Source organism: Onychostoma macrolepis, chromosome 24 (assembly GCF_012432095.1).
Source record: "Onychostoma macrolepis isolate SWU-2019 chromosome 24, ASM1243209v1, whole genome shotgun sequence".
In the NCBI taxonomy this organism is placed as follows: Eukaryota; Metazoa; Chordata; class Actinopteri; order Cypriniformes; family Cyprinidae; genus Onychostoma; species Onychostoma macrolepis.
In genome coordinates this window covers 6,369,295-6,612,253 of record NC_081178.1, presented here as the reverse complement: position 1 = coordinate 6,612,253, position 242,959 = coordinate 6,369,295, and the positions used below count along the sequence as shown (strand labels likewise).

The 242,959-nt window shown below is 34.7% G+C and overlaps 4 protein-coding genes and 1 long non-coding RNA gene across 10 annotated transcripts in view; 2 read left to right on the top strand and 3 right to left on the bottom strand.

Annotated features, from left to right (window-relative positions):
* cnbd1 (cyclic nucleotide binding domain containing 1) overlaps positions 1 to 3,957 on the top strand; it is a 49,180-nt gene extending 45,223 nt beyond the window's left edge. For 2 of the 4 annotated variants that reach the window (XM_058765046.1, XM_058765044.1), the window contains one exon: positions 2,219 to 3,957. In XM_058765046.1, the coding sequence (XP_058621029.1) occupies positions 2,219 to 2,332 (114 nt within the window). In that variant the 3' untranslated portion in view covers positions 2,333 to 3,957. The remainder of the gene's footprint in view (positions 1 to 2,218) is intronic. The other 2 variants (XM_058765043.1, XM_058765045.1) reach the window with 2 other exon arrangements.
* A 31,800-nt stretch (positions 3,958 to 35,757) lies between these two features.
* Positions 35,758 to 103,863, bottom strand: LOC131532905 (matrix metalloproteinase-16-like). Of its 2 annotated transcripts, XM_058764749.1 has the most exons (11): positions 103,724 to 103,863; positions 86,812 to 86,960; positions 85,701 to 85,715; positions 85,168 to 85,290; positions 78,583 to 78,887; positions 61,641 to 61,802; positions 57,229 to 57,446; positions 49,479 to 49,617; positions 44,039 to 44,189; positions 43,837 to 43,952; positions 35,758 to 41,331 (listed from the first exon to the last, which is right to left on the bottom strand). In XM_058764749.1, exons 1-11 carry the CDS (start codon positions 103,832 to 103,834, stop codon positions 41,003 to 41,005), a joined length of 1,818 nt encoding a protein of 605 aa, XP_058620732.1. In that variant the 5' UTR covers positions 103,835 to 103,863; the 3' UTR covers positions 35,758 to 41,002. The 2 variants fall into 2 exon arrangements, with proteins under 2 accessions (XP_058620732.1, XP_058620733.1); XM_058764750.1 differs by lacking the exon at positions 85,701 to 85,715.
* A 288-nt stretch (positions 103,864 to 104,151) lies between these two features.
* Positions 104,152 to 180,130, bottom strand: steap2 (STEAP family member 2, metalloreductase). 2 transcript variants are annotated; one of them, XM_058764752.1, is made up of 6 exons: positions 179,994 to 180,130; positions 178,381 to 178,919; positions 173,794 to 174,321; positions 172,291 to 172,455; positions 171,882 to 172,197; positions 104,152 to 104,237 (listed from the first exon to the last, which is right to left on the bottom strand). In XM_058764752.1, exons 2-5 carry the CDS (start codon positions 178,879 to 178,881, stop codon positions 171,913 to 171,915), a joined length of 1,479 nt encoding a protein of 492 aa, XP_058620735.1. In that variant the 5' UTR covers positions 178,882 to 178,919; positions 179,994 to 180,130; the 3' UTR covers positions 104,152 to 104,237; positions 171,882 to 171,912. The 2 variants fall into 2 exon arrangements, with proteins under 2 accessions (XP_058620735.1, XP_058620734.1); XM_058764751.1 differs by lacking the exon at positions 104,152 to 104,237 and having other exon boundaries at positions 170,625 to 172,197.
* A 506-nt stretch (positions 180,131 to 180,636) lies between these two features.
* On the top strand, positions 180,637 to 185,898 carry LOC131533479 (uncharacterized). Its single transcript, XR_009269120.1, has 7 exons — positions 180,637 to 180,764; positions 181,882 to 182,125; positions 183,683 to 183,737; positions 184,715 to 184,823; positions 184,903 to 185,022; positions 185,119 to 185,197; positions 185,290 to 185,898. It is a non-coding gene; the product is annotated as an uncharacterized LOC131533479 (long non-coding RNA).
* Positions 185,899 to 217,625: 31,727 nt separating this feature from the next.
* On the bottom strand, positions 217,626 to 225,243 carry dtx3la (deltex E3 ubiquitin ligase 3L a). Its single transcript, XM_058765788.1, has 6 exons — positions 225,109 to 225,243; positions 222,431 to 222,580; positions 222,180 to 222,325; positions 221,473 to 221,636; positions 220,206 to 220,417; positions 217,626 to 218,012 (listed from the first exon to the last, which is right to left on the bottom strand). The coding sequence occupies exons 3-6, from the start codon at positions 222,259 to 222,261 to the stop codon at positions 217,943 to 217,945; spliced, it is 528 nt and encodes a 175-aa protein (XP_058621771.1). The 5' UTR covers positions 222,262 to 222,325; positions 222,431 to 222,580; positions 225,109 to 225,243; the 3' UTR covers positions 217,626 to 217,942.
* Between the last annotated feature and the right edge of the window lie 17,716 nt (positions 225,244 to 242,959).

The window sequence follows — 242,959 nt, the reverse complement described above, 5'->3', positions numbered from 1 at the left end:
AAAAAAAAGTAATATTGTGAAATAATCTTAAAATATTTCTGTTGTTAATATATTTTCTATTTTCAATATATTTCAAAGTTTAATTTTAATTTAACATTAATTATATTTATATTATATTTTAACATTAATTATATTTTACTAATGTAGTATTATAGTATTAATATGATAAATATTTTATTTTATTTTAATATATTTTGAAATTTAATTAATTCCTCTCATGGCAAAACTATAGATTTAATGATCAAGAAACATTTTATTTTTTTATTTTTTTTTTGTGATTATCAATGTTGAAAACATTTGTGCTACTTAATATTTTTCTGGAAACAGTGATAAACACTGTAAATGTCACTTTTGTTACATTTAACACATCCTTGCTGAATAAAAGTATTTTTTTGTTTGTTTGTTTTTTAAACTTGCTTTTTATTTTTTTAAATCCTATATGAATAAATATAATTAGAATGCATTGCATTTGGTTCTGTGAGAAGCAATGGTGTTTGGCATTAATGGAATTAAGCCTACACTAACACAGCATGTTTAGCAGCAATCTATATAATTTAAATATACACAAGCAACATGAGGGTGAGTAAACAATAGTTTTTACATTTTAGATGAGCTATTGCTTGAGCAAGACCTCGGTTTACTCTAAGTGGACTTTTAAAAGGTGTACTATACTGTAAGGTTTTCTAATTTTCTCCTTTATTGGATTACGCACACAAAGTACCTCTGGAGTCTCTGTTTATAAATATGAATGAGTGTTCTGAATGAACTCAAACATGAGGTGTAGGAAAACAAAAGACATGTATTAATGAATAGAGAACATAAATCATGCAGACTCCTTAGGGCAAGGCGAGCGTGTGTTTACCATCTGTGTAATATGTGCATGTTTTTGTTTAACCTTTTTTGGCCATGTAGCATAAAGCAAACAATACTATTATAGTCAGATAATGTAAAAAATATGTATAAACACCGGCGGCTTGTAAACAGTCTCTCTCTGGACGGACTCATTTGTCTTCAAGCAGACACTGTAAATCTCTGTAATCTGTGTCATGTATTTAGGGGTGTCAGACGAGATGTTTTTAAAATGACTTATGGGCTTGATACTAAACACATGGCACTGTGAAAATTATACTGATGGAAAATTTAAACACTCCTGTTGTTGGACTTCATTCAGAATTCATTGCTGAAATAACAATAAGAGAATAATGGGGGGAAATGCCACCATACAATGATCAGAAAAGCAATAATGGCCTAAAACACACCTTAGAGTCGGTGTGACCTTAGTTTAAGACCATCTAATGCATATTGGATACAAAAACATTGTGAGTGCTCATTGAAATCAGTTGCCTTCTAATTGACTGGCTTTATGTAACTTTCAGTATTATTAAAAGAACATAATTTTGCTTTTCCAATTCATCCAGAGACAAAGTGACATTCACAATGCACAAGATTGATATTATGAGTACTTTTGAGGATGAAATAGTCACTTGATTATGAATATGAAATTATTGCATATGATTGCGAAATAATCACAGGTTAGCGGCGTCAAATTTTGAAAAGATGCTAGAGTTTTTGTTTGAGCACTTAGTAGCATGTCAACTCGATATCCACAAGTAGAAATGTGTATTTTACATGTTCATCAGTTGGGCTCTGAGAAAATTAGCATGTATTAATTTTTCATGGGCATAAATTATCCAAACATGTTGTTTAATAGTGTTTTCTGTACTGTAACCATTCATGGAGGCTGTCATTTTCTATTACGCTGGTGTTCACAATTGATTTCTTTACTAGACACCAGCTTGTTGAACTAGTTGACAGCAGTTTTGTAGGTAAACAACATGGCTGTGTTGGTCCAAGAACTAGACAGAATAAACCAGTTCTGACCAGCATAGAAATTTAGTTGGAAGTTGGTTTTCCTCCATGGTTTCTGGTTACATTAGTGGCATTCTCAAAAAATGTTCAGGTATTTTAAGTGTGGCCTTTTTCTTACAGTGACCAAATTGATTTAATTAAAGCCCTTTTTAAGATGCCTAGACATTGTTCCACCTGAATATTGCTTCTAATTTTCGTTGATACGATTGACAAGCCTCATTGCACAAACTATACTGTATGTCTTATCAAAGGAATTTAAATGGACAACCTTTTGTGAAAGTATAATACATAAGCTATAGAATCATGATGCTGATTAAAAAAAAATTATCTCTTTTTTTCTCTCCCTCAGAGGAAGATCATTTCTGATGCTCTGTTTTATAATGGTGTTCACCCAGGAAGAGGCAAATGGGCTTTTAACAGAGGACCAAGAGGAGTAACTGGGAAATCCAAGAAGTCCATATGAACTTTTGACAGTTAAACAAACACACAAATGGGAATGCAGTCATATTAGGGGTAGCTACCCGACTAGTTCTGCCAACTCATAAAAGCAGGATGAGAATTTCTCTTTCCGAAAATGTATAAATATTAGTGAATACAAAACATTTTTATAGAATTTTCACGTTTGCATAGTTCCAAATGTGTTTGCAAATGTATTTAGAATAAATATCACTAGAAATGAAAAGTTAGTTTGAAATATAGTTTGATCAAATGTATTTGAAAATATGTCTGAAATGCATTTAAGACATTAAAAAAAGAATAGATTTGCAAATGCATTTAGAATAAATTTCACAAGACATTTCGCAAACTAGTATATATTTGCCTACATATTTATAGTTGTTTTGTTTTTTTTAAATATATATTTTAGAGACATTTCATAAAAATATGTATTTGGAAATATATTTTGAATTGTACAAAGTGAAAATTAATTTTAAATGAACTGCAGTGTTATGTCTTGTGTTACTCTTTTTTTTGTGAAGTTTATGACAGTGAAAGCAGCATGCAAACTCTCATTTCTCTCATGCTCTCCATTATTTCAACATGTCAACTAGTAAACACGAGTACTCATGCAAACCCTAAATGATGTATTTCTGAACATATCTGCTGCCTTCATGAAGAAAACCAGGCTTCTGAATCCCAGGGAAGACATGTAGACCTGTCCAAACTGTTATCTTGTGTTTTTGCTGGAAGTGGTGTTCTGGATCCCACTGCTGTCACCCACTCCAGAGAAACAGACCTCAAGAGCTTTATTTCCTTCACCACAGCATTATAATCCTTCACCTTCTGCCTTTTCAAAAGCATTTAGGTTTTGACAGCGTGCAGGGTTTTTCTATGTGTGGCTACCTAGAGGGATTGAAAATACAGAAACAGAAGGATGCAATTAAACCCACTTGGATTGACAAAACGGGATGATCCCCAGGTGCGTTTGCTTAGCCCAGCCAAGGGTGAATCAAACTTGTGGGTGGCCACCAATCCACAAAGATCCAGCCACATCACTGACTCACTGTAGCCTTTCATATGAAGCGTTGTGCTCTTCTTGTCACTGCTTCTCATGTCAGAGTCACATCAGTTACAAAGGTGCAAATAAGCTTGTCAGTTGCCATTCTTTAAGCATGTGAGCTCAGGCTTGGGTGAATATTTGCAGACGAGCTCTAAGTAAGGGAAACTGTATTTTTAACATCAACATATATAGTAAAGACAACAAAATGCTCTTAAATTATTGTCGTATCAACCAGACTGCCATGTCTCGCATGCATGCTATAAACTTTGGTGATTTAGTTCTTAAGCTAAATACTGTTGCAACTGCCTTGTGTCAGCTCATATCTGACAGGCCTTAAATTAATAAATCTGTATGGAAACTCCAAGCCTAGAATATTTTAAGTCTGTTTAGGTTCAAGGAACTCTAACTGCCCCCATTGGGGATGGCTAATCTCTGTTTCCTGAAGGAAAACAGCTCAAATTCTTTTTGTAACCTTAAACTCTTATTTAGTCTACGTCTGTCCTTAGATGATTGTGTCCGACCTTAGATGACTGACCTTGCGGGCTTTCTGTGATCTGGTGACTGAGTGTAGACTAATGTTTGTGGTTGATTGATTGGTTTTGATCATCCTTGTTTGAGTTTCTGACTGCTTAATTTTATACCTCCAGACAAAATAAACACTAAAACTGGTTGTATTAGAAGTCTTAGCAAAATGCTAGATTTAAAAAAAATAAAATTTAACATTTCATTTCAAAGTCTTTAGTCATGGTTTTTCCTTGCTAATGTAGTAATACTCTTGCAGGTGAACGTTCGTGGCAATATTTTGGCAGGTGGAGCATGTGTATTTTTCCATTTAGTGCATTTGTTTGGAAAAGGTCACGTGACTTCCACAGAGAGCAGATGTCGGAGATGATGAGAAGGAAGACAAGTTGTTGCAGACACGCTTCAGATGACCTCTGACCTTTCCTTTGGACCTGGAACTCATGGAAATCCAAGGTACTTCCAAGAATACAATGGTAGTACCATGGCACTTTTTGTAAGTGCGTTGTACATAACCTTTGTTTTTGTGAAAATTTGCAGTAGCAGTACAATGGTAGTTTTGAACTTACCTTGGAATGTAAATACCATGGTACATGAATTTCAGTACCATAGTATGATCATTATGGTATTACTGTCACCATTTTTGTAAGGGATGGTACCGAAAGGTATATGTATATAAAAAATATGTATTACTGTGGGACATGTCTAAAAACCATGGCACATGGTACCATCTTAAATCTCCAAAAACATAGTATTTCCATAGTATATATCCATAGAGCCATGGCAATACCATGGTGAATCTCATAAAACATGGTATTGCCATAGTAAGTATCCAAAAATACATGGTAGTACCATCATAAATCTCCAAAAACATAATATTTCCATAGTATATATCCTTAAAGCCATGGGCAATACCATCATAAATCTTCAAAAACATGGTATTTCCATAGTAAATCTCTAAAAAGCCATTGCAAAACCCTAAAAAACGGCATTGCCATAATATTTATCCAAAACACCATGGAACTATCATGGCAAATCTTCAGAAACATGGCATTGCCATAGTATATATTAAAAAAGCTATGATAATACTAGAGCTGTCAAACGATTAATCGCATCCAAAATAAAAGTTTTTGTTTATGTGAGTGTATATATAAATAAACACACATGCATGTATATATTTAAGAAAAATATGTTATGTTTATATATTAAATATATTTATATATGTGACCCTGAACCACAAAACCAGTCATAAGGGTCAATTTTTGGAAATTGAGATTTATTAGGTTTGTTAGGATCGGACAATATTTGGCCGAGATACAACTATTTGAAAATCTGGAATCTGAGGGAGCAAAAAAATCAAAATATTGAGAAAATCACCTTTGAAGTTGTCCAAATGAAGTTCTTAGCAATGCATACCACTAATCAAAAATTACGTTTTGATATATTTACGGTAGGAAATTTACAAAATATCTTCATGGAACATTATCTTTAATTAATATCCTAATGATTTTTGGTATAAAAGAAAAATCAATAATTTTGACCCATACAATGTATTTTTGGCTATTTCTATAAATATACAACCAGCGACTTAAGACTGGTTTTGTGGTCCAGGGTCACAAATAAAATAAATAATATGAATATAAATAGACATATGTAAGTACATGTAAATAATTTTAATATATATACTGTATGTGTGTGTATTTATTTATATATACATAGCAAATATACACAGTACACGCACATACATTATGTGAACAAAAACTTTTTGGATGTGATTAATTGTTTGACAGCACTATATTACTGTAATCTCCAAAATATGGTATGTCTAAAACATGTTATCGCCATAGTATATCTCCAAAAAGGCATGGTACTACATTCTGAATCTCCAAAAACATGGTATTGTCATGACATTATTTATCCAAAAAGCAAGTACCATGCCAGTGCAGAGGCGATCCAGCCTCTCTGTCTATAAACAGTTGCGTATGCTAAACAACATTAAAAAGTTGAAGAAATCCTCCCTACAGGAACTGGTAAATGTGCCGTAGGTGTTTTACAATGTTCGACTTCATTTACCCCAGGTCTCATGACCTCATAATTAATGTTTGCCAAACAGCAGGAAGCTGATATTTCACAGACACACACAAACATATATGAACGCACCCGGTGACATCCACCATTGTTTTGCCTCTGCCTGATATGAACGGAAATAGTAATGGATAAACAATGCAATTATCCTGGCGCTGTGCCCGTCTCCCTCCAGACCAAAACCTCTGCAGCCTGCAGAACATCCATCATGCTGCCTCCGCCATCACCACAAATACCTCACATTCAAATACAGCAAAGACACAGTGAACCCATCTGCCCTCCCCGTCCTCCTTAGACCATTAGATGCTTATCATCTATGTCTAGAAGTCTCACGCCATTTATTATGTTTGAATACATGACGTCGTCAGGAATTGTTGAGCATCTCGTTTCTCTTCAAACGCAAATCAGTGGTGTTTTCTCTTTTTTCTTTTTTATACCAGTTCAGATTCAAGACAATACAAGGCTTTCTTTTATGTCCCTTTGGAAAGAAGATGAATGAACGCAAATGAATAATTTTGGTCACTTTGTGATGCTGATTACTGTTCTTCATATGACTCAGTCCCATCTGTTCCGGTCATATCATGTTCCGATGCGCGTCATATTGGGGAAGGTTGAGACTTCCTGTAATTTTAGATTCTGTCACAGACAGTTTATGGTCCTCTGATGTGCCGTCATCTGTCTCTACCTCGCACATCTGGAAGCATAGCATACGTCAACAATAATAATAATAAGAGTCTGCATTGATTTTTACTTTATAGCACTGTAGCGCAGTGCTAGCTATCATTTAAATCAAAGTTTGAAAAGGCATAAAGTCTTTGTAGGAAATTCTTGAATGATGTTATAATATAGCCTACTCGTATTCAAAATGAAATAGAAATGAACTATTCTCATTATCAATAAACGTTTTTAATAATATTGTATTAGTATATTTTAGTGCCATTCAAAAATTTAGGGTCAGTAACATATTTTAATACTTTCAGCATTTAATACTTACACAATTTAATACTTTCATTTAGCAAGGATGCATTAAATTGGTCAAAAGTGCCATTTAAAAATTATTTCTATTTCAAATAAATTCTATTGTAATGGCTGCTAAAAATTCAGCTTTGCCATCACAGGAATAAATAACATTTGAAAATATATTAAAATATAAAACTTTGTTTTGTAATAACATTTCACAATATGACTGTAATTTTGATTCAAATAAATGCAGCATTGTTGAGTATAAGAGACTTAAATCAAAAACATAAAAAAAACAAAAAACATTTCTGTTTGTATTTAGCTCATTAAAAGAATACATTAAAAGAATACAAAGTTCATCTCTTAATGATGTTTAAAATGCCCTTCTGTTAAGTCATTTTTCTAGTGTTTTGCGAATGTATGCTTTAAAATTTCCTGTCTATCTCTTCCAGGAAAATACTGATGACTCATCCTGCACTACACAGATTTCTGTCCATGAATGTCCCTCCCCCTTATACAACACGCAAGATAGCAGCACATCATGGGTTATGGCTGATACTAAACCATGAATCAGCTAAATCTGATTAATTGTGTAAAAAAGGCACAAGCCATTAGAAATGTCCTGGAAAGTAAACTGATTTTTTACCCACTGATGAACACAAAAAATGCAGTATTCAAAGAGAATATGTTTCTTGGAGTGATCATTAAGCTCTTTGTTTATTCAAAATTTCTATTTCTGTACTTTGAAGGAGAAATCTGCCACATTTTATGAGCAGACAGACAGCAATTATGAGCATTATGGGTCGGGGTTGGTGTAGAATTGCCATTGTGTCGCAGACAAAAGTTCCCAATTCAATATTTTCTTTGTTCATTAAGTCTGGAAATGCAAAGTCAGGCAGTCATTTAGGAGCTTGTATGAGAAGCAGCGGTTAATGCACCAGGGCCTTACAAATTAGAAAAGAGGGACAGAGAAAGAGATTGATTTACCAGCAGCCTCACTGATCAAATCCATTGAAGGATTCAAAAATAATTAAAAAGTCAGAGAAACAAAGGAAGACAAATCTTAATAACCCGCCTTTGTGTTAATTTTCTCCAAACACATTTGTTGTTGTCCCTTGGAGTCAATAAATAGCAAGAGGAGAGGGAAAGTAATGTAGAATTAGCTAAAGATAAAGGAGTATTTGCTTTCACTCTTGGCTCTTTTCCTACATTTATATACTCAATGGTGATTCTTCATTGGAAATATACTTTAATCTCAAACTTAATTTTGTTCCTAGGAAACATCCCTCAGGTTGTGCGTACTGGTGCAGTCATATTAAAATGCCTAGCTGGAAGCAATCAAAACTATCAGATTTGATTATTTATTTCTTCTTTTTCTTGTTTAGCTTCATTAGTTATACTTGTTAAGAGGGCTAACACTATTGTTATTGCTCATACTTTGAAGGTTAGGGATTTAAACAAGCCTATTCTCAAATATTAAACTTCAGTGTGTAATTCATCCCACGCCATGAGACCTCAAATCATGCTGCTTATTAATGGGAGTTATGATATTACTTTTTTGTTTTTTAAAGTGGTTAGATTTATGAATTTCGTTTTGTGGAAATAAAGGTTTCTTTAGGCTTATACTGTGACCTCAAATATCATAGAGAATTGACTGCAGTGTTGTTATTGTTTACGGAAACTAAAATATTCAACTTTATGCCAATGTGACACATAAAAATTAGATGAAAAACTTGAAAAATGAAATTAAATGAAAATTGTTGGCAACTAACTGAAGTACTCTTGCGGAAAAAAAAGTGCACTTCCATAATGTACTTAAAGTGCCCCTATTATGGGTTATGAAAGGTTCATATTTTGGGTTTGGGAGTCCCCAACAACAGGTTGACATGCATGCAAGGTCAAAAAACACTTTAATTTTCTTATAATATGCATTTATTTTTACCTTATTTGCTCAACGACTCCCAAACGACTAAATTTTTCCAAACCCCTCCTTTGCTTGACGATAATTTGCGGTGATTGGTCGATTTCATTGCAGTGTTTATGTGCATTTAACGCTCCAAAAGCGGCACCTAGTGGCAAAGAATGAATTTGCATTTTCATTCAGACCAACACGAAAATCCAATTTTCCTAGTGCGCTAATGTTTCCTATGCTAATGTTTCATGTAGATGTCAAAATGAAACGGCTTGGGATTCGTTTTAAAAACGACTCATTTCAATGATTCAGAGTTGACTCTTTCTTTTGAGAAACAATATCTTTATACAAGGTGCACTTTCAGATTTAAAACTTGGCAGGATGTTTTCATTCACTTAGAGCTGTGTTACACACTGCATGAAAGGTAATTTTCAAAAATCCATAATAGGGGCACTTTAAAGTGCTCTAATTTCATGCACTATTTTTGTCCTTAATAGACTAAAAATTATTCTTTAGTTCTTCTAAAGATAATCTTATGAACATATAAGTGTACTCAAATGTGCTATTTTGAGACACCATGTATATGAACTAAAAGGTGTGTTTAACATACTATACTATCTCTGTATTTAAAAAATGTATTTAGTTAAGACTTGTAGTACACTTGAAGTACTAAAGAATCATTTTTAGTATACTAAGTACAAAATAAATGTGTGAAAATAGAGCACTTTAAGTACATAATGGAAGTGCATTTTCACCTGGATAAACAACTTAATAAACTAAAATTACTAAAACTGAAATAGAAACATAGCTATATAGAAATATTAAAAAAATTATAAAAATAAAAACAAAATTACAAAAACCATAAACTCTGCAAGTTTTTCACAGGTAAGCTTACTTTTTAGAGAAGTTTTAGAGAAACTTTTATGACATTGTCCTGATTATGGTTGTTTATGTAAGTTGTGCTTGTAACATGGAATATTTTATCATAAGAAAAGTACTGTGGGAACAGTTTCTGTGTTTTTGTCTGAGCTCTGATATGGAGCTGTTCTGTGTTTGTAACAGCATCCCTCTCCAGTCTGACAGATGCAGGACTTGTTGTCGGCAGGACAGTTTGTCACTCTGTACTTCTTCATGGATCAGGTGCTCTTTCCTGAAGGAAGATGTCTGGTCCTCATTGCTACCTCATGTTGCTTCTATTAAAGGCATGTGTCCAGCAATGATTCAGGTAAGAGTGCCAGTAAAGCCTGAAAGGCCTGCGTGATCGACACTGCAGATATTTTCTTAATGTACATTTGAATTGAGCAGATCCCACAGGAACAAGCATAGAAACAAAAGCTTGTATCCAGAAAGATTAAGTGATGGAATGAAAATGCAATGAAATTTCGAATTCATTTCAATTGTGTGTTTTAGTTAGCAACAGTTTTAGTTAGCAACAGTGGTTATAGCACCAAAAGTCATTTTAAAATGTCAAATTAATCTTAACAAGCACATGAATGTGCTTACATTTGCATACATTTACATGCATTTACTATGAAGTGTATGAACGGTATGCCATATAAATGTTATTAGAAATAGATGATTATTTTGCATTTGTTTTATATTCAGTTTTCCCAAATCTATCAAAAAAAGTTAAAATACAAAAATAAAGTTATTTAGAAAAAAATAAAAAAATAAATTAAAAACATAAAAAACACACATTGCATGAACGATATGCAATAAAAAATGTATTTCAATAATAAATATGAAATAACTGATTATTATGCATTATTTTTATATTTAGTTTTCCCAAGTCTCAGACTATCTAATCAAATGAGTTACTCAAACTAAAACTAAAAGAAATTACAGTAATATAGAAATATATAAAAACTAAAAAATAATAATAAATAACAAAAAAGCACAACAAAATTGGATGAACAATATGCACTGTGTTATGTCAATAACAATTATGAAATGAATGATTATTTTGCATTATTTTTATTGATTATTTTGCGCAATTTTTTGGTCTTCAACACTTTCTCCTGTTGCAGCTTAATATGCAAAGACAGCTGTAAGTAAGCCATTCATTTCTGCAGTTCTGATAGGTGGCACTAGTGGTGCAGAAATTACATCAGTTTAATTCATCAAATTAAAAATGCAATGTAAAATCCAACCCATTGCATTGCAGGATTGTGTTGTACTATTCTTTACAGTAGTCTATACAATTTGCAAACTACACTGCTTTGGATGCATACTACAAATGCAAATAGTTTTCTACACTAAAATGTGCGTACTGTGCGCAGTATGCATGCTGCAATGAGTAGAATGTTTGTTCTAAATGTTTAATGACGTTTAGCAACTGGTGATGATGATGATGATGATCTTCAAAACCTCAAGTACACCTCATGCACTCACAGACGTAGCTTCACTGGAGGAGTGTCACAATAGTGGATTTATGGCAACGGTGATGAGGCTCAGTGGGCACCAGGTGCGGCTCATCACAAGTTGCCAGCAATGTTCCATTTACGCGCGTCTACTCTTAGCCACTGTTGCGAGTCTGGACACTGGCCAGCTTCAGGAGGGCTGGGGGATGATTATTGCATGGAGACATGGAGATTCCACCGTTGCAGGTGTTAGAAGCAGGAGGAGTGGTGTGATAAAGGATTGTTTTCCAAGAATGAAAATGAAAGATGAGGCATACATGCTCTCCTCCCTTCAAACTCTGTGTCTTTCTAGAATTCCATTTTACTCTCATGCAATTTGTTCTTTTGTGGACTGATGATGTTTAGATTCATAGAAAGACCAAAGATAAAGACCTTGAAATGCTTTGAAGCCAATCAGAAGCGTAACATCTCAACCTTGGAAAGCCTAAATGTGTTTTATATGCTAGCGTTCAACAGTTTAGCGTCAGTATTATATATAAATGTTATTATTCAATAATAAATTTGATTATTTTGCAATATTTTTATATTCAGTTTTCCCAAATCTTTGACTGTCTAATCAAACACTTGTTAAGTTAAAATACTAATGAAATAAATGAAAGCTAAATAGAAACATATAAAAAACTAATAAAATTATAACAAAAACAAAAAGCATAATAATAAAGTAATAAAAAACTTTTCTGTTTTGATTAGCTGGAGAGTGTCAGCCAATCGGACGCTTAACCTGTATAGTTTTCTGTGATAGTAGAAACAAACTTTTGCTGCCTTCAGTCTTTCAGAATTATTTCCTAGTCAGAAATTGGACAAGTCTTATTTCCAACTGGGAAACTCAATTAAATCAATAATTTTGATTCCCGAGTTTTCTAGTTTTCTCTTGTGTTACAGTCATGTATATTTACTAGGGGTGAAATGGTACACAAACATGATGGTTCGGTACGTACCTCGGTTTTGACGTCACCGTTCGGTATGGTTTTGGTACAGCAGGGCGAAAAAACTAAACACAAATTGCTTTTTTTATTAAACAGTGGTTTACTAAATAAATTGTTCTTTCTTTAAATAAATTCAATTATAATTAAAATTCAATTATAATAAAAATCTATCTCAGAGTGGACATTTTGTTTACAAGCTGTTTAATTGACGTCTTTCTGCGGTGGAAGCACTGATTAAACGATTATGTGAAGCATGAGATGTTCGTTCATGTTTATTTTGTGTTACAAATAGTAGTAAAGAGAAAGGGATGATCCTGTTCACTCGTGCTCCGCGCTGCTGTTTGAACTGAGGCAATTATTCAGCGCACCACATCAAAAAGCATCAAAACGGTATTTATTGCTTGAATTTCCTAAAAAATGTACATCATTTGAAAGATGAGACTTTGTTTCTTATTAAAAGTAACAATATATAAAACTGGAAGATTCCAGTGGAGTTCCACTCGTGCAGTGGTTAAAACAATGCTGTATTTGTTCAGTACACATGCGCACTGAACTGAAAGACACGTCCCGATAATTTTCGGTACGAATACGTGTACCGTTACATCCTTAATATTTACATATAAATAAATATTTATATATAAATAACCATTTCATGCATACTTATGTATTAAACAGCGAAAATAGCATTTATTTGACCAAAATTTCATAATTGTGAGCAAGCTGACTATCTAGGTAGTGTGGTGAATGTTTGTATGGTTACCTATGAATGACATTTTTTTAAAAACCTTCTATACCTTTTGGCTTTAATATGATTTCTGCAAGAAATAGGCAAGAATGAGCTCACGAATGGGCCATCCTCTATAATTCCTGTTATTTCTGACAACAAAGCATTTGAACATGTTTAACTTGTAATTACAACTTAAGTAGAAAATTTCCCATAGGACGTGAAGGCAGCATTAAACCAGGTTGAAATGTTTTGACGGACACTATTTTATCTTCCACATCTCTACTCTGGAAAGCTCATTTTGCCTCAAAAATGTTTTATACGCTAACATTTTATTCCATTTTTCTGTTGTGCAGTTTGTTCTTTTATGGACTGATGAGGTTTAGATTAGAACTAGCAAAGATGAACTATTGCATCATTTTAATGCGATTGCATGGCTTTTATATAATGAAGTATGCATGTTTTATATGTTAAACATGTATTTCAATGGTCATCAATGTAGAAAGATGCTTTTTGCCCACTGAAATGTTTAGCAGGAGGACTGACTGAGTTTGACAAACTAACTCTGAACTTGTCTCCAAATCAGTCATACCATGACAGCAGCCCCTTTTTTAGTCTTCAGTGTTATTTTTTCTCCTCTCTGGGCTTTTTTCTTATGTAGACCTTCATAAACTAGAATGGTGTTATGTCCAGTAATTATTCATAATTAACTTGAAGGATGCTGTACTGAAGCTCTTGTCGGAGTCCCAGGCCAATTTTAAGGGCTGTCAGGAGACCAGACCATGTGCTAATAATTCTGACCTAATTCTGCCGTTCGCTGCATCGCATGAGGTCATCCATGAGACTCAAGGATCTGCTGTCCCTATGGCAACCAAGGACAAATTGCTCCGTAATGCAAACATACAGTATTTGTTTGCAATTGGCCCCCGAAAGAGAGAGAGAAATGAAGACCTTGAAGCACTTTGAATGCTTTCTGTGATTGGCTGGAGGCTGGCAGCCATTTACAGTAGGTCCATAAGTTCTGTTGTTTTTCCATTATAGTGGGTACAAATTTACATCAGGTTCAAATATTTGAGACACAAATGACATCCCAATCCTGAAAAGCTCATTTTACCTCAAAATTGTTTTAGATGGTACCATTCAAAAGTTTTTATGTTTTTGAAAGAATCTTCTGCTCACCAGGGCTGCATTTATTTGATAAAAATACAGTAAAAACAGTAATATTGTGGAAAATGATTACAATTTATAATAGCTGTTTTCTACTTAAATATATTTTAAAATTTCATTTATTCCTGTGATGCAAAGGTTAATTTTCAACATCATTATTCCAGTCTGCAGTGTCACATGATCTTTCAGAAATCACTCTTATATGTTGATTTGCTGCTCATTTCAATATTAAACAAACAATGTTTGTTATGATTATTGTAGTTAGTTTTGCCACAGTTATGGCAAAATTGCGCAGTTAAAAACAAAAAACAAAAAAAGCAGGCAAAATAAAATTACATTATGATATATAAAAATTTGATGGAAAAACCTGAAATTAAAATTGTTGGCAACTAACTGAAGTAAACAAGTTAAAATACTAAAATTACTAAAGCTAAAACTGAAATTTTTACAAATGAAAGCTATATAGAAATATATATATATATATATATATATATATATATAGAAAAAAACAACAACAAAAAACAACAACAACACAATTGCAAAAACATAAACTTTGAACATAAACATAGACATGAATTAAATTTGAAACTACAATGAAAACTGAAAATATAACTAACAGCTAATTCAAAATGTGAATAAATTCTAATAAAATTACAAAATTTAAATAAAATGGTTATTAATAAAGTTATTAGTTACTTTTGCCACAATTATGACAAAATGACACGGTTTGCAGGAAAAATAAAATGACTAATGAATAATGTTTGTGTTTTGTAGTTAGGGTTGTACGAGGTGAAATGTTTGGGAAACGCTGTGATGTTTTTTACTCTCTCAAAGCACAGTTGAAGATTAGCCACCTGTTACAGATCCAACTCTCTGTCTCTCTCCCAACGGGCTGAACCGGGCCAGAGCTCTACCCTGCCTCTCTTTAACATCCAGATCTGTTAGTGAGCTCATCTTTGGCTTTCATCTGTGTGCTCAGCACCACTCGCTTCTAAAACAACCACGCACATCTGGCGAGATATAAAATCCCATCTATAAATCTCACAGGAAAAAGAATGGACTTTATAAGATACTGTACCAGTTTATATGAGACGCTGTAAAGCTTATACTCCTCACGCTTTTGCCAGAACCTTTAAACCTCCTGTTATGAAGCCATCTGCACTCCACACACTGAACTAACCCACTAACCACTAGCTTCACACACTGTGCACTACTATCATGCGCAACAGACTATCTCCAAATACTACACATCACCCTTAAACCCTGCAATCGAAATAGCATGCTGTACTACTATTTTAGCAGTATGCAGTATTGTTTTGTGCACAGTGTATAACACTTTCTGTATGCATAGAATAAATATGTATTGCATTTGCCAAAATGTGCAGTGTGGAACCAGATACTGCATGGAGCAATAACAACCATTAGTGTTTGGTGTTGACTTTCGAAAAATGTTTTGTAGCATTTAGCAAAAAATGTCACAATAAATGAACGAATGAATAAATGGATGGATGGATAGTATTCACTATACTGCTTAGTATGCAGTAAAAAGTAGGGAAGTGCAACAAAGCCATTATCTTCTAAAATGGCTTTTTTCTATGTAGTTTTGACATCCTTCCAAATTTATACAGAAGTAAAATTGATCCTTTTTCATATAAGAACTGTCCCCTGTTTAATTAATACAAAATGTATTATTAAATAAATAAAGCTAGAATATTTAGTACATTTAAAAAAAAAAAAGAAAGATAAGATTAATACTTTTATTCAGCGCCGATGAATTATTAGTTAAAAGTGACAGAGAAATTGATCATGTTTATAATGTTCTATTTCAAATAAATACTGTTCTTTTGAACTTTCTGTTAATCAAAGGATCCTGAAAAGATGTACAATATAAAAAAAAAAAATATAAAAAAAAAAAAAAAAAATATTAAGCAGCAAAAACACTGAAGACACTGTAGACGGAAGCAATGATGCTGAAAATGCAGCTTTGCCATCACAGGAATAAATTGCAAATATTAAAATTATTAAAATAGAAAACAGCTATTTTAAATTGTAATAATTTTTCAAAATTGTACTATTTTTACTGTATAATTGATTTTACAAATAAATGCAGCCTTGGTGAGCATAAGAGACCAACCCCAAACATTTGAACTGTAGTGTACGTTGCTCAGAATTTTTGAAACCATAACATTGACACTTCAAAACATGGAGAATATGATATATTAGTTTATGTTGCTCAACAGGTTTGGACTTCGTAGTAAAAAAAGGCAGCAATGTTTCATTCAAATTTCAAGTTTACACTTTAGTTTATCATTCTGTATTTTTTCTCAGAATTCTGCAGCTGACCTCATATGAACGCATTCATAGGCAGCAGTGCGGATCTTTACAGCTCCATGGTTGATTTTGAGCTTCAAATATGAGGGCAGAAATCTGACAGAGGGCATCAAGTTGATTTAAAGCGTCTGGTGTCTGCGAGCAGCTGGCCAGTTGTATTCAGACAATCAATCCATCTGCCACCCAGCCCCAGCAGATCTACCAGAGACAGCGCACTGGGCACTTTGTGCCACCTGCAACGGTTTGTTCCACAACATTACACCCTCTTTAAGAGACGAATGTATGCGAGAGAGATTTATCAAGAAGGGAAGACGTGAAATGAAATGCACGATATTGTGTACTATGCACCATGCTGAGTTTCATCCATAGCTGTCTTTACTTTGCCATTTTCCTTCCTTTTCTCGCTTTCTCTCTCACTTGCTGAACAAACAAAGGAAAGTTAATGAAGTGCATCTACAGGCTGAAACATTTTCACATGTGCTCGATGTAGTCACGTATTTCCAACTTGTCATGATATGACTATGAATCCCACATAAACAAACCTGTTGTAAATCGTCCTGACTCATTTAGACTCTTTGTGACTTGCATGAGGCTGTTGGAGATGCTGAATCAAAACAGTCACATTAGAGGAATAGTTCACCCAAAAATGAAATTTAGCTAAAACATTTCTCACCCTCAGCTAATACAAGATGTAGATGAATTTGTTTCTTCATGGAAACAGATTTGGAGAAATTTAGCATCACTTGCTCACCAATGGATCCTCTGCAGTGAATGGGTGCCGTCAGAATAAGAATCCAAACAGCAGATAAAAACGTCACAATAATCCACCACGTATAATATAATAATAAAATAAAAATGTTAAGCAGCAAAAACCCTGAAGACGCTGAAGATGAAAGTAATGATGCTGAAAATGTAGCTTTGCCATCACAGGACAAAAGTACATATATTAAAATAGAAAACACTTATTTTAAAAACAAAACAAAATATTACTGTTTTTACTGTATTATATAATTTATTTTACAAATAAATACAGCTTTGGTGAGCATAAGAGACCGACCCCAAATTTTGGAACTGTAGTGTACATTGCTCATCATTTTTAAAACCTTACAACGCACTGCTGCTGTTTGGACTCTTATTCTGACGGCACCCATTCACTGCAGAGGATCCATTGGTGAGCAAGTGATGCTAAATTTCTCCAAATCTGTTTCCATGAAGAAACTAATTTATCTATATCTTGTATGATTTACTTGTTTGGTAAATTACAAATTCATAATCCATAATAATGCTTTCTCCAGGAAAAAAGTGTTATTGTCTGAATCGGGTGAGAAATGTGCACAGATCAAGCACATTAAAAACAAAAACAGTCCAAAACAGTTCTAAACAATTATGTTGGTGGATTTTGATGTCAGAGGACAACAAGGGATGGGCCTTTTCACTGGATGAAGCATTATTATGGATTATGGACTTTTATTTTGGCCTGCAGTAATGGTTTAAATTTAAACCTTAATTATAGATTTGTTTCTTATAAACAGCTTTTTGCTTCACAAGGCATTAACTGATGGACTGGAGTCATGTGGATTACTTGTGGATTATTGTGATGTTTTTATCATCTGTTTGGACTCTCATTCTGACGGCACCCATTCACTGCAGAGGATCCATTGGTGAGCAAGTGATGTATTGCTAAATTTATCCAAATCTGTTCTGATGAAGAAACAAACTCCACTAAATCTACAACTTGATGGTGAGTAAATAATCAGCAAATGTTCCTTTTTGGTTAAACTATTACTTTAAATATAAGGCGCCTTACAAATGTCAGAGCAACAGTAACCCAGAGCTTTAATTTCTCCATCTTAAGGTCAGCAGGTGTGCATGAATATTTTAGACTTGTTCAAATTGATCGATACCTCCATTGTTTTGAGTAAAGAGTTCAGCTGTCCACCTCACATATGGGCTGCGCCATCGAGGCATCCACCAGCCTGAGAGACAGAAAAGCCCTCAGGGTTCACTGAGGTTTTAAATATGGATCAGTTGGCATTTGTGTCGCTGTATCACAAGGTGACATGTTCTGATGTTTATCAGAACATCTGTTATGTTGTCATCTTCTCTCACCAATCACGTTTCTGCTATGTAATTTTCATATCAAGCACATTCTGAGAAACCTTTGAGACACTTACAGGATGCAAATGTGCACTAAATACGCTTTCCTTTTCATCTTTCTTTCAGTTCCTTTTAAAATCATGTAAAGTTGGAATATCATCAGACTTCATTGATATGCACCAGAACCTAGTGGAACATACATAAATTCAATGTATAAAATTACACCAATTGTGAGTCAAGTCTCCTGTGTGCGTCACATGAGTGGTGCTTTTTGTTGTTGTTGTTGTACCAATATAGATCATTTAAAATCAGTCATTGGTTTTTTTCATGTTAGGATGCTGTCTTAGAAGGCAACTGTCTAACAGCGAGGCAGCTTATTAGGTTTTGTAGCAGAGCTTATTTCATACTGTACCAGGTTTTTTCCTCGAAGTCCACCTTTCCTTCATCAGTAGCCCCTCCACCACCTTCTATGTGCTCTCTGAGTAGGACATACAATCCCACCCTGGAGAGAAGGGTTGGTTGTATTTGTTGCTAATGACATCTAAAACCATCCACTGACAGGGTAACCATCTATACAGTCAATAAACTGAGCTGTCTCTTATTACGCATTGACTGGTTTTGTTTTGCCACTTATTTTGTCGTTGATGTGGCGGAAGTGAAGAGTTGAAACACAACACATGAAAAGGTGTTTGTACAGAGGATATGTGGCAATGAAGTAGGCCTACTGATATATTGTTTTTTTCTTTAAGCATTTAGCGTGAGCTAAACTCAATTGGTCAGCATGTGGTTAGGCTATACTATGAAGACTTTGATATAAATGTAATATTAAGGCACAGACTCATATATGAAGATATATACTTTACAGGGAGAAACATGATAAAATTTCACCCTGTAATAAATATATACCTCCTACAATAGGTTTAGTTGTATGTAAGGTCAAAAATCACTTGTTTTCTCAAAATATGCAATTAATATCACTTCATTTCCCAACGATTCGTTTGAAGCAGTTCTAAGATTCAGTCTCTCTAAACCCCTCCTTTTCGTGAACCTACTCTCCTCTGATTGGTCATGTGGTCCAGTCTGTTGTGATTGTTCTACTGCACAATAGTGTCGGAAATGATGCATCCATTGCCATAGTTCTGTATTTTGACCACTCGATAGAAAATATAAACGTCTGTTATTTATCACACTTACAGCCAGGTTGTGATTCAGTGGAGCAAGCTGGTCCAAATAAACTGGGTACTAAGCCATCTTTCAAGAGCTAGTGTTTTATGAATCTCATGTTGAACTCCTCAAGATTAGAAAAGCAGTCGTCAGTATGAGAGTAACAAAAAAAAAAAAAAAAAAAAAGATTGGGGTTGCACTGCTGTGGTACAGTGGAAGAAATAAATTTTAACCACTAATTCTTTGCAGCCTAATGCGCAAAGTATACTTAGTTTTTGAAAGCGTATGCTTGTGTATGTGTACAGTCGAATGCATAGCCTTTCAAGTATACTTCATTTGATGTTGTGCGCGAACGCAGGCGTTTGACTCATGTGTCTGCTCTATTTTTATAGTTATGGCCGATAACAAATATTTTTGAACTCTTTGAAACCAAAGCTGGGCTATCTCATACCCTCTCGTTAACAAGTGCTTGTCAATGTGAGCGTCTGTTGTTGTTGTAGTCTCCGCTATTTTGTTGTTGTTGTTGCTTCTCTTTAGTTTTGTTTTCTACTGTAAAACAATGGCCCAGGACAGTGTCGCCACCTTGTGGAACAACTGATTACTGCAAAAATAATTCAATGCGCATGTGTGACCTGTGCACAACATTGGATACATTGGATACATCATGTCTTCTCGACATGATGTTAACCACACGGACAAGCTGCAGCATTTGAGGGGTCAAGTTGTGCGTAACCGCCCGTGCATTATGCAAATGCATTAGCGATTCGAATTACTGAGGACTCGTTTAGGCTGTTCAGAGTCGATTCTTTCTTTTGGGAGACAATAACTTTATTTATCGTGCACTTTTGGCACAATAAATGATTTACATTCACATACGCCTACAGTCAATATTCTAAATGGGGCACTTTAATATATAATCATTTTATCAACGCAGATCAATATAACCTACATCTCTGTGAGAGAAGTATCCAAGAACCATGTGTTTCCTGTGCACTGTGTGAGGTTGTCTAAGTGAACGTCAGTCCGGAGTTCCCTTGTTTCATTTGCAGGAACATTTGACCCCTTTCCCAGCTTGACTCATCGTTTCCAGTCTGACAACGCCACACCGCCTTTGTTTCTTTGTTCCTCTCTTTATTCATTTTTCTCTTCCTGCTCATTTCCACATCACACCTTCCAAACCGGGCCTAACCTTTAAAGTCAACGGCCAGCGTGTCCATCCTCCCATTCTGTTGACTCAGCAAAATGGTTCAGAGGCCACAAAACGAAAACAAAATCATCTCCTTTGGAAAATATTGTTGGGCCTTGGCCGATGTGTTCGTTCTGTCTGCTTCTGTAGTGCACACAAACACAGATGACTGTTTGCCGTCTCTTTGGCCCGCCAACAGCGCACGACTGGGAACGTCCTGCTTCCATGAGCTGAGTTATCTTTCCTTCTGTAGCCGGAAAGGAAGGGAGGGAGGCGAGGGGAGTGTCGGAGGGATTTCAGAAGAAATTTGGAAACACAAAAGGCTTGTAAGTGGGGGACGATAATGAATCCAGAGGTGTGGAGAACAGGCCTACTGGAAAATGGGTCATGTGGGAGTTTCTTGTAAAGCTGATGAAGATTGAGTTATTGAAGAATTATCATTATGCTTCTCAAGGGGGCCATCAGTGCTGATGTGACCGCTTGCAGAGACCAAAGCAAACGTAGTTACAGCGTGTAGTCTCTCTGTTTATCAGTACTGTGTTTATTTTTGTTGGTGTCTTTGTAAGGTTCTGGAATTTCTCTTGATTCATCAGTAAATTTCTGTACTGTTGTTCAGATGCGTTCAAAGAGATTAAATTACCATAATGTATTCAGATGTATTAAATAATGTTTTTTTTTTAAATGTAATTTATATACTGTGTATATGTGCTCGACCCATAAAAAAATTTCACTTAAAATAAATATATATTGTTCTAAAAATAGGCTTGATTTTCTTTTTTAAACACCAAAAACACAACCTAAAAAATTAATTCAGTTAGAAGAGTTTTCAGAGTATTCACATTGTAGACATTTCACATAGTAAAATATAAAGAATACAGTTTTCCATGAACTGAAGTGCCCTCTAGGTCAAGAGATCAGAAATCATGCCAGCAGTTTATTCTTCTGGAAATTTCAGTTTAATTATGCTCTGGGATTGTTAGAAATGTGGTTGTGCTTGTGTGTTACTGGGGTCATATCACACATTTATTTCACTTTTTCTTCCTGAGGATAAGTTTCTTTGCATATTAGTCAAGTTTATTGCATCATTTAATTTTTCATGAATATTTTCTATCCTTTCTCTGACCGTTAGACTTAAACATGCCCTTTTTTTTTTGCTGCTGCTTCTGAGTAAACACTCTCTTTGAGATAAACACTATTTTGCTGTGGGTTTGCAGGTTTTGCATCTGAAAGTTGCGTCATGTTCTCATTCTATATTCGGTGCTTTTATTTCACAAGACCAAGGCCAATTTGATTTTTCATGATATAAGACCTTTAATACTTATTTCTGTGTATGTGTGCATGAGTATGTCTTTGTGCTGTAAAAATATATTGTTCATTGTTAGTTCTTTTTAGTTAATGCATTAACTAATATTAACAAATGAGACCTTATTGTAAAGTGTTACCACATAATTTTAGTTTAGACACAGTAGTATGTAGTATGCAGTGGGTTAGTAAATGACTGCATATGACCTCAGTCTATCTTATGATTGTTGTTCAGTCTTTTCTGACCTGCTGTCTTACGGTAGCTGATCTCTGAAGCTCTCATTGATGTGGCAAATTCACTGTGAAATGAGAAACGCTCTCCTGTGTGCTTGTGTCAGTGAGTGAGATGGTCTATATGCATGCAGAAACAGACAGCTGTCCCATTTGCAGCTGATTTTTTTTAAACTGATTTGCACTTTGTCTCAACGGGACTTGAAGCTAATTACCTACAAGTTGACTGATGGGGAAAATCAGCGAATGAAATTAATAATTGTAAGAGTGATATCATCCTTCTTTGGCAGCATCTCAGGGGAAGCAATTTAGACCTTTTTATGCAAGCAACAAGTGTCAATTAAAATGACTGACTGTGACGGCCGTAGCTACAGATGCTGAGAGACAATTTGAACATGATCCCTGCTGCAGTGATTGTAGTGTTTTAGGGTGCATTGTCGACACTCACCCCATGCTGAATATGTGTTGTGCAGAAAAGTATAAATTCCATTTATTTTCTCCTTTGAGCAATTAATTTTTTAATGATACTGAATATTCTTAAATATTTTTTAAGCTTGTAGTCAAAGACTTGTATAGTCAACTCTTTTATGTAATGTTGTAGCTGCCTCAAATGTGACCCTGGACCACAAAACCAGTCATAAGTGTCAATTTTTTCAAAATTGAGATTTCTACAGCATCTGAAAGCTGAATAAATAAGCTTTCCATTGATGTATGGTTTGTTGGTATAGGACAATATTTGGCCGAGATACAGCTTCTGAAAATCTGGAATCTGAGGGTGAAAAAAAATAAAAATACTGAGACAATCACCTTTAAAGTTGTCTAAATGAAGTTCTTAGCTATGCATATTACTGATCAAAAATTAAGTTTTGATATATTTACGGTAGGAAATTCACTAAATATCTGCATGGAACATGATCTTTACTTAATATCCTAATGATTTTTGGCGTAATGCATAATTTTAACCCATACAATGTATTTTTGGCTATTGCTAAAAATATACCCCAGCGACTTAAGACTGATTTTGTGGTCCAGGGTCACAAATGTCATTCACAGGTACAGTGGGGGGAAAAAATTATTTGATCCCCTGCTGATTTTGTACGTTTGCCCGCTGACAAAGAAATGATCAGTCAATCATTTTAATGGTAGGTTTATTTGAACAGTGAGAGACAGAATAACAACAAAAAAATCATTTAAAAAAAGTTATACATTGATTTGCATTTTAATGAGTCAAATAAATATTTGACCCCTTTGCAAAACATGACTTAGTACTTGGTGGCAAAACCCTTGTTGGCAATCACAGAGGTCAGATGTTTCTTGTAGTTGGCCGCCAGGTTTGCACACATCTCAGGAGGGGTTTTTTCCCACTCCTCTTTATAGATCCTCTCCAAGTCATGAAGGTTTCGAGGCTGACGTTTGGTAATTCAAACCTTCAGCTCCCTCCACAGATTTTCTATGGGATTGAGGTCTGGAGACTGGCTAGGCCGCTCCAGGACCTTAATGTGCTTCTTCTTGAGCCACTCCTTTGTTGCCGTGGCCGTGTGTTTTGGGTCATTGTCATGCTGGAATACCCATCCACGACCCATTTTCAATGCGCTGGCCCTGACGGTACATGGCCCCGTCCATCGTCCCTTTGATGCGGTGCAGTTGTCCTGCCCTCTTAGCAGAAAAACACCCCCAAAGCATAATGTTTCCACCTCTATGTTTGACGGTGGGGATAGTGTTCTCGGGGTCATAGGCAGCATTCCTCCTCCTCTAAACATGGCGAGTTGAGTTGATGCCAAAGAGCTTGGTCTCATCTGACCACAACACTTTCACCCAGTTCTCCTCTGAATCATTCAGATGTTGATTGGCAAACTTCAGACGGGCTGTACATGTGCTTTCTTGAGCAGGGGCACTGCAGGATTTCAGTCCTTCACGGCGTAGTGTGTTACAAATTGTTTTCTTGGTGACTATGGTCCCAGCTGCCTTGAGATCATTGACAAGATCCTCCCGTGTAGTTCTGGGCTGATTCCTCACCGTTCTCATGATCATTGAAACTCCACGAGGTGAGATCTTGCATGGAGCCCCAGACCGAGGGAGATTTCTTCCATTTGAATAATCGCACCAACTGTTGTCACCTTCTCACCAAGCTGCTTGGCGATGGTTTTGTAGCCCATTCCAGCCTTGTGTAGGTCTACAATCTTGTCCCTGACATCCTTGGACAGCTCTTTGGTCTTGGCCATGGTGGAGAGTTTGGAATCTGATTGATTGATTGCTTCTGTGGACAGGTTGTCTTTTATACAGGTAACAAACTGAGATTAGGAGCTGTCCCTTTAAGAGAGTGCTCCTAATCTCAGCTCCTTGCCTGTAGAAAAGACACCTAGGAGCCAGAAATCTTGCTGATTGATAGGGGATCAAATACTTATTTGACTCATTAAAATGCAAATCAATTTATAACTTTTTTGAAATGCGTTTTTCTGGATTTTTTTGTTGTTATCCTGTCTCTCACTGTTCAAATAAACTTACCATTAAAATTATAGACTGATCATTTCTTTGTCAGTGGGCAAATGTACAAAATCAGTAGGGGATCAAATAATTTTTTTCCCCACTGTAATTTGTCATAAAATCCAGTACAAAAATGTACCCCCCCCCCCTTTAATATTCTCCCTATTTTAAAATATGTTTGCTTCAAATCAAATGTCAGAATTTTTTATTCATTCTATTATATGTCTTAAATATTCATTTTTTTGTATTTCTTATATATAAATATATGTTTTACAAAGTATAATGTGTATATATAGAATGCAGTGCTTGTGCTGTATTCGAAATATTTCTTTTTTGAATAAGTTCACTTTTTCATAAAACAATTGAAGTACATTTTCCCCTCTTTTTTTCTTTCCCTTTTTTTGTCAAGATTTTAAAATACCTTTGCTTCAAGTCAAAAGTTGTAATTTTTTATTTTATTTTATTTTATTATTTTGTTTAATAGTTTAATAATTTAGTAGTCTTTGGTTCATGACATGGAAAATAATTTTTCAAAAATGCCTAGGGAGAAAATAAATTTCCAGTTTCAAGGCTGAAAAAGTGGGCAGTCACAGTTGTAAATACTGGAAAATCTATTTTATTTTATTATTGTTTATTTGTATTTATTTATTTTATTATCTTTTTTTAAGTCATTACATCTAATAGGGTCCATTTAATGACTGTGATATCAACATTTAAAGTATAAAGAACTAAAATAACAATAAAGTATTTTATTAAAACATTTTATGAGAGTTTATGATCAAATAATAATAATTATATTTTTAATAATTAAAAAAAAATCAGAAATCAGAAACAATACATATAAGTAAAACATGGCACATTAAATGATAAATATACATAACAAAACAAAACATTAATAACATACAGTCCCATAGGTCCCTGCATTCATTTTCTTTTTAACTTGAGTTCTGCTTTCATGAGCACGTAAATCAATAATGATTGAACTTCAGTAACGAGAAAGCAGCAAACTGTCTGGGTGATAAACAGGTTCGTCACTCTATTAATATATTTAATCAATGACTAATGAGGCGTTGAGTCAATTCTTATTTATCGGACATGCTGCGTTCCCACAAACTGACAAATATGTCAGGACACTCCCACACAGTTTACTAATATTTATCAGCACCGACAGGAGCCGCAAAGGTCGAGGACAATGTGCTGACGTATCACATCTGCTGCTAAGCAAACAGTTATTTAATCAGTGGAAGAATGTGTTTCCTGTGATCATCGTTGCATTTCTCGTCTTGTCAGGTGTCTGATGTGTGTGAAACACTTTCCTGATTTATCATCCTTCCTCTCAGAACTTGCAATTAGTATATTTCCGATTAACAAGACAACCAGGAATCAACTCGGCAGATGAAGATGCCTTTAGAGACTGCAGCCAATCAGAGTGCAGCTCCTCAGCGCCCCATAACCGTTACCTAGCGTGGTTCATTATCTGCTCTGATTTGCATGAGGTAATTGGCTATGTCTGTCATACATAATGCAAAATTTCTCATGACTTTATTTAGAAAAATTAGAGATCATCTACAGAGTGGAAAAATAAGGAAAATGAGAAACTATAGATTCTAAAAATAACCAAGCTATAATTTACAAATATATTGTCTCTGAACAACATTCAACAGGGTTGTGCACCGTTCAGAACTGAATTTAAATGTAAATTAAATTGCTGAATTTGGATTGCAGTAGCAAACAAGATGACAAATTGTAATTTGAATTTAAAAGTAAGGAAGAAGGAAGTGCATTAAATGAACTGAAATTCAAAGCCATATGACTCCTCTTTTTACAAAAACAAAAGAGCAAAGATTGTCAAGATAAACTTTAAATGTTGCCTTAATAAAACCTAAAAAAGCCATAAAGTTTGAAGGTTTATATACCAGATAGATAGATTAATGTATATACAGAGAGATGGATAAAAGAGATCGATAGATCGATAGATAGATAGATAGATAGATAGATTGATAGATTGATAGGTAGATAGATAGATAGATAGATAGATAGATAGATAGATAGATAGATAGATAGATAGATAGATGATAGATAGATAGATAGATAGATAGATAGATGAGAGATGGATAGAGAGAACGATGGATGGATAAATATGGAGAGATGGACGGATGGATAGATAGAGAGAGAGATGGATAAAAGATAGATATAGATAGATAGATAGATAGATAGATAGATAGATAGATAGATAGATAGATAGATAGATAGATAGATAGATAGATAGATAGATAGATAGATAGATAGATAGATAGATAGATAGATAATAACATTTGTGGACCAGGATACCTAGAATTCCCTAGAATGCATTTCCTGTAAGTTCTTCTGAATTGCAATATAGTCATTTTTTCTTCCTATCGTTTCAGTTCAGATTCCAGTTCACGTTTCTGTGTGTTGTGGCCGATTCAACTTCGTAATCCTGATGAACAACTGTTCAGTTCCGTCTTGTTCAAGAATCTGGTTCACCAAAGTGAACACCAGGAATCAGGTATACAACAAATGACACTTGACAGCAGTAATATTTCCACTAAACACAAAGATGTTTTTTTTTTCATTAGCCATGGGAATTATGTTAATGAAAAGTCCACAGTAGAATTTTGCAACCTTCACAGCATGAAAATCAAATGCTGACTTAATTTCTCCCTCATTTTACCCTCTGACCAGCTCTCATTTAATCCCCATCAGCGGCCCCTGCGCTCCAATCAACATAATCTGTTTCACTTTGACCCACATCTACAGCCAAACAATAAGTCTTGACTGAGATTTTGTCTTTTTCTCCTGTTGTGAAACAAATTAGAAATAAATCAAGCCGCTCGTCTGAACGTCAGGCGGCCCGGGTAGACGTATTAACATAATTTACATGAGCACCACAGGAGATCGCAGACGACCGCTGGCCAGGTCTCATTAAATTAACATGATAATGTCCCATTCTAATTTACAATTACTCCCAACCATCAAAATGATGCTATTGAGCCCCAGATCCACCCTGCTGTCATTGAAAATCAATGATGTAACGTTTTCTTGAGCTCACAAGAGGTGCAATTAACTGATCACATTATCCTAAAGAAAACTCATTCCAGCTAATACAGTGTTTATCTTGGTCCTCTGAAGGATTCTCAGTGAACTCAAGGAGCAAACAGTACATGATCCATGCACTATTGGGAAAACCACTATTATGGTTACTCATACTTGGGGTTAAGGATTTGAACAAACCCCTGGGATGATCTGGGATGTGTTCAGATAGTATTTGAATATATGCCAGATTGTGGGACTTGTTGCCATTATATAAATAATATTATTTTTTGAAAGAAAAATTTTATTAATAATTTATTAAGCAAGGATGCATTAAATTGATCCATCCAATATATTTCTAGCAATAGCCAACAATACATTATATGGGTCAAAAAATCATTAGGATATTAAGTAAAGATCATGTTCCATGAATATATTTTGTAAATTTCTTACCATAAATATATCAAAACTTAATTTTTGATTAGTAATATGCATTGCTAGGACAAATTTAAAGACGATTTTTTTCAATATTTCGATTTTTTTTGCACCTTCAGATTCCAGATTTTCAAATAGTTGTATATCGACCAAATATTGTCATATCAGACAAACCACACATCAATGGAAAGCTTATTTATTCAGCTTTTAGATGATGTATAAATCTTAATTTGAAAAAAATTGACCCTTATTTTTGTGGTCCAGGGTCAAATGCAGATTTGATGAGTGTAGGAGGCTTATATTTAATATTTATAGAATATTACAAATCTTACTGATCCCAAATTTTGGATCTATAATGAAGCTTTTTATTTTTATTCTGCTCTTATAATTTTAATTGCTGTAAAACACTTGTGATCTTGTGATTTGCTTGCTTAATTTAATGCAGTGTTTTAGCTAATATATAAGTGACTTTTTGCATTTCTGTGTGAGAAGTGTTTTAAATGCAGATGCAAATACAAACCATCATACTATCCGGATATGAAATGCTTGTTAATTCCAGGTGAAAGGTGGGCCATAAAGACTTTCCGGCTGGGTCTTTTAACTCAGCCCTGACAAAACACCCAGAACGCCCTAGAAACCGTATAGCAATGTTCTGGAAAACACCTTAGCATCAAGTGCCAGCTTTTATAGGGTAGGCATCACTTTTTTTTCCCTCCAAGAAAATATATAAATCTAGTTCATTTATTCACAGTTGATTACATACTATAATTAGCATTGCGCCCAGCAAAAAATGTCCCATTAAACATTGTGTCACAGCAAGTAAAAAAAAAAACCCGGAAGGTCCCTAAAAAGCATTCCATCCATCTGTTCGCTCTCCTCTTTTATACTGTGATATATTTTATCCCTGCCTATTTACTTTATGTCCATACATTCCAAGAATAAAGAGTTCACATGACTCTCAAAGGAGATTTGCTCATTAGGAGTTACAGCAGCCTAGTGCCCCACAGGTCTAAAACTGCTCATTTATATCATTTCTCTCTCTCTGTCCTTTAATTGCTGTCTCTTACAAGGTCTTCTCTCTCTGTATCTGCTCCCCTGACTCTGATTGTACAGATATTTCTGGCTACGGATTAGCACTGAGTCTGTGGTAGCCTTGACAGCTAGATTTCAAATGATTAAATAATTACCAGAATTGTGTCTGTCTTTTATGGAAGCTTGTTTCCACAATGGGATAAAAAGGTTGTTTTTATCTCACAAGTTTATATCTCACAATTCTAACTCAGATATAAACTCAGAATTGTGTGATATAAACTCTTTTTAAGAATTTTAAAGATTGAAAAAAAAAAGAAAAGTCTGAATTGGGATATATAACCTTGCAACTGAAGGAAAAATAGTCCGAATTTTGAATTCAGTCAGAATTACGATTTAAAAAAAAAAAATCATTATTGTTATTATTATTAATAATATTTACAGTCTTAAGTCTTTAAAAATAAAACAAATCTGAATTGTGAGATAAAAGGTTGCAATGACATTTATTTATTTATTTATTTCTGCGACAATCTTCCATAGTCTGTTGATGCAGATCAAGCACTCAGATCTATTTTATAAACTTTTCTGAAGTAGTTAGTTGGAGTTTAACGTAACTTATGTATCCATTTTACAGGATAGGTTGTTTTCTATATTCATGCATTTTCAAAATGTGTATAACTCCTGATATTTTAAAACTACCAGCTAAAGATAAGTCTACATCCTGTCAGTACTGTTTGTTCCCTGCAGGTCTTTGGAGTCATCTCTACACTCCTTGAACTAATATGCTTAAAAGTACAGCCTCTTCTGAAGCGATGGCTCCTTCACAGACCATTGCGCATGAAGAGTGCCAGGTCAGCTTCAATAAATCCCTTGTACATAAAATACAATATTTTTCTGCTTTTTTATTTAATTTGTTTCATCTTTTCACCCTTCTAAATAAAGCACAGAGCGATGACCCAATGTTCAAGCATTTTAACACTTAAGCAGTACTTGAAAATACATGAATGCCATTGTGTTAGATAACACATATCTGCAAACAAATGATGCTAGAATTTCTCTGAGCCATTTTTGCAATGACTTAAGTGGTGTCAAGGTGATTTCATCACTTTTACTATGAGTATGTGCCACAAGCATTTAAAAACCAGGAAGTTTTTCAATATGCTTAAGTAAAATTGTACTTGCTTTGAAATGTTATTGCCTATATAATGCTATGACATTTCTAAACTGTTACCTACATGTTCAAATACTTCCCAGGGATCACTGACGATGTGTATGCATATGCACAGTATATATATATATATATATATATATGTGTGTGTGTGTGTGTGTGTGTGTGTTTTCCAGCTGTGTTCCAGAGGTGTAAAATGGGACAGATTTATTTTATTTTTAGTTCTATCAAATCAATGTTACTTTAATATTTTAATTAAATATTTAATTTAATGCAATTATTTTTTAACACATACAGTATATTGATTTTTATATTTTTAATTTTGTAAGACAAAATGTTTTTTTTATTATTATTCTGGTTTGTACATCTAATTTTACATCTGTCCTTTAATACATGATAGAAAATTGTTTCAGTACAAGGACAATTTAGTACAAAGCCAAGTATTTAATTCAGAAAACAACATATCTTTATAATACAATGCTTAATATTTTTTCCTCACACTTTCTCATTTGGTAGTCCCTGGTATCAAAAAGTTTGAAAACCGTATCAGTACTAATACAGTATAACATAATAACAGTACAACATAATTTAAAGTACTGTTTCTTCATTGCATTGTGTGTTTTAAGGAAGTTATTTGTAAACTAATTTTATTTCTTATTTAGGAAGAGACTTGGTTACAATAGCTTTCTAAGTTGCTTCTCTGTTCTAAGAGTGAAAATATTCAGAAATTGTATTCTACTCTGCCATAAACAAATGGAAATGCTGACTCCATTGAGTGCTATTAATTGCTTTCCCATTCGTTCTACTGATCTCCCGAAGATTAGATTGTAGCGCTTTGTCAGACGGCCATGTTATTAATTATCATTCCACTGCAATTTTGGTGAAGGAAATTATATTTCTGAGAGATTCATCTGAAATACAATAAGAGCTCTGGGCATATTGTGCATTAGAAGTGAAACGTATTAACCTGTTTAGGGCCTGTTTAGACACTCTACGGCAGTTGATTTTTGAAAAAAAAAATCTATAATTTTTTAAGAAGATTATTATAAAGATGAATGAGATGCTGATGTTTTTCCACATGCAGTGCAGCCTCAAACACTAAACAGCTGTCTTGTAGCATTTTTTTTCTCTTCAGGTTGGAAACCACAGGAGATCACTCAGCCCAGATATTTCCAAAACACCTCTGACATGTTTGGAAAGTGTTTAGAGATCATGAACTTACAAGTGCATGAACTCTTTGTGTGTTTTATCCCCAGATGGTTCAGAGCCACCAGGGAAATGACGAGAAACACACCTGCTGAGAACCTCAGCTGAAGATGAAACTGACTCAGATACAGTACTTGAAACTAAGGTATGTTTTTCAGTGAGTGTCTTATATGTTGTTGTGCCTGTTTCTCCCACAAAGCTTCATATGGCTTTGAATATAGTGCACAAGTGGTATGGACTACTTCTATGGTGCTTTTTATTTTTACAGACATGTTTCAGCTTGATAGCCACACTTGATAACTTTCCACACACAAAAATAAAGTTTCCAAAATTTTTTTTTTTCCAAAGAAGAATCATTATTGGTTCCCCAAAGAACCTTTCAGTGAACCATTTTTTTCTTAGTGTAAAGAACATTTTAAAACTCTAAAGAACTGCTCCCCACTATAAAGAACCTTTTTCTAGAATGGAAATTTAAGGTTCTTCATGAAACCATAGATGCCAATAAAGAACCTTTATTTTTGCACCCTTCAAAATTATGGTTCTTTATTGGCATTGATTTCATGAAGAACCTTTAACATGAAACCTTTCTATTGCACAAAAGGTTCTTTAGATTGTTAAAATGTTCTTCACACTAAGAAAAAATGTATTCTTTTAAGAACTGTTCACTGGAAGGTTCTTTGGGGAATCAATCTATACTTTTGTAACCTTTATATTTTAGTCACTCTGAACTTTGATGGAAAAAAAGCTATGTGAAGATTCCTGAAAATTCTCCTCATGTGTAGAAGAAAGAAGGTCGGGTTTGAAACTGCTTGAGGGTTCTTGATTTTTGTAGTACTTCAATCAGAAAGTTTTAGATCACCTCATTGTTCCTGAAACTCGTATTACTTTGTATTCTGTCCTTTAATTCATCCCTAATTCTCACTTTTTTCCACCATCATTCTTTTTCTCTCTCTCTGTTCTAAGTTAGCTAAATGTTTCAGCAGCTACCGTCTCTGTGGCAGGTTAAATTAGGCAGAAATGATCACTCGTGGGAGCTGAGGGGATGCTTCAGGATGTGTAAAACAGACGGAGGAAGAATCCCAGTACCTGGAAACACATGCCCGGTTCTCTAGAAAGACAGCTGACGTAGGTATTAAATGCAGTACTAAAAACACCTCCATTATATAGTGTTTGTGTTTGGCTGTTTGCCGCAGATTAATGTCTTGCAGTCAAGTGAACCATGCCGTGTATTGATTAGTTCCCAGAGAACATGTTTCCAGCCTGCAGGCCTCCAGTTAAATGTTGATCATTAAAGCTACTACAAAGGTTAGAACCATTAGCAGGGCCACATGCAATATTGCACAAGTCTCTGAGTGGACTAATCAGTTACTGGTTTAATCAGGTTTTCTTTTCTAATGCATTGAGTAAGTCACTAGATATTTAGGATGTTCAGATGTAGAAGGTGTCATTGAGTGCAAAATACTTGTTGTGTTTGAACTTGAAGTCTGTAGTTTATGCATGTTTAGGGAAAGTAATGACTTGACTGCAGAACGAATATAGAATTATAGTAAATAATAGAGAAAATATTCATCCCAGCTAACAAAAATATGTCAGCTAACAAAGATCTTTTGGTAATGTTCCCTTTAAGCTATATTGTTTTAGTACAAGGACAACATAAAAGCCAAGTATTTAATTCAGGAAACAACATATCTACAATACTTAATATTTTTTTTCCTTACACTTTCTCACTTGGGAACCCCTGGCATCAAAAAGTTTGAAAACCCTGCTAATGTACTTACTAACATAACTAAATAAGTAATATAAAGTGCTATTTTATGTTTTGGATATCTTTTTGTTCCTTCCTTACATTGTGTGTTTTAAGGAAGTTATTTGTAAACTCGTTTTCTTTCTTATTTTTGGATGACTAAAATGTGAAGTATATGAATGAATATACCATGGTGCATTTTCAGGTTCAAATCGGAAACTTTACGTCCATTTTATTGTGTGCATTTCCAACACTCACTCACGAATTTGTACGTATTTTATGAGGTGGCTAATTCGTACCAAATCGCACGACCTCACTTGTACGATTTTGTACGTTTTCTGTGAGGGGTAGGTTTAGGGGCGGGGTTAAGGGGGGTCATTTGTACAAATTTGCCACCTTATAAAATATGTACGATTTTTCACAAAATGTACGAATTCATATGAGCCAGGTTATGCAATTTGTACGAATTGGCCACCTCGTAAAATATGTGTGAATTGCCATGAGATCAGGTTGCCGTTTGAAAAAACTGAACTTGTCAAGGTGACAATTAACTACATCTTTTTACTTTTTGTAATGTCTGTTATTTTGTAGAACCTTCTGAGCGAGATACGATATTTCTGTGTCAAGCAGGCTGGACGTAGTACTTCCATTTGTGAATGATTCTGTTTTATCGCAAATCTTTTAAGCGAACAAATCGTGGATGAAAACTGAGGTAAAGGTTTTGATTGTGTTTTTCTAATCGTTTTAACAAATGATTCAGTGAGAGAATTGTGGCATAAAAAACTACTGCAAAATTCACTTGTCGCCACCTACTGGTGAAATAAAGGAACCTGCTAAAAGGGTCAGTGAACAAATCTTTTTGCTGAAATGATTCCAAAAAATTCAAAATGATTATTTTGCATTTTTATCCTGTTTTGTCAAAAAAAAAAAATGTCTGAACATTTGGCTCTCCAAATAGTGAGTACATTATTATTTGTCTGGAAATTAAATTTGTTTGAACTCCATTGTTGGATACAGTATTCCTTCTCTTTATTGTACTGCATATTTTGGAAAAAGTAGGTCATGTGGTTCATTCTATTCAAACAAAAAGCATAGCAAGAGTTTTTGGTAAGAGTTGTACAGAAGTAATCTAATTTGTCAGCCTGTATGTTATGTTTGTGTATGGAATCTATAGGTTATGCTGTCTGTTGGTAGCGTGTGTGGGTGTTTGCTGTTTCAGTCTTAGCGATATTGTGATATTTCAGAAAAGTCAGTAAGGCGTGGAGAGTAGAATGATCCCCACGAGCAAGTCAATATTCTGAGAAATGGAGCTAATTTCTTCCTGCAGTTCGAATCGCTTTAGCACAGTCCGACTAATGAGGATAATGAGCTCTCACTGCAATTGTGACTCCTAGCTTTGGCTGCATCCATGCACATCTGCCTGGAGACACTCATAAAGACAATCAATGTTTGCGAAAATCTCATATATAATGTTATTTAAAAGAACACTAAGCGCTTTAATTAAAAGGACTTTGTAATTATGGCAACATATTTATAGCCTATTTAAGTCTATCGCTTTACGAAATGGAAGGTTTTCATAAAAAAATGCCCTGGAAATGATTTGGCAACATCTTTAAAAGCTCATTGTCTTAATTTCTTTGTTCAGAATTATTAGTTTTGAGTGTGTGGGCGCGTGTGTGGGAATATTTTTAATGCATTTATTTGAGAAAATGCTTTATATTCATATTTTATAAGTTATAAAACTTTTAAAAAGTCTAGTTAGTTTTTATGCTGTAATCTGTTTGTTTTAGAGTTTTCTAGTTTGTGTGTATTGTTTTATGTGTGTGCATATATTTTTGATAAAATTTCTGAATTTATCATTTTGTATACTTTTTTATTTTTTATTAGAGTTTTTATTTCGGTTTTATTTGTCAATTTGTTTTTGTATTTAAACTTAAGTGTTAAAAAAGTTAATCTGTTTTAGTTTTAGTTCAGTTTTTTTATTTCCTTTTTTTGGTAAATATTTATGTTGGAATTTTTTGGGCAAATGTTTTCTACTTATATTTTATACATTCTCATATAAAGTATTTTATAGTATTTTTAGTTCGTTTTTATTTTAGTTTTAACAAAAAAAAATTTTGTTTGTTTTTTCAGAGACAGGGATGTTTGGACTTGGAATGATCCGTAATGAATCAACCACAAAAGAGTGAAAATGAGGATGCATGACGATGGTAGAGGTAGATGAACACACAAATGCTCAGGGGAAATATGTTCAAATGAGTTTATTGATCAATGAAATGGATCGTCAACAGATACATCACAAATACAGGGCTACAGACAGAATGAAAAAAGTATAAACATGTTTTTCAGACTTCGTTTGTTTCCTTCATTTGGAATCGTTTAACATAATCAGGATGGCAAGACGATGCACATGACAATGAGGATGACTGAGATTAGCACAGATGCTAATGAGTTGGAGGAACTGAGACGTTAGTCTGGAGAATAAATGATACCATGTCGCAAAGCAAACAGAAAACCACATCTTTGCTAAAGTTACAGAAACTGTAAACATGAATCAGGGTCTAGCACCAACATGTAGCCGATGGGCGGCACGACCTTTGACACCTGACTTAGCTGAAGCTTAAGGCCTTCACAGAACACACAAGAAATATATGCAAGGCTTTAACACACTAAACTACCAATCCATGCACCATCACGACTAGTGCTACATGAGCGCGAATACATTACTTCTGCACGGACCATCATCAAATCAAGTGTAAATCCATAATGTCTAAAATAATAACAGCACCAAAAGATTACAGGATGACGCTCACCAGTGTAGGTCCAGTTAGCACCACAAGTTCTGTCGGCTAGACAGAAAACGTTCAGAGAGAGACCAGACTCACTGTTCACACACAACGACAGATTAGCTTCTTAGTGAATAAACACACGCGTCGCACGCTCGTCCGTTTCTGATCAACTAGTCAGATAGACATCCAAAAATTAGTTCAAATAGTAGATTTTTTATTTTTTATGCTTAAATATTTTTGTTGCAGTTTAAAGGGGATGAATTTAGAGACACAACTTCACAGTGAACATTTAGAACACTGAGCTTTAGCATGATCATTAGATTTTCAGCATAAATCTTTAGTTTATTCCACCATTGATTCCATTGAAAAACAAATTCACCACTTTTAAGAAAATTATAGTCAGATGAATATATTATTTTACTAATTTAATAATAATAAAAAAAAAAAAAATTACTTTTATAGTTTATGTACACTACCATTTAAAGGTGTAGGGTTTGTTTGTTTGTTTTATTTATTATTTATTTATTTATTTTTACACCACTGAATAAAAAATGAAAAAAAAAAAAAAAATTAATTGCAACTGTTTTTATAACTGAGTTTATATCTCATAATTTGGACTTTGTTTCTTGCAATTTTGAGAAAAAAAAAATCAAAATTGTGAAATATAAACTTTCTCTCAAAGTTTTTTTCCCCCTCCGAATCCTAAGTTTACATTTCACAATTACGTGTTTTTTTTTGTTTGTTTTTTTGCACCACACACTAAAAAAATTGTAACAATGTAATTGCGACTTTTTTATCTCACAATTCAGACTTTTCCGATAAAGTAAGAATTGCTTGCTAAAAAGTTGCAATTACCTTTATATATATATTTTTTTATTTTATTTGGTGGCAGAAACTGCCTTCCATATTAATTTAACCAAAAGTGACAGTAAAGACATAATGTCACAGATGTTTTCTTTTTCAAATAGATGTTCTTTTGAACTTCCTTTTCACTGAAGAATTCGGGGGAAAAAATCTCATGGGTTTCAGCAGCACAACTGTTTTATGCATTGGTAATAATAAGAAATGTTTCTTGAGCAGCAGCAAATCAGCATATCTGAAAGCTTTCTGAAGGATCATGTGACACTGAAGACTGGAGGAATGATACTGAAAATTCAGCTTTGCATCACAGGAATAAATGACATTTTAATATATATTTAAATAGAAAACAGTTATTTTCAAATGTAATAATATTTCACAATATTAGAGTTTTCAATGTATTTGTATCATATAAATGCAGCCTTGGTGAGCAGAAGAAACATATTTCATAATCATCACAAAAAAGTCTTACCAACCCAAGACTTTTGAATAGTAGTGTACATGCATCAGATATTTTTGGCCCTACATTTGATCCTAACTAGTTGACTAGTCATTCAGACGACCCACCGAGTACTTGAATTTGACAATTTGTAGTTTCGCACATCCCTATTATCCCATCCCATATCAACATTGCTGGTCGGTTTAGAGTGATTAACGTTTAAAAAAACAGTCACAGACAGTAATTCGGATCATTTAGCGCTTTAATCTCTCATCTCAGCCGTTATGCTTGCAGTAACCATGGCCGCAGTCATTTTGCTGAGCTAGATTTGAATTGGAACATAGATGGCAGTTGGATGCCCGACCTGACCTCATCCACCATGCCAGCGCCCCAACGGCCAATCAGAATGCGCATGGGCTGCGGCTGTCTCTGTTTACTTTTGCACTTGGCGAGTTCTAAATGCCTCTGCCCACCGCCGTCTCATATTTTATGCTCTGATTCTTATCATTCTAGCTAAATATAACCACAGGATACACACCACCTTTATGATACTCGATTTTCTGGATTATTTAATGATTGTCGTTTCCTCTCAGCTGTTCAAAGCTGACTTTTGTTTGATCGGCTGGGATTCTGGGAAACGTTCAGATGCACTCATGCGAATGCGCACATACACACATATACACAGTGAGAAAGAGAGTGGATTGAACACTTACAAAATGTACTGTACATGGTACATCAGAGGCTTTTGAGATATACCATGGTACTGGAACTCACATGACATTGTATTTACATGGTATTTCCAAGAATATGTCACGTGTTCTTAATACAGTGGTACAGAATACCATTGTATATCAGAATACCATTGTATTGCCATGATAAAAAGTCAAAAATACTATGGTAATACCATGGTATGTGTTAAAAATACCATAGTAGTACCATGGTCAAATGATACCATATATAAAATATCATGGCAGTAATGGTACATTGTGTAAAATCGGATGGTAGTGCTATGGTACATTTTCAATTTACCAGTACCATGGTAAAATGTCCAAAATACCAAAGTACATACCATAGTAGTATAATGCTACCATGTACAATACTAACAGTCCCATGGTAAAATGTTCAAACTACCATAGTAAATGCCATAGTCGTATCATGGTACCATGTTCAAAATACCATAGCAGTCCCATGGTAAAATGGTCTAACTACCATAGTAGTATCATGGTGTCATGATCAAATGTCATGGTAAAATGTCAAAAATACCATAGTAGATTCCATAGTACCATGGTGCCATGTTCAAAATACCGTAGTAGTATCATGGCACTTACTATGTTCAAATGTCACGGCAAAATGTCCAAAATATTACCCCAGTTCCATGTTGAGAACACCATGGTAGTACCATGGTAAAATGTCAAAAATACCATAGTAAATAACATAATAGTATCATGGTACAATGTCCAAAATACCATGGTACATTTTTTGTAAGTGAACGAAAGTCAGAAAAGTATTGTGGCTGTACCATGGTAATACCATAGTGTTTTGATATATTGTGTGGTACTAAATGATTACCGTACTAAAATACTATGCTATTACCATGGTATTTGTGTTAGTTGAAAGAGTAGATGTTTATATTTTCCCAGACTGAATATGTATGTATAGTAAATGTGAACAAAGCGCTAAAAGGCATTTTAATCATATACTGATTAATTTATTAAGTCTGTCAGGACGGTTCGTCCCAAACCAAGTCATGAAGTACATGAATTTGAAGAATGTCCCATTTTTTTCCTTTTTTTCTTAAAACAATGAAAAAGGAAAAAAGAAAGAAAAAAGAAAAATCTAGCATCAATACAGACACACATTCAAACACTGCTTGCCAGAAACACGTATATGGTTTCCTTTAGATCACGTACGTTTTTTTTTCTTTTTTTCTCGTATCTAAAGGAAACGTGCCGGATGACAGCTTAGCACTTTAAGTACCACTTTAAAGTTGAGGTTGAGACCATTTGATTTCAAATGTACCAAAAAAATGAAAAACAAACATAAAAAATGCTAATGCAAGCAAATAACTGTATGTTCAAACATACATCCGTTCGATGCAAAGGACCGATCTAGCGTCAGACTGCGAGACATGAATTGAACCGAAAGTTCTGACTCCATAAAAAAAAAAAATCATCCGATCCTTTCGCAGAAACTTCCGATCACAAGCAATGGTGAAACGTTACATGATATATCCTTGATTTTCTTCTCGGTTGATAATAAAGACACAGGACTGGATGTGAAGGCTTGCATACACTTTGAATCAAGCGCTGTCCTGAGTTGCTCTGGTGGTTCTGGTTCAAACGTCAAGGTTCTCGGATCCCATCCAGACCTAAAAACAAGGCAGTCCGAAGGAGATGACATGCTCTGTCTCGAACAGCAACCTTTCGGAAAAAGGGAAGAAACGAATTCTCAAATCTCTGTCCGTGTAAACACGACCAAACGAGTGAGCGTTAAGCACGATAAACGGTTCAAGCACTTCCTTTGCATTGCAATTCTACCGTCGGACGGAAAAAACGCGATAAAGTATTCGTCGTTGCAGTGGCTTGGTCTTCCCTCTGTTTTGACTGATATGTTAGGCAGAGGTTAAGGAGTCCCGCCCCGTTCCAGTGCGGCCCCTGGCAAAAATGAGGTCTCAAATCGATCTCAAAGGGAGCAAAGCAATATTGCACTGCCGTTCCGACAGGACAAACGAAGCGGTGCTTAAAAAAAAACGAATAAACGAAAACAAAAGCAACAACACAATCAATAATTAAGGCTATTAAAAATATTGCAGAATATTTTGGCCCCTGTTTTTGAGACAGACTGCCACAACAGTCAAAACTCCCCCCACTACATATCACTGCAAAATATTTAGAGCAGGGAGGGAAAAATAATAATAATAATAAAAAAAAGTAAAAAGAAGAAAAAAGATCCTCTTTGGAGTCTTATTTGGTTTGGGATGCTTTAAAGGGAATCGTAAATATTTCTGTTTGAAAATAAATAGATCGGAGTCAAGCGAAAATTCGAAAAAGTAAAAAAAAACGCGACTCCAGCGACATTTTCGTTAATTTTTTCATGTTTTCAGCGTGCACTTTTAAAACCTAAAGGTATAGCAATCAGCGATTTCCACATCGAACGGTGGCACTGGATGGCGCAATGCACCATGGGATCCTTGCAATCCCGCAAGCCTCCCGCAAGTCCTACAGCGGGTGCACTGGGGCCAATGGGACAAGAGAAGGGAGTTTTGGAGGGAAATGCGCCCCTCGTCTCCTGGAGGGGGGAATCAAAGCAAAGGCCCTCGCTGTTCTCCTTGAGTGAGACGCAGGTCGAGAGCCAAAGTCCGCAAGTTTAGGGTGTTTACGCCACCGTGTCTTGTGGCCGTGTGACTCACACCCACTCCTGCATGGAGCGTTTGCAGTACAGTATGTGTCGGGGTGTCCCCTTCCTCTTGAACTGAAAGACGGTGTAGATCAACACCAGCAGGCAGAGCGCCAGGACGCAGGGAATGACGATTGCGATGGCTTTGACCGTGCTGGCTTCGTTGTCCAGTTTAATCACCACGTCCTCGTCCTCCGTCGGCTGCATGTCAGGGTCGATGGGTGTGAGGTCGCATCCCATGAAGTCTTTGAGGATGGAGCGAGGGTAGCCCGGCTCCACCCGCAGCCTGTGATTGTTGAACTTCCAATACTCTTTGTCCTTGTAGAAGTAAGTGAAACCTGCAAAGCATCGACACAGGAGACATTTATTTATACTTTTGATTTCTTTTACGGTCATCTGACACTCACTTAATCAAGTAAGTCTTGTTAAGTATAAACTTTAGCAAACCTCAAAGTGAATATCTGTTTTTCATTCTGTACATTATAATATAGTGATGCCTAAATTCACTTAGCATTTAAATTGATTCAGTGTTATTAACTAAAATTAAAACCATAAAATAAACTTTTGTTACTTGAAATAAAACTTTATTTTATCTGAAAAAAAAAAAAAAACTTTATCTGAAATATAATAATTTAAAAAAAGTTAAATGTAATTTATATAAGCTACAGTAGCTTTCAAGGCAACATTTTTCTCATTTTCATTCTCATTTTCATTTATTTTAAATTCGCATACTACAATAACTAAAACTAAAACTGCTATAAAAATGTATAAAAACTATACAGACATAGTTAAAAGCTAATACAAATGACAAAACACAACTACACAATTACTAAAACTAACTAAAATTAAAATGAGAACAGAAAATATAAAAACAAAAACTAATTAAAATATTAAAAATATATTATAAAATTAAAAATATTTTAGCTTTTTATATTTTAAAATATCCCAATTATATTTTATAATTATAATTTTAGGAAATATAAATAATTTTTAAATGTAAAATCTAAAAATATATATTTTATATAATTTAATGTTTTATGGTTTTTTTTTATTATTATTTTTCTATTTGTTTTCATAGTTAGTATATATGTACTTTTACATATATTCTAAATATATGTAAAATGTATTTAAGACATTTTTTTCAATTACCAAAAAAAGTGACAAATAAAAGTCCAAAGTGTCATCAGACCTGTCATCTATTTTTGGGTTGTTCAGGCCAACTGGCATTGACATTGAGCCATGGTGCACATGTGGGCTGATGCAAGTTCCAATCTGAGATTAATCCTGATCTCACATCTCCCTGCTAATTTCCTGTCACTCTCCACTAAATCTGTTGAACAAAGATTCTAAATCCTGGAAATAAAAATGTTCCAGACTGGAAGAAGAGCTCAGTGTGATCTAAAAAGCGTGATCTGAAAGGCTTATCATAAGACCACGGGTTATTGTAACATCGATATTTGCAGGACTAGAGCGCAGGGGAAAAAAAAAAACGCTATCCTTTCCCATCTCCCCATGATCGGCTGGCCATGATGACACATAATTAGGGTCAATTTTCTCAACTCTGTCTCGCCCACAGAGGCCTTTTGGGTAACGTGCAGAGACAGGGCTGAAAGAAAGCCCACAATCACTTTCAAAGTGTGGTTAGCCAAACAATTTCCCTGGAATATCAATCCACCCTTCACGCTCAGATGAGCGCCTGCGTCCACGGGCAAACCTGGCAGCGGGGCTGGGTACAGATGGCATGTGCATGGCTGTCGACCTGCGCGCCTGCAGCTACGGACTGAACTCATGCAAGACGTCCCCACCCTGAGAGCTCCTGCCAGAGATGTTCACACTCGCCCCGAAACAACCAACCTTTCAGAAATGTGCTCTCGAGCAGAATGAAAATAGGCCAGCGTAAACGAGAATGACACTGCTTCTTAATGCACAGAAAACATTCGGGGTCAAATGCATGAAAATTTAAGGCGCTGCATGGTCTGTTTGTAGTTTAAATTAGTTCACTAATGAGTCTTTAGACTTTATTTAAGTTTTGTATATGTTTAGAATCATTATTGGTTTTTCCCTTTTTCTGAAGCGCTTTTTATGTTGGTTCCGAATTGGGTTCCAAATACTTTCTCTGCCATTGTTGGCTTTTTTATACAGAATGTAGTAGAGAAACAACAGGAAATTATGGGAAGATGGTGAGGACATGAGGTTTGGAAATGTTGCAAGCCGGATTCAAACTCGTGTTGCCTGCATGAGCACCACAGCACTAATAACTAGCTGAAAAAATTCTACTGAAAATACCAAGTTATGATCTTATTAAGGAGTTAGTTGTCTTAAAATGAATGTTTCGCCTCCATAAAAGTGGTTTATGTGACTTGTGCACAATATTTCAAGTTTTTCTACGCATTAAATTTGAAAGCCAAGGCAGAAGGGATGTTAAATATTGGTGTGTTCCTCACACAAAGCTACTGTATGATTTCAAAAGACTTGGAATATGGAACATGGGTCATATAGATCATTTTTGCAGAGCTTTTATGGCATTTTTGCAGTACAAAGGCATCTCGGATAGAAGAAGGAAAGTCTTATGGATTTGAAACGACATGAGGGTGAGTAGATAATTAAAATTTTGATTACATTTTCAAGTATAAGGCGTAAAAACTTTGTTAAAATGGCCAACAACATAAACTAGTTTGGATGATTACATAATAAAAAAATGACAATAAATTATATTACAAATATTACAGTACAGTATTTGTCAGTTTGATTTGAAAAAATAATTTCTATTCTGAATGAACAATGGACATAAAAAAATATATATAAAATTATTGTAATGTAAAAAATGATTATAATAAAATTACCGTTAGCTTTGTCCACAAACGCTCCTTGTGGAGAATCTGGAACACCCTTCCATACAGTGATGGATTTGGGATAACCAGGATCTATCATTTTCAAGTCTTCATTATATCTCCAATACCTGGATATAGATAAACAGAGAAAGTTAAAACACACACATGGCCGAGTGCACATACACACACACACACACACATGCTGTGCACATACCTATCTCCTTTGAAGAAGTAGGTCTTGGCCACGTCCTCCCACCAGACGGCTGTCTCTATACTCTGCGCCGGCATGCCGTTTCCAAACATTGAGATGTCCTGCGGGTAGCCAGGCTGTAGCATTGTGTCCTTGAACACCCAGAACTGCTTGCCTAGAAAAAGCACAAGAACAAAGGAGAAATCAGGAGATTACAGTATTCAGCCCAGGGTAGATTTTGAGAACGTTCAGTCATTCAGCTCAGTCAAAGAAGGAAAATGTAAATCATGGTTTCTATAAATTCTTTATGACTTGCTGATTTGTTCAAGTGTGGCTCCACATACCGCTGAGGAGTTTGCTGATTTTAGACAATTTATTGAGTATATATTGTGATGATTTAAATGCGCTTTTTTTGGCTATTACATACCCTGGAGTCTGTGTTATCAATATCATATTGATTTCTTTCTGTGACTTTTGAGTATAAGAGTGTTGACAAAAATGCATTAATATTGTGTTGGTGTTAATTTAGTGAATGATGGTGAGGAAAATATGCCTTGATTGATTGTACTGTATTTTGTTGCAAACTTTATGAATCATAATGGCTGTTTGGTTTAAATATTTTAATCCATTTAACAGCAAATACATAAATACATGAACATTATAAAATAAAAATAAGTTTTTAAAAAATCCATTGAAAACATTACAGTTTTTAAAATGTATTTATTTATTTATAAAATTAAATGCACTATTATCTTTAATATATAAATACTTTACAATACTTGTATTAAAATAATACAAATAAAGTATTATAAAATAAAAATATTATAAATTATTTTATAATATTATAAAATGATAATAATTATAAATAGTAATATAAATCATTATAAATATTATAAATAAAATACATTATATACATATTACAGTAAACAAGAGTCTTACAGCAAATACATGTGTAATGTATACATATATTTCTAAAATATTTACTTATAAAAATATTTTAAAATATTATTAAAATGATATATAGAAAATACAATATATATATATATATATATATATATATATATATATATATATATATATAATATTAGTGCTGTCAAATGATTAATCGTGATTAATCGCATCTAAAATAAGTTTTGTTTACATAGTATATGTGTGTGCACTCTGTATATTTATTATGTATGTATAAATACACACCCATGCGTATTTATATTTAAGAAAAATGGGTAACACTTTATAATAACTGCACGCTATGAAGGTAAGCATTAGTAAATAGTCAGTTCATCCTTTATAAAGCATTATTCCAACATTAATAGTCATTAGTAAGCAGTTTATAAATAAAGCTATAAATGCCTTGTTCTTGATTTATAAGCATATCTATAACAAAGGAAATTTAAAAGCTCAGTTATCTTCCTAACAGAAAACAAACACAACACAGAGGGATACAGAACTCAGAAATATTTATTTCAAGATGCAAAAAAATTAAACTGTACGACCGTACACTTGCATTTTTATTTAATTTTTTTTTCTATGAAATTGCAGAGGTTTATTTTTCATTTTTTATCAAGTGTACAGTTGTACAGTTTCATTTTTTGCATCTTGAAACGATATTTCTGTGTTCTGTATCCCTCTGTGTTGTGTTTGTTTAACTTTTCTGTTTGGAAGATAAATGAGCCTTTACATCTCCTTTGTAAATGCTTTACAAGGTACAAATAGTCCTCACTTCAGATGAGCTCACAAAAATAGATGGCTGGCAACTACTAAATGTTTTATAACTACCTGACTTAATCATGAAACATTAAAGATTTATAAATATACATTTAAATAGTTTATTAATCATTTACGTACACTTTCTAAATGATCTTATGAACCACTGACAGCTCCTAAATAACTGGTTTGTAAATAACGTAATAATTTAGAAATGATAAATTGATCATTAATAAAGTATGAAAATGCAATTATTAAACATTATAGATATGCTCAAGAACAAAACATTTATAGCTGTATTTATAAACTGCTTACTAATGCTTATTAATGTTGGAACAATGCTTTATTAACAATGAATTGACTATTTACTAATGCTTAACTAATAATTTAAACTAATTTCATAAAATATAATATAGCTCTACTCCCACCGTATGCACATTTATCCAATGGAAAAACTAACTATAATCACATTTCCTGTTTATACCAGTGAAATTTGCCTCAAATCACTGATAATCTGACACTGAGGTTATTGATACGGAATCCCCAATATTTACATCATTTCCAGATAAATGTCTGTTTCAGCAAAACCAAACATTCAATTTCACAGTTCAGGCACTTCCTGTTTGCCTTTAATTACCGTGGGCAGGCCTTTGGCCGCATGTCTGCCACTGTTACTCAGACCTGACATGTTAATGCCTTCACTTTAAAATGTCAGTGTGCTTTAAGAGAGCAGGGGCGCAGCGGGCCGGGTTAAGGGCTGTCGTGGTTTGTTTGGAGTCCGAGGGGTCAGAGGAGGACACGTCTATCATTCTTCCTCTGGAGGAGGAAATGCCTGTCACGTCACCTGCGTCTTTCTCATGGCCCTCTCAGCGGGGTCAGGTCTCTCTGTGCCAAACGCGGGGCCGAAGAGTGCGAGAGAGATCGCTGCAGACCCCTGGAGCCTAATGTGTGTGTGTGTGTGTGTGTGTGTGTGTGTTTGCTCATTTATGTCTGTGTTTTGTCAGTGATTGTGCGAGTATGCTTGTGAAAGTGAAATTGCAGGATGGTTTTATTGTAAATGTTGGCTGGAGGTCAACGTTATCCAGAGCAACACATTTAAATGTCCAGATTTGGCCTTGCTTTCTGACCTACTTAACTGCTCAGAGGTCAGTGTAAGCGATCCTCACTCTGTGCTGCTTTCCACCGACAACGAGTGTGAAAAAAAGTGTTTATTTGCCTCCACATGGACCACACACACTGTGTACTAGCCCATGGGAAGAACATCACAAATGTGATGAGTTTATAAACTCAATCATAATGAGCTCGGTGTGATTTCAAACATTTCTCATCAAAAACACATTATATGAGAGTTATTTTATTCACATTCATTTATAGTTTTTTACTTTGTGTTTTATATAATATATTTTTATTGTTTATATAATTTATGTTTATATAACATTTATTCATGATACTTAGTAATTATTATTTTTATTGTTGTTATATGGTAAAAATAAGAATCTTCATTTAGAATTTTATTTATTAATATTATTTATAACATGACAATATAAAAACTATATACAGTAATATTAATATTAGAAATATTTCAATGAAATTATTCATTATTATAACTTAATAATAAAGTCTATAAATTCTGTTATTTAAATATTTGAAATATGCACAACTGTGAGACCTCTTATATTTATTTTTACCATATATTCATGAGACAAGTATTATTTTGATTATATATATTTAATAATAATAATAATTATTATTATTATTGTTGTTGTTGTTGCTGTTATATGATTAAAATATAAGAATCATTATAAAATGAATCTTTATTAATACTACTACTAGTACATCATTTATTATATATATATATATATATATATATATATATATATACTGTATAGTTTATTATATTGTTTAAATAAAATTATTAGAAATATGCACAAATGTGAGACCCCTTTCTATACTGTATGTCATATGTCATGTGCATTGTTTCATTTGTGTGTCATGTTTTTTTTTGTTTTGTTTTCCCTAAAGCATTTTAAGAGAAAACTGTTGAAGCCCATTTCTGCCTCAGAGTACAAAATCAAAAGGTAATTTTGACTTTATTTCTCACAGTTTAAGGAATTTTTGGAAAGTTGATACACAAAATACACAATCACACACCAAAACACGGAAACAACCTGTAATTGTTCCATCCATCCATAATTCAGTCATCCCTCGTTCCTCCTGCACTGATCTGACAGTGGAGATGTGAGGTGTGCAGGCAAATAAATAATTAAGATGACAGGCATGGTGGGCTAAAAAGGTTCATTAGGCTCTCTGAACACAGGAGACCATTTGTCTAGTTGTCGAGGAACAAAAGCGTTTAGAAAACTACTGTGTTTGTGTGTGTGTGTGTATTTGTCATTATCTCATTTGGCCCAGCCTCTTCTTTTCCTCTTTAGCGATTTTCAACTCTCTCTTCCTCACACACACACACAAACACAAACACAAACACACTCTTTCTCCCCAATGGGAATAATATAGCTCTATATAATCAGGCCTGATATTTTCTACATGATTATACTGAAATTGACTGTTTTCCTCAGTTACACATGCAGAATGAATGTACAGTACTTTACCTTTCAGCTAAATACACACATTTCTACCTAAAATGAAATGAAAAAGACCAATTCAATTTTTTGTAAAGAAAATGACACCTACTTCTAAATGACTGTAATACGATTATCAATTACAGTCGGCTGGCGCCTTTGTGCGTGCAGTTGAAGAGCACACGCTACAGCACAGTACCGTTTCTGCGCTTGTTTGACTCGCGCCTGGCGCTCTGGCGAAGCGGAGTGTGCATCTGAAACGTCTCCCGTTTGATGTGGTCGTAAAAACATTCTGCGACTAAATAAATCCACTTCTTGACAAGAAAAAAGAGACACAGGCAGCAGACTGTAAATATTGTGAGTGGGGTGGCCAACCCTAGCCCTGCCCCTGCATTAATTGCGTTAAATATTTTTAACGCATTAAACTGAAAACATTAATCGCCTGCGTTAACGCACTCATTTTGACAGCACCTAATAAATAAATAAATAAATAAATATATATATATATATATATATATATATAATGTGTGTGTATAAATTGTGTATATAAAAATATATAGATTATATTTATTTATTAAAATGAAAAACAAATACAATTATATTTTTATATTAAAATACATTCATACATTAAAATATATAAATGATTATTATTTGGAATAACTTATTATTATTAATGACAAAATAATTAGAAGGAAATTAGATGTTTTTTGTATTTATTTTAATTATATATATATAATAAATAAATACAAAAAACATCTAATTTCCTTCTAATTATTTTGTCATTAATAATAATAATGATTAGCAATAAATACATTATTAATCATTTTAATTTGATAATATTTGTTGAACAAAATTTGTACATGATTATTTCCTAAAATATAAAAATATAAAATATAACCCATGTTCTTGACAGATTTGTGAGTTTCACCATCTTAGAGGTTCTCACACACATGCATTCTCTCACAGCCACTAGATGAACTCCTAACAGTGTTATTTTCAGCGACAAACTGCTGCCCGCTCCAGTAAAGCAGTGTGGATAAACCTGTGAGAGCCCTATAGCAGTTGACCTCTCTGTAGAAACAAGGTGAAGTCTCATCTTCACGCTGTTCCCTCACTATCTCTGAACTCAACTCTCCTCAAACTGCGCTGAGGGAAGTCGATCTGATGTGTAGAAATCTTACCTTTGAAGAACACAAATTTTCCCTTGCTGTTCTCATAGACGGCGTCGATCTTGGGTGGCAGACCTCTCCAGAAAACATTGATGAGCATGGGGTAACCGGGCATCACAGCATTATCTCTGACCCTCCAAAACCAGTGGTCCTTCATAGAGAGAAGATACAGAAAAAAAAAACAGCGTCAGACGTATCCCATAAGGCTTTGCATGTTGTTTTTTGGAGCACATAGTGGTCAATACAAAGCTTTAGAAGTTTAGTCTTCTAAACAGCAGCTATTCTGTTGTTTACAAGTCATTTTTTAGGCCAAAAAAGTATATTTTATAAATAACTCGAACCCAAACAGGAATAGTTTGAGTTGTGGCATCCTGGCCTTCACCTACTGTTCGGTCGCAGCTGCTCTCACTTCCAGCTCTGGAAAATCCCACGTCACACATCTACAGCTTTGATGCCACTGCTTTGATGTCTCCAAAGCTTGTTTAAACATTGGTGGCAAAACAGACAATCTCTCCGTCATCGCTCTGTGGTGGCCGTAACAATCGTTCCCTCCTGGGAAGCTGCTACTTATGAGCCCAGAATCAAAATTTATAAAATTGATTTATAAAATAATACACTGTGGGCAATTTTTGTGTATTTCTTTCTCTTTTTCATGGTTCTCGGCAGATGCAGGAGGCTTTTTAGTCGTAGTGAAGAGCAAAGGATGCAAGGATGCAAAGTGTGTAATTGATGTTTAGCTGTGTGTTTCTATCATTCTTGTGCTGCTGGAGAGGATGATGGGAAATCAAGCCTGTCGCCTCATAAACTGGATAAACGAGTAACATTTTCTGCCAAGCTTTATCTCCATTCGTTCCGAACCTGTATGACTTATTTCTTCATTGAACATAAAGTACTAATTTTGCAATGCTGCGATGATAATGGATCTCATATATGTGCATATAACATTTTAAATAGTATAAAATATTATTTATAATAATTTAAACTGTATTTATTAAGATACAAGTAATTAATATATATTACATTTAAATTTGAATAATTTCAATATAATTGAGAAAAAAAGTGCAATATTTAATCTCTTCATTCCAAATCTGTATGACTTTTTTTCCATATGCTGAACATAAAATGTTCAAAAATAACGTTGCTAAATATTTGCATTGTAGTAATGAAAATGGATCAGTAGCATTTTAAATAGAATGTAATAGTATTTATAATAATTTAATTAATATATATTAATAAAATTAATAATATATAGTAATTAATTTATATTTGTAATATTTTATTAAAAATATGTATAAATAATTCAATAATAAATAAATTCAATAATTAAAATAATGTAATAATAATAATAATTATTATTATTATAATTATTATTATTGTTAAGTAAGTAAATACTATAACGTTTGTGCATGATTATTAGCAAATGAGACCTAATACATTTTTGTACATTACAATAATAAACCTTGGGAAGTAAAATAACCTTAAAGTGAGAAAAAACTTTTAATGAGATTCTCAGAATGGTTCTCATATTTGTGCATAATTTAAATTGTTATGTAATTAATATATAATATATGTAATATTACTGGATTTACTTTAAATATCTTATGTATATTTATTTATATAATTATTATTATTATTATTATTATTAAAATATGCAGTTCTGTCAAAGCACCGTTAATCGCGATTAATCACATCCAAAATAAAAGTTTGTGTTTACATAATATATGTGTGTGTACTGATACATGTTTCTATTTAAGAAATGGTGTGTGTGTGTGTGTGTATATGTATGTATGTAAGTGTGAATGTGTGAATGTGTGTGTGTGTGTGTGTATGTATATATATATATATATATATATATATATAACATAAATCATATATAAATATGAATATTTATTATATATTATAAATATTTATTTTGGATACAATTAATCTGTTAATCAATTTTACAGCACTAAAAATATGCAATATTTATAATATTGTTATATTAAATGGATAAATAAAAACAAATAAAATGGATAAACAAGTAGCATTTTCTGCCAAACAGTCTCTATTTGTTCATTTTATGACTTTTTTCTTCTGTCAAACATAAATATATTGTGTAGTGTAGCCCAGCTGGAACATGATATCGACCAATCAGCATCCAGAAGCATATCTCTTTTAGTTCTAAGATAATTTGTTGTGCACCGTAAGTCTGTTTCACCAGGACTGAATCTCTCAGAATGCAATTTAACAGCAAGTTTGAGCAAAACATATGGCTCAAAGATGACAGCTCCATTATTCTTCAAACACACATTTGCTTCTCCTGACTAATCTTATGTAGCAAATTGAAGAATGTAATTTGACCATCAGTATCTCTAAAACTGAAGACGTCTTTCATTTTATCCTGCAGTAAGGCACTCGGATGACACTTCTTCAGCCTGCTCCTCGCTGACAGTATTTTGTACTCGATTATAGAGACGTCGCTCCTCAGATTTTGCACCACTACTTTGATTCCTCTTGTCCCTCACTGTAGCTAAAAATATATTAAACGGGCATTTCTTTTGCTAAATCCGACATCAGTAATATTTGTACAGCATAATTAAATTAGTTGTATAACTTGTCCCATACTCACTTAAATAATTCCTCAAATTTGATTGGGTCCTGTGAGCAGCCACCTAGCAACATACTAACAACCACTCAGAACACCTTAGCTACTGCATAACAATGCAAAAACAACACTCCAGTATTGTGGCTGTTTTTCTTCCCTTTTAATCACACTCCTACTCCTCCTCATTCTTCTCTTACCAGCCTCTTCTATCCCAAAACCAGAGAAAGACAAACACATTTGCCTGCCGCTCTGTAATCACAGGGAAGCCCACACACACAACAGTGACCTATGCACAACTAGCAAACGCCTGGTCCCTAGACGCACCACATTCATCTGCGTTTCATTAGTGTCTGGCTATGAGAGAAGACACTGTTGTGTCTGAATGAGTGAGAAATTACAGCCTCAGCATAGCTTCAGCTTTAAAATGGACTCATCACATTGATTTTTTAAATGATACTAATATTAATATAATTCTATTCATTTATTCATTTTTTTAATTTCATCTTAAAACTAGGAGATAATAATCACAAGACCTTAAAATGTAGGCTATTTCTATTAGGTGGTGGTGTGGGGTTGCACGAATTTTGGAGCTTAAAAAATGGGTCACAGAGCAAAAATGTATTCTGCTTCATTCTGTAAGAAAGAGTGTCTTATGTGACCCTCCGTACCACATTTTTTGGAACAGTCACTCTCAGAGAGACCATTATCTGGTACAAGTTGAACTGTCTTCAATTTAAAATATCTCTAATTTAGCTGTGTAACACAGAGGAGTGACATGTTAAATATAATGTTATAGTACAGAAAGCAGCGGTAGGATTAAAGTAATTGAAGCTCACGCTGTTCACTTATTAGGATCAGATGCCATTTAAAGAGCTTATAAAAAAAGAGCTCATAAAAGCTTCTATATGTGGTAGTTTCAAATGTAATATTCCTTGTTTAAATATAAATGTGCATATGTATATATATACATATATATATTTATTTAAGGGTCATTAATTGTTAATGGAATCATTAAGGAAAAAGAGGAATGGAAATGGAAGTAAAATCTGTACATTTCTCATATTTCCCGGCCCTACAGCTACATATCGATTTAATTCAGATTTCAGAAAAACGATCAATGAAAAATAATTAGATTTCACTGATTTGTTTGATTTTGCAGGATGATGCGGTAAGTTACGAGAGCTCAGATCCATGCAGAGGTTTAGTTTGTATCACACTGTATCAGCCAGCCAGTACTGAACTCTGGGATGTGTGCGGGGAGATGCACTGGGAAGATGAAAGCACCGCGAGCAGTGTGGTGCTGGGCAGGTTGAGAGCTCACTGCTGGGAGATCGGCCTCTATCTCTCTGTTTCACAGTCTACAGATCCCTCACTGGACTGTGAAACTCTCCTCACAGAAGTGGACGGAAGAGATCTGTCACCGGGCACAGACTTAAACCGCATCAAACAGCAGTGCTCAGGAGACGGCCAGTGAGTTGAGTGAGTGAGACACACTCTCCTACACTTCAGACACACATACTTACTATAGAGAGAGGGAGGAGGGAACTGACTGTTTATATTACTGGAGAAATGATAGAGAACAAAGCGTGCTTTTATTTACAACTGAAGAAAATGTACCTACGGGGTTTAGAGAATTTCATTTAGAGAATTAAATAACAACTTTAAAAAGATCATTTTTTTATTTTTACATTGTAAATTATTTATATTGCATTTTTATTATAAATACAATGTTTAATAAATATTAAACTTTTACATATTTTTTATATATATTTATTTATAAATTTCATAATTCATAACCTGTAAAAGACTATATTTATATTATTGTTTATCTTATATAATATTTATCTTATATAATTTGTTATAAATGATTTATAATGCATGTTTAATAAATAATATAAAATATAATTTTTAGTGCTGTCAAGCGATTAATCGCGATTAATCACATCCAAAATAAAAGTTTTAGTTTACATAATATATATGTGTGTACTGTGTATATTTATTATGTATATATAAATACACACACACACACACACACACACACACACGCACACACACATGCATGTATACATTTAAGAAAATATATCATTTTTATATTAAATATATTTATATATAATATAAATTATATGAATATAAATGTATACATATAAGTACATGTAAATATTTTCTAAAATACTTTATATGTGTGTATTTATATATACATAATAAATATATAGAGTACACATACATATATTATGTAAACAAAAAAAAAATACTTTGGATGCGATTAATCGCGATTAATCATTTGATAGCACAACATTTTTTATATATTAATTTATTCATACATTTATCATGTATATATAGTTGATATGTAGGTAAGTTACAGAAACTAAACAAATGTTTGGTATTTTCAGATATTTAATTGCCACAATAGTGAATTTGTGTCATTATCATTTGTCTTGTCTCAGCAAATAATGATATGCAAATAAATGTGATTATTAATCAGCATATTATGTAATTATTTTGATGATTTTCACACGATTGACAGTCCTAGTAATTATATTTTCAAGTGGCTGGAAGATTCTGTTCTCATATCAAACTTTCCCTGATGATCATGTGTCCCTCTGTGTAATTCTGATTGGTTGTCTGCTGTTGAATATATTATCTCTCTCCTCGTCTCTCAGTCAATCAGTTGCCAGTTGCATAAACATAGCCACTTTGTCAACTTCTCAGATTTAAAATAGACCAGTCTACATCTCTATGTAACTGACTTAAAGTTATGACCAGTCTTAAAGAAACAATTCGATGACTAACATGTATAAACAGTCACAGGTTTTCCATCCATAACCGTGAGCCGCCAATATGAGGATCTGACACTGATATTATACTGTGGATACGCTTCTGAGCTCAGATGGCAGACTTTAAGCATTTTACTGCACAGAAATATGTTTGTGTTATTGTCTAGCTGTGATGATAGACTACTCCAGTTTACAGCATGCGAGAGAGCGAGCCACTGAGCGGGTAAGTGAGGAAATGTAACAGCATTCATGATAGATTTTGTTTTCCCAGAGGCGTCTGCTGTGAAACTGGGAGAGGAGACCAAGTGACAAGATTAGAGCCCAACAAAAACCCCCTTCATGTGGAATAAATCGACACGTCAGCATGAGTTTGGAAAACTCACTGAAAAAGACACTTTCTATAAAGTCTGACAAACGAATTCATCTATTTTTACATGGAGAAAAATATACAGAAAACACTGGCTGTTTGTAAAGTAAGAGCACATTAAATCTGTGCTGTAGCCTTCAGAGATGTAAGCTCTGCTTCACAAACACACGCAGATCACAACTACTGGCCCCGGTCTTTATTTATATATGAACAAATATATCCACAAGTGAGCAAACTATACTTTAAGAGAGGATCAGCTTTTTTTAAAAAAAGGGTTTCCATTGTTAATCTGTTGACGTTTTCAGTACATCAACTTTTTTCCAATTGGTGCACTTGCCATATGTAATTTATTTTTAATTTTTTATTGTATTTATTTATTGAGTCATGGATTTTGGAGTCATCATCACCTCTTTGAAAACCTGACATAATAATAAACCTAAAATATTTATACATTTTTCATACATAATATTTTATTTATAATTAAAATAATTCAAAAATATTGAATTAAATTTAATTATTATTATTTTTTTTAATAATGTAGTTGTCATTTGTATTTACCAATAAAAAATTTAGGGCTGGTAAGATTATTTCAATATTATGAAAGAAGTCTCTTAATCTCATCAAGTCTGCATTTACTTGATAAAAAAGTAAAATACAGTAAATAAACAGTAATATTATGAAATATTATTACATTTTAAAATAACTGTATTATATTTGAATATATTTTAAAATGTAATTCCTGTGAGGCAAAGCTGAACATAGCTTATTATTATCAAAGTTGAAAACAGTTGTGCTGCTTAATATTTTTGTGAAAATGTGTCATTTTTTCAGGATTCTTTGACTTGTTTTTTTTTTTTCAAAGTTAAATGTTTTTACTGTAACTTTTGATCAATTTAATATGGACGCCTGTTTTCACCACTGAATAAAAAAAAAAAAGGTTATTGTGACTTTTTATCTTTTGATTCACTTTTTTTTCTTCTAAGAATTGTGAGATATAAACTCGCAATTCTGAGAACATATCAGTCTTTTTTTCTCCTCAGAATTGGACTTTAAAAAGTGAAATTGCAAGTTTACATCTCACAGTTCTGAGGGGAAAAAAGTCAGAATTGTGAGATAAAAATTAACAATTACCTTTTTTATTTTGTATTCACTGGCGGAAACGGGCTTCCATAATTTAATGTATCCTTGCTGAATAAAATGATGAATTTCTTTAAAAAAATTTAAATACTGATCCCAAACTTTCAGTACTGCATATGTATGTATTTTAAAGTAATATTTAAAAATACATTAAGTAATATTTGTTTCATTTTTAAAGATCCATAGGAGATGCAAATCTAACACTAATGCTTTGTCAGTGTACTTCAATACTGATCCTGGAGAAAAACACTTAAGAAGCCTTCTGTTGCCATGGCAACTTTTATATGTGAGTGTATATTTGGCACCATGTGTGTTCTGATTAACTTTTGATTACATAATATTACACAACATCACACAAAACTGCCATTTCCTACGTTATAAGTAGAACTAAACCGTGTAGTTTATCTCCTTTCCATGAGCCTCCCTTTATCTTTCTCTCACTGGTGAGGTTGAAGCTTTCATTAGCAGGGTCAGAGCGCTATAATCCGCACCCTGCCATCCATACAGTGATTGCTAACGCTCAGCTATCCTGATACACTCAACTATCACACTGGGGGGTTACTGACTCATTGAAGGCAGCTCTCAGGTTCAGCGAGCAAAGAAAAGCTCATTGGCTCTGACTAATAGGTCACTTTCCTTCAGTACAAGCGCCGAGAGAACAAAGAGAAAACACCCACACACAGGGAGGCGTAACGCTGGCTGAAACGCTTCCCGCGGCCGCCACGTGTGTGTGTGTGTGTTTGTCAGCTGAAGCTGCCAGCGCTCTAAACACAGCGTTGAAGTGGCAGTTATGAGACCATAAGCTTGAAATGAGCTCGTTTCATATTGTAATTAAGACATATGAATCTGTTTGTTTTGTGTATTTCTGACAGGCACTGAATGTCTCATTCGTTGGCTTACCTTGAAGACAAACATCTCCCTCCTGAGGATGGCTAGCGTGTTGAAGCCGCCGTCGCAGATGTCTGGCTTGGCGTTGGGGTGCATTGGTTTGTCGCCGGTCGGTATTCGCGGGGGTCTCGTCTGCCTGTCGTTTTTGCGTGGATCTGCGGGAGGGTGCGAGCGGGCCGGTGGGACTGTCGGTAGAGGTCTCGTGGGTTGGGGAAGTTTATCTGGAGGTCCTGAAGAGAAGGAGAGAGAGAGACGAGGGTTATCAAACACCAAATGTTTTCCAGTTTTAGTGATTTTTATCATAATTAAGGACGTTTGTAGTTAAAAACCTCCTCATAAATGGCAAAATCTTGTCTCATAATACATACAGTCTAAATTCAATATTAATGTGCCATTAGCTTTGCAATAGTAAACAGCCTACAGTTAAGCTAATGCACTACACTACTTTGTGGAATAATACATTTTTAGGAATAATACATTTAATGATTCTATAAATATTGTGTTTTATCATGATGCTGTTTTATTATATTTTATAAAAGCAAGCTTGAAGGGGTTTTAGAGGTTAAATGCAAATAATTCAATAAGTATTTAAATTAAATAAATGATAATAATAAATTAAATAAATGATAAAAATAATTAATAATTACATTGAAAAATATTATTATTATAAATTGTATATTATAAAAATAATTCATATTATTTATATATTTTTATTATTTATTTAATTCAATTTTATTTTATTTTGTAGTATATATATCACAATTATTTCACCAAGTAATATATTTCATTAGCCTAACTTTATAGTAGTTTATGATTATTGTGTTTGTATAAAATTTATAAATACCCCTTACCCATTGTAAACTGGTATGTTAATTCATCATATTTCTGTTGTCACTTTTGTAAAGACATATAAATAAATAATTCTATAAGTATAAGTATTTAATTTAATGAAGAATTAAAAAAAATAGTACTTTTATTATAAATCTTATATTATAAAAATCACCTTATTTATATATTTTTCATACATTATATTAGATTTTTATTCATATTGTAGCAATATTACAATTATTGTATACATTTTTATGTAATATATTTCATTAGCCTAACCTTGGCTCAGTTTATGAATATTGTGTTAATATAACATTTTTAAAACTGATTACATGTGTATATCAGCAATCTTTATAGCTTTAAATGTTCAATCAACAAGTTTTGTCATTTAAAAAAACGTTTTAAAAAGATTATATTTTACATTTAAATTATAAATTATTTATATTGTATATTTAATATATGTGTGTGTGTGTGTGTGTGTGTGTGTGTGTGTGTGTATTAGTGCTGTCAATCGATTAAAAACAAAATTAACTAATTAATCACACTTTATTGTGAAATTGAATCCCACCTAACATTAAAGTTTTTAAATATACTTTAAATATACTTTTATATTGCAATAATTTCACATTCATTCTTCAAATGAATGTACAAACAACATATTTTTTATGACTGGAGACCAGTATCACTGATACCAAGTAATACTAATTTCCCCTAATATTTAACCATTGACTATAGCCATTAAACATTACATTATAATTAGGAGCTATCAATTTTAACATTTATTAGACTTTAAAAATAACTTCTAATTTAAGTGAACTTAAAAGAATCTTCACATAAACCCATTATAATAAATGTTATATTTAGCTAGGCTACCTGTTCCCCTCAGCACAAATATACAGAAATTGAATAAAGTTATCAAACACTAAATCCTAAACTAAATACAGGTAAATACATACAGCTATATAAAAGTAATTGATTTCCTCTTTTTTCTTTTGTTCTTGATGAACAGACATCACAGCAGCTGGTTATTAGGTTGTTTTGGCTGCTATTTCTTTAAGAGCTGTCGCTGCTGAATGTGACACGGATCTGACACGCATCGTATTTTCTCTCAACTCTACCTTTTCTGACCCATTTCAGTCTCTTCTAATGAGCTGATGAGTTGAATCGAGTGTGTTAGATGAGGGAGACAGTGCTGGGCTGCTCCAGGACAGTTTTGAAAACCATTTCAGAGACATGTTCTTAATGTAACTCATATATAACATATTACATGCACGCACAGTTTTAAGGCAGCTTTTATCGCCTTTTTGGTAACTGACCACGACATTGCATGCACGTAATTTATTTCGCGCTTTGATATGAATTGATACAGGCTACAGCGCGCGCCGGTTTCCGCACTTGTTTGACTCGCGTCTGCCGCAAGTGAAGCTGGAGCGCGCATCTGAAACGTCTCCGGATTGATGTGGTCGTAAAGACATTCTGCGACTGAATAAATGCACTTCTGGTCAAGAAAAAAAGAGACAGAAAAAGCAGTTATGAGTGGGGTGGCCAACCCTAAGCTCCGCCCCTGCGTTAATGGCGTTAAATAATTTTAACGCGTTAAACTGAAAAAATTAATCGCCTGCGTTACTAATTTTGACAGCACTAATATATATATATATATATATATATAAATATTTAGATTTATATATTTTTAATCATACATTGTATAACATTTATTATATAATATATATTATTTTTTATTGTATTTTGAAAATAAAGGTAAAAGAAGCTAGACAATCTTGTTGAACAAATAAATCGGTTTTATAATATTCATCTGGACTGTGGTATAAAAAAAGTGCTATCATGTGCTCTCGCATCAATTACAGTGCAGCATACACCTCGATTATCTGTGGACTCATTATCACAGCACAGCAGACGGCTGACCCGCGCTGAAGAGTTCAAGCTGTTAGCACAATGAACTAAGACGTCAGATTTTTGGAAGAGCCGACAGAACGCTACGAGAGGTCAAGAGGTCAAGAAATCCTCTGTGACAATGAAAGGATAGGTGATTAAATGGAGAAAATAATGAATGATTTTAAGTATGAATCAGACAGGAGGGCGGCCTGACAGGATTAGCCCTCTGGAGATGCAAGCGGCCCACAGAACCACAGAGAGAAGTGACTGTCTGAAATCAAATCTCCTGAAATAGAGCGAGGATTACAGCCCTTCACGTTACATAACGCAGGGCCAACGAAACAGAGATCTGCTCTGGTGAGAGTGATGGATATTGAGAGAACGTGGTTGGGAATGTGTGCGTGATACATAAGATGTATGAGTATCTCCACCCTCAGCGGTCTCATCCTGTGTCAGGAGGAGGAAAGAGGAAGACCAAAGGGACGGATGTTGGATGGGGTCCAGGAAAGAGGATCTGAACATCTCAGGAACGTGCATTTTAGTGTTTTTCTGGATGGGGGTGAAGGAGCAGAGGGAAACATAATGCAGTAGATTTTTATATTTTATAAGAAAAGCATGAATGGTTGCCAGGGTGTTGCTATGTGGTTGCTAAGGGGGTTCTCATTTGAGCTACACACTGAGGTTTAATATTTAGTGTTACACTGTTAAAAGAAATTGGTGTAGGATTTCCTTTTAAACATTTTACTAGACAATTTCACAAATAACTACACTGCAAAAAACTTTTCTTACTTAGATTTTTTGTATTATTTCTAGCCAAAATATCTACAAATTCTTAAATCAAGAAGGATTTTCTAGACAAGTCAAAATTAAGTGGGTTTTTGCTTAGACCAAGCAAAATAATCTGCCAATGGGGTAAGCAAAATAATTTTATTTCAAACATAAAACAAAACGACAAGTAACTATGCAAACTTGTTTCCGCAATGGAATAAAAAATAAATAAAGTTAACTGCAACTTTTTAAAATTTATTTTATCTTGACTTTTTTTAATCTAGAGTTTATATCTTAAAATTGACTTTTGTCTCACAATTCTAAAAAAAAAACTTTTTTAATAGGTTGCTACTTACAGATTCTTGGTCGCACAACTAAACAACATAAGACTGATATGACGCTATCGATCAAAAAGTCACCAGCCAATGAGAACCCACCACTGCTAGCCCCGCCCCATGAGGAATTTATGCCAGAATGGCGAACAAAAAGGTAGCGAAAATGAAGACTTCAGAAGCGTTAGCAAAGCCATGCAGCTTATTTAAATACGGTCAAAAATGTTTTTTGGGTTTTTTTGCAGTTTGAAAGATAATTTATTTTCAGTTTAGATTTTCATTAGTTTCTTGAGAAGTTACATTCAGAATTAAAGACCAAAATCTGATTCCATAAATTCAGAGAAAAAAACTCTAAATTGTCAGATGTAAACTCATGACTGAAAAGTCAGAATTGTGAGATAAAAAGTTGAATTTACCTATTTTTATTCTGTGGTGGAAACAAACTTTCATGAGTAGCACATGAAATTAAACAAAACAAATGACTGAAATAGCATTTTATTGTAAAACGTACTCCAATAATCTGTTTTTATTACTTTGAAAAAAATGTTTTTCCAGTGTAGAAAAAGTATGTTATGAATTGAGTTTGTTCTGTGTGAATCTTACCGTAGATCTTCTGGATGCCCTGCAGATCGTCATGTGGCAGTCTGAAGTTCTCTGTGTCCATGTACTGGTAGAAGGGGGCCATGATGGCAGTGGGGTCGTTGGAGTGCTCCAGGCCTAGCGCGTGACCCAGCTCATGTACTGCCACCAGGAAGAGGTCATTCCCTGTACACACAAAACACACACATATCAGCAAGTTAAACACGGAGGCATACTGCAGCACACATAAAACCATTTAAATCACTGTAAATTATTACAATGAAAGTACCACATCTTGGTTAAGATGCCGTTAAAACTCTCCGATGTCACTTTTTTGAGTTGTTGGAGTTTTTTAGTCAGAAATGTGCTGTGTTGACCATGTGTTCTGATTCGTGAATCAATGATTCTTATGAGTTGATTCATTTGAGGGAATCAAAACAAATTGACTCTTGTGAGTCGTTTTAGTAAATTTAGTAAATCAGAAACATATAGTGTGACCTTAGTAGTCTGATTCCCAAATGAACAACTCTTAACAAGCCATTTCATTTTTTAGTGAATCAAAATAAACAAATGATTCTTACGAGCGAGTTCTTTTTCAGTGTATCAAAACAAACGATTTCTACAAGCTGGTTCTTTTTTAGTGATTTAAAAACATACAGTATGACCACTGTAGTCCCATTCCCAAATAAACAACTCTTAAAAGCCATTTTTTATGCGAATTAAAATGTACAAATGACACTTGAAAGCTATTTTTTCTTGTATGTTATTTTTTGTGAATCAAAACAAACACGATTCTTATGAGCTGGTTCTTTTTATCTAAAGTCACTTTTATCTAAAGTTGCTAAATGAATGTGAATGTAAATATTCTTTTTTTTTTGTGAATGGAAGCGAAAAAATGACTCTTATGAGTTGGTTCTTTTTTTAGCAAATTGAAAACATACAGAGTGACCACTGTAGTCCAATTCTAAAATGATCAACTCTTAACGAGCTGGGTTTTTTTTTTCATTTATTTTTTTTTTTCAAAGCAAACAAATCATTCTTATGAAATAGTTGGTACCAAATTGAACCAAAACAAACTAATGACTTTTATGGGCTGGTTCTTTTTTAGTGAATCAAAATGAATGAATGAATGAGCCTTATGAGCTGATTGTTTTTAGTGAGTCAAAAATATACTGTTCGACCCTTTGTAGTCTGATTCCCAAATTCTTAGCCATTTCTGTCTTTTAGATCAAAACTAACAAATGATTTTCATGAGCTGTTTTTTTTTTTTCAGGACCCAATCAACTACCTACATTTTTCTTCTTGCAGAATATTCTGTTATATCAGATTACATAATATATATCAGATTACATAATATGGTTTGTGAACATCATTTCATGTTCACTTTAAACAGTATTATTTCAGAATTTCTTTTGAGCAGGAATAATAGGGATCAATTATATTTTGTTATAATACATACTGAATCGTGAGACATACCCTGCCAGTGCTAGTTCACACATGAGCTCTAAAAGAAAAAAATTCCACTAAATTTACAGCAAATGTGTCAGAGCGCATAATGATATGTCAAAATCAAAGCTGCTGTCTGCCTGTGTGCATGTGGTTGTTTGTGTGCGTAATTGTTATCCATCTCTGTTTCCACTCCAGAATAACTCATCCAGAGTAACCACAGCTACTGCTGGGATTCATTACAGTATGAACCCTGTCACTACACACCCTCACATCAAACATCCATGCAGAGCATCTTCCCTCTGTGCACAAATGGAAAACCCCACCCTGCTCGCCCCGTGATGGTTTGGAGCGGGACTTTACGCCACAGGCCAGAAAACAGTCCAAACACCAAAGTAAGGCAGACGTTATGCGACGGTAAACGAGAACCGCAGAGGACAGCGCGGCCATGACGGCCACATCAGCAACTACAGACCGACATCTGTCTTTTCTATTCTCCTTCAGTTGTGACTCGCTCTGTCTCTCTATCTTTCCCTCTTTTATCTGCTGACACCAATGAATCTGACACATTTTTTATTCAGTCAACTTGTGTTTTATTTAAACTGCTTGGCAAGGAGACGCAGATCAAATGACGCATTTGCATTCCTGGATATTTCGGTCTATTTCTGCGCATGGAACATCGCCCTGGAGAATTTGCCGGCATCAAAGCTGACGGCTGCGAAACGCTCCAAAATACACAATTGACCAAACACTACTGAGCGAACAAAACACACGAGACCAGTTACAGTTCTGTTATCAGAGAAACATATTGGTTTGGTAGGGTATTAGAAGGTAAAAAACTCTACGTACAGTACACAACACAAGCGATATTAAGAATTTACGAGTAACGGGACAGTGGGAGTGCGAGATCTAAAGAGACTTTGTAGTAAGAGAGAAAGTGGACTGCATTGGAACTGTCTGAAATTAGAGAGATCACTAGTAGTATTTTTCAAAACTTTTCTGCATAAATCATCCCTTGCTGTTTACGCCACAGCCGTAAATGACACTGAAATCCTAGACTTAAATATAAGGATGGATCTAAGCAATCTACAGCCATCTGGGCTCTTTTGATTAAAGAGATAGTTCACCCATAAACTGTTTTCCAAGTAAATAATGACAGAATTTTAATTTTTTGGGTGAACTGTCCTGTCCCTTTAAGGCAGGGTGTAACCACCCAGCAAGCACATAGCAACATGCTAGCATCCACATAGCCATGGCCACCCCAAAGCAGGTAAAACACCATTTATATTTTGTGATAAAATGTAAAAATGTAGTTCATTTATGCTCTCTCCACAGGAAAAAAAAAAAAGGATAAAACCAGTGCACGATAGAGAGATGAATCAAAAACATAGAGAATTCCCGGTCCCACTTTATATTAGGTGGCCTTGACTACTATGTACTTACATTTAAATTAATCATTTGATACAATGCACTTATTGTGTTCATACATGTTTTTACATTGTACTTATATTTTTAAAAATACCTATATGTAATTACATCTGTAATTAATTTCTGTAATTACATTTATAATTACACTGTTGACCCATCCCTTACACCTTAACCCACCCTTACACCTACCCATACCACCAAACCTGTCCCTAACCTCACCCGTATCCCACCTCAATAGCAGCAAAAGTGTTTTGCAATACAGTATGAACACGATAAGTACATTGTACTTATTTGTGATGTAAGTACATGGTAGTTAAGGCCACCTAATATAAAGTGTGACCGAATTCCCAAACAATGACTCTTATGAGTCAATCTGTGAATCAAAAACACAGTGCAGCCAGTGTTTTTTAGATCAAGAGCAGTATAGTTAAATTCCCAAATGAATGACTCTGGTTTGAATGAGCTGGTTTGTTTTAGTGACTCAAAAAGAGCGCAACCAGTGTTGTCTGATTCACAAATGAACAACACAATTGATTCTTAGGAACTAGTTGTTTTTTTAGTGAATCAAAACAAGCAAATGATTCTTATGAACTAGTTATTTTCCTAGTGAATCAAAACAAGCAAATTATTCTTATGAACCAGTTCTTTTCCTATTGAATCAAACCAAACAAATACCCCAAAATGAAACTGTTACACAGAAAATAGTAAGTGCTATGAATTTGGAACAACTTGAGGGTGACTAAATGGTGACAGAATTTTTATTTTCAGGTAAACTGACCCTTTAAAGGGTTACTCCACCCCAAAATGAAAATTCTGTCATTAATCACTTACCCCCATGTCGTTCCAAAGCCGTGAAAGCTTTGTTCTTCTTCGGAACACAATTTAATATATTTTGGGTGAAAATCGGGAAGCTTGTGACTGTCCCATTGACTGCCAAGTAAATAACACTGTCAAGGCCCTGAAAAATATAAAAGACATCGTCTAAAATGATGTTACATCAAATTATGTCACTGTAATTTTACGAAGCTACAAGAATACTTTTTGTACACAAAGAAAACAAAAATGGCGACTTTATTCAACAATTCGTCTCCTCCACGTCACCGCAGCACCATTTTGGAGAATATCCACTGGACGCAAATAGCGTATGCTGTTCTGTGTCAGCTGCGCCAGACGGATACGTTTTCAATGTTTAGTTACACTTTGATTTGAACGAAAACAGCGTATCTGTGTGGTGCAGCTGACACAGAACAGCGTATGCTATTTGCGTCCAGCGGATATTCTCTAAAATGGCGCTACAGTGATGCGGAGGAGATGAATTGTTGAATAAAGTCATTATTTTTGTTTCTTTGTGTACAAAAAGTATTCTCGTAGCTTCGTAAAATTACGGTGACGTAATTTTGACGTAACATCATTTTTGACAATGTCTTTCATACTTTTCTGGGCCTTGACAGTGTTATTTACTTGGCAGTCAATGGGACAGTCACAAGCCTCCCGGTTTTCACCCAAAATATCTTGGAGTAACCCTTTAAGGCTGGGTATAAACACCCACTAACCACATAGAAACATGATAACAAGCACTTAGATCTTAGCAAACATTTAGCCTTGACCCCCCCAAATGGGCAAAATGCCACTTAATTTTTTTTTTTTACATTTTATGAATATATATATTTCACTTTTGCACTCTCCACAGAAAAAAAGAGCATAAAACCAGTGATGTGTAGAGTAACATGTACGTGTTCTATCAGCTGATTCGTACTCAGGCCCAGCACTGCGGTTCTCCCAAGATGCTCCTGCTGAAGTTCAATCCGGAACAGCTGTGTTTGAACCGTCACGACTCTTACGTAAGACCCAAGACCCTGATTAATTAGCAGGCAGCTGAAAGGCAAGTTCATAGATCAAAAAGAGGAGAATAAAAGCAAAGTGATGGGAAACGGACATGAAAAGACTTTGCTCAATTTGTCAAGTCCATTGACCTCAATCTGGGAATTACCTTATCTTCACCCATGCTAAAAATGTAGATCTGCAAATGCCCAATAAAACATGGTAATATCACAGTACTTTGATATTTACCTTGGTTCTGAATGATATTACCTTGTTGATATAGTAAATGTCCAAAAAACTACCTTGATATATACTATAGTACTGAAGAATAATCATATTTATATATAATGGTATTTACACAGAGCTTCATAGTTCTTAAAAGAATAATATGATTTTAACGTGGTGAACGTCCAATGGTAATACCATGGTACTTTATTGTATATCTTTGTACTAAATAATTACCATATTTATATACACTAGTATTTACATGGAACTCCAAGGTCTTTAAAGAAATATGATTTTGCTATGTTAAATGTCCAAAAAGCAAGGTAATACAATGGTGTTTTGATACATTGACTACCTTGATTACATTCATATATAAATACCACTGTATTTATATGGTACTCAAAGGAACTTAAAAGAATACTGTGGTATTACCATGGTAAATGTCAAATAAAACAAGGCAATGCTATGGTACGTTGATATAACATCGTACTGAATGATTTCCATATTAATATATCATGGCACTCTAAGGTGTGGCAAAAATACTTAAAAGATTACTATTATTTTACCACGGTAAATGCTTGCAAAAAGCACAAAGGTCTTTTTTTTTGGACATTTAACATAAGTGGACCATGCTATTCTTGGAAGTACCTTGGAGTATCATGTAAAAACCATGGTACATGCATTTCAGTACTAAGCTAAATTTCCAAGTACTGTAGTATTAGGGCCTACCATGAACAAAACAAAAACACTGCATTATCAATACCATTGTAATACCATGGTACACATTTTTGTGTGGGATAGAAAGACAAAAGTTGGTACATGTGTCCCATCATGCAGGAGAGAATAAGTAAAATGTTCCTCTCTCTCTCTCTCTCTCTCTCTCACACACACACACACCTTCTTTCTAATGTCAGTTTTGCTTGTAGTCAAATGAGCGATGCCTTTTTAATCCGCATGATGAACTTCCTACTCACACAGCCCGACACACACACGCATGCACGCACGTACGCACACACGACTCCAGAGACCTGGGCTCTGATTACAGATGATGGATCCATCCGCTTAATTCCAAACACGAGATGGGAAATGTCGAAGTGGATCATCCCACACCGCTGAATGATTGACAAGCGTTTCTGCCACGTGCACTGCCAGGAAATTATTTTCATAATAGCGAATGGCTTGATGAACTTTCAGGGATTCATTAGCCTTCAAAGGATATGACATCACTCAAGGGAACGGCGAGCAATTCGGAAGGCAAGAACGTGTGAATGCGTGTGAACATTTGTGACACGGAGGCACCAGGCGTCTTCTAAACACAAAGACATCAGTCATGATACCCTCGGGGCACGTTACACCCTTTTTATATCCCATTCGGATTTCCTCTCTGCTGGAGGACAAACGTCCTGTTCAACTAAAGATGGAAGCACTGGTATAAGAGGACAAGAACTCTATTTCATTCATTTACCTTCGTTATACTGTCTTCCTCTTTATAGTCTGGCTAGAACAATGCTAAATCTGTTTCTGCACTGGTGTAAAGCTACCACACTTACAGCCTTGTCAACAGGATTTCAGAGAAAACAGTAAACGCCCGAGGCATAACAGGTCTCTTTGAGAGAAATGCTTTTCCCGTTTTTTAAAGTGAACTGTGTTCGAATTTCCCCTACGATTTTTTCCTTCTGCGCAATAAGCTTCTGTGGTAGTATTTATTATATCATCACCATCACATGGAGATCATGAACAAAACTGTGTGAAACCGTTATATAGGTGTGAATGTTTGACTAGTTTCAGCTAGTGTGCCAGTTTTTTGTGTTGCTATTGGCTTTAGCGAATTCAGCCTTTCTACTACATAAGGAAATGAAGTATGTTTGACATTATGTGAAGCAGAAAGGCTAAATTATAGTACAAAATAGCACAAACCAGTGGTTCTCAACCATCTACCCAGTTAACAGGGAGCGTTATACACTATGCACCTATATTTACACTTACTGTACACAATTTACTCATGCACTATGTACTCAGCTGTGTAGTGTATGAATTTTATAAGGTTATTTTGTCATTCATTATAGGCGCCTGAAAGCCCCTCCCCTCCGCTACATGATTAAAGCTGTGACAGTTGAGTGCATGAAGTGTCCAACATTCCATTTTTATTTTTTATTTTTTGGTTAGTTAACTACATCAACCGGGTATTTAAATTGCACTTTTTCTATTTGGAATTTTCAGTGTGAACCCACTACTCGCACTATTTATATTACAAAATGGCATAGAATGTTCATTCAAATTTATCTTGTCTTAAATAATGTTCTAAAATATTGGAACAGATGATTCATGGAACATGTTTTTATCTGAAATGTTTTAGTTGGATGTTTGTCTGACATCTTTTAAATGTTGCTACTTGTTTTAGAATGTTCAAAGAACATTCAAAAGTAACATTCTGATAATCTTTGTACTAGTCATGTTCCCTTAAACTTTGGATAGCTATTTACAAAATTGGACTTTATGTGTGTTTAGAGAACTTTCAGAAATAATGTTTTCAAATTAATGAGAACAATTTTGAATAGCAACACAATCTTATTTTGTTAGCCGGTTGGCCGGGACCTACAAGGGGGCCTAAAAATGACTAAACAATATTTAATATATTAATATTAATATATTATTAATATATTAAAATAATTATACATATATATATATAAAATAAGGAAAATATTTATTTGTTCCACCTCAATAAGTATTGCTTTTAATGAAAGAACATATAGTTTGAGAAACTTCTGACATCACAAAATGAATTGTGGTTAATTACATAACTTGTTGAGATAAATGCTTATAAGCCAACTGGTATGGTAGCTTCCGGTATGTTTTAACATTTAAAAATGTAAAAAAAATATTATTTTATTTTGTTTATATTTTATATGTATATGTATATGTTTTGTTTTCTTTAATAATTTTACAAGTAATAATTATATTATATTATATTATATTATATTATATTATATTATATTATATTATATTATATTATATTATATTATATTATATTATATTATATTATATTATTATATTGTCACGTGTGCTCCTGTTGAGTTTCCTGTTTTTCCTTATTTGGTCAGTTTCCTGTTTTCCTTCATTCACCTGTGTTGTATTATCTTATCAGTTCCCTTTGCTTGTTTCTTGCTTATAAGTCTTCAGTTCTCCCCTAGTCTTTGTCTTGGATTAATGTTTTGTATATGGTCAACGTGTTGAAGCCTCATTAAAGAACTCTTATGTTTACTCTGTCTTCGTGTGATATTACTACAACCACGTCCCGTGACAATATTATACATTTATGGTTAATTACAACTGGGCTGTAATTAACTGGGCTGAGGATTTTCTCCTGGATCTCCAGCAGGGTGGTCGGCCATTGGAGCAGTATGTTGAAGAGTTTCTGAGCATGATACATCTGGTGAGTTGGAGCGAGTCCATGATTAATGCGTGCTTCCGAATGGGTCTAAAAGATGATAATTTGTTTAGATTATTGACTCCTGACGATTGGCGCAGACCCGTAGCTGATTTTGTAAATTACGTACTAGAGATAAATGGTTCCAGGTTCCTTGTAGATGTGGAGGATACTCATCCTCCTCCCATCTGGAAGCATGTGGATGCTCTAGCTCACCATAAGCCAGCTCCCTCCACATACCACTCCAATGAGCCCGCTCCCTCCATTCCTCCCGCACTTCCAAGTTCTCCTAAACTCCATCATCCTCCTCAGTCCCGCATATATCCATGGTCATAGTGACTGGGCCAAGGCCACAGAGGGGGGCCAAGGCCATGGCCTCCTGAGTCTCCTGATCCGCCCTGGAGGCTCTCCTTGTCTCCACCCTATTCCTGCCCTGAGGGGGCCCGCCTCCTGTTGAGTTTCCTGTTTTTCCTTATTTAGTCAATTTCCTGTTCCTTCATTCACTAATCATAGTTCATTGTATTCACCTGTGTTGTATTATCTTATCAGTTCCCTTTGTTTGGTTCCTGCTTAAGTCCTCGGTTCTCCCCTAGTCTTTGTCTTGGATTAATGTTTTGTATATGGTCAACGTGTGTTCAACAAGAGTTCCTTATTAAAGAACTCTTATGTTTACTTATTATTCTTCTTATGTCTTCATGCGACTATTACTACAACCACGTACCGTGACAATATTATACATTTGTGGTTAATTACAAATATATCGAAACTCTCATTTTATGTTAAAAGTCAAAAACAAGCAGCTGTGTCATTAATGTTAAGAATCACTGGCATAGACAAGTGCAGTGCTCTCTTTATTTTTTTCCTTAGACTATAACTGGTCCATTCTGATCAGTGATGAGAAAAGTAGCATGTACCATTCAGCGATGCTCACTATGTGCTACTTTAGCAGCTGTGTGGAAAATAATTTACACCTAAATAATTCAATTGAGAAAACACTGAATTGAAAACACACAGCAACTATAAAGGCGTTCCACTAACTGAGACGCAAACAGAAACACAAGAGCAACACTAGACTTAGCTTTGCAGGTGCAGTGTTAGCATTTGATTTGCAGGTGTACTATTAACAACAAAGAGTCTCATTTCTTACACACCTGATGAGTTTTAGCAGCATGTAATGTAAGAAATTTGACTAATTGCTGCATTGTATTAGCTTAAAGTACATTGCTAACTGTTTGTTTACATCTCACTAGGCGTCATACATGCGCATCTCACACAAACTTTTGACAGGTTTTCAAGTTGAATCGCTCTCATATCTGTTCCGTTCCTCAGAAACTGTTTCATGCTAATCACCGCTCTGTTGATCTAGTTCTCTTCTTTACACCCTGCTAACACAAGTCATTACACCCTGCTAGCAAACCCTACAAATAGACCAGCTTAATACTATTCTCTGCTAAACAAATCCATTAGAGTTTGCTAGCAAACCCTCGCATAACATTGCTATCGCACCTCACAAACAAACCCTTGCTGATTCTGTACTCAGCAAACAGATGTCGCTAAGAACACAATGCTAACAGTGGAAAAATCATTACGGTGGACCATAAAAAAAGTGGGCCTAGCGGTTAGCGTTAGCACAGCTCATAAAGCACAAGCAGTTGAACTGCAAATCAGACAAATCCCATATGAAATGCTAATTATGGATGAGAAACATTATTAGTCTTCATTTCAACATGAGTGGTGATTAAAAACATGGGAAAGTTGAGAACAAGAGGGCTTTTGTTAGACCTTTGAGAAGGCCATCGCTGAGTAATTGGATCAGGAATGGAGAACGAGGGAGCGAGAGAGACGGAGAGAGCGCTGAGTACTCGGATTCCTGGCGTTCTTCTGTTACCCGTGGCTGATTCCAGGAGAGATCAGGTTCAGGTTCATTCTTGGGTGTGAAGAAATGAGCCGGTGCCCGCGAACAGATGAAGCATTGTGGAGAGAACAGCTGCTCGGCCATCTCTCTTTCTCTCTCCAGCTCTCTTTTCTCTTCATCTGTCCAAACCCCCCTCTCTTTCTCTTGTTCAGCTCTCACGTCTAGACTTACGGCCTTTACTTTGGCTCTACCGCTGCTTTTCCTGTTTTAAATTCAGATCTCTATCCTGACCAATAAATATGCTGACCTTGAACACAAACCATCTTAAAAGTGCAGTGCCATTGTAGAATAGTTATGCTTGCTCATGGCTAAAAATTTGTTCAAAAATAGAGTAGTTATAAAACTGAAATTGCAATCATGCAATTATCAAATCACAAAGACGGCAATGCCATTAAATAAATATATGCCCTGCATGTTCTTTTGGATATTATAATCTGCTTATGTTAACTCAAAATGTGCCAACCATCTTCGCAAACTTGTAGACAGAAATGCTTATAAGCCAACTGGGCTTCCTACATGTTTTAACCTTTAAAAATGCAAAAAAAAAAAAAAAAATATATATATATATATATAGTAATAATAATAATAAAATAAGACAATTAGTATTGTATATTTAAATTATTAATATAATATATTTTTATTAATTTTATTATTTTAATAATATTACTATTTTATTTATTATTATTAATAATAATAGTTTTTAAATACATAATTTACTACAATTATTTTATTTTGCAGTGAAATATTGCAATAGTAATATTTCTTGGTTTGTTTAATAATTTTACTAGTAATAACAATTATTCTATAATTATAATTATTATATAGTAGTTATTATAGTTGATAAATATTTTTTTTGCCAAATTGCGCAGCACTACAGCCAAACTTTTTTTTTATTAAAATTGCAATCACAATTTTTATCAGAAAAATTGCAATTTGATTTTTCACACAGATCACACAGTTCTTTAACTTTAAACCCTATTAAACTTTGCATTTTATTTTGCGCTACAGACATGAATGTTACCTTAAAACATGTAGCTTGTTGAGTACACCTGTGCAGTTACTTTTCTAAGCAATCAAATATACGATTTTGAACTATATAACAAATTGAATGGACCTTGTTTACACTTGTCACAGCCTTTTTTGTTAACGTCAAATTACATACAGCAGTATTTCCAGTACAGCTTAATGAGAATCCATATTTATGAGCTCACTTTGCACTAAATTCACATAAGTTGCTGTAAAACTGCCTTATAAGAAGGAAGACAGCATCTAAGTTGGCATTTCAAGACTCCTTTGAGTTTAGCAAGCTAACAAGGGATGAATAAAAACACATGCTGCTCTGAATCCAGAGGAAGTGGATTTGAGACAGACACTCACAAGAGAGAGGAGAGATTAGGGACAGTATTTAAACACACACACACACGTCAAGTTATCCAAGCCTTACTCACAATGCTGTGTGAGGCAAATTTTGAATGGAAAGAGAGGGACAAAGTGAGAGAGGCAGAGAGAGAGGCAGGCTGTGCCGGCGGAAGGTGCTGCTGCTACCCACATGGAATGCTAATGCTCCAGTCGGTGGGTGAGAGCCTATTTTGAGAGCAGGCCTGGTGTGTACCAGCGTGAGTTGCTCTCCTTACATATACAGGATATGGATCACATACAGTACAGTCTGCAGGCCTTTCAAATCACATATTATTCATAAATGCTAATTCTGACATATACTGTATTATATTATGTGTGTACTGTGGATAGTCTCTTTATACTGTAAAAAGTGAAAGGTGACTTATTTTTTAAATTATCATTTACTTAAAAATGTTAAGGCAACGGGTTTCCTCAATTTTTTTAAGTTAAGTCAACTTATCACTTTTTACAGTGTAGCTGCTGTTTATGATTACTGGTCGCATGACACGTTGTGCTCCCAGCATCGGAAATTCTATCGTTATGAGGTTGCAAGAGGTAAAAAAAAACAAAAAAAAATTCACGTTTTTGTTGAACTATGAAAGCGCCAAATTCTCTTTCTTCGAATTCTTCAATGTTTTTAGAAGTGAATTAATGTAGTGATTACGTTTTGATGTCATCAGGAACAAAACCGCACATGCATCTGTTTTGCCGTTAAAAGAGTTGCCATAGAAATGAATAATTAAGTCTGAGGATGTGAAAAGCTCAGAGTCTCAGAGTTGTCATCTCATAATTACAGTAATTCTGACACAACATGAATGGAGCAGTTTCAAGACAACATTAAACCGCATTTGCATTTAACTTCTATAATGTGTTGTATTCATCAGGATTTGATTAGACTGTGAAGATTTGTTGATTTTATTTTTTACTGCCCCCATGACGATGATAATGTTGATTGTATCAGTTTTTTTCGATCAGTATTTTCTAACTATATTTTTATTTACTTGATTAAAAAACATTATTATTGTGAAATATTATTGAAATTTAAAACGACTGATTTCTATATTCATATATTTTAAATGTAATTTATTTCATGGCAAAGCTAAATTTTCACGAGCCAGAAGTCATTCTAATATTCTGAATTCTTATTATCGATGTTGAAAACAGCTGTGCTTCTTAATATTTTTGAGAAAACTGATATATTTTTTTAGTAACAATTTAAATGTCTGTCTATCTATCTATCTTACAATCACTGAATCAACAAACAACCCACTGACTGGTCGATTTTGAAAATATGTCATTTTGCACATCTCTAATCGATATTTCTACACACACACTCCTCTTTCTCTATACTCACAGCCAACTAACCCATGTGGATTTGCAATACAAAAGTTCCTCTTCACATTTATTTTATCATCCACCCTTTTCTTGCCAGTTATTCTCTTCCAGCAGAGCTTGTTCTTTTCAGATGTTCCTCCCTCCCACCGCTCTGACACGAGCCACGGTTCCTGTCTGTCTGTGTGACTAAATGTTTTCATCAGAAATGTAGGTGAAATTTTTCAATTCTTTAGGCATGTCTCCTGATTCACGAAACATTCAGGGCATTCCTCACTCTCGATTGTTTTTCTAACCTGGCAAACCCCGTCTCACCCTGATTTGGGTGAGGGAGAGAAAATATCACTCTGGAATTTTAATTTCCTGCATGAGTGCAGCCACATGAATGTTCCATATTTTCCACTGTAGCCGATGTTATCGCATCAACATAAGAGCGCGAGAAACTTCAAAATCTGTCAGAATCCATGTTCCCCTGTGCATACCCCTCCCCGGGGACATTTTGGTGAAAAACAAAACATTCTTATCTTTTCAAGAGTATAATGTGCAGGTATGGTGCCTGTACGAGTAGCTGGAAATATTACAGGTTTTCTTGTTACATACAGGTTCTTGTTTGCTGAAGGCAGATCTGAATTTTGCAAATCTTGATGACATGGCATGGGTTTTATAACTAGGATCTGGTTTCTATTAAGTTATAAATTTAGTTTATTTGTTTTTTATTAGGGACGCCAATTAAAGTGTTAACATACTGTAATAGTTTTATTTATTTTTAAATAAATATTTTAAAATTGAAAATATAATGCCTCACATACCTGAATCGTGATGTATGTGCGTCTGATAAAAGTCCAATATAAACTTGAAAAAAATTTATAAATCCCACACTCTATTAAAACTTGCATAATCACAAAATTGTAGCTTTTTAAAGCAATGTTTGGTAAATAAATATATATTATGTTATATTACATTTATTTATTACATTTAGTTATTCAACATATTTACAGTTAGAAAATTAAAGTTAGAAATAATGAAAAATCATTTATTGTAAAAAGTGCAATACAAATAAAATGTTTCATATATTAAATGTATTTCATCAAAGAGTATATTAAAAGCAAATATTTTATATAATAGTATAATTAAACATAAATCATATAATTCATATAATATTTTAATATTTTCACTTTAATACAATGGCAATATAAAAGGCAATTATTTAATTTGGGAAACATCTGTATAATATCAAACTTAATATTTTTATTAAATGTATTATTTATTTATTTATTGAATGTATTAATATTCATTTTATTTCATTATTTTTATTTGATTAATTTTTATTAAAATGACAAAAATACACATTTTTAACAAATGTCTTAACAAATGTATATTTGAGGAAGAGAGATCCTAATATTTGGGGATCTTTGGCATTAAAAATAAATAAAAAATACAAATATAAACTGTGTTAACTAATAATAATATTGACACTTAAGTTTGGATGTTTAAAACCAGCTTGGTGTTTAACAAGCTAAGCTAAACCTTGACTATTGGTTTGAGCCTACAACCTTTTGGTTCATCTTAAACCACCTCACCATGATGTCCATAGCAGCAGAAAAGAAGCTACACAGCTTCATCTGTTGACAATTTTGATGCTAAAGTGTAGCTGCAGTTGTAAACAAATGGTTTTCTCGCTCTATTCTGTGTATTTCTCCTTTATCATCCCAGACAATCTCTCTTTCTCTCAGCCCAGAACGAGACCAGGAGATTGTTCCTGCTGTGAGGTCTAACTGCTCTCCTTCTCTCTCTCTCTCTGTCTCACACACACACACACACACACACACACACACACAGACACACACAGACAGACAGACAGACACACACACACACACACACACACACATATACATACATACATACATATATACACATACACACATACACATACACATACACACAGTTCCACAGCCCAGCCAAAATGTTCTGTCTGTTTCTCAAACCAAGCAGGGTGATAAAAGTGAAAGAGAAGGTAAGAATTTAAAAATAGCCAGAAAATCACATTTTTCTGAGCAGTTTGTCCCCCTAACCCAGACTAAACATTTTATGAGCTGTGTCCCCCTTATTATGCTTCCAGAATCCCCATCACTTACTGCTTTACACACTGGCTGACCTACTTACAGCTGAACTCCGTGACAAGACAGAGAGACAGAAGAGAGGTAGAGAGGATGTCCACAACCAGAGAGTGGAAGTGTCGGCCCACGTGAGGCTTCAGAGAGCTGTAATCCCTCAACAAAACAAACATAACAACTGCACCCGGCAACAGATTGCCACCTCCCTGGCAACAGGCAGGGGACTGATTTGACAGTGTTGTCTCCTGTTGACTGTGTGCTTCATGAGTTGTTTGTGAGTGTATGCAAGTAAGCCTATTAGAGGATAAATGGTAGAAATGGCAACAATTTGAAATGTGGTGAATGAGAGATACCTAAAGGTTACCTGTAATAACAGGATGGCATGTGTAGAAAATATATAAAATAGATAGCTAGTAATGAATGCAGGGGAAATGGAGGATGAGAGGGCAGATAGATTTGAAGGAGACAATATAGAAGTATGGAGGCCTTTTTCTGCCTCTGAGTAAAATAAATAAAATTGCAACTGTGAGATATAAAATCATTTACATTTTAAAATGTAAAATATTTATTTTGCAGCTGTATTTTTTGTAATTGTGATTTTTTTAAATTTCACAAATGATATTTTATATTGTAGAATCTGACTTTGCATCTCGCAATCTTTACATCTCACAATATTTTATATCTCAAACTCAGTTTCTCATAATGTCAACTCTCACAATTGTGATATAGTTTGTGAAACTATATATTTAATATTTTAAAATGTGATTTTATATCTCAGAGTTTCAACTCTATGTCTCACAATATTTTATATCTTAAAAATGTGACTGAATATCTCATAATTGTGACTAGTTTCTTGTTTCAACTTTATATTTTCTTTTTATCTTCTGTACTGGGATGTGATCTTAAATAGTGAAGCTTCACAATTGTGTGATAAAGCATGTTGTGTATGTGGTTACCACCACTGTTGAACTGTCTACCTCCACACCATATATTCTGTTCAAATAATATCTTCTGATTCAGAACACTTGGTGTCAGAAGCAGTGTTACAATATTGTTTTTTTCTCCCTAAAGTCAAAGGTTGCAGTTTTCGGGGGTTATTTACAGCTGTGCATTTTGGCTTGTTAGATTTTGGCTCCCAAAATCTTCAGATTAGCTGGAGAAACAGTTTTTATCCCATACAACAATTAACACAGTCAGCCCACACACATGCTTATTTTGGCATGTCTTGTAAGCTGACTTGCGTACATTGGGCTTTGTTTGTCAGACTGGGTTTCTTATTTTTTTCTAGAGATCTGGCAACACTGGACAGAGACAAGCTGGTCTTGCAGAGACAGACTTTGGCATAATGTCTGATCTACACTGCAGCTTATTCTGGTCAAGAAATGCCCACCAAGACAGAACGAGACCATCTGACCAGCATGCCACTATGTAAAGCGGCCACAGTTTGTATTTGTTTGTACACAGTTTTAATCTGAAATCAGTGTGACAACAATAATAGGTCAGCATGGAAAAACTTAAATTATGATGCGACAGAAAAATATCAGAACATTTATCCATACGTCACAAGTGCTGATTATTTCACAAACAGAAAACCAAGCAAAATATACAGTTATGCTGTTGAATATCTAGTTTGCTTGATACAAAGTTCCTCAAACAAATATCAATTGCTTTAAATTTAAAGGAATGTAAGTTAAAATCGACTAAATACATATACTCTACATGTAAGACTCCATCATTTTCTAGAGCAGTCCAGAAAAGCAGAGCTCATATGAAGTTATTTGCTTTAATGGAGAGTGTGCTGAGATTTACTCTCCAATAAAGCTGGGTTTATACGCGACCAATATAACCAGGTTTACGTACCGTCATGGTTAGGGTTCCCCAGAGTCCAGGGCTCATCCGAATCGAAGTGTGTGTCTCCTCCAATCCCTGGACCGGGAAAGTAGGCATGTGCAAGGAAACCCCCTTCTCCATCGAAGGGGGAGCTATCGCCGTGGAAACCTGAGGCGAAAATGATAGTAATATCCACATCTTTCTTGTTGCGCTCCAGGTCGCTGTAGGGCACTGCCTCAAAACGCAGCGGCGTGACATTCTGCCACACATCGAACGCCCGGCGAATGGCATTGTGGGTCTCCTCCGCTCCCACCTTAGGTGTGACGTTTTTTATACTGGAAAAAGTATAAGAGGACAATCAGAAAGTTTGTATTTTACATATAATGATCAAATAAACAACTCATAAATATGAAGCACACAGGACGTTTGACTGCAATAGAGTTTGCTATTCGCATATTTTTGATCAATACATTTTTTATAATTATCTGTGAGGCAGTGTTGTTAAATATAATTTTGTTAATTTAAATAAAGCTAAAGTATAGTATATAAGTATAATAAATAAAAAGTAAGTTGTAAGATTAGTAATAAATATGTAATTATTATTTTATTAAGTAATATTACTATCATTTAAGTAATTGCTATTACTAAAATTACTGGTTACACTTTATTTTAAGGTGTCCTTGTTACAGTGTAATTATATATTTAAGTACTGATTTACTATATGGTTAGGATTGGGGTTTTGCTTAGGGTTACTTGCATGTAATTATGTAATTAATTGTTATTATAATAGTAATTACATGTAACGTGTAACAAGACCTTAAAATAAAGTTTAACCAAATTACTAAAACTGAAATATAAATAAAGCTAAATAGAAATATTTACAAATGAATAAAAACGACAAAAGCACATAAAATTACTAAAACTTAAAATTAAATATGGAAATAAAACAAAGTAAATATAATATAAAATTTAAAGTAATTCAAAATATTAATAAATACTGTAATGATATACAACTAATACTAAAGTACTGCACGGTCACATTTGAATTTGACCAAAATGCATCTTATAAGGCAGCTTAACACAGCTGGTATTTTGGAACAATTTTTACTTTGAAAATGACTTCAAATGCTGTCTACACAGACAGCTCACTGGGTTTTGGAAAAGAGCGAGTGTATCTCACTCCATGAAATCTTGCAGAAAGAAAGAGAGACAGACAAAGAGAGTAAATTAGGAGGAACCTCTGCTGGAGGTGCTACAGGTGAAGCAGGCTTTATTTTCTCACTGAGGATTACCAACAGCTCACTGCATTACAAAAGCCGCCTGATGTGGGCATATTTTCAAACCTCATATTTTTTTAATGATGTGTATGATATGTTTCAAATGTGTTTTTAAGCTCTTTACCAAACCACATTTTAGTTTGCCTCTGTACTGAGTTTGTGAAGGTTGAAGGATGCAACTTTGAGCCGCTCTGTCTTATGGAACTACTTGTAATGTAGTAATGTGTTGGTGTCAGTGTTGAAGAAGCTACTTTAAGACTGTACACTACCTTAACCAGGATACAAGCTACGCATAGTTAGTTCAACCACAGTCAATCAAGCCATCTAGCCACAACTTAAAGGGGCAAAATCTTTTGATATGAATAGGTAAGTACTTGCAGATACTCAAATCAAGTGAATAATTTCTTTTTGAACAGCTTAATTTGCATAAACATTCCAAACAAACTGATTCACTGAAATTAATCAGATCCTCCTTGCTTCATTTGCAGAGTTGTTTTTGTTAACTAAAACTAAAAATACTAAAAAAAAATTTTTTTTAAATTACAGAAATTTTGGAACAAAATACCAATAAATAAATAAACTTCACTGAAAATAGAAATATTGTCTTGGCAATGGCAACTGAAATAAAATAATTTTAAGTTGATGTTCTAAAATTACTAAAACTGAAATAAAAATATTTAAAAACAAAAACTATATGTCGGTGATAATCACATTTGGTAAAACTGGAAATATAAATAAAAGCACATTCAAAATATTAATTAATATATATATATATATATATAATGTTAAAATGAGGGAGAGATAATTTTCTTACGAGAGATCATGTGATTTTAAGCTACGCTATTATGAAAACTATACCTTACATATAAAGCATTGCTTTATGTTAAAAACTGGTAACATGACACTTTTTTAAATATTACTAACTCAACTGATATTGATTGTAAATATATCTATTGATTTTCACTTTTACAAAAGAACACAGTTGTGAATAAATCATTCTTTTGAGGCAGTTTAATTGAATCGTTTACTGGTTTACAGTTTATCTGAATGATTCATTCACAAACCAATCTGAAACAAAAGCAGTTGGTCAAAATTCTGACTCACTTTCTGATTCATCTTCTTACACAGACTCCGATGCTTAAGTACATACAATATCATTTACTGTAGAACTTCTATCTGATATGTTTCCCACGGGTTACTTTAACATTTACTTGAGGTACCTTCATGAGGGGTACTTAAGTATGACTATCAGGTACTACAGTATAGTGCTTGTGTCTATAGTGTATTAGCCAAAACTCTCAATCAACTCAGTAGCAGCTGTTTTCTCAAATGTGCTGAGGAATTTAAACTGTATTAAAGCTGTGCCTCTTAAAATATTTACAAGACATATTATCTCATGGAAACCTAAGCTCTCTATCTCTATTTCTCTCTCTCATTCCCTCCAGGTGGTGCAGGATGGGGTTTGGATATCATCTGCATACAGTTGTTCTGTCTGTGAGCGCAAACTATTAGATCAACATCTGGCTTCCACTGTTCATGTATTTTTCTTGTCTTTCTCAGCTGTACTTCCCAGAAATCCTAATCCTGTCTTTGAACTTCATGACCCTTCAGATATTTCTTTTCCTCTTTAGGCTTAGATTTTCAGCTCAGCTGCTGTGAAGGCTGCTTGTTGGAGTCGTGTGAGGTGTTTTACAAACCTTCCTGCCGTGTTTCTCATCTACGACATACAGAATTGATTCAGTTAAAAAAATCACTGAGAAAAGAAGCATAAATTTGCATCAAGACTGGATGCCAGAAAGCACTTGGTTGATGACCAGAGCCAGTGGAAATCGTTTCCACAATCTAACCGCGTTAAATCACAGCGACAGGTAGGGGTTAAGTGTTTGTCAAGAGGGCACAATGGTTATAATTCATAGATCATGTCTTTTGGGGTTTGAACCTGTAACTGTTTGGCTATCAGCCCAGTTCTTTAACCACAAGGCTACACCACCACCACCAGAAGGAAATCTTTCCATGGAAAATCCAACAGCAGGGATATTGTCCACTAAACTAAGCAGGGTTGTGTGCTTTTCAGAATTAAATTGAGGGTATGTTTACATGACAGCTATGTACTAAAAACGGAAAATTATTTCCTTTGTGTTTTTAAAAAGTTTCACGTATAGATGACCAAATTGTCAAACTGATTCCCGTTAACATGAATCTGCAAAAATGATCAAAAATGCACATTATACGCACATATTTTACAAATTTTGATGGTAACGGTATCGTTTTCAAAAGTTTGCATTTTCAGGCCCATAAAATATAGTTATAGTAATATAGTAAATGAATGGCCAAAACACATAAAAAAATTTCCATTTTTAGTTGAAAATGAAGTTGTGTAAACACCCCCCTCAGAATACTTTTCAAATTCCTGAATTTGAATTCAATTTGAATTGAGGTAGCAATCAGCAAGTAGAATTACAATAAATCGAACGTTTGTTTGTTTAAAAGTTTTGAAAGTCATCGATAACATTATAGATATAAATCATTTATAAATGGAAATTATTTAAATACGTAGATTTAGACAATTTACAACTTAATTTAAGATTGAATCGTAAATATAGTTTTACTAAACAATTCATGCCAGTGCAAAAATACTTTATAATAATAATATTTATAATGTATATTGATTTTTTTTTTAAATATCAATATCGTTATAAATACTTTATAATAATAATATTTATAACTTATATTGATATTTAAAAAAATATATTATTTAAATTTATTAAAAATATAATTTTTACCAAAATTTTAAAATAATATTAATAGATATAGAATAGATAAAAAAATTATTTTTGCTAAAAAATATGCTGGCCTAGTTTACGTCCAACGAAAGAATGAAACGTATGCATTTAGCAGACACTTTTTTTCAAAAAGTGACTTTCAAAAGAGGAACAAAAGCAAACTATTTTCTAAAATAATCATCATTTTGCCACAAACGCTTTCCACAGAGCTCGTACTGAACCCTGAGCATCCTTTAAGCCACTAAATTGTGAATTCAGATGAGAAAATTTTCTTTTCAAAAACACAGGATGGCCTAAAAAAAAATCAATAGTTAACAACAGTGCCCATTACATATGCTGTTAAATCAAAATTTGTGGTATTATACCATCTAAACCCATGTAAACACAAGGGCTCACACGAAAGAGTCACTGAATACACAACACCTCGCTTTGTTCTTTCAAGTCCTTTGCTGGCGATATTGAAACTATGTCAGTTACGTGAATGACTGCGTGTGTGTCAGTGGTTATAAGAACACAGACTGCTTTGAGATCAACTCAATTAGCCCAGACTAACACACACACATACAGTGATGCTATTTGTGCTTGTTATAGCATGAGGGTGAGGAGAGGCCTCTGTATGTGTATGTGTGTGTGTGTGTGTGTGAGTGTGTGTGTAAGTTCACATGGTATGATCCAGGGTTGGGGGAAGGTGAAGGGTGGTACAGTCTGGATCAAGACAGAGAGCAGGGAATGCTGTGGGGAACATCTGCCTACCCATCTGCTCAGCCTGGCCACACACACACACACACACTCCTGCCTAAAGCCACCATTCCATTACATAATCATAATCTCTCTCTATCGCTCTCTTTCTTTCTCTCTTTCTCAGTAGGCTGTATTGTTTGACTTAGGTCATATCAAAAGATACACTGGTCTTTTCTAATTTCGTCTTGTCCATCAGCTTGCAAAAACACTTTTACTGTACATTAACACAATCAGAGCAGGCCAGAGAGTTTAAAAGCAGAAATGTGACGCTTGAGTTTTTTGTTAAAGCACTTACATGAATTATTCAGTGAGAATATTTGTTATTTGAGCTGTTCAGCTGTCTAAATCATCCTTCTGAGGCGGGACTATGCTTCTAGGTGGATAAACTTCTGCTTACGTTCTACAGTGGTGTGAGTTTATCTGTCACAGCCGTCACACAAACCCACCAACACAATATTATCAAGCAGATTGGCAAATGTAACATAGTTATATTTGAATATAGGTCATACATACATAAGCTGTGGGATTATCAAAGAAATATTGCATTTATAGAGAGCATCATGTTAGTATAATACATGTCACAACAATACAAATCACTTGTTGCTGAGGTTATTTAACAACTCATAATAATAACTCATTATAAGAATGTAAGTCAAAAAAGATGCTGTATATGCCAAAAACTGTTTTCAAATTTATAATAATCAGAAATGTATCTTCAGTGATTTTTGAAGGATCGTGTGACACTGAAAATTCAGCTTTGCATCACAGGAATAAATTACATTTAAAATATGTTTAAAATACTTCACAATGTTACTGCTTTAACTGCATTTTAACAAAATAAAAGCATCTTTAGTGAACATAAGACACTTCTTTTAAAAACACAAAAGACTTGTAAAGCGTAGTACTGTATATATGTATACACTGTAAAAAAAAAAAAAAAAAAAAGTTGAGCCAACTTAAAATTTTAAGGCAACCAGCTTCAGCAGATTTTTGAGTTTTCTCAACTTGTCGTTTTAAGTTTATACAACAAAAATTTGAGAATCTCCCACAAAAATAAGTTGAGCTGCTGCTGAAAATCTGCTGAAGTTGGTTGCCTTCAAATTTTAAGTTGGCTCAACTTTTTTTTTTTTTTTTTTTTACAGTGTATAAGAGTTGAAGTCATTTGAAAAATAATTTGCTTGAATAATTTAGAGCAACTAGATCCTTAAATCTAGTCATTCCAATAAAGGTTTGTAAAGACAGAGGGAAAGAGGCCAGCTGGGACAGGAGAAGAGATGAGAATGTTGGACGGAGTGATTTAGGTCGAGTGAAGGGAGTTTGGCAGGCGGACAGTGAGGTGAGGGAGAAGAATCTGACAGCCTAATTATCCCAGCACTGCTGCTGGCACTGCAAAAATCATTTCCTTAATCAGCATTAGTGTCATCTTCCAGTAAATATATTTAAACAACAAGACACATTTATACTTACAAAACTGCATAAAATATTAAAACTTGTTTTCACAGAATAAATTTTGAATTAAGCGTGTTTTTCTTACCCCATTGGCAAAAAGTTTTTTCTTGATTCAAGCATAAACCTCACTAAATAATGTTGGATTTATGCTTAAAAGAAAAGTAAGAAAAATACACTTTCTCTGAAATCAAGCCTTAGCATTTTATGCAGTTTTGCGTCTAAACAAAATGTGTCTTGTTTTGAGGATGTTTACATATTTTTTTATTTTTTAAATTTTTTCAGAAATCTCACAGAAAATAATAAATGCATGTCATAACACACACACACACACATACACACAAAATAAGTGTGTTTTTGTAACTAACCTGTATGTGATATGTTTGTGTTGCCATTTCTGCCCTGTGAGGGCGTAACGTCTTTTTCGGACGCTAAATTTCGAGGCACCGCCGAACTGGTCTGGCACCCCACATCGTGGCTTCTTCATCCAGCTGAGAGAGAAAAATAAGTAGATTCATTAATATTTCATTGCTTCACACTCGTGACATTCAGCCCAGCCGGTCTGAGCTTCAACACAGCACTAAAATGTTCATAGACTAATTGGCATTCTGGAATAACCTCTCAAAATACACAAGGCTTCCAAAATATAAAGCACATTTACATCATATCAACCTCATATATAAATGAACTTGTGTATTTAATAGTATTAGGTCCACCATGTTTTTCAATGGCAGATGCCAAGACAAATATCTAGGCCAATTAATTAACTGTATGGTTACTGTATTAATAAAACTGAACCCTCTCAAGCCCCTTCCACTAGAGTTCATACAGAGAAGGAGAAGCAAAGATAAGTTTGGTTTTGAAAGCAAGAAACAAATCACAAGAGAAAAGTCAGCCTCACCTTATGGTGATATCACTATGCCGAAGCAAAAAGGAAACAAAAAGATCACATAAGAGTTATGACATCACCAGGATCCTAGCGGCCAGATGTTGTACATCAATGTTTCCCAACTGTTGACTGTTTGACGTTTGCAGCCCTTATCAGACAGGTTTGAGTGTCTTTCAATAATGCCAAACTAGAAAAATGTCTTAAATAAAGGTTCCAAGAGGTTGTTTTCGCAGTGACGCCATAGAAGAACCATATTTGGTTCCCCAAAGAACAGTTCTTAAAATAAAATTGAAAAAAAAAAAAATAATGTTATGATTTTAAAAAATATAACCTTTTCTGGAATGGAAATATTCCATGGATGTTAAAAAGTTCTTCATGGAACCATAGATGCCAATAAAGAACCTTTATTTTTTTAAGAGTGTGGTTGGGAATCACTGCTATACACCAAATTCAGTATGCACAGACATACATTTAACATATTGTGTTTTAGATTTTGAGCAGTTTGTGAAGGCAGTTCTGAAATAAAATCAGGCAATTCCCCATTCATTACCCTTCTGGGGTGGTTTATGCTGATCTCGCTGGTGGTTTAGCCATTTACATTCATACATTTCACAGATATTTTAGCCCAAAATGACTTTGCATTCAAGATATAAATTGTAGTCAGGTTAGACGCCATATTGAATTTAATGCGGATGAAAACGAGACTGCAAGGGATAGATTTTACAATGGCACACACACACTATATAGAGGTCCCAGACCCAGATCACTTCATTTTCACCACTTTCAAAACTGTTTTATGGGGTTTTTAACTACAGAAAGTTTTTCATCCACTGAACAATTGGTATGTTGTTAAACAACAGTGCAATCCACTGACCGCACTGTACTTCTATCCCTCACATCCTCATTTTCATTCCTGTCAAAAATATGACACTACCCTGACTAAGGTCTATTAGGTCTATATTCCCTGGGAATTGAACCCATGACTTAAAGACAGTCCATGATGGGGAACTAAACATGCTGGCAACCGTCTGTCTCTGAGAAGAACATCATCATGTTAAACTTCTGACCCAGAATCAGTCGATTTTGGATTGAGTGACCGTGTGAGGGTGTAACTGCTACTCACTCAATGGTGTTCTTATCCAGTTCACCGGTGACGTTAAGGCCGTAGAGACGCTGCATGGCAGCGATAGCAGAATGCATGGTCTGTTCTGACCGCAGGACGGACATTCTGGGGTCTGTGGGAGGGAGGTAGCCATACCTCTGCAGCCAAGCCTGAAAGTGAGAGAGACTTTTGTTTAATCATTACACGTTACTTCTGTGTATTTAAGCATAAGTCGATGCACTAATAAATTTTCATTCTTCGCATGCTGAGTGTAACACATAATCGTAGCTTTACATGCAAGGCTGAACTACCTCCTATGTTTCTAATTAATGTGTAATTGTTATAATTCATGTCTCACATTTGTATATATAAATAATGTATAACTAATATATATATCTGTATAATATAATAAAAATAGCTTTGTATTATGTATATATATATAATACATGTATGTATAATTGATTTGTAATTTGTAATTCATTTGTAAATATTAAAAAAATGAAAATAGTAATTCTTGTTTACGAATATGAAATGACATATAAGTGTGCGGAGTTAAAAAAAAAAAATAATGCAAAAATATAAATAAATGTAAATAAATTTGAATATATTTTTAGAAATATAAATGTATTTTAAAATGAGATTTTATGTATATTTTATTCATTGATTTTTTTTTAAATATATATTATATGTATATTTATATATTTAAGATTTTATATATTTAAGCAATTCTTAGTCCACAACTTACTGAAATATGCAATTTATGATTAGTAAAAAAAGAAAAATATAACTCATATCTTTTACACACACACACACACACACATATATATATATATATATATATATTACTTGTTACACAAAAAATATTTCACAGCAGAATTAAACAATCCACCAATCAAAATTATTTAATAATAAGCCTTGCAATTTGTACAACACTAAACTGAAAACACTTGAAATTGTAAACATTTTGATAATATAATATAAAAGTATATATAATTTAATAGAATTGAATTATTATTTTTTCTTAACATAGCTAAAATAACTCAGTTTCTTGAGAATGCATATGAAATTGAGAGAAAAACAATTAATATGCCTATGTAAATATCTAGACATAACTAGACAGAACTGTATTAAAATAACTCATACTGACAGTGTTTTCTGTAGAAACATGGCCGCTGCTACCGTTACTGCCATTAGCAGATTAAAAAGAAGGTTGAGTTTGTTTTGAAGTGGTTTTCTCATTAATGCCAGAGAGAAGCGGTAGGAAGTGCTTACACGGATCCTCTGCTGACCCATCTGCTGCCTTCAGCCAACAGCCAAATGCATCACAACTCTACAACACTCATCATGATACTGAGAGCATGTGCGTGTGTGCGTGTGTGTGTGTGTGTGTGTGTGTGTGTGTGTGTGTGTGTGTGTGAGTGAATCATCATCTCTCCATAAGAACATCCCTGTCCTAACGTGCCCTTTTCTAAAGTCACTGGCTGTGTTAAAGAGAAGTCCACTAGATAAACACACACAAACTCACACAAAGAGAGGTCAAATCACTGCTGTACATGAATCTGGACCTTGAAAAGATTTGTAACATTTGAAAGAACAGGTCTTGATACAGTTGTTTAGTGTCAAGTTTCAGCTTCTTTGATCTTGACTTTGTAAGCTGCTGAATTTTGATTGGCTGCTGATGGTTATTTTAGTTGCTTTGTACAATTAATAATGCTAGGATTTCAAAGTATCAAAGAATGTACATGATACATTTAAACTTCTTTGATCAAGTTGTGTTATTCCAGCTAAAGGGAATGTTCTCAGAACTTTTGCTAATGTTCTGGCAAGGTTCTCTAAAAGTTATGAACAAATGTTTTCCCAGTAACATTAATAGAATGTTCATTCAATGTTCTCTGGTCTTTAATAATGTTCTCGAAACATTAGCACAAAAACATTCATGGAACGGTTTTCTTCTAAAATGTTTTTGTTGAAATGTTTTTAAATGTTACTGATTCAGAATATTCACGAAATGTTCAAAAGTTAAGTTACAATAATGTTTACAAAATTATATGTAATGTTCTATTAATGTTCTTATAACCAAGAAAAAATGTTTTTTAAATGTTTAAACATTCAGAAATAAAGTTTTCATAACATAATGGGACTGTTAGTTTTTTAAGTTGAAACAACATCGTTTATTTATTTATATATTTTACAATGTATTTTTGTTTGATGGCATATTGCTATTTTAGTAATTCGACAAATTACTAACTAGTATAGTATCATTTAGTATACTAACTTTCATAAAACTTAAGACTCTGCATTAAGAAAAAATACTTAAATTAGACATTAAATGCCACATGCAAAGAAATAACTGGCTTATTCTTAATAAGAAAATAAGAAAATCTAAATAAAACACAACTGGGTTCCTGTTCCTTCTTCGCTTGGACATCTATTATAGTTGCATATATAAAATTAAGCTTTTTGCATTGTGGATCATTTTCAGTAATGAGAATGATATTTATTTTGCATTACTGTGATGAGGATGATATTTATGCAAATTATAATAATTATATGCTAAAGAAAATTTCTCTTTTGGGGTGAAATATGAGCTAGATATTTCTATGGGAGACTATAGGCAAACTTAATTTGATGACATACTAAACTAAAACGCATAACACAATTTACCCAAGTACGACATGTTCCTGGCTCAACATTGTTTATTTGTCCTGGAATAACTTTCCTAGCAAACAATCATAGGCCAAACCATGTCCCTAAGGTTAAACCTAATCCTAACCCACTCTTACAATCAATGGGAATGAGTGCACTAAACTTAACCATAAGCTTTAAACGAACGTTGTTCGAGGTCGGCAAGAAAATTGATCCAGGAATACGGGCTACTCAGGTAAATCATGTTAAGGAGTTTAATACAGAAGTATGTACTAATACTTTAAAGTGCTGAGGATCGCTTAAGGCACAGACGTCCTTCAAAACAACACACGGCTGTTTTGGGTTATTTACCAGGAATGTTAAGTGTTAATCAAGCCCAATTAAAGACCAAATTCAGGTTGGTCTGTGAGGTAGGCCTACATGACAGAAAGCTTAATATATAACAGGTCACATGAATATATCTCTGTTACACTCTCATACACAGCGATCAGAGGACTTGATTCACTTAGGCGGTTTTATGTGTTAAGCATCACAAGGATAATTAGTTGTGGTGTGAACACGTACATGTGAAAAAAGCCCAAATGTGTCTCTTATCTCCAAGTCAATGTTATTTTAGTAGTATTTCTAAACTATTATATTATTTATTTATATTTTTAAAAAGATCTTATTTACAAATTTAATTTTTTATTTGAATGACTTTTCATTTTCATGTATGTTTTAGTGATTTTGTTATGTGGTTTTGTCATATTTGTACATATTAATTTTTATTTTAGTTTTTAGTCATTTTAGTTATTTTGATACAGCCTCAAATTATTTATTTCAGGTTAGCTTCAAGTTGAAGTTTTTCATCTAATATTTAGATTTATTTTTAAATAATTATATAAATTAGACTTTTGTATTTGTATACGTTTTCATTTTAGTTTACATTTTATTCATTTTGTGATGTCTTTTTTTTTTATGTTTCGTATGTTATGTTTTTGTTATATTATGTTTTTTTTGTGTGTGTGTGTTTATGTTATGTATTTATTTTTGTCATATTTCTATATATAAGTTTTTGTTTTAGTAATTGTGGTACTTCAAAATCGATTTATTTTAGGTTCCCAAAGCAACATATCTTTGATTTTTTAAGTTGAAGTTTTTTATCTAATATTTAGATTTTTTATTTATAATTATATTTCTTATATAAATTAGATTTTTAATATGTATAAGTTTTCCTTTTAGGTTTAGTTTACATTTTAGTATTTTGCTATTAGTATTTTGTTTGTTGTTTGTTTGTTTTTGTCATCTTTGTTCTTTTTATATTTCTTTATAGAAATATTTATTTTGGTTTTAGTTTTAGTAATTTTGGTATTTCAACTTCAAATTATTTATTTTAGGTTAATTTCCAAAGCAACTTGTCTTAAGTTTTTTAAAGTTTAAGTTTTTCGTCAAAATCTTTTATTTTATTTTATTTTATTTTTCACTTACCAAAAACGATTTTTTAATAGTTTTCCTTTTCGTTTTCACTCTAAGAAAATGTGTGTAGAGTTTCAAAACAGAGCTCATCAATGTCTCAAACAATTCACCAAGACACAAAGTCAAAAGTCAGAGATTTCAATATGAACTCAAACATTTCTCATCAAATTCTTCCAAGTCCAAATGATCAAATCTGCTACTCACATTCATTTTATAGTTGTTCGACAATGTCTAATTTTTTTCTCTTTTTTCTTTCTACAAATAAATTTTAGTAGAATCATCAGACAATGTTCAAACTTGAATGGAGAACTCAGATTTACTGAGATACGAAAGAGCAATATCTTATCTAGGGTCAGCTAAAATCTGTATAACACATTTAGACCTGCCAACTAGGCGATTTAATTCAGAACTTCCTCACAGAATTCTTACTGGTCGACCTTCAGCCCGGCTAATGGCACGTCTGGTCAGGAAAGTGTAACGCTGTGCTAAAATATCCTGTATTTGCATTCATTCACAGCATGCTGTTAGCTAAACAGCGATCTGTTATCTTCAGATGTTTTCCCCTGCACAGGAATCATGCTTTTAACTGGCACAGGCGTTTGGCACTGAAAGTCAGACTTCATGAATAAAAACCGTAACCTAATTTGATGTTGGAATGGGATCCAAGGGGATCTATGGTGGTTCGGGTTTACAGACACACATGCGATGAGGTGTTGCATAATGCACAGACCTGAATTGAGTGAGGAAACCAAACCAGAGCAGCAAATGTGTCACGTTTTTGTAGGCGGCATTGTGCAGAGGTGCTATTATTCGATTGCACAACTCAACACAGTTATTGCTGCCCAGCATCTACGCCCAACACTTCACGTTCCTCTGTTTGTTTAGGGTGCTGAGGGACATTTTTCCAGAAAGAAGAATGACAAACTATTTTCAAGCTTTGTTTCAAAACCTCAACCAAACCCCAAAGGTTGCAAAACACCTCAAATCCTGGCAAAAACCATGAGTATAAACAAACACAGTGAAGCTCAACTTAATCTGTGGGAGGTATGGTGTGTAATTGCGTTAAGAACTGGCAAGGTTTTAGACACGCTGTATTATTTATTTATAAATGTATTTATTTATATTCACCTTAAAAACTGTGCCACTAATGGACCAAATGGAATTGAAGTCTGTTTGTTTGAAAGGCCTGACTGGTTTAGCCATAACTTCATTGGCTTAACCAGTGTTGTGGGACTATTTGTTTATCCAAACTTTGTTGAAATCATTTATTTTGCAATTCTGTTTAGTTCCAGTAGTGTAGCAGAAATTACAAACCACAGGACTTTTAATGGCTAAATAGCTATATAAATAGCTGCTAAATAATACTGTAGCTAATTTAGATAATATGTTCCCAACCCTTGTGGTGTCCACGGACAAGTTTAAAACTGTGTATTATTATTATTATTATTAATAACAATAATATATTCATGTTTAAATTTTAATTTAATGCCATTAAATTGAATGGAATTTATTTATTTTACAGATTTGGCAATTATTTTTGCATTCTGCTTTCTAAAGATTGTTTATAGAGACAAGATTAGAGAGAAATTGTGCATAATATAATATAATACATGTTTTAAAGTTTAATTTAATGCAATTTAATTTATTTTACACTATTTATTTACAAATTTTGTAATTTTATCCTCTTGAGAGCCATCTACTTTTCAGTTGTCCTAAAATGAACTGCACCACTCTAATGCCTCAATATGAGATTGTATGCTAGCTGGCATCCGAACGTTCACATATAATTAGCGAGGAACAGTGGAAATGACGATAAAATGAATGATAATCCAAGGCGTTTGGTACTTTAGGTTCATCCTCGTGTTCCCTGGTGTCTAAACTCATTTCTTCTTCCAGTTTTTCTGTGATATACCCTCTTTTATCTGCTGATGATAGACAGCTGAGCTCCACACAGCAGGTCAATGTTTTCTAACACCTCTCTGTCAATCACTTCATATCAGAGCAGAAACACATTCAATACAGTAAAGACAGATACATGCGTGTTATGTAAGTAGAGAAATTATCAGAAAAGGTCTCCACTGAGCTATGGATTATTCAGTGTATAACTTATACATTTGGCCGTATCTAGTCAACGTTAGTGTGCCTTTAAGACAGAGAAGAGGTTTTGTGAGGACTGAAGTTACCCCAGGGGACCTCTAGAGGGAGAGAGCGCATTCTGAGGTGCTTTTGGATTTGGGAACACTTGGCATGTTTGGTGCAGCTTCAAGAAGATTGAGGCCATTAAAAACCACAACCAGGATACAAGATACGCTGGCTCCTTGGATGTGGACTGCATGCCAAATGAACAAAGAGCTTTGGGCCTACAGGTGTATTTTGGTGAGACTGACATTTATTTACTTGGCAGATGCTGTTGTCAAAAGCACTTTACTGTACTTTCAAGTGTCTTTCTGAAAGACACTTTGGGTTACAAGCTTTAAGTTATAACCCCAGATATTTAACAATTTAGCGTCTCAACCTGTTTATTATTTTTTGCTGAAAAATGTTAGCTAACTGTTGTTTCTTTGTTAAAGCTGCAGTCCATAACTTTTTTTGGGTTAAAAATGATCCGAAATCAATATTTGAGCAAGTACATAACCAGCCAGTGTTCAAAACTATCACCTTACTTTACCCCGATTCACAACGGTTAGCTTATAATAATGTTTTCTAATTTGAGTGGTAAGGGTAGGGAAATTCGAGCATGGCACTGCGTCATTATGTCACGTCTGTAAATATAAACAAGTTGTCCCGGCTACTAGACTATCGCACGTGAGGATCCTGCAGGTGGTCGATCGTTTATAGCCTTTTTTCACAGCAGCTAGAATAATTAAATGTATCATTTTGATGGCGGATTGTAATCCAGAAAGGATTATGTGTTTATGAAACACATGTGAATGAAATGAAATTATATTTCAGTTTTAAATGTGCTTCTGGTTACAGATAGCCTGGGATTACACAAGATTTGTATTTTAAAGACAACCAGTTCGAAGGGAGCATAGTTTGCTTTTTGGGTTAAAAGAATTTCTTAATATGAAATTCGAATGGTATGACAATTAGAGATTAGACTGTACAGAAATTGAAATCTACACACTAATACACACTATACTCATTGTCACGCAATGCTGATGTTGTTAACATTAATAATTTGAGAATAAAGTATAACAATAATAATAATTTGCACTGTTAGATGTGATATGAGCTAACAGATCATTAGATTTAATCACCATTGGTAGCGCAATTTATTGTAATGCGTTTTTCCTCAGTTGGTCAGAACAAACGCGGCAGACTTCTTACTTAGTTGTTCAGATGGCAATATATGTGAAAATTCTTATTTGGGTCATATATTCCAAGACGTAGGCTAGAATCTGTGATTCCTGAGTACAGTATCCACACTGGTACGGTGACTGACAGACTGACACACATACTCCTCAAAACATTAGATTCATCCGTGCTTGAGCCGTGCCAGAGCACAACCCCACACACGGAAGATAATTCCGCACCGAGCTGCAATTCCAGGTTTTCAAACAGAGATGGCGAGAAAGAGGCAAAACTTACGGATTGCAGTTTTATTGCATCTTGATTTTTGAAACCCATCAGTCATTCATGTATGATTATGGATGTGTTCCAAATAACAAACTAGTCAACGAGAAAGATATCCGTTATGATTTCCATTAATCTCACTGACAGTCACACATCGACTGAAGGACTTTCTGGAAGTATGTGAGCTGCTATGGAAGAAGTGAGCTGTCTTCTTTGCTCATAGGTACATTTTTCATGAGCCAATCACATGAGCCATAAATGCGATATGAATAACATTCAGGAAAACGATGCCTGAAATTCCTATTTTGTAGTATTGCACACTTAGCCTCAAAAATATTGGTCACTAGGAAAATGTCTACTGTAATATAATGAAATATTATATAGGCTATGTGATTATACATTGCTTACAAATGTTTTATTTTGTCAGAGTGCACAACAATTTTTCAAAAGTTTTTTTTTTTAATAGTACATAACATATATGCTAGTATCCTCTTTTTGAACATAATAGTGTTATTTTAGTATTATTTATATTATAACATTTATCAGTATTTTAAATTAGGATTTAATTTTTATATTTTCAGTTTTTATTTTAGTTTTAGTCTTTTTTTTTTTTTTTGTCCTTCTGTGCCATTATTATTATTATTATTAATAATATTTCCTATTTATTTTTATTTAAGTTTTAGTCATTTTAGGACTTTTTATTTTACTTCAGTAAGCTGCCAAATCAATTTATTTATTAATTTTTTTTTTAAGTTAACATTTTTTTGTCTAATATTCTAAGAAAATATAATATTTTAATTTGTCATTTTTATATTTTGCAAAAACTTTTCATTTTTAATAGTTTTATTTTTAGTTATAAAACTATGAAAATAACACTGGAACATTGCTGTCCACATTCCATACCAAGAACCTCAGGAGAATACTCAAGGTATTCTGGCCAAACAAAATCTCTAATGAAGACTTACTGTATCGCTGCAAACAAGAAGACATGGCCACAACAATCATGAAAAGACGCTGGCGATGGATTGGACATGTGCTGCAGAGAGAAGACGGCTCCATCATCAAAACAGCCCTACACTGGACACCAGATGGAAAGAGGAAGAGAGGACGGCCAAAGACCACCTGGAGACGAACGGTGGAACAAGAACTGAAAAGCCACCACCACACCTGGGGAACGATAGGCAATCTGGCCCGCGACCGGCAGAAGTGGAAGGATTTCGTTGCTGCCCTTTGCGCCTTCGGCGCTATGGGCAGTAAGTAAGTATAGCCATTGCTGAACTCCAAAAAGGTCAACCAACATCACACAATATGATTTAGGCCAGGGTGGACCTGACGCTGTACTCTATTTGCCAAACCACGCCACTGAACTTTCAGAGCTGATGCGCTTCATGGATCACTAGCTAATAAGGCAAACGAGGCCTAATTAGCCTCATAGAAACATCAAAGCTGAACCCTAAAGGCCGTCCGAACGCTTCATTAGCAATGAAACTCAGAGAGAAGATGAGACCATGGCAACACGTACAGATGGAGTATAGATCAAAGATAAATAAGTGACTGTTGAGCTTGGCTAGTCAAAAATACTTCAAATTCCATCCTGTAAAATCCTTTGTTCATCTTTAGAATGTTAGTTTTTTTTGTGTGTTAAAAAAATTTAACTATAAACATTTGGATCTGTGGTACTTTCAAAACATTGTTTGTTTGAGAATCCAGACCTGCCTAGCAACAGCAACACTTGCTCAACCACTGGTGTGAGTTTGGGGCGGGGCTATATATTTGTCTGACCAATGACAGACAAGGGGTGTGTTCATGGAAACCTGTGTGAAACAGTCACTAATTTGGCAAATCCAAGTGAGGCTAGAATTTATAACTTTTACAGATTTGATCATTATATGGGCTTTTGGAAAGCTTTGCATTGCTAATGCATTTTAATGTGTGATTTAACCTTCATCCCAGCATGCAATTTGAGTTGCCATAACTGTTTTGCTGCCTCTATATATCTGTATATAATATACAGTATGTGTGTGTGTTTCTAAGCACATAGTGTAGCTTATATTAAAAACTGACCTTTTCACACAATGGTGCTTAACTGCTGTCTGTTTTAGCTGAGCTGTGACACCAGACACATGGGATCTCTTGCATCACTTGTGCTTAAGTGAGTGTAAGTGTGTGTTGGTAAAGGCTATCGCTCTCTGGTATCGGTTTTCACATGCACTAAATTATTCATCCGGACACATACCAAAGCGTCATATCGCACATGGGATCTCCATGGCTACCCCCTCCGTCTCATGCCCTCCATCAACCGCTGCCGACTGTTTTGGCCAAATGTCAGAGAATGTCACAGTTCTCTAACGGATCTAGCACGCTTTTAACCTCTCAACCCAGTTCCAAACAAAACATTTTCATTCATTCGCAGTTCATTCCCTTCAGAGAGAGCTTTGTGTCTGTTGCTACAATACATGTTCAGAATGAAGTACTAGCATAATGCATATTGCTCAGTATGTACTTGTACACAGCCTAGTATTTTATAGTATGTGAAGCACATCTTATGATATCCTAAAGTGTTGTTTATTATGTTGCATGTTTAATTTAGTGAGTGGCATCATTTTGCATCTTTAATCCACTGTCTTATGTTATGACTTCTTAAATGAATAATGAAACATAAATTAGATATTAACTTTATGGTTTTTGCTTCTATTTCATTCATCACATTTCAAATGGAAGGGGAAAAAAACAAATACATAAATAAAAATAAAAAAATGTTCTTGGATTATTACATTATTTCCATGTTACTATAAAAACACAGTAGAGGTTAAAAAGTTTGTTTGAAGTATAAAACCTTTTTGGTAATATAATCAGATTACTTTTTGATTACTTTTAGATTACTTTTTAGATTTTGACCTAACTTTTATCACATTGATTTAAATAATATAATCTTAATATAATATTAATAATATTCATATAATCGAATACATTGAATATTAGTTAGATTATAATATTAAAGAATATTTATTGATTTATAAAAAGGTAAGAAATAGATGGTTCTTTAAAGAACCTTTGACTGAAACATATTCATATTGTGTGATGTTGGTTGGCCTTTTTGGAGTTCATTGATTATTGATTTATTGATTTCAAATGATTTTCATTTGTTTCAGGTCAAAAAAATGTAATATGACTGAATCAATCTGACTGCCTTAGGTTACACTCTTAAAAATAAAGATGCTTAAAAGGTTCTTCACAGTGATACCATAGAAGAACCATTTTTGGTTCCACAAAGAACCATTCAGTCAAAGGTTCTTTATTACTTACCTTTTTATAATCTGAAGAACCTTCTTTCTCCACAAAGAACCTTTTGTGAAACAGAAAGGTTCTTCGGATGTTAAAGTTTCTTTATGGAACCATTTAGACAAAAAGGTTCTTCTATGGCATTGTGAAGCACCTTTATTTTTAAGAGTGTGTACACCAACAAAAGTCATTTTTAAAAAGGTTATGTCGAAATTGCATTTTTATACAGTATAGTCAGAGTCTGTGCCATGTAGAAGTGAGCTTGGCATCAAGTCATCACTGGATTGAGCTGCAAGGACATTTTTTCCAGGTCTCTACGGTGTCAACAGAAAACCCCAAAGATCTCAAGAGAGCTGATAGTGTCATGTGCGTCTGTTCAACACCAGCAATCACCCGTGCCATTAAAGATTGAAGAGCAACAGTCTCTTTCGGCACACTAACATTACGCCAAGGAAAACAGCAAGAGACGTGCGAGCGAGACAAAAAAGAAAGAAAATAACGTCCGGGGAGTAAGAAAGCTAGAAATAGACATTGCATACAGACAGAACCACGCGTTTGGGTTGCGCTGGTGCGCTCACTTCTCGCAGGACAGATAAACAGACGGATGTGTCGTCCCCTCCACGGCGAAAATCTGCTCGCCGTACAGAGCCAAACTGACATCAGAGAGACCATGTGTGAACGCAACATGCTACATGAAGCACAGAGCACTACAATCTTGCCTGGAAATGCATACGATGACACAATGTACGAACAGAATGCATGCATGCATTGACGCTTGCACAAGCATGCAAAGGCATAGTATGACGTTGTGCACAAATGCAACAACCGTTAACAAATAAGAGCTGAGGAAAAGTCGACAATCTACTCATGTCCTCAGTAGGCCTCCAGACAGTAAGTGGTGCTCAGAAACACTGCAAAAGCATAAACACATGATGAAGGGAACGATCTAATAAACATTTGAGCTTCTGTTCATTCATGAGCCTTCAAAAGAGACTTTCATGTTGTACTCAGGAACAAAACCGACCTAGTCAAATGGCTCCATTATTCAAAGGGTTCTTGTGATCGAATCTGTTGGCCGGTGAAAAAGACAGAACTGAACCTATTCAGTTGGGCTGTGACGGACTCTGTGCTCAGCAGGACGCAACCTCACTGCCTCTAGTCCACATATAAAGTTAAATCGAAGGGCTTATGGGATGGTTTGCGCATTGTGTATTCTCTTTGAAGCTATGTGTTGCGTTGAGTGCTGAGTGAGAGAGAATATGTGTATTATATGTGCAAGTGTGACAAAACCCAAAGCATGGCTCTGAATAATGTGATTTTGCAACTGATACTCAGAACAGATTAGCTAAATATAGGCCTAATATGACCTGTTCAACCCAAAACACTGGCATACAATTAGGGCTGGGTGGTATTTTGAATATTTTTTAAATATCTGAGATGACGATCCTTCCTTACTCGTAGGTATGTGAGCATTTTAACAGTGTTTCTGATTAAAAATCATTCACGTGAATCAGTTAAAATGGCCCATGCTGTACATTTAGGGCTGGGCAATATAATGAACAGTTATGAAATATTTGAGATGATGATCCTTCCTTGTCTTACAACTCTCAATTATGAGAGCTTTAAAACATTTTTAGTATCATCTTTAATTTATCAAAGCAGCATTTAGAGTTTGTTCAATGTGTCTGAATCAGTTCAAACTGTCCGTTTATATGAATCAGTTCAACTCTGATTCAGTGATTCATTGTATCATCGCTCAAAAGTGTTCATGGATGTCTCTGCATAGTATTTTTCCACTCCAAATGCTGAATTCAATTAGGGCTGGGCAATATATTAAATATTTATGATATTTATGACATTTATTTAAGATGATGATCCTTCTTTCTCCTATGATTCTCAAATATGACAGCTTTAGTACGTCTTTGAATTTTCAAATTAGCATTAGCATTTGTTCAATTCATATACACAAATCAGTTCAAACTGTCCATCTATATCAATCAATTCAGCTCTGATTCAATAAATCATTTGCATCATCACTCATAAATGTTCATGGAAGTCTCAGCATAGTTTTATTATTCTCAGCGTAATAAAATGTTTTAGTAAAATAAATATGGCAAATTATTGTATGTGATGTTATATTGGTAATGAAAGCTTAGTATTTTTATACAGATTTTTAATAATTATAAATAAAAAGAGTATTATTTAGTAAATAACAGTTTGGAAGCTGTAATTTTATATTATATTTTACTGTAATTTAATTTACTTGCCTATTTTGTCTAAAAGAAGGTCTTTTTTGAGTTAGTTCGGAGTAAATGCAAACGTATCTACATATATATTATAATATCATGGATTCTTATGTCATCCAGTGTACGCACGTGTATTTTGGGGGTGATTCACTTTAGCCATTGTGGTAAAAATAACATTCGCTCTTGTTTTAATGTAAGATTAGCAAAATGATAGAAACTGCAATACAAAGATGGAGGCTGAACTCCATCTGACTCCTATTCACGCACACACATCATTTTATACAAAGTGACAAACATCATCCAAACATGTCATTTTGGAGAGAATACGCCATTGTTGGAGAGATGTGACAGAGCTTTATCTGTCCACAGTGACGTTTTTCTGTAGACTGACAGCTCTGGCGCTATTTTACAGCTTGCTGCGTGCGTTTTCGCAAGACGTGACGACTTAAATCTATACAATGAATGAAATAACGCCTCCATAATCCAAACGATTTATATTAATACAACTTTTTCCATTTAATAAATCGTACTTTTTAATTAAAAAATAAATCAGTTGTGTCCCCGGGAGATAATTCCTCGGCTGGTTCTGGGAGGCCATTCTTCAACTGAAAGCCTCGTAAAGACCTCCAGAGAGCAATACGTATGGAGAGCGCGAGAACTGCCAAGAAAAGATTACATGTCCATTGTCAGCTCTTAATAATTTGGCTTTCTGAAAGACCAAATAGTTTGTCAATGGTTTCTTTTATAACACACCTCACTGCCTTCGCCGCACACTAGTTAAATCCCTCTTTTGTCTGTCTGTCACACACTATTAATAATGTCTCTCTCCAAAACACACACATACACATGGAGACAGAAAGTGAGCGAGAGAGAAAGACTTTGTCTACTGTACCGAGAGTGTGTACATTGTACGTTTGAATAGATATTGAACCATAACACAATAAAACTTGTTTAATGTGTCTGGTAAAACAGTGTTAATCATGTGGAACTGCAAGGAAGGTAGGAAATTGAGGTGATGCTGTGGCCCAGTGACCAATCAGCTCCTGACCTCAGTCCCACAGAAATGATCATAATGTCAAAACCTGGACGGATTTAGGTTAAACTACTGATCCATCATGTAGAAAGACAGAGACTTGTTTTATCCCTCCAAAGCCAATGTATTTGTGTGCTCAGGAAGCTACCAATATAACCCTCTGCCACTGCCACACCAGCAGAGCATGTAAGCCAAACCGCACCAATAAACTTAAATGTTTTACATCAATGTCCTTTTATAACCTCAGACAAGTGGAAAATGCATTCTGTCTGTCTCCTTGATGCTTTTTTACCCTTGCAGATTGAATGTTCGATTCACACAAGGCTTTCTTAAAGGGACAGTTCACCTAAAATCAAAGTTCTGTCTTCATTTACTTGCCCTCATGTCATATCAAACTTGGATTCTTAAAAATTAGGGGTTTTAAAGGTGGTTTTTGCAGCAATGCCATAGAAGAACCAGTGTGAAGAACATTTTATTAATCTAAAGAATCTTTTGTGGAATGGAAAGATTCCATGGATGTTAAAAGTTCTTCGTCAATGCCAATTAAGAGCCTTTATTTTTTAAGACTGTGTATGACTTTGAGGAACACAAAACAAGATGTTTTGAAGAACATTGAGGTCCAAAAAACATTGGAACCCACTGGCTTTCATTGTATGGACAAATTTTGTGTACAGTCTATTGGTTTTAGTGAGTAAATGATGACCGAATTTTCATTTTTGAATAAACTATCCTTTTCACTCTTGAAATTAAAGGTTCCAAAAGAGTGTTTTTGTAACAGTGCCATAGAAGAACCATTTTGGGTTACCCAACGAACTGTTTTCTTTCACTCTTAAAAATAAAGACTCTTTATCGGCATCTGTGGTGTCATGAAGAACCTATAGCATCCATGGAAATTTTCCATTGCACACTGGTTCTCTATGGTGAAAAAAGGTTCTTCAGATTGTTTAAAAATACTCAAAAAAGAACTGTTTCTTTGAAGAACTGCCATGAAAGTCCGTTTTTTTGGAACCCTTATTTTTAAGAGTGTACAATCTTGAAAATAAACGTTCTTTATTGGCATCAATTCATGGAACCTTTCCAAATCACAAAATGATCTTTACAGTGGAAAAGAAGGTTCTTTAGATTATTAAATCTTCACTGAAAAGAAAAAAAAAAAAAAAAAAGTTCACTAAAAGGTTCTTTGGGGACCCCAAAATGGTTCTTCTATGGCATCATGCAAAAACCCACTTTTGGAAACTTTATTTTTAAGGGTGTCGTATAAAGAACATTGAAATAATCTGAAGAACCTGTTTCCACTCTAAAGAACCTGTGCGATGGAATGTTTCCATGAATTTTCAAGCTTCTGCTTGGAACCATTTATGCCACTGGTGTTTTCTTCTAAAAAGAAATCCAAATCAGTCCAGTGAAGACGTTTGTTTCAAGCTGATCTGATTTATACTCTGTATTCCGCTTTGCTTCTCGCTAATTTATACAATGTGATGCTTAAATACATGGTGACTGAGGACTTTAAAGTACATGGTACTGTAAAATGTTATTGAATTGCTGCTGTCCTGAGAAAGCCTCTAATCTCAAAGGGTCTAAAATAGCAATCTTCCGAGAGACAGAAAGAATAACGGTTGTCAGGATGAAAATTTAGGGCGTCTCAAGCTATTGTTTGCTTTACCACAGATTTTAGGCTCCTTAAGACATAAAGGGCATCTGACACAACTGTCAAGCTCATAAACAGGCGGTCTGCCTCTGCAACACCGTCCAGCACTTGAGGAGAAAAACTTTGTCCTGAACACACTTCACTATTCCAAACAACACAAACAGCTGTCTCATTTGAGCATAACTTCTGACCGACAGTAAATTCACAGCGGACTTTTATAATGTTGGCACGTTTCAAAGGCAAAAGCTTTCTTTGCTGCTTTGCATGAAATGCCGCTGCATTTCTAATAAAAATGAAAAGCTGAACTGTAACAGCATGTTTACCGTTACAATATTTAGGCTGTAATGACAGGTTGACTTCTTTGGTTACTGGCCGGATATCAAGTCATGTCGAGTTGATTTATTCCACCCTTTGGTGAATCAGATTGTGCCAATAGAACAAACCTCAGTGTGTGTGTGTGTGTGTCCAAAACAGCAGGAAAAGAGAACATACAAGCTTTTGGAGCGGAATAATGGAAGTGTATGGACTAAACTCCTCTTTCCTCTGAAGGAACACTTATTGCGCACATAGAAAGTCAGAGGTGCAACTACACAAGCCCTTGACCGTGTTTTTGAGCAAATTAGCTATAGACTGAATCATAAATGCATTACAAAAGTGATAATACAAACAAAAGTCTATTTGCTTCACAACACAAGCTGCATGCTGCTTTTTATTTACTAAGCAGCAGCACTGTAACTTGAACACTAATTTATGTGACACATTAGCATATTTAACATTGATTTTATTAATAAGTTTCTGTATAAATCATAAACCCTCGGTCTTAACAGTAAACATTCACCAACAAGTCTCAGAAATAACAATGCAAGCCATTCATCTGCATTGTTGTCATTTGATAAACTTTAATTTGGCGTGTTATAAAGACGTGCAAAGCTCGAATCGGTGAACTGCATTAGTAGTTTGCATGCAAAATGGCTCAATCCAGCAGGGTTTGTTATGCATGTAGAGATGTGAAGGACATCAACATCATCTCTTCTGTGGATCTCTTACCTCCACACTGAATTGCTGCTCCTCACCGTCCACAGCACATAAAATCCACAGCAAGAACTGCGCGCACAAGCAATTCAACCCTCTTCTATTATGCAGTGTTAACAAAACCATAATGACCCGTATTTATTCGTTTTGGCTGCTTTTATTAATAGTCAATAAAAAAAGCAAAGAACAAAAGAAGGAATAAATCCCCCTGGTCTCAGTGGGTTGGAAACATTAGAGGCAGACAAACAGTCGTCACGTCGAGAGATATAATAATAATAATATCATATCACTCCGGGAGGCTCTGATCGCGTTGTTTGCTTCTTCAGAGTTCGTCTCTTCTTTGTCTCCCGGAGGCGCAGATGTGATGATGATGCTCAGATAAGTCACATTTAGTTGTGCTGCTCCTCTTCTGCTCAGCGCGATGGACTGCGAGTTTTCAACCATACCTCTCCCCTCTGCGCATGCGCGCTGCGCTCCGCTCTGAATCCCACCTCAGCGGAGAACCCACGGAGAGCAACGTCACGGAATCCTAGATCAGAAACCCAACACCAAACTGGAGTAAATAAACAGATATTGTACTATGATAATAATAATAATAATTATTATTATTATTACAACTAAAATAATATACGTATATTGTATTGCCTTTATTAAATTTCACATAGGCTAACCTATTTATATTACTAAATTTCAAAATCTACCAACATATATACAAAATTTTTCAGTATGTTTCGGTATATATAACATATACACACATTTACATATATAATTTAATATAAAAAAATTAACACATTTAATAACAAATTATATATATATATATATATATATATATATATACATAACACATATGTGTATTTATAACACATTAATACGTAAAATTTTGATTTAGTCTTTATATAATATATATTTAGTAAACTAGTTTAACAATATTTAGTAAAATTATATATATATATATATATATATATAAATATAAGTGTATGTATGTATGTTTATACATATATGTAATTTGTAACACATTAATAAATAATATTTTGATTTCATCTTTGTACTTTTGTATTAATGTTCATTTTAATAACATATTTAGTAAGATATTTTATAATTTAATAAATATTACTAAACTAAGTATATGTATATTAATTTAAATAATAATAAATATATATATATATATATTTTTTTAAATCTAGCTTGGATGCCTTTTAATATGCAGTGTACCGTTCATGTCCACTAGAGGGCATCTCTCATGTTCTCTTACTGTATAAAAAGACGGGACATTACAATTTCTTCACTTTTTATATACATAAGTCTTCCCAGCTGTTTTTTTTTTTACAGTGTCCAGTTCCAACAGTCAGACTGAATCATCCAGAAACTGTACAGCACTTATGTGTTACATTTATCATTTGCTTGGCACAATTTATTAGCACTCTTACAAAAGTGCAAAGTGTGTGTTCCTCTCACACAGGGAACAGTCCAAAAATATGAGTGCAAAACAAGCCCATCTCCATCTCAGTGTGAACACGTATCAAAGCCGAAAAAGAAAAGAAAATCAGATTAAACGTCGCAGATCAATGATTTTCTACTTAGAGGCAAATGCGATGGAAAAAAAGCAGAGCAGCAGGGTACGGCCATGGCCATCTGATGAGGTTTCAATTTGCACGGGGCCGCAGGGAATCTGCTCTTCTCTCTAAACAGACAGACGAGATGGGAACGCACCACTAACATCTGTCAAACTACAACCGTTGATCTCACACGTCACTGACCACAGCAAAGATGGAGGGTTTCCACTGACCAATAACAGCTTTCCTTCAAAACATACTCACCTCAAATCATGCAGCTTATTGAGAAAGGTGTGATATATATATATATATATATATATATAAAACCCACTCAGAACATCTTAGCAGTTAACATTTGAACAGCAGAAGTACAAAAACAGCATGTATTTGGGTTAAAAATGGTCAGCATTGTGTTTTTGTGCTGCTTTTGATTTGTAGTTGATGATTGCTCTGTTTTCAAATCCACAAACTCTGCCAGCTGGATCTATGTATCTGTCACATTTCAGCCACATGAGTGGAGATCAGCCAGCGAAGATAAACATGACGTGCTCATCAAAGTGATCCTGCGAAAGGTCCTTTGAGGTAAACTGAGAAACACCCAGCAAGCACAACAATGTTGTATAAACATTTATTTTAAGTTGTTAAAAGGTTGTCATAATGTTTTGTAATAATGTTACATGTAAATGTATTGTTACTGTAATAAAGATTAATATTATTCTTCATCCTTAATATTTCAGATGTGTTTTTTTTTTTTTTTTTTTTTACATATATTTTATTATTAGGTATAGTTATTTTTTTGACAGGCTTTTTTTAGTATGTAATTTTAAGACTGTAATTTTAGTATTACACTATTATAGCATTTATTAATTATGTCTTATGTACATTTTAGGTCTTATGTACTTTCATATTTTTATTTTTAATTTTCAACTTTAACTTGTTTCATTTCAGTTGTATTACATATGTGCTTTAAGTTTTTAACATATTATTTTATTATTACGTATACAATTAATACAACATTTTTGATTATTATTTATGTGTTGTTAGTATTATTTATATACTATTATAGCATTTATTAATATTTTGAATTAGCTTTTATTTTTATATTTTCTTATACACTTATATGCTTTTATCATTTTATTAATATTTCAATTTAAAACATTCAATTAAAAATAGCTTTAATTTATTTCTATTTCAGTTTTAGCTTTAGTAATTTGAATATACTTAAACTTTTATTTCAGTTAAATGTTTTTTTTTAGTTATATATTTAGTTTTATTTCATCTATTTCAGTTAAGGAAAGTGATAGTAGCTTTTAATTTTAGCTTTAGTTTTAGTTAACAGCAACAACAACACTGACAGAGACAAATAATGTTCTAATGTGAGAACGTTGTATTATGTTATTTTCACTTCGTAACAGTGAAACGCGCAGACTACGACCTACTGTAAATATAATGTCTCACAAACATTGCCGTTTAGTCAGTTTTTAAGAACGTGTTATACTAACATTTTAAAAGCACTTAAATAAAATCTGACCAGGTAGCTATTTTCAAAATGTTTCCTCAGTTTTTATTTTATTTTATTCTAGTTATGTTTAAATTTAGCTGTAGAATGTTTTTAAAATAGAATGTTTTAAAAATGTTCTGCAACGTTACTGTACTATGACTGCAACCAAGATGCAAAGCTGTTGAAATGTTTTATGTTTGCTGGGCAGTTGTGTTGGAGAAATGAGCAGGTGCCATAATTTCAATTCTGGCATTTATCGTTGACACGTAATAATGATGACATCCTAAACTAGAGCACTCACACATTTCAGCAACCATCTGTGCCTCTTTCTCTTTCTCTGTCCATCTCTCATTCTCTTTTTGCTGGTTCTGTTTGTAGTCTCTCTCTCTCTCTTGCGTTTTTGAGAGATAGAAGACTTTGTGTTGCAGCACTGCGTAGTGGGTACTGCTAACTTTCCCTCTCAATATCACTTCTACTGCTGTAACTGCATCTGCTCCCCCCATTCAGAAAGCTCCTCTTTGGCTGCCTGCTTCAAAACCTTCCTTCTGCTTCCATCACAGACCAGCCAAAAACACTCTGAACAGATTCAGGCTTCACATTTGTGGGTTAAGCATTTGGCCATTTCTCCTGGCGACCCATCACCCATCACGCATCACTTTCTCCCTCTCTCGCCATCCTATTCTTCTTTTCTCTCTCCTTCTTTCCAACTCTTTTCTCCTCATTAAATCTCTTGTCATCTCCATTTTCTACTGCAGCTGTAGACATTACAAACTAGTGTCTAGAGTCAGAATATATGTGACCCTGGACCACAAAACCAGTCTTAAGTCGCTGGGGTATATTTGTAGCAATAGCCAAAAATACATTGTATGGGTCAAAATTATCCATTTTTCTTTTATGCCAAAAATCATTAGGATATTAAGTAAAGATCATATTCCATGAAGATATTTTGTAAATTTCTTACCGTAAATATATCAAAACTTCATTTTTGATTAGTAATACGCATTGCTAAGAACTTCATTTGGACAACTTTAAAGGCGATTTTCTCAATATTTAGATTTTTTAGCACCCTTAGATTACAGATTTTCAAATAGTTGTATCTCGGCCTTATTATGGCTTATTTATTCAGCTTTCATATGATGTATAAATCTCAATTTCGAAAAATTGACACTTAAGACACATATGTTGTTGTTTGCTTTATGTCCAAATTATTGAAATCATATTACTAACCTCCAATCCATTTGTGTACAGTTCACAGGACTGTATGTTAAATTATAGTTTTAATAATAATAAAAAATATTATATGATCATTATAATTTTCTAAGAAATAATTTATTGTAATTAATCATTATTATTATAATTTATTTAATTTTTATATAGATTATTATAATTTATTATAATTATATATACTGGGTCTGTAAGATTCTAAAATTTGTAAATAATACAGTAAGTGATATTGTGAGATATTGTTACAATTTAAAATAACCGTTTTCTATTGTAATATATTTTAAAGTGGAATATATTCCTGTGATGCAAAACTGAATTTTCAGCATCACTACTCCAGTCTTCAGTGTCACGTGATCCTTCAGAAATCATTCTAATATGCTATTTTATTGTATATTAAGTAATAAAGTGTTAATTAAATAATTAATTTTTCTATAATTGCGAATTATACAATTACATAATTAAAAATTTTCTGCATATACTGTATATATATATATATATATGTGTGTGTGTGTGTGTGTGTGTGTGTGTGAAATGTAAGAAAATGTAAACAATTAAAAATGTATTTAAAATTTTTAATAAAAATTACAATTTAAATATGTATGTATGCATTATCTATGTTTGCATAGGTTTGTATGCATAGATTCTGACAAATGCTATTTTTTCTCCCGTTTCATCATCCTCTAGGCAAATCATAAGTCTAAAGCACACCTGTTCTCTATATAAGCCACATAATTTGATTTTCTATCCACAAACGTGAGACTATTTGTATGCTAAAGTTTAATATTTAGCTTAGAATCCCTAGGATGAAGCATGCAGCACCAAAACCTGTATTTCTTTTTTTTTTTTAATGATGACAGGCAGGCTTATGTTTAGAAGCATGCAATTTCGACAGAGCCTTATGCAGATCCAGCAATGGCACTGACTCGCTGACAGTTATAAAATGCAGTCAGACCACAGGGTCAGAATGAGGTCAGACCTTGCAGACGCTTAAGAAAGCCAGAGCTCGCTCACGGCTCCAGTGCGGGTGCCTTAAACATCAGTGTTCCGATAATGTCCCTCTTAAAATCACAATACAGCCTCTGATTCAAATTGCCTGGTTTTAATGGAAAAAAAAAAGACCTTTTTCCCCCATGAATGTCTGGTTTTAAGTCCAGCTGTGGTGATACGACGACTCTAGAGGACAGATGGAGCGTAAAAATAACCTAATACCAGTGAACATGTGCACTATGGCACGACAAACACGATATTTACATAATGTGATTAAACATGCAAGCGGGGTCGCACATGACATCCGTCCCCAAAAAAAAAAAAATCAACTGCGGTCTATAGGGTGTCTGTCATCGGTTGTGTTTGAGCGCCATGCATCCATGTGTCGCTATGCATGTGTCAGCGGGAGAGCGTGATTTGTTGTCATGACCGCAGACGTCAAAAGACGGATGGCCAGAGTTCCGGAAACTGACACTGACTCGGTCGTTCCGGTGCTTGTGGACGTCGTCCAGGTTCCTGAACCATCTGTGAGGGGGAAGAAGGCCTCCTGCTGGGGCAAGTGAGGGTAATGAGACGCATTGTCCCCGGGGCCTGTCAGGGCCCTGCTGGAAGTGCCAGGGTGGGTTTGGCCAAAATATCAAGTGCGTGCCATCGTTCTAAATGTTAAATGCGTAATCAGAGCTGTTGAAAACAGGACACAGGATGACACATATTTTCCCGCTGTGGCCCAGGGGAATGACTCTGTCCATGTCAGACAAAAGATAAAGTTCACTCTCCTCCACTTCTAGAACAACGGTGAGCTTCATTGTTCAGTTTTGGATTGGAATGAAAGCATTTTAGATTGATTCAAAGTAAAGTTTGCAACCGCAATAATTACACCAAACTCAGTTTGCAAATGTAGATATCTTGTAATTGTGTAATATCTGCGTCTAGCTATGTTTCCATCACCCTGTTGTTTTTATGCGCATTTTGAAGTATTGCATCAGAAATTAGCAGTGCTGGGAAGTAACTGATTATATCTGGGTTATGTAATCAGATTTCAAAAATTAAGTATTTGCAATTAGATTATATTTTAAAGCACTCATAATCAAGTTACAGTTACTTTTTTATAGATTACACGATTACATATTATTTACACAATTGCAGTAAATTATTCATATGTATTGACTCTTCTTTTTTTCTCTTTTAAGCCCCTTATATAAATTTGCAACGTTTTCCAGTTTTATGGAACTGCACACAGCAGCCACTAATCAGGTGACTGTAATTACACAGAAAATGGAAAGGCCACACAATTAGCTTAATTTGGCATTTTGCATTAATCAATTATTAGCTTTTCATTACCTTATGAACCCCAATATGGGCAATCTTGATGTAATGTAATGTTTAATGCACTTTTTGATGTTGATAACAAAGAATGGAATATATTTTCTTAGCTCAAAGAGTTAGATCAAACAATTATCTAAAAGTAATCCAAAAGTACGCAGAACACATTACCTAATATGTGCAATCTAACAGATTATGTTAACTACAATTTCAATGATGTAATTTGTAGTCAGTGGTGGAAACGGCTAATTTTGAAAAAAATAAAAAAGTTTTACTCTCGCTTGAGGTGGTTTTTGATTTGTGAGAAAAAGAGATGGAACTATGGATAGTGGGAGATGGAAATGCATTTGCCAAATAAATTCTGTGTTTTGCGAACATTAAACCCACGTAATAATTTGGGTTTTTTTACCAATGGTGTCTTTCTGTTTTTTTTTTTTTGTTTGTTTTTTTTTTGTTTACTGTTGGTTACTAGGTTACAAATACCACCGTCATCCGCTTGAACAACTTTATGGAAACACACCTCATTTTTATTTGTTAATTTTTTTTTCTGTTTTGCGAACTTTTAAAAGATTCACTTCATGTTTGGATGAAAACATTTACATTTTACATTTACATTTATGCATTTAGCAGACGCTTTTATCCAAAGCGACTTACATTGCATTCAAGTTACAGTTTTTACATTTTTTTTTATCAGCTCTTGCTTTCCCTGGGAATCGAACCCCGTTGCTAGCGCCATGCTCTACTATTTGAGCTACAGGAAAGCCCAGCTATTGACTCAACCAATGATGTTTGGGGACATGGTGATCATCAGTTTTGCATTTCCTTGCACAAGTTTTGCAAGGGAATGCAAAAGCATTGAAATACATTGTCATTGAATCCACACATCTTATTTTATTTCCATCACCAGTTTACCATTTGCCCACAAATGTTTTGCCAGTGAATGCAAAAGCACTGAAATGTTTAAATTGTCATTTTCCCCCCTTCCATCACATATTATTTTGATCATTTTGCATTTGCTTACAAATGTTTTAGAAGCAAACACCAAGTATATATTTTGCACAAGAGTTCAAAATTATTTCTATCACCAGTTTTGCATTTGCTCGCAAATGTTTTGCAAGAGAACACACAAAAAAAAAAACATTGAACTATATGTCTTTTTATCTTCCCATCTTATGTTAATTTCCATCACCACTTTTGATTTTGTTTACAAAAGTATTAAAAGTGAATACAAACATGTGCAAGAGAATGCAAAAGTTTTGCCAGTGAATGCAAAAGCAATGATATACAGTATATTGTTTTCTTCCTTTTTTTTTTTTTTTTTTTTTCATAACCATTTGGTCCTGCATAGCTGTGTCTGATAGACATGGGAAACTTGTTTGTAAATTAACAATTTTTTATATTTCCGTTTGTTGTCGCTAATGATGCATAAATTATAAACTGCACCTTTAAACTTGCAGTTTCAGTAGATTAAGAATGTTTTTTGTGGACAAATTAGCTTTATCTCATCTTAAACATATATTTTTCAAGCGGAAAACATACTTAGTGCAACCTTTGAAGTGTTAAAATGATTTGGCCATTTCCACTAAATTGCTGAGTGATTAGAGATTAAATATGGTCTGCAGACTCAATAGCCTGGCAATGTTTGCAGACTCAGGCTTTTAATAAGTGAAGTGAGCTTGTTACATTACAACTACACACATACTGAACTGAAATGCCCGGTCTTGTAAATCACAAGTCACCATTTAATGGCAGCCAGTGTGATTATACATTAGCATCATAGCTCATGAAATCTGATTTGAGCGGAGAGGAAATCAAGGCAGAGAAGGTGTGATGGACAGTCTGACCTGCGTGTTTGTGGAATCAGTCCACACCGATCAATAATTCAGTCAGAGTTTAATATTTGCATTCAAAATCCAGCAGAATCCACTAGGATTATTATAAGAACTCTGTTAGCAGTGTTTAAAAAAATGAACAGTGTCAAAGTCAAAATATATACAGTAGTTGCAGGAAAAAGGATTTCTGCATGAATTTGATCTGATTTTCACAGCAATTGAAAAGCACACAAACAACTTTCATGCCTTACTATTAAATGTATTAAATGGAAAAAAGCTGGAATGGTGAACTGGATTGGATTCAATAAAATACTGTATTGTTTTTCACATACTTTTCATGCAACAACAAAAAAAAGTGTATCATGTTGACCTAGTTCTGGTTTTGTGAGTTTGAGCATTGGTGTCCAGCACAGATCGCCACTGAGATCTAAACTTTAACCTGGAGCCAATTACTCCCACGCTTATGCTGTTGTTTTTAGAGACTGTATTGATGTATTGTTTGTCTTGCGCAATGGTGAAATAAAGGAGTTTACTGTTGTACATGATCATATGACCAGAACAGGATTATGCCATACTGATAAATCTGACTCTACTGTATATGAATCATCAAGTTATGAGAAATTAGAATTCACATGAACTGTAAGGAGACCTAACTATTAACTTTATCTATAGAAAAATAACAAAGACTTCATTTGGTTATATAAATCCGTCAACTTTCAACTTTTCCTTAAGTAAGATTGTAAGATATTATATATATATATATATATATATATATATATATATATACATACACACACACACACATGCTCTTATTCTCAGTTTGTTAAGCATCTTAGATGTTGACTTAATACTTATATTAAAATAAACAGCTATAAAATAGAGCTCAGATAATTTGGTTTTAAGGTGTGAAAACATTGTAACATTAATATATTGCGATATATAACTTTTCACTGCAGATTTGAAATGCTTGGCATATATACAATAAACAAATGACAATAAATATGTAAGTATATAAGCAAAATGTCTAATTTGATACATTTGATCTTAATACTTTGAACTGTTGAAATCTCTCTCTCTCTTTACAATAGTAAACATATGCGCAGCAGTCCTTTATATATCAAATAACATTTATTATTGTTTATTAATAAAGAATTTTATTGTTTAACTTTATTTTTTAATTTTATTACCTGAAAAGTGGTCGGAAAGCATAATATTGAAATAATTATTTTCATTTAATTCTGTTGAGAGGCAATATTCTTACATTTGTTCTTTTTATGTTATCTGAAAGTATTTAATGATGGGTAGAAAAAGATCATTTAGGCATTTATAATATTTTTCATAGTATTCTTTTTATTTATTTATATTTTTATTATTGTTTTTCTTTTCATTATTTTTATTTTATTTATTAATTTTGAAGGTCCATAGCATCAGAAAGTTTGAAAAGCCCAATAGGAGAAATCATTTTCTATGGGTTCTCATTGTCATTTTGCCACTGGTTTGTCCATGTCTTCATGGTACCAAATATCTTTCTAACTTGTTTCTTTTTGTCCCAAAAGACCACAGACACCAAGAAAGATCTGCTATTACATCCAGGCCATCTTTCTCCCATGAGAAATGGAATCGTTTGGGCTCTTGTCACATTTCACATCTCTGAGAGGCTGATTACAGCCTGGAAGCAGCATGACTGAGCCATGCGACCTGAGGGATGCCGGTTCCCGTGTGCACACACGAGCAAGATATTTGGGGAGGTATTTCAGCTCTCTTACATAAACACAGACAGGTTGCAGGATTATACGGGATTCAAGAGGCAAACCTGTCTCTGCTGGAGAGTTCCACAGCGCAGGATCGTTTAATGCCATATCTGTGTGGTGATGATTACAACATCAGTGATATAACTACAAATCCTGGCACACAATGTCACATGAGATTTTTAATAAAGAGATTCAACACAATGTCAGGTAGACTGACAATTTCTCATGTGGAGGGGCTTAAGGATCTCTACTTTATATGTGTAAATCTATACGATTTATTAATCACAATATTTGTTGGACAAAACAAGGATGCAATGTTTTTCTTTTACTTGTTTCAATTCAGGGGTTCCATTGTGACAACATGCCCCATTGGTATTCACTAGAGTAAAAAGTGTGATAACTAGTCTCGAGTTCCCCTATTAGAACCAGAAATGACAATGGGTTCATTAAAAATAATATATGGCAGGTCCATTAATGTGCACTGTCTACTCGCTAATGGTGACCCTGAGGATTCTGGAACACGGCCAGATGAAAGAGAATATTAAGCTATTGTTGCTCTCATGATTGAATCTCAAATGAGATTTGGAGAACCCCCGGTGATAAATTCTGCCCTTTAATATCGTCATCTACCATGTGACAGGAAACGTGAGAGAGCTGATTGGAGATCTCCATTGCCATGACAACTCACTCTAATCTGGTTATGTGTGGTGAGCAAGAGGTAATAACTGGATTGTTCGGAGTGAGGGGGAAATATGATATAAATGTTATCGCTCACCCCTCTATCTTCTGTGTTCCCCGAGGAACTTCCATTGTGAGTCACATAACCACGTTTTGCCATGTGGACTGTGTTGTATGGACTTTCTGCCATGGGATAAGTGTTGTAAAACATAGAAGACTGGATTTACTCTTTTATCCTCCAAAAGATGTTCAAGGAATAGTTTAGTTAACTTAAAAATTACGCAGTTGGCAAGGTTCAGCTGGTTTGCATGACCAAGTTAGCCCCTGTTGGTAGATGCCATAACTACACCATCTGGTAAAACAAGCATGTATATTTTGACTAAACGTTTTTGGGTGCAACATTTAGCATATGCCACTAATATGTTGCTGGTGTTATACATTTTTTGACGTTCGCAAAAAATGTATAACACCAGCAACATATTACTGTTACTTGGCACAAGCTGATTGATTCATGTTGCATACACAGCCAATGAGCTTACTGCTTTACATCTAAATGGCTGGTTAGCAGTTGTTAGCGCATTTTCGCAGTGTGCTTTCAGATTTCCTCTGAAAGCCCCCCACCTTCCCCAACTCCACCTGTATATTCTATTTGTGCAGCAGCAGCATGTATTAAATACTCACAGCACCATATTGGTGTATGTATTGGCAGGAGCAAGTTCCTGTACTTGCTTTGCAGCAGCAGCAATAATCTACAACAACAGCAATAACTAACAGCAGCAACAATTCAGCAGCGTATAGCAGATCTATTCTGCCAAGACCAGTGTAGTCTGATTCCCCAGTGAATAACTCTTATGAAACAGTTCTTCTTAGTGAATCAAAAACATACAGCGCGACCAGTGTAGTCTGATTCCCCAGCAAATAACTATTATTAAACAGTGCTTATTATTTAATTTAAAAAAACATACAGCACGACCAGTGTAGTCTGATTCCCCAGCGAATAACTATTATGAAACATTTCTTCTTAGTGAATCAGAAACATACAGCGCGACCAGTGTAGTCTGATAGCCAAATGAATGACTCTTCTAAAGATGGTTCTTATTAGGGATACAAAACAAACAGTTCGATAGTCTGATTCCCCAGTAAATGACTCTTATGAAATGGATCTTTTTAGTATATCAGAAACATTCTGCGCAACTAGTCTAATCTGATTTCCAACCTAATGACTCTTATGAGACAGTTCTTTTTAGTGTATCAAAACATACAGATTAACCAGTGTAGTCTGATTCCCCAGTGAATGACTCTTATGAATTGGTTCACTTTAGTGAATCAAAAACATACAGTGTAGTCCTATTGCCATATGAATTACTTTCATGAAAAGGTTCTTTTTAGTGAATCAAAAAGATTCAATGCAATTTGTGTGATCTGATTCCCATGACTCCTAGGAGATAATTATTTTCAGTGAATTAAAACATACAGCACAGTGTAATCTGATTTCCAAATGAATGACTCTTATAAGACAGTTCTTTATAATGAATCAAAAACCTTCAGCATGACCTGTATTGTCTAAATGATTTTTGAACGAATGATTATATTACGAGACTTGATATTTCAGGAATCAAATGATCAGATGTTGTAGTTAAATTATTATAGGCCTAGTTATTAACTCATTGTCCATTTGAGAGCATTATGAGTTTTCTGTTTTCCTTTTTTTTTTTTTTTTTTTAGTATACTATATATTTATTATTTAAATTATTAACTCCTTAAAAGTACTAGAAGAATCATTAATGGCATGGTTAAGGAATCAAAATCCTTAAATTCTTTTTTCAGTTCATCTCTTTATATTCTTTGTTTGTTTACTGTTTGTTTTGCTCCTCTTTTCAAGTCTTCCCATGAGACATAATGCTGATTTTGGATGTGAGATTATGTCACTTCGCTCTGTTATTGTTGTTGTTGTGAATGTTTGTGTGTGTGTGTGTGTGTGTGCTATCAGATGTCTAAGTATTACTCAGAAATTATTCAGAAATGGCACACATCTACTCCCACTGCAGTCTGTACTCAGTCCACTGCTGCTCTCCTAACACATCTCATGCTAAAAGCTCCACCCACACTGAGCCTTTGCCGTCCAGATGGAATTTTAGCTCAGCACAAACCACATACAAACCACACAAGGAAAACTCAGTGCTTCTTGCGCCTGGCAGGAGAGAGGTGTTTTCATTACATCATAGATACATTTTAAACAGTACTTGTAGGGTTAAAGGTCAGCCTGACTTTGAGTGATCCGAGCTAATTTTGTGAACGTGTAGGAGTGTATGAATGTATAAAATATGAGAGAATAGGAGGAAGTGTTACTTTTTGTTTATGTTTTGCTGGCCAATGCAACAAAGGGGGTCAATGTTTGGCTAGTCTCAGCCTTAGACAGCACACCTACGGACCGCCCACAGTCCTTTACCTGACCATCTGATGCATATTGCACACAAAAATGACAGGTTTTGTCTGAAATCGCCAGTTACAATTTGATTGGCTGGTTTTACACAATTTTTTAAAAATGTATTATTATTCTGCCTGACAACTAAGTTGTTTAAGAAGTTTGAAGCTAGAACTTTTGAAGATGAAATAATCCATAGATGTACTAAAAATTGGACATTTTAGTAACATTAAATCTCTAGATATTCAGATAATCAGAGGTTATCGCTTATGTGCTCTTAACCCTCTGATGGTTTTGGTAGTTTGGTCATTTTTGACCAAAATTTTTTTAAATGTTATTATTTTATAATATTTTGTTTTATTTTTATTATTATTATAAGTTTTATTTTATTTATTTATTATTTATTTATATATATATATTCTTTACTATATATTGAAGTTGATTGTCTTTTTTCTACCATAACTAATACTTTAAGATGTATAAATCTAAAGAGTAACATAAAATAATATATATATATATATATATATATATATATATAAATTCCTTCAGCAAAATGAATTGGGATTAATGTCAGGATTTCTGACTAGATTAGAAAGCAGAATGAAACAGTAATAATGTAATATAACATTACTATAATATTTTTATTATATATATTTTAAAATGTTAGTTTTTTATTAAATTGTATTTATTTATTTATTTATTTATTGTTTGTTTGTTTGTATTTTTCTCTATTTTTTTTTTTTTTCGGGGACCTACTAGCATTCGCTTGCGGCGGACCTCAGATTGAAAACCCCTGCATTGAAGATTGCAAATCAGTTACTTATGAGGATCCATTTCAGTAAGCATGCTGTTATGTTTCCTATAGTCTGTAGGCAGCAAAGCAGCTTACTAGGTTTTGGAAAAGAGCCTATCTTCTATCTTCTGTGACAGGTGGGCGGGGCAAAATGGGTGGAGTCAGACTGCATCTGTAATGAGCTCTGGTGCTGGTTTGGTGCCCAGTGGAACTGGCAGGACTTGAGAGCATCAATGCCAGCGCGTTTCGCAGCAGTCTGGATTACTGACACAACAGGAGAGCACACATACACACCTGAGATACACCACACACATACTATATATAAGCACACCCAAAGACAAACCTCAGATAAACCTAAACAAACACGGCCCAAAAATTAGCACTGGCAGCTCGGCTTAGCCCAAAAAGACTGAGAACAGGGATATTTGGGTAAATACAGCTGGGCACTTTTAGCTCAATGTTCCGCCCTGTCATTCAGCGAAATATGACCGTTGAAGGATCAAAGTCTTGGCCATAATGAAGGAAAAAGCAACAAGGTGGCTTCGCAAAGTCTCTTTTGTTTTACGAAACTCCAAAATCAGAACAGAATCGTAACCTGATGGACCACACGGCTTCAGCTCAGACTGATGTTACAAATACTGTCTGCTGCTGAAGAAACTAACACATGTATGATCGCTTCTTCAAAGGGCCCTTGAAAAGCCATCGTCTGAAGCAAATGCGTTATTTGCAGGACTCGTGTTCCCTTGGTAAAAGAAAGGAGTGCATTTGTCTTAAAACTAATAAACACACAATAAAAACTCTATGAGTTTAGAGAAATATTTTATGAAACTAAGAGATAATCACACCGATGCCCTGGAGTGCTATTGCATTGGTTGTAAAAGACGCTTTGATGCGAATTACTCGTCACAAATTCAAACCGAGGCAGATGAAGCACATTTCATCTGCTCACTACGTTGGTTTGGTTTCTAGGGTCTTAAAATGTAGCACTTATAGGTCTCAACAAAGCTGAATATACTTAAAGGGACCGTTCACACAAGAGAAGATATTTTGATGAATGTTGGTAACCAAACAGGTGGTAGGTGGCTGGTAGCCATTGATTTCTATTGTTTGGAAAAAAGGCTACCAGTAAATGTTTGGTTAAAAATATTTTCCTGAGGGGGAGTAAATGATGACAGAATCGGGTGAACTGTCCACTGCTGCTATATAAAATTTTATTATATAAAATGATAGATGAGAAGAGGTGAAATGTGGCTAAAATAAAGCTTTGACCAGAATACTCTTTTATAGGAAGTGTTGTGTTGCAAGATAACAGTGAATAAGGCATCAAAAAGTTTACTTTCGCTTAATGTCTTTTCATATGTTTTGTCTTACTTTTGATTTGTCCGGGCTCTTATTTCTGCATCACAAACCTGAAACCTCTTCTCAAATCCGTTAAGGACTCTAGACGGTGATCTGGTGATCATAAAGCTAAGATGCGTTCATGGAAATACAACCATTTAATCGAGCAGTTACTGTCCTGCACCCCTGGCAATTTCTGCACAGACAGTAAGAGCTGCACAATCTTTCATCATTAATAAAAATACCCTGACTATCCTGCTGATGTTTTGCTCTGAGAGGATGTGAAGGTTTATGGATGCTGACTCAATTTGCAATAAAAAAGAAATCTCAAACCATTGCCTGCAGTGCTGGTCTGATAGAAGGAAATAAATGCGTGTACCCTCTGAAAGCAGGCATGTCAGCACAGTGAGTTGGGAAAAATAAGGTGAACCTTTAACAAGTGAGGTTTCCTCATATGTATCTGTATTTTACCTGAAGAGTGAAGTAAAGGTGGCTTAAAGGAGCTTTTCTGTGCATGCAGGTGCAGTAAGATGGTGTCAGGTGTCAGGTGTCAGGTGTTCTGGTCCGGTGTAAAGTGTAAAGCGAATTCCTTGAAATTCCTAGAGCAGGTGGGGAGGATGAAAGAGGAATATTAGTGGTTTCCTCTCAAGGTTACTTATCTGCAGTGTTGGGCACGTTACTTTAAAAAAGTAATTAGTTATAGTTACTAGTTACTTCTCACAAATAGTAACTGAGTTAGTAACTGAGTTACATCATTATAAAAGTAACTAATTACCAGGGAAAGTAACTATTGCATTACTTTTTAAAAAATGTTCAAATGCCAAATAACTTTGGATGCCCCCAATATTAAATATGCTAAATTAATGAAATGGACACTAAAAAGAATAAATTATTATTATAAAACATTGTACATTAATCTACAATCTTTATCTACTGACACTTAGTATCAGTCAGTCAAGCATTATAATATAATATTATGATAATTTAATATTATATGATGATAGAACTTTAGTAATTAGAATAACCAAGTATGAATGCATATTTGTCATCAATATAAAACGCACTAAGGATTAATGAGCTGCTGGGTTCATGAATATTAATCACGTTGTCTGCTTTCGCTCGAATTGATTTGCTGAAATCAAAACAGGGATGATAATAGGTGAGCGCCAGCCAATGAGATTGTCGTTTGCGCATTAGTTCCGCCTACTACCAGAGAAAGCTGAAGAATTCCGAAGGAACTCCTTTATTTTGACAGGAAAATACAAGAAAGAATATCGTTTACATGTAGCGCGTCAATTCTGCATGTTATGAAAGACTCTCTTGCTCTGTATCTTTCTTTGCTTGCGTGTTTGTGAGAGAAAGCGACGGCGAGTCGTGCGCCTTCACACTAGAGTTTATGGTAGGCTACGTCAAAAAGGTACACTGCGCATCCATTCAGATGAACAGAAAAAATAAATTCTAATAATATAATATAGTAACGCCACATTTTATTGTCAGTAACGGTAACGGCGGTGTAACGGGGGAAACAGTAATTCGTTTGATTACTCGTTACTGAAAAAAATAACGCCGTTAGTAACGCCGTTTATTTATAACGCCGTTATTCCCATCACTGCTTATCTGGGTAGCTAGTGCTGTTTTCCACCATTGTTGGACGTCATGTGACTTCAGACATGCAGTATGTGGTTTGCTGGCCCTGCCTGCAAGACGTGGAGTTTATTTGGAGCTCCTTTATGTGCACATGAGATAAGAGAGGTTTAATTTTTATTTTATTTTTTTAAATGTGTAGTCTTGATGCCTTACCTTGAATGTTTGAGTAAAACTATAATTGGGCACTATGACACAATGTACTAGTGTTGTTTTGGTATCATTTACATACTATTATGATTTATTCTTAATGTTAATAGTAATTTTTAGCGATTTATTAAATTTAGGCTATTTCAGTTAGTTGTCAAAGCAACATTTCAAATTTTCATGAATTGAAGTTTTTCTTATTTCAAATTTATTTCAATTAACAAAAAAGTGATTGCATGTTTTTAAAAAAAAATGATTAGAACAGTCATGCATTTTCAATAAATAAATGGTAAAACTTTACAATAGCAGTTAATCAGTTGGATAACATTATATTATGTATCAGGAGCTAACAATAAACAATATTTTAAAAGCATTTATTATTTTTCATTTCTTTCAGGTGAGTTTTTGAAAGATGGCACAAAACATGCATGAATGCTACCGTCTTGAATCATTTGCTCCATGCAAGACAAAGTTAATCTGTCTGAAGCAAAGGTTTGGGCTGCGATTTATGACAAAGATGGCCTAAATGTGCTGCTATCTCATTAGCACATATTATACCTGCTAATGAAGCAAGACCTTACAAGATGTTGCCGTGGTTCTTCCTGTCTAAACCCCACCCATATGTACTTAGCCCGTTTACGGTCAACAGATGAATAATTAGTGCTGTTTTACACACTGACTTAGCAGATAAGGTGAAGTTAACTGCATACTCAGGTGTTTCTGTAGACGCTAATTTGTCATTTAGTTGATGCTTTTATCCAAAGCAATTACAGAGTATTCAAAGTATGCATATTCCATGTGTGTTCTCTGGGAATTGAACCCATGACTTTCCATTGTTATTGCCAGTGTACATACTTACCTGCTACCTAATATATATATATATATATATATATATATATATATATAATTTTTTTTTTTTTAATGGTTTCAGTTTTAGTTATATATAACCCTTATATATATATATATATATAAAACCCTGGTGGAACGGATGTCCACTTTGTTATCCCAAAGCCTCATACTTCAAAAAAGGTAAATAGTGGGACACTCATGGACTGTGGATGCTTAACAGGGAGTCTTGGCTGCTTCCCAATAGATTAATTTATCAGAATGACCAATAGTACTGCAATAAAGCCCTCCAGACAAGAGCAGACGTAGAGTTAGCATTTTCATGCAATGCTCAATGCTGCATTGGGAACTCGATTACTAGATACTTTTACGGCAGATTAAAAGAGCCCATTCAGTCCCGTTCTCACTAGATTATTGACTGCTAGTGATCAGTCATCAGCTTTCAATGAAGCCAGTAGGGTTTGTGCCGGTAGACAGCTGGGCTCAGACTCAAAGGCAGTTTGGACAGACTCCATCAGGAGTGCTGAACATGTAATATCCATTTCTAAACACTACATTCCTGGAATGGAACAGATTAGCCTTGTTCTTCCCTTGTTCTTCCTTTTGGAGCAACAGGGAATTCTGTGTTTGCAAGACTTTTATAAAACTAACTCTAAAGGAACCAATTGCGCACATTTACTTTTGGTAATTTTGTACTGTTAATTTCGGACTCATTATGCTATAGTTAGCACTAATAACCTGATTTAATCGTAAGTTAAAACGTACAAGCACAGCACTGCAGCTAATCGACCTAAATGGAAGGCGAAAGTCCATCAGGAATCATTTGTTAAAGTCTATCGTAGACGTTTCTGAGTGCTGGCATCTGCCCAATCCTGGGACTTTAGTCCAGATCGATCCATCTCGTTCTGCGGATCTTTCATCAACGGCTGAACTCTGTCTCTTTTTCTGCCAGCAACTCTCCTCCCACTCCTCTGATCCTCTCCACCTCTTTCTATCATTCTCCAACCATCTGTAGCTCCTGGAACGACTCTGCATGATAATAAATAGAATTAAGACCATTTCTACATTACTGTGACTTAAAGGAATAGTTCACCTAAAAATTACAATTTTGTTATTATTTACTAACCTCCAAACCCATAGGGTTTTCCTTCTATGCAAGTAAAATTTAGAAATTATGAATAATATATTGGTTGCTCTTTTACATGCAATTACAATAAACGGTGATGGGCGATTTTAAGATTGAAAAACTGTGCAAAAGCACCTTTAGCTTTGTGTGACAAACAGAACAAACTTAAGTTGCAGTTCTGATCGGTATACTGTTAATCACTGCAAAGTTATCATTAGCTGCGTTTCCATTATCCTTCAAATTGCGCAAATTGAAATTGCGAATTGAAAATACGCCCAATGTAAACACTTAAATTTCACAAAAACCCCCATAGGCTATATCGCAAAAAAAAAAGTTTAAATGCTCGCATGAGGTGGTTTTTCAAGCAATATGAAAAAGGAATATTTTGCAAAACTGCAATGGAAATTTTTAGAGAGGAAAATACACCGGTCCCATAACATCGGTTAATAGAAAAACCACAGAATTTTGCTGTAGTTTTTTTTGTCAATATTTATAAAATATCGCAAAAGTTTTCACAAATCTGTAAAAGCGCAGATACCGAGTCACTGAGTTAAGCTCGAACCAGTCTGGTTTGTGAACGAATGGTTTGGAATGGTTTTGTGAACTCAATAACCTGATTAATTGAAAACATACAAGTTCAAAAGATGATTTGTTTACAAATGGGCAGCTTTTATGATACTTCAATGTTGCTTTTTTATTTTATAAGTTATTATAGCTGCAAGATTTGAGGAATTACTCTAATTGCAATTTTTCTGATTAAAAAGTGTGACTATATTTTCTGATTAAAAAGTTTTAGATTATTAATAGTGCTTAATGAAAATGTTAATAGAATAAGAAGTATTGCTATTGTGGTATTTCAATGTCAAATTAAAAAAAATGAGTATTTAAGAAAAATAATGTAATGTAATTTTATTTTACACTACAGCTGTAAAATTACAATGGTTATATTTATAATTGTCTTAAATTCTTGATTTTCAAACCATCAAGCTTTTATTATAGTGTCTTAATTTCTAATAGCGACTTCTCTTTTTCTGACAACAGCTGGTTTATAAGCACTGACTTCTCATTACAAGTTTGGAAAGATGGTTGGTGCACATAAGGCCATATCACAATTTCTGTTTTATTTCAATTAATTGTACAGCCACAAAAGTTACTAATAGCTTTTGAAGATTAGGAATAAGGCTCAGTAGATATTGACAAAATAGTGTAGTTTCACTTCAGAAGAAAGGGAATCCACTTGTGGAGTGGAATGTTGACTTTCACATGTGATTTTACGGCTGGAAATGTTTTTTTGAAAAAGTGCTGAGTGCATGTTTATAGAGCGTATGGAGTATTTTGTCACGTGTGTTTCATTAGTCTATGTGTACATATGTATGTATGTATCTGTGGGCGACTGGGGCGAACAGGAGGTTGAGGCATAAATTCCAAGGGCACCCGACAGTGACATGCAGAAGGAAACACTTCAGAGGCGATGGACGCTGCATGAGCGCTTTTTTCGTTTTTCACTGGCATGCAACGCTAAGCACGAACAGGATGGAAATCAACCCCCACCATCTTCAATGAAAAGGTTATGAAGGATTTGGTCGGCTTGAGGTCGCAAACACAACAGTGTTTGAGGAGGAACCAGGTTGTATCTTCTGGAAACTCATTTCCCTGAGCCAGGACACACCCCGTCAGCAGAGCAAAATATATTCTGGCTTCCTTCCGATATAGCTATTATCCTCTATTAGGAAAACAAGAGCATTTCTGCTGAACAATACCCCAGTTCTGCAGTTATTTTTCATACTTACTCACAGACCAAAAGGCTTTCTCTAATTACTTTGGAGGAAAAACGTATAGTGAAAGCAGACACTCGGTCCGAAGGGGCCTCTGGCAGGTGTTTCAGTTTAAAACTTCAGACAGAACAATAGTATAGGATGTTTTACCCAGACAAAAGGATCTAGCATGAGGAATGGCATTTCCTTTGCTTTTCAAGGCTGGAATCAATTTAACTGCAAGTACATAGACGCAACCCACACCCCCAGCACAGCTCCCCCTGTTGGCTCTGAGGAAATCCCAGCTGGCAAGCTTCCTCCACCTTTGCCCTGTATTCTAGGAATCCCACAGAAGTCCTGTCCCAGCTGGTGTGTCCCTTGAGAGGAGATTTTCATTTCCTCCTGAGGGCAGACGTTTGCTGTCACAGGAGCATTTGGTCAGTGCTGTATGGTTCGCAAGGTCAGCTGTCAATGCACCAACAACGTACAGTTCCAATGAGCCTCTGCATCTTCCTGATTAAAGCCACAGTTCTGCCATCAATTATTTAACCTCATTGTGTTCCAAACCCATACAACTTCATTTCAATTCTTTTCCATACAATGAAAATGAATAGGGTGCTGTTGAGCTCCAAAAAGCACTATTGTTCTTTACGATGTGCTCCATTCCAAGACTCTTAAATTTAATTTGCGTGCATATACGTTAAAATGCAATGGCCTCCTTTCAGTTTAGTTTAGTTTTCACTCTTGGACTGTTGGTTTTAGTTACAGGTTTTTTTTTTTTTTGTATTTTAAAGGGATAGTTCACCCAAAAATGAAAATTACCCCATGATTAGCCATCCTAGGTGTATATGACTTTCTTCTTTCAGACGAATGCAATCGGAGTTGTATTAAAAAAAAAAAAAGTCCTGGCTCTTCCAAGCTTTATAATGGCAGTGGATAGTGGTCCAGATTTTGAAGCAAAATAAAGTGTGTCCATCCATCATAAAAAGTACTCCACACGGCTCCGGGGGGTGAATAAAGGCAAACTAACTACGACTACGCTAACTAACTACGCTAACAGTCGTACGAGCGTTCACGAGAGAGTGGCAAACCAAGATTAGTAAAGAAAATTGTCGGAGGATTTCAACATAAGCCAAGAGGAGACTGGTTTTCGTTTTCTGTAAACAAAACTTGGTTCTCAAAAGAACAGCATATTCTCACCAGAGTTTACGCTACGCCTACATCCTACATCAGCCGCTGGAACGCCACTCTCTCATGAACGCTTAGTTGCATTTTTGTTCATACAATGGAAGTAAATAGGAGCCGAAACTATTTAGTTACAAACATTCATTAAAATAACTAACTTTAATTTCCACACATGAAAGAAGGTCACACAGGATTGGTATGACATGAGGGTGAGTAAATAACAGAAATTTAATTTTTGAGAGAACTATCCCTTTAATGATAGAGGCTCCTCAGGTTTGAACTATTATAATATATTATATTTGAGGTCAGTTTTTTTTTGTATACTCTTTTTCAGCAATAATGGATTAAATCAATCAAAAGTGACAGAAAAGACATTTATAATTTTACAAAAAAAAAGATTGCAGTTTCTACAAATATTAAGCAATGCTACAGAAAGCGATGGATGCGCTTGTTGGTTTATCGCGTCACACATCTGGTCAGGACACGGTGTAAACCTGCACAGGAAACGGAGCAAATAGAAGACAGGAGGACTGGCTAGTATAACAATCACGATGACATCAAGAGTTTAATGAGCAACAGAAGGACCGTGTGTTGTTTTCTTAAGAGGAACGTGAGATCTGAAACCCAGTCCTGGCCATTTGTCAGAGCAGAACTGGTGCATGTTAGAGATCCATGTGTTTCTAACTCCAGCTGAAACACAGACCTTTAGCTGACCCCTTCTGATCGGACCACGTCTACACACGAGGTGGCCCATGTCCATGAACATATTCTTAATACGCATATTATCACATTTACATTTCTGTGCATGTTTGTGTGTGTTTAATAGAGCTTACTGTTCACTCACATGAGCTTTTACTGTTTGCAGCATTTTCTTTTATTATTATTAAAATGAGGTAATGCACCGTAATGTTTGAGCTTTTGTCACAAATTAATTAATTAAAATGTCTGAAAAAAATAGGAATTTCCAGATGAAGAGAGTAAATGCTGAAATGTTATTTTAAGTATTTTTGATTAAGATGGAAAAAAAAACAATAGACTTTGTTTACTGTAATATTCTGTTATGTTGGGATTCAGAAGAAGAAAAAAGCTTTTGGTTAGGTTTATGACAAGCTAATATGAGTTATGTTATTTCACTGTGTTCCTTTAGTCAGTAAAGGTCATTTGCATTTAGCTGACATAATACATTTTAGGTCAGTGTTATTTTAGTATTAGTATTACATGTATTTATTAATATTTTTAGTTACTTAGATTTTTATGTTCGGCTCATTTTAATAAAAAATGTATTTTGTAATGTGTATATATGTATACACACACACACACACACACACACATCATTTTATTTGATGTATGTAATTTTATTTCATATTTTTTTTAGCTGTAATAAAAGTGCCTCTCTCTTTCACATGTGCAGGTTTAGGTGACAGTGGATTATTTTGTCAGGGTTCAGTGCCACATAAATGTATATTTCATAAGTACATTTCTTTAATAGTTTTCTGTGCATGTTGGCCAAATGTCTAATGTAGCCCATTTACCACAAGAGCCTCTCTGGATGTGTCTACCTCTGTCAGTTGTGTTTGTGTGTGTGTGTGTGTGTGTGTGTGTCAGTGGCGACTGAAGCTTTTCAAAAGTAGGGAAGCGAAATGCGCATTTTATTACTTTATTTTGATGTCTGCAGTGTTGCTCAAGCTCTCTCTTTTGCACTCTTGAAGCAATCCCACCGTCACATGTGAGGATTTCCTTGGCTTTACTCCACACCTACTCGTCTTTCTCCTCTTTTTTTCCATTCTTCAATTTTCTTCCCCCTTCTTGTACTCCTCATTCCTTTGATGCTCTTTGTTTCTGAGTTCACTCTTTCTGTACTTCTCTCTCATCTTCTCTGATATCTTCGTTTTTGTACTGACCGTCTCTTCATCTCAGCCTCTAGCTGTCCTCTTTCTTTTCATCTGTCTCAATTTCTATCAGCCAAAGATCTCTCTCTAAATTGGTAATCTTTCTCTTTCTCTCTCTCACAGGAGATAGCTGGCATCTTTACCTCTTTCTCTCTATGTGATCAATGGCTGTTGATGTTCTGGCTGTTTCTCTCAAAATTCTCTCTCTGATGCATCTAATTTCACTGGGTTTTTTCTTTGTTTGGGCCTCCGTTACCCCTTCATCCTTTTTGCTCAATTTCCTAGTACTTTTGTTGGCATGATTGTATTATTATTACATGGCACCTATTATGCTTTTTTGATTTCACCATTCCTTTAGTGTGTAATATACACTATTGTGTAAATATGCACACTGTTTGTGACGTTACAAAGCCTGCAAGAAAAAAGGGAGTTATTCTTTCCAGCACAAAACACTTGACTGAAATGCCTCGTTTGTAGTCCTGCATTTATTTCCGTGACTTAGCTACGTCTCCATGTTACATATCTGCATAATGACCGCTTTCTAAAGCTGGCTGCACACTAGATGATTTTCAAATTTTCAAAAACGAAAAAAAAAAAAAAAAGCATAAAAAGGAATATGGGAGATGTTCTTTCTTAATACTCTGCTTTCGTGGCTGCCAGGTTTCAGCTATAGAAGCATGCAACATCTGGTAAGTGACACTTGCTCACTCTCATTGGCTATCATGGATATTATGTCAAGTGTCCTAAATATCAAACATGTTTTATATTTATGATTTGAGTTTGGGGATGCTCCGTCTTGATCGGGAGCAGTAAAATAATCGTAATGACACCACACAATAGAGGAGTTTTTGGACAATAATCGGGCTTAAAATCGGCCTTAAAATTGTCTAGTTTGCAGCCAGCTTAAGTGATCTCAACAGACTGGGCCAGCTGACCAATCAGAGCAGACTTAGGCTTTTCGTACAGTGGGCTTTAAAGAGACAGGAACTAAAACAGAGTGTTGTGGGGAGAGAGTGAAAAAGAGGTGTGGCAGCAATTTACAGTATGAGAAAAATAATGTTTTTTGAACTTTAAGTCATGTAAATGTATTCTAGCACACCCCAAAAATAACATTATGGACTTGTAAATGAGCATAATATGGGCACTTTAAATATTTAATATCAAATAAAGCATCTATAAATTTTTTTTAAAAAACATCAGTAATAATAATAATGGAATATAAATAATATAATATAAATAATAAATATTATAAAACAATAATAAAAATAATAATACAATAATAATAAAAATAATAAAATAAAATCCAAATAGATTTTTTATTGCTAATTATTTCATAATTTGATGATGGTGATCAATACCATTTTGTTTCTGAGGGTTGCCAGTTATTTTCATTGTATTTTTTTATTTTTTTGGTTTTGCTTTTCTTGATTTTTATTTTCTTGTATTTTTATATTTTTATTGTTTTTTAATTATTTCTTAGTAATGTTTAAAATTAATATTTTGTTATTTATAAATAGAATAAATTATAGTTATATTTTTTAATTACTGTATTTTTAATGAAAGAAAATTATAAAATAATTGTTTCATTTTGCTGGATTTTTATTTTATTTTTGGTGGCACTTAAGTTTTTTTTAATTAAATTTTCTGTGGCACTTTTTTATTAAATATTTTTATATGTTTGATATTTTTATTTATTTATTTTATTAATATTTTATTTGTCCAGATAATTTATTTATTTATTTAGCACCTTATTTTTCCCTGTAATTTGTTTGTGGTCTGGATGCTTTAGAATAAAATATAAGTAACACAACAAAGCTCTTGTGATTTGCCATTAACTAGGGATCTGGCAAGAACAGATGCATGTTTGCCCTCTAGTAGCACTTCTCTCTCTCTCTCTCTCTCTCTCTCCCTCTCTCTCTCTCTCTCTGTCTCTCGCTCTCTCTCTTTTGTTTATCATGCTGTTTTTTCACATAGTCGAGGATTAAGAGCAGTAACCCCCATGGGCACGCTTGCTGCACAAACATCATGACTGATATCCTTGTGTGGCATCACAACAGACACACTCTTCTCTGTTCCACGTCGTCAAAGCCAGTACTATCCAAGCACGAGGTCCACACAAACATTGCAACATCATGTCCAGCCACACAGCTCTCATTCAAACCCTTTTCAATCTGTAACACTGTTGAAGTCTGCATGAGGGTTTTGTGTTCTCAGGGTTATGGCACACAAGCTCCATTTAGACCCGCTGAAACTCGTGTCAGTAAACTTCTCCAACCTGGAGAGGGCGGTTCTGTCTGGTTCTGTGGGGACCAGGAGCCCTGACAGGGGGGAATCAAAGTTTATTTCACATGCAGAACTGGGCTGGGTGGACCAGACTGAGCAGGAAACCAATCAGCCCTACTTGATATTATGTTTATTTACACAATGGGCAAACGGAGGGTTGGAGTTAAAGAAATGTGAGAGGTGGAAGAAAGGAAAAGGAAGAGCACATGCTTTTGGTTTGGGGTAGATTTGATCTGAATAGTGGCTAGAAAACCTTAAAGGGATAGTTCAAACAAAAATGCAAACATTCTTTTGAGAATCTTTGAAGATTTGTGTTCCATGAATTCTTTAAGTCTTGCAGGTTTGGAATGACATGAGGGTGAGTAAATGATGACAGAATTAAAACAATTTTTGGTGAACTGTCTCTTTAAGACAAAAGTAAAGCCACACAAACTGCAGCATGTACTCAGTCTAATCAAAATGAACCACTATCAAAAGAAGTGTATTTACATGCGGCTCCAGATAAACCACAGGGCATTCTGTCTGCTACCTCGCTGAGCCGCTCTGGCCCTGGAGGAATTCAATTATATCGTACTTCGCCGTACAGCACATTCTGAGTCAACTACAGGAGCAGGAGCTGCTGCATCATTGAATTCGATTTGAGTATGCTGACTGCATTTCTTATTTACTGGCTGTTATTGATAAGGAGAAGAGAAGTATGTTTGGGGAAGATGACCCAGCTTCAGGCTTCAACCATCTGCCACCTATTTTGACATATGTCACATGTAAACCAGAGCATAATTTCTTTATCAAGAGCTTTTGATGCCCTAAACTACTAACCTCAACTTGTTATGAACAATGCAGGCTTTAATACAGTTTCATAGGCAGACATGACACAAATTATGACATTAAGTCATTTTTTTTCCTTATTGAAAGCAAAAAAAAAAAAGGATTTGGCTGTTATCAGTGCATAGCTGCCTTCCCCTGTTCATTTTTTAAATATATATATTATGATTTTATGAAAAATATTTGTATTAAATAATATTTATTTATTCATATTTTATGAAAAAATAATACAGTATTTTAGTAAAATTATTAATTAAAATTAAGTTATAAATATTAAATGCTTTATAAAATATTACTTTGGATGAAATATTTTCATTATTTAAAAAATATAAAATAATGTTACTCATATTTTAAATATTATTCATTTTTTATTAAATTAAATATTATTTCATTAAAAATAACATTTTGTTTAAAAAATAAATATAAGAAAATGAATATAACAATATAACTTTTTATAAAATATTTTAATTATTTAAAAAGCAATATACTCATTTTATTTTATTTGTCATATAGTGATCTCTATTTTGTTTGTAGCATTACTATAATCAATTATGAGTCCAATTACAATAACTTTTCGCATTGGCAAGCAGTTTTAATATACAGTTATGTGGGCGACAGTAATAGACATCAAGAAGTCATGGATTATTAGGAAATAGACAGCTCTGATGAATCGCTTCTTGCTTTATTGCGTTGCCATATGGCGTAACTGCCATTAAAACAAATAAATAATAGTTGCACATTTAGGTTTCCTTTTCAAATACTCACAAATTTATTTTGGTGATTAAACAATGGTCACAATTTTCATAATTTAATAAGGTTTCCATACACTACACTGTTAGACATTTCAAAGGGTTTTTACAGTAACTTACTGGCAACACTGTTGCCAGTAAGTTACTGTAATTAAGATTTACAGTAGCAAACTGTATTTGATTTACAGTTGAAAACTGTACTGTTTTACAGTAAATTACTGTAAATAAAATCAAATTCTTCAGTATACTACTGTAATTCATTCATTTTAATATAGATTTTATTAGATGTTATAATTTGTATACATAATTCATTTTATTTTTACTCTACATAAGTACTACTGGCATTCAATTAAAACAGACACAATAATTACAAAATATCAAATTCTTTATTTAAAACATTGCATGCATAACACTTAAAAATACAGACTTCCAATGCTGGAACAGTGCATCTTCACCATTTCTCCTGTCTTAGGACGTTTTGCAATGCTTTATGTTGTGTCCTCTGGATTCATCCTTACAAAGAATCTTTAGGCAACAGAAACATAATGGGGGGAAAAAGACAAGCAGCCAAAGAATACATAGCCATCTGCAAAACCCAGGTACTGCTCCAAAACGTGGCCACCATCTTTGCTCACCATCCACTTTGTTAGTGACAGAAATGTCTTCTCTGAAAAACAAGATGTAGAAATAGCACACTTTTAAAAGGCAAACCTCATATACTGTAGAATACACAAATCTCTCAAAACCATAGTTGTTCTCTTACCATGAATTATCAGTCTCGGGGTGGCTGGCCTGCTCATGTCTTTCTTTATGCTTCATTGCAGTTGCCTTTAAAACACAAATACAAAAAATGCAGTAAATCTTAAATTCCATTAAAAACTATAACAAACTAATTCTAAAACTAGAAAGGCAGCTAGCCATAAAACTTGTTTAACCTAGCTAACAGACAATTTTATGTTCTCAATAGGCTACTGGCCAACATTAACTACTAACACCTGAACTAAATTTCACATTAGTTAACCTAATGCTAATATAGGATAAGCATTGCTCATTAAAAATAAATTTAATTCGGTAACTTAATTCAATAAGATGACAAAAGTCGTTTGAAAGGACAGCGCAGTTTACCATGGTAAAGTTCCAAAGTTCTGTAACCGCCATGTTGAGGAGTAAATGTTACTATGGGTTAAACTGGTGTGCAAAAATATGACAAACACACAGACAAACGTACATATATTTTTACCTTGCTTGCTGGTCTTATTCTCTCGTAAGGTGCATCGACACACAGCGCAGATGTTCTCCGGAGCTCTTCCACTCTCGCGGGTTCATCCCCGGGAAAAAGCAACTAAAAATAAAACGACCTCAATAGAATGGCGCCAAAGAGACCGTTGCAGAAAATACAGTAGTATACAGCAATTTTTAAAAAATACAGTAAGTCTCTGTATGTGGGGTCTGACGTCACAGAAAATTCCCATGATGCAAAGGGTATTACAGTTATTTACTGTAAAGAGAATTTGCAGTATCATACTGGGTGATATACAGTAAATAACTGTGGAAATTACAGAAATGTCTAAGAGTGTAGCATATCGTTGAGAAGCTTTTCTTTCTAACCAGTGAAAGGCACAGCAACTGTGTGCTTTGTTTTGTATTAATGAGACCTTTATTGCTTTAGGAACATTGTACCAAGTTACACTTGGTTTATTTCAATGCCTTTTAGCTAAAACGTTTTGGACTTTGGCACTGGTTTCTCTGTACTCAGACTCTCTCTCTGAACATCATCCAGAGACGCTGCATTAAGGGTTTGTTCCTGTAAGACGCTCAAGGTCCCTAAATCAGACCTCTCACTCACTGTTCCTGCACTAACGGACGGCCGAGCCAAGACTCTCTTTGGCAGCATCCTCAGGTTTTTTTCTCCATTACTTTAATTGCCTTTAACCTATAATCAATGTTCATACAGTGAGGGAAAGAACTAAGCATTTCTGTGTCAGTCACTTTGATTAAATTTAGTCCCAGCCGCTTTGACATGCACAGTAGCTTTCTCTGCTTGTCTTTCAAAAGTTTCTTAACACGTTGAATGAGCAAGTTATTGGAGTTAGGCAGAGGCAGTGTCCTTGTTCAGCTACTGTAAATCTGCATAAAATGTATCAGTCATTAGCTGGAAGTGAGTATGTTCATGCCGGCCTTTTAGATGTTATTTACAGGGTTGGGGAAGCAACTTTGAAGCCTGCCATAATGTAAAGTTGTTAACTACAGTCAGATACACCACCGTTCAAAAGTTTGAGGTCAAGATTTTTTTCTTTTTTGAAAATGTATTCAGAAAATTCATGTATTCAGAACGAATGCATTAAATGGATCAAAGTGACAGTAAAACAAGCTGTTTGTTATATTTTTACAAAATATTTATATTTTAAATGAATGCTCTTCTATTCAACAAAGAATTCTGAACAAAATGCATCCTAAAAAGCTTCAAGCAGCACAACTGTTTTTTTTTTTTTTCAACATTGATAATAATAAGAAATATTTCTTGGGCAGCAAACCAACAAATGTGACCCGGGACCACAAAACCAGTCATAAGGGTCAATTCTTTGAAATTGAGATTTATACATCATCTGAAAGCTGAATAACTAAGCTTTCCATTGATGTATGGTTTGTTAGGATAATATTTGGCCGAGATACAACTATTTGAAAATCTGAATTTGAAAAATATTGAGAAAGTCACCTTTAAAGTTGTCCAAGTGAAGTTGTTTGCAATGCATATTACTAATCAAAAATTAAGTTTTGATATATTTATGGTTGAAAATTTTCAAAATATCTTCATGGAACATGATCTTTACTTAATATCCTAATGATTTTTTGGCATAAAAGATCGATAATTTGGACCCATACAATGTATTGTTGGCTATTGCTACAAATATACCTGTGCTACTTATGACTGGTTTTGTGGTCCAGGGTCACATAGAAGAATGATTTCTGAAGGATCATGTGAAAATGAAGACTGGAGTAATGATGCTGTAAATTCAGCTTTGCATCACAGGAATACATTTAAAATGTGTTAAAATAGAAATCAGGTATTTTAAAATGTAATAATTGTTCACAAGGTTACTGTTTAAATAAATTCAAAAGTTAAAAAACATAACTTTTGAACGGTATAGTGTATATTTATAATTTTCATAATTTATTTATTTAGAATCTGTTTTGCTGTGCCCCCAAAACAAGACTGTTCATTCATTTAAAAGTCTCAGTTAGGGTGACAATCTTAAACTTGAATACAACCTGATTGAGTCAAAAACATATGAACAACAGGGGAATCTGTGAATCATATTTTATGAACTGTCCAAACAAACCGATTCTCTAGAATGAAACAAATGATTCACTAGAATTGTTCAGACCAATGCTACATATGAGAGAGAGGATAATTTAGAACGAAAGATTCACTAGCGTGAAACTGAAGTTCAGTGCTACATAAAAGGCAGAGGTCTGTTTAGAATGATTTGTTCAATAACAAATGACATTAAAATGTTATATATTTGCTTATTCTTTGTCAGTGTGTGAATTAAAATGACATTAATCAGTGACATTAGCGACATTAATGTGACATTAGTGTTAAGTGGAAAAGTTAAAGTACTCCCACTCTACTGATTACTATATAGACGTTAGTAGAATTGCTACATTTAGTTTAGATTATAAGAGACAGAAAGCATTGAGTCCTCACTCCTGCATAGTCAAGAGAAGAAGAAACCAATGGAACAGAGAGAGAGTGTGTTATGAGCTCAGAGTTAAAGATGAAACGCTCACGCAGTGCCGTCCATCTGGTCTGCTTGGTCAGTACCGGTTTGTTGCCCAATGGAGGTGAGAAAACATAGTCTGTGTCTTTCCAAAGAGTCAGCAAACATGCACACGCACTTGCATCTGAGGTATGGTAATATATTTTTAAACAAGATGTCCAAAACTCAGAACCTAATAGTGATTCCAGTGACCTTTGAAACTGAGCATCAATCTGAGGCCGCTAGCTCGTGTAATGCCAAGCGGTGGTGAGTAAAACCTCAGCTCAGGTTCTTTTGTTGACTTTTGGTAGGTCATAGAACCACAAAAAAGAAATCATCTCATCGTAACTGTCATTTTGTACAGATGCATAATCGGTGTTGGGCAGTAATTAACTAATAGTACTGATACTACCAACTTACAAAATACAAAGTGAATTCCCAGCAACCTTTTCTAACAAATGCAGCATTGCATAATTGCAGCATTGGCTTTGATGTCACTTTACATTACACAAACAACTTTATAGCAGAGCAAACTGAATAATTAAATGCGCTCTGCTAAAATACCTTCTTTTCTCATGTTGCATTAGTTCCAGTTCATAATTGAGAATTAGTTTGCCCAAAACAGATTTTCTCATAGTGTTGAAATTCCATATTCATTTCGTTAATCATCTTGTTTGGATGGCAAATTAACCTTTTCAGAAAATGATTCACTGTTTCTTTTTAGTGGTCTTTTTAAAATCAGTTTGTATGTATACACACACACACACACACACACACACACTGAGTTATTTTTTGCAGCTTTATAGGCCTTGAATGGTCAAATACACACACTCGTTTGTGTCAAAATGCCCGTCTTTGCGAGTATCCTCATAAACACAGTAATTAGGGTCTTAAGTGAAAGCAAATAGATGAGAAAGAAAACACATGTGTAACAGTATATTGGATCAGCTCTTAAAGTGACAGCAGTCCAATATTCCAGCTGTCTGTTAAACTGCTGTTTAAATTAGTTCCACATCATTTGCAACACTGGAAATAAAAGGTTAAGTCGAGCACATTGCATTAGTTACAGTAATATGAAATTCATCAAGTCATCAGTCATCCACTGATTATATGTAGAAACATTTTTTAAAACACATCTTTTACGTAAATGCGTAATTCATAATCTTTTATAGAAGCTTCCATAAAGATTAGTTTTATACTCTATTTTCTATATTTTTTTTACTTTTTATCTCACAGTTCTGACTTTTTTCTTGCATTTCTGAGATATAAACACAGAATTGTGAAATGTTAACTCACAATTATGACTCACAATTTTTTTAGTTTTTTTTTTAGTTTACTGTATATGCATATGCAGTGTTTTTATACATAGAATTTCTTATTTATTTGTTCTACTGTAGCTTTTTTTTTTTTGTCCTATAGCTTGTAATTAGTTTCTTATTCTTATTTAACCACTGACTGTTTACTTGTTTTCACTGAGTGTTACGGCTTTAAAAAAAAAAAAAAAAAAAAAAGTGTAAGTGTAAGTGTGTGTGTGTGTGTGAATGAGAGAGGTTTGTATTTTCCATTGATTTTTCCTAAGACTCTACTGACCCATTTTATATCAAATTTAGCATCAAACTATTTATAGAGTCTTACATAAGCATTTAATCTTAGAGGTAAAAGGGTCTGACGGTGCTGTGGGACTGATATCAGCTTTAGAGAGGTTCTAGCAACCTTCAGTTGTATTTATGTAGAGTGTGATAACACACAGGCACTAAGACAAAAGCTTTCATGGGCAGAAAATTAACAGCAAATGTATGCAAATCAAACTGTAATTCATTCCCAGCTGCTAAAAGGCCAAAGCTAAGGACATTAATCAAAACTGAAACCAACAAAATGGCCTTAAACTCATGCATGGATACAAAAGCAGTAAATTACCCAGGATGCTCTGTGGGAATGATGCAGTGCCCAGTGTGTCACTCGATCGCTCAACTAGAATAATGCCAGACTCGCCTTCTAACCCAACGCTCACTCTCGATATCTGTCTCTGTCTTTCCCTACGCTCTTGTTTTGGCTGTGTGGAAATCATTTGTGGTACAGAAAAAAAAAATGCTCCATTTACAGGAATTATTCTAGACACTTTATATAAACGGTGAGGAATAAATTTACAAAACAGAGGCACAGCTTTTGCACTCACTATGAGTGTAATGTTTTCCTGTGTGTATGTGTGTGGTGTTTTGTGATAATAACGGGGTAAAGGATTAGAACATTTATCAGTGAAAAATAATCTAGTCATACTCAAGCAAGCACAGCATTCACTTCACAACCCATTAATTGATGGACTGGACTGGAGTGGTGTGGATTACTTGTGGATTATTGCGATATTTTTATCAGCTGCTTGGATTCTTATTCTGACGGCACCCATTCACTGTAGAGGATCCTTTGGTGAGCAAGTAACGTAATGCTAAATTTCTTCAAATCTGTTCTGATGAAGAAACAAACTCATCTACATCTTAGATGGCCTAAAGGTGAGTACATTTAAAGCAAATTTTCATTTTTGGGGGAACTATTTCCAACTGTATATTTGTCTGAATATTATACAAACAAAACAAAATCTTGTGAAAGGACTGCTATAATATCTGGAAAGGGAAAGCTCTAAGAATGTATGTAAGATGTAAGACGTTTTGACAGTAAAAACATTCCACATTCAGTTTTAGTCAGAGGTCAGAGAAATAAGATTACTGCATAGAGATGAAAAATCATGTTGTCATGTCTGCCTTTGTTATTTAATGCACAAGAAATCAGCTCTTGCACAGGGGCCTGTGTCACTCATGGGCCGTCCAGACAGAGTAAGATTCTATTAAAGTGTGTGTGTGTGTGCATGTCTGAGAGGGAGAAAGAAAAAAGTTGGAGATGGCGAGTGCAGGAGTCTGCGTGTGTGTATCTTTATCACCTGCACTTTGCAAATGAAGTTGGCTCGGCTGCATGGCTTTAGGCTTGAATCTAATTTATGAGCTCTGCAGCAACACTTGCATTAAAAATATCAGACTCACCATTTGCTGACACTCATCACACTGGCCACTGGGCACAAGAGCCAATGTCTACAACAGCAGTGTGTCTGGGATGCTAAACTATTGGCTTAGTTAAAAGTGTGTGTGTGGCTGTGTTCGGAATGTAATGTACTTCTTGCATGCTGCTTACTGTGCGGTGTATATACCGTATAATGCCTATGGTTGTATTTACAAAAAAAAAAAAAAAAAGATAGCTCGCAAAGAAATAGTATGCAGTAATATGGTTATTTTACATCTATACACGTTATTTTATCTAATTTTATGTAAAAGAAAATACACACTGGAAATAAAAGGTCAAGTGCATTGCATTGTGGGATAGTGGAATACTAGCTGTTTATATATTGTTTACATACTGTGTATGTATTGTATATGGCCTACTCTTTAAAAAATAGTATGTGATGTCTTATGTAATAGTATGTAACTATAAATGTTTAAACAGTTGTTGTTACATGACTTCATTATGTTGTATGTTTTAATTTAGCGAGTGACATCGAGTAATTAATTTTGAAAATGGTTATTTTACATTTTATAACCCAGTGTGTGTTTAAAAAATCACTTCTGCAGTTTGATTGAATAATGAGTCAAGAAAATGGAAAATGGTAAAAACTGCTGTTTAAATTAGTTCCACATCATTTGCAACACTGGAAATAAAAGGTTAAGTCGAGCACATTGCATTAGTTACAGTAATATGAAATTCATCAAGTCATCAGTCATCCACTGATTGTATGTATATAGAAACATTTTTTAAATAATGTTAAATTTTTTTATAGAAGCTTCCATAAAGATTAGTTTTATACTCTATTTTCTATATTTTTTTACTTTTTATCTCACAGTTCTGACTTTTTTTTTCCTAAATTTTTTCTTGCATTTCTGAGATATAAACACAGAATTGTGAAATGTTAACTCACAATTATGACTCACAATTTTTTTAGGTTTTTTTTAGTTTACTGTATATGCATATGCAGTGTTTTTATACATTTGATTACTTTCTACAATGTATGTAGAATTTCTTATTTATTTGTTCTACTGTAGCTTTTTTTTTTGTCCTATATAGCTTGTAATTAGTTTCTTATTCTTATTTAACCACTGACTGTTTACTTGTTTTCACTGAGTGTTACGGCTTTAAAAAAAAAAAAAATAATGACTCACAATTTTTTTAGTTTTTTTTTAGTTTACTGTATATGTCATAATTAAAACTTTTCTGAATTAACATTTCACAGTTCTGACTTTCTTTTTTTCTAGCAATTACAACTTGATATATCACAATTCTAAGTTTATATCTCGCAGTCATTCATTTTCTGTAATTCAGAATTTTCTGACCTCTAATAATTGTGAGGAAAAAAAAAACCTCTGAATTGTGGGATATAATCCATATACTGTAATCCTTTTTTTTTTTTTTTATTCCATGGCAGAAATAAGATTCCATGCTATTTGTGTGTGTGTGTGTGTGTGTGTGTGTGTGTGTGAAACCACATATGATAGTATTGTTTGACTGTCTCCATTTATGATTTGCCGACTGCATTTTGGTAGATTTGGTGTATTTTGGAGATTTCGGTAACTGTTTTAGACACAGTGTGCTTTAATAAACCTCTTTAAGGGGCGGGTTTGCCTGATTTCCCAGATTATAGGTACTGATTGTGTGGTGTGGAATAATCTCCCGCCCAGAGCTGTCAAAACAATGCTGTTATTGACTGCTGATGAAAATGAGCCCACCATCTGTGAGAGGAATTATTCCCTCACAAAACTTCACTCCAGATTCTGGGAAAATGCATCTCCAGCCAGGCAGCACATTCTGATACCCCATGCATTTCTGCCTCCATTTCAAACGGAGCATGGCACGAACGCCTCTTTGAGCATTTTAACATAAACCGGTGATAGGTGACGGGAAACACGGTGAAGGAGGAGCATAATGGATAAGAGCTGGAAAAGAGGTGGATGAAAGATATATAGAGGGAAAGAGAGAGGTGGCCGGTGGGACTGATGGTAAAGTAATGGCTCTCACGATGTGATGTTCCATTAGCAAAAGCAGCAGTGACACTCTTAATACAGCCATCAATCAAAAGCAACGGCACATCGTAAGGTCAAAATCTACTCTGCTCACAGCATAACAGAGATGAACTGACAGAACATCATCGTTTGAGTCACGACTGCTCTTATGGCACGTCTCAAAAAGCATATAAAACAGTGAAGACCAAATAAAAAAATAATATAATAAAATGAATAAAATGATGTATTAAAAAAAGTATACACTACTGTTGAAATGTTTGGGTCATTAACTCTTTCCCTGCTAATGTTTTTTAAATCATTTTCACAACGTTTAAACATTTAAATGTGGGTTAAAAAATATTTTATAAATAAATATATATGTATATATAAATAAATAAATAAATAAAATAAAATTTAAATTGATGATCTAAACATAGATGGAGTAGATGGCTCCATTTCCTGCCTCGACATTTCATTTAGTAACTTTAAGCAGTTTTGATTCATATGCTGTTTAAAGTTTGATGCATGATTTTACATATGCATATGCCTACCCTGGTAAAAAAGTAATATATTTAAAATGCATTTATTTCATACTAAGCATAGTTCAAATCTATTAACATATTTACTAACATGTTGCTCGAGACTTACTGATATAAAAATTATACAGTAATTATACTTTATTTGGAGTACTACTTGGATACAGTGCATATTTCTTAATATTAAGCCTAAAATGTGTTTTAATGTCACTATTAATGAGGATTGTATGATCTTTGAATAATATCAGTCTTTAAATGCAATATATTTACAATGTACCTGAAGTATACTTTCAATAGTTCCACTTTAGCACAATCGTATTTACTTCAGTATATCTTTAGTTGGACCTCAGCACTATTTCCACACGATTGAAGTGCATTAAGTATAAAATTAGTTGTTCCAAGCAAACTTTAAATATAACAGTTTAGTATACCAAAAGTACAATTGCAGGGTATTTTTATTAAACACATAAATATGTAAATGCATTTGTAGTATACTTAGCATGAAATCAATGTATTTCAAATACATTTTAGTATATTTATTTTTCACTAGAATACATATGCGATCACTTGTTTCTGCTGCTTCTTCGCTTCGTTTTGATCCAGACTTTCAGTTCTCTTTCAGAAGATTCATAATAATTGTGTAAATGGCCTGGAAATATTTAAGTTTTTGTTGGTGTCCTTTTTTTTTTTTTTTTTAAAGAAATCACTTATATGGAAACTTGTTTTCGCCACAGAATTAAAAATAATCAAACGATAATTGTGACTTTTTGTCTCACAAATCTGACTTTTCTCAGAATTGCAAGATATAAACTTGCAATTGCGAATTATAAAGTCAGAATTGCAGCAGAATATACTGTATACTAGCAATTGCGAGTTATACTGTATCTCACAATTCTCACTTTGTTTCTCATAATCTTAAAGGGGTCATATAATGGTAGATGCACTTTTACAAGTTGATTGTACTGAAATGTGTGTTAGCAGTGCCTGTACACAACCATCATAAAATGATAAAAATCCATCCAGTGTTTTTTTTTAATCTCCTTATTTGTTTTACCCTGTCTTTTTTTTTTTATTTATTTATTTTTTTTTATTAATGCTTGAACAGACAGTACAAGAAGAACATAGTCAAGGGATCACATACAAACCCAAAAAAAATTGACCAATAGTTATAAATTAAACATAAATGACAAACACACACACACACATACACTTTAATAAAATAAAAATTGTTACAAAAAAAATTAAAATAAAAAAAATAAACAAGAAAATAAATAAAACCATCAGATGTGAATGACATTACAATGACATTGCAAAGATATACAAACAAATGTACATAAGGAAAGCATCTAAATACAAGGATTTTCTTTACATACCTCTGTATAATATTTCAGAAATCGTAGGGTTTTTTTATTTTTTATAAGATGAAGAGATTTTAGAAGTGAGTTTAATTCAATTTTAAAAAGGGGATAGGATGGATAACTATTTGCAAATTTTTGTTTGTGAATGAAAAATTTACCATATAAAAGGAGTTTATTTTTAGTATTATCATAATAAAAAATAATGTCTTTTAAACTAAAAGAATGTACAACATCGGCAGAATCAAATATATGAGAACCTAGGTCAGACCAAAATTGCTTGGATATAGGGCATTCAAAAACAGATGTACTAATGTCTCCTCTGCTTGTTTGCAAAAAGAACATGAGCTGTCAATGTCCAAATACTTAGAAATATAAAAATTAACAGGATATATTTTATGTAAAATTTTTAAATGTGTTTCTTTTGCCTTATTAGAAATACAATATTTCCCAGGTAAAAGCCAGGATCTTTTCCAGTCTATATCATCAACCAAGGACCTCCTGTTTTACCCTGTCTCAAATCAAGCCGTTCGACCGTGTGACGCCACACGGTCGGACGCCCCTCCCACGATGGTTGATTGACAGCAGTGTTTCAACACAGACCCGCCCTTGCTCGCGAGCCAGCTGTCAATCATAGTCCGCGCGTCATTGTTGATATACGCTGGAGCAGTCTATGAGCAGAATGGCGTCTAAGCGATTGTGGTGTTCTGCTCTCGGGTGCAATAATGAACACAGCAGTCATTTTGATGTTCCTAAGTCCGAACCGCTGAAGACACAGTGGCTGAGTTTTGCTTTTGAAGGAATATTCCCCATGAGCAACGTCACTGTTTTCATGTTTGCGCCGAATCATTTTTCACCAGACTGCTTTATAAATGAAGGTCAGTATAAAGCTGGTTTTGCTAAAGCTGCTCCTGAAAAAGAATCGGTACCAACTATTCGTGTTCCTGCTGAACCTCCAGAAGAAGTGAGTGTAACGTTTAATTAACCTTTATATTAATCTTTGCAAATCGCTAGCACGCTTCACGATGTATGTGGCTAATGTTTACATTCAGGGTACATGCATGTTTTCTATTCTGACGTTCTCAATATGAAAAATTCCTGCCGTGACCTCATATCAGTGTTTCCGCCCTGAGAGTTGTACCTAACACTGCATAGATAACGTTACGCATCACTGACAAGCCTACATTTACCGAATTGATTTTTCATTACCATTAGCTGTAACATCAATCTGTCAATGAACTAAAGTATCAGTAAACACATAGCGTTCGTATCTCACTACTCTACCTGACAGTACACACAAAAATAGATAAAAGTGACATTACGTTAACCAACCATTCAGAAACGTCCGTTCAAGCCTTAATTGTCGAACTTCTTCGGCCGTCATCCTGTTCCGGTCCGACTCCGGTTCGAATTGATAAGGTTGCACAGTATCCTCAGAGACTCCGCTGCCATTCTTCAAAATATACCCTCAACTGTTGTCAAGGCAACACTCCACGTGTGTTGTGTCAAAACGCCCACAGAACAGAGGGGCGGGCGAGCAAAGCTCATTAGCATTTAAAACACACGCACTAAAATGGTGTGCTGAAAACAGAGCTGTTTTGAGCAGGTAAAATGAGTGTTTTCTTACAATACTAATGAGAATTTTTAATTAAAGTATATTGCAAACTTTCAATTTAGACCCTAAAGAATCATATTAGCTTGTACAAAAATGGCATTATATGACCCCTTTAAGACAAACTCGTAATTGCAAGTTATAAAGTCTAATTCTGAGGAAAAAGGTTAGCTTACTATTCTGACATTTTCTTACAATTATTCATATCACACAATTGACCTGTCAGTAAGCCCCTTCCTCGAACGCAGACTAGCCAATGGCAGTCGAGTATCAGTTGCACAGGGAGCGGAACTCGGACATCTTTAGGTTTCAGCACTATAGAGAAACATTGGAAGATCCGAAGCTCGCATCAGTTTTATGTGGTTTATGCTTCAAAAATGGAAAAACGATGTGCCTGGGGTACTTAATTCACTGATTCCAGGTATCCTGAAAGGATGGGCAATATCATTTATTTTATTACATTTCCTGAATCCAAACAAAACAGAGCAAAATGTCCCTAAGCATTCAACCCCAATACAAATGAAGACAAAAACGTTCATTTTCTGGTTGTCATACACTCAATAAGTTACAATTTTCATCTGCTCAAGCAGAACGTTATCTTGTGCTTTAGCAAGGTATCTCTGGCTAAAACTAGCTAACGTTAAAGTTAGTGAGTCCATGCTAACGTACAAATAGCGGACTGTTTCTTGCGTCTTGTACAGTGTAGGTCAAAAACACATAAACGAAGGTCTACATTTCAGTGCCTCTCCATATTTCACTGGTTAAATGTACATTAATTTAATCGTACCCTGCGATACATGAACAGTGTTGATCCTGCATGTTGTCATCCGTGATCGTGATGACCAACCGTAATATGAGACTTCTCCCGCTTGCATTGTGATCTGTAAACCCTCGCTTCGAGTTACCCACCGTATTTATTTTTAAATATTTTATAAATCCCTCCATGGAATATTTAATTCCCATTTGGTAGCCTTCTGTATCCAAAATTGTGCAAAACATCGTGGGACCAGGTTTTCACACTGCAGCTGTCATTGTAAGACAGTGAGCAACGTTTGTCCGAGGGAGCAACAGTTACTAAGGGGGCGGGTTTACCGATCACCTTCACCGAGCTTACCTTCACCAGGAGTTTAATTGACAGGCAATCTGACCATTCATAACGTCAAAATCTACTCTGCTCACAGCATAACAGAGATGAACTGACAGAACATCATCGTTGAGTCACGACTGCTCTTATGGCACGTCTCAAAAAGCATATAAAACAGTGAAGACCAAATAAAAATAATGTCTTTTAAACTAAAAGAATGTACAACATCGGCAGAATCAAATATATGAGAACCTAGGTCAGACCAAAATTGCTTGGATATAGGGCATTCAAAAACAGATGTACTAATGTCTCCTCTGCTTGTTTGCAAAAGAACATGAGCTGTCAATGTCCAAATACTTAGAAATATAAAAATTAACAGGATATATTTTATGTAAAATTTTTAAATGTGTTTCTTTTGCCTTATTAGAAATACAATATTTCCCAGGTAAAAGCCAGGATCTTTTCCAGTCTATATCATCAACCAAGGACCTCCTGTTTTACCCTGTCTCAAATCAAGCCGTTCGACCGTGTGGCGCCACACGGTCGGACGCCCCTCCCACGATGGTTGATTGACAGCAGTGTTTCAACACAGACCGCCCTTGCTCGCGAGCCAGCTGTCAATCATAGTCCGCGTCATTGTTGATATACGCTGGAGCAGTCTATGAGCAGAATGGCGTCTAGCGATTGTGGTGTTCTGCTCTCGGTGCAATAATGAACACAGCAGTCATTTTGATGTTCCTAAGTCCGAACCGCTGAAGACACAGTGGCTGAGTTTTGCTTTTGAAGGAATATTCCCCATGAGCAACGTCACTGTTTTCATGTTTGCGCCGAATCATTTTTCACCAGACTGCTTTATAAATGAAGGTCAGTATAAAGCTGGTTTTGCTAAGAAGCTGCTCCTGAAAAAGAATCGGTACCAACTATTCGTGTTCCTGCTGAACCTCCAGAAGAAGTGAGTGTAACGTTTAATTAACCTTTATATTAATCTTTGCAAATCGCTAGCACGCTTCACGATGTATGTGGCTAATGTTTACATTCAGGGTACATGCATGTTTTCTATTCTGACGTTCTCAATATGAAAAATTCCTGCCGTGACCTCATATCAGTGTTTCCGCCCTGAGAGTTGTACCTAACACTGCATAGATAACGTTACGCATCACTGACAAGCCTACATTTACCGAATTGATTTTTCATTACCATTAGCTGTAACATCAATCTGTCAATGAACTAAAGTATCAGTAAACACATAGCGTTCGTATCTCACTACTCTACCTGACAGTACACACAAAAATAGATAAAAGTGACATTACGTTAACCAACCATTCAGAAACGTCCGTTCAAGCCTTAATTGTCGAACTTCTTCGGCCGTCATCCTGTTCCGGTCCGACTCCGGTTCGAATTGATAAGGTTGCACAGTATCCTCAGAGACTCCGCTGCCATTCTTCAAAATATACCTCAACTGTTGTCAAGGCAACACTCCACGTGTGTTGTGTCAAAACGCCCACAGAACAGAGGGGCGGGCGAGCAAAGCTCATTAGCATTTAAAACACACGCACTAAAATGGTGTGCTGAAAACAGAGCTGTTTTGAGCAGGTAAAATGAGTGTTTTCTTACAATACTAATGAGAATTTTTAATTAAAGTATATTACAAACTTTCAATTTAGACCCTAAAGAATCATATTAGCTTGTACAAAAATGGCATTATATGACCCCTTTAAGACAAACTCGTAATTGCAAGTTATAAAGTCTAATTCTGAGGAAAAGGTTAGCTTACTATTCTGACATTTTCTTACAATTATTCATATCACACAATTGACCTGTCAGTAAGCCCCTTCCTCGACGCAGACTAGCCAATGGCAGTCGGTATCAGTTGCACAGGAGCGGAACTCGGACATCTTTAGGTTTCAGCACTATAGAGAAACATTGGAAGATCCAAGCTCGCATCAGTTTTATGTGGTTTATGCTTCAAAAATGGAAAAACGATGTGCCTGGGGTACTTAATTCACTGATTCCAGGTATCCTGAAAGGATGGGCTATATCATTTATTTTATTACATTTCCTGAATCCAAACAAAACAGAGCAAAATGTCCCTAAGCATTCAACCCCAATACAAATGAAGACAAAAACGTTCATTTTCTGGTTGTCATACACTCAATAAGTTACAATTTTCATCTGCTCAAGCAGAACGTTATCTTGTGCTTTAGCAAGGTATCTCTGGCTAAAACTAGCTAACGCTAGTTAAAGTTAGTGAGTCCATGCTAACGTACAAATAGCGGACTGTTCTCGTGTCTTGTACAGTGTAGGTCAAAAACACATAAACGAAGGTCTACATTTCAGTGCCTCTCCATATTTCACTGGTTAAATGTACATTAATTTAATCGTACCCTGCGATACATGAACAGTGTTGATCCTGCATGTTGTCATCCGCGATCGTGATGACCAACCGTAATATGAGACTTCTCCCGCTTGCATTGTGATCTGTAAACCCTCGCTTCGAGTTACCCACCGTATTTATTTTTAAATATTTTATAAATCCCTCCATGGAATATTTAATTCCCATTTGGTAGCCTTCTGTATCCAAAATTGTGCAAAAACATCGTGGGACCAGGTTTTCACACTGCAGCTGTCATTGTAAGACAGTGAGCAACGTTTGTCAGAGGGAGCAACAGTTACTAAGGGGGGGCGGGGTTTACCGATCACCTTCACCGGGAGCTTACCTTCACCAGGAGTTTAATTGACAGGCAATCTGACCATTCATAACGTCGAAACTGCTATTTTGTCTAACAAACAAACCAAACAGGAGAGTAGATTAACGTCGGTGGACTTGAATTTAAAAAAATGGTGTGTATTGACATCTTTCCACAGTTGAAACGAGATACCCTCTGATGTTCATTCATGTTTATTTTGTGCTATAACTAGTAAAGAGGTTGAACTGAGACGCTACAGCAATCTGTCACAAGACATTAAAGAGCCACAAAATGGTATTTATTGTTTAAATTTCTTAAAAATTTGAAAATTTAGACTTTTTCACCGTGGTGAAGAGTAGCTTGTGTTAGTTTTCAATTGAATCTCCTTGTTTTATAAATTCCTTGTTGTTTTTTGTTGGTCACAAAGCCCCCAGTGGTGTCAGACTTTTAATAAAACAAAACAAAACAAAACATATCTGTATTAGCTGAGAATCAGAGAGGCAGACCTGACATCAGTTCTGATAAACAGATGATCTGACTCATCGTGCATCTGTATCTGGTTGAGGTCACTTCTGGGATCTGCTGCCAAACATAAGCTGGGATGAAATATCATCATACCTGTGATTGTTTGTCCTGAAATACGCATGATCTAACTGTTAGGGCATAGCAGAGAGGGATCTGTCCCTGCTATATTGTCAGCCAACTCTGACCTTTACTGCATCAATATTACCAAATATCAGCATGGCGATTGTTGCTAGGGCGATGACACAAGACTGACCCGCCTCCTTCTGCTTTAATGAGGCGCTGGAAATTTCACCGCTAGAATAAATCAGCCTGCCTCAATGACACACACATAGCTAACACACAGATGAATCTCACATAACCTGACAAGAACATTTCCATCTCACATTTCAGCATAAAATCAAAAGAAGGAAAGTTAAAAAATTAATGTTAAAAATTAAGTAGGAAATTAATGTTTGTTTGTTTTTTTACATTATTTTCATGACGATTGATTGCTTGATTGTAGTATTTGTAGCCTGATTTAAATAATTTGTGGCCATTTATTTATTTATTGTTTGTTTGTATGCAGTATTTGTTTCACTGCCTTTATGCCATTTACTCAGATTTAAAGGTTTTGTCCCCTATTTATTTATTGTTTGTTTGTTTGTAGTATTTGTTTCATTGCCTTTGTCATTTACCCTGATTTTAATATTTTGTCCCATTGCAGTGTTCTTTCTTTCTTTCTTTCTTCACTGCCTTTATGCCATTTTAACCTGATATAAATATTCCTTTTTCCATTGCTGCTTTATTTGTTACACTGATTTAATTACATTTATTGTTAGGGATGCACTAATATGAATTTATGTATTTGTATTTTATTATTATTATTATTATTATTATTATTATTTATTTATTTTATCTTTGTTAAGGATGCAGCAATATTAAAATTCTGACCAACACTGATACTGGCCAATATTATAAATGGAAATACAAATAATAATTTTATAATATTTTTTCTAAATAAAATAAATTAATAAATACAAAAAACACTAAACATTACAATACATTTTAACTGATTTGAGTAAATTAAGCCATCCCATCATTATAATGCACAATATGAAAATGTGACCTTCATTTTTACATTACATTAATCATTGTTAAATTATTGTGAGTGTTAGATGACTGCAAAGGTAACCCGAGTTAAAAATAGGGGAAATGTAATAATGTGCATCACTAATAATTGTATCACAATAATTTTATTTTGTTGCTGTATCAAGATGATCATTCAGCTTATACTTTTCCATAAACACAGACATATAGTGATATACTGTTTACCAGCAAATTTTCCCAAAGCTGAAATTTTCCTGCAATTGACCTTAATTGCCAAGCATAAATCCCCCAGCGTGCACTTGATTTACATTTATGTGGCTGCTTTTTCATATCCCCTCCTGACAGAGATGGAAACAGTTCAATTTGTTTCTCAATGTCACTCATGCAATCAATCTCCGTTGTCAATCAAACTGTAGAAAGCTACCTGTGAGCGTGTGACAAATGTTTATGTTTTTTTACGCAGTAACGGAAATAGAGATGAGGTCAAATTGCTCAGCTAGTGATTGACAGCTCCTGTATCAGTGCCTCCTCTCATGTGTTAGAGCGACGGCGGCTGATTCATCTCACTCACACTGCACCTCAGAGCTGATGTGATCAGCGTCGCAGGGAACTGTGGCTGTGACTCACAGGGCTAAAGGTCTGTTATCCTGAATCCCCTGCTGATTGCCTGGAACCAAAGTCATCACTAAATGACGCAAATCATCAAACATAAACACTGAGATGGCAATAAGACTCAAATATCAACATGCTTCAGTCATTCTGCTCATCAGAAATAACACCACTCCAATAAAATCCACCAGACGTCCATGAAATAGTAAATCACCTCATGCTGAGAAACAGGAGAGGAACGTTGCTATTAAACATTTACACTTAATTTCAATGGAGTTAGTGATCATTAATCGACCTTTGAAGCAGAAATTATGCCAGTGATATATAGCATTAAATTAGGCAAGCTCATCAGATGAATAAATATTGAAAAAAGCTAATGATGATAGATTTTTGACAGCTGTGTAAGATATTATAGTTTCTTTATCTTTCTGGCTCTTACACAAATTACAGTTTTTCACATTTGCTAAGACACTAAACCCCATTCTCAGAACCAAATTCTCAATAGCCTAAACCAATTTGTCAAATAAATCACTCTTTCTGCAAAACCTTAAACAAGTTAATGCAGTTTAGACAACACTTAGTAACACCCTGACAAAAGCCTAGAATGCTGGGTACACACTAAAAGATTTTTAGAATCTTATAAGATCTTCAAAATGTGAGAGACCACAAACATGAGGACAAAAAAATCCTAGATTTAACAGTTTTGCTCCTATACATATTGAATATTTACGATTCGCGATCGGGGCGCATCCAACGGTCTTCCGAGCAGATTCAGTCACTCTTAACACACCTCACACCACAGGAAAATCTGATAAGATAGTCTTTAGAACCACCAAGATAATCAGGACATTACCTAGGATTGTTGGAAGGGGAGAAATCGGCCCAAAATCAGCCCAATTATCTTGTAGTGTGTACCCAGCATTAGCAACCACATAGTAACACCCTGACAACCATCCATAACACCTTAACAACTGCATACTGTAGCAACACCTTGACAACCACCCACAATACCTTAGCAATTGCATAACATCACCTGACAACCACATAGAAGACCATAGCAACACCTTGACTACTGCACAGATCACCTTAGCAATCACATAGCAACAACCTAACAACTGTCCAGAACACCTTAGCAACCACATACTGTAGCAACACCTTACCAACCATCCACAACACCTTAATAAATGCCCAGAACACCTTAGCAACTGCATAGCAACACATTACCAACCACCCACATCACATTAGCAACCACATATTGTAGCAACACCTAGACAATTACTCACAACACCTTAGCAACTGCATAGCATCACCCTGACAACCACCCACAACACCTTAGCAACTGCATACTGTAGCAACACCTTGACAACCACCCACAACACCTTAGCAATTTCATAGCATCACCTGACAACCACATAGAAGACCATAGCAACACCTTGACTACTGCACAGATCACCTTAGCAATCACATAACAACACCCTAACAAATGTCCAGAACACCTTAGCAACCACATACTGTAGCAACACCTTGGAAACCATGTGGAAGACCATAGCAAAACCTTGACAAACGCCCAGAACACCTTAGCAACTTCTTAACAACACCTGGACAACCACCCACATGACCTTAGCAACTCCATAGCATCATCCTGAGAACCACCACAACACTTTAACAACAATCCAGAACACCTTAGCAACTGCATAGTAACACCCTGACAACCACCCATAGCATCACCTACAACCTACGATACCTTAGCAACCGCATATTGTAGCAACACCTTGACAACTACTCACAACACCTTAGCAACTGCATAGCATCACCCTGACAACCACCTAGAACACCTTAGCAACCACCCACAACACCTGACACCTTAGCAACACCCTGACAACTGCCCTGGGGTGTGTTTCCCAAAAGCAAATATGGTCACAAATTCCAATGAACTCTGTTGCGACCACAGTTGCTTTTGGGAAATACACCACAGAACACAACTGAATAACAACACCCTGACAGCCACTCTCAATAGCTTAGCATTGTGGTAGTGTGCTTTGCTTACATTTTCTTCAGCTGTATGGCTGCTATTTAAAGTAGCAGTATTTGTGTTTGTGACACTGTACAGCAGAATCTTGTTCAGTTTGTCCGTGTTCCAGGTGAGCAGCTGTGCTGAGATGTGAAACAGGATTGCGTAACACTCAGCCGTGTAAAGATGGCTTGCACATTGACCTTTTGCTTTTTTCACATGGTTCTGAGAGAATGTGGGTGGGATGGTGGAGAGAGAGAGGCATTTCTAAATGTGACTGTGCCCCATGATGCGGGGACAGCTCCCACACCATCGCTGGGGAATACAGACGCTTCCATCTCCACGCAGGCGGGTGGGTGTGATGTAGTTAGTGGGACAGGGGACCCGAGGATGCCAGTATCCAGAGAGTGTACTCTACCAATAGCCTGTAAAACACACATTGACGAGACAGTAAATGCCAACTTACACAGTCAACCAGTACTTGTGATAAACACACACATAACACACATCTCAAATTAGCAGGGACAGAACAAACAATGTAACCGAGCAGAAAAACAAAAGGGAAGAAAGGAACTTGTGGCTCTTTGTCTTTTTGCCAAATGTGTTCTGTCAAAGATTTAAGGATACTGCATTATATGTGCTAAGAATTGTGATTTATTAAACATTTACGGGTTTAGATAGACATAATAAGCTTTGCTCCAAAAACTAGTAAGCTGTCTCACCTCCTACGTAGGCAGCTACCTTCTATGCTGTACATAAGTAACAGTAGTGTTCTACTTAGGGTGTTTTGACTCACAATAAGTGTCATTAGAGCTTAACGTCACCGTGTTGCCAAAATAAAACTATATTGTACTAATATAAGTAATATGTATTGCTTATTAATGCAATGTGGTTAATAAATATTTAATCAATATTTAACCGCACTATTTTTTATATCAATATTTTCCGGTACTGAATGAAAAAAACATTATTTAATTATAAATGATAAAATATGATGCAGATCAGCTTATATCCAATTAAATTCACATCCATCACACATCTATCACACATCCATCCATCCATTTTTCATTTAATCCATTCCATCTATCTGTCTATTTTTCAATTCCATCAATCGATCCATCCATCCATCCTTCATTCATCAACCATCCATCCATCCATTTCTCATTTCCATCCATTCATCCATTTTTCAATTCCATCCATCTATCTATCTATTCATTTATTCATCCATCCATCCATCCATCCATCCATTTTTCCAATTCCATCCATCCATCCATCCATTCATCCATTTTTCAGTTCCATCCATCTATCCATGCATTTTCAATTCCATCCATCCATTTTTCAATTCCATCCATCAATCCATCCATTCATCCATTTTTCAGTTCCATCCATATATCCATGCATTTTCAGTTCCATCCATCCATCCATCCATCCATTTTTTATTGCTATATTTTTCATTATAATTTACAATTGATTTAAATCTTTGTGTATATACCGGTAGTTAACAAAAATATATAATTACATCAAATGAATGTTATATATAATTAATATATTATTAGATATATTTACAGTGAGGAAAATAAGTATTTGAACACCCTGCTATTTTGCAAGTTCTCCCACTTAGAAATCATGGAGGGTCTGAAATTGTCATCGAGGTGCATGTCCACTGTGAGAGACATAATCTAAAAAAAAAATCCAGAAATCACAATGTATGATTTTTAACTATTTATTTGTATGATACAGCTGCAAATAAGTATTTGAACACCTGAGAAAATCAATGTTAATATTTGGTACAGTAGCCTTTGTTTGCAATTACAGAGGTCAAACGTTTCCTGTAGTTTTTCACCAGGTTTGCACACACTGCAGGAGGGATTTTGGCCACTCCTCCACACAGATCTTCTCTAGATCAGTCAGGTTTCTGGCCTGTCGCTGAGAAACACGGAGTTTGAGCTCCCTCCAAAGATTCTCTATTGGGTTTAGGTCTGAGACTGGCTAGGCCACGCCAGAACCTTGATATGCTTCTTACAGAGCCACTCCTTGGTTATCCTGGCTGTGTGCTTGGTCATTGTCATGTTGGAAGACCCAGCCTCGACCCATCTTCAATGCTCTAACTGAGGGAAGGAGGTTGTTCCCCAAAATCTCGCAATACATGGCCCCGGTCATCCTCTCCTTAATACAGTGCAGTCGCCCTGTCCCATGTGCAGAAAAACACCCCCAAAGCATGATGCTACCACCCCCATGCTTCACAGTAGGGATGGTGTTCTTGGGATGGTACTCATCATTCTTCTTCCTCCAAACACGTTTAGTGGAATTATGACCAAAAGTTCTATTTTGGTCTCATCTGACCACATGACTTTCTCCCATGACTCCTCTGGATCATCCAAATGGTCATTGGCAAACTTAAGTCGGGCCTGGACATGTGCTGGTTTAAGCAGGGGAACCTTCCATGCCATGCATGATTTCAAACCATGACGTCTTAGTGTATTACCAACAGTAACCTTGGAAGCGGTGGTCCCAGCTCTTTTCAGGTCATTGACCAGCTCCTCCCGTGTAGTTCTGGGCTGATTTCTCACCTTTCTTAGGATCATTGAGACCCCACGAGGTGAGATCTTGCATGGAGCCCCAGTCCGAGGAGATTGACAGTCATGTTTAGCTTCTTCCATTTTCTAATGATTGCTCCAACAGTGGACCTTTTTCACCAAGCTGCTTGGCAATTTCCCGTAGCCCTTTCCAGCCTTGTGGAGGTGTACAATTTTGTCTCTAGTGTCTTTGGACAGCTCTTTGGTCTTGGTCATGTTAGTAGTTGGATTCTTACTGATTGTATGGGGTGGACAGGTGTCTTTATGCAGCTAACGACCTCAAACAGGTGCATCTAATTTAGGATAATAAATGGAGTGGAGGTGGACATTTTAAAGGCAGACTAACAGGTCTTTGAGGGTCAGAATTCTAGCTGATAGACAGGTGTTCAAATACTTATTTGCAGCTGTATCATACAAATAAATAGTATAAAAATCATACATTGTGATTTCTGGATTTTTTTTTTTAGATTATGTCTCTCACAGTGGACATGCACCTACGATGACAATTTCAGACCCCTCCATGATTTCTAAGTGGGAGAACTTGCAAAATAGCAGGGTGTTCAAATACTTATTTTCCTCACTGTATGTATATTTTTTATTAAATATTTTAAATTTAAGCAGTCTTTCTGTCAGGTAATTTTGTTTATGTCTCTGCTAATTTGAGATGTGCATGGTATATCTGTTTATAAACTGTAACTACATATAACTATAATTTAACGATAATTTATGATTCACCTTGTCTGGCATACTGGATACATTTTTTTCACTGAGCTCTCCTGTTGAAGGTAATTTAACCTCTAAACATAATAAAACAAAACAAAAACAATTACTGTTGGCTTAATATATCAAGCACATCGTGCAGTGTGTGGCCAGAATGAACTGCAAACTGAACCAGACTTTCAGCCAGTATTCAAGAGCCAGACTACACAAGACTAAAAGCGACATTCAGATTGCATCACTGTCTGGATTCTCTGCTATCTGCGCTTTCAAACTGGACTGAACTCACACCTTTACATTATCAATAATAGAGTGAAATGGAAAAGGATCCTTGTCGTGATATATTCTGATATAAAGATAGTAAAGAGCAGAGTGGGAGAGAGTGATTTAGCCAGAAATATAAAGAGAGCGGGAGTGATATATAATGAAATAAAGAGGACGGAGGGAGTGAGATCTTAAAATAAAAAGAGAGAGGAAGGAATATATCTCAAACTAAAACAACCCAGTCATTTGCGCTATAAAAACATTGATCATTAAGCTCTGCCAGGTAATTTGACGAGAATGGCTTTCTAAAGTCAGCCTTTCTCTCAGACAGACGGAGCGTGAGGGAGGAGAAGACCGATTGTGAATGATGAAGGGGAAATTTGTCTGTGTGTCTGCTGTGAAATCTGTTTTAACCACAGAGATATGATGATGTTTGTCTTTGGGTGCATGTCTGCTAATGGAGAGAGAACTGAACTGCCCTGAGGATGGACAGTTTTGTGGAGTGTTTCTAGAAATAAAAAAAGTAAATAAAATTAAATAATAAAACAAAAAAATCAGCCAGAAGTCAGTGTTCCTTGCAAATGAAATCTTTGTGATGACAGTACATAACAAAACAACCATGATGAAAAACCATGCATGTTACCTTGAACAGTCAGTTAGAGATCCATCCACTGATCACAATTCCACCCCTCCATCCATTCATCCAGTTTCAATTTCATCCATCCATCCATCACACACCTATTACACCATCCATTTTTCAATCAATTAATCCATCCATCCATCCATTTTTCAATTCCATCCATCCATTTTTCAATTTCGTCCATCCATCCATCCATCCATTTGTCAATTCCATCCATCTGTCCATCACATCATCCATTTTTCAATTCCATCCATCCATTTTTCAATTCCATTCATCCATTTTTCAATTCCATTCATCCATTTTTCAATTCCATTCATCCATTGTTTGTGCGTGTGCAAATTGTATGTGTGTATATATACTCGCATGTATGTTTATAAATATATATGTGTACATGTATACTTTATAGTTTTCTTTAGTCCACCTTTAAAAACAATAGAAGTGCAAGTACAAGTCTATGTGCGTTTAAGAGAATGAAACTCATCAATTACAATATGTAGGTTCTTGTGGTCGGGACGTCTCTCCAGAGAATCTGAAGGCACTCAGTCTAATAAACCAGAGACTAGACATTTGGCTTGCAGGCTAGATTGTCTGGGTTGTACCTTACATCAAAGTCCAGCAATAGAAATGTGTGTGCGTTTAAGTGTGTATATACTCACTAAAAATGTCTAAAACGAAAAAGTCCCTCTTTGTTTTACTCTGATTACTCTTTATTTTAAGACAAACTGCAGGTGGGGAAGAAGGGATGTCAATTACGCAATCCAAAACTGCAGCATTTCTGCTATCAAATCATGTCGGAATAATCATATTTATGAGATGAGAGCACACTGTAAAAAAAAAAAAAAAGTTGAGCCAACTTAAAATTTTAAGGCAACCAGCTTCAGCAGATTTTTGAGTTTTCTCAACTTGAGAAGTTCCCACAAAAATCTGCTGAAGCTGGTAAAACAATTTTTTATTCGCTCAACTTTTTTTTTTTTTTTTTACAGTGCACATGAACACCATCACAATTTTATAATTTTCTTTGAGCGCCAACTAAAGTGTAATGTTGGAAGTGTTATTGGTTAAACAAAGTTTTAATTATGGCCGTCAAGTTAAGTTTGTACATGTTTTATGTGCTGTTGATGAAGAATAGCAGAAAAATCTACCAGAAAATACAAGTCATAAAGTCAGTTTATGTGGCAACACAACATTTCCCATCATGCAGTGTGGAAAATGCACCAATTGCACATCTAAATAACATATTTTGTTCTTCATTTAGACTAGAGGGTTTATGTTAAAACCATTCTGTCTGTGCCACAAACATAATCATTTTAAATCACAATTGCAAATTTTGCATCATTTCTGTTTTGAAGGCAGTTTGTCAAAAAAAACAAACAAAAAAAAAACGTTTTGACCTGTAAAGCTGTTGTTATTGTCGTTTATCATTTGTCATTCACTATGGCGTGTGACTCTTCCTTTGCAGAAGTTCATGCTGTGGCAATTCATTACCAATTCTGGTGGTTTCAGGACGCCCTGATATCTGAACGTTTGGCCTCTCTTGTGCTGTTCAAAAGTATGTCATACAGAACTGTGAATGATTCACATTGAAAACACAGATGGTGCTTGCTGGGTCTTTTTTTATGCTTCCCAACAACACACAGTCCAAGTCTCCTTATATGACTGTGATATTTTTCGTCAGTGCCAGCAAAAGAACCAAACAACACATTTCCAGTGCCAGTTTTGACCGGTTTTGGGACGGTGCGCGCAGTGTACGGGCCAGAAAGGAACTGCTATTTCAGAGCTGCACTGAATATATGAGAGGAAGCGGCAAGATAAATCAAGACAGAACTCCATCCTCTTTCCCAGTGAAAATCCCCTTTCTAATGCCAGAGATACGTGGGTTAGCCACAATAAAATTGTGAATTTAATTGGTTTTAATTGTATTCTTCTAAATTATAATGTATAATTCTGTATATTTTCAAATATATGTATAATATTTTATATAAAATATCACGTCATTATATATACTATTAAATGATTTATTAATTACATTTAAATTAAAATAAATTATATTTTTATTATTTATATTTAACATGTGTGCAACTGGGTAAAATTTATATATTTAAAATATATTTTATGAAATTTATATTTATATATTAATATTATTTTTCACTGTCTGTGTGGCTTTGGTTACAACAACTGAAAAAAACTGTTGCAGAGGGAGAGAGCGTTATTCTGATAAAAGATTATAAAAACTTTTTTCTTTATAATAATGTTTACTCATAAATTGTGGAAGTTCTCTCTGATTCACTTCTTTTCTAATTCACTGTACCGCATTTTCTCCAAATGCTGTGATAAATTTGCTCTGGATTTATTTGGAGAGTCTATGTTGTTCTGTACTTTGACTGTTCTTCTCGTTTGAGCTGTGTTGAGATCTGCTGCTGGTCCTGCTGTGTCTTGTTTCGGTCTTCAATGTTGCTGTATGTTTTGTGAATTAATATGCCCTGATTCTTTGCTCTACTGAACTGTGTTGTGCTGCCGTATGCTACAAACACGAACATGTATGAAAACACGCACACACTGCAGATCTCTTCCAAAGCCTCGTGAGCTGCCTCTCTGTCTACTACTGACACACGGCAGCAGGTTCTCAAAAGTGAACCTTCGTAAGTAAATGATTTGGAACGTTCTGCAAACTCAGCAACCCCAGTAGTGCTCTTCACAGGAGACTCGATTTACAATGGATTCCAGTAGTGTCAGACATTGGCATTCTGCTAAATTTTTAATGCCACCCTCTAATAAACATAAAAATACATAAGCATTTATTTGAGCAATATTTTCAGTATTGATTAGAAAGTTTGGTGTCTGTATTTATTACAACCATTTCCTATAATATTTTATATGTAAACATCATTTTCTTTTATAGTAATTTTCTAAATTATATTATGTATCTGTTTTATATTAAACATTGTTTTCTTTTAAAAGTATTGAAACAATAGAAAATAACTCAAATTAAATTTTATATGTAACTATAAAATATTTTTTTTAAGTATATGTAATAATAATAAAATGTTGTTATTTGCTATATATATATATATATATATATATATATATAACAAAACAAATATATTTAATATTTTACATATGAAATACTGTATATTATATATTACATTTTATAATATATATTTTATTAAATTATTTAAATGACAAATCATTTAAATTTTTTCATATGTATATATTAACATAACATTTTATTATTAATATATAATAGCAATACATTTAAATAATTTGTCATTTTAATTATTTAAAATGTTTAATAATTTATAAAATAATCATTTAACATTGTTAATTTATATTATCATATTTACATATAAATAAGTTTCTCTCAATACTATTTTTGTAAGTATTTCCAGCAAAGCATATTATCCAGCTAGATAATGCTAGATACATCAGCAGAACTCTACAAACAGCAGTTTTCAGAATATGCATGTTTGTGATGCATTAAAACATGTACTGTACATGATGAATTAATATAACGTGAATATTTGGAATATTATTTAAACGGAATCCCACATTGGAAGAACTGCAGGACTTAAAGGCATTTTTATTCAATGTCAGTTAATTTCACTGAAGTTTATAAACTGTTCTTTGAAATGCCCATTTAAGGTGCATTTTGTCCCTAGTCCTTTTAGTTCCCCCAGTCTGTGGTGTGTCTGGCTTTTAAAAGCTTGCTGTGTGCATAAAATCTTCTGCACATACTGTACAGTAGTACAGCATTTGACCCAACATTTGTCTGGCTTGGAAAGGGCAGCTAAACGTCTCTGTCTGCAGAGAAAATACAAACGTAACTGCTCTTTTAGTAAACCTGCACATCCCTCTGTCCTGTCAGATACAATCCCCACTAAATGATAACCCATCATGCTTTGCATTCTCAGCCCTGATTGGAGGGTCGATGGCAGATTTAGGCAGAGGTGCAGGAAAGCAGCAGGAAACATGAATCAGCTGAGCGATTGGGCTCTATATCTCCTGCTGTCCGGCAGTGTGTGATGCTCTCCAATGGGACGCACCGCTGCTCTTCTGCTCGATAGAGCAACTGCTGAGACACCAGGCTCTTGCTGGAGATCGATGCTAGCTGGACTGTTCTGCTCACACACGACTTTACATCCCATCTCGGATCAAGCGGCACATTTTATCAGAATCCACAAAGGGAGGATGATTCTTTTGCTCTGTGACTGAGAGATAAACTTTAGATGGACGCTAATGTTTGCTGTCCACTCCAAAGAGACTCTCATAATCACATAAAACATTTAGCGATAACCAGCCCGTCTTATCAGTGTGTTACCGAATAACCCTCTAGCATAGGACGCTGTTATACGATGCGAGAGCGATATCAGACCATGTCAGACTGTGCGTTTGCTGTTGCGATTTCCCCCGTGTCGCATCCTGACGTATGCTGGATATCTGTACTGAAATCAAAGACAGTTGACAAAACCTAATATTGATTTCACTTCTCCACTTTTCAGGACAGAACAATATATTGGCTATATTTGGAGTGAAACAAAGTAGTATATATACTGTGTAATGGCTATAATAATAAAAAAAAAGTAGTACCAGTATGTGAAATGCACTATATTTACCGGTAAATGTTTAAAATAATTGTATGCCATATATTATCACTTAATCTCAATCTGTTGCATGTTCAGTTTAGCAAGTGGCATCCAGTAATCATATTAGAAATAAACATGCTTTATTATTTTATTTTATTCTGTATTTTAGTTTAGTTTGTTTATTATATTTGAAATATAAATATTTATTTATCTACAAGTTCAAAGAAAGGGATGTTTAAAATTAGCTGCTATTACTTCAGGGTCATTCATCACACTGGAAATAGAAACACATTGCATTGTGGGATACAGTAGTAGACTACTGTGTATATGTGATGTGCAGTTGTGTATCACATACTACTATGGCAAAAACACTGAAAATTGGTATACTTTGCACAATAAACATACTGCAAACCTTACAAATATAGTACAAGCAGTATGCCATTCTAATCAAAGGTTATGTTCAAAATACTACCATATCTTGGTAGTTCTGCAGTATATACCGTAGTATGCATATTGTTTTCTAAATGCATTAAATACCAGCATGAACTTACAATTTACATGAATTTACAATACATTTTTACACAGAAAAATTGATAACCATTGGTATTTTCGTATTGCATATACCATATATTACATATGCAAATTTTGAATTAGCTTTAATTTTTAGATTTTAGTTTTAGTATTTATTTTTGTTTTTGTCATTTTGATAATATTTATTTTAATATTTCTGTTTAGCGTGAATTGATTTTAGATTTCAGTTTTAGTACTTCTGCTTATTTTGTTTTAGCTTAACATTAACATTTCTATTTTTGGTTTTTCATCTATTATTTACATTTGAATTATATTTATATTTTAATTATATATTAATTAAAACGATTGAATATTTTAATATATTTTAATGCCACCACTGATAATAACGGGATGTCACTTATCAACATAATGCTTGCAGTTCCACGTCCTATTCTTAAAGAATAGTCGGAAGCCTTTATTCAGGGCCGTTTCCATTACAGACACTGCGAGAGACTCTCAAATGACCAGGTTAATGATCTGGACTGGAGTATAAGGCTGGCTTTGCTCTTTGTGTGGGCCGGCGGTGGCAAGATTTCAGTGGTTTGACTGTAAAATGACCTGGGGAAACAGTACATGAACAAACTCGACCTTAAAGAAGCGGAAGCTAGACAGGACGCATCTTACTGCGTGGGAAAAGAAATCCCACAGTTCTCCAGGAGGAATGATGAGTTAAACTGTTTGAAGTTAGGCAGAGATACAGCCGATTGGCTTGGTAAAAGGATTCTCTCCATCTGGTTCAGCGATGAAGCCAAAGGCAGCTTTGTCAGATGAAGAGATGAAAGCTTATTATTTCTTATAGATGGTTCACGTTTAAAGCCTCCAGAATAACATGACCAGCCTGAAAGGGCCGTCAATGGGTCTTGTAAAGTACTAGTGGCCATTGTAGATCATCTGTGAGCCTGAAAGAGCTCATGAGTGCACTTTGTCTAGTGTGAGAGCAGCATCTAATAGGGTTTTTCGCCTGGTCTGATCACATCTGCTACGGTTTCCGCCCTGTTCTTTCCGACAAATAAACTGAGCCAAGATTTGATGGAGCATTTTGCCCCGAAACGACTAACGGGGGCCATTCAGAATTGAAGAATCACCTCCGTTCATGAATGTGAATATCTAACAAGATGCTGAATTGGAATTTAATTTGGAAATACATGAAGAGGATTTTACCAAATTAAAATTCAATGAAGTACAGCAGTTGTACAACAGATACTTTTTTTTCTTGGAGGTCGCCAGGTCACTTTATGGTTGTTCACTAGTGGACAACTACTGCTGGATACATGTGTTTGATAGACTTGCCAAAATCATATCACAAATTATATACTGTATATTGCTTTTGTGGCTATAAAATTGTTTATATATATGTGTGTGTGTGTGTGTGTGTGTGCACATTTATTTATTTATTTGTGTTTTAAAGATATTTATAGGTATTTTTGACAAATATTTATGTGTGAATATTTCTATAGCATACAAAAATGTATTATTAATGTTACATTTAATGAAAATGATCTGTGTATATTAATTTGTAACAATTATAATTCTACTTCCTCAAATTCTGTTTGCTGAATCAATTCAAATTCGATTCAAATTCAGCAATTCACCCACTTCTAAATGGCACTCAGTCCTGCAAGCTACAATATATTACATGCAACGTTTCTGTTGCCACAATCTCTTATCTTGCCGTCTATAAAGACCCGAGTTGTATTTTCAATTTCCCATCAATCCCGTCTGCAGTCTCCATTTTCTGGCCTCCATATATCAAATGAGAGTCAGGCTAGTCCTTCACTCAATGAGAAGCACAACATGCCATTCTTATCTCTGTGGCAACATATCAAGCAGATTCCAGGCCTGCAGGACTGTGTTTCCATCAGCTAAGATCTCCACCATTCTCAGGTTCAAGATCCGATAGTGAAATATCTCATTCCATTTGAGGATATTTCATCCGGTTTGTGGCAAAAGTAATAGGGGAAATTATATTTCATTGCTTTTGAGTTATTTGAAAGATACGCACATTGTTCTTTGGCTGACCTGAATGTTCGTCTTTGGTTGAACAGAAACATTGGGCTGGGTTGTCAGGCAGACCAACCTGTTCGTCTCAGAGAGCTGGATTCTGATTGGATGACGGCGTGGATGCAGGTGATTGATTGGCCGGAGCATGTTGATGAAAGTTGCACTGCAGCCGCGTGATTTATGCAGGAATTATCTCTATCTGTCACAGCCTTATGTGGAAAACTAATCGCACATGTGGATATCGATCCTGTCACCTTTCCGCTGGGACATGTGGAGGACGGGCAGGCGGTCTGTTACCCTCATGTGCGGTGAATTCATCAATGAGTCTTATATTATATGCTTTCCTGTAGCTCAAATAGTAGAGCATGGCGCTAGCAACGCCAAGATCATGGGTTTGATTCCCAGGGAAAGCAAGAGCTGATAAAATGTAAAAACTGTAACTTGAATGCAATGTAAGTCGCTTTGGATAAAAGCGTCTGCTAAATGCATAAATGTAAATGAGTCTCTTTATGATGAGGATTTTGATAATTTATTGTCAAATTTCTTCAGTTAATCCGATTTTTAAAAAGGACCATGTTTACCAATGTGCAAATGGAAAGTTATATAAAAACACACCCACACAAACATATGTAAATTTGAATTATATTGTATTAGTAATATATATAATATATATTATTTAATGACATTAGAATAGTATAAGAAGAGATGTAAGAAAAACATTATTTCATAATTCTGTGTGTGTGTGTGTGTGTGTGTGTATATATATTATAATTAATAATATAATAAAATATAATTAATAATACAATAAATATATTATTATGTGTGTGTGTGTGTGTGTGTGTGAATTTTAATTATATATATATATATATAGTTAACGATATTAGAATATAATAAAATATAATGAGATATTAGAAAAATTATCTATATATATTATAATTATTAATAATAATATTATATTATATATTATGTTATATTATATTATATTATAATTTATATGTATACACACACATACAGAAAGTAAACAGCAGTTTCAAGCTGCAGGATATAATATTATTATAATATAATATTAATATTGGTATATTCAATATATTACTATATTATATATATATATATATATATATATATATATATATATATATAATATTATAATATATTACTATATTATAATATTATATGTTATTATATGTATATGTTGTAATATATTTGATATATATTAATATATTATTTCAATATTATGTTTACTTTAAAATACTAATTATTCACACAAAGCAAACAGCCGTTTTAAAGCTGCAGAAATATATAGGATATATTTTTTGTTAATATTTACATTCTCGTTCATGTTTTTTTTTTTTTTTTACATGTCATTAAAGAATATAGATGGAGGAAGTGTTTGACCGAGACCGAACTGATATTGAACAAGAACATAATTGCATTGTCTTCAGTAAATACACGTAAATGTCATTCTATATTTGTCACGCGCTATACTGCAGTACTAGCATGCTAACCTTCTTTAACACAATCCCCGCAAATGGACGTAAGAGGAAAAACAGAAACAGCCTGGACAGGAAGACACGGTGGAGGAAGAGCAAATGAAGAACATTCTGTTTGCTTTCCGTGAAAGGGCACAATAATCTTAATCAAATCTTAATGAGGGAAGCTGGCAGTCCAGTCAGGCCCAATCATTCCCGGCAGGCTGTGCGTCTCAGCTGTCCCTCCCACGCCGCGGGTCACTGGACCAGCAAAGCCCCTCTCAAAACATTCTGTGAGCTTTACAGTTTACAACTGATTCCATGTAGCAGCTTTGTTATTGACTAATCAATGCACTTCATTTGCTGTTGCCTGCTCTATTCTATTCTATTCTATTCTATTCTATTCTGTTCTGTTCTGTTCTGTTCTATTCTATTCTATTCTATTCTGTTATGTTATGTTCTGCTCTGTTCTGTTCTATTCTATTCTATTATATCCTGTTCTGTTCTGTTCTATTCTATTCTATTTTCTGTTCTGTTCTGTTCTTTTCTTTAAGATTTTTTTTTTTGAAAGAAATCAATAGTTTTATTCATCAAGGATCCATTAAGTTGATCAGAAATGACGGTAAATACATTTATTGTGTTACCACAAAAATATTAAAAAGCACTGTTTTCAAAATTGATGATAAGGCTAATAAGAAATGTTCCAAGCAGTAAATACTCATATAGAATGATTTATTAAAGATCATGTGACACTGAAGACTGGAGTTATTAAGCTGAAAATTCTGCTTTGATCACAGGACTAAATTACATTTTAAAATACATTAAAATAGAAAACAGTTATTTTTAAATTGTAATAATATTTCGCAACATTGCTGTTTTTAAGAGACTTCTTTCAAATATATTACAATTTTTTAAAGACTCCAAACAGTAGTGAATACACCACTAGAAAACAAATTAATAAAATAATAATTACTATAATGTTTTTTTTTTTCAAAATATTTAAAAATCTTACTGATCCCGGAATTTTTAAACAGCAGTGAATATAATAAAGTGGTTCTCCAGCTTTCAATTGAACTATATTATTTCACCATATGTGACATAAATGAAGGATAATTTGAAAGAAGAGGTACAATTATGCTTAAATTATGTTGAAATACTATTTAATTGAATTTAATATAATTATTTTCTTTAAATCTTGCAAACCACCTGGAATCCTTCAAGGACCACCAGTTTGAGAAACACTGATATAATATGTCAATTTATCAGTCCTGCTCCATTCTACTCTGTTAAATTCTATTCTGTTGTCTTTTCAGTTGCACTTTATTCTGTTTCTGCATGTGTAGAAACAATTCTTTTCTTTCCTGTTCTTTTATTGAGTTCTATTTCGCCCTTCTCTTCTATTCTGTTCTTCTCTGCTCTTTACTATTCTCTCCTCCTGTTCTTTTTAATTCATCTGTTCTAATCTATCCAGTCTGCTCTGTTCTGATTGTAATTTGTTGCGTTTTATCCTCTCTGAGATGAATCCTAACCGTTTTCTAAGTGTCGTTTTGCTATGTTCTTCTCTGATGAATCTCGCAGACTCTTTTTTTCTTCTCTCTCTCTGTGCTGTTTTGCAGCCTCAGGCCCCGGCTACGCTCTGATTGGTTTTATTGGCAGTGGTTCAACACTTGGATGTCGGCTTCCTGGTGGCTTTCATAATGAAGATGGTTCTGCACATAAATGATAGTGGAGCAATTTCCTTTTCATTTAATCGGGAGGAAAGCAGAGTGCCTCCGTAAGTGTATCATTCCGTGTCAGAATGACCAGCACTTGTATATTCATCACAACATCCCCTTTTGAGGTTAAAACAGAACAAGGCTGAACAGAGCGACTTAAGGACACTCTCAAGAGTGTAATATATAACTCCAGAAAAAAAAAGAAAGAAAGAAAGAAAAACAAGATGTTAGAAGATATTTTTCACAGTAGAACTGAACAGCTTTTGGTTAGCTAAAATGATTGTTCACCCCAAAATGAAAGTTCTGTCATCATTTACTCATCTTCATGTCTTTCCAAACCAGTATGACTGCATTCTTCTGCATTTTTGTCATTTTTACAGCTTGACAGCTTCTGTCGACATTCACTTGCATTGTAAGGGAAGAAAAGACATTGTGCTTGACATCTCCAATTGTGTTTCGCGGAAGAAAGAAAATCATAGGGTTTGGAACGACATGAGGGTGAGTAAATGATGACAGAATTTTCATCTTTAGGTTTACATTTCTTTAAAGCAAGGTGCACCTTAAAGGAATAGTGCTAAAAAAGTTACTCACCCTCAAGCCATCCAAGATGTAGATGAGTTTGTTTCTTCATCGGAACAGGTTTGGAGAAAATTAGCATTATACCACTTGATCAACAATGGATCCTCTGCAGTGAATGGGTGCCGTCAGAAGAGAGTCCAAACAGCTGATAAAAACATCACAATAACCCACAAGTAATCCACACGACTCCAGTCCATCAGTTATTTTGTTTTGTCCATCAGTTATTAAGGCTTTTTAAACTTAAACGGTTGATTCTGGCCAAACCACGAGTCCATAATCCATTATAACACTTTCTCCAGTGAAAAAGTCCATTCCCTGTTGTCCCCTCACATCAAAATCCAACTGACATATTTGGTTAGAACTGTTTTCTCTTGTAAACGGAGTCATGTGGATTACTTGTGGATTATTGAGATGGTTTTATCAGCTGTTTGGACTCTCATTCTGACGGCACCCATTCACTGCAGAGGATCCATTGGTGAGCAAGTAATGTAAAGCTAAATTCCTCCAAATCTGTTCTGATAAGGAAACAAACTCATCTACATCTTGGATGGCTTGAGGGTGAGTACACTTTCAGAAAAAATTCATTTTTGAGTGAACTATTCCTTTAATAAGATGAAGTATGTGTGACTTTTTCCCTATCATACCATCAGTTACTACTGTACCACTGGAACCACAGGCAGCATGGCAGATCTTCACACATGCAGAGTGGAAGCCATTTTCATATTTTAATAGGAAGATTATGCAATCAGTGAGAGGAGGAAGAGTCGTTCAGGTCTTCCAGTGAGAGGAGTATAGAAAAGGCAATCGATAGGAGAGAGAAAGGGAGGGATTGAATGCAAAATGAAAACTGAGAGAATACTTATTCAACACCTACAATCGAGAATCACTGAAACCAGCGCTCTTTCCAAATCAACAAAAACTCTAATCACTTTGGACAGAGGTTTGGATGAGCAAAGATCAGAGGAACATTGATTATAGTTGCAAAAGCTACTTATAGTTGACCCAGAAATCATTTTATCATCATTTATTCACATTCATGTCATTTCAAACTTGTTCGACTTTCTTTATTCTGTGAAACTCAAAAGAAGGTCTTTAGAAGAATGTTCACGCTGCTCTTTTTCATATGAAATAGTGGGCTGTCATGACTTAAACAGGTCAAAAATTACCATAAAATTAGTTCATATGACCTGTGTAATAATAATAATAATAATAATATGAGCATTATGGTAATTGTTTTTATGTAATATAATTACTATTTTATTCCTTTTTTCTTTTTTTTTTGTAGTGGTGCATTCCTACACACTACTGTTTGGAGTCTTTAAAATTTTGTAATATTTTTGAAAGAAGTCTCTTATACTCAAATATATTTTATGATCAAAAATATAGTAAAAACAGTAATATTGTGAAATATTATTACAAATTAAAAGAACTGTTTTCTATATTGATATATTTTAAAATGTAATTTACTCCTGTGATGCAAAGCTGAATTTTCAGAATCATTACTTCAGAGTCACATGATCTCAGAAATCAGTCTAATATACTGATTTGCAAAATTTTTATTATTATCAATGTTGAAAAAAGTTGTGCTGCTTTATATTTTGAAGGAAACCGTGAATGTTTGAATTTTGAACCATGAACAAAAATCTTTTGTAACATTTTAAATATTTTTACTTTCACTTTTGATCATTTTAATTGGCCCTTGCTGAAAAAATAGAAATCTTAAAAAAAAAAAAAGAAAAATTGTAATAACCCCAAACAGTGTATAGATATTTTTTTCAGTCTTCATGTCCTCTATTTGTTTTATTAATCAGCTCGTTTTAGATGGCTTCATTGTGTCTGCTATGCAACAAAAGCGTAATGTTCCTCCTGAGAACCACTGAGGAACCCACCATAAAAGTATTAAGAAGCAAATGAGGCAGAGTGTTTTATTTATGAGCCCACGCTGGCCACACGCTCTCCTAAACTGCAGTTTTTACTCTCCCCTGCAATTAACGCAGCTGTTTTGATGAACGACATCAGCGTGAAGTAGATGTAAGTTTGTGGGGCCATTACGGTTCGGGGTGATAACCTGTACGGGAGTATAATAAGCAGACAATTTCTCCTTGTTTGTTGATCATTAGTGGTAATTAAGACTAATCTCTCTCTGTCTTTCAAACTTAGCAGGAAGCGCATTTGTAGCCATGGTGACTGTTACGATCTCAGCATGACGTGAGAAGTGTCTCTGTCTTGGATTTGCAGTGATTTGTGGGAGGTTTCCTAGTAAATGCTTGGCAGTGACACTTATAGAGGCTCAAGGTCCGGTCTAAACAAAACACGTCGGAGGACCTTCCATCCGGGTCGACGCTTCGGCTCCCTTCAGTGATAATGGCTTAATAAAAGATTTAACAGGCTTTAGCATCGCAGTCCTGCGGCCATAGAGACAGACTCTCTGCTCATCTCATCATGCTAATTGATATTATTGTGTGTCCAGAGCTTCAGGAGATCTTTAAGGGTTCAGATACGCCTGCTGAGATCTAAACCGAACATTTTGGGGGATGAAGAGATTACATTTGATCTCATGACGAACTGGTGGTGGGCAGCACTAGACACCCACAGCTCGGTGAGGTTACCCATAATGCTCTGTTTGAGAGGGAGAGGTGCGCCATCTCCTGGTGAATGTGTTTATTGTGGCGCTAAATGTGTGGGAGTGAAAACTGTGGGTAATGAGGTGAAAAGTCAGAATGATTTTAGAAGCCCACCACAATTCCAGCAGGACTGACGTGGGATGATACTATAATTCAATGCCTCTTGTGCCAAAATGTGTCATAAAAACATTTTATTTGACTTTTTTTCCCTTTTTGTCTTTTTGGAGTAAATATCTTCAACTGAGTGAACATGAAGACCAGTTGCATTTGCCACATAACATTCTGAAGGAAGATTTTTGACTATGTAAGTTTATTTAATATACTGCAGTCAAAATCAAATAATTAATATTTTTGTAAAGCAACATTTTTGTTTTTTAATTGTTTTTAACTTTCAATCTTCTATGCATACTTAAAAAAAAAAAAAGGTACTACAATGTCATTTTGGACATGATACCATGACTGTTTAGTCATGTAATGTGGTATTACCATGGTATTTTTCAAAAGTACATTACCAAAATATTTGAAAGTAATTAACACTTCTTTTCAGCAAGGATGCATTAAATTTATCAAAGGTGATAGTAAAGACTTGTACACTGTTACAAAAAAGTATTTTTTAATATGTGAAATAATATCAAATGTTCTTTGAGCAGCAAATCAGCACATTAGAATGATTTCTGAAGGATCATGTGACTCTTAAGACTGGAGTTATGATGCTGAAAATTCAGCTTTGCATCACAGGAATAAATTATATTTTAAAGTATATTAAAATAGAAAACCGTTATTTTAAATTGTAATAATATTTCACAATTTTACTGTTTTTACTGTATTTTTCATGAAATAAATGCAGTCTTGTTAAGTAAAAATCTTCTTTAAAAATATTTTTAAAAAATCTTACCAACAACAAACTTGGAATTCTGTGATTTTATTATCTTAGTACTTAGAACTTGTTTGTATGGGAAGGTGAAATCAGATCAAAATCAACTAAAATATATCAAAAAAAAGAATTAAGAATGTCTTGGAGAGATATTCTGTACATTTGTATTTATTGATACTCACTCCAAACATCAAGTGAGGCACAGGAGTTTGAGTGTTCACACTGCTACCAAACAACACACTGGAGGCAGATAGTGCTGTGCAACAAGACAAGTGACACAAAACAGTTTCACAGGAAACAGTGTAGAAACGAGCTGTCAGTTAGCATGAGATGTTTAGCGGTGAGTCTGTGCAGGTCATTTCCAGTGACTGATACAGATGTTAAAACAGATTCGGTGTGACACTAACATGTCATATGAACCATCAAATCTCACAGAGTGTTGTAGATGCAGTTAATCCAATGTTTAAAAAATGCTTAAATTATACTAAAGTCAACATGAAATGACATTCACAACCCATTTAACTTCTGTGATATATTTCTTAGTGAAACAGGGCAGAACTTCAGGGAGTCCCATTGGGAAAGAGAAAAGAGGGTGTTTCTGTACCAGAATGAAGCCCGGGATATGAAAGTTAGGAGCATTTTGATCACAAGGGTAATGCTTTTAGTTCCCCAAAAACAATAGTTGTGTTATTTTGGCCATAACCTTTACCCATTTCCTGTGTGGATAAAGTTACATGTTGATGAAAGATTGCAAAGACAATTTTTCATGTTGACGTAAAGACATAAGCCAGAGTTTTGGCATGAGATTTAATCAAACGGCACATTTATATGTGTTCAAATGTTTGGGGTCAGTAAGATTTTACTTTTGAAAAAAATTTAATAAGTTATTCATCAAGGACTCATTCATCAAAGATGCATTAGGATCATGTGACACTGAAGATTCAGCTTTGCATGACAGGAATAAATTACATTTTAAAATATATTTAAATATAAAACACTTATTTTAAGTTGAAATAATATTTCACAATGGTAATTTTTTTTTTTATCAAACAACAGCAGCCTTGGTGAGAATTAAAACAGTACACATTCAAAAACATCTTACTGATCCCAAAGTTTTGAACAGCAGAGTGTGCATAAATAACATTATTTTTAATAAGATTTGATATACAATAGACACAGGTCATGCAGTCAGTCACATGACATCCTCCTTTGAAGGGGTCAATGAGGTCACATGACCATTGCAGTTCTAACTCAACTCCTGTTCATTAAAGAAAACAGGACTGGAACCAAATACTAACTACAAATAAATCTTTGAGTCCAATAAAGCAGCTGAAATGTCAACTTATAGATAGGCTGTATGCTGGCCAGGTATGATGTGCATGATTAGAAACAAAAAGCTGAGAGTTTACCGTTACTGTGACATTAAAAACTGCGGTGCAGTTACATGATGGTGACCCTCTCAGGTGAAACGTGGGCAGCTGGTCTCTCGTGGTTGGTGCGGCTCTGATTGGAGTCTAATCCACGCCTGATCCGCTTCAGCTTCCGGCTCACACAGGGAAGCAGCAACACCACTTTTCCGATTACCACCGTGACGGGCAGAACTAGGGCCAGGACAAAATTGGGCGGCATGTAGAAGCGATAAGACTCCTCCAGAAACGCCCGCTGCCAGCCGAAGAGCAGAGCGTGGAACGTGGAAATGAGCAGGGCGATGTAACCTAGAGTGGACTGACAGGATATAGACGCCCGTTTGACATCTTATTTGTCTGAGGACCAAAAGAACACTGAAGCTGCAAGATTGGAGGATGGAGATTGTCTTACCTGGATAAAGCTAAACTCTCGCCAGTTGAGTGCATTATGCACCGATGGAATGGAAGTGACAGCTAATAGAGAGAGGAGCCCCAAACCCATGATTCCAAAGGAAACATACATCTCCACTCTCCAAACTTCCTCTTCGTTCCATGAGTTCTCTATGTTGGCATGCACCTACAGAGAAAGAAATAATAAGATCTGTTAGTAGGATATTTTTTTTTATTTAAATTTTTATTTTATTTGACTAAAGTATTTTACATTCATGCTACTATACTATATACTTATACTATACTTATACAAATGTAAATGTAAATATAAAATTATTTAGATGTATATTAAACATCTATTTTACATACATTTTAATTATTTTAAATGTACACTTATTTATGAAATTTTATAAGTTTTATAGGGTCTGGTGCATAACAAATATATAAAGCCCGGGAAACATATTTTCATCATCATTATTATTATTATTGTTGTTGTTGTTGTTGTTGTTGTTATTCTACTACTACTGTGGATGATAGGTTGATATAATGCTTATATAATCAAAAATGTTTTGTATCAGTATGTATGTATTTATCTATATTTATTTACATATAATAATTATAATCGTTATTAATTAATGATGATTGTTAATTATGCTTAGTATTAATCTCTATATGTATTTATGTATGTATGTGTTTATTTACTTTTATGATTATTATTTATGATGATTATAATTAATTAACAATGATTAATAATAATAATAATGTTTCTTTTAATATCAATGTATCTCTATGAATTTATGCAAGTATGTATTTATATGTTTATTTTTATTTTATTAACTATTATTGTTATTATTATTATTGTGTATGATAGGCTGATATAATGCTTATATAATCTAAATAAATCTGAATCTGAACTACAAAAACTGAAATTGCTAAAACATATATTATTAATAACCGGTAAAATAATAATAATAATAATAAGTATAAGTATAATAATAATGTAGTTTATATTAATATATCTGTGTATGTATTTATGCATTTATATATTTATTTTATATTTTATTAACAATATTATTATTATTATTATTATTATTATTATTATTAATTGGTTTGCTGTTGTATCAGTATGTATTTATCTATATATTTATTTACATATGATGATTAGTATCATTGTTATTAATTATGTTTAGTATTAATACTCAATTAATCTCTATATGTAATTATGTATTTACTTTTATGATTATTATGACAATATGATGACAATGATTATTACAATTACAATGAATAATACAATAATTGAAAAATAATAGTTTCTATTGATATCATTGTACCTTTATGTATTTATTTACATATTCATATATTTTTTATATTGTATTAACTATTATTATTATTATTATTATTATTGTAACATTAGCCACACCCTCAAAATGTAAAGTCCAGAATAAAAGTTTGAACAAGACAAAACAAAAAACACTTCCACGACAGTGGACCTTCTGGACGTCACTGGTGTAGAACACACACAGACCTGCTGATAGGCCATGTTGAGCATCAGGTATCTCTCTGAGCGTCTCATGGGTAGGCAGAGGCTGTACAGCACATGAATGCAGCCAAAGAAGAAGCTCAGCAAGCCCAGCTGTTTGCGACTCTCCAGCCAGCCCTCCAGCCAGGGTGGGAAGCGGCGGTACTTCGTCCCGTAGATGAGCTGGTACACAGCAGCAAGCTGTCCTGCTAAATACACCAGCGCTAACAGAACGATAGCCACTACAGGCAGCGTCCTGTTCACTATTTCCAGAGGAATCTTGTAGAAAAAACTCTGTCTGGTCTTCATGTAAGGATGGATAATGTCCCGCACAAAGGAGTAAGCGAAAAAGAAGATGGACAAGGCGACTGCGGTCAGAACAGGTCCTTTCCAGGCGGTGAAGAGATGCAGTGGCATATTCTCGATCTCTTTGGCAGAGGAGAGAGCACCCATGTCCACAGGGATGAAAGTGAGCTGACGGGCCATTTCAATGAGCTGCTGTCGAGCATCCACTGAATTACTGCAAATATAGACCTGTAGAAAGAGATTACAAGCAATCAGCTCCTTTCAAAACCTTCATCATTCACAGTAGCAATTAGGCTGATATATTGGTGACCAAATCATTGTTGGCCAATTCCAGGTTTAAATTAGATTGTGAATGCCAGAATATTCAATGTGGTCTCAGACTTTGGATCCCACTATATATATACGCATGATCGTTTACAGTAGGAGCAATTCCCTAGAGCCCAAAACTAGAGTGGAATTAATTCACTGAGTTTATAAGGTTTCAAAATTAGACTGTGAGATAAAAGCAAGTTTATGGCATGGCTGTAATGGATCTTTCATTGTGTTAATAAAATCTTTTTCTCTTTCAGCTCACAGAGTTTCCAAAGAGCACAGCTCATCTGTTCATCATTCTAACAAGCTGCTCACAGAAAGTAAGGCATTTACTTTCACTGCTGGCTGGAAGAGCCATGGGTGATTTCTAATACGAGGAGACATAATCATCTTCCTCATCATCATCTTCATTCCTTGAACAGGAGTGTCATTAGCATACCGAGGGCTATATTTTGTTTTTGACCCACAGAATGTAGCACACTGTTGAACACAGCAGGGTCTGTAATATTTTATTTTGCCTATACTGCAGTTATGGAGCTGTAAAACAATGTATATATGTGTTCTTTAGTAAAATCAAAACTATTTAAAAATATTTTTCGTTAAATGAAATAAAGTTATAGAGTTGAAATTGAAAACAAATATTTTGTCGTTAATTGAAATAAAGCTAAAATAAAATGTAGATATTAGATGAAAAACTAAAATTAAAATAAGAAATATTGCCTTGTCAACTAAGTGAAACAAAACAAATTTAAACACTAACATTTTTGAAAATAAAACTGAAATAATAAAGCTGAACAGAAATCGTTTTTTAAAAAATAAGTGAAAGGAGTGAAATCAATTTTCCTTTATGAAATTAATTCCTCGTGAGGCCAAAACTCAGGAACTCTCACAAAACAGATGCCATGCAATAAAACCATAAAACTAATCTGGAGAAGAGATCTCCAAAGACAACAAACAGCACGACTCCCCTTGTTCATTTACGACATCCGTCTCCCCCCTGCCCTCTCTGCCTCTCCCTCTTTCCCCCAAAAGTTTTCACTCAAAGTTCATTAAGAATATGTATATCCCACATATCATGTATCTTGTTAACCTGTTGTTTTTCCATTTCATGTTTGGTTTCATTTTAAAGGTCTCTGTGCGATTGGTAAAATGGTCTCAATTTCACAGTAGTCACTTGTATTATGAGAAATATTGAAAACTTTTGTATAATTGTGTTCTGCTGAGGAGGGATTGTGTCCCCCTTTAGGGGTCTACGGGAATGTTTATCCATCTTCATCCAGGTGTGACCCTGGAGCACTAGAACCAAAAACACTAAAAGGTCTTAAAATCATTATGACTATTAGACTGTGAGGAGGAGGCAGGGCAGTAGGCACGTCATCGGAGACTTCAGATTTCTGTCTATCGCTGGTGTTAGCAAGCTGTACGGGAAAGGATTAAAGGAACTACACTTTTTGTCATAAGCAAGCAGTTGGCGCAGACAAAACAGGTATTAGTCTACCTACACCCTCTGACTAACATCAGACTGGCGAGTTTGTGTCTGTGAGATCTACGCAAAACCCGGGGCGTGAAACTCTGTACGACATTAGGTCCCCAGTGGACGGATAATTGAAAATATGAGATGTCTAGAATAATCAAATATCTAAAGTAATACATAATCAATATTTGTGATCAGTTTTAATTAGAAGTACAGTCTAAATTTAATGATCACTTGAAATTGGAATCAGATTGAACAAGGAGCTAGACTAAAATTGAAATTAAGTCCTGATAAATTCAGAAGCGCAAGTAAAAGACCGAATATGCATTAAACCTTTGACCAGGCTGCTGGATTTCGCTTGGCACTAGGGATGTCACGGTACCAAAATTTTTGTATTCGGTACCGATACCAGTGAAAATCCACGGTTCTCGGTACCAATTTCGGTACCAAAGCAAAACACAAAAACATGCTAATTAAAAAACAAAATTTTTTTAAATTAATAAAGTCAAACAAAAATAAAATGTATAAAAATCAATGCCATTCTTTATACCTATTTAAAATTGTGTTTCAAGTTTTTCCGCAAGTAATAAAAGTATGAAAAACAGTAAACAAATTTCACCCAAATTTAATTTGTCTTTTAATTAATGAAATTTAAACTTTTTTTTTTTTTTTGGTAAATAAAGGGGATTTAGGCTACTAAAATTAAAACATGGAAGAAATATTGAGTGATTATTTCTTAAAAAATAAAGTTTTATTAATTTTTTCAACAGTAGTAGCAGTAGCCTATCACATACATTCTACTAAATAATAGTAGCCTAATGGTACAAAGTCTTAGTTAAACCGGACTTTTATTTTGACTGGTTGCCGTGAATACATTTAAATTGACTCAATGAAACGGTAAAATGCTCTTGAGGTGACTCTCAGAGCAGTTCTGGAGATGTTGTTTATGTATTTATGTCCTCACTGAGACGGCAGATGCTGAAATCACTGCCAGCGTCACGGGCGTTTCAGTGTGTAGTAAACAAAACCACGCGTCTCTGCCGTTCATTCATTCACACACATAGAGACTCGCAGAACATACAGGATTCACATTTGAATCGACTTTTGCGGCTTAATATTTGCAGATACTGGTCCATATCGCGATTTGATCCAAGTGTAATGACAAATTCCGTGACATTCCGTGTCAAACTGTAAATTCCGTTTTTATAACTGGATTCCGAGATTCCGTCCGCGTTTTCTGCATCGCGGAAATCATACGCCAAGAACCAGGTTGAACGGGTACTCAGTACCACCGGTACTTCAAAAAACCTGGTACCGTGACGTTTTCATTTCTTTAGTACCGACTTGGTACCGAAGTACCGGGTCTTTTGACAACACTACTTGGCACTAACTATAAATGAAAAATAAAAACATAAAAATTAAAGCCACTTCGAAATATTAATAAATAATTACTAAAATTACTAAAAATAAAACTGAAATAAAAATAAATTAAAGCTGAACAGAAATACTTTTTTACAAAATAACTAAAATTACAAAAGCACATAGCAGAATTGATAAAACTAAAAATGAAAAATGAAAATAAAACTGAAAGTAACTTTATAAATGTTATATTTAATAATAATAATAATTACAAAAGCACATAACAGAATTACTCAAATTAAAAAATGAAAACAAAAAAAATTAAGCTACTTCAAAATATCAATAAATATGTTTAAGTACTAAAATATTCAAAATAAAACTATAATAAACAGATTAAAGCTGAACAGAAATATTTATAATAATAATAATAATAACAAAAGCATGTAACAGAGTTACTAAAACCAAAATGATAAAATGAAAACATAAAAAACTATTTCAAAATATGACCCCGGGTAGCACCTGTTCCCTAGACGGGATCTGTTCGCCTCTAGGTGGCATTTTGGGTTCTGGTTTGTGTGTGTTTTCTTTTGTCTGTTTGCAGGGTGGCAACGAGTGGCAGGTGCAGTGGATTTCAGATGATGATGAGTGGACTGATATAAGGATCTCTGTCCTACAGTGTGAAGCCCTCATTTGGAGCTCGACTTCTCTCCAGTACCAGACTTTGAGCCTTCTTTAATTGTTTTCTTTTCTCTTCCCCCTTTTGGGGTTTATTTTTAGTTTAATTTACTTTAATAAATGTTTATTTTGAGTTAACTGATTTTGTGCGTGGCCTCCCCATTATTGTTACGCTGCCCTGAGCCTGGTAGTTTGCAACAATTAATAAATAATATAGTACTGAAATAATATACCACTGGTACTATACACTGCAAATGAGTTCAGGTCGAGACATTGTGTCTGGGCTCAGATACACCTTGCACAGACTGTTCTGAAGCTCAGCCAAAAGATCTGAACAGAAACATTTTGAACTGTGTGTTTTAATTGGCCAAACTTGCTGTGAGATTATTTGGCTCAGCATGTTTAAAACCTTTAGACTTTCCTGAGTCTTGTGGCTATGGAAGTACACTGAATTTCGTACAACGTACCTGTCGACTGGAGTCTCTGGGGCCTGACTGCATGGCCCAGGATGAGATCACATTGAAGCCTTTGACCACAATGGATTCTGGGAATAGGGAGGCCAGGTATTCGGCATTTGATTCTGGATACTGGTTGACCCGTCTGTTGTTGCTGACATCCACCAGTATTTTTCCAGCCAGCAGGTGTTTGATGTCCCAGAGGGAGGAATAGTGCTCCCGGCGAATGGCCAGGAACACGATGTTGGCCTTCCCCACTGCGTCCTCGTGATGGGTCACGTCTACCACGTGCGGGAATGACTCGGCCGCTCTCTTGGGCTGACGGCTCCCCACCACCACATGAAAGCCGCTGCGGAGCAGCCGCAGGGTCAGGCTTTTGGAGAAGTCTCCTGAACCGATGATGGCGACCGTGGGCTTGCCTGCTCCCTCTTTGGACCCGTTCTTCAGCCCGTTTGGTAGGAAACAGACTTTGGTGCTGGCCGGGCTGCTGCCCAGCAGGGAAATAGTGTCCATTTTCAGGCCCGAAGCACCTCGTACTAGATCTTAAGACACTAATGGAATAACACTTTGTTAAAAGAGATCTCAGAATCAGATGCCTATTTTTTTGCAATTCAGTTAAAAGACAATCTCTTTAAACTTGTCAAGAAGTAATATTTCACCCCACAATAAAAAGACAAATATATTTTATTTTGAGATGAAATATCACTGGAAACATCCTTTCCGGCCATATTTAAAAAAATAAATAAGAAAAAAAGACAGTACAACAAATACTACTATGATTTAAAAAATACTTATTTCAATTACTGTATATATACTGTATACACACACACACACACACACACACACACATATATATATATATATATATATATATATATATATCATGTCTTTTATTTTATAGAAATGTGTCCGGATAGCACGATTTTCATTATTGTATTACACTAAAGAGAATCTAATGACAATCATTATTGAGAATAATGACAATTTAAACTTGCAAGTAAACTATCTGGACGCATTATATTACTTAGAATTGGGTGGGAAATATGCCTAATTGTTATTAAAATAACAATGTAAATAATAATAATTTTAATTAAAAAATACCAATAATAATTCAATATTAACTATATAAACAATAATAAGATTACATTTAACAGCTTCATTATTTAAAATATATATATATATTAAGATCCACAGGTTGGATGCATGCAGGGTTTCCTCATAAAAACCTATTTTAAAACGTAAAAAGGTATCCCAACAATGAATATAGAATAGAATAGAATAGAATAGAATAGAATAGAATAGAATAGAATAGAATAGAATAGAATAGAATAGAATGTGGAATCAAATTACAGTATGTATTCTTTAATGCCCTGACTTTGAAATCTCAGACAAGCTGTTTGACCTGTTAAGAGTACCAAAGGTGATTGTTTGCTCGTATTGATACGATATATATAATATATCATTCTTTATTCATCAAAGAAGAACAGAAACAATATCTAGCCTATATATTTATATAATATCAGGGGCAGGTTGCTGTGTAAATCACGCATGATGATGGCAGAATAGAGCATGACGCACCCGATGTATATGTAATTGCGAAAAACATCTCAAGGTTATAACATTACCTGTAATGGAATCTGCCGTGGCACCATCGAGCAAACAGATCATATGAGATGTGTATATTCCTCACCGGTGACTGTTTCCCCGCCCTCTGTCCGTTTGATTTGCACTGACCCACAAGGAGAAACGGCGAATCTCTTCATTGGGCGGCAGCTGGTACTAAGCACTAGCTGGTATGTTCCACCAGGGGGCGCGCGGAGGCTCAAAAGGCCAATTCTTCATTGAGTCTAATTTAAAATGTTAGAACGCTGGAAATATTTGTGCACGTAACAGTGTAATCTTTTTAATCTATAAATTTAGTTGGTATTGACCCTGACATACAAAAGTAAATAAGTCCCAATAATCTTTAATAAACGATTTTGCGAAGCCCTCATTAATTAATCACTAACGAACGTGGTTGGTTCATCCTGAACGGCGCTGAGAAAAACAACAGTTACCACGTGACAAGTGTAATCATGAACAATCATTTAATCCTAAAAAATAAACTGATATTGTTTAACAAACATTGTATTAAACATACCCAGTTAAGAAATTAAGTAGCGGAATTATTAATTAGACCGATTCGGTTTTGACAATTTATTAATAACTTCCGAGCCGCCATACCTTCCAGTTATCATAAACAACGCTTCATGAGAATCTGCCGTTCTTGTTTATTCTGTTTCTATGCTCTTACATGTTGGAGTGCTGCAGCATGCCTCTGGGCTGCTGTGTGAAGACAGCCCTCTGCAGCAGGATGCACCTCTGGGTTGATCTAGGCTGGTGACTATATATTATAGGTAATAATAAAGCACCATCACTGAGCAAGACATGTTTAAAGGATGTTTATATAGGCCAAGATGCTGATTTTGAAGATGTAGACTAGGCTACTATTAGACTATGTTAATTTACTTATATATACTTAATTTCTAGCGATTATCGCCGATTTGATTGCACAGATACTATTTAAACTAAACTGAGCTAGACAATGACATCTCTGAATTCAATAATGAAATGCCTTTAACTGAAAATTGAGTGTTTAATCTTATCATTATACATTACTGACACTCTATCCTCCAATTTGAAACTGTTAAGTGCTTTGACACAATCTGTATTGTTAAAAGCGCTATATAAATAAAGGTGACTTGACTTGACTTGACTTATATGAAAATGAAACTATTAGAAGCTTTTAGAATAGTGTTAATGCACATAAAATAGGCTACTCTTTATTCGTTAAACCTTTTAAATATGCAAATTATGCAATATCATATTAAATATGCCCAAGTGATAGCGACCCCACAGAAAATGACTTATTTTTGTTATAACGTGATAAAGAATTCTTCAACCTCTTCTCATAACATTGTTTATTTGACAATATTTAAATATGTAATATGCATTTGGGGGAAAAAACTAGTTTTGTGCCCGTTTTATTATAGGCTACGTTTCATAAAATACCTAAGGAAACTGTCAATTACAAGCAATATAAAATAAATAAAATGGTTATTTAGAAAAAAATAATAATATAAATGTTGTTGTTGTTGTTGTTTTAATTCAGTTAAGTTTGTTTTCTGATTTCTGGTGAATTGCACATGAAAGAGCAATGCACTGTGACAAAACCTTTTCAGCCAAACACTGATGACATTTTCACGCCGGAGGGATTGAAACAATTCATTAAAATTAAAAACCCTGCAATTATGGGCTGTACAACAGATTACTGGAAAAACCTGATAATAATGACACATCCCACCATATCGCAATGCTGGTACACAGAAAGGGTTTAATTTAAAAGATAGATAGATAGATAGATAGATAGATAGATACTATAAATTAGGGACAATACAAATAGTCATACTGTGTCATTTACTGCTTGACTTTTGTGTCAAAATCTGTGATACCTTAAGGTGCTATCTTTGGCAGGAGTGTGGACCAAGAGAGAGCCAGCAGGAAGAGCATGCTGACGACAACGTGTCAATTTCTCCAAAAATAGCGTCTTCGCTCTTTCCTCCAGTCCTCCGATGAGTTCACACTGCTGTTTACCCATCTTCTTCTTCAGCAGCTTCAGGCCTGCAAATACAGCATGTTGTTCCTGACCACAATGGTGAAAGTCACTTACTGTGAGACGGGTAAAGCTGCAGAACATCCTGGAGGAGTGTGTATGGAGGTCAGAGGAATATCATATGACTTGCTGAAGATGTTAGGAGGATGTTAGTGTACAGTTTGTGCTTTGCATTGGTTTGAGGCTGTGGTAGTGATTATTAAAGTGCCCCTATTATGGATTTTTGGAAATGACCTTTCATGCAGTGTGTAACACAGCTCTAAGTGAATGAAAACATCCTGCCAAGTTTTAAATCCGAAAGTGCACCGTGTATAAAGTTTTTGCGTTTCTCCGGTAACGCTGCACACAAAGCAGCACTGTCCTCATAAACGCTGCTGTATCAGGCATTACAAGCAAGATGAAATGAAAATGAGACCAATCGGACCAATCACCGCAGATTAGCGTCACGCAAAGGAGGGGTTTGGAAAAATGAATCGTTGAGCGAATCGTTTGGGAGTCGTTGAGCAAATTTTTAAAAAAAGGTAAAAATAAATGCATGTTATAAAGACAATGAAAGTGTTTTTTGACCTTGCATGCATGTCAACCTGTTGTTGGGGACTCCCAAAGCCAAAATTTGAACATTTCATAACCCTTAATAGGGGCACTTTAAACTGTGTAAAAATGCACTAAAATCTTCCAAAAATGTAGAATCTGTTGTATCTGCACATCTACAAAAGATATTTTGAAGAACATCGATGTGTAACATAAATGTGACCCTGGACCACAAAACCAGTCATAAGTGTCAATTTTTCGAAATTGAGGTTTATACATAATCTGAAAGCTGAATAAATCATCTTTCCATTGATGTATGGTTTGTTAGGACAATATTTCGCTGAGATACAACTATTTGAAAATCTGGAATCTGAGATTGCAAAAATAAAATCTAAATATTGAGAAAATCGCCTTTAAAGTTTTTAGCAATGCATATTACTAATAAAAAAAATAATAAGTTTTGCTATATTTACAGTAGGAAATTTACAAAATACATTCATGGAACATGATCTTTACTTAATGTCCTAATGATTTTTGGCATAAAAGAAAAATCAATAATTTTGACCCATACAGTGTGTTTTTGGATATTGCTACAAATATATCTCAGCGACTTAAGACTGGTTTTGTGGTCCAAGGTCACAAATGAAAGTTGGTCATACAGTTTTGGAGCAACATGAGTAAATGAAATTCCTGTTTGGATGTTTCTTCCTTATCTGTCTTGTCCAGACTGTCCTACAAAAAATTCACCAGCTGTGTTTTTTCCAAATCCCTAATGTTTGTTCTAGTTTCTGATCCTCAATTTAAATAGTACTGTTAAGGGGGACATCAGGAAAGAGTGACTTTAATTCTACGTCTGAAAACTCACTTTAAAAACGTAATCATTCTTACTTCACACTGAGCTCAGCGTTCACACACCCTGTAGGCCTGTTTCTTTTTTGAGAGTTCAGTTGATGGTCTAATTAAATTTGTCAATTTCCCTTGCAGCCTCACTCATGACCATCCTATGATTCTGTTTCTGTCCTGTAAAGACCTCCGGAAATCTTTCAGCTCTGTCTGAACTAGTTGCAGCTACGAGACTGAGAATAATCATGCGTTTCTCTAACTTGCTCTTTATTGGTATTGTGACACTAGGAACATCTCAATTCTGCTCCGCTGGACCTCTTCATGCACAGTGCAAAGTCGAGTGGTGAAGTACTCCTTTGTGTTTCTTTTTTTATTTAAAAAATAAAATAAAAATGCATTGGAGAATATGAAATCTTTAGCATTAAATTTGCATACAGAATTTAAAGTTATGTTTGAGAAGAAACTTAAATAATGCAAGTGTATTTGTTTATATTGTTATTATAAAAGGTTTATAAATGTAAATGTATTTGTTTAAATTTATTTAGTGCTTGTGTATATTTATATTTGTTACAGGGTTATAGTTAAGTAAAACTAAATCTAAAACCATATAAAAACATTTTGTTACTTAAAATAAAATATTTAAAATACAAAAAAGAAAATTTAAATGAATTTTTTTTATTATTTTAACTTTAGCTGAGTTTAGTTTAACTTGATGCACTAAAACAATTAAAACCGAAATAAAATTAATAAAACTATTTATATATATATATATATATATATATATATATATATAAACATAATAGACATGACAAAAACACAACAAAATTACTAAAACTTTAACTATAATTTAAAATAAAAAGTAAAATATAAAACTAATTCAAATATTAATAAGCTATAATAGTATCCATGATACTAACACATGACTGATTTATTAAAAAAACAAAAACAATTATGAGGTTTTGATTAGTTAACCAAAAGGTTATGAATTTATTTGTTTAATCACTATTTTTCTTTGATCATTTTCCACTATTTAAAGTATTTATATTTGATTATAATGTTTATACAATGTTTAATGTATTTAATTTCTAAGTATTCTATATGAATTAATTAAAATTTAGATTTTGGAGAAAATACATAGTTCAATTTTATAGTTTTATTATGTTCTAAAGATTTATAAAGATGTGGAGTTTGGGAAAAGGGCGGTTTTTAAGTAGTCAGTGCAATAGCTTCGGTTTCCATTAGATGGCACCATATATTGTATATAGTTTTAGCTAGAACGGCGTTACAGTTGATTGAGAACTTGTGTTTGGCTTTTCCCAGGTATTTCAGTCTGCCTTGCAGGAGTGTGTATGAAGCTCTGGTCACACAAATTAAAAAGTGGAGGACAGTCTCAACCTGTGCCACGGGAGGAGAGAAATGTCTCTACAAGGTGTGTGAGTTGATGTAACGAGATGCGTTTATGTATCATCAGTGTAAATTATATGAATATTTTGCTCTTTCTCTTGTAGTTGCAGTCTGCATCTGTGCACTTCATATCAGCCAAACACACAACTCCAGTAAAGAAATACGTTGATGACATCAACTTCAGACTCGTCTCCTATGGATTTTTCACACACTGCCATGTATCTGTAAGTGTTTATACAAACAGTCACCTAAATGTGACTTAATTTATATAAGAATATCACTTTTGTCCAAGCAAATAACCTATTTAAACTTGTTCCCAGGCCATGTCAGTGTCAGAGACCTGGTATGCTGTCACAGATCACGGCACCAACTACTGTAACCTCTACAACTTAATGGAAGGTAAAATTGGACAAAACAGCAGAGTGAATTTGATTGAAACGCCATTAATGTAAAGCCAAAACCAGCTCCTGAGGTTTATTGTCTGTGTGCAGGAAGTGGACTTACTGAAGCTCCAGGATACAAAGAGATCACCAGTGACTTCCTGTGCACCCAGCGCTCATCTGCTAACTGTACTGTGTACTAGCACGGAAACAAGTTCATACTTTTTCATATGCAAATTTTTATATTGACTTTTGTGGCTTTTAATGATGTTTATTAGATTTGAGAGCATATGTAATCTCCTTAAAATTGACAAAATAAGCTTTTAACCAACATACACATTCCCGGGAACATGAACCAGGACTACTGATGATTTCTTTATTTTATTTTAAGAAATTAATACTTTTATTTAGGAGGGACACATTCAATTGCTCAAAAGAAAGACTTTTATGTTGATATACTGTAAAATCATTCTGTTTCAAATAAATGTTGTTCTTTTGAAGTTTTGAAGAATTCTGAAAGAACTTTTTCAAACGTTTTGAATGTTTCTTGAGCAGCAAATCAGATTATTATAAAGATTTGTGAAGGATCATGTGACACTGAAGACTGGAGTAATGATGCTGAAAATTAAAGGAATAAATTACATTTTAAAATATCACAATGTTACTATATTTCTGATCAAATAAATGCATATACTGGTGAGCATAAGAGACTGTTTTTTTTTCCCTCCTCTGTCCAATCAAATGCTCTATAGAAGGAGAATGTCCCGCCCTCTAGCAAAAGCAAAAACTTAAATATGTCTTATTTTAGGAAATACAAAAAAGGAAACCACTTATCAAGTGTGTTTTTTTTAAGCTGGCTTCCATTATACATTAACTGCATAAGAATTCAATAGTTTAAAAATAAAACTTATAGTTCTAAAGTTGTTGCTATGTTGTGTAACTCTGTATTCTGTTTTATTCTTTGCTTGAGTTTTGTGCTCCTGCTCTGTATTTTCCTCCTTATTCAATACGGATGAGGGTGACATTTCATATGCTGTTCTTAGCACAATGTTTGGAGACAAATATAGCAGTTCTCAATGGTGTTAGGCTCAGTGTTCTGCACAGACATTTTCTCTCTAAGGGCAGCAATATGCTCCGGTGGGTGCAGCCATCCATCATGGATGTCTTGCACTCATCACTGAAGTCCTTCTGGCTGATGCCATCAGTCTCTGTCTGCTGCAGTGGAGCTCTGTCACCAGAAGAGGGAACTGTTTGCAAGTGTTTTTTAGTACAGTCCGTGCAACGTTTTGATTAGATGTGTAAAAATGAATTAAATCACATATTTTTAAAGGTTTTCATTTTCTTCACTATCATAACTAATATTTTACATAACATTTTTTGAAGCATAGGCCTACTCCTTTTTTATAAACAATCATATTTTTTTATTTTCTCTGTTTTCTCAACCTAGTATTATTTTTGGTTATTTTTATTATTAATAAAAATGTTGTGACTTCCCACATAAATACTGGTGGTCAAAAATGTAACCCATATATTCAATATTCAGGGTTGACTAAAGGTAAAATATGAAGTTAACACTAGTACAGCAGCGATGAGAGTTCATGGAAGAGATTGGACAGTCTCTTGAGTGAAAGACTGAAATGGTCGCTCTCAGGTGTGAGAAGTTTAAGTAGCTGAAAGAAGAAAGGTACTCCATTACATCCCAGAATATTGCAGAGATTTTTCACATTTACTGAGCCATTACTGTAGACTGAGAGACACAGTATTAAATAATGTCACACTGGAACCCACACAAACCTTTTATAAAACTGCAGAATCTGTTGATCTGCGCCTGGAGGAATAGACAATGCTTTGCCTGTAAACAAGAGATATAAAATTAGGGAAAACAGCTAATTTTGTGAGGCATATTTTGCTCAAATTAATGTTTCTTTGTAGCTAGATCAAGTTTATTTAATTAATGTTATCTCTGTCATTTCTGCTTGCTGTCGGTTTCTCTTTTCCTTCTGTAATTTCTACACTGGGAGCATTTTGAATCTCTCTCAGAACCGAGTTAGCTGAATTTAAGCACTCCAGCCCTCAACATTACGAAGTATATCGTTGATGAAAGGGTGCACAATCCTTTCAAAACCAATTAAAGAGGCCTTAGCCCGCAGGGGTGGTGAGTGAAGGGTTGACAGGAGACCACAGAGGAACTCAGAGAGGTAATCAGTGCCTTGCTTTTGAACAATATTGAAAAGCACAACAGTATCGCACAATAAATCATGTCGAGCGGTGCAGGTTCTCAAGGACAGACAGGTCGTCTCCTTAAATACACCTTGTGACATGTTCACCTTTCTGTCTGCTGTCAGATTGTTTACTTATTTACAGTGTGTGTCAATGGCAGCCTATTGCTAGTTATTAAAGCATGGAATTCAGTCGCTAAGTTATTTTATTGATTGAATACCACAGTAACACTGACAAACATTACAACATTACATTTTCCTTGGCAATTTTTTAGTAATATAATTGCACATGTGTGTATTCTCTGCCAGCTGGTGAGAATTCCAACCCAGAGATGTCCGATTCGCAAATGACTCACTGTTTTGAGTCAATTCTGTTCAATGAATTGAACAAAGCAATCTGAATCAGTTTGCAATTTAGTCTGAATCTTGAAATTGCAGTTTAAAAAATTGTTCCACCCAAAAGAGTTTCAAAACACTTACAGTACAAGAAAGCCAATTAAAAACTTATGGAGCAAAAAAGTTGTTTTAAAATACATTTTACATTAAATGTGCAAAAAGACATTTTTGCTTATACCTTCACCTCAGCATACGGTGGCAGACAGCCATTGCTATCCAAATGATGTGCATGTGCAGAATTGGCAGCTCTGATTTCTCCAACCAAGTTTCAACATTGAGGAAACGTTATGATTTCAACTGAATGGGTCTGTGGTACATGTTGTGTCAACCTTATTTCAACGTTGAATGGATGTTTTATTTTCGACCCAATAACGTTCCGATTAACAGACGAAATAATGAATGTTGATTAAACAATGAAAACTGATTGACCTTTACAACTACTGTAAAAACAGACGCTGAATTGACATCCGCTTGCTATCTGGGTATGTACCATGGAATTATTTGAAGTGCCATATGTAAAAATAGTGTACATGGATATGGTAGTCATTATATATTTTATTTTCTATGACAAAATATACCATCACTACCACTTGTTGTTTGTATTTTTTGTATGAAAAAAATTTAATTTACATCTATATTTCTAGTCGATGCCTATGTGACAGTGCAATGTTGTAGGGGTCCAAATACTGAACCTTGTGGCACCCCAGTGTTGAGAGTACATGCTGAAGTGAGTCAGTATTTCCAGCTGACTAGTTATGACCTGTTACCTAGGTAGGACTCCAAGACATTGAAGTTGCACCTGAGGCACACCTATGAGTTTTGTTATTGGTGCTGTTCAGGTTCTTTCCCCTGACGTAGTGAATATCACCCCACCTCTTTACCACACCACTTTTGCCCTCCAATTTGGCCTTCTCCTACTTACACTTTATAATACCATCATCTGAAAATCTCTCCTTCACAATCAGACCTGCAGATGTCGTTATACTATCAACACAGATTAAATTCTACTAGCATCATGGAGCAGCATGCATATCCCGAGGGCACATAGGCAGAGAGCGCTACCTGACAGCATTAGGCCTGTCACCAGCACCCCTCTGACATCTCTTCCCCCTCACTAGGCCTGTCATCACCAATCCTGTCCCCTTCTCACAGGAAAAAATCAAGAGGGAGAAACCCAGTGTGTTCTCTGATTGGGATGTGTGAACTCAGAATGGAGACCATTAATCTGTTGAACCCATGGTCCCCTCAACTTAAAATAAGTTGGTTTACTTTTTCTTTATTTTGTCATAAATCAGTTGCTGACCATTTGCCAGTTTTTAGCTTTTTATTCTATTACTTTATTGTTGTTGTATTATTTATTTTGTGCTGCCTTATTTTAATGTATTTATATTTTATTATCATTTCATTTATTGTGCATTTATTTATTTGAATGAATCATATGGAAGCCCATTTCTGTCACATAAGAAAAAAAAACATGGTTTGGTAAATCTTAATTATGACATAAGTCATGACATAAGTCATAATTATAAGAAAAAAAGGTAACACTTTACAATAAGGTGTCATTTGTTAACATTAGTTAATGTATTAAGTAACATGAACAAACAATGAACAATGCATTTATTACACTATTTATTAATCTTTGTTAATGTTAGTTAATGAAAATAAAGTTGTTCATTGTTTATTCATGTTAGTTCACAGTGCATTAACTAATGTTAATAAACACAACTTGTGATTTTAATAATGCATTAATAAATGCTGAATTTGACATTAACTAAGATTAATAAATGCTGTAGAAGTATTGTTCATTCTTAGTTCCTGTTTACTAATGTTGTTAACTAATGTGAACTAATGAACCTTATTGTAAAGTGTTACCGAAAAAAATATAGAAAAAAATGTAAATTATAGAAAAAATTATAAGATACTGAGTCATAATACTGGCATAAAAGGTAGAAATTATGAGATATGATGTTGTAATTAAGACATAAAAAGCACAATTAGGAGATACTAAGTCATAATAATGACAAAAAGTAAAAACTATGATATACTAAGTAATAATTATGATTAAAAAAATTGAAATTAGAAGATACAAAATAATGAAATAAAATTTGAAATTATGAGATACTACATCATAATTATGACATTAAAAACTAATTTATGAGATACTAAGTCACAATACTAACAAAAACTCAAAGTTATGAGATATGTCATAATTATGACAAAAAGCACAATTAGGAGATACTAAGTCATAATAATAAAATAATATAAAAAGTTGAAACTATGAGATACTAAGTCATTATGACAAAAAAATCTAAATTAGATACGAAAGCATAATAATGACAAAATTTTGAAATTATACTAAGATATATACTAATATACAGTGTTGGGGGTAACGCATTACAAGTAACGCGAGTTACGTAATCAGATTACTTTTTTCAAGTAACTAGTAAAGTAACGCATTACTTTTTAATTTACAACAAAATATCTGAGTTACTTTTTCAAAAAAGTAATGCCAGTTACTTTGTTTTGCCATTTATTGACTGACAAGTCTCCTGTCTCCATGTTGGGCGAAATCGGAAGTACAGTGGGGTTGTGTGAGCTGTGTGAACATGATCTTACTGTAGTTCTAGACTAAATGTCAACATGTATTATGAATTTACTTTTCCTTCAACCTGAGGTTTATTCATTACACTTTTTGGTGTAAAAGGGCTTTTACATTTGCTATAAATAGAACTTCTTATATTAAACACAAACAATCAAGCCCTGCTCATATTTAAAAAGTAACGCAAAAGTAACGCAACGCATTACTTTACATAAAAAGTAACTAAGTAACGTAATTAGTTACTTTTTTAGGGAGTAACGCAATATTGTAATGCATTACTTTTAAAAGTAACTTTCCCCAACACTGATAATATATATATATATATATATATATATATATATTAAGAAATATACACTAAGTCAGTTATGAGATGAAAAGTCAAAATTATGAGATCAAAAGTCTTTACTAACATAAAAATCATAAAGTCTGTTTTATTTCACCAATTAACTTTTCATGTCATGATGACTTTTATCTAAATTTTTACTTTTTATGTTAATTTATACTTTATCTTGTAAATTTGACTCTTTGTCTCATAATTATGACTACCTCATAATTTTGGCTTTTTATCTCATAATTTTGACGTTTTATCTCATAATTATGACGTGTCAATTTTGCTTTATCTCATAACTTTGACTTTACATGATTTTTATTTATTTATTGATTGATTGATTGATTTACTGAAATGTGCTTCCATAATATTTGGTTAAGTTGGAAAACTGTGAAAAAGGGGGTAGCAAGCCAGATTAAAACACCAATTATCACAGTGAATGTGTCAGATCATACCCAGACAGCAACATAGTGTTGGCCCAGATCTGGCCCACATCTGGCCCACGTGAAATACATGCGGGCCAGATGTGGACCGGATCTGGGCTGACACTGGTTGTTATCTAGGAATGCACAAATGCTAGGCCACATCTTAAACAGTTTATGTTTAATTTAAAGAGTAATCCCCTTACTCTTTTATAGTAAAAAGCCTGAGGTCTGTCCTTTGCCACTGATTCATGCGAGTGAAGCATCAGTAAAATGTCTTTGCCTTTTCATCTCTTTATGAGGTTCTACACGAATCAGCCTCCATTAGAATGCTCAACAGATTGTCTATTTAAAGCATCCAGCCACTCATTTGCAGGGGTGGTTTGCCTATGATATTATTTTCCTTTTAGATTCTCAGTGCATTAATGAAATCCTCACTCACATGATTTCATTTGGCCTGTGCGTTAATGGCAGAGGAAGTAATAATTACATTCAAATATTAATTTGGGCCCCGAGACAGAACCATGAATCATTAGCGCTCACTATGTCGAACACAAGCTCCTGTCCCTTTTCTTTTCCCAATCTCTGACCAGATGAATTAAAATGACAAATAATTGCAATTCCCTTGTGGAGGGCGTTTAAAAAAACACTTTTGGTAGAATTGGTTGAGCGAAGAGGGCGAGTGATGAGACTCATTTGTTATGCGGTGTTCTGAACACGCTCAAACTTAATGACGACAAAGAGAGACAGAGATCAAGGACAATATTGGGATTGCAGTAATGGCCATGATAATCGCCATGGAGATGGAGCTATAGGACTGTTTGAGAGGTCTGGTGACGAGTTAGAGTGAGATTTTAGGGGGCATGATAAGAGGAGGAATGTTTTATTGCTCAGACGTTGCTCATTTAAACTTCAGGAGGCTTATTTATTCATTTTTTTGCCTGAACTATTCCTTTAATTCATGCCGAATACAAATTATGAGCAATCGCCAATGTGCCCTTAAGCAATACAGGTTTCTCCAGGACGTTCGTTTCATGTGTTTAGTGTATTGTAAGTTATCTTGGATAAAAGTGACAGCTGTATGACTACTTATGTACCACTTACAAACACATGTGTCACTGCTTAAAGAGAACGCAAAGCCACTCTACAGCATTCCAACAGTTGCTTCAGCTTTAAACAGATACTTGAGCTCAATCTGTTCAACACAACTCAGGTCCTTTAAAGAGCTCTTGTCCTTATTACTTTACTGTTTGCAGTGCCATGGGATAAATCTATAACTTGGCCTCCCCAACAAAGAACAGCAGCCAATTACTGATAAATGTGTTACAGAAGGCATGATAAGAGGAGGAATGTTTTATTGCTCAGACGTTGCTCATTTAAACTTCAGGAGGCTTAACAGAGTTCAGTTGTTTCATTTGAGCATCAAATTTGTGTCACGTTTCTACAGCTATAAAATAAATGTAGATAACATATCTGAGGTGAATTTATCTTTTAAGAACAGTTTGGATTCTTTGAGTCTTTTTATTGCAGTCTTTGGGGGTTTAGGTAAATTTGAACACAGTTTGAGACATTTTTATTCTCTCTTTTTTTCGGAAAGATTTTTGCAGGTTTTTTATAGCACTATAGTTATAGTATTTAATAATCCTCAAAATCAGACACTTATATTCAGGATACAATCTATGAAAAGGTCTTAATATCTTACACAATGTTGCTTCTTAGGAAAACTGTAACTTCTTTTAAGGATTTTTTATTTACTTGCTTCTAGTAATCCTCAATACACACACACACACACACATACACACACACACATACTGTATATATATATATATATATATATTATTATTATTATTTTTTAAGAGAATATATATAAAACCATAAACCATATATACCAGAACACACACACACACACACACACACACACACACACACACACACACTTTTAGATTAGAAAATAAAAATAAAATATTAAAAGATAAGCATTATTTAAATAAAAATATATTTTTGAAAATTACCTTTCATGCAGTGTGTAACACAGCTCTAAGTGAATGAAAACATCCTGCCAATATTAAATCTGAAAGTGCACCGTATATAAACTTTTTGTCTCTCAAAAGAAAGAGTTGTTTTTAAAACAAATGCTAAGCCTTCTCATATTGACGTCACCATGAAACAGCATATTGCCCGCCCACTTGTTGGTCTTTTCGCTTTGGTCTGAATGAAAATGCAAATTCATTCTTTGCCACTAGGTGCAGTTTTTGGAGCGGTAAAAATAGTGGTTTCCCCGGTAACGCTGTACACAAAGCAGCACTGTCTTCACAAACGCTGCTTTATCAGGCATTACAAGCAAGATGAAATGAAAGTGAGACCAATCGGACCAATCACCGCAGATTAGCCTCAAGCAAAGGAGGGGTTTGGAAAAATGAATCATTGAGCAAATAAGGTAATGAAATAAGACAATGAAAGTGTTTTTGAGACTCCCAAAACCAAAATCTGAACCTTTCATAACCCATATACGGGCACTTAAAAAATACAAATAATCAATTTTCATTATTGGTTTGATAATTGGTTTGATTCCCCGAGAATTCTTGAAATATATACCTGTAAGTTGCTTTGCATAAAATGTCTGCCAAATGCATAAATGTAAATGTAGAAATTCATAAATGTACAAACATATATGGGGCATTTTAAACAGATAGTTCACCCAAAAAAAAATTTGTCAGCATTTACTCACCCACAAGTTTTTCCAAACCTGTAGGAGTTTCTTTCTTCTGTTGAACATAAAAGAAGATATGAAGAATGTTGATAACCACACAGTTGCTATTAGCCTTTGACTTCCATAGAATGAATGGTTGGAAACAGAAAACAGAAAAAAGAAACTCAAACAGGTTTGGAACAACTTTGTGAGTAAATGAAAAAAAAAATGTATTTATTCATTTTTTTGCCTGAACTATTCCTTTAATTCATGCCGAATACAAATTATGAGCAATCGCCAATGTGCCCTTAAGCAATACAGGTTTCTCCAGGACGTTCGTTTCATGTGTTTAGTGTATTGTAAGTTATCTTGGATAAAAGTGACAGCTGTATGACTACTTATGTACCACTTACAAACACATGTGTCACTGCTTAAAGAGAACGCAAAGCCACTCTACAGCATTCCAACAGTTGCTTCAGCTTTAAACAGATACTTGAGCTCAATCTGTTCAACACAACTCAGGTCCTTTAAAGAGCTCTTGTCCTTATTACTTTACTGTTTGCAGTGCCATGGGATAAATCTATAACTTGGCCTCCCCAACAAAGAACAGCAGCCAATTACTGATAAATGTGTTACAGAAGGCACGATAAGAGGAGGAATGTTTTATTGCTCAGACGTTGCTCATTTAAACTTCAGGAGGCTTAACAGAGTTCAGTTGTTTCATTTGAGCATCAAATTTGTGTCACGTTTCTACAGCTATAAAATAAATGTAGATAACATATCTGAGGTGAATTTATCTTTTAAGAACAGTTTGGATTCTTTGAGTCTTTTTATTGCAGTCTTTGGGGGTTTAGGTAAATTTGAAAACAGTTTGAGACATTTTTATTCTCTCTTTTTTTCGGAAAGATTTTTGCAGGTTTTTTATAGCACTATAGTTATAGTATTTAATAATCCTCAAAATCAGACACTTATATTCAAGATACAATCTATGAAAAGGTCTTAATATCTTACTCAATGTTGCTTCTTAGGAAAACTGTAACTTCTTTTAAGGATTTTTTTATTTACTTGCTTCTAGTAATCCTCAATACACACACACACACACACACATACTGTATATATATATATATATATATATATATATATATATATATATATATTATTTTTTTTTTTTTAAGAGAATATATATAAAACCATAAACCATATATACCAGAACACACACACACACACACACACACACACACACACACACACTTTTTAGATTAGAAAATAAAAATAAAATATTAAAAGATAAGCATTATTTAAATAAAAATATATTTTTGAAAATTACCTTTCATGCAGTGTGTAACACAGCTCTAAGTGAATGAAAACATCCTGCCAATATTAAATCTGAAAGTGCACCGTATATAAACTTTTTGTCTCTCAAAAGAAAGAGTTGTTTTTAAAACAAATGCTAAGCCTTCTCATATTGACGTCACCATGAAACAGCATATTGCCCGCCCACTTGTTGGTCTTTTCGCTTTGGTCTGAATGAAAATGCAAATTCATTCTTTGCCACTAGGTGCAGTTTTGGAGCGGTAAAATAGTGGTTTCCGGTAACGCTGTACACAAAGCAGCACTGTCTTCACAAACGCTGCTTTATTGGGCATTACAAGCAAGATGAAATGAAAGTGAGACCAATCGGACCAATCACCGCAGATTAGCCTCAAGCAAAGGAGGGGTTTGGAAAAATGAATCATTGAGCAAATAAGGTAATGAAATAAGACAATGAAAGTGTTTTTTGAGACTCCCAAAACCAAAATCTGAACCTTTCATAACCCATATACGGGCACTTAAAAAAAATACAAATAATCAATTTTCATTATTGGTTTGATAATTGGTTTGATTCCCCGAGAATTCTTGAAATATATACCTGTAAGTTGCTTTGCATAAAATGTCTGCCAAATGCATAAATGTAAATGTAGAAATTCATAAATGTACAAACATATATGGGGCATTTTAAACAGATAGTTCACCCAAAAAGAAATTTTGTCAGCATTTACTCACCCACAAGTTTTTCCAAACCTGTAGGAGTTTCTTTCTTCTGTTGAACATAAAAGAAGATATGAAGAATGTTGATAACCACACAGTTGCTATTAGCCTTTGACTTCCATAGAATGAATGGTTGGAAACAGAAAACAGAAAAAAGAAACTCAAACAGGTTTGGAACAACTTTGTGAGTAAATGAAAAAAAAAATGTATTTATTCATTTTTTTGCCTGAACTATTCCTTTAATTCATGCCGAATACAAATTATGAGCAATCGCCAATGTGCCCTTAAGCAATACAGGTTTCTCCAGGACGTTCGTTTCATGTGTTTAGTGTATTGTAAGTTATCTTGGATAAAAGTGACAGCTGTATGACTACTTATGTACCACTTACAAACACATGTGTCACTGCTTAAAGAGAACGCAAAGCCACTCTACAGCATTCCAACAGTTGCTTCAGCTTTAAACAGATACTTGAGCTCAATCTGTTCAACACAACTCAGGTCCTTTAAAGAGCTCTTGTCCTTATTACTTTACTGTTTGCAGTGCCATGGGATAAATCTATAACTTGGCCTCCCCAACAAAGAACAGCAGCCAATTACTGATAAATGTGTTACAGAAGGCACGATAAGAGGAGGAATGTTTTATTGCTCAGACGTTGCTCATTTAAACTTCAGGAGGCTTAACAGAGTTCAGTTGTTTCATTTGAGCATCAAATTTGTGTCACGTTTCTACAGCTATAAAATAAATGTAGATAACATATCTGAGGTGAATTTATCTTTTAAGAACAGTTTGGATTCTTTGAGTCTTTTATTGCAGTCTTTGGGGTTTAGGTAAATTTGAAAACAGTTTGAGACATTTTTATTCTCTCTTTTTCGGAAAGATTTTTGCAGGTTTTTATAGCACTATAGTTATAGTATTTAATAATCCTCAAAATCAGACACTTATATTCAAGATACAATCTATGAAAAGGTCTTAATATCTTACTCAATGTTGCTTCTTAGGAAAACTGTAACTTCTTTTAAGGATTTTTTATTTACTTGCTTCTAGTAATCCTCAATACACACACACACACACACACATACTGTATATATATATATATATATATATATATATATATATATATATATATTATTATTTTTTTTTTAAGAGAATATATATAAAACCATAAACCATATATACCAGAACACACACACACACACACACACACACACACACACACACTTTTAGATTAGAAAATAAAAATAAAATATTAAAAGATAAGCATTATTTAAATAAAAATATATTTTGAAAATTACCTTTCATGCAGTGTGTAACACAGCTCTAAGTGAATGAAAACATCCTGCCAATATTAAATCTGAAAGTGCACCGTATATAAACTTTTTGTCTCTCAAAAGAAAGAGTTGTTTTTAAAACAAATGCTAAGCCTTCTCATATTGACGTCACCATGAAACAGCATATTGCCCGCCCACTTGTTGGTCTTTTCGCTTTGGTCTGAATGAAAATGCAAATTCATTCTTTGCCACTAGGTGCAGTTTTTGGAGCGGTAAAAATAGTGGTTTCCCCGGTAACGCTGTACACAAAGCAGCACTGTCTTCACAAACGCTGCTTTATCGGGCATTACAAGCAAGATGAAATGAAAGTGAGACCAATCGGACCAATCACCGCAGATTAGCCTCAAGCAAAGGAGGGGTTTGGAAAAATGAATCATTGAGCAAATAAGGTAATGAAATAAGACAATGAAAGTGTTTTTTGAGACTCCCAAAACCAAAATCTGAACCTTTCATAACCCATATACGGGCACTTAAAAAAAATACAAATAATCAATTTTCATTATTGGTTTGATAATTGGTTTGATTCCCCGAGAATTCTTGAAATATATACCTGTAAGTTGCTTTGCATAAAATGTCTGCCAAATGCATAAATGTAAATGTAGAAATTCATAAATGTACAAACATATATGGGGCATTTTAAACAGATAGTTCACCCAAAAGAAATTTTGTCAGCATTTACTCACCCACAAGTTTTTCCAAACCTGTAGGAGTTTCTTTCTTCTGTTGAACATAAAAGAAGATATGAAGAATGTTGATAACCACACAGTTGCTATTAGCCTTTGACTTCCATAGAATGAATGGTTGGAAACAGAAAACAGAAAAAAGAAACTCAAACAGGTTTGGAACAACTTTGTGAGTAAATGAAAAAAAAAATGTATTTATTCATTTTTTTGCCTGAACTATTCCTTTAATTCATGCCGAATACAAATTATGAGCAATCGCCAATGTGCCCTTAAGCAATACAGGTTTCTCCAGGACGTTCGTTTCATGTGTTTAGTGTATTGTAAGTTATCTTGGATAAAAGTGACAGCTGTATGACTACTTATGTACCACTTACAAACACATGTGTCACTGCTTAAAGAGAACGCAAAGCCACTCTACAGCATTCCAACAGTTGCTTCAGCTTTAAACAGATACTTGAGCTCAATCTGTTCAACACAACTCAGGTCCTTTAAAGAGCTCTTGTCCTTATTACTTTACTGTTTGCAGTGCCATGGGATAAATCTATAACTTGGCCTCCCAACAAAGAACAGCAGCCAATTACTGATAAATGTGTTACAGAAGGCACGATAAGAGGAGGAATGTTTTATTGCTCAGACGTTGCTCATTTAAACTTCAGGAGGCTTAACAGAGTTCAGTTGTTTCATTTGAGCATCAAATTTGTGTCACGTTTCTACAGCTATAAAATAAATGTAGATAACATATCTGAGGTGAATTTATCTTTTAAGAACAGTTTGGATTCTTTGAGTCTTTTTATTGCAGTCTTTGGGGTTTAGGTAAATTTGAAAACAGTTTGAGACATTTTTATTCTCTTTTTTCGGAAAGATTTTTGCAGGTTTTTATAGCACTATAGTTATAGTATTTAATAATCCTCAAAATCAGACACTTATATTCAAGATACAATCTATGAAAAGGTCTTAATATCTTACTCAATGTTGCTTCTTAGGAAAACTGTAACTTCTTTTAAGGATTTTTATTTACTTGCTTCTAGTAATCCTCAATACACACACACACACACACACATACTGTATATATATATATATATATATATATATATATATATATATATATTATTTTTTTTTTTTAAGAGAATATATATAAAACCATAAACCATATATACCAGAACACACACACACACACACACACACACACACACACTTTTAGATTAGAAAATAAAAATAAAATATTAAAAGATAAGCATTATTTAAATAAAAATATATTTTTGAAAATTACCTTTCATGCAGTGTGTAACACAGCTCTAAGTGAATGAAAACATCCTGCCAATATTAAATCTGAAAGTGCACCGTATATAAACTTTTGTCTCTCAAAAGAAAGAGTTGTTTTTAAAACAAATGCTAAGCCTTCTCATATTGACGTCACCATGAAACAGCATATTGCCCGCCCACTTGTTGGTCTTTTCGCTTTGGTCTGAATGAAAATGCAAATTCATTCTTTGCCACTAGGTGCAGTTTTGGAGCGGTAAAAATAGTGGTTTCCCGTAACGCTGTACACAAAGCAGCACTGTCTCACAAACGCTGCTTTATCAGGCATTACAAGCAAGATGAAATGAAAGTGAGACCAATCGGACCAATCACCGCAGATTAGCCTCAAGCAAAGGAGGGGTTTGGAAAAATGAATCATTGAGCAAATAAGGTAATGAAATAAGACAATGAAAGTGTTTTTTGAGACTCCCAAAACCAAAATCTGAACCTTTCATAACCCATATACGGGCACTTAAAAAAAATACAAATAATCAATTTTCATTATTGGTTTTATAATTGGTTTGATTCCCCGAGAATTCTTGAAATATATACCTGTAAGTTGCTTTGCATAAAATGTCTGCCAAATGCATAAATGTAAATGTAGAAATTCATAAATGTACAAACATATATGGGGCATTTTAAACAGATAGTTCACCCAAAAAAAAATTTGTCAGCATTTACTCACCCACAAGTTTTTCCAAACCTGTAGGAGTTTCTTTCTTCTGTTGAACATAAAAGAAGATATGAAGAATGTTGATAACCACACAGTTGCTATTAGCCTTTGACTTCCATAGAATGAATGGTTGGAAACAGAAAACAGAAAAAAGAAACTCAAACAGGTTTGGAACAACTTTGTGAGTAAATGAAAAAAAAAATGTATTTATTCATTTTTTTGCCTGAACTATTCCTTTAATTCATGCCGAATACAAATTATGAGCAATCACCAATGTGTCCTTAAGCAATACAGGTTTCTCCAGGACGTTCGTTTCATGTGTTTAGTGTATTGTAAGTTATTGTAAGTGACAGCTGTATGACTACTTATGTACCACTTACAAACACATGTGTCACTGCTTAAAGAGAACGCAAAGCCACTCTACAGCATTCCAACAGTTGCTTCAGCTTTAAACAGATACTTGAGCTCAATCTGTTCAACACAACTCAGGTCCTTTAAAGAGCTCTTGTCCTAATTACTTTACTGTTTGCAGTGCCATGGGATAAATCTATAACTTGGCCTCCCCAACAAAGAACAGCAGCCAATTACTGATAAATGTGTTTTCAGTATAACACCGTAAACAAGTCTGAAGTGAGCATCTAATTGTGCGGGTGGACAGGACCTTCGCTGTGCCATTTAATTTAATGAAAAATAACCATTATGACCCTGTGATGTCCACCAAATGCTCAGGGCGGATCGCTCCAGGTTGTTTTTGAATGTCCTTTCATGACATGAATTCAGTGCATGCTTATTCTGTTAGAATTTACCTGATTATTAATTTAAATAATTGTGAATGGACGATTTTACTGACTGCCTCTCACTTTATCTCTCTTTCTCCTCAGGTCATCTCTTCCTCATTCTTCCATGTCTTCGTCCATCACAGTGGATTGTGGAGCTGATATCCTTCTTTTGTCAACATTTCTTGTTGGTATGATGTGTGTGTTTATTTATTTATTTTTTGAGTGAGAGAATGGTTGTGTGGTCAATACCTCTTGATTTTTACCTGGGGTGAATTCCAAACTTTTTTTTTTGCACTTCAATGACATTACAGGAAGGGAATACTTCCCTAGGCTAATTCTGAAGAAAATGAAGCAATGCAGTCCATTCATGGCTGAAATTCTATTCAAATAATGAGCATCGCTCACTAATGAGCTCTACTAACTCTGAAGGATTTTAAGGATTTTATAAAGATTAATGAAGGATTTTATTAATTTCTTTCAAAAAAGAATATAAAAATATAATTGTAATAAGTCAAAATTAAATAATTTTTATATACAGAGTTCTGGCATGAAACTCTAGATGGTGCAGTCTGATAGGTCTAACTCAATCTGACCTAATGACATCATTATCACATGGCAGCAGCTGATTGGTTATCTCCTTTATCGGTAGCGAATGAGCTCTCTGCTCAACATTCAAATGACTAGTGCTTGTTGTAGCAGTTCGCAGCGTGCTTCAGAAACCCTCCACCTTCCCCAGCTCCACCTGTATAGATCTGCTATGAGGTGATTTGTGTACGCTATAGGGGGTTATTTCATGTATGTTATATGTGCAGCAGCAATATTTCTTACATGCTCACAGCAGCATGTTGTGGATATATTGGCAGTAGCAAGTCTCTGTACTCGCAGCAGCAGCGTAGCAGATCTATTCCGCCAAGACCAAATACATTAACATATACCTACATACATATATATATAATTTAATTATATTGAAAGAAATACTCATTTCAGACTTTATATAGCCATTTAAATTATATAGCCACTACGATTGCTATGGTGATATGTGCTGCCAGTGAATATATATACTGTATATATACTGTATATATGCAGAAATAATTACATAGATAATAATCTATTTCAAATTACAGTTTTGTTTCTTTTAACACTACACAGACCAACATGCATTTTGAGTTAACAGGATAAAATAAGACACAATCAGGCTACATTTCTAAGAATTTAATCTTAACAGCTATAAACATGAATTCTGCTGTCACAAAAAGTAATTTTACAATTTAACATAGTGGCAGTGAAGTATGTCTTCATATGTGTACAAAACACAGATGAGCCTGTAAGGCCCTGCACGCTTTATAGCGCTCTGCCCCGGGACACTCTGACGCTCTGACGCTCCCTTTCACTCTCCCCTGGTCCGTAATGAAGAGACACAGAGTGAGCCATAATCCTTTACATTGCTTTGTAAACACCCTCGACCACAAACAAACCCCTGCTCCTGATTGGAGTGATGTATTATGTAATAAGAAATTGATGCCAAAGATCACATTGAGAATGACAAAGCCGCTGCGGTGCCCTTCAAATAACCCCATAACCCATTCAATTTCTTTACTTCTCCCTCTCTTTCTCCTGTGGTCGTTCTCTCTGTTAATCTAAGGTGAGTTATGAAGTCACTCTCTTCGCACCCGAGCCCTATAGGCAAACGGACGTTGTATCAGTGCTTTAAATACAGGTCGGGAGGATAGACAGGAGGAGATGAAATAAAGAATAAAAATGAGCGCCGAGGAACTGTCATTTTTCAGGCCTCGACTCAGACCTGGGAGAAAAGGGCCAGTTAGATTTATGGGACCCCCGTTAAGACCGAGCAAGGCGATGGGAGAGATGGAGAGAGAGATCAGCGCTTGACATTTATTGGTGCAAGGGGAGATGGGCCGAGCTGTCAGGCATTGGGCGGCTCCACGGCCCAGTTTGAAGGTTATGTGAAGTCCCACTCATTAAGAGACAGACCCACTGACAGGAAGCTAATCCTCTATGGGCAGCCTCCTATCTCAGGCCGAGAAAAAGCATTGTCTCTCATTGGTGGCAGGAGAAAAAGAGAGAAAGAGAGCGAGGGAGGTTTATTAAGACATAAAAGAGAGTTCTCAGGCCTGCCATTAGCGCTTCATTGTGTCAGCTGTGTGGCTGTAACCGCTGTTCAGAATAGACACTCGGTTCAGGAAATCTTTAAAATCAGACTCTTAAATTTAAGGCATTTCAGCTTTTTTTTCAGAGGAAGCTAGAGCATTCACACGGGACCAATCAGGCCAATCAGTTAGAGCAATTAGCGGTGGTTGCTAAGTCTAGCATACACTTCCAATCAAATAAATTTTTCTTAGAAAAAGAAATATAGGATGTATGAAATAGATCAAAAGTGACAAAGACATTTATAATGTTACAAAAAAAAAATCTACTTCAAATAAATTCTGTTCTTTTGAACTTTCGTTCAAATAGAAAACAGTTCTTTTAAGTAATGGTTCTTTTAAAATATATTTCACAATAATACAAAATTTTGAACAAATAGACTTATTTCAAAAACACCAAAAATTTTACATATCCCAGTGCTTAACAATAACTATGTATTCTATATACTTAAAGGGTTACTCCCCTCTAAAATTAAAATGTTGTCATTAATCACTTACCCCCATGTCATTCCAAACCAAAAAGCTCCGTTCGTCTTCGGAACACAATTTAAGATATTTTTGATGAAAACCGCGAGGCTTGTGACTGTCAAGTAATTAACACTGTCAAGGTACAGAAAAGTATGAAAGACATCGTCAAAATAGTCCATCAGTGGTTCAATCTGAATGTTATGAAGCGACGAGAATACTTTTTGTACACTGTAAAAAATTACCATGATTTTAACGGTAAAAAACCAATGCTGAAAATGCTACAGTAAAAACCTGTTAAATGGTTAACGGTAAGTTCCCCTAATATATACGGTGAAAAACTGTAATAGACATTTCAGACAATTTTACGGAAATACCGTTTTTGGAAGTGAAAAAGAATGTAAAATTTAAAGGGAAAAACCGTAAATTGACATTCCCAGAGTTCCCTGCGTTGCATTTCAAATTTTGTTTGAATTTGATGTTTTTTCTTTGAAATAACTAGGTTTCTTCTTAGTTTTTTCTTATCAGTTATGTTTATTAGGGTTGTATGTTACATCTAATGTTGTTAAATTAATGTTTATTGCATATTTCAGTTTAATAAGTCTCACCATGATGGTGTTTAATGTTTGTGTGAATGACACTGTGCACCTTTTATATGTTATTATTTAAAAGGTCATCATGTGACTTTCTCATCACCACCTGCATTTGGTGGTTATCAGTGTATTTCAAAGGTACAAAACAGATTTCAGTACTTTCAGTACTGGTAGATTAACATTATATCAGTTAATGAAATTACAGTATTTAACTGTAAATTTAAGTTAAAACCGTAAACCCTAAAATGTTGCTACCGTATATTTTACGGTAGAATTCCGGCAACCACAGCTTTTTTTACCATAAGTTTTACAGAATATTTTTTTTTACAGTGTACGCAAAGAAAAAAAAAATTATGACTTTATTCAACAATTCGTCTCCTCCGCATCACCGTAGCACCATTTTGGAGAGTATCCGCTGGATGCAAACTGCGTATGCTGTTCTGTGTCAGCCGCACCATGGATACGCTGTTTTTGTTCAAATCAAAGCGTAAATAAACGTAGAAAATGTATCCGTGTTGTGCAGATGACACACTTGTTTTGTTGTTCTTTTTCCCTTTAAAATACCAATACCTTTGTGCTATTTTTCTAACCTATTGGACTACTTAAAAAAAGGGGGGGGGGGGGATACAATTCTACAGTAAAAAACTGTTAATTTGTTCACTATACCTTAAAAAAATAAAATAATATTTTAAAATTGAATTTCCATGCACAATGTGATTTTACTGAAAAATGAGGTTATTGTGAAAAAAGTATTGTGTTACTTTGATGGTCTTTTGTGTTTGTGAGAACTGTGCTCAGTCTGTACAGTTTGTTTATTAGACATGGTTCATGGTAAGTTCAATTTTTATAATTATATGAAAGCCCTGTATTACAATGTTGGTTAGCAGTACATTTTGTAGTACAAAGCTGATTTTAATAACAGGTTGGTATAAAGGCAAATTAAATATACTGTATAGACCTACAGATATAGACAATACATTTTTTTTAACCTTTTTTCTTGTGAATTTAATAGTTTTAAAAACATACCAAAATAAATAAATAAATAAATACATACATAAATAAAAACTACTACTCCACCCACAACACTCCCACATCATGGCTGCTTTTACACAGGAAAACACCACTCTACAGAACACCACTTTCTTCAAATAATAATAATTATAATTTTAAACGCTTATTTCATTATGTCAGTGCATATTCAGATATAAAACCTCACATCCTGCCTCAGACGTTATGATTCATGTGAACAGGTGGAACACACGTAACAATACACCATCAATTATTCATTATCAATAACCCAACAGCCTACCAGACGTGACCTTTAGTTGGTGGATGGCCAGTGTAGCTTGTCAGCCCTCATTAATTTCTCACAAACTCTCTTTGTCAGTATAAAAACAGACAAATGGCATCTTCAAATAATCAAACTGTACTCTACAATTCTCCAGTATTACCATGAGAAAAATATGCAACATCAGCATACAGCATTGGGCAAATGAAAGGCCGATTCAGTGGCCTGAGAGAAATATTTTATGTGACATGGACACATGATGAAAGAATAACATAGAATAGCTCTCAGTGCATCCAGCTGGACATAGATTGAGGAAACTGTGACCTTTAGGAGCAGGAAAACAAAGTTAGTCGTCTGAGTTTATTGTACGGTCAGTCCTGATGACTGATGTGATGTCATTATGGCACATTTTTCATGAGTCTGAATCTAAAGACAGACCTTATGTTAACTGATGGACTGGAGTCATGTGGATTACTTGTGGATTATTATTGTGATGTTTTTATCAGCTGTTTGGACTTTCATTCTGACGGCACCCATTCACTGAAGAGCATCCATTGGTGAGCACGTGATGTGATACTAAATTTCTCCAAATCGGTTTCGATGAACAAACAAACTCATCTACATCTTGGATGTTGTAAGGGTGAGAAAATTTCCAGCAAATTATTTATTTTTGAGTGAACTATTCCTTTAATGATTGACTTTGATTTTTTTTCTCCCCACTTTTCTGCATGCTGGGTAATGGTTGTGGTGTCATTGATTTTAGATGTAGCCTATCTGCCCTTAAATATCACAGAAAGCAAACTATGGTTGGTTGCTTTGGCGACGCCCCCTTCTGACTAACGCCCCTTTCAACAATACCCTTGCTGTAGTCTAAACTTTCATATTTTTATACTGAAGACTTGACAAACCATCAAGAGCAGCTCAATGAATCATGATGAAAATGAACAAAATGATTTTTATTGCAGGGTTAAATGAATATGTTGAGTTGTTCTGTCTCAGCAGTGCACATGTGAAGTTCACCATTTTCTGAGCTCTTTAAAAGCAATGCTGTTCTCCAGCAGATCTGGGTGGCTTTGTCCCTGTTCGGCAGCCGCAGAGAGTCCACGGAGGAGGAACAATGGGCCATTGATTTAAGGTAGGCCGACTCTACACGCTGCTATTCCGATGCGGTGTAACCGAGGCGATTTGTCACCAAAAAGGTCATAAATCACAAAGTGCCAGGAGAGATTGGGCAGTTCGGCTCATCCACCTAGAGGAGCTGTTCACCCACCAGGACAAGCTTGGATCAATTCTGGGGATGAAAAGTCAGTATTAAAGCATCTTAAAACCCGTGCAAAGCCTCTCAATGTACATATCACAGCCTGATTACGCGAATAGGACATTTATATCAGATCTATCTATCTATCTATCTATCTATCTATCTATCTATCTATCTATCTATCTGTCTTTGTCCATGTGACCAATGAACCTTCAAACTTCGAAGCATCAAAGTTAAAAAGCTTTCAAAAAGTTTTTAATTAATTTAATGTTTTTTTTATTTTATTTTACTTTTTATTTCTGCTTCCTTGCATTTAAATTTAAATTGCAGTTTTGCATATTGTTCTTACCTCAATTACAGTGCTATTTTTGTATTATACTATATTAGTTTATTATTTTATATTTAAATTTTTTTTACTTTAATTCTAGTAATTTGTTCAACCTTGTCTCATAAAAATACGTACCTCTGTGCACTTTTTGTGCGACATCGTTTTATGTACCTTGCTGCACGTTTCGCCGCAGTTTCAAATAGAAATGTCCACTGAGTGGCGCTAAAACACAGGTTTGATATGTGAACCCTGGCACGTTTTTATTACGTAGATATTGGTACGTATTGCTGTTTTTTTATTACGTTGCTCCAGGTACATATTGTGGAGGATCAGAATTCAAATATCCGGGGACTGTCGCTAATGCTCGGTTAATGCTCTATCGTGTTGGGAATATGCACTACACCAAATCCAGCCCTAAACCTACCCGATAGTGTTAACAAATGCAAAACTGATATAAAAGCATATTAGCTGATGCAACTATGCCATTTGAACTTCCTTTTAAGCAAATTTTAACTGCTTTGTCTAACCGTAGTTACACGGGATTCAAACCGGAGCTTCTCGTCTCCTAAGTCCATCTTTGTAGTCCGTGAGCTATCGAACAAACTTATCAGTTATGAAAACCCATAGATATGAAGCTGGATGTGTGCGATGCTAACGTTCAAAAGCATCAGTTTTCAAATCTCCCAGCATATTAGATTAGATTAGATTAGATTCAACTTTATTGTCATTACACAAGTACAGGTACAGGGCAACGAAATGCAGTTTAGGTCTAACCAGAAGTGCAATAGTAGCAAGTGCAGTATATACAATGGTTGAATAAGTGCAGGACAAGGATATGTACTGAGTATATGTATAAATATATATAGAAAGATGGTTATTAATATAAACAGAATTTACAGGTGAATATGTGTAGTGAATAAATATACAGAAATTACAGGTGAATATGTATAGTGAATAAATATACAGAATTTACAGGTGAATATGTATAGTGAATAAATATACAGAATTTACAGGTGAATATGTATAGTGAATAAATATACAGAATTTACAGGTGAATATGTATAGTGAATAAATATACAGATGGCTATTACTATAAGCAGAATTTACAGGTGATATGTACTATCAATATAATATATATACAGATGACTATTACTATAAACAAGGTGTAAAAGTGCAGTGGAAGTGATTGCGTATTACAATTAGACATACGGTGCAAAATGTTAATGTAAGCATTGATAATGTAACAACAGTCGGCAGTGCAAATGAGCATAATCCAATTTAGGTATGGTAGTGCAAGATACAAAAGTAAACAGTTGTTACTGTAATAAAAATTTACATTCAGTAGTGCAAATAAGGCAGATGTGAGGTAGGAGAGAAGAGTTAATAATATATGAGGAAGTGGATCAACGGGGGTTAGAGTTCAGTAAAGAGACAGCTCTGGGGAAGAAACTGTTCTTTAGTCTGCTGGTCCTGGTCCGGAGGCACCTGAAACGCCTGCCGGAGGGCAGGAGAGAAAACAGTCTGTGGGCTGGGTGAGAGGAGTCCTTAAGGATGCTGCGAGCTCGATGCAGACAGCGTTTCCTCTGGATGTGTTCGATGGCAGGTAGTGGAGTCCCTGTGATGCGCTGGGCAGTTTTCACCACCGCTGCAGTGCCTTGCGCTCCGCAACAGAGCAGCTCCCATACCATACTGTGACACAGTTGGTCAGGATGCTTTCTATTGCGCAGCGATAGAAGTTCACCAGGATAGCAGAGGAGAGCTGATTCTTCCTCAGTGTCCTCAGAAAGAAGAGGCGCTGGTGAGCCTTCTTGACCAGGCTGGAGGTGTTGGTTTTCCACAACATGTCCGCCGAGATGTGGATCCCCAGGAACTTGAAACTGGAGACACGCTCAACAGCCATTCCATTGATGTGGATGGTGTCGTGTGTGCCTCTTGACTCCTTCCTGAAGTCCACGATGAGCTCCTTCGTTTTGGTGGTGTTGAGGAGCAGGTTATTTTCAGTGCACCATGTGGCCAGGTGCTGGATCTCCTCCCTATAGGCAGTCTCATCGTTGTTACTGATGAGGCCAATCACCGTGGTGTCGTCTGCAAACTTGACAATGGAATTAGATCCATACACAGGCTTGCAGTCGGAGGTGAAGAGGAGTAGAGAAACGGGCTTAGCACACAGCCCTGTGGTACACCAGTGTTAAGTGTGATGGATGTGGAGCAGGTGAATCCTGATCGAACATTCTGGGGTCTGTTGGTCAGGAAGTCCAAAATCCAGTTACACATTGAGGTATTGATGCCCAGGTCTCCAAGTTTGGCTATTAACTTGGTTGGGATGACAGTGTTGAATGCTGAGCTGAAGTCAACAAACAGCATACGTGCATAAGTGTTCTTATTGTCCAGGTGAGTGAGCACAGAGTGCAGTGCCATGGAAACTGCGTCCTCTGTGCTCCTATTGCTACGGTAGGCAAACTGGTGTGAGTCCAATGTGGATGGTAGAGAGTCTTTTAGGTGTTCCAGGACCAGCCGCTCAAAGCACTTCATGACGATGGGTGTGAGTGCTACAGGGCGGTAGTCATTAGGGCACCTCGGACTAGAGTGTTTTGGCACTGGCACAATGGAAGTGCATTTAAAGCATGTTGGTACGGCTGCTTGGGCAAGAGACAGGTTGAAAATGTCTGTAAAACCCCAGCGAGCTGCTCCGCACATGCCCTGAGAACACGACCAGGGATGTTGTCTGGTCCAGCAGCCTTGTGCGCGCTGATCCGGCTCAGTTCCTTGCAGACATCTGTGGAGGAGAGTATGATTGGTGGGTGGTCATCTGAGGATTGAGCTTGGTGGCAGTTTCTCTGTTGTCTCTTTCAAAGCGAGCATAAAAGTAATTTAGCTCGTTCAGGAAGTTGACATCAGTGGCTGCGGGGGTGGAGTGGGTGGGTTTGTAGTCACTGATGGCCTGAATGCCCTGCCACATGCGTCGAGGGTCAGAGTTGGAAAAGTGTCCCTCTATCTTTAGCTTGTAGCAGTGCTTGGCCTTTTGATGCCCCTCTTCAGGTTTGCTCTGGATGTGCTGTAGGCTTGTGCATCTCCTGATCTGAAGGCAGTGTTGCGTGACTTCAACAGGAGTCGCACTTCCTTGTTCATCCAAGGCTTCTGATTTGGATATGTGGTGATCTGTTTCTGGGTTGTAACACTGTCAATGGTGATATTGATATGATCCAATACAGAGGAGGTGTAAGAGTCAATGTCTGTGTGAGCGCCACTGGTGGCTTGAGAAGCAAACATACTCCAGTCTGTGTGTAGAAACCTTTCCTGGAGTGTGGAATCTGCCCCGCAGGCCACACCTTGATGGTCTTCACTGATGGCTTCACACGGTTGATGAGGGGTGCATATTTGGGGTGAGGAACAAAGAAAGGTGATCTGACTGTCCCAGGTGGGGAGGGGTGTCGCAACGTAAGCTCCAGCCATGTTTGTGTAAACATGGTCTAAGGTTTTGTTTCCTCTGGTGTGACAGGAAACATGCTGGTGAAACTTGGGTAGCACTGACTTTAAGTTTGAGTGATTAAAGTCACCTGCAACAATAAAAGCCGCCCGGTGATCAGTCTGTTGTTTACTGATGGCTGCGTGAAGTTCTTTCATAGCAAGCTTGGCATCAGCATCCGGGGAATATAGGCTGCAGTTATAATGGTGGAAGTGAACTCCCGCGGTAGATAAACGGTCTACATTTAACCATGAGAAACTCAAGGTTAGCTGAACAATGACTCCCAACAATAGCAGAGTTTGTGCACCAAGCTTTGTTAATGTAAATGCACAATCCACCACCTCTGGTCTTACCGAGCCATCTAATGTTCTATCCGCCCGAGTGTGTGGCGTCCGCTAGCTCAATAGCGGTGTCCGGTATTCCGCTGTTTAACCAGGTTTCCGTGAAGATTAGGACGTTACAGTTCAAAAGTTTCTTGCTGTGTGTGATGCTGAGTCGAATCTCCTCCATTTTGTTCACTAGCGACCGTACATTGGCAAGGAAAATGCTGGGTAAAGAGAGCCGGTGTGGTGTTAGCCTTAGCTTAGCTCTTAGTCCTCCGCGCTTCCCCCGCCTTTGTTTACAATATTAATATTGTTTTGAAGTCATAGCATGATATTCTTCAAGTAATTGTGCGAAAATTACTCTTTATTTATCGCAACTCTGTAAATTTGTGTGAAAGTGTTCATTTATTTTGGAAACTGCAGTGATATGTACTTATTGGTACGTATTTCATGTCACGCTAAAAAGTGCACCCAGGTACGTAAATGTCATGAGACCAGGTAGAATTTGTTACATGCTTTTGTTATTTGTATTATTTTGTTGTTTGTATTTCTATGTACCTGTAGCTTTCATTTATTTCTAGTAATTTATTTCTTAAACTTATTCTGTTTCAGTTATTTTCCAAGACAAGAAGACAAATGATTGTTTTGTTTTTGTGTGTGTGTTTTTAACAAAATCAGATTGGATCCATAGTAAATAATCAGTTTTTTGGATAACACAAAAATGCATTTTACACACTTTAAAATTCTATCAATGGCATAATTCATTAATTTGTCATCATTAGCTGTCTGAAATCACAGCGGCCTTGGAGAGATAGGAAGCGACATCACAGTTCACATCTACCACAGCGGTCCATTATGTGCGATTTTCTAATGCCAGACCCTAAAAAGCTCTTAGACCCAAAGCTCTGGGCTCTTTGTACAGTCCTGAGAATGGAGAAGTGGAGAGCAGCACGTCTATCTCTCCATCTCTCTCAGCTAAAGGCCACCGACACATAGTAGACCCCACTATCACAGGGACCGACTCTTTAGAAACCCCGGGTCCATTCAGCTCAGAGTGAGATATCTGTTCGCTGTGACTGCGTGTGGCAGCCGGATACATAGCGGGACTAACCTTAGAGCACAAAGAGGCTGGAGGTTATCACAAGGGCTGATCTCTGACCGCTTTGATTTGCTCGTGTAAAGAAGAGCGTTTGCGAAGGGCCTGAGATGAAAAGAGCTGAACAGGGACCTTCTGCGCTGATGAATGGAGCTGGAAGGCTAAAGAGTGAATGCGTTTGTGTTGGTGGCTTTATGAAAGCAAGACAACAGGTACCTGAGAGGATACCGAACGACAGCATCGTAAATCAAACCGAGACATGCTCCCCTCCCCAACCGCGACTACACATCTACTGTTCTTTCTCCTCGCTCATTCCGTCGAGCTTTTGAGCGATTAGCATTGACTAGACTCGGTATCCATCATCAAAAATTCATATTGTTACTTCTGTAAAATATACTTCTCTAAATACGTTTGCAAGGAATTATGGGTAATTCCTCTTTCTCTTCCTACCGACGTTCCTCCCTGTAAATGTGTCATCTTTCACCTAGGTCTTCATTTTATCTCAGCATTAACCTGAAGGGACAGGTCCGTCCTATCAGCATGCAGGGACAAGGGCTAGAAACACTCCATCCATCTCCACATCGAGATTTAGTACTTCATAAACCATTTCCTTCAGAAGATTCACTCTCTGCATCTCCGCGGCAGGTGCCGTTTTCGCACGGATGCTTCAGAGCGAAGAGACGTTGTATTGTTTCTCACTTCCTTGGTTTATAGGGACTGTAAATCGGACACAAATGGGATGTGCCGTGTCCGTCAAAACACGCTTTCTTGGTTTTGATGGCCTTACGGAATCTCGTGACGGTTTGTAAAAAACATCCTGTGTCACGGTGGATGAGATATGTGCTGTTTTGAAACCTGTGTTTGCTTTTTGTGCTCTTCAGAGCCGCTGTTTTTGTGGGCAGCTGTACTGTTATTTGCAAAGTGATTTAGTTAAATGTCCCACAGGAGCAGCGCAATTAACAAAGCGCTGAGCCGAGCCTGACCCGAGGTCATCATTAATACATAATATGTTAAACACGGCTTTGGGTGTGGAGGTAAGAGTGGACAGAAAAAATTGTTGAGATGAAATGAGACAAGAGAGAAGATTATAAGAGACGAAGAAAGATGAAGAAGAAGAGAGGAGATTTAAGGAAAAGAGAAAATGAGATGAGGAGATGAGATGAGAGAAGATCAAAGAAAAAGAGAAAAGGACACGAGGCGTGAAGAAAGAAGAGAGGATGAAAAGAGACATAAGTAGAACGGAAGAGAGAAGATGAGGCAAGATGAGAAGAAGAGATGAGAAAAAGCACAAAATAGAGACAGAGAGGAGAAAAAGATGAGAAAACATAAAAGTAGACCAGAGTGAGCAGGCAAGATGAGAAAAGAGCACAAAAAGGGAGATGAGATGAGACAAGACGAGAAGAAAGGGGATGAGATGAAATGAGACGAGACCAGAGGAAAGGAGAGAAGAAAGAACTGAGATGAGAAAAGACAAAGAGGAGATGAAATGAGATGAGAGGAAAGGAGAGGAGATGATAAGAGCAATAATTTGAGATGAGATGAAACAAGATACTAAAATAAGATAGAAAACAACAGGAGAGACAGGGATGAGAGTATAGAGCAGGAGACAAAACGATAGGAACTAGATAGCGATTACTAGTTTTGGATGCGGCGAGGTCAGATGAAATGACAAGAGAGCACATAAAGAGCTGATTCAAGACAAAACAAAATTAAGTCATGCAGAGGAAATGAGAAGAGCAGTGGAGATGAGATAAACAACACAAATCAAATGTCAAAAAGACATTAGATGAGAAGAAAGAAGAGTAAATGAAACAAACAAATCAAACCGTGGAACTAGGTAGTGATTACCAACTAGTTTTGATAAGGAGAGGAGAGCAGCTAGTTAGACAAGGAAGAATTGACTTTGGTCCACAGTGTTGTTGTTGGAGAGGCTTCCCTGTGTTCACATCCATCTTCACTGTCTGTAACTCGGCCTTTTAATTAACAACTTTAGAATCTGCTTTGTCTTCTAAAAGAGGATGAAGTCTAATTGTGCTCCAAATTAAACAGCCTAATGAAAACACACCCTCAGCTCATTCATCACAAGCTACTGGCGTACAAACCAACACTCAGCCCTCCAGTAGGGAAAACACCACAAAACACCACAAACACTCTCCTCGTTTCTGAACTTTGTATTGCTTAAGAGGAAAGGAAGGAGTCACTGATGATTCAACTTGCCTCAATTTCACATATCACTTATTTTGCAACGCAGAAGTAAGCTATTTCTGTGAATGTGCGAGACTTCAGATTCATTAGCTGCCCATTTTTCTAACAAGTTGACTGCATTTTAAGTTTGGGGAAGTTCCGCTCAAAAAGACTGAAACAAATCATTTTAAATCACAAATTTGTGCTGCAAATAATCTTTATCCGTAAGTGACTTGTACACTTTCCTTTCTGTTCTATTTTCAAGTGTTAAGGGAATAACGTAACATTTGGTAATTTAATGTGAAATGGCACAACCAGAATATCTGCTGCAAGATCTCATTTCAGTCAGTTGTATTCTTTTCCAACTGATAAGATTATTTATTCTCCCCCCTTTGCATCTTGATGTCACAATATGAAAAAAAGACAACATATACTGTACATTTGTGGCCTGCTCTCCCAGTTTAATATGCAGAGCTATAGGTAGTAACTGATTACATGCAATCTGGATTATGTAAATTAAGTACTTGTAATTAGATTTGATTACATTTTAAAATACTCAGAATCAGAGTACAGTTACTGTTTTATTGATTACATGATTACATATTATTCACAAAACTGCAAAATCTAGCAGTAAACAAACAAAATATTTCATTTTTTTAGTATTAATTTATTTTGACTGATGTTTTTTTTTTTTTTTTTTAATGTCTTATTTTAATTTCACATTTTTAGGATTTAATTCATTATTAGCTTTTCATTAAACTCACAAACCCCAGGAGTATATTTTCTTACTCTTTGAATTTTGTTAATAATTATACTATTTAAATCAATGTGATAAATGAGTTTACTACTATTTGTAGTAAAACCATGGTTAAATTTCGTAAGGGGTAATTTGAAATCAGTAACGGAATACAATTTGTAAGTAATCTACCCAGCTTTGGTTATATCCCATGAATAATTAACTGGAATGCATTTATTAATTAGCCTACTATTTCTTAAGAATATCTTGTTTTTCTCCCCAAATCCAGTTAATTAACATTTTTGATGAATGAAACGCATAATACAGATGTTACATAATATAGACAAACATCTGTTATTTAATATTCCTGTGGAAATAATCAAGCTTTTGAGGTTATAGTATGTTGAAAGTATTTATTTTATGCTTTTAATGCTTTAATACTTTTAATGAGAATTATGTCAACTCATATCCAGTTTTTGAAAATGCTTATTACCTCATTCAAAGCATCATTGGGCGTTGGAGAAAGGTGGACAAGTAAATTGACTAACTACAGCTGACTGTAAAAAAGAAGAATAACAGTAAATGTAGTAAGTGGTAAAACTATTTGTGCTAGAAACCAGAGTATTTATTATTGCGACAATACATTAAAGTAATATGAGCTGTTTTCCTAAAAAAAAACAACGAAGCGGATGATACGAAGCACACACGTGTAGTTTACAAATGGTCATGTTCGTTCTTAAAGGGTTACTCCACCACAAAATGAAAATTTTGTCATTAATCACTTACCCCCATGTCGTTCCAAAACCGTAAAAGCTTCATTCGTCTTCGGAACACAATTTAAGATATTTTGGATGATTGTCTCCTCTGTGTCAGCGTAGCGCCATTTTGGAGAACATTTGCTGGACGCAAATAGCGTATGCTGTTCTGTGTCAGCCGCACCACAATGCAGTCAATGGGACAGTCACAAGTCTCCCGGTTTTCATCCAAAATATCTAAAATTGTGTTCCCGAAGACGAACAAAGCTTTTATGGGTTTGGAACGACATGGGGGTAAGTGATTAATGACTAAATTTTCATTTGGCGTGGAGTAACCCTTTAAATAAGGAAATAAGGAAGTTTTTAAATCATAATTAAAGTCAGTTAAAGTAAGTGTTAAAGCTGCAGTCCGTAAATTTAGTCTCTTTTTCACCATCTCTGTTTGAAACCTGCAATTTCAGTTATTTGCGGAATTATTTTCTTTACGTGGGTTGTGTATTGGCACGGCTTCTCAGTGCAGATGAATGTAATGTTTTGATGTGTGGCTTTCAGTCACCGCACCAGTGTGGATACTGTACTTCAGAATCACAGATTCTAGCCTATGTGTTGGAATGTATGACCCAAATAAGAATTTTCACCGGATATTGTCATCTGAACAAGAAAGCAACAAGTCTTCCACTTTTGTTCTGACCAACTGAAGAAAAAAGCATTTCAATAAATCGCGCTACCAATGGTGATTAAATCTAATGATCACTTGGCTTATATCACATCAAACTGTGCAAATTATTATTATTATATATTCTCACATTGTTAATGTTAACAATATCAGCATTGCATGACTACTACGTGTATTTAGTGTGTATTACCGTTACATGTAGATTTTAATTTCTGTACATTCTAATCTCTAATTGTCATACCATTCAAATTTCATATAAAGAATTTCTTTTAACGCAAATTATTCTTCCTTAGAACTGGTTCTCTTTAAAGTACAAAATTTGTGTAATCCCACACAGGCTATCTGTAATCAGATGCACATTTAAAACTGGAATATAATCTAATTTCAGTCACTTACATGTATTTCATAAACACATAATGCTTTCTGGATTACAATCTGCCATCAAAATGAGTTTTAATTATTCCAGCTGCTGTGAAAAAAGGCTATAAACGATCCGCCACCTGCAAGATTCTCACCGTGCAGTATTGCCTACTAGCCGGGACAACTTCTTTATGTTTACAGACATGACGTAATGACGCAATGGCATGCTTGAATTTCCCCTGAATTCCTACCAAATTAGAAAACATTGTTATAAGCTTAGCGTTGTGAATCGGCTGATGTAAGGAGATAGCTTTTAACACTGGCTGGTTACATACTTCCTCAAAAATTGATTTTGGATCATTTTTACCGAAAATAATTTACGGATAGCAGCTTTAAATAATTAAAATAATAGGGTAGGTAGTCATAGGCAGGTTTGTGTAACATCCAGACAAAGCCCGGCTCCTCCAGGTCGTGAATGGTGAGAGAGGGAGCTGTGACGGAGGAGCAGAGAGCCGCGCAGATTGAAGGAGGATGGGGCAGGAACAGATTTGATAGCTGTCAGAGTCGTGGTGGAGGCTGACAGTCGGGACGGATGACTCCTGGCGGAGCGTCCACAAGAAAGTGGTTTAAGAACGCCCCTGGAGATGACGGAGCCCTCTCTAATGGGGCCTGCCAATCCGATTACTCTTTATTGTGAGTATGAAGCCTGGTGTGTAATTCAGTTTGAGGAGAACAGAGGGCCACCGTCAGCCTGGGAAAGTTCACACTCGGCAATGTGCAGACACATTTCAGGCACGGAGGAAATATTGCAGAGGATGTGTCGACTTCACCTGGCAGGCGGTGCGGACTGAGCAGGAGAAGAGTACTATGCGATGCTCGCTGCCTTTAATGTTGAATTCCTCTTTATTTTCTTCATTTATAATAACCTACAATCAATATTTGAGTAAGATTAATTTAAAGAGTAAGAATAAGTGATGTTTTTGTTAACTAAAACTAATATAAAACAATTCAAATCCATTTTTGTTCATTGAAAGCTGAAAATAGATATTGAATGAAAAACTGAAAAAAATGTTTAAGTTGATGTACTAAAAGTATTTAAACTAATACAGAAAGAAAAATAAATTAAAGCTAAATAGAAATATATTTTTAAAAAAAATGACAAACTAAAATAAAAATGAAACTGAAAATAGAAAATCTAAGCTAACTCCAAATATTAATAAACAGCATATAAATAATACTAAACACAGATGAGTATAATACAATTTACTGATGTAGAAAAATTATTTAAAAAATCCATAAAGTGGTTAAATAAATTTTTAATTATTTAAAACACTTTAAACAAATATATTGTACAATGGCTTGCAGTGTATACAATACTGTCTTACTTCATTCTTCATATTTTTAACAGAAAATACACTACATCTCACAAGTCACAATGTGCATCGTTGCAACTCGGTTTTGGCATATAAAGGTCCTCATTCTCAAATTGATCAGCCTTGACCATGTTCTGTAGATTTGGACATGTCAAATCCATGTAATCATGCCACATCCATATCCATATCTTGATCATGCAGGGTCATGATGAGGTTTGTAATCAACAGTTGTAGTAATAGTAGTCCATTCTCTCTCATTTGATCCCCTTTACCTTGAGACTTTTCCTCACTGATTTAAAGTATGTTGGATCTGGATAGCCCAAGCTGATACAATAGGACAGAGAAAATTACTGGATTATTATTTAACTTCAACATTAAAATGTACACTTAGCTGAAATAGAGTCTGGGGACCCCCAGGAGGCCTGCTGATAATTTGAGAGATAAAAAAGATAAAATAAATAAATAAACTAAATGTTGAACATAATGATTTTTAAAACATTTATGAAATTAGATTTTATTACTGATTTATTATTCTTAATAAAATACAAAATTAACTTTTGTTAAAAAAAATAGTAATAATAAATAAAAATGTCTAGAGCTTATGAATTGAATTGAATTTTTTAAAATACTTTTTTAGTATATTATATATTTATTATTTATATTATTATTGTTTCATTTTTCAGTCATCAAATTGATTTAGAATAAAATAATATAATATTTTATTCTAAGGAAGTAAGAAATAAAAACAAACCTGAATATAGTTTTAAAATAAATAAATACATTTTCATTTGTTTTAATTTTAATTTTAATTGTAAAATATTTGAATAATGAAAAAATACAGTGCAAATTAATACAAAGTATATCTTCTTCAGGGGTGTATTCCAGAAAGCATGGTTAATTTACCGTCAGATAAACCCTGAACTTTTGGTTGATTAACCCCAAACCTTGCTCACTCGAGGTATGTGGTTCCAAAAACGCGTCCGGGAGTAAGTTCATTCAACTCAGAGTATGTTCCTGGTTAAGACTCAAGACATTCTCAACAGAGCGATGAATCGACGAATCACTATGGAAACGGACGCTAAGAATAAGCGCCATACTGCTTCTTTCTTCTTCTTCTGTTCAAAGGTCATGTTGGCCTTATGCTTAGTGCATATCACCACCTAATTGATGGTTTTGCAATCAGTTTTTTTTTTCGTTTAATCTTTAATCATTTAGGATTAGAATTTTTATTGTTTGTTTTATGCTAATTATATATTAAGTCATATCAGATATGTATTTTTATTACAGAAATACATTATAGAAAATGCCGATCCATGTGTGAGATGATAATATAAAATGTAATATATATATATATGTATATATATATATATATATATATATATATATATATATATATATATATATATATATATAGGCTAATATAATAAATTAAACATTACCTTGTCATAATAGTGTTTTAGAATTTATATAGATAACTGTTATATATCCCAATAAAATATAATAACCATATTAGAGCAATATATAGGCTAACCTTATTTATTACTTATATTAGCACTTTATCATTAAAATAGCATACAACTATATATATATATATATACACAGTATATACATATATAGTAAGCGATATACATAACTGTATTGTAATAATATATAATATTGTGCGCTATCTGTCATGCCCACTGAAGGCTCGTCAGTAGATCATACATGCTCTGATAGCGCTGAAGTGAACTAACCCTGGAACATAACCTGCTCCAGAGCAGGTTATCTTCAGAGAGCAAGTTGCTATGGTTACTTACATACCCTGAAAGTAACCTCCGATTTTGGAACCGAAAGCTGAGGTTATCCGCTCACTTATCCTCAAACATACCCGAGTATGTCACATAACCTGCTTTTGGGAATACACCCCAGATATTTTTGTTGTTGTTGTTGTTTAGTAAAGTGACAATATTTATATTTGAACTCAGCAACGAAGAGGAACTATGGTGAACACTGATCTATTACTTGGAATCATTTCATATTTATAAATATAATTACCATATTGTCCCGAATATAAGATGACCCTGATTATAAGACGACCCCACTTTTCCAGATGTACCTTTTGGAAAAAGGCTTTTTGAAACCCAAATCTTGTTTGTTTTTTTCTCTGTTTTTGTCCTATTTTAATTTTTGTTTTGAAAGTAAGGTAAATACTGGTAAAATGTACCAACAATGACATTGAAAAAAATATACACTTTTTGATATACCATTGAAAACAGGTAGCCCATCTGAATTATATAACATTTAGGCTATCCATCTCATAGTTTACCAAAATGTTATTAACAGTAGAAGTGAAATCTTATTGTAGTCTTCAAATCTGGGTACTGTCTTATGTTTTAAAATCACTTACAGAGGAAGTTTGTTCCCATCAGGCTAACATGTCAAAGTCTAGCCCCCGAATATAAGACGACCGCTTTTTTCAGATGTATTTCCAAGAAAAAAAACATTGTCTTATATTCGGGTCAATACGGTATTATATACCTTCCAGGTCCCCCGCTGTCCAGAGTCTTCAGTGGTATATCTGCAGGCATCACGTAGTATTCACCCCTGCTATTGGCCGCCACAGTGAAGAGCAGCTTGTGTTTGAAGGCCTGCTGCAGTAGCCGGAGGATCTTGGTCCCTGTGGTGTTCTGAGGCAGGTAGGCCACAAATTCAGTGCCCTTGTAGATGTGTCCTGGATGAGGATGCTTGTCCTGCAGGGCGAGTTACTTAAGCTGATCACTTGCATACTTAAATTAAGAGTTAAAACTATTTTTATACAAACATAAGAACAAAAAGTGTATATCTGTTGTGATTTTTTTCACATTTTGTTTTATTTTTTTTTTAAGTGTGTGTATGTGTGTATATATATATATATATATATATGTGAAGAGTTTATTTGCAAAAACAGATAATTTTCTTAAATCATGTTTTTTACTGTGTTATGTTTTTATTGTGTTAGTTAGCTGTATTTTTTAGTTATTATTATTTAATCAAAACAACCCAACTGCAGTTTGATATATATTTGTTTGAATGCAGAACAAAAAACAAACAAACTAAAAAGAATTTGGAACATTTTTAAAAATTGAGTTATCTGTTTTTGTAGATGAACTCTCTCTCTCTCTCTCTCTCTCTCTATATATATATATATATACACACATACATAAACATTTTTATTTTGTTGTAATTTCTTCACATAGAAAATGTTTCATGATATATATATATATATATATATATATATATATATTCTGAGCAATTATTTTAAATTTAAATTAATGATTTAGAAAATATAACATTCTATATAAATTATATATAAAATAAAATATAAATTACAAATGATATAAGAACATATTATTTATTATTTATAATAATTTATTTACATGCCTAAAACAAAAGTAAAACTTTGGGACTATAGTAAAGCTGTTTTTCAAGTTATACATTCACATGAAAACAACTCTGATTTAAAAAAAACAACAACTGATGGACAATGTATGAAAGCTCAAGCAAAGCATTTTATAAACACTTCAGGCATTAGTGCCTATCGTGAAGGGGATTTCAGTAGTTATCAGCACACATCTGTCAGTGTCTTCATTTGCCCCGTGGAAGTGAATGAGAAACAGGCCAGACAGGATTCCACAGAGCAGAAAGACGGATAACTAAGATGTTTTAGAGTTGTCAGTGATACACTGAAAAGGTGTGTCTATTCACCTTGATACTAAAACATTGTCGAAGTGTTAGAGTTAAAAATAAGAGCACATCATAAGCTCACCGACTGGGTTCCATCTTCAAAATGAAAGGTGATTTGAATGGTGTCACAGTCAGAATGTCCCGACAAACTCCGTCTCTCGAGATTCCAATTCATCTGCCCTCCGTCTGGCTGGTTTCCTTGTTTTACCACACCATTCTTTTTGTGGTTGTTTGTTCTTTGACCTTCTGTTTGAACAACCATAAAATAAAACAGACACTAAATAAGGGCTAACTTTACATTCCTGAGCTAATTATTGATTATTTTGAACTAACAGGTCCATATAGGTGATTGTAAATGAATGATGTCAGTCTTCAAACTCACACAGGGGTTCTAGCAGTGTAACCAGGTATAGTTTATTACATAAACTACTGTATAAACATGTTCCACTAATGTCTGACAACCACAAAGTCTCCAAACATTTTTGAAGCTTCTATCCAAAGCTTACAAAAGAGGAACAAAAGCAATTTGTCGAGGAGTCAACAATAATTCATAATATACAGTGACAGATTTATTGGAAAAAAGCAAGCTAAAATTTGACTAAAAAGTGCTTTTTTTATTTTGTAAAATGAAAGCCATGGTTTCATATTTCATTATCTAATGCAATAACATTCATGCATTCTTAAAAGTGGAAGCATATTTTTGTGTTCCATTTGTCTTTCAGTGTCATATACCTAGTGTATGTCAGATTGACCAATGCTGTGCTCGACAAAAAGCGCTCAAAAGCTCACCTGGCTCAGTCAGCGGCGGAGGACCTTTTCCATTTAGGTATCTGTTGCACTGCATCTTATCCTTGCTCTGTGAAGCCCCCATGATCAGCTCTGAGTTAAATGAGCGATGATTTCATAGGTTTGCAAATCATTATAAAGAACAAGCTCTGAAATAGATACAAATATAATATATGCATCACAGAGGTTTTGATTTGATGCAGTTATATCAAACCATTTTTAGTGTATACAAGTTTGATTTGTAGTATACGTACCTGATGTATTTTAGGATGCACCCCTGCTTCTCTCGCTCTTAAGAGTGAACTGCTCATCTGCACTCTGACTACGAGCTTGAATCTTACTCATAGCTCACAGATGATCAGCGCAAATATAAGGAAGTGAAGGCAGGTGTAGTTAAACCTGTTCTGGATGAGACGGCTGGTTGAGAAGGAGGGGTTTTAAGGATTTGAGCAGCATGGCATGCTGTTTTGTTTTATTTGTTTACACAAGGAAGGTTTTCACAAACTTTAAATGAGAATTTTTTTCATGACAGTCGTTTAATCTGGTTCATTCTCAGAAAGCAGTGTTATTTGTATGCTATGAGTGTCCTCATAGCCAAATACTCTCATCATTTAATAGATTTAGTTCTGTTAGGAGCATTATACAAAATGGCTTTAAACATAAAGCATTTGTTTTATTTTTATTTAAATGTTTTACATCAGAATATGAGACAATTGGCAAGTGTTCTATATAATAAAAAAATCTACTTATATTTTGTATTATTTAAACTTGTAATCGATTAATCGCGATTAATCACATCCAAATAAAAGTTTGTTTACATAATATGTTTGTGTGCTGTGTATATTTGTATGTATCCATAAATACACACACATATATGATTTATATTATATATAAATATACACATGCATGTGTATATGTACATATAAACGTACACAGTACACACATATACTATGCAAACACAAACGTTTATTTTGGATGCAATTAATCGCGACAGCACTAGGTTAAACAAACCATTGAGGTGAATGATTCAGTGACTCATTTAAGACAGTCACGTTTATTTCTTGAATGAATCAGCATTTTTTAACAATTCATTTGAATGGATGACTCAATGACTCATTCATAAAAAACAGTCACTTGCCTCCATCTATTGTGTGTGTGTGTGTGGTGCACATCTCAAACTATCTAATGAAGCTTTATTTTTTACAATGCTCAAGAGTATTCTACTGTATAACTTCCCAAACACAATTTTTGTCTCATGGGGTTTCAGTAGCCAAATATTTGACTCAAAGTTTGTAGAGATCTGTTCCTTATCACACACAGAGGGCGAGGGGTTTTTCCAACTCTATAAAGTATTGTGTAATAAAGGAAGGATAGAACAACAGGTAGTCTGATTCTCAAGGAGTGTGGAGAGAAATATCTCTCAGATGGCGTATGAAGCTGTGGATCTGCTACAGAGGCTCAGAGTGAGATGAGGGGAGATGAGACCAAAGACTCCAGGCTGAGAAGAGATTGAGAATTCCAGCTTTCAGCAGACAATAAATCTACTGACGTGTGCAGAGAGAAGGACTTACTGATCTGCAGACTGGATGGAAGTTTACTGTTTCCTTCTGTTTATTTTTTTATTTTTTGGGGGGGAGGCAAAACAAACAGGACAGTTTTTTTCTGTTCACCTGTGCACATTCTGTCTTTTCTGCCTCTTTGTCACAAATGTGCGCACACACAAAATTCCCTACTTTTTCTTTTCGCTCATACATATTGATTACAAATGCTCAATTCAGCAATGAATTTTTTGAGGAGCGTTATAGAGTCTTGATGACTTGATTAGAAGTGCAAGGAGCTAATCAACCAGATAATTCAAACACACACACACAGGACAGAGAGAAATCTCTGATTAATGATATTGATAATCACATGCATTTTCTAAGTAACTAGAGACACTCATATTATTCCTCTTACAGTCCACTAATCTCCAATTTAAAGACTTTTAAATAATCACACATATTATTAATAATATAATATCATAGTAATCAAATATATATCATTAATCTAATTTGTTACATTTAATATAATATTTCATATGTTTATATATTTTATTATGCATTATATATAATAATTTTAATATATAATGTATTATAAAATAATTTAACATGTTAGTCAAGGTTTTTGCATGCAGTAAAAATAAATGTAATTTGCCTTATTATGATGATGCCTTTTCCCAACACTTTTTTCACCAAAAATACACTGAAAAAAAAATTGAGGAAACCCGTTGCCTTAAAATTTTTAAGTAAATGATAATTTTAAAAAAATAAGTTAATTGTCATTTTTTATATAATTTATTTTTATTTTGACTATTTTAACTCTCTCTTTGACCCTTAAAAATGAACATTTTGTTTGCTACTGTAGCTAAGTAAACATAGAATATGCCTAGACCTTACAAACATATTGTTTCTCATATATTATTTAATATAGTAATAGCCTAATTAATTATATATAATTTACTATTATATAATTGTAATTTTTTAATCACTTAAAATATTAGTAAAGTAGCTTTTCATGACTTTTACCGCCATCTCTTTGACTCTTACAATTAAATGGATAGTTTTTTGCTACTGTACCTTTAAGACCTCTATGGAAATAGCTATACAATTTATAACAGTTTTTTTCTTATTGTCTACTATTAGTCAAGGTTTATTGCTATAAATTGAAAACTTTTAGTGTTTAAGGGTTTTATAGCCTATTCTACTACTTTACTACACCACTTAAGCTGTTTAAAAAACAGATAAGAAATGACTTGTTGAAATGACAGATAAGATTGTTTGTGTAAATTCCCTTTTTGAGAGGAATGGACTGGAACGGCAGTGATGTATTAGTGTAGATTATGGTGCATTTAAGTGAAAAACTAGCATCCCCAGCCTTTCTGGTTCTTCTGTACCTGCGTTAAAAGCCACGGTTATCCTGGGAGAACATCCCTTCCATCTTCTTCTAAAAACCACCGTCCCTCTATCGCCTCAGAAGACTCAAGAGCACATGCACACTTCGTCTGGGCGGCATGGCAGCGTTACAGAGTGTGTTTTTCGGTGTCGCGTCGAGAGAGAGAGAGAGAGAGAGAGAGAGAGAGAGAGAGAGAGAGAGAGAGAGAGAGAGAGAGAGATTGCTGTACCGCGCTCCTCTGGAGCGTGCCGGAACATTCCTCACAGATTTGGGCGTCAGCTTCTTTCTCTTAAATCCCTGGGAGTGCTGCGTTTCCATGGTGATTGAAACTTATATGAGCCATCTTTATTCATCACTGTGGCCCAGAGGGCTGGAGAAGAAGCACTGACGATAGAGGAAGATAAAGAGGAGGAAAAAGAGGGAGACAAAGATAATCTCCTGTTGGTTCGCGTCTGTCTGGCAGTGAATAGACACGTTTTTATATAAAAATCACAACAGTGAAAGCAAAGATAGCGTCAAGTGATGCAACGAAAAACATTTGTCGATTATAGAGCGTGCGTACGTGCGCGCGCCAAAGCGAATTAATTACTCCCATTGATCCCAGCAGCATATGACACATGAAAAATACACAAGCTTCTCAATGGAGACCGTCATTCACGCAAACAAACAATGAACACTGAGTGCTGTACTAGTTTCATTACCCATCATGCCCACTGGCTCGGAGCCCCTAATCTGTCTGTGTCCTGTCTCAAGTCTGCTGCTCTATTAATAGTCATATGCAACAGAACCACAGAAATTACATTTTGAGTTTTTCTTCATCTCCACCTCGTCTCAAGAACCGTTGCTTGGCCTGAGAGCAGATGTCCCAGTGGGATACTGAAGAGAGCAACACCTCTGACACCACACTGTAATGATGAATGACAACTCAAATCATGCAACTTTTGAGGTGAGAGGTGATTTATGAATAACTGAATGAAATTATGATTTCCACCATGGCTGACTATAAAAGGGATGAAAAATCCCATAGATTTACACTGATAAAAATGATTTTTTTTGGTGAAGTAAACACTACATGAAAACAAATGTAATTTCTACATTAAATAATTTAGTTCAGGCAAGAATTTAAAAAAATTAAGTAAATTCTATATTAGCACTCAATTTAAGCTTGTAGAAATTAAAGTTTGAACTTATAAGTATATTTTACTTGGAATTGTTTGTTATGTTTACAAGGATTCTTTAAGTAAATATCAAAGTTATGATCCCGTTTTTCCCATCATGCACTGGGGCATGAATAATTAAAAAGGTTAAATTTGTCACTGTTTTTTAGTTATATTTACACTGTTCTATGGTTGCTTTTGTTGTTAGGTTTAGTGACTTACTGTTTTGTGACATCTGGAGTTGATTTTCTACTCAAAATGACCTATTCATACTCAAACACTATCCACTGATTGTCACCGTCATTGTGTATGGTGTATGGTGTACCAAGTATTGAGGTCTCTGTGTTCAGTTGGGTAACAATTCTTTTGAGTGGACATATTATCTTAAAAGGATAATAAGCTGTCTTCTAGCTTACTTACATGTTTGTAAGTGAATCGCATGCTTTAATAGCATGGTTGTTTCCTAGTACTGCATTGTTTGAGTAAATTTTAGAAGCCATGCTTGAGCGAAATGTACTTAAGTATTGCAGATTTTACTTAAAATGATCAAGTAAAAATTACTCATCAAACTCTAACTGGCCATGTTAAATTTACTTATTTCCGTTGCTAATTTTACCTAACTTTGCCAAGTAGATTTTACTTAATTCAGTACTTACATTTTACTTAAAATTTATTTGTGCAAAAACTTGCCAAATAAAAATTAAGTAAATTTACTTATTGTTTTTTTCAGTGAGGAACCTGAACCGTATAGAGATAAGTGTTATTGAGACACACTGTGGGGGAAAACAAAACGAAAAACGTTTTTTCAACTTTGTCCAAAAAAAATTAAGTTTGGTCAACTTTAGAATAGTTTTTATATTTTTCATTTGAAAGTTTTGTTGTGTTTTGCTATTTTTATTAATAAGTCTATTATTTTAGTTTTTTATATGTCTATAGTTTTTAATTATTTTTACTAAGTTAAACTAAATGAAAATGAGATTTTTTGGCAACTATAGCTACAATAAAATACGTTTAAGTTTTTAAGTTTTTTAATTTTTTTTATTTCAGTTAATGTTTATTTTATTTCTAGTAACAAAAGTGTTTTTTATTGGTTTTGGATTTAGTTAAATACAATAACCCTGCTAGTGATCTCAATATCATACAGACTTAATGTAGTTTTTGTAACTGAAAACTGAATATTCTGAATGGACAGAATAATTCTACATTTTCTTTCCAAAGATGGTATGTATTTTCCAATTCAGTCTACAAAAGGTTGTAGCAGGACACAGTAATTTTCCATAAATGAGAGATAATAAATTTAGATCTTACACATGATAACTTTTGTACACTTTTTTATAGTTTAAGTAATTAGTCCATTTCCCCAGGAACCATCTTCAGATCTGGAGAACATCTCTGGAGTCAAACATCAGGTGAAACTGCCAACATGAAATCAGGTGATATTTTGAGAAATTCAGCTTGCTTGCTTTTTCTTTCTTTCTGTCTTTTTATAAGAATATTATATATTTTTTAAAAACATTAATTGCAAATTTGGGCACTTGCCATAAAATATCCATTTAAGGTATTGTATCATTGTGTTCATTCTTTGTGTTGTAAAGTAAGCAGGTATCAGGACTGTTTCATGACCGGGAGTGTGTGAATTTCAGGCTTCAGGAGTGTGTACGATATACGTGACTTTCAGACAAGTGTGTGTGGTCTGTGTGAACCGCACCAAACGGCTGTGATGTAGTGAGGGGCAGCAGAGTCAGGCATGCACTGCTAACAAATTGGCTGTAGAGCAATTGACCCCCTCAGTGCAGTTCTGCTCATGAGACAGAGAGAGAGAGAGAGAGATGCACAGCAAGAGACCGAGAAAGAGCTAAAGACATGAAAGCTATCCCAAACAAGTGTGTGTGTTTGAATCTACAGTTAAGATTAAACGACAGAGAGAGCTCTCACAGGGCAAGATAAACACAATTTGTTTCCTATTGACCTAGTCGAGACCCTTTGCTTAACAAGTGTGCACTTCCCTATACAGTCTCACATGAAAGTGCCAAAAAAGCTAAATGTGTGCAGTCTGCATGTATTAAGATAGACAATTAAGATAATTAAGAATTAAGAAGACAAGGAATACATAGTGATATAGCGAATCATACTGTTATCAGATTTTATTGTTCATTTGAAATGTTTCTGAAACATAACTTACCTTTATAAATAGCTGAGCAGAGGCATCACCAAGATGTCCAGCAAGTGAACTGACTTCTCAAAAGTGGTAGAGATTTTCATCAGTGACTTATGTTTTGATTCACTAAAAAGATCCATTCACTGATTCGTTCATTGATTCTTTTGTCCAAAATCGCCCCCTTTTTGCAACACACTTTCGTTTACATTTTGGCCGATTGGTGAATAATTCTATGAATTCATACAATCTCATATGTTTTCGTATGATCTATTTACGCCCCACTGATGAACCTTTATGCTTGCGCTTCTTCTAAAAATCAAAAGTTTCTGTATGAATCAAATCATGCAAATTCATATGAAATCGCAAAAAATAGTTTTCTCATTAGATCGGGTTGCCTATACCCTTATTTGAGGGGACAGCCATTTGTAGTGGTGTTTGAAACCATAGTGGACATTATCTAGTGCACTCATTTAATCCCATAATGCACTTCAGTAATGAGTGTACAATCCAATCACTCGTTTTTATACACACATTATTTGAACTGTATATTAGTGGAGTGATGAACACTAAAAATGGTATAGAATTCACTTTGAAAAATGTTACTATCAGAAATTGCTTGTAAATTTTACAAATAAAGGGCACGTGCCATATTGAAACTATTTATACTTCTAAAAGTGTATATTTTTAACGTCATATGAGGAAACAGGAGGCTATTCAGATGTAGCCTTTCTTTTGGTTGCACCAGTAAGTAGCGAACAGTGAGTGTCTTTTTCTGTGATATCAATGAATCACAATCAATCACCTAAATCGTTCACGAATCATTTCCACCTTTGCTGTCATACCACTTCTGTCTTTATGAACAGGGCAAAGGATACGTCTTAAGGGAAATACACTACACACACATTAAAACGATGGCCTAATCGTCTGAGTTCTGTTATATAAACCATTACTGCCACAGTCCATGTATTTTTTATCAACCTTTAAATATAGAGAGGTGGGAGCGTTTAATACCAGCCGGGCAAATAGGGGTCTGACCGATGTCGCGATCAATAAACCTCCTTTACAGGAAGCTTCAGATCCCCTATTATCCAACTCTATAGTTCTTATACACCAAAGAAGAGCAAGCAAAGATACATGGCCATTGGGACTCGCAAAGTCAATACTGTTCCCTGTTCGCAGGCCTGAGGGGTCATGTAATGATTCATCCTCGGTGCCAAATATTGTTCCAGGCCGGTTTTGAGAGATATTTTCGATCTACCCACAACAAGAGACTTTACTTCATTCTCATTGTCTAACTCTTTTCCTTGTCTACCAGAGTGACGAGCCTATGCTAATCAGAACCGCTAAACCGGTTCAGCTATACTCTCAGACATTTAGGATGGAAAGTGGATTTTGTTAGCAGAATCAAGGCTTTTGCTGAGATCCGGCAGCTTCAGCTAGCTGCCAAATAATTAGCTATCAGACGTCCGGCGCCTTTACAAGAGGCCGTTGAGCGAATAAATGGACAGTGCGTCCTGATAACTGAACGCGGAGCTTCTTAACAGACAACCTGACTGCTGCTTTACACAGCCGTGTCTTCAGATAATTCAACATTCTCCAGCGTGTCTCACGCTAATTAAATGCAAAACGTTCCATCCAGAAATGCCACAATTGATTTATCTTCTTCTGTGGCCAGTGACTTTACTTCAATCTTTTCATGGATAAGTGAAGAACGAAGGAAAACCAGGGTGGTGGTGATGTTATTTGCCCTCAAACGCTCCCTCTTCGTGTCCTTTTCTTTCTATGTTCTTAACTCTCTTACATCTGTTTATGTAACTCTTTTACTCTGTTTATGTATCTTTATTTTCCTGGATGGTGAGTTGGACACAGAGCTTGAATATTCTGTAACAGTAGGTCTACATTACTGACACAAAAATATGTTTGTGTCATTACATGGTGTCCATAATGTTGAGTTCAGTGAGTCAGATGTTGTTCAATTCAGTAAAAGGTCTGATCCAGTTCATCTCCAAAACCGGTCTCCAATTTTTTATGTGATCAGATGTTTCACAATGGAAGCTGATAATTTAGTACTGTATTTATATCTATTTTTTATTTAATTTAATTACTATACTTGTTTGGTATCATATTTATAAAGTCAAAAATGCTTGGACAATTTAAAATTGACATTTACATTTTTTGTTATCAATATTTAACGGTAAAAACTTGAAAGAACTAGACAATTGTTTAAGATGCAGACCAGTTTTTTCTGTAATTTTTATTTTTTCTTTGAATATAACTCTGAGACGTTTGTTTAGCCTGTTGATTGTACGTTGTGTTTGATTTTTTTTTAATAACAAATTTAAAAAACCTCTGATTTTTGAATAATTCACGTTGCGGGATTCCAAAAATTCCAAAAATAATCGGTTCATAAGAGTCATTTGTTGCAGAATCAGAATACGCTGGTCATGCTGTATATTTTTGATACACTAAATAGAATCGGCATATAAACGTCAGTCGTTTCACGAATTGAACTACACTGTTCGTGCTGTATGTTTTTAATTCACTAAAAAGAACCAGCTTATAAGAGTCATTTATTCAGGAATAACTGAGTCATTTGGCTGCGCTGTATGTTGATTCACTAAAAAGACTCGGCTCATACGAGTCATTTGTTCTTGAATAATTGAGTCATTTAGTCGCGCCGTATATTGATTCACTTAAAAGTACCGAGTCATTGTTCGGAAACTGTTTAATGACGTTTAACCTACACATGCAGCCAGGACAACTCAACAGAAAGACGTTTCTTGCAATTTTTTTTCGTGGTACACAGTCTTCTATTAGGCCTACATCACATTACAGACTGCAAACTCACATTCACAACTCGGGTAAAAGAAGAAATCTTTTGCCGTGGCATTGAAGATTCAGCAGTGGGGAGCGCTGCTTCTAACTAGCAAACACTGTATATCCTAATATTTCGTAAAATTATAGCAGGCGTTTTACCCGTGCCTGTTTTTGGAAGTCTTCTGCCTTTGATGCCACAGCTCAAGATGCTAGTGAAGATATCTGTGCACGTTCTTATGTTGACATGATGTCATTTCCTCTGGCTCCAGAATATTTTAGACTCTGATGATTGGCTCAATTGGGTGATTTGGTTGTGTTAAAGCATGACACAGTTGCAACTAGCTCCACTCATAAGTAAGAGAGCTGGAACAACGAGAGTCTCTTCCTCTCTGTCACTTCCTTTCTGTCAGAGAAGACCGAACTGAAGCATCATGTCATTGTAAATGTGTCAGGCTCTGTGTTGTCATGGTAACTATAGGAACAGGAGCCTATTAGGGTTGTGTGGCCCCTGATTGGCTTGTCTAGCCTGTCCAAAGTTCACTTTATTCCCAAGACTGCCTTGTGCACTGGTTTTTAGTCGGTGGTGCCAGCTCGTTTCCTGTTTGACCCCACATCCATCGTGATGGACATACGCTACGAGCGCTTGTGATGGTGAGGCTGTGATTTGACATGTCTTGTCTCAAAGCGACGAGTCATGGAATGATAAAGCCACCAGGACATCAATGTCTCAGGCCTGTGATCTGTGTTTTTAGTCTAGACGCATTCACACACCTGTCTGTCTGTCTGCAACACACGTGTGCTTTAAAAATTCAGATGGCTGAACTCTGTCTGGCATTGGGTGAGATGTTCCCCATTAGTTTGGTTTGCTTGTCACTGTCGGGAAGAATAAATGCTCTTTGACTTTTTGACTTCTTTTTCAACCCTGCTCATGCTGTTGAAATGTAAGAAAAGAGTGTTATGTTACATAGAGAAATGAGTGCGATATTTCATATCCTCCTTTAGCATCATTTGGAACTATTATCGAAGTAATAAACAGAGTAACTTGCAATATTGAATCTGAAATTACTTAATATTAACTGATGTATATCAAACTTGTAACTGTGCTGTTGGTCTGAATATCAGCATCAAAATATTATTGTGCGTTAATACAAAACTCTTGCCTGTGTGATATTCAGTGTTAAAAAAAAAAGAAAAAAAAAGTTGAGCCAACTTAAAATTTTAAGGCAACCAGCTTCAGCAGATTTTTGAGTTTGCTCAACTTATTTTTGTGGGAGATTCTCAAATTTTTGTTGTATAAACTTGTAGGAAACTCAAAAGGCTGGTTGCCTTAAAACTTTTTTTTTAATTTACAGTGTACTTTCTTATGTGTCTTTGTCATTTTTTATTCATGCTTATATTCTATTTAGCTTTAATGTATTTTTATTTCAGTTTTAGCAGTCTTTCTAACTAAATTCTAAACTTTTTTTTTTTTATGTTTAAGTTTGTCATTTAGTTATATTTTATTTCAGCTTTATTTCAGTTAATGAAACTAATGGTTTTAGTTTTAGTTAACAATAACAACACTGGTGATATTGCTTAAATGGCCAGTATGCTTAGTTAATAATAATAATAATAAATAAAAATAAATAAATAAAAATCTAGTTAAGATTTGCAAACTCTTGTGTTTCTGATCAAAATCACATTCGATCATGTTTGATTTGAAATGTATCAAATCTCATTCAATTCATATCTCATCAAACTTTATGAGATATTTATGACTAAGTGGCCAACATTAAATATTGCTAGTCAGTTTACTCATAAACAAAAACTAATTAGGCAAATGTCTTTATTTTGGGGGAATTTATCAAATATAACATCAGCAGATTTCCGCTGAATCTGGATATCGGTTGTTCTTAGAATTCTATGAATACTTTGCAAATTTATGTTTTTTGATTATATTATAAGTTAGTCAAAGTTTATCATTTTTGTCCATGTTTGTATCTATTCCACACTGCTTCTTCCAAATGCAGTGCAAAAACCATTCAGGAAAAGTGTGAAGATTAAAGACAAGTCTACTAATCTTGGAAAGAGAAAAAAGGTAACCGGTTAAGTTATCAGTTACTACAGGTGTTCAGTAAGCAATCTGGAAAAGGGCTTTTTCTTTTCAAAACCAATAAGAGATTGTGAAAGTTTTTGCAATGACGCTATAAGGAGCTAATTTCGGTTCCATTTGCACAATAATTAATGGGAAAATAATGTGCACACCTATGTCGGATAAGTCCCTAAAATCCTTAAATGTCTTTATTAGACACTTTCTAACCAAAGTGTCTCACAAAGTGTGCACAAATCACACTAATGGCAATTATCAGGACGGGTGGCTGAGAATGCATGCAAAGATAGAAAAAAGTCACAGCGACTGGAAATACTGTAACACTTTGAAGTGGAGGTTTTGATATTTTCACAATATCTGAAAGTGTGCCGTGTAGAATATGTGTTCATTACACACGCATATGAACAATAACAGGCAAGCGCAAATGATTACAAACTGTGATTGGTCTGGAAGCGTATTTCCACAAGGGGATAAAAAAATACTTTATTAGTTTTTTATCTCACAATTTCAGCTTTTCTCTTGCAATTCTGAGAAACAAGTCAGAATTGTGAGATATAAACTCAGAATTCTGAGAAAAAAAGTCAGAATTGTGAGATATATTTTGAATTTTGAGCTGTAAACTCAGCTTTTTTCTCAGAATTGCAGGTTTATATCAGAATTGTCAAAAAAAAAAAAAAAAAGATACATACTGTAACATAAGATGAGATAAAGTTTTTTTTTTTTATTCCGTGGCAGAAATACCTTCTAAAGATTCTCAAGACACATACAGACAGAGAGAGAGAGTGTGTGTAATACTCGGTGAGAAGCCATGACAAATGTGCTTTTTCCATCACTCACCCTAACAGAGCACAGCAGACTTCTTTACACTCCGACAACAAATAGAGATATTAGGGATATTGGAACAGACAAGCCCCTTTAAGCTACATGGCACAATTTGCTCTGAGTTAATAGTCTCCTCTCTGGGAGATTTGATAAGCATGGAGAGCCGTGTATCACATCCCCATCCAAATAGTTCCACAGCACTGTCACAACTGATAACATCAAGGTGGGGAAGAGAGGGCCAGTGTGTGTTAATGTGTGTGTGTCATCCTGATCTCTGCCACCACAGACAATCAGTTGTTTACAAAGCATCAGGCTTCATGTTCCCCAAATGCATGCATTGCATGTGACAGCGCTGTCAGTGATACAATAGGGAATTCTGGGAAATTTGCACTATGCATGTCCATTACTGGCCTTGAGGTTTTAATTGTATGTGCTCTTTAAAATGTAGAATACAAAATTAATTCTATAAAGTACTTCTAGAGTTGATTCTGGAAAAACTGAGAATCTCAATTTTTTGTTTAAAATAGAGATCACGATTCTGAAACACGACAGCTAAACAAAATAACGTAATTTACTAAAATGTTCCCAGCTAACAAAAATATGTTCTAAGAACATTTTGCTAACATTCTTATTATTTAAATGTTATTTCTTAATGTTCACAATATAGTTTTTTAAATGTTAAAAAAGACACTTTTTCTTGGTAATTTGAACATTAGTGAAAACATCATTTTAAAACATTTTTGAAGTTAGACGAACATCTAACAAAAAAGTTTCAGGAAAATGTCAAATGTTTTTGTGGTAATTGTTTGTGAATGTTATTAAAGACCAGATAACTTTGAATGAACATTATTGGAATATTATGTTATGTTTGTTCTGAGAACATTCCCTGTTAGCTAGCTTAATTCCTGCAGTCTGTTTAAAAATATTTAATTCATTTGAAGGATTTTTTAATCGAGTGAATAATTCAATGACTTCATTTGTTTCATTACTGTATGAATCAACGTTTTTGTACCGAATCTTTTGAATGGATGATTCAATGAAAACATTTTTTAACAGTCACTTGTTGCCACCTACTGGCGAAACAATGCAATGATACAATCATTATGTAAGGAATCAAGTTACTTTTAAAAAGGTGATTTACTCTATTTTGATCGCTATCGTAGACATTAGTGTTTATATCCAAACTAAACTTTTTTTCCCCTAGTATTTCTGTGATAATTTTGTAACAATAACTGTGTTGAAAAATATATTAACTTATTTCTGCATGGGATTAAAAAAATAATAAAAAAGATAATTGCGACTTTTTTATCTCACAATGCATACTTTTTTCTAGCAATTATGATATAAAGTCAGAATTGTGAGATATAAACTCGCAGTTTTGAGAATTGTGAGATTAAAAAAGTCACAATTACGTGCCAGAAACAAAGAAAAGAATTGTGAGATTTGAACTCGGAATTGCAAGATTAGAATTGAAAAGAAAATTCTGAATTGCAAGATAAAAAGTCACAGTTATGTTATTTATTTATTTTAATCCCATGGCAGAAACAGCTGTTTCATACATATTCATGACATTCACTGTCTTTGAATCATTGGCAGCGCAAACACAGATTTGAATGCTCTGGTGTGATCGTAGTAATTAAAGGTTTAATGGACATAGCCAAATTATGAAAAAGTAATCGTGCAGCTCTAATCCATACATAAACTGTAATGTTTGCCGCAATAATTTTCATAATTGAATTACTTGGTTTAAGGACGAGGATTGAAATGCATTTCTCTCATTTGACTCTCTCTCCGTCTGTGTTTGACTGAGGGATGTGGGGGGTGGGGCAGGGAAAGGTAATTGGACATATTGGTTTTTTCACTGTGGATCCGTCAAAGTCCGGGAGGATTTTAGGCTGTCAGAGATGGTTCCGTGTTGGGTTTTAATTATCCTCCTTGGAGCTTTGTCAGGGACAACAGTGTCAGCAGCCCAAACTGTTTTCCAAACAGAGCTTTAAGATCTCAGAGTCCATCTAGCTCAGACAGGGTCATCTGCCATCACAGCCACTGGCTTGTTTGGTATTCATACACACCACCAGAGACACTCGCTAGTCTGGAAATCAAACCCTGCAGATAAAGGATAGAGTTTAATGTGGAATTCTCGTCACTGCTCACTTCATTGTTTGAAGACCCAAAATTGGTCAGAACTGGAGTTTTGTGGCTTTTAGTCCTTGCCTATTAAGTTTGAGGCCAACCGTGTTCTTCATTTGTAAGTTGTTTTGGATAAAAGTGTCTGTTAAATAAATAAATGTAAATCTGTATGCTAGTATGCCCCTAAAAATTGACAAAATAAATGTTGATTTGCACTTTCATACGCCAAGCTTCCTGCTTCAATAGGGAAGTATGTCAACAAAAGAAAGACATTTTATTTTTTCAAACGCCTTCATATAGGGTTTCAGAAGTTGCATTTAATGATTGAATTATTTTTATTTATTATTTAATTACATTTAAATATTGGATATTTAATTGTGCATGCTCATTTACACTGCATTTACATTTACATTACCTTTGATATGATCTAAAGCTCACTGAAATTGAATCTTTAAAAAAACTATTAAATGTAATTCAATACATATTAAGTGTATTTATTGACATTGTTAAATGTAATCTTTAGCAAATCTCAAAATGAAAATCATTTTTATTATGATGTTGTGATGCCTAAATTCACTTTGTGTGCAGCCATATGTTTATAGTTGTTTATATTTTAGTATTTAGATGTTTATCAAAATATATTTACATATTAATGTTTTATAGATATACTACTGTTCAAAGTTTGGGTCAGTTTTTTTTTTTTTTTTTTTTCAAATAAATAAATATTTTATTAAATTAATTTTATTAGATTGAAAGTGACTGTAAAAACGTTTGCCATCTCACATTGTAAAACATGATTGTATTTAATATTAGAGTATGTTTTAAAGAAAAAAAAATCATAATTTCATTCATTGTTACTTAGCTGTTTGTTGTGATTGTTTGTGAAATTTACTAGTAATTTCTGAGCAAAAACTGTTTCTACACCATTTTTTTTTTTTTTTAGTGTATAGAAGACTTCTATTTCAAATAAATGCTGTTCTATTGATCTTTCTATTCATCAATGAATCCTGGAAAAAATCTTATCATGGTTCCACAAAAAATATTAAGCAACACAACTGTTTCAACATTGATAATAATCAGAAATGTCTCTTGAGCAGAAAATCTGCATATTAGAATGATTTCTGAAGGATCGTGTGACACTGAAGACTGGAGTAATGTTGCTGAAAATTCAGCTTTGCATCACAGGAATGAATTACATTTTACAATATATTCAAATAGAAAACAGTTATTTTAAATTGCAAAAATATTTCACAATATTACTGCTTTTACTGTATCTTTGATCAAAAAAGAACAGCCTTGGTGAGCACGAGAGTATCTCTGTGTTCAGCTATATATAGTGTGGATGGTCCAGTCTACAGTGTTTGTGTCGGTGACAGCAGCTGCATGAGGGACCTACTTAACGTTACTCGAACCTTCTCACTCTCATAGTTTTGTCTCTCTTTGACCTTGATATGCTCAAATATGTGTGTATCTGATGTGCTGCTTGTAGATATTCTCACACATGCATTGATCCAGTAAGAACAGTACACTTCCTCCACTCTTTTCCTCTCTTTCCACTTTCTCACTCACTAGCCCCCCCCAAAAAACTCTGATTATAGCCCATTTATCTTATTATAATGCACACAGACCTAATTTTTTTATGCAGTCTGACGCTGATTATCTTTTATTAAAGGGATAGTCCACCAAAAAATTAAATTCATCCATTTACTGACTTTCCTTCTTCAAGCTTTAAATATAATAGAAATGAATGAGGACTGAAATGCAAAAAGCACCATTAAAAATACTCCCAAGTTTTCTGAAGCCATACATGAGTGTGAGAAAATGATTTTTTTTTTTTTTACAGCTGAATATCATGTGATGTTACATTATCCGTATGATACTCTCAAGACGAGACATAAGGAAGAATCTGAAGATGGATTTAGAGCTCGGTGAACCTCAACTGAAATACTGGCTCGAATCTTGTTTGTGATCCCCAATAAGTAGCACAACATGCCAGTATTATGAATGTCCTGTAGCTATAACGGCTCTCAGAAATGAACAATACAGATTGATTTTGCCTCTCCTTCGCCGGTCCGCAGGCCTACAATCGTCCAATTCCTTTTACTAGCACTGCTAGATAAATGATACACAATGTATTCCCTCAGCATTTTTATCAATTTGTATTGAATTTTGTCCTAGAGACCCTCTTTCTCTGTTTCTCTCCCAGTAATGACACCCATGGGTCCTGTACAACACTCTGTATGTGTGCGTGTGAGTGTGTGTTTGGACGATAAGTCATATTTCAATTGAGACTTCTTATTCATTACAAAATATACAGTGTTGTGCTTTAAAACTGTAATTTAAGATTCAGTCTGTTTCTCATCAAAAGATGCAACATCTTTATGATCAGGCATGGTTTATTCCTACTCCAAAAAATTCTGACAAGACTATTTTTATCTCTCATACACATATTCGCATACAGACGCCTAGAAAGAGAAAAATACAAGAGCAAGGAAGTAGGATGAGGTTTTCTGGGCCAACACACCAGAGTGACTAGGACAAAGCGGAGCAGCGTATTTAAACTCACAAAGCATTCGAGGGAAACTCAGGACAGCTTAAAGATTCCTTAAGATCCAGTCAAACACTTTTAGCTTCGGCCCCATGAGTGCGTGTAACAAACCTCCAGTCAAACCTGTTGTTTTTTGTGTCTCGATGCTTCCTGCAGATGAAGATGTGATGGCTGCGGCTCACTGTAACTGATGCAGGGCACCGAATGATGAGCGACCGAGTCATAAGTGAGAGGATGACCTTTCATAGTGGTGCAATTTTATTTAGTGTTTGCATAATTAGCTCATAAACTGTGCACTGGGGTTTTGTACAGACGTGGCCCATAAATTCATATCAAGGGCTCATATTTACACTAGTCCACCTGTAAGAGGATTTGTGTCAATATAAGTGCTAGAAAAGAAACTCCTACCCAGGCTGCAGTCTATGAAGATTTATAGTTTACATTTAGTATGTAGCACATTTATATGTATATATATATATATATATATATATATATATATATACATAATATTGTAGCAAAATATATTATAGCAAAATTTAGATATAAAATGTAGCTTTATTTAAAATATATATATTTTTATATTTTGTAATAAATATAATATTAGTAATGTTAAAATATATAATTAAAATATGTAAATATAAAATACAAATATTTTTGTTTTATTAAAAATATGATTTTTATATTTTGTAATAAACACGCACAATATTAATAATGTTAAAAATGTTAATAGTAATCTAGTAATGTAATAGTAATTAAAAATATAAAATATGTAAATATAGAATACAATTCATATATATATATTAATATAAAATAAAAGATTAAATAAAAAAAATTAATTTGTATAGTTTTATTTAAAAAGATTTTTTATTATATTAATATATTATACAGTGATACTTCATTCTGAATTGTTGACCACACTTCACTTTCTTAAAAAGTCACAATAAAATAATTATATAAATATAAATGTATTTTAACAAAAATATTATAATATATAAATAATATAATATATTTTATTATCATTTTATATATATATATATATATATATATATACACACACACACAGTATAATATTGGTATATTGCACTGTGATTAGACATTCTGAACCTGAATACTGATATTATTATATTATGTATTAAATATTATAATTATATTTATAAATGTAAAATGTAATTAATTATATAATTATAATATATATATATTTTTAAAAATTGTATTTTAAAATTTTAATTAATGTTAATATTAATGTAATATATTATTTTTATTATACTGTGATTAGTCATTCTGAACTATTGACCACACCTCCACTTCTTTACAGCCAATCACTGCTTCTCTGACAATTAGACCTGTTCAATGTGAAATAATAAACTAATTATTAAAAAGCCGTGGACGGCTGACATCTTTTCAAGCAGAGAGACGAACTCACCATAAACGTTCCTGACATGTTATGCATGTCTAATTAGTTGAGCGAGATGTGTTTGGAAATCTCTTCACGTCATCTGGTCCTGAGGACAGTATCCTGGGTGAAAGGTGACTGATGTTGAGTGATGTGTCCGTCGCGGTCGCCCTGTTAAAGGACTGAACAGGTGGCTTCTTGGACAGGGTTCCTGGTGATGAATGACATCCGTTCAGGGGCGCAGAAAAGATTTTGTTTAGTCACATAAAGAGGGGAAAATTGTGTGGCTCTTGGCCTTGGTCTGCAGTTGGATGAGAAACTGACCCTGAACAAATCCTCTGAGCCCTGGATCGACATTCACAACATGTTACTCTGTGACCTCTGAAGCTGAGCGCACACAAGAGATGATACAAGCGGATTAGTTATTTCTTCTTATAACGTCTTTATTGATCAGATCTGTAAATATTTGTGGATGATTTGTGAAATAAGGTTATAATAAATCATCAGGTAAAACTCTCTCTTTATAAACAATATAATAAATAGAGTAAAAACTGGAGTATGGAAATGTAATGTAATATTACATGACTGAGTTTTTTTTTTTTCTTCTTCTTTTTTTTAACAGTAGATTATATTCACAAATTAAAATATTTTACTTGATTGTGACAATTTTCATAATTACGAATGCCTTTCCTGGATTTTTCTGGATTATTTATTTTTGAGTTTTGGTTATTTTTTATAATTATTATTATTATTATTCCTAAAATTCTGTACACTTTTACAATATTACAGTAAAAAATACTGTAATGCAATAATTTTTTAAAAAAATAAAGAACTTTAAGATTTTTTTTTTCACATTACAGATTATTTGGAGAAAAATGGAAGTTCTTAAAAAAAATGAAGCATATTTTTAGGGACATCTTTTTCGTTGTTACAGACATTTTTGGGAATTGTAGTGCTTATGTCATTAAAAAGTGTCAATACAGCAACAGCAACAAAATTTCATTACAGAATAATTGAAGAAAAACTGAAAAATGCATGACTGTTTATTTGTCATGCAAAAAAAAAAGAAAAGAAAAAAAAAATCATCGTATTTGCACAAAAAAAACAAAAAAGGGAATAAAAAGTAGTAGTATATTTTTAGGACCATATCTTACAGAACATTTTGGGGAAAATTGAAAACCTTTAAAATTGAAAACAAAACCAAAACAGGAAATTTTATGGACTAAAACTGGACTTAATAAATAGACTTAAAATAATAGAAATTAGAATAATCGTCCTAAGAATTGTCACAATGTATATTTGAGCCTCTAATTGTTTTTAAAGGCTTGGAAGTAGTTTTTCCCTTTTGATTTTGGAGTGTATATAAGGGAAAAGGGGAAGTGAGATAAAGAGGCAGAAATAGTGTGAGCTCATTATAAAAGGCTGTCTTTATGTCAGGGATCTTTATGGTTGGTGAATGTTTTACACAGAGCTTTGACTCCTGTTTGACCCCTCGCTGATTGGCCCGGTCACACACACATTCCCTATGAAATAAAACTTGCATGAAGGGAAATGTATGCAATTGTTTTATGTCAACTTTGAGACAGCGTATACGTATACTCTACCAAACATCCATCTCAATTACTGAGATGCGTCCAGTATCTCTTTGACATTATTAAATGACTGAATTCATCTGGAGTGATTCATTTTGGTTCATTCACAGCTGCAGAGGCCAGACCTCCATCTGGAGTGTGAGCGAGTCCTCCATCTGACCTTCACCGTCCACCATCAAAATTTTAATCTAAGACGGACCATATAAAGCCAGACTCACTGGACTTGGAGAAACAAACATCTTCCATTTGAGTTTGATAGAAGGTAAAAACATTTACTAGCATACAGGAACCGTTTATAAGCTCTGGTCCGGCAGTGACATTCACCCCAAACTCCAATGCTGTTTGGACATTCACTCAGTCCTGCTATGAAACTTTCAAACATTGTGATGTATGAAACGTCATAGAAGAACCATTTTTGGTTCCCCAAAGAACCTTTCAATTATCACCATTTTTCTTAGTGTGAAGAACATTTATAAATCAAAAGATTTTTTTTTGCAGTATAAAGAACCTTTTATGGAATGGAAACCTGGAATGGAATGGAAACAAGAACCTTTATTTTTAAGAGTGTGGCATTGAAAACTTGTCATTTTTTGTAAATAATTCATGTTGTTTCAAACCTAGGCCACACAGTCCCACTGGATAAATATCCGGATGGAGAAGTAAAATGGGTTGCGTATCCGTAAACGCACCACAAGCTGAGGGCCAAAACAGGAACAGCAGGTGAACCAGAAGGAAGGCCTAACTAACATTGATCACACATTCTCAGAAAAAATGGTACAAATCTATCACTGGGGATGTATCCTAAGGCACAAAACTAAAAGGAACATCTTTGTACCTTATTTACCCCTAAATGTTACATATTAGTACCTTTAAAGGGACAGTTCACCCAAAAATGAAAATTCTGTCATTAATTACTCACCCTCATGTCGTTCCAAACCCATAAGACCTTTTTGATGATATTTTTGCTTTTTGACCCTGCATAGACAGAAATGCAACTGTTCAAGGCCCAGAAAGGTCGTAAGGACAACGTTAAAATAGAAAAATGTTGAATAAAGTAAAATAGAAATTGTTGAATAAAATTATTTTTGTTTTCTTTGCGCAAAAAGTATCCCCGTAGCTTCATAAAATTAAGGTTGAAGCACTGAT

Coding starts and splice junctions, on each gene's coding strand:
- LOC131532905 (XM_058764749.1), bottom strand. CDS start 103,834: ATGGTTTTGTTAACACTGCATAATAGAAGAGGGTTGAATTGCTTGTGC. Junction 78,888..85,167: donor CACAAACATATCACATACAG/GTTAGTTACAAA, acceptor TACTTTTTCCAG/TATAAAAAACGTCACACCTA. Junction 44,190..49,478: donor AAAATTTGTGTTCTTCAAAG/GTAAGATTTCTA, acceptor TGCTTTTTCTAG/GCAAGCAGTTCTGGGTGTTC.
- steap2 (XM_058764752.1), bottom strand. CDS start 178,881: ATGGACACTATTTCCCTGCTGGGCAGCAGCCCGGCCAGCACCAAAGTC. Junction 172,456..173,793: donor TCAACATGGCCTATCAGCAG/GTCTGTGTGTGT, acceptor CTTTCTCTGTAG/GTGCATGCCAACATAGAGAA. Junction 172,198..172,290: donor GAGAGTTTAGCTTTATCCAG/GTAAGACAATCT, acceptor ATATCCTGTCAG/TCCACTCTAGGTTACATCGC.
- dtx3la (XM_058765788.1), bottom strand. CDS start 222,261: ATGGGGGCTTCACAGAGCAAGGATAAGATGCAGTGCAACAGATACCTA. Junction 221,637..222,179: donor TCCGCCGCTGACTGAGCCAG/GTGAGCTTTTGA, acceptor TTGTTCAAACAG/AAGGTCAAAGAACAAACAAC. Junction 220,418..221,472: donor TTGAAGATGGAACCCAGTCG/GTGAGCTTATGA, acceptor CTCGCCCTGCAG/GACAAGCATCCTCATCCAGG.